The 233,638-nt window shown below is 42.0% G+C and overlaps 2 protein-coding genes and 2 long non-coding RNA genes across 10 annotated transcripts; 3 read left to right on the top strand and 1 right to left on the bottom strand.

The window, feature by feature from the left end:
• The first annotated feature begins 6,095 nt into the window (after positions 1 to 6,095).
• FRMD5 (FERM domain containing 5) lies at positions 6,096 to 204,885 on the top strand. 7 transcript variants are annotated; one of them, XM_072982125.2, is made up of 15 exons: positions 6,096 to 6,386; positions 168,954 to 169,058; positions 169,975 to 170,017; positions 170,664 to 170,742; positions 176,748 to 176,845; positions 177,936 to 178,059; positions 179,406 to 179,493; positions 182,824 to 182,912; positions 192,657 to 192,720; positions 193,446 to 193,537; positions 196,007 to 196,081; positions 197,892 to 197,960; positions 198,186 to 198,292; positions 201,571 to 201,923; positions 202,103 to 204,885. In XM_072982125.2, exons 1-15 carry the CDS (start codon positions 6,285 to 6,287, stop codon positions 202,148 to 202,150), a joined length of 1,536 nt encoding a protein of 511 aa, XP_072838226.1. In that variant the 5' UTR covers positions 6,096 to 6,284; the 3' UTR covers positions 202,151 to 204,885. The 7 variants fall into 7 exon arrangements, with proteins under 7 accessions (XP_072838226.1, XP_072838224.1, XP_078236969.1 ...); XM_072982123.2 differs by having other exon boundaries at positions 201,571 to 204,885; XM_078380843.1 differs by lacking the exons at positions 182,824 to 182,912; positions 192,657 to 192,720.
• Positions 21,949 to 26,203, top strand: LOC144584540 (uncharacterized). Its single transcript, XR_013538851.1, has 2 exons — positions 21,949 to 23,064; positions 26,010 to 26,203. It is a non-coding gene; the product is annotated as an uncharacterized LOC144584540 (long non-coding RNA).
• Positions 163,906 to 165,793, top strand: LOC144584537 (uncharacterized). The gene is made up of 2 exons (XR_013538848.1): positions 163,906 to 164,923; positions 165,291 to 165,793. It is a non-coding gene; the product is annotated as an uncharacterized LOC144584537 (long non-coding RNA).
• A 198-nt stretch (positions 204,886 to 205,083) lies between the features above and the next one.
• Positions 205,084 to 227,533, bottom strand: WDR76 (WD repeat domain 76). Its single transcript, XM_020812192.3, has 13 exons — positions 227,118 to 227,533; positions 225,119 to 225,499; positions 223,432 to 223,527; positions 216,883 to 216,938; positions 214,856 to 214,973; positions 214,379 to 214,480; positions 214,244 to 214,287; positions 214,009 to 214,162; positions 213,085 to 213,240; positions 212,178 to 212,392; positions 206,989 to 207,141; positions 206,383 to 206,436; positions 205,084 to 206,173 (listed from the first exon to the last, which is right to left on the bottom strand). Exons 1-13 carry the CDS (start codon positions 227,190 to 227,192, stop codon positions 205,918 to 205,920), a joined length of 1,860 nt encoding a protein of 619 aa, XP_020667851.3. The 5' UTR covers positions 227,193 to 227,533; the 3' UTR covers positions 205,084 to 205,917.
• Between the last annotated feature and the right edge of the window lie 6,105 nt (positions 227,534 to 233,638).

The following is a 233,638-nucleotide window of genomic DNA, read 5'->3' on the forward strand; positions in this document are numbered from 1 at the left end:
TTTCTTAGCTTGTATTTCTAATAAGATTTTTATATATCCCTTTTTATATAGTTTATCTCCAACTCTCTTATTTCCTCTTCCAAAGTTTTCATATATTTGACCTTTTTTTTTGCTTTTTAAAAAAATTATAGAATTCCTTGATAGTCCTCTTTTAATAGCCTTCATTGTATCCCATACCAAACTCCATATTTCCATCATTTCTTTCTCCATTTTTAACTTTTATATTCTTATACGGAAAAATATTTGTATCTATTTCCCATCTTTTAGTTTTCTATAATCATAACCAACTTAAAAATCCATATTAACCAAAGTGTGATCTTTATTATGCCTATTTCAGAATCAAAAACTCTAGAAAACAAATACATGGATACAAATATACTAGAATGACTGTTAGACACTGAAGAATAAAAAGTAAACCTTTTAAAAATCTCCTTTCAAATCTCTCCAAATAAATGTTACTTATCATTCTGTTCAAGACCATAATATTATACCTTTTACATCTTGGATCATTTGCTATTAAAGATATTTCAGATAAATGCTGGAAATTGTTGGCTCAAAAAGAAAAGGACCACGAGAGCATCCACAGCCATGTAGAATACTCAATGAGCAGTGGAGGTTAACAAAAAAGAAGTTAGCAAACAATTTATAAAGAAGTAACCCAATATATACCTACAAAAAGATATCAGACTTAAAACCACTCATTTGCTACGCACAACTTAATAAAAGAAACTGAGAACTTGTGTGTAAAAAAGAATGTAAACATTTACTAAACATACAAAAAGAAAAGAAATACATACCAAAAAGAGGTTGCTGGTAAAACAGAACAAAATGACTTAGCTTCAGGAGAAAGAACATAAAGCAAGCTGAATCAAAGAACAAGCAGGCATATCAAAGTAAAGACAAGGTAGCAGCAGATACAACACATAGCAACCGCTTCTGCTATCTATTAGCATCTGGTGAAAAGGGAGGTAAGGCTTTCCCTTATACCCAGAGAAGAAAATAAAGAACAGGTTTATCTATTACTGTAACAGCCTGAGACATGGTAGAAAGAAAAAAGAGAGAGAGAGCCAGGCTATTAAAAACGTACATGCATGGCTGCATTGCATTGTAAGGGGAAGAAAAAAACATTACCGTAGTTCTGACACAAACGGAAGCAGATTTAAAAATCAGTTTGTGTCTTCAGTACAAGTTGAATCAGATGCTGCACAAAGTGCTTTACATTTTTTTGGTTTTAAAAAGGAAAATTTAAGAGTTACAGTATCTATACCTCTGTTGAATTGATTTTTAATTGATGCTTTTGAATTGTGGTGCTGGAGGAGACTCTTGAGTGTCCCCTGGACTGCAAAGAGAACAAACCTATCTATTCTAAATGAAATTAACCCTGAGTGCTCACTGGAAGCACAGATCCTGATGCTGAGGCTCCAGTACTTTGGCCATCTCATGAGAAGAGAAGACTCCTTGGAAAAGAACTTGATGTTGGGAAAGTGTGAAGGCAAGAGGAGAAGGGGATGACAGAGGATGAGATGGTTGGACAGTGTCATCGAAGCGACCAACATGAATTTGACCAAACTCCGGGAGGCAGTGGAAGACAGGAGGGCCTGGCGTGCTCTCGTCCATGGGGTCACGAAGAGTCAAACACAATGACTAAACAACAACAAAACCTCTGTAGCCTTAGCTGTCTGAAAATCTGCAAAATTCTCATCTGTAGGGACTATGGTTCCTGCAAGTTTCATGTATGATAAAGGTAAAAGTTGCCCTTGACAGATCCTGAAGCTCTGAAGCTGAGGCTCCAGTCCAGTCGTGTCCGACTCCTGGGGGGTGGTACTCATCCCTATTTCCAAGCCGTAGAGCCAGCATTTGTCTATAGACAATGTCCGTGGTCACATGGTCAGTGCGACTAGACACAGAACACTGTTACCTTCCCACCATGGTGGTACCTACGGTATTTATCTACTCACATTTTTACATGCTTTCGAACTGCTAGATTGGCAGGAACTGGGACTAGTGATGGGAGCTCACTCCGTCATGTAGATTCGATCTTATGACTGCTGGTCTTCTGACCGTGCAGCACAGAGGCTTCTGTAGTTTAACCTGCAGCACCACCACATCCCCTAAGTTTCATGTAGTACATCAGTGCAAAAGCAAAAGCTATTTTGGTTTTTTAATGCAACTCCGTGGGAGGCTTATAAATTGATTTGGATCTGGGATACAGATTGGGATCTAAGTAAAAGGCAGATTCATGAAATCAAGAATGGATCCTGATGATTTTATATGATTTTTTGTGAGATCCTAGCCAAATCACCATCAAATCATAGATCCCATCTATGCCCACTGACTAAAAAACAGAATCATGGGTTCTTCAGTGCATGGTTTTGCAATGGTGTAAAAACACCAGTCCAAGGCGCAGGTCCTCATGGATCCACATGATTTTTAAGTAGGATCATCCTGAAACTACTGTCCAGTCATAGGCTCCATCTGTACCCACACACTACAATGCAGAAATCATGGGTTCTTCAATGCATGGTGTTGCAAAAGTATGGATCCAAGGCACAGATCCTCATGCATTCACATGATTTTTACATCAAATCATCGCAGACTCTATTGGCAGATAAGTGTTCAGTGATTCGGCATGTTTATGGGTGCCCCCTTCAAAGAAATAAAGAGGATCCAAGAAGATTATTGCCATAGATCTAATTTTTCTTCCCGCTCTGGTGTCTGTGGTAAACTATTTGATTATAAAGGTGATCATGAGTGCTGCATAAAAATATGTTGGCCCACAATAATGTTTGCCCAAGACCCATGTTCATGGGCCATGGTACTAGGGTCATCTGTCAATTTGGGATTTTGATAGTTCAGTCTATTGGCAGAGAAGGAATGTATGACTCGATGACAGTTTGGCAACGATCCCAATTTAAACTCGTGGTCCATGACGATCTGTGCCATAGATTATTATTTTTTCATAATGAAGATGCTGTTCATTGAGTGCCTGTGTTTTTAATCCTTCATTCTTTTTAAAAAAATTTTTATTAAAAGAATACAAAATACATCTACTACTACAGAAAAAAAAAACTATAAAATACAAAACAAAACAATACATTTACCCATGTGCACCCATCACCTTCAGGACTAGCATTACACTTCATTCCATCCATTTTCACTCCAAAATTTAATTGTTTCTTCCCTCGGTGTAAACCCCCTCCCTCTCCGAAATACATGTTCTAAAAATACATTCCATATTTTCTTAAAATTGTTATTTTTCATTTGGCCTCTACTTATTTTCATATCATATGTCAGTTTATCATTAATAGCCATGTCCCATAATTCTCTATACCATTCCTCCAGGTTAAATTGATTTTCATTTCTCCAATTCCTTGCCATAATTATCCTTGCTGCCGTAATCATTATTACTATTAAATCCTTATTTTCTTTCGCCAGTTGATCTTTAATCATATTCAATAAAGCTGTTATTGGAGACATTGGAATATTCAATCCAATTATTTCAGATATTTCTTTAAATATTAATTTCCATTCTTTCTTTCTTTTTTCACATAGCCACCACATATGTAAATATGTCCCCTTCTCTTTTTTACAACTCCAACATAATGTTGACACAGTTTAATCCTTCATTCTGTCGAAATACATGGGCCCACAGTTTAGCTGTACTTATATGGAAACACCATACAACAATCACATGAATTAATAAAAACCTGTGCTTTGGATTCATGTAGTCGTCTGGTTCTGTAAGAAATCAGAGCCGGATCCAGGTGTTTGCAGAATGCTGACATCATGCATCGAGAGATCCACAATTTCTGTTTTTTGGGCTGTGGACGTAGATGGGATTCCTCACTATGGTGGTTTATTAAGTATCCTGTATAAGATTCATGTAGATCCTTGATTATCTTCTCTATGTTGTTGTACCATGGCACATTTGTAATTAAGGAGCTTTTTTTAAAAAAAAATCATTGTACATATATGGAAGAGATATGCAAGTTGTGGTGGTTTGGGAAGGATCCCATGTAAACATCATATGGATCTATGCAGATCTATGCCTCTGATACATGTATTTGTGGCAGGACAATGCCATGCAGAGAGCAATTTTTATGGGTTAGTCTAGTGACATGCATGATATGTATGACCTGATGGTGATTAAGGTGGTGATTTAGCATATATGACAATGAAAAAACCAGATGAATCCATGAAGATATGTGCCTAAGCTCCATTTTCTTATCCCATGCTGATATCATGAAGCAAAAGATGAAGAAATATTGTAATTGTGCCTGTTTAAATGAAAGGGTGCTATAATGGGACTGTGGTCTGGGAAACATAAAACGGCAACTATATACTTCCTGACTTACAGTAACTTTCCTGTTATCTTGCCACGAACTTTTGGACTTTTAAGTTCTTCACACTAGTACAAACCTGATGAAGCTGTGAAAGCTCGTGTATTGTATGATTTTTTAGTGGTCTATAAAGTTATCACCTATTTTTCCATTTGAATTTTATTTTGTTTTGACCACATGGCTAACCTTTATTCAATGTTTTACTCTTTTTTCTTTGCAGACACCCTGGGACTATGCAGCTTGCCCAAGGGCACAGAGGTTTGCACCTCCAAAGGACAGTAGAAAGTGGAAATTATTTCTGTGGTGTAGTCTGTGTGTACAGATACAATTTATGACTTGATGCTGGTTTAAAAAGTACGTGGATCTATGAGGAGCATGTTGTCTTGGATGCATGCGATGCACTGAAAGAACCATGATTTTTGTGGTGGAGTCTGTGGGCACAGATGGGACCTACGATTGGACGGAAGTTTGGGAATTATGTGTGTATGTTCTCTGCCGTCAAGTCTGAACCGACTTTCAAGGTAAGTAAAATATATAATAAAGTGGTTTTACCAAGTCTAATCCCCCAGTGAGTTTCCATGGCCAGGTGAGGATTTAAACCGTGTTCTCCAAGGCCCTAGTCCATCACTTTGTCCACTATACCACACTGGGAATCATCGGGATGCTAGTGCATATCACTGGGAATGATCCTAAGTAAAAATAATGTGGATCCATGAGGATCCATGTGTCAGATCCATGTTTTTGCACCACTGCAAAGTCATGCGCCAGAGGATCCATGATTTCTGTGGGATTCTTGCAAAACCGCCACCAGATCATAGATCCCATCTATGCCTGCAGACATAGATGGGATCTATGATTTGGTGGTGGTTTTGCAAGAATCCCACATCAAAACCATATGAAATCATTAGGCTCCCTTCTTAATTTCAGAGATCCACCTTTTGCTTTCTTCCTACAGATTGAATCACACGGGGAAACACACAGCTCCTCATAGAATTCGGCGGTTTGGGCGACATTCCAAAGCCCCAGATTTCCCCTTCTGCGGATTTTTTTGCGAGGTGGTCGGCGCTCATCCATTACCCTGCTAGCAAATGGCTTGCACTGTCGCCCAAGCCCTCCTTTCCTCGTGGGCTGCAAACGAGGGCTGGACTCCAAAGGCAAGGACAGCGATGAGGCGCCGAGGGGCAAGGCGTCCCTCGCGGGCAGCCTCCCTCTAGGGAGCTTTGATGCAAGGTTGAGGAAACCGGCAGACATTGGGCTCTCCTCGACCGGGCGACGCGCGCGCGTGTGTGTGTGTGTGGGTGCCGGAGGGGGGTGGGTGGGCCGGCGGCAGAGTCGCACAAGGCCCCGGCTGCTCCGGCTGGCAGCTTTCTCCGCGCGGGAGACAGGACTCGGGCGCTGGCCGCGGCGGCCCCGGGGATCTTCTCGCCGGGCACTGCAGGAACTGCGGGTATGGCGGCATTGGAGGGGGCCGCCGCCGCACCACCACCACCGCTCGCTGTCACCTGCAGCAGCAGCAGCAGCAGCAGCAGCAGCCGCCGCCTTGCCGGTGGTTGCGAAGGGACCCCTCCTTCCCACCGCGCGGAGGCGGCGCGGCGCATTGGTGTGCGCCCGAGCCCGTCAAAGGCGGCGCCGAGCCCCGATTGGCCTCGGCAGTGACGGCTCAGGCGGCGGCGGCGGGCCTGGCTCGGCTTGGCGCATCCCCTCACCCCGCCCGGACCAGAGGCAGCAGCAGCAGCAGCAGCAGCAGCAGCTCTCAATCGCGCTTTCTTCTTCCTCCTCCTCCTCCTCCTCCTCCTCGCCGGGCTTTGTGTGAACGGAGCGAGGCGGCGGCGGCGGCAGCGGCAGCAGGCGCAACCGCCCACCATGTGAAGAGCCGGGGGAGCTCCGGACCGATCGCCCCCTTCCTTTCCTTCCCCGCCTCTTGCTCCGGCGGCGGCGGCAAAGATGCTGAGCCGGCTGATGAGCGGCAGCAGCAGGAACCTGGACCGCGACTACAGCTGCACCGTCCGCCTCCTGGACGACAGCGAGTACTCTTGCACCATCCAGGTCAGTGCAGGCAGGGCCTCCGAAGCGCCCCGGGGCAGCGGCGGAAATGCCGCCGCGGTAGCCGGCCGGTGCCCCGCGGGGAGGGGAGGCTCCTGCGGAAACTTGCGCGCATCTGCCGCCTCGGAAGGCAGGGCGAGCGGGGCCGGCGCGGGATGAGGCCCGGGCAGGCGCCGCTGCCCTCGAGAGCCCCTTCCGCCGCGGCGGCGGCCGGCGAGAAGGCGCCTCTTCGGACCCGGGGCGCTGCGCCGTTGCGTCGGGATTGGCACCTCGGACGGCCGCGGCGGCGGCGGCGGTAGGCGCGGGGCCGGCTCTCACCGAGGGAGGGAGGGAGGGAAGGAGGGAAGGGGGAACCTCCCGGTCTCTCCCTCCCGTTTTGCCCCAGAACTTCTCCGCGGGCACCGCCAAGTTTGCGGTCGGCGGCGGCGCTGAACAAAAGGGAGGCGTAACCTGTAGCTCTTGCGCAGAGCCGGGAAGAGGCGGTGGCGGCGGGGGGGTGGGGGTGGGGGTCCCGATCCCTCCCTCGGCAGGCAGGGACCTCCGTGCCTCTCCCCCCCCCCCCCGCGCGCGCGCATTAACAGAAGCAGCCGCGAGAGCGGGGTTCGCGCAGAGCGGAGGGGGCCTCCGGCCGGTCCTGCACCTGCGCGCGCGGGGGGGGGAAAGGACGAGCCCTCCTCAGGCGGCCTGCCGCGCACCCTCCCGGCCGTCTGGTCTGAGCCGCGTTCCGCGGCGCCTCGGCCGCCCTCTCCCGGCTGGGCTTCGGCCGCCCGGGTGAGTGGGGGAAGCCGGGCGCCCGTCTTATTCCGGGAGGCCCGGCGGGGGTCTTCTTCTCCAGGTCGGGAACGCGGGTCTGGCTCGGGCCGAGGGCCCCGGGGGGGGGGGGTTGGGCCGGTTCCGCGCGCGCGCTCGGGGGCTGCGATGTCTGGGATGCGCGCACCGGCGGCGCCCCCTTCGCCGGGCACCCAGCCGGGGATGCTCCCTGGCACCGGGTCCCGGAGAGCAGCGAGAACCGTCTGTCTGCGAGTCAGGATCTCCTTTGGGGGGGGGGGAGGAAGGGAAGGCGCCTTTTCTTTCACGCCTCCCGCCACGAAATGCGGGCAAGCGTGGCTTTGCCGGCTGGGTGTCGGTCGGGGCAGGGCCGAGTTCCCCTGGCGCAGGGCGAAACAGCCCGAGGCCGGTGTGTGTGTGTGTGTTTTTGTGTGTGTTTTTGTGTGAGTGTGCGTGAGACCCGTCCTTAGAAGCTTCTTTCCTGGAAGAAGCCTGTGGGCTGTCGCCTTGAGGGCTAGTGGGCTTGGTATTCTGACAAGCTGGAACGAGATGTACGTCGGGTTTTGTCTTGAAGGGGGATAGGGGGGGAAATGTATCGCCTTTTCCAGTTTATGTGCCCTAATCGTTAGGACTGGGAAAAGGACGAGATTAATCCTATTTGGGGTGTGTGTGTGTGATACTTTTGAGAATCCCTGCCATGCCGTGATTTTTGCCGTATGTATGTCCTCTTTGCACTTTCTCAAGCTGTACAAAAAGCTTAATAAAGGTGAGACAGGATTCTTTATTGTGCTTATTAAGCTTAAAGTGTTCAAATCATCTCAACCCTCAGGTTCTTAACCAGCTTCTAGCAGTGAGTGGCCCACTAGAGCCCTCAGCAGAGTAGGAAAACCAGCCAGGGAGCCGAGGAGGCTACGTGTCCTTTTAAGTTTCTGTCTGAAATTGAGGTAGCCAGTTAGAACATTTCCCCCTCAAGCTACTTACTCCTCAAGAGCTCTAAGGACTTAGTAGAGGTTTAACTTAGGGAATGAGGTACATGTGAGAGAGAATTTCTCTCTTTTATCTCATTATGACTTTTTTTTTTGCCTGTGTGGCTTGAAACTGTTAGTAGGTGACCCGTTTATCTGGCATTTTGCACATTAGCTTTTTTTCAAGTGACATCTTTCATTCAATAAATATTCCATCCAAGGTGGCTCTCATTTGTAACAGTGAAAGCAATAAAATATACTGAGTTCAAACAACACTATCCTGTCAAGATACCTAGACCAGATTTTGAACTCCCTGCCCCCAACCCCCATCCTCACCTCCCATTGTGTCTGTGATTTCCTTTTGCTATGGACCGAGGAGATGATTGTCTATCACAAAAACCCTCCACTACCAACATTGCCGTTCTTTCCTTCTTTCCGTTTTTATTAGAGGATTTCTACTTGCAATTTTAAAAATATGACATTTAATTTCGAGAGCGGACAGAGTGGCCTCAGGTCTGTTTCATCTCAGTCTTAAGGAGTCTCTTGCCAGTCGTTGGATAATTGGTGCTATTGCTATTTAAGGGCTTCAGTGAAGTTACATCTGAACTTCACCCATCATCCCAGCTTTTAGGGCTGCGGTCTGTGTATGTTGATTCAGGAGTGAGTTGTAGTGTGTTCAGAGGGGTTTAGTTGTAAATGAGGGTGCATAAAATGTACTGCAGATTAAATCTCCACTGGTTTTATCTGTATGTTTTTGTAATGTCAAAATGGCAGAGCAGGACAGCTGTTTGTGTAGATGTGTATATCTTGATGCTACATGGAGAAATCTGGTATACATCATGCCTTTGGAAAGAACTACAGCAGTAATCTTTTTAAAAAGCACTGTGGCCAACGTATCAGGAAACCCAATATTACAGGGAAAGGTTCTACAGTTATTAGTTTAAGCTGTTTGTTGTAAAAACGTTCTCTGTAATATTTGTCCCACCACCAGCAGTCTCTCTTATAACACTTTTTAAATGAATCCTGCTGCTCCCATTGATTTGGAATGAGCTTAATTTGGGGTAATTTTTTATCATGTGAGCAAAGTGGTCAAAATGATGACAAAGTGTGTTAGCAAAACCAAAAGAAAAATTTAAAAAAAATACAGAAGACCAAAATGTTGTGGCACCTTAAAGATTAACTGTTGTATTTTAATGTGAGCTTTTGTGGACACATCCACTTCTTCAGACATGAGAATGGGACTGCATGGCAAATATGTCTGCATTTATACATGGAACCATTGCCAGAAGAGACTGTACAGTATTTTTAACGAGAGACTGTTTTTTTCTGGGCATAAGTTGTTGATAGTGTCACATTTCATATGGAGCAATGACCTTTAAGGCCTCTGTTGATATTCAGTTCCCCTTCTAGGAAACATAGTTCAGTAAACAATGACAATGATGATAGCTAAATTAATCCCAGGCTATAGAAAACAAGCAGGGACAACATGGTAATGAGTATCTCTGATCAGCTTGTGAATTGGCACTGGTAGATAGTAAGGAAATATAGCTGGGGATTTCATCAGCTACAACACAGTATTTTGCATTGATTACTGTACTCTGTTTGGTTTTCCTTACACTGAAATGTCCTGAACATAGAAATGATTCGCCGATGTTTCTGCATGGCTGTGGTGTGTGTGCTCCTCTTTTGTAAGGCAGGGGACGTTGTCCACAGGACCAGTTCCAAGCTTCTCCCTCACTTGCCCAAAGGGATGGTCGGGGAGATCAGTAAGGAAGATGTTGAAAAACAGTCTGACAGGCATTTTGTACTGCTTGCAACAGAAATGCCCAAAGATCTTGCCTGCTTCTAGGGAAATGTTCCTTTACAAAAGAACAGGTGCATTTCTCTTATTGTCTGGTCTTTACAGCTGTGTTCATGTTCATTAGTGAATCTTATTCAGAGTTACCAGAGCTTCAGGAGAGAACAACATTGTTGGTGTTAAAATTCCTTTATAGAATATTATAATTGCAATATTATTGTACTGAGAGCTAGTGTGGAGTAGTTGACACAATGTTGGACTAGGATTCAGGCGACCTGGCTTCAAATCTCCACTTGGCCATGGAAACTGACTGAGCGAGTGGCGAATCACTCCTTGAACCTCTCACATACCTCGAAAACTGTGTTAGGATCACCATCACTCAGAACAACTGACAATAGATAATATCAGTTATTACATTACAGTTAAAACCTCGTAATGTAATTAGCTAGTTGACTAAATTCACTTAATAATTAAATCTGGTCCCGATTGTTTATTTTCTTCAAAAGAAGTGTGTCAGATAGAGATTGTGGCCTCTCTTGCTTCCACAAAGTCATTTTGCACTCATGAGAAATAGAAAAGCAGAATGTGTTACATTTCAAAACTGAAAGAATGTGTTGCCTGCAGAGCATACAGGCTTGCAAATGGAGTTTTGAAGGTCACCTATTTTCTTCCTTCCTGGCTTTGGGGATTTTGTTTCATTAGTGATTTTTAATGTGCGCACCATGTTACATTTTAAAATATAATCCATAAATACATGTAGTTTTGTAGTACATTTTGTAATATTGTTTTAATTAAACTGGTAATAAAATTATAAATTAAAGAAGATATAATTTTAATGCACCTCATCATTCAGCATCAGATGGTCCCCAAGGAAACATCAGGTGTGTATGTGTGTGTTTATTTGCATGTTTGATTGATGACAAAAGGTTCTTTTTGGATTCACAAACAATGAACACACAAACGAAAGGTACAAAATTTTACTATTTAAAACACAACAGAACAGGGAGCATAAGTAGCAAAAGAGTAAAGAGAACTCTCATGCTTACTGAGAACTCTTAAAGAATGGCAGTGAGTGACCCCTTGAATCAGTACAGTGGGGTCTTGACTTGAGAACTTAATCCATATTGGAAGGCGGTTCTCAAGTCAAAAAGTCTGTAAGTCAAGTCTCCATTGACCTACAGTGCATTGAAAACCGATTAATCCCGTAACAGGCCGTTTTTGTTCCATTTTGGTTTTTTTCTGGTCTGTAAGTCAAATCTCAGTCTGCAAGTCAAACCTAAATTTTGCGGCCAGAGAAGTCTGTAACTCAAAAAGTCTGTAAGTCAAGCCGTCTGTAAGTCAAGGATCCACTGTAGTTACTTAGCACCTCCCAGGTGCTTTAGATCTATCCTGAGGCTCTCCAAACAAAGGGCATCGAGATCTTTTTATACCTTCAAACACCATGAATATGTTCATTAAGCATTGCTATGTCCTGCCTACTTTCTTTATGTTTACATTTCACTAATTGGGAAAATGACAACAGTGCATGTCATCAACTGAGCAAGCTGGTAACCAAATCAGATATCAAAGTATATTAAGTTAATTCGAGAACTGTTGAGCCTGGCATTTATCAATACTGTAGATCACTGGTTCTTAACCTTGGGTTACTCAGGAGTTTTGGACTGCAACTCCCAGAAGCCTTCACCACCAACTGTGCTAGCTGGGGTTTCTGGGAGTTGCAGTTCAAAAACATCCAAGTAACAAAGGTTAAGAACCACTGCTGTAGATGGTTATCTTTGAACTTGTCCTCCCAGCACATCTGCACACCTATAATTGTGATGATAAACACAGCCTTAGGCTAGAAGGTTCTGTCCAGTATATATATATGTGGCTGTGACAAATGACCACTAAAGGAGGTGCAGCAAGTCCCGCCCATACTGTTAAGCCCATTTCCAGTGTCCAAGGTCTGGGCATTCCATGGGACAGCAGCAAATATGAAGCTGTTTTGTTCTCATTGGGGCAAGTTTCTTGTCCTGCAGCATCACTGCTTTTCCTTCAGCAAAACCAATGCTGCTGCAGCAGTTGTTGGGCAAATGAGCACACAAACCACAGTAGTAGCAACAGCAGCCAACAGCCGCATATATTTTAAATTGCTGTTAAACTGTTTTCAAGCCTTCTTTGTGTACTTCCTACAGGCAGCTTCCTGGCTGCTGTAAACAATAGGTTGCCAGTCTCAATGGCTTTTTTGGATGGATTCTGACTGCCATTGATATGATCTAAGTATAACAGCAACACATTCAATTTTCTGTCGTCCTATTTAAGAATTTCCCCTTTTTCTTTTCTTTCTTCTTTTTTCCCTTATAATAGTTGTAGTTGTAGTAGTTGGATATGGCTTTCCAGCCAAAAACAGTTTTCTGTCAAAAGGTTAATTTTCATCCCAGATACTTCAGTATCTCCAACCATTTTAATGAACCCCCTCATTCGTTTTGTCATCTGACTCACCCTTCCAAATATTTCTTTCTTGTTACTCACACCCAAATTAATTCCCCCTCTGCCCCCACTATTACTGCAATCCCAGTTTTTCTCACCTCATTCCTGCCACTTTCTTTTTTTAAATCCAGACCAGTTTAAGTGATGCATCTGTTTCTAAGATGTAATACGCCAGCAGTGCCTGACAACACTCAACATAGGCAACTCTCTGTGGGGAAGAATAAATGGAACACATCTGAAATAAGAAATCACGTGTTTCAAAATATTTTGGCTTCCAGGGACACTTTGGAGCTGACCTTGGCCACTTGTGATTAAAGAACCTTCAGAGGTAGAATCCAAAGAAGAACAGCTGAGTAAGGTTTATTTAAGAGGTTTCGCTGTACCCTTGTACATCCCATGTATTAATTGGTTTGTATCTGTGTCATCACCCAACCTCTGTTTTATGAATGGTTGTTATGGTAATTATTACTGCCTATATTTCCAACACTGACTGGATAGCTCCATAAGTTTGGAATTTGGTTGGGAAACTAGAGGTTGGGAGTTCAATTCCACACTATTCCTCCTGGGAGAAAAACCAGCCTGTGTGGCCTTGGGTAAGATGTATAATCCCAGGGCAACTCCAGAAGAAAGGAAAGGAAAGATACTCCTGAGTATTCTGCTATCTCATAATGCTCTTCTTTCAATATGAGTGGAATGATATGGCTCTGATTGTAAATTTAATTGGCAGACAAGAATCTTTCTATCTCTCTTTTCCTTCCGGTGGTACCTAGAATGTGGCAATCCTGAGCCCAAAGAAATCTGCAAAACAGTTTTCCACAATAACACAGACAGGAGGAGGTTAGGATGTCTAAAGGTCAGGGGAGAACTGTGAAGATCGGTGTTAGAAAAGCTAACCACGCCTCAAATGTTAAAGCTGATCATTAAATGTGGTCTGAAAATTTCCATTTGGACTCAGAAGAAAACCACCCAGCTTTATTTTATATTTATGTAAAATATTTTTATCCCATGTTTTTCCTTGAAAAGGACCCAATGTGGCTTACATAAGCAAAAGACAATATTTAAATCTAAAAATGACGAATATACAAAGGCGGCTAACATCATTGAGAGGGAGTTCCAAAATCTGAGAAGGCGTTCTTGTGTGTCCCCATGAAACTACCTTTTCCTCTTGAACTGCATGGGTCTGAGCAGCACAGTTTTGATTATAAACAGCGTTTTTAAAACAAACAAACAAACAAATAAATAAATAAATAAATAAATAAATAAATAAATAAATAAATAAATAAAATTTATTCAATAAATGTTGTGTCCCTGGGCACCCCAAATCCCATGAGTTCTACACCGAAGGTGTCAAAATGGTCTATTTGTCCCCCCCATACAACATATTTTATCAATTTACTAGATCAGGGGGTCATAAGGACCTCTAAGGCTTATTACACATGGTAGTGTATGGAAAGGATTGTCATCATTATGGAAGAGAATCCTGATAGAATTGTTCTCTCTCTCTCTCTCTCTCTCTGTGTCTCTCTCTCTCTCTCTCTCTTTGTGTATGTGTGTTAACTAGTTGTTTATACTTTGCATTTACGTTTGGGGGGGGCATAAGAGTTGTACATGAATTTGGAACCAGATGGAGGTCTGACGCCCCAAACCCCAGCATGGTTGAAGGGGAAAATGTATCCAAAACAAAACTTTGCCCATCTCTGATTCTTCCTTTGTCTTGTATACTATTGATCACAGTATCCTCCTGACCATCTCTCTGGAATGCAACCTGGGGGCACTGTTTTATGTGTCAGGAAGCTTTGAACGATCAAAAATGCAGCAACCAGATTGCTGACTAGGGCTGGGATCACATAACTCCCTGTTACAGCAGCTCTACTGGGTGCCGATCAGTTACCAAGCACAATTCAAAGTGCTGGTTTTAACCTATAAAGTTCTAAATGGCCTGGGTCCAAGCTACTGTATCTCAAAGACCATGTCTCCCATAATAAACCGGCTCAGGTATTAAGATCATCAGGAAAGACCTTTCTCTTGGTCCAGCCAAGACACAGGTGTGTCTGATGGGGACACAGGGGAGAGCCTTCTCTATCGCTTCTCCCAGTCTTTGGGACTCTCTCCCACTGGCCCCTTCTTTGCTATCCTTCTGCAAGCAGGCAAAGACCTTTCTTTTCAGGCAAGCCTTCCCTCAGTAACCAGCTACCTGTATGTGATTTTTAGATCGATTGCTATGCATTACTGCTTTGATTGGAATGTTACTATTAGTTGTGTTTTCCATTTCTCAGAGTGGCATTTTAAAATGTTTGAATTGTTTTTAACTTTAAATAGTGTATTTTATTGTTGTAAGCCACCTTGGGTGCTTTTCAAGGAGAAAGGCAAGATAAAAATATTTTAAATACTGTACATACATACATACACATTTCTGCATGTATTTGGCAAGACGTATGAGTAACAACATAATGGGTCAATTCACTGACTTGATTGTTACCCGATAGTCTTGCTAATGCTTATTTTTGTATTGGAATACTGTAGCTACATACGGGAACTCACTTTTTAAGGGCTGTTTCCCTCATGTTGCATCAAATGGCTGCTCTGAGTATAGGGTTTGTTATTGACAAGTGTGCTGTTGCAGGGCATTTTGCATTTTGTAATGCCATCTGTTCTTTTTCAATGGATGCCAGAAATCAGAGAATTAGCTTTCTGCTTACATGTGAAGGCATCCAGCCTGATTACAGCATTGCTGGGTAAACTCATGTGGGGTCATTCATACATAGCAAGGAAGATAAGAGCCTGTTGTTATGGATGATGAGGTAGTGACCTATTGTTCAAAGGGTCTCCTCCAAAAGAAAAGCATGTCAGTTTTTATGTGAAACTTGTGCTCATCCTCTTGGCTTTGAAAAGCTATCTCTGCCAAAAGGTGGCAGCATTATTCCAACTCCACTGCATCTGTATATAAGAATGCCTGCCTTGACATCTCTGGGATAAATTTGATAATATGTTTAACCCGTTATCAGAAAAGTTGTTCCTCATGTAGTAAAAGATTTATGTCATTGTGATGTATTCCTCATCTACACATTTTACATTTAGTATACAGTGGTGCCTCCACTTACGACCAAAATCCGTTCCAGAAGATGGACGTAATTTGAAGTGGTCGTAAGTCGAAGCACCATTTCCCATAGGAATGCACTGAAATGCAATTAATCCGTTCCGGCAGAAGAAAAAATCACCCCCCAAAAAAATCACTGCAAGACTCATTGGAAACACGATTAATCCCTTCCGGCCGAAGGGGGGGGGGGGAGAAAAGCAATCAAGCATGCAGGACTCATTGGAAATGCACAGAAAACAAACGGAGCAGATGGGAAATGCACAGAGAATAAGGGGGCAGGTAGGAAATGCAAAGAAAACAAAAGAAAAAGCAAGGGAAGCATGCAGGACCCATCGGAAATGAGGAGGAGCCAAAAAAACAAACAAACCCCCCAAGACCCATCGGAAGGGGGGGGGGGAAGCCAAAAAACAAACCCCTAAGACCCAGCACAGCACAGAAACATAACCCCCAGTTCAAAACCACGCTGCAAAAACACCAGAATAGTTTTTAAAAAGCAGAAAACAGCAACTTACCTTACAAGGCAGCCCGAAGCCTCCGTGCAAACACATACACATGCTCTCAGAAGCAGAAGGAGGCAATCCCAAGCCTATTCAACACACGATCACTAACTGCTGGGGCGAAAGAGCTACAAAGAAGCAGCTTCATCACCACCTACAATTAGAAATTTGAATTTACGGCCTTTTCCCCCTGCCTTTTTCTGTTCATAGGTGGAAGCTCCGGTCGCAAGTAGAAGCAAAATTTTATGGCCAGAGCTGGTCATAACTTGAAATGGTCATAAGTAGGGATCTTTGTAAGTTGAAGCATCACCGTGCTTTGTTTTATAATTGGCCTTTAGAGGGTAAACATGGGCTTAATTTGCAAGTCCAATGGGTAAGGCACTTTTCTTTGAGGAATTCCCATTGTGGGAATTCTCTACCCTGCCAGGTGGAGGTGAGCATTCTTTTGGCGATGGGGAAATCATAAGGAATATATGTTTTCTCTGACACCTAGTTTTAAGCAGCCAGTGTGGTATAGGGTTAGACTTTTGATCTGGATTCAAATCCTCATTCAGCTATTAAGTTGTGTACCTTGTGTGCTTTGTGTACAGTACCTTGGCTCGATCTTTGACACCCTCTCCCTAGGGTGGACAAACACATTGACGAAGCGGCTACCATGTTCTCAAGACTCACAAAGAGAGTAAGGCTTAATAAGAAGCTGACAGCATATACCAAGATCCAGGTCTATAGAGCCTGTGTCCTGAGTACACTCCTTTGTGCATGGCAGGAGAGGAAGCTGAACATGTTCCATATGCGTTGTCTCCGACACATTTTTGGTATCACCTGGCAGGACAACATTCCAAATAGAGTAGTCCTAGATCAAACTGGATTTTTTAGCATGTATACATTACTGAAACAGTGACGTCTACATACGTTGGTTTAGGCATGTCGTGAGAATGGCTGACAGTTAGATTTCCTATATGGAGAATTAGTGCAGGGAAATTGCTCCAGAGGGAGACCACAGCTGCGATACAAGGATATCTGTAAGTGGGACCTGAAGGTCTTAGGAATGGACCTCAACAGATGGGAAACCTTGACCTCCGAACGTTCAGCTTGGAGGCAGGCGGTGCATCACGGCCTCTCCCAATTTGAAGAGACCCTTGTCCAGCAGGCCGAGTGGCAAAGAAGCCATCCCGAAAACAGTAAAATCAGGGAGCTGGACAGGGGAACAGATTGTATTTGTCCTTAGCATGGAAGGGATTGTCACATTCAAATTGGCCTTCTCAGCCACACTAGATGCGGTTCCAAGTCCTTCATACAGAGCACATTACCATAGTCTCTCGAGACTGAAGGATGCCTAATCTAATCTACTGTTTACTGGGTGGCCCTGGGCTCGTTATACTCTCTCTCTCAAACTAAGTATTTTTGTGAGGATAAAGTGGGGAGGAGGACCATGAATATTGTCTTGGGCTCATAGGAAGAAAAGTGGATATAAATATGACAAATAAATGAATAATATGTAAATAGTTTCTCAACCAGCACAGAAAGGAAGCAGTAGAGTTGACATGGCTGAGGTGGCAATTATATACTAATTTCAAAGTAAATTCCATAGCCTGACCTGAGGGAGAGATTCCTTCTGTCTATCTTTGAGATACTTATATCTTGCCTTTCTGTCAGCTTCTAGGAATTTACAATTATAGCTAGAAATGGAGCACCTGTGCTCTCTCCCTTAACTGATGGATATAATGTGCTTCCTTTGGCCTCCATAAACCCAGGGCAACTGCCAGGTGGAGGTGAGCATTCTTTTGGGTGGCGATGGGGAAAGCCAGTTCAATCCCTAAGCTGGTAATTCTCTGGCTGACGCACAGGGCCAGCCTGGTTTCCCCTGGCCTCATGGATGTTCTTTTGGAGAGACAGACAGTACTATTCTGGGCACACTGAGTCACCTTTTATTTTATTTTATTTTATTTTAAAAACTGTGAGAAACGGTCTTGTGCACTCTGGGAGACAGTCTGTGCTGAGAGTGAAGGAATACACATAAGAACAATTTAAGGTACAAAATACCATATCAAATCATGAAAACAAATATTATTTCAGGAAAAAACAACACTCATAGCAACTACAGCATTCAGAATAACAGATTTTAAAACTTCAGGACCCAGACTGCAAGGCCTTTCTCCAGAAGCTGTCCTGGGTGAATCAAGAGGTGAAGTGGCCCTAAAAAGCGTAGTGACATCAGGCAGCTCTCTTTGACAAGACTGCTCTACAACTAGGATGCCGGTGAAAAATGTTGCAAACATGGAATTTTCAGGAAATGTTTCCCAAGAACTCTATAAATCTCAAGAAATGCCTGGGTACTGTAATGGTACTTTCCAAATTTGCTTGTATGGCAACATGCTGGCACAAAATGGCTTTAGTTTTCAGAGCCACGACCTTCTCCCAACTAGAAGAGCGAGTGTGCGTGGGGAATCTTGTGAGGTGGAAGTGTCTTCCTGTGGAACAGTCCTCCCACTGAATCTGACCTCATCCTGGCTTTATCATCTTTTAGGCATTAGATTTGAGATATTTCTAGGCTTTCACTTACCTGCTCAGGTATAAATGGCTGATTTTTAAAATATCTGATGTTATGGAAAATGTTTTATATTATTTTCTCTTACAAATTGTTTGAAACATTTTTGTTTTTAATGTTGCATTTTTTATTTCTAAATAAAACTTCACATTTTTAAAGAGAAAGAAAGGTAAGAAATCTAATAGTAGTAGTAGTATTGATAAAGGTCTTCTCAGCCTTTTGGCTAAGATCAAGTGTGTGTAGTAGTCCTCGTAGTCATGAGGAGAATGGGGGTAAAGTTTGGCCCCCCTTTCCCTTTGTCTCCCTTTGAAGAGCAGGCTTATTAGTTGCAAAACCAAGGAGACAAGTTACTCAGGCTTACTTCAGTCATGGTGCTTGCTCCACCCCCACCTGCACCCCGAAACATGCTTCTTTTATGTGGATGAGAGTATTTTGGAAGCAGACAGTTCGAAAAGACAATTCTCCCAGCCAAAGATTGTGCAAGGGGAGCCATTACATGTGATCTGGTTAGGTCAGGGGTGGGCAATTAATTTCTATAGGGGGGGCACAAGAAAAATCTGAACTGTGTTCGGGGGCCGAACCAACTTTACTTAAAAATAAAATGGAACAGTGATGTTATGGTTGTTTTTATTTTAAACTTGTTAATCTTCACAAATACTAAAGGGTTTTTTTGCGGTATGTTAAAGATAAGCAACTGATCAACTTTAGACAAAAAGCTATAAATGGTTTTGATGTTCAAATTGTTCAGTGAGAGAAATCCAGTCTCTCTCGGGCTTGAACAAGTGCTTGAACACCAGACTGGAGCGATGACCGGCGGGCCGAACAGGAGAGGCTCGCAGGCCGTATGTGGCCCTCGGGCCGCACTTTGCCCAGGTCTGGGTTAAGTGCTGACCGATTGGCCTTTCATGTACTTGAGATGGCAGTACTGAAACCATGATTGTACTGAGAGGGAGGGCCAGCCTTGCGGTTAGCCAGGTTGAAAGGTTCCCTCAGATGGGTAGGTGACATGGGCAGCAAATTCGGCATTCCTTCATCCTCTAGGGCTCTGGAGCGCTGCCGTTGCTCCATAAAACTGCGCAGAGGCTACTTCATTATTTCCTTCCCTGGAGTATCTCTGTGAAAGAAAGATAAGGTTGCCATGGCAACAGTGCCATCCCCTACCTGCCAGAGATGGTGAGCATACCTTTTAGCTTTAGTGACCTCGTGCTGCGTCCCAAAAAGGGTAAGGTCAACGATGACTCATGGCAATAAAGTGTGAGGGCTGCTACAGCTCTCTTTTCTGAGGCCCACTGCCAGCAGTGTCTAACAAAATTGCCTGGGCGACAACATAAGAAGAGCCCCTTATTGCAGCACCCAGGGGCCAGGCTTTAAGGACCCTCAGAGCCAGGTTTTTGAAAGCAGAGGCACCTTTGGCGGCAATGGTCATCACACTCTCTCCCTCCACATAATCTGAGAAGTCATAGTCGTTATTGCAGCCATTGCCAGTCCATGCTCCTCTTTCTGGGGAACAGGATACGGGAGTTGCTGGTGGTATATTGTGTCTTCTCTCCAGTAGGAGGAAGAATAGTCGCTGCCGTGGGAGTGTCCTCATTTTCTTTCTTTTGCAGAGGACGTTTTGGAATTTTGGGGTGGGGGAACACAATGTTTGGGATACAGTGTTTGGGAGGCAGCATCAGAGTGTTGGGGGAGGCACTTTGCCTTCCATTTCAGGCAGCAGGACTGCATGTATCCTGTTGTCCTGCCAAAGATGGATCGCCATTTATCCACCCTTCCTTGCCATGTTACTTCTTCTTCCAGTATCTTCAGCCTGGGGCACCTGAATTTGGAGCATTTTGTTGCCCCTTGCAGCTCCTGCTTGTGCGTCCTTTTTCACTGCAGTGTGGCTGTTTGCACAACTTGGTCTCTTATAGATAGGATTGCTAGGGACTGGGTTGCTTACTGAGGTCTGCTTTTCTAGCCAGTGAAACAAATGTCAGGGCAAGCAGCAGTAGAGAAGGAAATGTTTATGTTTGTTTGTTTGTTTTTGAATCCTGGCACAAACTGATGTCAGGATTCATTGACTCAGCATGAAGATGTTTGCATGTGTGTCATGCTTGCACAGCATTTTTACACTAAACACTCAGGAGCAAGGCAGAGGGAAGGATGAGACAGCCAGGGGGTGCATGCATTTGGGTGCTTTGCACAATTTGGAACAAGGCAAGAAGTGGAGTGTGAGTCTTGTGGCTCATGGGCCTTGGCAACAGCATAAGCCCTGGCAATAGGCTGGAGCCATACCGGGAGTAGTAGAATTGCAGCTGATGGTTTCCTCAGGCCAGAGTGGGTTGCCATTGTACTTGGTTCTACTCAAATTCTGGGGCCATTTGTCTGGATTACCTCCTCCTTGTTCCCAAACCTGCCACCCCCAAAGCAGTCGCAATCCTGCTTTCAACTTCTGCCTGCTTTGTCTCTGTTGACATCTCAAAGGCAATAAGAGCCTCCCGGTGACAACATAAATGTCCTACCCTCTTGTCCAGGTTTCGGCCGTGAAGTTTCAGGACGTTGGATGCTGCTGACCTAGCAATCCTATGAAAGACTTAAGTAGAAGAAAGATGGTTCACTTTCCACATTGTTTACTTTAAAAATGTTGTTTGGATTTCTTTCCTTTTGTTTTTTTTTTGGGGGGGGTGAGAGTATTGCATAAGGATAATGGGACTTGTAGTTACACCAGAGAGGAATGTCATTCCCTTAACTGCACAGTGTGGGAGGTTAGCATAGCTTCAGGTTGGAATTGAATCAGCAAGTGCCAAAAATATATATACTCATCCCACATCATAGGTATACCAGCTTAAAGTAATTACCCTGCTTTAAGGCAAAAATAAAGACATTGTTTTAAGGTAAAAAGAACGAAGATCTTTACTCACAGCAATAACTTGCAAATTGTAAGCTGAAGCTTGATTCAGAAAATTGCAATAGTAAATAAACAATATCAGGCACTTAAGAGGTTAGCAAGAAGGATTAAAAAAGTTAAGATAGTAAAAAATAAAAAAGAGGTTTCTCTCAGACTGCATGGCTTGAGGAAACAAACATGGGGGCCATAAGGAGATGCTCAGTGGAGCGTCATCCTTCTATCTTGTCCCAAAGACTTCTGGAATGTGTGTGCCTGAACAAAGGCAGTAAACAATTTAAATGAAAAAGAAGGGGTTCCCTTTGCCCAACAAACAAAAGGTGGGAAATTTGTTCAATGAGAGGAAGAGGACATCAAACTAACTACCCAATAGGTAATATAAACATTTTCCTTCCTTTCAGGTGATCATGCACTTGGCTTGCATGTTCATTTGCTAAATAAACTCCAACAGAGAGTGTCTTGGGGGATGGTGTGCATTGGGTAGCCCCCTTCTGATTCCAGGTAGATACTCTCTGACTCCTGTTGCTTTCATTCAGTTGGATAGGCTGTGATGAAAATATCATGCTGGAAAATATCATTTTATTCTTGTAGCAGTTAAAAAAGAAATAGCCTGTCTCAGCAAGTTGACAAAAGAAAAGGAAAAAAGAAAGAGAAAAAAGCGTTGGGGGAGGAAACCACAGAATATTGTAGCACTTTAAAGACCAACAATTTTATATCAGGCAAAAACAACATTTTTTTTAATGGAAGACAAAAACATTGTGGCACCTTAAAGACTGGAGGAAGTAGATTTGTCCATGTACTGAAAACTCACATTAAGATATAGCAGTTCGTTTTTAAGATGGCACAATGTTTTTCCTTCCTATTTTAAGTTTTTCTTTTGTTTTTGCCTGGTATGTTAGCACAGACTAACATAGCTACCTCTTCTAAAACTAATTGTATTTTAGCTTTTGTGGATCAAAGTCAACTTTATCAGATAGAAATAATAGATTCAATGGCTAGTTTGTTAACATAAGAAAGGGACTCTCCAGTTGTCAATTAATTAGTTAGGAGGTGTGGGTAGGGCAATAGCTGTAGGCCAGGTAGATCTTGTTGCCACAGGAATACTGAACAGTGTTACTGGAACAGAGCTCAAAGTCTGCCAAGGGAGACAGTTATTTCATGTCCAGAAGATACCATGAAAACTGGGTTATTAATATATGTAGTGTGCATAAACATTATAATATACAGAAGTAAATGCCATATACCAGGAATTTTGACTTCCAAAACATCACTCTGAAAATCGTTAATTTCCTTTTAAAAAATATATCCACTCTCTTCCCTCTTGCGCTTTCCTTTCTCCAGCCTTAGGTGTCAGCTTTCATGTTGGCAACTTAGACTGTATATCAGTTTTCTTTAACAGGTAGATCAGGCTTCACCAATGGGTTGGATGTTTTCGTCCACCTTGGGTATTTTGTTTCTTTTGCAGGGGTAGAGGGAGATGCAGGGATGAAGAAGGCCTTTTAAAATGTTAATAGAAGGAGGAATTCCATCAAATGCATTTCTCTCATTCCCATACTACACAAATCTTTTGTTTTGGCTTGCAGATCTGTAGACAGGAATGGTTTTTGAATCAATCGGTTTTGCACTTACGGCAGTGAAGCCTCCAACTTGGATTGGTACATTGTGTTTATTAATATTCCCACTCAGTTTGTGCAAGAGCTGCTAGCGGCCCTTGCCCTCTGCCCTCCACTGCTTCTTCTGCTCCTGGTCTGCCATCTCTTGCTTCTCCTTCTCCTTCTTATCCCTGTCTACTAGGCGCTCTCTTGCATTTCCCATCATGGCCTTCCCTCTCTGACTCTGGGGAGGCCACATGTTTCCGCCTGGCCTTCACCTCATTGCCCCAGTCTATGGGGGAGCTGCAGGTGGAAGAGTCCTTCCTGGTGGGGGGGGTCTAGCCTGCTGGATTTGGCTGGGACATCCTTCAGAGGGGTTGTTCTGCTCCCACCGTCGGCCACATACGTTTCACAGTTCAACTTGTGTGAGAACTGAAGAGACAATACACCTTGTATAGGACCTCTGGAAGAACAAGCTTTTCAGGGCAAAGAAGGTTAAAAAAAGCTGACCAAGCAACTGCCTGATAGAACACAAGATATCAAGGCAAGTAAGCTGGTGTTCTGCCATAGTTCAAGGCAGGTTCTTCTCTTTATTTTTAAATATACAAATAAGAGGTTATATATTTAGTTGGACTATAGAAGCGTAAACCCCCAACACTTGAGCTGTAGCCAAAATGGGCAAAAAAGTGGTCTCCAAGACTTAAGAAAATCATCCCCATTTTCAAGCCGTAGAGCCAGTGTTTGTCCATAGACAGTTTCCGTGGTCACATGGCCAGTGCAACTAGACATGGAACACCGTGACCTTCCCACCATACTGGTACCTATTTATCTACTCACAGTTTTTACGTGCTTTCGAACTGCTAGGTTGGCAGGAGCTGGGACAAGCAACGAGAGCTCACTCTGTCATGTGAATTCGAAGTGCTGATCTTTTGAGCTTGCGGCTTTCAGTGGTTTAACCTGCAGCGCCACCCCAAAAATGGCTGTTAGGGCAGGGTAGGGGTCAGGGGAAGCACAACTGCACTACATGAACCAAAATGGCCGTTTACATAATGTAGCATTCCAGAAAGGAGAACCAGGAAGAAGTGGACACTGCTGTCATCAACGGCGGAGGTCTAAAAGAGAGGGCTTGCTCTCTTTGCTCTCACAAGAACAATAAGAAGAAAAAACCCAACAAGGAAACACTGTCTGGATGTCAGAGGCCAGGATAGCAGAAGCGCCATATATTGGCTTACAGGCACTCCATGAGACTGCTCAGGCTGAAGGGCCATCTGTTTTATCCCAGGCTAGGATCTAGGATCATTCTAGGAAACTGGAGGCAGAGTGTGTGAGGAAATTGAGTGTGGCTTTAATAAAAATAAACCTAAACTTCTAATTACAGAGCAGATAAAATGATTCTGTGAGGAACCTGCAAAGCAGATTGGCTTCTAATCTCCCTCAGTAGACCACATCTTATTTGTTAGTTTACCTCAATCAGCAATTACTGTCTCAATACATTTACTCATATACTCTGGTAATGAGAAATAATAAAATGTTTCAATTTACTTATGGTTCTTCATAGGAAAAAAAAGCATACAGTATTGTGTAAAAACTTTAACTTCTTACATCACTGAGCTCAACTAGCGTCATTGCTGACTAACTGACTGTAGAGTTGTTCCCTGTTGTATGAAGGCCTCTGCATGGAACCACAGGTGCTGTTTGTTCCCTCCCACCAGCCGGCTGGCCCACAAAGAAACTGTCACCCATCACCGGGGTCTTTCTTCTTGGGCTGCCCTTCCCTGCCTCCTCCAGCAGCTGACCACTCAATGGCTATGCAGAGAGAATCCCCATCTTATCTCCTCGCCTGAGTGGTTGACTGCCAGAGGAGGCGGGGAAGGGCAGCCCGAGCTCCTGCCTGCACTCGCCCACTGCCACAGAATAACTCTGGTGGCGTGCGAGTGGGCCAGCCAGCTGGGGGGAGGGGGGAATGTACAGCAGCTGTGGAAGCCTTTGTATGTAGGGGCATGACTTAAACTACTGGTTTCATAGTTGACAGAACACATAATTCTACCTTCTTTTGACTAACACTGACAGAACAATGACTGGAAAAAAGGCAGGAAAAAGAATCTGAGGTAGAGAGGGAACACATTTAAACTATTTGATTTCTTTTTTCTTTTTTCTTTTCATTTTGAACAATTGATTATTGATGTTGTATATTGATGTTATATTTTAATTGTTTTATTTTTAAGTGTTGTTAGTCGCCCAGAGTGGTCAATTAACGAGATGGGTGGGAAATAAATAAATAAATAAATAAATAAGTAAGTAAGTAAGTAAGTAAGTAAGTAAGTAAGTAAGTAAGTAAGTAAGTAAATAAATAAATAAATAAATAAATAAATAAATAAATAAGTAAATAGTTGGCTGCTGCTGCAATCCCAGTAACCCCACCAGCAACCCCAGTCCAGAAAGGTCCCTCACAGCTAAAAACTCCTTAAAGGCATCATATGTAGGTTGCAATATATCCAACAGTCTGAATATGTTAATCTAATTGGTGGACAGCAGAGAGAGGGAGAAAAGGCAGCTGAGACCCTGCCAGATTAAGAACAGGAGTTAAGAGAATTTCTCAAGGCTTTCAGGCCATAGGGTAGAGCCCAGCCTATGGGGAGTTTGCCATGAGCCACTCAGACAAGGAGGACGAACACTCGCATGACTAGTTCACTTCACCCCTTTAGTTGTCATCTGTTTGAAAGGACTGGTTCTTGCAGATGCTACTTGAGAACCAGTGAGTCTGTATACATTCATATACTCAACTTACCTTCCTGTTGCTGCCTTCAGTGACCAGCTGGCAAAAAGTCCCTTGAGAGATGGGTGGCGTGCCTGGAGATTGACCTCAGCAATGTGATTTAAAGTGGCATTTGTCAAAGCATCTTGGTAATTTGTGTGATAGTTTCACTTGGGACATCAGCTAAACTGTAATAATGTTTTCATGTCATCCCTTAAACCTCATAATTTGACTGACAATCATTATCTCCTAGAGGGAACACAGTCCTGTCTTCCATGCTCAAGGAAAGGACAACCCACCCAACACATGCCAGACAAGGCCTGCACCAATGCCAACCCTGCTTTGAGGCAAAACTGCCCTGATAATTCATTAATTTCTTCCCCAAAGACGATTCCTTCAGAAAAGCCCATGCAAGGAGTAGAGAAAATCACTTTCCCAGAACTCTGCTCATATCCTTCTTTGTGCACAAAAAGTCTAATTCTCCTCTGATCCCCCTATTTTTTGGAGGGGTGGGAATCATAATATTTTTTTGTGTGAGACCTCCCAGTGTAGAGTGGGGTGTACGGATTATTAATAGCAGTACATTGCTGTCACCCAAGAATAAGATGTTGGCAAAATAAAAGAAATGGAGGGAAGGAAATGAAATACTGTAGCACTTTAAAGAATAACAATTCTTTTTCAGTGTGAACTTTTGTGGACTTTTCAGACACAAGGATAAATATGTGACCAGTAAATTTATAAATATTCTCATGAGCAGGTGCGAATATGGGCTTGGTTACATGGCTTTACAGGAGCAAGCTAAATAGGGTTGCCAGAGGATCGAGTATGCCAACTGGTACGATCCTCACATCCAAAATGGCTTTGGCTCTCAATCAACCTTATTTGGTCTGCACTAGCCCACTGTCAATTTGCCAGTATCATGAAGTGGCTCAAAAAGAGAGCCACTTCAGGATATTGGCAAATTGAACTCTTTCTTACTTGGGGGAGGGAGTAAGTTTGTATTAAAAAGTGTATTAAGGTAGCATATATGCATTGCATAACTTAAAGAAAAAGAAAAAGCAGGAGGAAAGAGAAGGGAATTCTTTTTTATTTTAAATGTGATGCAGCACATATACATGGCTCTAATACACTTTAAATAATCACCTCCTTGACCCCTTCACAGAGCTGAGGATGTTTAATTTGTTAATATCCTGAAGTGGCTCTTCACAATACTGACAAATTGGTTCATTTTGGTTCATTTCCAGTGACCACGCACACTGGAAACAAATCCACACCAAAAAGTAGAAGTCTTGACAGGGACTAGAAAGGAGTGAGTAGGACTGCTCTAAGGGTGGCCTGGTTTGCACCAGCAAAGGCATTGTCTGATCATCATCTTTAGGAGTGAACTCCTGCTACATTTACTGAGCAAAATAGTAACTCAGTGGTTTCTTTTGTGATGCTTCATTTCATCTAGGTTGTTGCTAGTTTTTCTAGACTAATGGCCAGAAAATAATTTTTAATCTGAAGCTATTTTTGGTAGAGAGAGCTTCTTGTGTCTTGAAAGTTGTCTAGGAGATTGGCAAAGCAGTGAAGACATGTGGGGTGAGGTCCTGAACAAGGGAATATATGGAAATTATGGTAGACATGAGTTCTTTTACTCAGATGTGGCAGAATGTCCTCCTGTGGCTTTTTTCCCCCTGGGAAACGGCAAGCAGTTTCATTACCACCAAATCTATATAGGACTGCTGAAGGTCAAGCACAAGGAATGATGGACTGTAGCTCCTCCAGCAAATCCTTGTGAGCTACTTGTAAGGCATCATACTGTTGAAGTAGTTGTGTCCTTCTATAGTTACCTAGTTTTTGACACAGCAGGTATCTTGTAGCACGTCTGATCAAAATGCTAATGTAAGACTCTTCTTTAAGAATATTCAAAAATCTTTCCTACAAATAGGTATTTTAGACACATTGGGGTTTTTTGATGCCATTTCCAGAGATATTATATAAGCATTTCATTCTAGTTTGAGCTCTTTGCAAGATTACTTCTGGGCAAGCACTTTCTGAGAACAACTACTGTGCTAGAATAAAAAGGAGGACTTCTGTTAAGATATTAGAATTATCTGCAGAATTATCCTGACAGTCAAATGACTGAACAAGCAAGGCAAGGTTGAAGTTGTCCTTGTTGAAGTTTTGCACCAGCTCCACAATCTTATTTGTTTATTCACCCTCTTTTTCTTGTTCTGGTTTAATATTGTTTTAGATACTCAGCTTCCTGAATTGAGCAAGTTATACATTTAAATCAGTTCAGAAAACTATAATAAAGCAACAGAGGGAAGTGGAATGTGGAACATCTCTTCATTAAAGAAAAGCTCAGTCATGTTTGCTGAGCTTCCAGTCTGACCTTCTGAGAACACAAAATACATTATTAAGTATTATTGCATTAAAAATACCTGTTTCACTTCTGATTATATATCTACTCTGAAAAGAATATCAACTTGTGAACTTCACTGGGGAATTTTAATGTGTCCTTTCCATTTTATTTCGTAGGTCAACATTCTGGTGCAGCTCTCAGGGTCTACAATTGCCATGGGAACAAAATGTGAATGAATGCCACATCTCCTAGGCAATGCCCTCCAGAGTCAAAAACACTGCTCTTTGTTTCAGAAGAGGATGAGCTGGGAATTTATGGTCACTTTCAGCCAGTTACTTTTGGGTGGGTGAGAAGACATGAAACAATAAAGTACCCTCTACGGTTGCTTTCTTCCATTCAGGGCAATTGGTAATCATTTGGGCTCTGGGAGAAATTTTTGTTTTCAAGTCTCTGAAAATACCAAAATAGCCTTCTCTGGTAATTTTCCTGAGTAAAAAAAGCCAATTCTTTGTAAATAAAGCAATGGAAGCAAGAGGTGAATGAGTGAAAAAAAGGAAGGAAGGAAGGGAAAGGAGAAGGTGAAAGAGGACTTCTAGTTAATGACAAGAGGTGAGTCCATGCCTTGCATTCAGAGAAGTGGCTGGCAGCTGACCTGGAAAGAAAAAAGAGTGATGGAGAAGATGGGATAGATGTTGTTGGAAAGGCTTGTGAGAGATGTCAGCTCAAATTAAAATCTCATATCTTTCCTGTGCTCATAAGCACTGTTTGGCTTGCTTGTGTTTTGTGCTTTTTCTCCTTGAATGTAACTGTCTGAGCATACCTACCCATCTCAAAGCTGGTGTTTTACTCCGAGGCAAATAGGATGGTTTGAGGATTGCCCTGTGATGCTATTCTGTTGGGCCTTGCTCCACCCCAGGTGTCCTGTTCATGCCCTGGTGTGAGCTGGGAGCCTTCTTTCTGAACAGGATACTTGGGCAGACCTTGGCCTGGTTCAGCTCCAAAGCCATTTAGTTTAGGCCTTTCTCTCAGATGCATCAATTTCAAGTGTTTATCAAATATCTGCAGGAATGCCCAAAATGGAGAATTATGGTATCTGTGTTCCATAAAAATCTCATCCTTAATGGAGAGCAGATTTGCTGTCTTTCTTCAATAAAACAATTCCCTCTCTCACAGAATTTTTTTTTTTTTGTGAAAACTGCCTTGGCAATCAGACTTGCAAATGAAGTCTGTGCTTATCTCCCAGTAACCAATCATGCAAAGTACATGATGCATAATTGAGGAAAATCTATGCTATGACAGATACGTCATTCACCACTTGAGGGAGCAGCTTTGTGAAACGTATTATCTCAAAGTGCCCGGGAGCTCATGATCAAGAAGCTTGTGTACAGAGATAGTAAATGGGGCATTTTGCATGGAGTTTGGCTGGAGGCTGATTGTTTGGCTGAGCGGTTTGGAGGTTTGCTAGGATGTTTGTGGCCCTTTGTGTGATTACAGCTATGTGCTGTGCTCCAAGCATTTGGTGGTAGGAGAAGGGATTATAGCTGAGAGGAAGTGAATCACTGACTTGGCTATGGAAGGAGGAGGTAGCTGTTGCAAGTTTATAGCTGCATTCAGAGCTGGTGACTAAGTTAGTAAGTAGGGCATTTTGCATGGACATTAAGCAGGGCAGTTTGAGGGGGATTCTAAGGGGAAGGCCAGGAGCAACAGCAGTGATCTGCAACACCTTCCTGCTAGAAGATTTAAGAGGCTACACCTGCTGCAAATAAAAGCTGGAACCTGGCTGGCTCATTAGAGGAAATTAAGCATTTCTGAGTGGAGTTGTAGGAATCCTCCGGAAGGAGCAACAGAGCAGGAATGCCTCTGAAGAGGACGAAGAATGCCAGGTGCAGGAGGCAAGAATATTTAATTTATTTATTTATTTAACTTATATGCCGCCCACACTACCCGAAGGTCTCTGGGCGGCTTACACATTTAAAATACAATAAAAAAGCAAAATAAAAGGGCAAAATAATTAAAATGCAATTAAAATGTATATTCTAAAAATTGCCATCAGACCCATAGCTGATATTATTTCAGTTAAAAGCCTTCTGGAACAGGAAGGTTTTGACCTGGCGCCGAAATGTCATCAGCGTCGGCGCCAGACGAATCTCAGTTGGGAGGGCATTCCATAGTCTGGGGGCAGCTGCCGAAAAGGCCCTTTCTCTACAAGCCCTCCCTCTTACCTCCTTGAGGGATGGCTCTTTCAAAAGGGCCCCCTGGTTAGACCTTAACTGCCAGGTAGGTTCATATGGAAGGAGGCGGTCCTTCAGGTATCCAGGGCCCAAGCCGTTTAGGGCTTTATATGTCAAAACAAGCACTTTGAATTGGGCCCGGGCAGCAACTGGTAGCCAAAGTAACTTAAACAGAATCGGCTTGATATGTTCTCAGTCGCCTGACCGTCTTCAAAGGCAGCCCCACGTAGAGCAGTGCGACCCAGAGAAGTAGGACTATTACCTAATAGTGCATGGAGTGTTTTTGGAGCCACAGAATTGCAGTCAGGCCCTCTCTATGGATTGTCATTCAGAGCCACTGGAGCAAGGACAAGCATCCAAGACCCTCTCCGTGGACAGTGATTCTGAGCTGCTGGAACAACATGGAAATAACTGTGAGGGATACTATAAATGGAAATATGCCAGCTACTTTCCAGAACACGAGGCAATGTGTGCTGATAGGTGACTTTCTACTGAGTAGTATAAAGGTGTCAGTTTGGAGACCTGACAGGATGTCCTGGGAGGTCTGTTGCAAAAATCAAGGACATGACAAAGATCTTGCAAGACTCATCAAGCCTGCTGACTCATTTGGTCTTTAATAGAGTAGACCTAGTCAACAGGTGGAAATAGTGGGAGCTTTGGGTGGAATTTAGCATGCTATTGGAATCTCTTCTGAGAAAAGGGAACAGTGAGAATAATGTAATGAATAGTGGTCGTATAGACCAGATGGGCGGGATATAAATCAAATAAAAAAATAAAGAATACTCTGGACTGTAGGAAAGCTGATTTCAAGAAAAAACTCTGTGGTATCCTTTAGTCCAGGGGTGTCCAACCTTTCACCTTCCCTGGGCCACATTAGAAGAGGAAAATTTGTTTTGGGCCGCACATAAATTTGGTTTGGGTCGCATGGGGGGGCAGCCCTAGCCGTCCTCCGCAGCCCCACTCCAAGCGCGCTTACCGGCAGCTGCGATCCCAGACAGCAGAGGCTGCCAGCTTCGACTCCGGCGGCTTTATGGGGCCGGGAGGGGGTCCACCTATTGACGGGGACGGCGCAATGCAGTCACGCAGCCCCCCTCTCCCCTTCCACTCCTTCCTTCCTTCCCTCTCTCCCCCCCCACCGTTGTGACATGCCCCGGCCGCAAGCACCGGCAGTGTAATTTGAAACTTTGGAATTTCTTTAAAAATAAAAAATTGCACTGGGCCGCATTACGAGCCAACCTGGGCCGCATGCCGCCCAAGGGCCACGGGTTGGACAAGCCTGCTTTAGTTAGAAATACTGGAAGAAGAAGTCCAATGTGGATGGGAGTTTCTTAAGAGTGAAATACTGAAAGCACAATCACAAACCATTCCAGTGAGGAAGAAATGTGGGAGACATGTAAAGAAGTGGATGGCTGCATAAAAGATCTATCAGGCGAGCTACAATTTAGAAGAGACATGTAAAGGAAGTCGAAGGAGGGGCAGTTTACCAAGGAAGAGTACAAAGAGGCAGCCAGTATTTGTAGAGAGAAGGTTAGGAAGGCAAACGCTGAAGATGAACTCAGATTTGCAAGAGAGGAATAAAAATAAGAAAAAGGAATTTGCCTCAGCTATACCTGAGGCAAAAGGAAGAACAAGGAAATGGCAGGTCCATTGCAACGAGGGATGGAGAAGTCATGGTGTGAAAGCAGGGCGGCTGAATACCTACTTTGCATCTGTCTTCTCTGAAAAGGAAAACAGCAGGCAACTCAGGAGGCAACTACATTATTTACCCTGAAATAGGTACCATTTAAAATTGAAAACTGGTGACTATATGTCATAAAGCTCAATGCCGGGAAACCTGTGGTGGAGTTGTCTTCTTTTAGTGGGAAATCATCTCTTTTTGTTCACCTGGCAGGGGTGGTTTAAATATACTCTGATTGTATTGACATTGCTTTTGTTCACTTTCTGTGCAGTGTGATTGTGTGATCTGAAGGCAGAGTGGCACTTGAAGGGATGTCAGTTCTTCTCAACTGAGTGCCTTTTGTCTGTGAACTGTGTTTTTTGTCTTTGTTTTAAAAAGGATGTCAAGGATTCCTGCCTTGAGGAGGGGGCTGGACTCTGTGGCCTTATAGGCCCCTCCCAACTTAGTCATTCTATGATTTCTATGATCTCGAGGCAGCTGGGTCACTTCAAGAAGTACAGTACTGTATAAATTTAACAAAAAAGTGGGAATTGATCAAAGGCACCTTCTGCTGTGCAAATACAGCTCTCTGCTCCTACCCCTGTTGATTATTACTAATTGTTTGATATCTGGATGGCTACAGTGAAACTCATTTTTTAACAATTCAGATTGCAGTGAATCCAAGCTTCTTTGGCCTGCTGTGTAGGGGCCTGCTGCCCAAGCAGTTTATACAAGAACATCTAGCTGCTTTAAATTAATTCAGGAATTCTGGTCCAGATAACCCATATCCCACAGTATTAAATTATTGTGCTGATGTTATCTTGAAACCTCTTTCTCTAGTCTTTGAGAATTCCTGGAGAACAGGTGAGGTCTCTGATGACTGGAGATGAGCAAATGTCATCACCATATTCCAAAAGAGGGAAAATGAAGATCCAGCCAACTATTGAACAGTCAGCTTAACATCATCACCAGGAAAAGTTCTAGAACAGATAATCAAATAGTCTGCCTGAGTACTTAGAATATGTATTTCCAAGAGCCAATATGAATTTCTTAAACACAATTCATGCCATACTAATCTCGTCTCTTTTTCTGAGTTACAAGCTTGGTTAGGTGAGGGTTATGCTGTGAATATAGCATATTTTGACTGCAGCAAAACAAGGTCCCTTATGATACTTTAGCAGCCAAGCTGGTAAACAGTGGGTTAGACAATCTTACTGTTAGGTAAATTTTAATTGGCTGATTGGTCCTGGAGAAAAGGGGCAAATGAGATGCCACACAATTCTGTTCTGGGACAAGTGTTGTTCAGCATCTTTATAAACGACTTAGATGAGGGCATCGATGGGATATTCATTAAATTTGCAGATGACCCCAAACTGTGTGTGTGTGAATCTGTTATGTGCCATCAAGTTGCACCCAACTTACAGCAACCCTAAAATTATTTTTAATTGAGATATTTAAGGAGTGATTTTTCCAATGCCTCTCCCCTGTGAGTTTATATGGCCAAGAGGAGATTCAAACCAGGTCTCCTGAGTCTTAATCGATTATTCTGTCTATTACACCACACTGGGAATGCACTGGGTAACTAATAGTTCAGAAGACAGAATCAGGATTCAATACAACCTAAACAGATTGGAGAACTGAGTTAAAACTAATGACAAAATGAATTACAACAGGGAAAAATACAAAGTTCTGTGTTTAGGCATAAGAAACCAAAGGCAAAAATAGAAGAGAGGTGACAGCTGGCTTGGCAGTAGTATACATGAAAAAAAAAACGTAAAAGTCTTAGGATACCATGGGCTTAACACAAGTCAACAGTGTGACGTGCAGAAAAAGAAGCAACTTCAATTCTTGATTGTATCAACAGAAGTATAATGTTCAGATGAATGTCCAGATAGAGGGGGAAAAATGATCCCTCAGCTATAAATACTCAACTGCCCCCACATACTACACCAGAACACAGACAGTGTTCTAACTCCTGGTGAAACATTAGAAGAAAAACCTTCAGAACATACCCAAACAGCCCGAAAAACCTACAACAACCATCGGAACCCGGCCGTGAAAGCCCTTGAGAATACATTAGAAAGAATGTCTTGACAGTAAGAGCTATTCTACCATGGCATGGACTATCTTGAAGGCTGGTGCACATTCCTTTAATGGAGGTTTTTCAGTAGAAGCTAGGTGGCCACCTGTTGAGGACACTTTATTGTGGAGTTCCTGCTTTGCCAGGTGGTTGGATTCCATGGCCCTTGGGGTCTTTTCCAGTGCTGCATTCCTCTGATTCTAGTTTGCCCTTGAGGTGTTTTGCACATTCCTCGCACATGTGAACCTTGCATGTGGAGGCAGCCTTCAGATTCCTCAGTGCTGCCACCTCCTAGTCAAAGCAGAACAACACTATGTGTTCACAGGAGCTGGCCTTTCTTACTTTAAAAAAAATGGTTTTAGATGTCTTCATCTTTACTTGCTTTCTGCTGAAATGTCTGCCAACAGTTTTGTCCTAAAATAATTATGATGAATTAGTTCCAGGGAAGTTCAAGAAGGAAATCTTTTTTGCAAGAGTTGAAGATTGCGGCAGTGCTTTAACTAATAATGTTCAAATTGTTCACCCAGAGGTATGCATTTGTATAAATTTCCCTCTTTAATTACACTGCAATCTTTCTGTTCTGCTTTGAACTTTCACCCAAAAAAGTAAAAATGTAGGGTTTTTTGGGGGGTCTGTGGCTTCTTTAACAGGTTTCAAAATAGCAGTTACTCATGCCTTTCTCATGTCTTTCTTGAAATTTTTGGAATTATTAAAGATATTAAGGAGCCACTTTTTGTTACTGTGCCAAAGTGTTTTATCTGTTTTATATTGATGCAATACAGGCCTAATGCTTTGCAGTAATTTTTGATATCTATTTCCAATGTTAGGCCTTGGGAATTAAAAGTTCTGTACTCTTGGGTTATGGACATTTGAGACTATCTTTTCACTGCCTTGACAAACTGGTCATAGGCCTCTGGGGCTAGGGAAGCATTTAATATGATTTCCTTTAATGTTGTGCTGAATTTCTGCCACTTTGGTTTTAAAATTTTTTATCTCCTGCAGAATGGTACTGTTCATAGTAAGAACACTGCCATGAGTTGACACATTGTGGATGATATATTTGGAATTGGGGTACAGACTGATTCCATGCACAGTTGGGCTATAAGCACACTAGCAAATATTAAGTCCAGATGACAGCCATATTGCAATCTTCCACTATTTAAAGATGGAGAGGTTGCTTTTGTGCGTAGGGTGAGTTGGGATGTTTCTGCTCATTTTAGTTCAGCTTCATTGTTATCGTCATGAGCATATCCTTTAACACTGCTGTGGCAATTGACGTCTCTGATTATAAAATTTAGGTTTTGCTTATGAAATGAAAAGGTTGCATAGGTGGTTTATAAATGGAGAGTACCGTGCAGTTGCTTAGCTCCACTGTTATTATTAGAGATGGGGTATTTGTATACAAATACGAATACCCCCACACAGTTGAATGTAACGAGGATCCGCCCCCCCGGGGCTGGACCGTCCACTCATGTGTCCGCTGCCGCCGCCGGCTCTGCTCTTCCTTCCAGTCGCTCCAGAGCTTGCGGTCGACTGTCTACTTCTGGCAGAATGGGAGTAGGCGAATCTCCTTGCCAGGTTGATGAGTGAATGAATACCTCCACCTATAGTTATTATTTATGTATCATCCTATTCCATGACCACAATAGATGATACTTGGAGGTCAAGCTTGACTGGTATTGTGTTTCTGTACTGTCTGTGAGGTCTCTCAACTGCAGCTTTGAGGAATACAGGAGGAGCCTCCCCAAAGAATGTGAATGCATTTGAGAATCCATTGGGCAATGACAGCACCTGTCAAGTGATCCTTCCATCCCACAAGCATTGATGTGAGATGTCATGATCGCCATTGGAATAACAACATAATACGAAGTGGCATATTCTCTCAGATATACAGTGGTGCCTCGCTTAACGAGCGCACCGTATAACGATTAAATCGCATAGCGATCGTACAACGTTGTTCCCATAGGGAAAAATTCGCTTTGCGAAGACCGGTAAGTGTTTCGCTTACCGATCTTCGCAAAACGACCCCCGCCGATCAGCTGTTCGGCGGCCAAAATGGCCGCCGGAAGCTGGGAAATGGCCTAAAATGGCCGCCCGCAGCGTTTTCGCGCCCCCGTTAAGCGAGGCGAGGGCGCGAAAATGGCTGCCGGCCATTACGAAGCTTCGTTGAACGGTGAGTATTTGGCCCATTTGGAACGCATTAAACCATGTTTAATGCGTTCTAATGGGCTTTTCTGTACCGTTTAACGATGCTTCAGCATAGCGAAGGTTAATCCGGAATGGATTAACCTCGCTATGCGAGGCACCACTGTAGTCCTAAGCAGGAGCTTTCTGAGCCGAGTCAGGAATAGCTAGAGATGTTTTGTTTGTTTCTACAGCATACAATTAATGCTGACATTTCTTTGGATATGCCATGTGAACTCAAGGGAGATCAGGGGAACTGGTGCCTGGAGCCTCCTGTTCTTTTCCAAGTGTTTCTTGAGAGGATGTGTGCTGGTGAGATGAATAGTTTCCCTCTGCAATTATTGTAGATTTCTAGAGCTTGCTTGGAGATCATGTAGGTCTGCTTGGCTGCCTGATTGTGTTGTCTCCAACATGACTGTATCTAAGTATCCCTCTTTTCTGCATTCTCCCTTTTAATGGGAAGAGAATTATGCACTTGCTCCTTTTGCAGATGCACCAGGCCCTGTTCTGCAGAAAATAGTAGCTTGCTTGCTCATTAACATTGGCTTATTTCTGGCTGGGTGTCCAATAACATGCTTGTCAAACTGGCTGCATACCACTCAAGCATTTTCTTGAGCAACATTTCTTATATCAAATGCCTCCAACAGATGAGGCAGTACATGTGTGGCTCTATTCTGCTAGAAGCCTGCGTGCCTGCTGATAAGCAGTGAGGGAAATTAAGAGCTAGGGCAGCTATAATTGGCAAAATATTAAATGGGTCTGTACCATTATGATCCACGAGAACTATTTTTAGTTCTTTGGGCTGCCTGAAAAAAATACAGCAAGGCCCTGGTCACTTCTTCAATTTTATAAGACACTAGAGAAATAGATTTTCTATTCCTCTTTTTCATAAGCCTATGAACGGTTCTGTATCTCTGTTTCTATGAAGTGATAATGCTGCTGTCTCAAGATATTTGTTTCTGGGTTTTTTTTAAAGCAAGTTTCCAGTTTGGTTGAAAGAAGATGTTTAGGCACCATGTTTACAGTTCAGAAACCAGAATGAAGCTATAAAAGCGTTTCAGTGGCTCAAACCTTAAGTGGTTGATGTGGATCACACATGCTGTGGCTACAGTTTTGTTTGCCACATCAAGACTTGAAGTGAGCTTGTCTTTAGAAGAAGCAAATGCATGCCTATCTTGGACTGCATCTACTGTTGCTTCTATCCTGAAGCAGAAATGGAATTGATGTTTTAGCCTTAAAGGAGACTGCTTATTGCAAGAGGTAGAATTTTAAGCTTCCTTCTTCACAGTGGTGAGGCATGCCCTGATAAGTGGATCATACAGAAAATATAGCAAGGAAGCCAGAGGTCAGTCTATGTTCTTTTATTTATTTATTTTAATAAAATGTACCCTCTACCTTCCCTCTAAGTGTATTATAAAAGGTAAAGGTAAAGGTTCCCCTTGACAATTTTTGTCCAGTTGTGTTCGACTCTAGGGGGTGGTGCTCATCCCCGTTTCCAAGCCATAGAGCCAGCGTTTTGTCCGAAGACAATCTTCCGTGGTCACATGGCCAGTGCGACTTAGACACGGAACACTGTTACCTTCCCACCGAGGTGGTCCCTATTTATCTACTTGCATTTGCATGCTTTCGAACCGCTAGGTTGGTGGGAGCTGGGACAAGTGACGGGCGCTCACTCCGTCGCGTGGATTCGATCTTGCGACTGCTTGGTCTTCTGACCCTGCAGCACAGGCTTCTGCGGTTTAGCCCACAGCGCCACCACGTCTCTTTAAGTGTATTATATGGGTAAATAAATAAATAACAATGTCATTACAGAGAAATTAAAACACAACCAATAAATACACATGAACAAGAAACAAATAAAACCCACTAGGATAATACCTCTTTTTATAGAATGTCAACAGCCAAAAAACCTTTCTAAATGCTGCCAAAAAGACAATAGAGGGAGCCAGGCTACTCTCCTTGAGCATGAAATTCTAAAGCCTGGGAGCAGCCGCTGAGAAGGTCCTCTCCCAAATGTGGTTCTGGTCGTGACAGTGGAGCCAGATATGCAGAGTAAATGCCCTGGGAATTATTGAACAGCAGTGACTATGGGTGTGGCTACACTAGTGGCACGGAATAAGCTAGTGTGGGCCACTTTGGAGTGATCAGGCTTGATTAGAGAGAAATAATCAAAATCCACAGTTCACATGGAAATTGCTTCTATCAACGTCATGAAGTGGCTCAGTAAGCAAGACACTTTGGGATATTGGCAAATTAATCACTTTATCTGCTCCTCATCAGAAGGGATGGGGAAATGAAAAAAAAGTTTTTGACAGCATATGGACTATTGTTGATGTCCTGTCATTTTGAAGAAGAAAAAAATCTCTGCCTTCTCTTACAGGCCAGTCAAGAAACTGCCAGCAGCCAAAGCCCAAGTGGATTAGACTGCAGGTGGATTCTTGACTGGCCCCTTAGGTAAAAGTAAAGATTCCCCTTGACAAATGTCCAGTCGTGTCTGACTCGGGGTGCTCATCCCCATTTCCAAGCTGCAGAGCCAGCGTTTGTCTGTAGACAGTTTCCGTGGTCATGTGGCCAGCGCGACCAGACACGGAATGCCGTGATCTTCCCGCCCACTATTTATCTATTCACATTTGCATGCTTTCAGACTGCTAGATTGGCAGGAACTGGGACAAGCGATGGGAGCTCACTCTGTCGCGTGGATTCAATCTTACGATGGCTGGTCTTCTGACCTTGCAGCACAGAGGCTTCTGCGGTTGAACCCGCAGTGCCACCACGTCCCTCTGGCCCTTTACATTGAGGCAAAGAAAATATTTTTACTTTTATTTTAAAACCTGTGTAGCGTATGAGCAACAGTTCATTATACATTGAAAAAACGTTTTCACTTTCCCTGCTTCTCTACCTTCAGCAGTGCAGGAGGGACAGTATAATAAGACCCCCTGGGCAGAGTGCCTTTACCCATGTGGAATGGAGCAGATAGAAACAATTGAACATGTCCGGTTGTGGTGCACATTTTACAAGGATGTACGTGAAGAACTTGTCTCCCCTCTGATTGGCCGATTTCCCAGTTGTACAGAGCAACAATGTATGCATATGCTGCTGTCTGACTCCAATTCCATTCTTACACATAGGGTTGCCACATTTCTTACTGCTGCAATCGGCATTAGAAAAAGGACCCTAAAAGCGGATGAGACTCTGTAGTTAGAGCATGGTTTGCTAGAAATTCTGGAATTGCTTTAGTGGAGATGTTTTGATGCTGTTGTTGTTCACCTCAGAACCGAATATTTGCATTTGATCCCAATATTTTTGAATACCTCTGTATATTTATATATTTCAGTGTTTTATTTGTGGCTGGTCTTTGACCATAATAAAGTTTTTTCTCTCTATCTACTCTGCTGAGGAGCAGAGGAAGTAATTAATCTGCCAATGTCCTGTTTAGTAAGCTACTTCATGATTGTTGTAGGTTCTTTGGGCTCTTTGACCATGTTCCGAGGGCTTTTCTTCCTAACGTTTCGCCAGTCTCTGTGAAACATTAGGAAGAAAAACATTTGGAACATGGCCAAACAGCCCAAAAACCCTACAACAACCACTGGATCCCAGCCATGAAAGCCTTCGAGAATACACTACATGCTATTGGCAAATTCAAACTGAAAGGCTTGCCTTGGATTGGTTCCACACCAATCCAAACCAGACCGATCCTGCCTTCACTCAAAAAGTAGAAGCTGCTGACAGGGGCTTACAAAGGTATGACTAGGGGGCTTCTGGGAGCAGGCTGGTTTGCTCCAACGAAGACATTGTCTGGTCACCATCTTTAGGAGCAGATGAGCCTGTTTCTGCAGCAGACCATGAAGTGTGTTTTAAAATCCCTGTAGTCAGCCTCTATGACATCATCCACTTCCCCTAACTTCCCTGTTCCTTCTGAACAGTCTTCACAATAGCTGGGAGAGGAATGGTTTTTTTCCAGGAGCAATAGATTGTTGCAAGCTATGCCTGCTGTAATACAAAATAGCTGCAGATGACTTGATTGAGAGCTAGTAGCTTTACAAAAAAACTTTTCCTCGTTTGTTGATATGAACCAATACAACTGCATGAATTTTTGGATTCATTTTATGGGGGATTGGCCAAGGGAATTTTTTTTAATGTTTCTTAAACCATAATGCAGCTATATGCAAGTTTTAAATTGTGCTAATACAAACAATAATAACTATTACAATCAATATTTGTTATTTCTGTCTAGAGCAAATGGGGATAATTGAGCCAATAGAACATTATTAATCCTAGATCTAATACTGAGTATGATATGACTTTTTGTTATATGGACAAAAATGTTCTCCTAGGTGATCCAATGAAGGCAGAGTTATTGTAAATATATCCGAAGAAAATAGACCAAGTTTCTATAAATCTATCTCCTTTTTTGTACAGTACTTTTCATTAGTTTCCTGTTGCATATAACTTTTGGCTGAATGAAATTGACTAGACCTGATCCATCTCGGTATTCATTTACAAACTAGCCACATCCTTTCATATTTTTTTGTAATTTCCACTCAACCTGATTCTAGTTTTGTTTGTTTGTTTATTCATTTGTACATTCATTCATTCAATTTGTATCCCACTCCTACAATTTCATCTTATACACGGAAGTAAGCTGAAGAGAGAACAAAAACAAGTGGAGGGGAAAGCAGGGATCAAAGCAATTCTGCAGCGCTTTTATCCCTTTCTCCCTACACTTGCTAAGCCCCACTTAGATTTCTTAATTTTGGATCAGAAAAGTGGGGGCATCTTATACATGTGGGCGTGTTAGACACGGAAAAATACAGTACATTTTTAAACTGGGTCCCTTCCTTGTATACTCCACATCAAATGGAAGTACTATCATAGAGAATAAGAGGGAAACTTGAAGGCCTCTGTAGACCAGTAGTCGCACCATTGAAAAGGAGCTCTCCAGCAGCTTCTTCTGAAGTTGACCCTCGAGGAAGTACTGGAGTCACTATAAAACGGTGCCTCAAATTCCCATCTAAGCCAGACTGTCTAGGAGAATATCTTAGTTGATATTATGGAAGGCTGCCATAAAGATCCAAAACTATTGATTGATTGATTGATTGATTGATTGATTGATTGATTGATTGATTGATTGATTGATTGATTGATTGATTGATTGATTGATTGATTGATTGATTGATTGATTGATTGATTTTTATACTGCCCATCTGGCTGCCAAGGCCATTTGGGGCAGTTTACAAAATAGGGTAAAACAATAACATAACAACAAGTATAATCAACAACAACCAAAATAACCAACATGATACTACCCTTGTCCAATTTCTGGCATAGATCATCACCTGGAGTGAGATCAATGTATACTTGGCAGTGTCCTCAGAACTTCACAGGAGGCAAGAATTTTCCCCTGTCCCTCCCTCCTAACTGTTCTGGAACTCTTCATCTTGCAGATTGATGGTGGGAAAGTGAATTCTTGGAAGGTCAGCTAGAGGGAAGAAGGTGGAGTGTTTTTCTCCTTCAGAATTCCAAAGGGGATAAGAGAAAGGGATCCTAATGCAGGGCTCAGTCACATTGTCGATTTACATTTATTCCAATCCTGACTTTATTTTTTTTACATTGATGTAAAGTCACATAGTATATAAATCAGTAGACATGTTCACTTTGATGCATTTCTAGTAATTAAAACCGGTTCGAGAAACGACACTGTAACCTCATTTTCCATTCTGTTCAAGGAGTACAGTGCTCTCGGTTAAATTTTCTTCAGTTTTGAGGCATTCTTTGGAATCCCTGCATTTCTCTCTTTAAAAAATGTTTTGTTTTGTTTTAAGTGGCATTTCATAGAATCGTAGAATCATAGAAAAGTGAGGTTGGAAGGGGCCTACAAGGCCATCAAGTCCAACCTCCTGCTCAATGCAGGAATACAATCAAAGCACATCTGCCAGGTGATTATCTAAGTTTTTCTTGAATGCCTCCAGTGTTGGAGCACTCACCAACTCCCAAGGTAACCAGTTCCACTGTCGTACTGCTCTAACAGTAGAAAGTTTTTCCTGATATTAAAACGAAATCTGGCTTCCTTTAACTTGAGCCCATGGTTGCATGTCCTGCACACAGGGATGACCGAGAACAGATCTTGCCCCTCCTCTCTATGGCAGCCTTTCAAACATTTGAAAAGTGTTATCATATCACCCTTCAGTCTTCTTTTCTCAAGGTTAAACATGCCCAATTCTTTCAGCCTTTCCTCGTAAGGCTTGGTTTCCAGCCCATTGATCATCCTTGTCACCCTCCTCTGAACTTGTTCCAGTTTGTTAGCATCCTTCTTGAAGTGTGGTGTCCAGAACTGGAGACAATACTCAAGGTGAGGCCTAACCAGTGCTGAATATAGGGGGACTAGCACCTCATGGGATTTGGAAACTATACAGTGGTGCCTCGCTTAGCGACGTTAATTCGTTCCGCAAAAATCGCTGCAGAACTAAAATGTTGCTATGCGATATTAAAAAGCCCATAGAAAAGCATTGAAACCCCTTCAATGCGTTCCTATGGGCTTAAAACTCACCGTTGAACGAAGATCCTCCATAGCGCCGCCATTTCTGGTGCCTCTAAAATGAAGAATCCGTCCCTAAACACAGGGGGTGGCCATGTTTTTTCCCCGGTGGCCATTTTGAAACCACCAATGAGCTGTGCAAAAATGGGGGTGTTGCGATGATCGCTTCCCTGTGATCATCGCAAAGTGAAATTTCCCCATAGAGAACATCGCAAAGCGATCGCTTTTGCGATCACAAAAACAGCGTCGCTAAGCGATTTCGTCACTAAACGGAGCGATCGCTAAGCGAGGCACCACTGTACTTCTATTAATGCATCCTAAAATAGCATTTGTCTTTTTTGTAGCCACATCACACTGTTGGTTCATATTTACAATACTTGTGATCTACGACAGTTCCAAGATCCTTCTCGTTTGTAGTTTTGCTGAGCCAGGTATCCCCCATCTTGTAACTGTGCAATTGGTTTGTTTTTCTGAGGTGCAGTACTTTGCACTTATCCCTGTTGAATTTCATTCTGTTGTTTTCAGCCCAGTGCTCCATCCTATCAAGGTCATTTTCAATTTTGTTTCTGTCTTCTAAGATATTAGCTATTCCACCCAATTTGGTATCATCTGCAAATTTGACAAGTATTCTCTGCATTCCCTCATCCAAGTCATTAATAAAAATATTGAAGAGCACCAGGGTCAGGACTGAGCCTTGGGGTACCCCACTTGCTATCTCCTCCCAGTTAGAGAAGGACCCATTAATCATCACCCTCTGAGTATGATTCTGTAGCCAATTGTGTATCCTCCTGACACTTGATCTATCCAGCCCACACCTAGTTAACTTGCTTAGTAGAATATCATGGGGCACTTTGTCAAAAGCTTTGCTGAAGTCAAGATAGACTACATCTACAGCGTTCCCTCTGTCTATCAGGGAGGTGACCTGATCAAAAAACAAGATCAAATACATTTGGGAGGATTTGTTCTTGTCCTTCTTCCAGGAAGCTTAACCTGTGGTCCCAAAAACTAAATCCCTCTTATCGATGCCACCTTCATAGCCAGTCATTTACCCAGAGGATCTTTCTTTCTCTTTGGATTCCTCTTCCAAGCACTGGTAGGATGGAAGAAAAAAAACTATCTGGGCCCCAAAGTCCTTGAGTTTCCTTCCCAGAGCTTCAAAGTCAGATGTGATTTCTCATTAGCTCTTCTTGGCTGTGTCATTTGTTCCCATGTGGACAAGAAGAAAGGGATATGTACCTGTAGGTTTTATGAGCGATGGTAATCCTTCCATCACATCCCTTATCTGTCTTCCAGGGAGACAACATATCTGGTGACTCCATGGATCCTCCCAGCGTACTTCAGTTTGCAGCCCCCAGAACGTGGTTTCACATGTACATGGTGTAGTTGGGAATTTATGGATTGATTTGACTATCAACAAAACTGATTCAACTGTGGTCCTTACTGACAGTGTGACTATCCCCTCAGCCAAATCACTTCAACCAAAATGTGTCTCCAAAGCATAAAGCCCAGGAGACATTTGCTCTCTTCCCAGCCTTTTTTTTTTTTGAACCCCAGATTTAAGTCTTGGATTAAAATAGTACTCTTTAGAAATTATCCAAACAACTTTTTCATTCAAGAACAAAAGACACATATGGGTACACACACAGGTGTTTATGTTCTTAGCTCATTATGCGGTAAGGAGGACAAGATTCTGAATTAGGGATGTTTAAACGAAAGGAAAAACATGAAAGAGGCTATAAAAGTTAGATTCATGTTTTACAAGAAAAAGGCACATGAACATTTAATATTTCTTTTTTGTTCTCTCTTTTATGTGATTGGTACTTGTTTGATCTTCTTGGCTTTTAGGAGAGGGTTATGTATGCATGTATGTATGTATGTAGGTAGGGAGGGAGGGAGGGAGGGAGGGAGGGAGGGAGGGAGGGAGGAAACCCAAAAAGCAAAGATGAAAAAAGAAAAATACATAAAAAATTCAAAAGTTGAAAAAAGCACTTGAAATCAAATACAAAAACTTCACTGTGCACATCTCTGGTCTGAATTAGTGCCAAGATGAGCTGTGCATGTGGGGGAAGACAGGAGGCTATTACTTCTCTTCATTTACTCTGGATGCTGTAAAGTTCAAAATTGTAACTGATTCTGAAACAGAGAACACTAAAAATAATGCTGCAGCCCTCTTGGGGCCACTTTTGAAAAGCATAATTTCAACAAATAGGCAGCACTGAAGAAAATAGCTTGAAGCAAGGAGGTATTATAGAATGCCTGACTTATGTCTGCATCTTCCAGGTTTTCTAGGTATAGAATACTCAGAGCAGGTTTATCAGCCCTTCTTCTGAGGCTGCTATGGAACTCTGCATCTTCTGTGAGGTCAAACAGGCTTCTCCTACAAGGAAGGAAAGGTGTATGTTTAAAGCAGATGGATGTTCTTGTATCTGTTCTTTGCATGTTTTCGGCAGGAGCCCTTCTTTCCCCTCTTTACTCTGCCTGCATTAAGATTAGCACTGTTTTCCTTTTGCAAGAAGACAGAGGCAAAATCAACAGTTCTACATTCTTGCCAGTTCTCAATTATTATTTCTCCACTCCTTCCTTGGAGCAGACCAACTGTCTCCTTCCTCTCCTGCTTCAAGCATAACTGAAACTGCACCTCCCCATTTTGACTTCTATTACAGCCATGAGCTCATTTTCTGCTTTTGCCTACTTAACACCTTTCATCTGTCCTCAGAAAGATCAGGACCACTGTTAACGACTGTTCACGACCCATTAAGGACTGCAGAGGTGGGATTTTCACTCACCTCCAGTCCTTTGTCCACCCAATGAGCCTATTCAGACCAGGGGGAAGTAAAACCAACATGGAGGATCTATCAAGGTTCTCCTACCAACTCTCCTCAGGCTGAAGAAGTTACAGTACTTGGAGGAGCAGCGAAACGTTTCAACCTAATAAGAAAGAAGCCCAGTTGCCATGACTCAACTTCCAGATGTATTGCCCCTCTTCTTAGCTTGTGGAGTCGTTTCACAAAGTTCCATCATATTTCTCATACCTTTTACCATCTACAAGAATCTGTTGTGTAGGAGCACCTGGAATGTTGGACTGAAGCATAATCTCTGGGTAGGTGGTTATTTCTCTCATTTCCCTCATCCAGTTCAAAAGAACACAAGCAATTATGGAGGGGAGGGCTGTTACCTATGCAAGATGGCATCAAATAAAAAGCAAGTTGAAATGTAAGCTAGACAAAGAGTAGAAGAATCTGTAAGAGGTAGTGAAAACTGTTCTGGGTGGGGTTGTACTTACTGTACTCCTAAAGGACAGAGTTGACATGGGAGACACCTTGAACCTATAACTCTTCCTGAGTTCTGAGCTCACAGCAGTAGGTAGTACAGGGGTGAGCAATTAATTTCTATAGGAGGGCCACATGAAAAATCTGAACTGCGTTCGTGGGCCGCACCAGCTTTACTTAAAAATACAGTAAAATGAATCAGTGATGTTATGATTGTTTTTATTTTAAACTTGTTAATCTTCACAAATACTAAAGAGGTTTTTGGCGGTATGTTAAAGATAAGCAACTGATCAACTTTAGACAAAAAGCTCTAAATGGTTTTGATTTTCAAAACTGTCCGCGGGCTGGACGGGAGCGGCTCACGGGCCGTATGTAGCCCTTGGGCCGCACTTTGCCCAGGTCTGAGGTAGTAGAATGATTTATCAACTTTCGTTGATATGCCAGCTGGTGCTGTTTTATAAAGACATTTCAGTTATCCATGATTTAGTTACATGTAAACTAGAATATTTCAGTGCTGTCTGCATGGAGCCTAGAAATTGCAGTAGGTCCAAAGCCACCCAACAAGCAGTGTGTGTAACTCTGCTGCTGTATCAACTTAATTGACAGCCTCTTAGTTCTCAGTTCTCAGAATATCAATTTTAAGTGTATGTCTTGGCTTTTAATACTCTCAATGGTTGAGTTCAGGGATGGGACTTGTGGTCCTCCAGATGTTGCTGAGGATCAGCTCTAGCCAGCATAGTCAATGGTGAGTTGGCCTGGGAGTTGCATTTTGAAAACTGGAGGAGTACATAGACTATCTTTGGTCAATGACTTGATTAATTTGTCATCATTTTTTGATGTATCCTCTTGAGTCACTGGACAAGTGAGCTCTGAGACAAGCCTTTCTCAAGGTGGCACTTCGGCATGGGAACTGTTCTCTTTTGACAAACTTTTCATGATTAAAATTAACAAACGCCAATTTGTGTGTTTCAGATGGCTGTCTTTTCATTTCTGTAATGTAATGATTTGTTGCTGTTTCATCAAGTCATGTCCTACTCTTCGTAACCCCATGGACCAAAGCATGCCAGGCCCTCCTGTCTTCCACTGCCTCCCGGAGTTGGATCAAATTCATGTTGGTCGCTTTGGTGACACTGTCCAGCCATCTCGTCCTCTGTCGTCCCCTTCTCCTCTTGCTTTCACACTTTCCTAACATCAGGGGCTTTTCCAGGGAATCTTCTCTTCTCATGAGATGGCCAAAGTATTGGAGCTTCAGCGTCAGGATCTGTCCTTCCAGTGACCACTCAGGGTTGATTTCCTTCAGAATTGATAGGTTTGTTCTCCTTGCAGTCCAGGGGACTCTCCTCCAGCACCACAATTCAAAAGCATCAATTCTTTGACGGTCAGCCTTCTTGATGATCCAGCTCTCACTTCCATACATTGCTACTGGAAAAACCATAGCTTTGACTATGTGGACTTTTGTTGGCAAGGTGATGTCTCTGCTTTTTAAGATGCTGTCCTGGTTTGTCATCGCTTTCCTCCCAAGAAGCAGGCATATTTTAATTTTGTGGCTGCTGTCATCATCTGCAGTGATCATGGAGCCCAAGAAGGTAAAATCTGTCACTGCCTCCATATCTTCCCCTTCTGTTTGCCAGGAGTTGATGGGACCGGTGGCCATGATCTTAGTTTTTTTGATGTTGAGCTTCAGACCATTTTTTGCACTCTCCTCTTTCACCCTCATTACAAGGTTCCTTAATTATGTACAAATGTAATGATACTTGTTTGCATTTTTGCTTGTTGTCTAAATTTCTTCCATGGCAAGGCTGCTCTTTGTACCTTAGTGAGTAACAGGATATAAGTAAGTTGCTAACTTACTTTGCTTTTAAACTCTTTAGCTAATTTTAACAGGTAGCAGATGCATTTATTTTATTTTATTTTCCACCAAGTTATGCCATGAAAGTAAAGCTGCCAATTAATCCCCACACCACTCCGCCATCTCCACTCATTCACAGCAACTGATACGGTACAGTGTTACTCAGATATGTTGTGTTCAGCTTAAGGAATTACTTTTTCTTAAATGTGTCAGAAATATACAGGTGAGGATGACTTCTTTGGTGAAATGAAAGGATCATCCGTCAAACTCTTGGGCAAGGGCCCTCACCCAGAGATTCTCCTTTTCATCTGCCAGTTTTTCTGTTGAGTGATAACACAGGCTGACATCAGGTTTGGCTGAACTTCCAGAGCCTTGAGCTGGTGAACAAAACTATCTAATGTGTGAAGCACAAAAGACCTTATTCACCCGCATGGATCACACAAGTGCTGACGTCAGACTTGCATTCCAGTCTGCTTTCCTAGCAGCTCCACCGGGAAGGGATCTCTCTCAGCCTCCCAAGCGTTGTGTATTTTGGAGTTCCTACAGGTCATTGCCTTGATGGTTTCATGGCATTTAGTTGGGGTGGTACACATTTGAAACAATAAGCTGTTTAATAGCTCCTCTCTTACCCAGTTTCAAACATAGGCCAGCTGGTCGCTTTAACAACTCAGCTGCTTTGTCTTAGGGAGAGTGAAATAACTGACTTAGCTTTGGCAGAAGTCTATCACATTCCCCAGCAATATTGCCAAGTCTGATGTTGTGTTCCTTTGTGGAGTCCATGTGCTTGTTAGTGGGTGTCTCAACAGAACATCTGTAACAAATGTAGGCAATCTCCAGAGGTCCAGGTGCTTTGTCTCCAGAAGGCCAGCCCAATTTTGTTCTTACAAAAAAAGTTATTTTAAACTGAAAAAGCCCCTTAAACCTTCTAGTGATAATTTTTTTAAATGGGGTTTTTGGGGCCCCAGATATGCCATGGGCCCTTCAAAACATAATTACATTTCTTCAAACTTTCTAAAGGGCATGAGGAGAAGTTTTGGGGTCTCAGATTTTTTTTGTTGGGTATTGTTTGTTGGGTACTGGAGATCCTATGTTGTCCCCTCTGACACAATATTCGATTTAATTTTTTCAGAGGTCCAATAAACGTATCACCTGCTTCTACATTTTTATCATTTTATTTCAGGGTCGGCTTTCTTCATAGAACTGCATTTTCATCAGTGAAAGCTCATATTAAAATAAATCTGTTAGTCTTCGGTGTGCACCAATATTTTTCCTTTCTTCCCTTTTCTATTCCCCATTTACTTTTGCCAGAATGCTGAGACAAATTAACACAGCTTCTTCTTCAGAAAAAGTGACTTTTGTGCTGAGAAAAGACCAAAGAATAGTGGGTTGCTATTCCTCATTGAATAACATTCTGTGTGCCCCTTGAAAACAATCTACCTCCATATACGCTAAGTGTATAAATCTTCTCTCCCCCCCCCCCATAGAGATTTTTAAATCAGAATCCAGGAGACAAAATTGCTACCTCCCCACCCCTTTGTTCAGCCAAACTCTTAGAGAACACAGAAATTGTTCTGAGTAGCTTTAAAATCAGCAAATAATTTTTGTAAAACCCTAGAACCAAATGTGGGAATGGTTTTTGGAGTGAGGAAGGTAAAGGCACTTTAGAAGCTTTCTTTCTCCTCACTGGAGTGGAGTTGAGTACTAAATTGAATGCAGCAGAGCACGAAACTGCATGAGAGTAGGCGAGAAATAAATATCTTTGGAGACTGACAGAAAGAGATCACAGAAAGACTTAGTTTGTTCTTAACCTCAGCGTGCAAACCTGAAGCAAGATGGGGACTGTGATGGGAGAATCAAGTATCTTCTCAATTAGGACCTGTTGGCATCTTCATGAGGTAACTTGCAGATGCCAACCCAGTTTCCTGGGTACAGTGGGTTCACTCACATTAAAGATGATGTGGCAGGTCAAGATGGATTCTAAACTGCTTTCCATTGAATACTGTTTGCCATCCTGTTCTCTGTGAGTTCCGGAGCCACATTTTGGACAGTTGAATGGACTGATATACTGTAGATGGCAAACTGACATGTCAAACTTGTGATATTTGTAGTGTGTTTTGTATGCACTGCTCAGGTATGTGTGAAACAATTCATTATACTTCTCTGAAGATATGTGAACAAACACTTACTTATCTAGAGTGATTTCTCTCTATGTTAGGCTAAAATAAGAAACGTTCTAGCACTTGTCTGTGAAGAGAACAACTATGTTTTGCATGTAGTTTTCCTTTGGTCCTTGTGGAGTACTTTGCACCATATGGGCAACATTATCAGTTGCAATACATTTGAAGTGCCTCTCTTACCTTCCTGACCTTTTTTTTTTCAGTTGCAGATTCCATAATTATTTCAAGGATTATCTACCCATTTTAATATACTGTGTATTTAACTGCAAAATGGCAGTTTGCAATGGCTCTTGTGCATACAGAGTGACATGTTTACTATCCTCATAATGGCCTGAGACCTAATGGTTGATCAGGGTTAGTGGAGTATGTCAAGCAAGATATTGTCATTTTTTACATTTAGAATGGAAAGCTGCCCTTTTTGCCACATGGTTTACAACTTGCCACGGCCATTAGGTTAAGATACACCATTACCCCAGCAGAGATCTTGTTACAACAAAAGCATTAAAGAAATGGCACAGAAATAGACCAGAAGTGTGCTATTTGTGAATTCTGTGGTTATCAATAGTTAATCAGGCCGGTGTGTGTCTGCAAGAGTGTGCAGCATGTGAGGGAATGCTGGCAAGCCAAAGCACTTAGTTTCCGAGTTCTGTTCCTTAGTGTTGATTCTCTGTGGAAATGTACTTCAGGGTTTCCTTAGAGAGCTCATTAAAGAGACAATAAAGACTCATAATAAATAGATTTCATCAGCTATTAATATCCAGTCTCCTGAGATTTCAAGAATAAAAATCAGGGCCTAGGTAATATCTATGTCTTTTTATACTGTCTCTGAAGTTGAATTAGCTTGTGTTTCCATGGCTGTGAGGCCTTTCAAGAAACTCAGCTGATGACGGCTTGTAGAGTTGGTCACATGACTAGGGTGGGAATGTGCCCAGGTGGCATCCTGGCATTTCAGACCTGCAGATATGGAAATGCTTTCTCCAGGATGATAGAGGGAAGGGTCTACTAGAGTTTGCTGTTCCTTTGGGTAATGCCTTAAGGCAGTGGTCCCCAATCCTGGGCCCAGATATTTTTGGACTTCAACTCCCAGAAATCCTGGCCAGCAGAGGTTGTGGTAAAGGCTTCTGGGAGTTGTATTCCAAGAACATCTGGAGGCCCAAGATTGGGGACCACTGCCTTAAGGTAAAGTACAACACTGCTACTACTGTACTTGTATTCTTTCCAGACAGTCATCTCTGAAAAGCAAAGAAAGGAATTTTTTTTGTTAATGATGTTTTATAGCACTAACCACAACCCAGTAATGACAGCTTGATGAGGAAATGCAAACTTAATAGACCACCTTGCTTGTTGAGAGGAGGCAGAATATGTTGTTCAGAAGTTACATTGACTTTTTAATGTGCTTGTCGTGGTAAATCCTTCCAGTAATGGCAAATTTGGAAGTGGAGCTACTTATCGTGCCTCAAATCCCACCAGTGAGAGTCTCAAATATCCAGGCAGCCATGGTGATCTTTAGCAACAAATCAGCTCTAGGGGGTTCTCATCTCCATGGAAGGAAGTCTCCTATACAGTGAATGGGATTTAACAGCCTACTGAAGACCAAGACAGTCCTAAACACTTGAAATTACAGTAGAATTGGTTTACAATACAGTATTTCAGTGTTGCTGGGAAATCCTTCTCGCATACAGCTGAGCTAAGGAGAAATGGAAAGCCTGAGCAGTGTTAAAATGATGGTGTCAAAGGGAGTAAAGGTCCCTCCTAATGTTAAGGCTTGCTGGTTTGCCCAAGAGCCCTGGTTCCTCAACAATGCTGGCTTTCCTAATCCCATGCAAAGATGATGCAATTGGAAATAGACTACAGACACTTGATCTTAAGAAGTTTCCAATCTTAGTCATTTTAAGTCCCAAGGCTGGTAATTGTTCAGAACTGAGCAGAAAAGATAGTCACTGCATTTTGTTCTCTATGACTTTACGTAATTTAGATTTCTTCTCCTTTTGTCTTTACTGCTTGGTTAACTAGTTTCTGGTTTTCTTTTGGATCTGTATTCCCCCTGAACTCTAGAAGCACTACGTGTAAAAACGGTTCTCCAAAACAGAGCCATGAATTTCATTCCTTTGCTGCTTCTGCTTCAGACCAAGGCTGCTGTCATCTTTATCAAATGTGACTCAATGTAAACTCAAGCTGCTAAGTGTAGTTCCAGCAGACGGGGATGTTTCCCAGAGGCCATGTTTGATTTCTGCAGATATGTCTTTGTGTGTCTCTGTCTTGCCAAACCAATCACTCATTCTGTAATGGGACAGAGTTGCATCATGGCTCAGCGAATGTGGATGGGGCACAAGTGTGAGAGGGTGTTTCTGTCCTGTGTGCCATTTTAAACCCAGTATGGCTTAAAACGAGAAGCACAGAAGTTGCATGACATGAGGTCAGACATCCCAGCACAGTTGCTGTGGGAGGATATGTGTTAGTCATGGTGGCCTCTGGGTTTGTTTACTCTCTCGGTCTGAAAGAAAAGCACAAACGGTGGCATTTGGTGTGGAGTTCCTGAACCTCTGCTTCCCCTTTTCTCAAAAGCAAGTCTTTACCCCCAGTGGATGGGTGATCCCAGTTAAAGCTCCAGGCTTCCTTGAGCCTGGGAAGGATTTGTTTTAGCAGCAGTAGTGGAGGAGGATGCTTGAGAAACACAAATATTTAATATCAATATGAATATGTGAAACTGTTTCTGTGGCCCTTTGGATCCTGGAGTTAATTTCCAGACTTTTTGGCTACTAGTCACCTTTCAGACCCACTGTTGTGCTCAGCAACAAGCAATATACAGCACAGCACCTTTATTGTGGCTTGAGCTTTTGTAGGTATAAGATTGTCCTTTGTTTGAGGCATCTAATGCTGCTTTGTGGCTTTGTGAGTGTGTGTGTGTGTGTGTGTGTGTGTGTGTGTGTGTGTGTGTGTGTGTGTGTGTGTGTATGTATGTATGTATGTATGTATGTATGTATGTATGTATGTATGTATGTATGTATGTATGTATATTCCACCTTCTCAAAAGGACTGAATAGAGCTTAAAATATTAAAAACAAACTATAAAAACTGGAAGGGGATGAGAAAAAACAACAACCACAAAAAAAAAACAGCAGTCAATTTTTTTAAAAAGCCCTTCAAGAAGAAAAAGCCTGCCTGAAGAGAAAGGTCATTTGTTGTTGTTGTTGTTTAGTCGTTAAGTCATGTCTGACTCTTCGTGACCCCATGGACCAGAGCACGCCAGGCCCTCCTGCCTTCCGCTACCTCCCGGAGTTTGGTCAAATTCATGTTGGTCGCTTCGATGACACTGACATCTCGTCCTCTGTTGTCCCATTCTCCTCTTGCCTTCAAATTTTCCCAACATAAGGGTCTTTTCTAGGGAGTCTTCTCTTCTCATGAGATGGCCAAAGTAATGGAGCCTCAGCTTCAGGATCTGTCCTTCCAGTGAGCACTCAGGGTTGATTTCCTTCAGAACGGATAGGTTTGATCTCCTTGCAGTCCAGGGGACTCTCAAGACTCTCCTCCAGCACCACAATTTAAAAGCATCAGTTCTTCAGCGGTCATCATTCTTGATGGTCCAGCTCACCTCTATGCATCGCTACTGGAAAAACCATAGCTTTGACTCTGTGGACCTTTGCTGGCAAGGTGATGGCTCTGCTTTTTAAGATGTTGTCTAGATTTGTCATCACTTTCCTCACAAGAAGCAGGTGTCTTTTAATTTCGTGGCTGCTATCACCATCTGCAGTGATCATGGAGCCCAAGAAAGTAAAATCTGTCACTGCCTCCATATCTTCCCTTTTTATTTGCCAGGAGATGACCATGATCTTAGTTTTTTTGATGTTGAGTTTCAGACCGTTTTTTGCGCTCTCTTTCACCCTCATTAAGAGGTTCTTTAATTCCTCCCCACTTTCTGCCATCAGAGTGGTATCGCCTGCATATCTGAAGTTATTGATATTTCTTCTGGCAATCTTAATTCCGGTTTGGGATTCCTCCAGTCCAGCCTTTTGCATTACGTATTCTGCATGTAAGTTACATAAGCAGGGGGACAATATACAGCCTTGTCTTACTCCTTTCCCAATTTTGAACCAATCAGTTCTGTTGCTTCCTGTCCCACATATAGATTTCTCAGGAGATAGATAAGTTGATCAGGCACTCCCATTTCTTTAAGAACTTGCCATAGTTTGCTGTGCTCCACACAGTCAAAGGCTTTTGTGTAGTCAGTGAAGCAAAAGTAGATGTTTTTCTGGAACTCTGTGGCTTTCTCCATAATCCAGCACATTTTAGCAATTTGGCCTCTAGTTCCTCTCCCCCTTTGAAATCCAGCTTGTACTTCTGGGAGTTCTCGGTCCACATACTGCTGAAGCCTACCTTGTAGGATTTTGAGCATAACCTTGCTAGCGTGTGAAATGAGTTCAATTGTATGGCAGTTGGAGCATTCTTTGGGATTGGGGTGCATATATACCATGAAGGACAAGGGTTCAACACACATGTAGTAGTTCTTACCTCTCCAAAGTTCCTTTCCACCTCCTCTGGCTGCAAGAAATGAATGTTATCTATTAACACTGTACAAGAGTGCTGCTTCTCTTCCTGTTATCTGTTCTTTGGGTTGAAGTGGAGACCAATACAAGTAACGACTGGACATAATGTTGGCTCAGACAACACTGGGCTGAATTAATTGAGGAGGGCAGGTTTTAAATTGTAAGAAATCTATAATTGTAATACTTCCTAAGACTTTGGTCTCTCTTTAATAATTAGATCTACTGGATGTTACCAATTCCCTTTGTTTCTTGATATGGTGCAGTAAGCAGGAGACTCTGTCATTTAAATGTATGGGGTTGCTTTGGAGGGCAGGTGCTTGCTTGATAAGATGGCCCTTGCATGTAAGCAAGCTGATTCACTGTAGTTGCAAAACTATCCGGATGGCTGAACTCACTGGTTCAGGACATGGTTACTAATTCAACACAAAGGATGTCCACTCTAAGGATGTCAGAATGTTGATGTGCATGCTCTGTTGTTACAGAATTTTTGCATCATACCCAAAGGTTATGTAACCCAAACCCAGGAATGAGAAAGGCTCATCTCTCTCCCAAACCTTAATATTATCCAGCTTCTGTGATGTAGCCTAGGCAGAGAGTGATGAAAAAGGAAATGCAAATTCTGACAAGGATAAACCTTTGCAAAGTTAGAAAAATATTCATGTCCATATTTATATAAATTTAAGTCAACAAAAATGGGTCTTTATAGTCTCCCTACTCTTGGGGTAGGGAGGAGCTGAAATTTGTCAAGTGGCACAAAGTCCTTCACTGTAGCAGGTGATCAACTTTGTAAGTTGATCTTAGATTAATAAGTTAGCAAGGTTAGAGTACTGCATGCAGTTTCTCTCTAAGCTCCCGGCTCCCAGTAAGTTGATGGCGTGCCATTCATGAAACAGTGTATAAATGTGTTTTATTTATTTATTTTTATTGATTGATCGCTTTAAAATATTTTTATCCCACCTTTTTCCTTAAAAAAGACCCAAGGGGGCTTATGTCATTAAAAAGACAATATTTAAACACTTAAACCAGCAAGTATATGAATATTTTAAAAGAATTAAACAAGTATTATGTTTAAAACAGTAAATAAAACTAATACTAATGCATTTAGAACAGTAGAGCACACCAACACATTAAAAAAAAAAAGCCCCTCAGACCACCAGTCATCAAAGAAAAGCCTGTCTGGTCTTTCCCTGCTTGCGGATGGACAACAAAGATGGGGACAGCCTGGCTTCCTGTGGGAGGGAGTTCCAGAATCTGGGAGCAGCCACAGAGAAGGCCCTCTCCCGTGTCCCCACTGAGTGCACCTGTGGGGATGGTGGGACCAAGAGAAAGGTCTTCTCTGATTATCTTAATGCCCAGGCAGTCACATAGATAGGGAGTTCCTTCATGCATTGGTAGAAATCAGCAATTTCTAAATATAGATTTTACTTTAGATTTACTCCCTGATTTCATCATAACAAATTTATGAAATGTTACCCATATTATGAAGCATTGGTTCTTGTTTTTGATGAGTATTGCAAACAATAGACCACGTAGCTGTGCTCTCCAAGGAAAGCTAGTATTCACGATACCAATGGGGAACACTTGAAGAGAAAGGGATGTGCAGCTGACAGCTCTTTTGATCTGGTACTTACCGGGTTTCTGGATTTCTATTTGTATTGCATAACAGAAAGCCTAGCTTTGACTCTCAGCAGGGAATTGGTTGTTTTCGAAGTGCTGCTATCTTTGCTCTATCTTTCTCTAAATGGAGGAATTGATTTAAAGTTTTACTGCATTTCTTTTTACACAGCAGCTTCACTGTAGCTTCAGCTGTGATTAGACAGATAAAATCTTTGCACAGCAAACATACCCTTTTAGAAAGCAAAGCTTTTTCTCATTAATTGGTTTGGCTCATGGTATACATTAAAATGGGGGGGGGGGAGGGGATAAACCACAGTGTGTGAACCATTCAGAGCAAATATATCAACAAAACTGAAACTGTGAGAAAAGAACTGTAAAGCTGGAGACATATGTAGTCCCTGCTGTTGTTTCTTCACCAGAAGGCAGCTGATGCTAGAGTTAATTCAGTTCTTCAAAACACCTCCAGTTTATGAATATGAGATATTGTGCTTCTATAGTCACAATTCAAAAAGCCAGGAAATTGCCCAATATTGTTGCAAAATAGCGTGCCCACGTTGCCAGCAGGAAAAAAAGGATGCCAAGCTTTACATAGCAAAGGCCAGCCTGAACAGTGATAACACCCATGCCAGCAGTCAAGATGGTCTACAGGATACCCTCTTCTGCTCACTATCATTTAAAGGTAAAGGTTCCCCTTGACATTTAGTCAGTCATGTCCAACTCTAGGGGGCGGTGCTCATCCCCGTTTCCAAGCCGTAGAGCCAGCGTTTGTCTGAAGACAGTTTCCGTTGTCACTGGCTTTCCAGACTACAGCTCCCATCATGCTTCACTATTGGCTTTGCTGGCTTCAGCAAATGGAGATTGCAGTTAACACACAGAATGCCACATATTCTTCATTTCTGGTTATAAGTTAAAAAATAAACTCTTCAAAAATGTTTTACCAACGTGTAACATACATGCAAGGGATGTGGTGGCGCTGTGGGTTAAACCGCAGAAGCCTCTGTGCTGCAAGGTCAGAAGACCAGCAGTCATAAGATTGAATCCATGTGCCGGAGTGTGCTTCCATCGCTTGTCTCAGCTCCTGCCAACCTAGTAGTTCGAAAGCATGTAAAAATGTGAGTAAATAGGTACCACCGCGGTGGGAAGGTGACAGTGTTTCATGTCTAGTCGCGCTGGCCACATGACCATGGAAACTGTCTTCAGACAAACACTGGCTCTATGGCTTGGAAACGGGGATGACCACCGCGCCCCAGAGTTGGACACAACTGGACTAAATGTCAAGGGGAACCTTTACCTTTACCTAACATACATGCAATAGAATCATTCATGTCTCTTCATTGTTAGTGCAGTATGTGACATACACACAGAGAGGCCACTGAACCTTACCTGAGTGCTTGAAGTATCCGCAGAGATATTCTTCTCCTCACAGACCCTGAGCAATAAACAAGCTCAGGAGAAGGCGCCATAGGTTTGGCTCAAGGTTGTTTCAAGACAGACAAGACAAAGCAAGGGGCACTCATATACTAAGAGGAGAAAGTAAAAACGTAACAGGGATTATGTAGGTAAGAGACACTTTGGTAGTGGTGACTTACAAAGAGTACGCAATGTTTGTCTTCATGCCTGAGAAGAACACTGTGCACACATGTAAAAAATGCAGACTCTTTACACTGTTGGAATTAAAACTGAGAGAATTGGAGCAGCGAGTGGCTTTGCTTAAGGCTACAAGGCAAGAGGAAGTGTGCCTAGACAAGGGAGGCATTGGATGTGGAAGAACAGTAAGACAAAGAAGAGGAAGAGACGGCTGAGGAGAGAGCAAATACTGTATAGTGGAGGAGGCACCATGGAAAAGCATCAGAGTTAAGAACAAAAGAAGGAGAAGATACAGTTCACCCGTGGAAGTGCGAAACCACTTTCAGACTCTTGAAGAGGAGTTGAGTGGATAGATTGCAGAGGAAGACCTACAGGAGACCCTCCCAGGACAATGTGAGAGAAGCTGAGGCGCAGTCAAGCAGACCGATGGAACCCATGCCCTCCAAAAAGCAGAAGAGAAAAGTAGTTGGAGGAGTAGACTTCCTGCTGGGTGGTACGGAAACCGAAATATGCTGGGAATGTACTTGGATTCACTAGGTATGTTGTTTCCCTGGAGGACAAATCAGGGATATGTGACTGAAGGGCTGCCATTGCTCATAAAATCCACTGATACATATTGCTTTCGTCTCATGTATGCAAGAATAAATGACACAGGCGAGAGGAAGAATGAAGAAATGGCATCAGAGTTTGAAGCACTGGGAAGGAAAGTCAAGGACTTTGGGGCCCAGATAGTCGTATCAGCCATCCTTCCAGCACTTAGAAGAGGAATAGAACATGAAAGGAAAAATACTCTGGGTGAATGGCTGGCTGAAAGAAAAAAACTCCAAAGCATGCTGCTTATATAAAGCTCTCTCGGGGTGTACAATTTAATTACAGTGGTGCCTCGCATTACGACATTGATTTGTTCCAGCGAAACCGCTGTAGAATGAAAATGTAATGCGAAAAGAAAAAACCCATTGAAACGCATTAAAACCCATTTAATGCATTCCAAAGGGCTGTAAACTCACCGTCCAGCGAAGATCCTCCATAGGGCGACCATTTTAGCTGCCTGTGCAGCGAGGAATCCGTGCCAGAAAATGGGGGGGGGGGCATTTTGTTTACCCGGCGGCCATTTTGAAACCACCGATCAGCTGTTGGGAAATCGTCATTTTGCGAAGAATCGGTTCCCGAAGCAGGGAACCGATCATCACAAAGTGAAATTCCCCCATAGGAAACATCGTTTTGCGATCACAAAAGCAATCGCAAAAAGTTCATCGTAATGCGGTTTTGTTGTTAAATGGGACAATCGTAAAGCGAGGCACCACTGTATACAGGCTACGCATTGCCCCCACCGCCCAGCAAGTTGGGTACTCAGTTTACAGACCTCGGAAGAATAAAAGTCTGAGTGAACCTCAAGCTGGCTAACTGGGGTTGAACCTGGGTTGCGAGCAGAGTTTTGGCTGCAGTGCAGCAGGTTAACCACTGTGCCGAGAAGTGCAAAGGTAATGCTGGCATGAGGGATTTGGATTTTGGGACCACCGGTTATGCTGGCAAGTGATGGATCAGTACTGGAAAGAACAGCTGGCTGCAGCATGAGAAAATTTCATCTGGAGAGCTTTAAACTGAATTGAAAAGGAAGCAAGACGTAAAGATAGATAAAGGATTTTGCACAATAAAAATAACAGATTAAGCAGCTCTAATGGGGTCCAACAATAAACTTCATAACAATGTGCAAGGGAAAGCGGGCCACAAATTACACAGTCTCTGCTGTCTATTTATAAAAGCCAAAAGTATGGGAAATAAAAATAAACAAGAAGAACTGGAAATCTTCGTTCAGGAGGTAAATTGATAAGGATAACTGAAACTTGGAATACAGCAATTGAAGGGTAGAAATTGTTCAAAAAGTACAGAAGAATAGAAAGGGAAGTGGAGTCCCAGTATAAAACAAACAAACAAACAAACAAAAACATGTTCCTGCATAGAAATACAGGAGGATGAGCATGGTTGTCTCATTGAGAATATCTGGATTAATATAATTAGGGTGAAAAAGGAAAAGAACATGGTAGTTGGAATCTCTACCTTCCAGTCAAAGAGAGCATGCAGATAAAACCTTTGTAAACCAAATTGCAAGAATTTCAAAGAAACATGATGCGGTAGTGATGGGAGATTTCAATTATCCTGATATCTGCTGGGAGGCAAATTCTGCCAAATGTGTCCCTTCTTGGCTTCTGTCACTAGTAATTTCCTCCTACAAAAAGTGGAGGAAGAACCTAGAGGATTAGCTGTCATTCATCTGATGCTAACCAATAGATATGACTTGGTGGAAGAAATGACAGGAAGGGGGAAATCTGGGAGAAAGTGGTCACGTTCTGCTTGATTTCTTGATTTAAAAGGAAACAAAAGCAAAGTGTAGCCACACATGTACATGGAATTTAGGAAAGCCAATTGCAGTAAACTCAGGACAATGATAAGTAAAGTCCCATGACAATAATTTTAACAGGAAAAGGAGTCCAAGGAGGGTGGGAACTTCTTAAAAAAGTAAATTCTAATGGCACAAATACAAACAATTCTAACAAAAGGAAGGAAGGAAGGAAGGAAGGAAGGAAGGAAGGAAGGAAGGAAGGAAGGAAGGAAGGAAGGAAGGAAGGAAGGAAGGAAGGAAGGAAGGAAGGAAGGAAGGAAGGAAGGAAGGAAGGAAGGAAGGAAGGAAGGAAGGAAGGAAGGAAGGAAGGAAGGAAGGAAGGAAGGAAGGAAGGAAGGAAGGAAGGAAGGAAGGAAGGAAGGAAGGAAGGAAGGAAGGAAGGAAGGAAGGAAGGAAGGAAGGAAGGAAGGAAGGAAGGAAGGAAGGAAGGAAGGAAGGAAGGAAGGAAGGAAGGAAGGAAGGAAGGAAGGAAGGAAGGAAGGAAGGAAGGAAGGAAGGAAGGAAGGAAGGAAGGAAGGAAGGAAGGAAGGAAGGAAGGAAGGAAGGAAGGAAGGAAGGAAGGAAGGAAGGAAGGAAGGAAGGAAGGAAGGAAGGAAGGAAGGAAGGAAGGAAGGAAGGAAGGAAGGAAGGAAGGAAGGAAGGAAGGAAGGAAGGAAGGAAGGAAGGAAGGAAGGAAGGAAGGAAGGAAGGAAGGAAGGAAGGAAGGAAGGAAGGAAGGAAGGAAGGAAGGAAGGAAGGAAGGAAGGAAGGAAGGAAGAAAGAAAGAAAGAAAGAAAGAAAGAAAGAAAGAAAGAAAGAAAGAAAGAAAGAAAGAAAGAAAGAAAGAAAGAAAGACCGATGTGGCTTCACAAAAGGCAGAGATGATAGTGGCTCACCTGTTTATTGGGGATCTAAAAAATGATAACAGATGACAAGAAAAGGTAGAACTGCTCAACTCCTACCTCAGCTGTTTCTCACAAAAGAAAATCTATTGGCAAATGTGAAGAACAAATGGAAGAGATAAAATTGCAGCTTGAGAGTGATAAACAGATATTTTAAAAACTCATTAGTTTGAATAAATTCAGATCCCCAGGGTTTGATGTACTGCATCCAAGGGTATGAAAGGAACTGCCTGAAGAAATCATGGATTCACTGTCTATTATTATTTTTTGAAATCATGGAGGATAGATGAAGTGTTAAGTGATTGGAGGAGAGAAAACATTGTTCCTATCTTCAAAAAGGGCAAAAAGGAGGAATCTTGGAACTACAGACCGGTCAGCCTGACATCAATCTCAGGGAAAATTCTGGAACAGATCATAAAGCGGTCACTCTGTAAGCACCTTGAAAACAAAGGAGTTATAATTAGAGTCCAACAAGGATTTGTAAGAAACAAAACCTTCCTGACTAATCTTATGTCATTTTTTTGATCGGCTAACCTATTTGGTAGATTGGGAATGCTGTTGACTTAGCTTAGCTTTTGACAAAGTGCCCCATGATATTCTGAGTAGCAATTTGGGCTGGATAGAAGAACTATCAGGTAGATTTACAGTTGGTTACAAAATTGTGTTCCTGAAATCCTTATCAATGGCTCCCTCTCAAACTGGAAGGAGGTAACAAGCAGGTACCAAAAGACTTAGTCCTGGGTCTCATGCCTCTCAAAATTTTTATTAATGACGTGGGTCAGGAGGCGCAGGAAAGGCTTATTAAATTTTCTGATGGCACAGAATTGGGTGAATAATTAATAGCTTAGAAGACAGAAACAAAATTTTAAAAAATCTTCATAGGCTTGAGCACCGGGCTGAAAACAATAGAATGAAATTTAGCAGGGAGTTCTACACTTAGGAAAAAGAAACCAAGTGCTCAGTTATAAGCAGAGGGATATGTGACTCAGTGATACTAAATACGAGAAGGATTTTGGAATTGTTATAGATCACAAGCCGAATATGAGCCAACAGTGTGATACATCTGCAAAAAAGGCAAATACTGTTTTAGACTGCATTAGCAGAAGGATAATCTCTAAATCCTGTGGAGTAGTAGATTCCCCTGTTCAGCACTTGTGAGGCTTCATCTTGGGTCCTGTATCCCTTTCTGGATACCATACTTTAAGAAGGATGCAGACAAACGGAAGGTTTGATGGAAGGCAACCAGGATGATCAGGGAAGTGGAAACAATGCCCTGTGAGGAAAGACTGGGGCTTGTTTAGCCTTGAGAAGAGAAGATTAAGGGGACATAGAATAGCATTCTTCAAATACTTGAAAGGTTATTATACAGAATGTGTGGCAGGATTTGTCCTTGATTGTTCCAGAGTGCAGGGCACATAATAATGAGCTGAAATTACAGGAAGCCAGGTCTCAGTTGAATATCAGAAAAAAATTCCTGAAAGTTAGAATAGTGCAACAATGAAGCCAGTTACCTTAGGAGTTGGTGAACTTTCCAACACTGGAAGCATTTGAGAGAAAGTCAGACAGCCACCTGTCAGATGTGCTTCAATTTGGGAAGGACGCTGGACTCTTATAGGTCCCTCCAATTTCATTATTCTATGCTGTTCTAATTCTGTGGCTGCTGGTGTACCAGAGGGATGGGCACAGGCAGAGGATCCATCGTCCTTTCATTGCTTTTCTTGTTGAGCTTCTGTTTTCTACTCATGGCCAAGACTTCCAGGCTCAAGAAGGAGTTGGCCAATTCTCATGCTTGGAGTCCTGGTCTGGATGCCATCTTGGTACCGACTCTTTGCTTGCCATGCTGCAGTCTTAAGAGGAGAGGGAGGAAGCAGCAATTGTGGGAGGATCTCAGCAATCCAGTTGAAGAGAATTTTCACCTTTAAAATCCTTGGACTTTCTGTCTGCTGACAGCAACCTTCCTGTGTTCCCGGCCATCCTCCTCATTGGAGGAGCCGGAGTTCCCTCTTAATAACTTTCTAGGCTCCAGCTCAGCTTCTTGACTCATATCAGTTTTTATTAGTGTTGCATCAGCAGTTCCCTCTCCCCTCACCCCTGTCCCATAGGGTCAAATTAGTCTCTAAACTACTTGTCAGCTTGGGGGCCCAGTTAATTTTCATTAAAACTACCCCAGAGTCCTCTGCACGCTTCATCTCTCCCTGTTCCTCCCTTGCCTCTCCAGAGCTATGTCAGTGGCCGAGTGTATGGCTGGATTCTCCGGTGCTTGGCTCCTGTCACCAGTAAATAAACCTGGCATGAGTAGACCGCATTTGGCATACTCTCACATGCCCTCTTCTTCCCAAATATGTAGGTGGTGACCACTTGCCTTCCTAGTTCTGCTCTTTTATTCCCCTTGATCCTGGCTCCTCCAGTTGTGTCTTGTTGAGATGCTGCTTCTCCTGCAGATGCAGGAACTCTCTCTAGCTGGTCTGACCATGCAGCACCTCGCCCTCCTCGTGTCTGCCTGCTACCTGTGTGCTGGTGCCAGATCCCCTCGCACCTAGCAATATTCCTAGCTGAAACATTACCCTGGCAATATGATGACAAATGGTGAAGGAAACCTTTAACAGAAGAGGGAAATAGAGACAATTATGACTTTTTTTGTTTTATCCTCTTCTGTTTAGATGAATCCTTCATCTTCCAAAGCTCGGCCTTTAGAGGCCAAGGTACTGTGACAGGCCACCCCTTCTACTGCTGCTGTATTGTTCATCTCTTTATTTTACCCCAGTCTAGCCCTGTATTTCTCCATTGTGAGGATCCAAGCATAAGGATGGGTCTAGGAGTGATCAAATTAATGGCTAAAGGGAAATCAATGGTAGAGTAAAGGATGAAGAGAGAAGTGATGGAATGAGAAAATCCACTCTCATAAATTTACTCCTGCCTTGCTGGCCGGGCTAAGGCCATATGTAAGAGCTATGTCTGAAAGTGTCAACTGATGGGGGGTGAAAGTGGGCTCTGATAAGGCAACTGCCCCAGTGCTGACTGTAAAACAGAGTACGTATTTATATGAAGATGGCAGAAAAGAACATTTTGAAACCTTTGAAAGATAAAAAAGAGTCAAGCCATAAGCTAAGTTGATATCAGTACTCCAGAAGGGAAGACTTGGTAGTGTTTAGAGACAAAAAAGATGAAATGGCCAAAACGGTGTTGTCACGCACCCCCAGTGACCCCTGTGCGTTTTGCCTCTCACACAAGTTCACCTTTGGACACGACTTGTTTTTTACCCTTTTATTCGCTGCCACCAGAGGATATTATCCTCACTGTATCAGTTAAGAATCTCACACCCATGCTGCCAAATATAACGAAGTTTATTCATGGAGTATTAAATAAATCACAGAAGGAAAATCATGGATGTTCTATTACCAGTTATTCAATAAACGTGTATTTGATTACTGTACTTGTAAGATTGCTTGTACAGTACAGTGGTGCCTCGCACAGCGAGGTTAATCCGTTCTGTGTGAAAGCATCGTTGAACGGGGCAAGAAAACCAATTGGAACGCATTAAACAGTGTTTAATGCGTTCCAATTGGGCTGAATACTCACCGTTCAACGATGCTTCCAGGCGGCTGGCAGCCATTTTCGCGCCCTCCCCTCGCTGAACAAGGGCGCGAAAATGGCTGCGATCAGCTGTCTGGCGGGTCCAAAATGGCCACTGGAACAGCCGAAATGGTCGGCCGCAGCGTTTTCGCACCCTTGATAAGCGAGGGGAGGGCGCAAAAACGCTGCGCACAGCCATTTCGGCTGTTCTGGCAGCGTTTTCGCGCCCTCCCCTCGCTTACCAAGGGCGCAAAAACGCTGTGCGTGGCCATTTTGGGGTCACGCAGCGGCCATTTTGGACCCGCCGACCAGCTGATCGGCAGGTCGCAAAGCGAAGGTCGGTAAGCGAACCGCTTACCGGCCTTCGCTCTGTGAATTGTGCCCTATCTAGGTGCCGTTTTTCAATCGCTTTTGCGATCGCAAAAATGGCACCGTTGCGCGGATTCGTCGCTCTATGGAGCGACCGTTCTGCGAGGCACCACTGTATTCATTTACTTTAATCACAGTCTCAATATATGCTGCCTGTCTATGTACTTCTAATTCCTTTTACTTCTTTAATGATCTCTAACACACCAACTGTCTAATATCTTCTCTAACCACTTCTCCGTCTTCTCTCTAACTGTCTAAACGCTTCACCATCTTTTCCCTAACTCTCTCTCTCTGTGTCACCCTCCAACTTCCTCTCTGGCACTCCCAGTTCCCTTGACTCCGCCCCTCCTGTCCTGTCATAGGCTCCTGCACGGGAGCTCTAAAATGACTGACAGGAGTGACATGTGGGCTGTCCGCCACAGGTGTTCTCAGGAAAAAGCTAGAAAATGGATGGGAGGGAGCTAGAAAGGGCGCATGGGCAAAGAGGAGTTAAAAGAACTAGAAATTTCCCCTGGTCTCTGCTGAGAATCATTAACTTGATGGTTTTGAACATCTTAGCTTTTCAGAGGGCAGAGAAAGGAAGGCCAGCAGATCCAAAGAAAGGTGCAGAGAGTTTAGTGACAAAAATCAAAGCTTATGCAAAATGGGCAAGAGGTGAGGCAAAGAACCAGAAGGGTATAACTGATGGCAATGGCTGAATAAAAGGAATCTGGAAATAACCTAGAACGACAAAGACTCTTACCAGGTATGAACACCATGCAAGAAGACTGCAGTACTATGATCACAATACAACTTTATTTGTAAATTGAAACGTAAACATTATAGACAAGATAATCATGGATTGTAGTACTAATTTTGCATGAGGATTTTGTGCTTATGAGAGAATGGTGCTAATTGAGAAAAGTAACCTTGTCAGTGTTTCTTTTTCCTTTTCCTTTAAGAATTGTTAACTTTGCTATGTTTTAACTACTCTGTTTGACACATGGATTTGTGGTTTTTAAATGATTTGTAGTATGTATTCTCAAAGGCTTTCACGATTTGTAGTATTTCAGTGATTTGTTTATCAATTTAAAAAATCTCAAAAAAAATCTCCAGGCTCGGGAAAATGTGGTCTATTGTCTTGATCCACCTTTAGTATGGACATGTGCTGCATTTAGCCAGAAAATCGTTGCATGAGGGATATAACAAAGCAGTGCTCCCATCTTATGAGCAAGCCCTGATAAATCTTCAAACAAATGTTTATCAAATGAAAACCAAAGTTACTGACTTCAGAACAGAAAAGTTCAGCAACTCGTAGAGTGTTAAAGATCCTCTAGTGATTGGTAGGTTAAAACCAGCCACCATGTGTTGTGTCTTCCATTTTACCAGTGATGCAGATGATGGCTATTTTTTTCTTACTTTGAAGATTCCTTCTGGGATATGTTCCATTAAATGAGGAAGGGAAATGTCAGCACAGGACTAAATGTAAAATTTGGAAGTATTTGGGATGGAAAATGTCATGCTGTCTACATTTTTGTAATGAAAATACTTAGTTTGCACATCTTGAACTTGGATGTGAAACACACTGCAAAATTTTCAGAATTTTGTAGTATGGTCTAACAACTGAAAACATTAATTAAGTAAAGTGTCGATTAAAAATTGAATATTAAGTGAAATTATTTACAAAAATGCATTAAGATAACCCTCTTAAATAAAATTGGCATAATATAAAAAGTAAATATAGCACACTATAAAGATGATATTTTTTCTGATGACTTTTTGTCAGATGCAGTATACAGACTGAAGAAATCTTAACAGTGAGAAAAAGGAGAAACTGGGTGAAATCGAACTGGAATATTTGCCTCTGCCCAGGGAGTCCTACAGGATTTTCTGATAGCAATACAGAGCCATAGGCCAAACATTCTTGAAGGGAATTAGGATGGCCAAACAGAGGCAAGCAACTTGGTAAACCTTATTCTCTTTCTCTTTTAATACCTTTTATGTGATTAATTAGTTTCAGCATTTGTGCCTATGTTGCACCTCAAGATATAGAGTTGGATCGTCTGTTTGAAGCAAAGAGGTTTGGAAAAGTTTTGCAGTAATTACACATGTAGTAATTCGTAGTGATTGGGCAATTTTTTTAAAAAAAATCATGAAGTAGATACTGGATAATAATAAAATAGCAAGGAACAGAAAGTTTAGGGAGGGGCATCCCCCACAAGCCTTCATGAGCCAGCTGATGTCATGCCTGCTGATAACACTGGGTTCCTGACTGAAATTTTACTACCTGCTGCTTTGGTCAAGAAGCAGGATTTCGTTCCCTACCACTTTCACTAGCATGGAACGGAAGTCTCAAAGCAAAGGTTTTCATCCAGCACTTTCAGGAGATTCTTGAGGTGCCAGCTGGCAGTGTTTTGCTTCATTTGCTTCACCCACATCCTCCTTTGTGTGGGGAAGGGGATGAGGGATCAAAGCACACTCTTGTGGGCTCTGGGATAGGAAATCTGTTTCTCCATCTTTCAGTCCCCTGCTCCTTTTCTATGTTACTATTCACAAGTTTCTCTACTGCTGCCCTGAGCGTGGGAAAGGGAGTCTTCTGTATCACTGATGAATAATTGTAGAATATGTGCACAATGTATATACAGTAGTGGGACCTGCTTTCTCAGTCAGGAGGAAGTACTGTACAGGATGTGGAGCCTTGACAGGCTAGAGAAGGCCCACAACAGGAGGTTTCCACCTCTGTAGTATTGATTACTTTGCGTGGGTTTAGAATGATGAATATTGGTGTATACTTTTCTTCTATCATGTAACTCCAGTGGGTTGCCCATTCAGACACTGGCCAGTCCCATACCTGCTTAGTTTCTACAAAGCAGCTGCAACATCTACCTTTATATCTTTCCCTGAGGTGATAGGACTGTAGGTTTGGTAAGTACAAAAGTTGTAAAATTTTCCCTGCTAATTCAGATATTTAAACCACTGTAGCAGTGCAGGGCTCCTTCTCATTAACTGCATATTAAAAGGTATGTATATACACCGAAGAATTGATGCTTTTGAATTGTGGTGCTGGAGGAGGCTCTTGAGAGTCCCCTGGACTGCAAGGAGAACAAACCTATCAATTCTAAAGGAAATCAACCCTGAGTGCTCACAGATCCTGAAGCTGAGACTCCAATACTTTGGCCATCTCATGAGAAGAGAAGACTCTTTGGAAAAGACCTTGATGTGTGAAGGCAAGAGGAGAAGGGGACAGTGTCTGAATGGGCTACTCCCTGGGTTGGACAGTGTCATCAAAGCCACCAACATGAATTTGACACAACTCCGGGAGGCGGTGGAAGATAGGAGGGCCTGGCGTGCTCTGGTCCATGGGGTCACGAAGAGTCGGACACGACTAAACGACGATATACGAGATGGAAGGCGAGATATATACAAGAGCAGTAGCCTGAACCTGTGAGGAAGGCTAGAACCCATAATGTGTTGAAGCTTGTGAAGAGTCCTAAAACAATATAAATTCCTTTTCTGACTGCTCCAGAAGCAAGGAGAAGAGCAAGGAAAGGGTGCTTATGCTGTGCATGAAAGACAATGAAGTCTGATAGAGAGAAGGCAGAACTATGACTCTTCCCCAACAAAAGGAGTGTTGATCAATCTGGACTTTCTCCTTAAAAGGACCCAAGAGACAAACAAATTGAATCACAAAAGGTAAAAAATATTTTATATAAAATGAATAAATGCCAGAAGGACCTCGATATTTCAACAATTCACCAACTCAATATAAAACAATTGTGTGATGCAAAAGTTAATGCAATCTCTTGGGCTGCATTAATAGATGATTATTAGGCAGATAATAGGAAATAAATGTTCAACTCTGTTCAGTGCTTATCAGACTTTGTCTGGACTATCTACATGCTACATTTTTAAAGGGACATTGAAGCTGTAACACATCCATAGAAGGTTAACCAGGATAGTAAAAAGTATGAAACTTAAGTCCTGTAAGGAACAGTTGAAAGAGCTGAGAATCTTTATTATGGAGAATATTTGTTCATTACATTCATATTCCACTTTTGCTCAGATGAATATCAGGCACTGCATATAGCTCTCCTGCACCCCGGTTTACCCTCACAGCAACCTTTGTGATAAGGCCAAGGTGAGACAGAGTGACTGGCCCAAGATCACCCAGTGTAGATCGGGCTACAACCTGGATCCCTCAGGTCGCAGTTCAGTTTTCAACTGTTCCACCTTGGCTTGGTTACAGAAGATTACGTGGAGATGTAAGCGTAATCTTCCAGTGTTTGAAAGGCTGTCATGTAGAGAATTGAGCAGGCTTGTTCTCTGTTGCTTCAGAGGTTTGGCTTAGAATAAATAGGAAAACAGATTTCTGCTAGACATTAGGAATAACCTCTGAATGGTGTGAGCTTTTGAACGGACAGCAGTAGAACAAACAACAGCCAGCGTTTCTTCCTGCACAGAACAGCACAGTCCAAATAGCGTTTCTCAGAGATACGACGATTGATTCCCACATTGTAGATTCTGGACTGAGGTGGAAGATAATCATCTCCTTTTAACTCTTTTGATCTTGTGATTCTTTAACCATCATATACAGAGTGGGTGACCAGATTATTTACTCTGTTACAGGGTGCCAGGATCCTGTCTCTAACCAGCATTTAAGCATTTTTCTGCAGCATGCAACAGAAGCCTCTTTCTTCCTGGCATGCTGCTGCTTTAAAATGGCACAGCAGGAACTCTGTAGATACTGTCCCTTTTGGTCAGCCATTTCTAGAGGGTCATATTGTGCTGCAGGCGTCGCACAGAGCTTTGAATGCTGTGTGGAAGATTTTTCTGGAGATGTTGGTGGGAGTCCTGTGGGCCTCCTGAAAGTTCTGGATGTAATATAACCTGTTCTCTTGGCTGTCTTGCAACAGGCATTTCTACTGTGTGCTGTTAACACTAATTACACCTGGGGATTATGGGACCAAGCTTTTTGCAGTCTGGGGAAACTCTCCCATTTGGATAAAAGAGCCATAGGAAGGGGCTACTTCACAGCTGAGCCTTTGGCATCTGATCAGAGGAAGCCGTTTGTAAGATAGCATCCAGAGCAAATGTGCTCTGGCAGAAATAAAAGGATAATTTCCAGGCAGTCTTCACCCCAATTCAGCCTGAGCTAACCTGGAATAACCAAACCAAGTGGAGGAGATGGAGATGAATTGGTTGAACAGGTTCTGCAGTGGTTATCCATCAATGCTTCAGACTCAGCAATTTTTTATATCTTGCAAAGGGCAGCATCTGGTTTGAGAGGCTGCTTCACTGAGATGATTTCTGAGCCAATCCTGACAGTTACGAACATCAGAAAGTTAAAAATAGGAAGCCTACATAGACATCTTGTTTTCTCTTCCCAAAGGCAGAAGGGTATCCTTGTATGCTCCCTTCTGCATTGGAACAGCTGCTCCTCTTTAGTCAAATTTATTTATTTTGATTTGTTATGGCTTATTTTTTCACATTTTTAAATCTCATTAGCAAAAATAATTGTGAGATTGCGAATATAAATGTCTCTGTGTACAGTTAAATTTTTTTCTTGCTGTTTGAGAGGAAATACTCGTATACTGTATGAAAAATTAAGATTGTAAATTGGATCATTTAAATCCAATATGAAGTGTAGTAGAATAATATAACACCATCACTGATTTTATTAAACAAATAAATAAGAGATGAGCACAATTTTTTCCAGTGTTAGCTTTCTGGAAAAATCATTTACGAATCCTGTATTAATTTAGATTGCATTAGGAAATGTTTCTATTCTGATGTGCGGTGGAGTCTTTTAGTCAGTTCAGACAGTGACCAGGAACCAGGATGTCTAAAGATCTGGTTTTCTGTAAGCCAGTTATTTCTCTGAGTGTGCAGAACGTGTCAAATGTGGATGGGGGCCAGGATGGTCATTTGCATGATGGGGGGGGGAGGATGTGTCCAAGTCTCTTGTTGCCACAGCATAAAAATGCCATGAGCTGCCTACTGAATTCCTAAAGTGCGAGCAGACAGACAGGAAATGTTCTGGCTTAGCCTTCAACTCTCTGTGTTGTTGACGGTTGTACATTTTCTTCTTGTCATAAATTTTTCATAGTGATATTTGCCTCTTTTCGTTTTCCTTTCTCAAAGGAGATATGAGGCAAGTGAGACAAGTTTAGTGATCATTTAAGACATAGTTCAAGATGGACATTAGGGTTTTAGGAGACAGGTGGACACATCCATCTTGGAAACAAGAGACAGCATTATTAATCCATTCATGAAAAGCATGGAAAATAAAAGGTCAGCAACTGCCATAAATAACTCCATAAAAGATTGTATGCTCATTGGCATCTGGATTAATTAAGAGAGATTCCAGGTTCTGGGTTGTAGCTTTGGGCAATTGCCCTTGCCTTTAACTAATCACCATGGTCAGCTGATCCAAGGCTAGTGAGAGGCATTATTTTTTATTATTATTATTATTATTATTATTATTATTATTATTATTATTATTATTATTATTATTATTATTATTATTATTATTATTATTATTATTATTATTATTATTATTATTATTATTATTATTATTATTATTAACCTGATGTATATACCACCCATCTGGCAGCCAGGGCCACTCTGGGCAGTTTACAACCGATAAACAAACAGAATAATAATAAAATAATACAATATCAATACAATTAGGGCATAAATCAAATATGATAAAGTGACTCCATAAAATTTGGAGACACAGAAAGGCCTACTATGTCATTACCCGTATGTCCAGTTGATCTGGTCTGTTGCCCTTCATTCCACCCGCCATTCTTTCTGTCCTCTATTGTGTCTGTGAGAGTTGTTCATTATTTATTTATTTATTTTGCTAAGCTGTCCTACTAGTAGCTAGGCTACTACTATGGGCGGCTAACAGAAGGACCCATAGTCATAAAGAATAATGACAAAAACAATAAAACAACAGTGAAAAGACAGTTTCCAGACATAGCAACATGAACTACAAAAGAAAAAAAAGGGGGGGGGAATTAATAGCAAACTGGTAGCTGAAGGGATACATAAAATTAGTTGATTAGGGGTGAAACTATTGAAAGGCTTCGGAAAACAACCAGGTCTTCAGTTGTCTCCTAAAGCCCAGGAGGGATGGGACCAATCACACCTCTGGTGGGAGGGAGTTCCAAAGGGAAGGGGCCACCACAGAGAAGCCCTAATTTCAAGTGACCGCTCTCTGGGCCTCCCTTGGGTGGCTACTTGGAGTCTCTCAATATGAGAGGTATGGGTGGGGCAGATAGGTGTTTTCAGGCAGAGGCACTCAGCTAGGTAACAAGGACCGAAAACATTAAGGGCTTTAAATGTTAACATAAGCACCTTGAACTTAGCCGAAAAGCAAACAGCCAGCCAGCTAGTGGAGACGGGACAGGATAGGAGCTATACGGTCATAAAGAGATCTTCCAGAGACCAGCCTGGCAGCAGCATTCAGCACCTGCTGCAGCTTCTGAAACGCCTTCAAGGGCGGCCCCACATAGAGGCCATTGCGATAGTCTGTTTTAGAGATTATAAGCCCATGGACCAGTGGTGGAAGGGGCTTCCTCTTAAGATATGGGCAAAGCTGCTATCCGCCTCAGCTGGTAACAGGAAGACCTGGTCATGGCTGAGATCTGGTTCTCCAGCAAGCTTATGCACCAGACGCTTCTGGACTAAAATTGTTCCATTTGCCCCCCTCCCTTCGTATTAGACCGAGATGTGGCTCTTGAGAGTCCTTCTGAAAGGACCAGCAACACCACAGTGAGTGGCAGTGTGTGGGGTTGTTTACAAGAAGAATGTTCTGCCTATTTGTTTATTCTTGAGAAGTAGCATAGTTATGTTTTGATTCTAGTCTGGCAGATCGAAGGTGGAAAAATTCCAGCTGACCAAAGTACTTTCTCAGCATGTTTCCCAAATATATTGAGCTGAGTACAAGCTTTCGCTGTACACAGGTCACTATCTACTCCTTTCAGATAGTGACCTGTCTACAGCAAATGCCTGGCTACTCTCCCTAGCCAGGTAACTCATTTTTAGCTCTTCCTAGTCATGGTTAGGAGTCAGTGGGCTAACCAATGGGAGAAGGTACTTCAGAAAACGGTAACGAGAACCAATCACTTTGCTGCAGACAGATCTTTCAGTGTTGTTTCCTGAAGAGAGGCTCAAGCCAGCAAATTCTGTTCTAACCTGCTCTGGGTGTGTTGTACAGTGTGTTGTTGTCTGGTTTTATTGATTCCTTTCAAATAAAAAGGGTTCCCTTGAGAGCTTCCAAGTTCTTCTTGGCAAAAATATGGCAAAGGCATCCAACTTGTACAACATATTGACCATGTCTTGCCTGTGCGCTCCTGTTCCAATACCTTTATAAAGTGTTAGGATTATGGGGTTATTTATATTAATTCCTTTGAGTTGCACAGCAGTAAGCACCAAAAAGAACCAGGAGTAAATCAAGGTGAAAAAAACCATTCAGTAAACCATAAATTTGCAAATATACTGTATATGCACACACCCATCTGTATATGCTTGGCTCAGGAATAGCAACTTATAGTCCATTTGTAGGTATAGTGGTGCCTAACAAGACGAATTTAATTTGGTCCGTGGTTAATGTTGTCTTGCAAAAAATTCATCTTGCGAAATGCTGTTTCCCATAGGAATGCATTGAAATCTAATTAATGTGTTCCTATGGGCAAAAAAAGTCAGAACAAAGTCAAATTTGGTTTACAAAGGGTTTATTAAGTGCTCTTTAAAGCCATATATATTGTGCAGATGATTTTTAAAATTTCAATCAAAAAACTAAGTTTTTAAACATCATAGAAAAACATTTAAAAATTAGCAAACATGAGGCAGGGAAAAAACCGGAAAACATTCATCTTGCGAAGCATGGCCATAGGAACATTTGTCTTGCGAGTCATCAACCCATCACCAAAACCATTTGTCTTGCGAGTTTTTTGTCCTGCGAGGCATTTGTCTAGGCACCACTGTAGTAGTAATAATAGCAATCAACTTTACTCACAGTTAAAACAGTAACAGTAATACATACCGATATGAAGAAGTAAACGCTCAAAAAGGAGGGCTTGGTAGAAGATTAAAAAGGTATAAAAGATAAAATATGCTAAACGTTACAAGGACATTCAACAGTAAACACAGTTTAAATAGAAGTGGCTAGGCTAAAAGGGAGAAACAAAATAACAAGAGTAAGAGGCAGGTCTGTGTCAACGTTGACAGGCAGGCATGAATCAAGGCAGGCACATCTATGTGTGTGAGTGAGGAAGGGAGGGCTAACAAGAACGGTTTCCTTTTTATACAGAAAAGTAAAACAAGTGGATGAGCAGGAGAAAGAGGGAGGAGAAATAGCTGTGCTTTCAGCATGTTAGCCACACAGGTGATTCCCTTTCCAAGCAGTCAGACATTCACTTGCACGCTCACATTGCAGAACACAACTCCAACACCCCTTCTCAATGCTGCATGCATGAGATGACTACAAGTCCCATCTTCCCCCATAACTTCAGAAAATGCTCTCTGGGCAATGACTTAGTCAAGATGTCAGCTGTCATCTTGGTGATTGGGCAAATAGGTCATCTGAATCATGCCACTTTGGCTGAGGTCATGCACCAACTGGCTTCTCACACTGATGTGTTTGGTTCACTTTGTGACAATCTAATGCAGCTTTGGTTATCTTCTATTATCTGGAATGGCTGATCTACTTCTACTCCAAAGTCTCTCGGGAGCTTCTCCAACCACAGCAGTTCTCTAGATGTCTCAGATACTGCAAGAAATTCCAACTCTGTAGATGATAAAGATGCAATATTTTGTTTACAACTGGCCCATGAAATAAGACCATCACCATGTAAAAATAAGAAACTGCTAGTAGATTTATGATCTTCATTGTCCACTGCCCAATCCACATCTGTAGATCCTACAAGCCTTGGGGTTTTACTAACTGGCATCTTTAGCTTAAAATCTATAGTTCCTTTTAGATATATGGCTTGGCTGCTGTCCAGTCGTTTAGTGTAGGTGAATTAACCTTTCTACTCAGCATTCCCACAGCTGCAGCTATATCAGGTCTAGTGGTATTTGTCAGATACAAAAGCTTTCCTATCGCTTATGATCCAGAAATCAAAGGCACCAAAATACAGTGGTACCTCGCAAGACGATTACCCCGCAAAATGACGAATCCGCATGACAACGAGGTTTTGCGACCGCCATTGTGCTTCGCAAAACAGTGTTTCCTATGGGGGAATTTCGCTATACAACGTGTCGGTCCGCGCTTCGCAAGACACTTTTTTTGGGGGGGACCGATGCTTCGCAAGATGATGATTCTAACAGCTGATCGGCAGCTCTGCAAAATGGCTTCCCTAGGGTGTCTTTGGGAGCGATGCTTCGGAAGGCAGTGATTTAAAATGGCTTCCCTATGGGTGATCTTCACACAATGACAACTATTTTCCCCATTGGAATGCATTAAACGGGTTTCAGTGCATTCCAATGGGGAAATGCTTTTCGCAAGACGATGATTTCGCTAAACAGCGATTTCAAGGGAATGGATGATCATCGTCTTGCGGGGCACCACTGTAAAGGATGAGAAATACAAATTGCAAGCATTTGCAGATGACTTGGTGTTTATTTTGGAAGATCCGTTGGAAACAACATTGAGAGTACTGGAGAAAATTGATGAATTCGGAGAAGTTGCAAGATTGAAGATACAGTAAATAAAGAAAAAAAGTAAAGTTATAGTGAAAAATTTATTTTATTTTGTAAGCCGCCCCGAGTAGACATGGTCTAGAGGGGCAGGGTAAAAATCAAATAAAAAATAAATTAAAAAAATAAATAAAAAGTTAACAACCAAAAAAAAATCAACTGTCAGAGATGTCAGATCTCGGAATATATCTAACTGCCAAATGCGTAACTATAAAAGAAGATAATTATATAAAACTACTTAACCAAATAAAAATAGACCTTGAAAAATGAAAAAATCTACAACTATCACTATTAGGAATAATTGCAACTATCAAAATGAACATTTTGCCAAAGCTACTCTTTCTGTTTCAAACAGTGCCAGTGAAAATTTATAAGACATACTTTGAAGATCTAAACAAGGCAATATTAAAATTTATTTGGCAAGGGAAGAAAGCCAGAATCAAATTGAAAATCCTCCAAGAATCCAAGGGAAAAGGAAGCTTTGGTTTACCTGACTGGACCTTATATTACCAATCATCTGTCCTAATGTGGCTAAAAGAATGGATTAGTCTGAAAAACAAAACACTTTTGTATTTAGAATGGCATGACCTACAGTTGGGTTGGCATGCCTTTTTATGATATCAGAAAGCTAAAACTCACAGGTATTTCCAAAACAGAATCTCCTTGTATGTAATATGGGAAAAAATAAAAATGAAAATATATACAAAAATACCAGGATGGGTTTCATCTATAGAAGCATTTGTTCATCCCAATCTTCTGAATTTTGAATTTTTTTAAATTATACAGATATCTTAAATATAGATAGGAGATTAAAATCAAAACAAGACCTTATAAACCAGAGATTTGATGCATCGTGGTGGCCCATAATGCAAATACAATCTAGATATAAAAGGGATTTAAAAATGTATGATTTTTATAAAGAACAGACAACGTTTGACCAAATAATGACAAATCAGATGACAAATTAATTAGGAAAAAATATAAATTTCTTTTAAATTGGAAAACGGAGGACGAACTGGTCAAAGAAACGATGGTTCAATGGGCAAAAATTTTTTGGATATAACTTTGACTTTGAAAAATGGCAAAAACTATGGTCTAGAAACTATAAAATGACAATGGAAACATCTTATAAAGAGAATTTATATAAAATGTTTTTTTAAATGGCATTTACCACCCGATAGATTAACTAAAATGTAATCTAATAGGTCAAGTAAATGCTGAAAATGTCATAAAAAAACTGGAACTTATTATCACCTTTGGTGGACCTGTGATAAAGCAAAAGGAAAAAAACCCCAACAAATACATATATGGCTTGTTAAAATAATTAAAAAACATGTAGATTTTAAGCCAGAACTCTTTCTATTAGGTATAATACCAGAAAGTGGTGATGAATGAAATGTATATTTAATACTGCATATTTTAACAGCCACAAGGATTATATTTGCACAATACTGGAAAAATAAAGAAACAGTTAATTTTATTTATTTATTTATTTGATTTTTACCCCACCCCTCTAGACCATGTCTACTCGGGGCGGCTTACAAAATAAAACAGGACAGTATAAAAATATATAAAATCATAAAATTACAATTACATAAACAGATGGTTGTTGTGGGTGCTGTCCTCTGAAGATGCCGGCCACAGAGACTGGCGAAACATCAGGAAGAACAACCTTCAGAACATGGCCAAAGAACCCGAAAAACCCACAACAACCATTAGATCCCGGCCGTGAAAGCCTTCGTGAATATATTACATTAAAAAGATATTGGACTGTGCCGAAATGGATAGACTAACACTGAAAATCAAAGAAAAGGAAGATACAGAATATCAAACATGGAACCTGTTTTATCAAGGGTTAGAAGCACGATGTATAGATTAAGAGCTTAATATGTATTGTAGTTGTATTAGCAAATGATTATAAGATGAACCCAGGTGACACAATGTTAAATAAGCATGGATGGATTTTATAAACCATAATAATTATAATAAAATTGAAAAAAAGGAAGCTTTCCTATCACTGTCCAGTATTCACTATTATTCCGCAGAGGTTCAGTTTCCTTTTTATTTTTCAAGAAATGTGTTTGCATAAGTGTTACTACAGTATGAGCATCCTACAAACCTAACATATGTAAAAGTTCAACAATTTTCTGTTTCTGATTCAGAACGAAAGCCATCTGCTTCTTTCTCAGTCAGGATGCCTAGATACTATGTAGCTCTTCGAACTGCTTTATTTCCACTTTCTGACTAAGAGTGCATACTATTTCTTGATATTCAACCTATGAGTAGCTGTAAATAGATCATGTACATAAGTTGGAACAAAAGCTAAATATCCATCTTTGTTCTTGGTATACAGGCACTGGTCTGCATCACCTTGCTTAAAGCTTTGTTCTAATAACATTTTATTCAGTTTCTCATTCCAAACTTTTGTAGCTTGCTTAAGGCCATAGAACCCTTTCTTTAATTTACACACCAGATTAGGATGCTTCTGATTTACAGCTCCTCTTTGATTTCTCCATGCAAAAATGTAGTCTCAATATCTAGATGTTTAACTTGCATCTGTCTAGAGGCTGCTATACTCAGGAACCTACATATGTACAGTACTGTGTTGGACAACTGGAGTAAAAGGATCATCAAAATCTCCTCCATATTTTTGCAGAAAGCCTTTGGCAACCAATCTTGCCTTATAATGTTCCAGTTTATCATTCACATCCTTTTTCTCTTTAAACACTCATTTATACCCAATTACTTTCTTGCCTGGTGGGAGATTTGTTAATGTCCATGTTCCTTTTTTGTGCAAGGCTTTCAGTTCCCCTCTTGCGGCTTTCCTCCATTAAGTGCCTGCTGCTGCTTTCATCCGTTTGAATAAATTGCAGGTTGCTGGTTCATTTTCTTTCAATGACCTTAAAGATTAAGACCGGCAAAAAGGTGGCACACCCTTTTTTGGACTGGAGTGAGTGTCTGATATCATGTTCTGGAATGTCCATTGGCACATGTGCAGGGGCCTGTTCCAGATCCTCATCTTTGACCACTCTATCTGCATTGTCCACTGCATCCGGCTCCCGTTTAGATACTGTTTTCATCTTGTGTATCATTATCCTGTCCCCTTTCTGATATAGGTTGACATACTGATTTCAGTATGTCTAGGAGAGGAACATTATAATATCCTGGGTTCTTATCCGTATAGTCTCTTTCTTGTCAGCTTTCTTCTCTTTGTTGAAATGAACTACGTACTATCTCATGCTGACGTTTCCTGTTTTAAGTCCGTTACTCTCTGTCCTCTAACATCAAGGGCATACCCAATCAAGTTTGTTTGTTTTGATCTTGAATCCAATTGTTGTCTTCTCTGCTCTGGAATGTGGGCAAATGTCTGACAGCCAAAGACTCTGATGTGTTTCAGATTTGGCTTCCAACCATTCCATTTCTCAAACATTCAGTATGTTTAGTAAGCAGTCTGTTCTGGAGTATAGCTCTCATCACTGCATTTACTGGGTAACCCAGTGTCTGCAAGCAAACACCTTGTCATTTCTAAGAGGGCCTCTGTTTTCTTTCTGCCGCTCCATTTTTCCCAGGAGTATAAGGGACAACCCTATACAGTAATGTATAATTCCATGTCCTTCAAATAATGCTTAAGTATAATGAGAAATGTGCTCACCACTATTGTCTGAAAAATTTGCTGTAGGTTTTCTTTCAGATTTATTGCTCACCATAGCAATATACTTCTTAAGGAATTCATGACTCTGACACTTATCCCTAAGGAGTTAGATGACACATCTTAAAAAGTCATCCACAAGAATTAAAATATATCTGTTGTTTGCTAATGATGGAACATTAATAGGCTCACACAAGTCTGTATGGATTAAGTCCAGCACCTTAATACTTTTTTTTCTCAAGGTCTGAATGAAAAGTAGGTCTAACAGCCTTTTCAGCTATACATTGCACACACCTTGATATGTGCACCTTCCAAAATGTGGTGTTGGACTGCCAAAATACATATTTTTTCCTTGGGCTAAAACTAGAGGACTAGCTGTCCTTGACTTGATTCTAACTAATAGAGACAACTTGGTGGAGGAAGTGACAGTAAGGGGGAACTTTAAGTGAGAGTGACCATGATCTACTAGAATTCTTGATTTCAAAGGAAACTAAAGCAGTCTGCAGCCACACATATACAGTGGTGCCTCGACTTATGAACTTAATTGGTTCAGGAAGATGGGCGTAAGTCGAAATGGGCGTGGGTCGAAGCACCATTTCCCATTGAAATGCAATTAATCTGTTCCAGCTGAAGCAAAAAATCATGGAAAAAAATCACTGCAAGACTCATTGGAAACGTGATTAATCCCTTCTGGCTGAAGGGGGGGAGAAAAGCAATCAAGCGTGCAAGACCCATTGGAAATGCACAGAAAACAAAGGGACCAGGTCCAAAATGGAAAGAGAACAAAGGAAAAAAGCAAGGGAAGCATGTAATATGGGGGGAAAACGCAACAAACAAACAACCCCCCAGACCCATTGGAAATGGGAAAAAACACTCTAAAAAGCAACCAACCCCCACGACCCATCGGAAATGGGGGGGAAACAAAAACAACAACAAATAACCCCCCCCAAGACCCATCACAGCACAGAAACATAACACCCAGCCCAAAACCACGCTGCAAAAACACCCAGAACAGTTTTTAAAAAAACAGAAAACAGCACCTTACCTTACCAGGCAGCCTTCTCCGATCGCACACTCTCTAACTGCTGGAGCAAAAGAGCTACAAAGAAGCAGCTTCGTCACCACCTACAGTTAGAAATTTGAATTTCCCATCTTTTCCCCCCTGCCTTTTTCTGTTCTTAAGTGGAAGCTCCGGTTGCAAGTAGAAGCAAAATTTTGCAGCCAGAGCTGGCCATAACTCGAAATAGTCGTAAGTAGGGACATTCATAAGTCGAGGCACCACTATACAGTGGTGCCTCGCTTAATGAGTGCCTCGCTCAACGATGAATTCGCATAACGATGGCCTTTGCTGGACATTTTGCTGCCTCACCTAATGATGTTTCCTATGGGGGATTTTCGCATAACGATGTTTGGGACCTTGCTTCACTTAACGATGACAGTTTTAGGTCCCCTGTTTCACTTAATGTTTTTTTTTTTGACAGCCTTGTTTTCGCTATTTTAAAAATATTCTAAAATGTTTAAAAATGTTTAAAATGCTTGGAATCGTTAGTGCACCTAATTAAACCTTCGTTAAAGTAATTTGGCTTTGTTCTGAGTCTTTTTGAATTTTTGGTGATTTTTTTACCATTGAAATGTATTGAATAGGCTCCTATTGGAACGGATTAACCAGTTTTCAATGCATTCCTATGGGAAATGGTGTTTCGCTTAACGATGTTTTCACATAATGATGTTTTTAATGGAACCAATTAACATCGTTATGCGAGGCACCACTGTATATGCTGGATTTTTTAAAAGCCATTTTTAATTAAATCAGAACAAGGATAACTAAGGTCCCATGGCAAGAGATCCTAACAAGAAAAGGAGTCCAATAAGGGTTCAGGTTTCTAGTTTCTTTCTTCACTTTTTGTAGGAGAAAATTATCAGCCACAAAAGCCAGGAATTTCTTGGAAGGACCATACTTGGCAGAATTTGACTCCCAACATATATCTGGATAATTGAAATCTCCCATCACTGCTACTGTACATTGTGCCTCTTTGACATCCTTGCAGTTTGTTTTTCAAAGGTTTCATCCGCTTGCTTTCCTTGATTGAGCAGCTAGTAGTAGACTCCAACTCCCATGTTCCTTTTCTTTTTTGCCCCAACTAGTTTGAACCAGATGCTTTCAATGGGTCATCCAATCCACCCAAATGGGCACAGAGATAACTAAGAACTCTAGGTTGCCTGAATCAGATTAAATTATCTGTTGGTGAAGAGGATTAAAATAAAACAGCATTGTATATACCATATTTAATAAGCTAAATATAAAAATAATTGCAACAAAAATAATCATGGTGATCCCCCCGGAAAATACTTTTTGACACATACCCCTAGGCGGCCCTGATCCCGAGGTTGGGAACCTGTGCTTTAGCTATTGTGCACCTTCCAAAATGTTATGTTGCAAATATTTATATGTTTTCTTGGGCTAAAACTGAGGATTACGTCTTCTGAAATTCTCAGAGCCCACTGCTGCAAAGTGAAGTTGCTTGGAAAATCATGTGTACCCAAGAAGCATGCCTTCAGATGACCTGTGGCTGTAACTGAAGTTTGTGTGGTTATTCTTCTGCGTTGTCTGGCTTTCATGATAACCTCATGTTGTAGTTTTCTTTATTTAAGTCCTTACTAAAGATTTTTGGAAACAGTTCCCTAAATAGTATATTTCAAAAGATACTATGTCTCATAATACCAATACATATTTTTGTAAAGACCAGTGACATGACAGTAAGTGGCAGCAATGCAATTATGTGAATTTTCACATAATTAAACCATAATAGTGTAATATCCATTGTAGACTGGATGGTGTGCATGAAAAATGCAGCCAGAGAAGATTTCTTGTAAATATGAGCAGGAGAAATGTGAAGAAAAAAGCAAAATAAGGAATGAGGACCCACCCCAATTTCGCCAAAAGGATTTGTGAAAGCATTTCTGTCCAAGGACAGCACTAGTTTCCGTGAATAATTGTTCTGGAGTACAGTACTGAGAAAGCAGAAAGAAAACCAAGTAGTATCAAAATTATTAGTGTCCTAGGTCTCTGGTCCTTGTGACTTTCTGGGTTGTGTTTCGAGAGTGAGAGATCCCAACATGTTTATACCATGCTTTTGAAATAGGATTGTAACTGTCCTTCCGTCTTCTGTAGGAGCCCTGTGGTGCAGTGATCAAACTGTAGTACTGCAACCAAGACTCTGCTCATGGCCTGAGTTCGATTGTGACTGGCTCAGGTAGCCAGCTCAAGATAGACTCAGCCTTCCATCCTTCCAAGGTCGGTAAATTGATTACCCAGCCTGCATAATCAAATTGTAAACCACTCAGAGGGTGCTTTAAGTGCTATGGGGTGTAGAGATAGGGGCATTTGTATTTGTATATTAATACGAATACCAGCTGTGCATCCAGCTGTGTGGGGTATTTGTATACGAATACCCCTGCCCAGCTCAAGATAATGAGGGGCCGCCCCCCTGGGGCTGGACTGTCCACTCACACGTCTGCTGCTGCTGCTGCCAGCTCCATTCTCCCTTCCATTCACTCCAGAGCTCCCAGTTGGCTATCCACTTCTCAGCCAGGCAGGGAGACTTGTCTTCCCTCTTTCTGCCAGGAGTGGATAGTCGACCACGAGCTCCAGAGCGATTGGAAGAGAGAGCGGAGCCGGAGGCAGAAGCAGATGCGTGAGTGGACAGTCCTCATTACCTCCAGCTGTGCGGGGGTATTTGTATTTGTATATGAATACAGTGGTGCCTCACATAGTGATCGCTCTGTTTAGTGACGAAATTGCTTTGCGACACATTTTTTGCGATCGCAAAAGCGATCGCTTTGCAGTGTTCCCTATGGGGGCATTTCGCTTTGCGATGACCAATCATCGCAAAGCGACCATTTTCGGCCAGCTGATCGGTGGTTTCAAAATGGCTGCTGGGGGAAAAAATGGCCGCCCGCTGTTTTCTGGGATGGATTCCTCACTTAAGAGGCACCAGAAATGGCCGCACTATGGAGGATCTTCACTGAACTGTGAGTTTTAAGCCCATAGGAATGCATTAATCGCGTTTTAATGCGTTTCTGTGGGCTTTTTTATTTTGCATTGTTTTCGTTCTGCAGTGATTTTTGCAGAACGAATTAACGTTGCAATGTGAGGCACCACTGTACCCCCATCTCTAATAAGTAACACACTTTGGTTTGGTTTTTCCTTCTTACTATCTGTTGCCTTGCTTCCAATAATAGGAATGTAACTAAATCCTTGTGTAAAAATGAGACATTGACACTCTTTGAAATATTTGATAAAATGAAGGAGCTTTACGTATTAACAATGAGATGAATTTCATAATAGATTCCCAACTACAATTTGGACATGACTGGACATTGCTACCACAGTTGGAAAAAACATTCTGAAATAAGTTGCAGGTGTTCTTAGATGCATGAGCAGGTATCACCAGTGGAAAAGAAGTTTGTTGCAAAGTAAAAGACTTACTGGACTAGGGCTGTGGGTTGTATTCATCTCAGATCCTTCAAGCTAAATCATGTTCTCATACATTTTTAGTCTTTTAGTGGGTTTGCTTTCAGTCAATGCTGTTTTATATATCAAAGTCAGACTCTTCAAACTGGAGATGCAATCTGTAACCAACTGTTCAAACATAGAAAGCAGTCTAATAGTTCATCATACTGTATTTTCATTAAATGTACAGTTTGATATAGTATATGTAGTCATGAATTTGGTACTTTATTTTTAATTTGATAACCCATCAGAGGTCTACCTCGTGGAGAGAAACCTCTCAAGGAAATGTGACAGGTAGTTATTGTATCTCTCCATCTTCTCAGTTGAGTTTCTTTGTGTGGGTTAGAAAAGAAAGGTGTATTTATTTATTTATTAAATTTGTATCCCACCCATTTAGACAGTGTCTACTCTGGGCGGCTCACAATAGAATTGAATAAAAACAGAAGGAGAAGCCAAAATAATGCTCCTACACTTTGAAAGGATAAATTTTAAAATATTTTTTAAAAAAGTAGTTTGCTGAGGAAAGTCCCCTTGTACCCTAGTTTAGAGGGTGTTATAACCAACATGAATTTGACCCAACTCTGGGAGGCAGTGGAAGACAGGAGGGCCTGGCCTGCTCTGGTCCATGGGGGTCACAAAGAGTCGGACATGACTTAACGACTAAACAACAACAAATAAAAGCAATGTTTTGCCCAGGTAATGGTTGATGTTATTGATTCATGATTGATTACTTTCATGTAGTTTCATGGCTGTTTCATGGAGTATTAACCCATATTGGGTTGTCTTGGGCTGATTTTATCACAAGAACAATTTTGTTTATTTGTATAATAGGTGGGCAAGCACATTTGAGTTTTAACTGCATAGTATTTTTGTTGTGGATACAACACTTTGGTAGTGATTTTGTTGATTTCCATGATGTCCAATTTGAATCTTTTTAAATTACTATTTTGTACATTTTAAGGCTGCCATTTGATCTGTGTTACTGCTCTAATATTTTAGTTTCATTGTATGTTTTCTAAGTGCATTTTTCTTTCAGAATGGCTTCCTTTATACAAACCCATTTCATTATGGCATTCATGGAACCCTGATTCTTAGCTTGGGAGAAATCCACTGTACAGTCAACTTAGACCACTGTTCTAGCTCATCCTTCATTTTATTTGTATGACTTTGGACTATGCAGGAGGTATGAATCTAAGAGATTACTGAATGGTTCAGGTTATTGTTCTCCCAGTGATAACATAAGTGATTAGGGACATGATCAGATAAAAACTGAGTTCCTTTGATAGCCTCTGTTATATTGGATGCAAGAACTGTTGAAATTAGGATGTAGCCAATGCATGAGTGGGCTGATAACCATGTATGATAATCATAAGCACTGCTAGGTGGCAGCAGCAGCCCCCCCGTGTTGTTTTTGTCAATTTATTACTGTCTTCAGCTAGCTAATATTAACATTGAATGAGTTATGATGATGCAAGAGCAATCATTTCAGGTGGTCATGATTATCAGGTGACATAACACCCTTTGCTCACCTTGTCTTCTTATCTTCATTCATTCTTATTTTAAAGATGATTTTTGGCAGTTAATGTGCAAACACAAGTAGGATCTACGTGATAAGCTGTCAGCTCTGGTGCAGCTTTCTTGGGCTCAGACTGGCTCAGTCTTTTGTTTGTAAGGCCACTGCAGCCCCCTCAATCCAAAGTTTCAAAGACCTCCTAATTTCTCTCCTGGGATGGTAGTGCTGAAGTTTGTGAGAAGCTAAGGCAGAGTGCAAAAAAAGGCAAAGAAGATTGGAATTTCTGTTCTGGGGCCGTTGGGACCTGTAAAAAGTGATGTAATATCATAAGCTTAATGGCTCTTGCCATCTGCAAGTAATCTCTGCCTTATGCACAGAAGTGGGATTTGGAATTTTTCCATATTTCCTCTTCCTATGGCTTAGGTTCCTACAGATCCTTCAAGAGAATGACAGGGAGGTAGTGAACAAGATTTGCTTTACGGTGGTGCCCCGCATTATGACGACCCCGCTTGACGACAAAATCGCCTGACTACGACTTTTTTGCAATTGCTATAGCGATCGCAAAACAATGGTTCCAATGGGGCTTTTTCACTGTACGACCACCCACGCCCCCGCTTTAGAGCACTTTGGAGGCTTTTCCTGCACCGTCAGGAAAAGCCTCCGAAGTGCTCTAAAGCGGGGGCGGGTGGTTTCGGGGCACCCCCGCCAGGGCTCTGATGGTGCAGGGGAAGCCATCAGAACCCTGGCGAGGGTGCCCAGAAACCACGTGCCCCGGCTTTGGGGGTCCCCTGGGGCTTACCTTGCACCATGGGACGACTTGCGCAGGTCCCTCTGCGCAGCGATTGGCATTTGCAGAGGTTTGTCTGAAACCATTTGTAAAGTTCCTGCCTCTTCCTCCAGCCTTTGGCAAGCCTCAGAAGGGAACCTCTTCCTTCAGCCTTTGGCAAGCCTTGGAAGGGAACGCCGATCACTGCGCAGAGGGACTTGCGCGAGTCCTCCCATGGTGCTTCCCCAGCTCCCTACTCTACAAGTGCCTTTAAAAAATTTTTCCCACTAGGAACGCATTAATTAATTTTCAGTGCATTCCTATGGGAAATTTGGTTTCATAAGACGATGTTTTCACTAGACATTGATTTCCGCGGAACGGATTAACATCATCTTGCGAGGCACCACTGTATTCTGTTTCTGAATAGTGTTTTATTGTTTCTATTTGATTTGGAAGAGTCTTTATGAGTACATTTAAGAGTCTCCTTCCTATTGGCAAACATCCCTTTTAAGAATTTTGAAGCACCAGGATCATATTTCAGTTTGTTCTCCTGCCTCTTTCTGAGTTGTCCAAAATATAGAACTGACGGGTGCAGAGTATGTTAAAGGCAGATCTGCCAGGTTCCAGTTGCACATAGAGTGGCCACTGCTCCATCACAAAAAAGGAGAGCAGGCATCACCAGGAAGGAGGACATGCAGAGAAGGAAAACCAGAAGGGATGGTGATCTTGACCAAATAAAGAGGACCTTTTTTTGTCTTACCTTTGCCTATGCCAATTTAAATGAATATATGCAAATATCATCACAATTAGACATTATTATAGTCATTTAAATGAAAATGTACTAATGTTCACCGTACTGCAAAAGATTGTAAATAAATAACCACCTTAGAAAACAGCATTGAGATAAAGATATGATATAACTCAAATAAATGAGGCATTGGGTTTAACAGCTCTCTGAAATGCCCAGAGTCTTGTATTTTCTGAAGCTTACTGAAAAGGAATATATGCTGTATATATAAAAAAGAAAATAAACAGAGGTCACTGTAGCTTTGTTGAAACATCTGGCTAGGCAACCATCTGTTATTTCAGAGGAATGGTCTGAACAGGGCTTTGAGAATGGCCACTCCTGGAGCTGATCTCAGACCTGAAGCTCATAGGGAATTGTCATGCCATGCCCCAGCCTCCCTTGTCAGTCATCATAAGCTATATCTGTGTGTGTGGTTTGTCCCTTTTCTTACAAAACTACCCCCCTTCCTAACCATTTTACTTGAAAAGCATAAGAGAGGACTGATAAAGTTACCAATCAAAAACTCTACATCCTCTGCTTGGCCAGGGAAACTTACTGAGGGAAGCAGGAGAGTGGCCACCCTACTTATACAGAAAATGTGGGAACAGTTTTGTCATAAAAGGATGCAGTCTCTCCCCACAAGGGTTTTCCTCACAGCTAACTTAACATGTGGTTAGCAAGGCTAAGAAGAAAGGCATTTTATTTCATTTGGTAATGGATGCAGCAGACTGCAGAGGAAACAAGCTCAAGGCAGGAGAAAGAATCTTCTTCTCTGTTGTTTGCCCCTTTTGCTTTTAAAAGTTGTCTTGTCTCCTCTCTTTCTGCACAACTGATGCAAACCTGGGATTGATCCAAAGCAGGAGCTAGCAGGAGGCAACAGCTTTTGGATAGATCTTTGCTGAGGAAGGGGAGTTTTCGTCAGTCCTTTACTTCTGCTCTAAGGCAAAAACATGCAAGTATTGTTTGCTGTGTAATACAGATGTAAATTTTTGGGAGATGAAATTGCTGTGAGATGATAAATAGTCCCTGTGTAGGAAGTAAGCTTTGCAACCAATTTCCACAGTATTTTGGATTTCAATACAGCTGTTTCTTGCTGTATTATGTCACTGCGACAAAAACTGGTAATACTGTACTTAGGTGTCAGTATGGGATAGAATGCTGAGAAATATCAGGCAATAAGTCCCTCGTCCTGATCGTTTCCTAACTATAGAAGTCTACAAATATGCAGCTGATTCTGAAAACACTGTCTCTAAACCCATTTCTAGTGTAGCAAAGGCATTTAGCCAAGCTGTAAGAGGCATGGTTTGGCAGAATTCTGAGGACTGAAGAGGGTTTCATCAGAAGTTCAAGAGGAGTCTGATACTGTGTGATCAAAGGTTTAGCAGCTATGGCCACATGGAATGATAAAAATACAGAGGGGGGGGGAATTCTGTATACTTTTATATTTTCCCTTTAGATTTGTGAGAGGAGCTGGCCCAGAATCACATGATGTCCCCTCACTAGTCTGTTAATTGGCCAAGACCGGCAGGTACTTAAACGCTGGCTTTCCTTTGCTGAGCATCGTGCAGCGCCAGGTTTGACTGACTGCGTGATTGGGTTCTGCCGTCTTTCTTTGTGCTGCTCACCTTCTTGCAAAGGCAGTGCGTTTCTCTGCATGTGTTTACACTTCTCTCCAAGCATGGCTGTCCTATGAGGAAATAGAAGACATCATGATTAGAGGCCTATAAACCACACTGTCTCTCTTCCTTTCATTCGAGTTGGGGTTGCCCAATTAATTGCATCAGTGATGTCAAGCCAGAGGCGCTTACTAGAACAGATCTTTATTGTTTGTTGGAAAAGGCTCATTAAAAATCCATGAAGGCTGCTTGAGTTTGCTCGTAGAACAGCATGGCAACATGAGGCCTGTAGTGATCCTCCTTTCTTTCATGTGCTCATCATTCTGGCATTGTGGCAGAAGCGTTTGCCTTCCATTTAAAAAAAAATGGGGAAATGAAAGGAAGACATTTGTTCAAAATCTACCTGTGTATTTTTACTTGTTATGGAATTTTAGATCAAGGAAACAGAAATGGGGGGCACAAAGCAGTATTGTGATGTCTGTTAGAGAAGGATAGCTTGGTAAAATTCTAGCTACTGAGATGGTCCAAAGTGTGTATTGCAAAATTAACTGCAGAGTAGCTCAGTGAGTTCTGATGGAAAAGGCTTCAGGAGTTAACCTCAAAGCAAAATCCGGAGCTGGAGTCCCGGAGGCAGTTTGTGTCATTCTGGCAACTCCTGCGACGTCGATGAAACCAGTTGTATTGGCTCTTGCCTTTCCATTGGACTATTTCAGCGACATGGAGGGGGGGATTTGTTGCTTGGGTACCAGTCTATCCTCCATATTATTTTACCCATGCTTCGTGCTCTGGAGAGGACACTCCAGCTTCACATACAGCGTCAAAATAACATGAGAAGTAGCAGTTACCGGTTATAAGTCTTTGCTCAATTGGCATAGAGCATGACGCCAGGGGCTACTTCCGATGGTGAGAGAGGTCATTGCACCTCACTAGGTAGCTACTGCCTGCCTTAAGGTGGGCAGCCCCCAGCCAGTAAGGTGCTGCCTCGCCATGGTCTGTTAACCTCACGGGGCGCATGAGGTTTAGGGTGAAAACCGACAAGCAGATCGATAACCCTGCACCATGCAATAATCATAAGAAAATTTCTGGCCTAAAGTTGGGCACCTGGAATGTTTGGACAATGATCCCTGGCTTTTCTGACGGCCTGCAGTAAATAGACGATGCAAACGATGCAAGACATCAACATGGAACTGAGTAGGCTGCAGATAGACATTGTTGCTGTGCAAGAGATGAGATTGCCAGACTTGCGATCTGTCAAAGAAAAAACAATCTCATTCTTCTGGCAGGGAAAATCATTGAATGAGACCAGGGAATATGGTGTTGGCTTTGTGGTTAGAAATGCTCTCCTGAGACTTCCTCTTCGCCAATGATGCAGCTGTTGTTGCCAGTTCTGCTGAAGACCTCCAACAACTCATGAATCGTTTTAGCAAGGCCTACCAAGACTTTGGATTCACAATCAGCCTGAAGAAAATACGAGTCATGGGCCAGGACTCACCTCCCTCTATTACCATCTCCACATAAGAATTGGAGGTTGTTCATGACTTTGTGTACCTTGGCTCAACGATCTCTGACACCCTCTCTCTAGATGTCAAGCTGGATAAACGCACTGGCAAAGCAGCTGCCATGTTCTCTAGACTCACAAAGACCATGGCTTAATAAGAAGCTGATGGCATATACCAAGATCCAGGTCTATAGATCCTGTTTCCTGAGTACACTCCTTTACTGCAGTTTGTCCTGGACCCTTTGTGCATGGCAGGAGAGGAAGCTGGACACATTCCATATGCATTGTCTCTGATGCATTTTTTGTATCACCTGGCAGGACAAAGTTCCAAATAGAGTAGACCTAGAATGAGCTGGAATTTTTAGCATGTATACATTAGTGAAACAGCAATGTCTACATACGTTGGCTTGGGCATGTCGTGAGAATGGCTGACGGTCAGATTCCAAAAGATCTCCTATATGGAGAATTAGTGCAGGGAAAGCGCCCCAGAGGGAGACCACAGCTGGGATACAAGGATATCTACAAGTGGGATCTGAAGACCTTAGGAATGCATCTGAAAAGATAGGAAACCTCAACATCTGAGCATTCAGCCTGGAGGCAGGCAGTGCATCATGGCTTCTCCCATTTTGAAGAGACACTTGTCCAGTATGCTGAGGCCAAGAGGCAGTCCTGAAACCAGCAAAATCAGGGACCTGGACAGGGGACAGATTGTATTTGTCTTCAGTGTGGAAGGGATTTTCACTCTTGAATTGGCCATCTCACAGTAAGTCAAGGGAGCACAGACAGAGTTCTGACTCCTGTCCTCTGAAGAGGCCGGCCACAGAGACTGGCAAAATGTTAGGAAGAACAACCTTCAGAACACAGCCAAAGAGCCCAAAAAACTCACAACAACCATCAGATCCCGGCCGTGAAAGTCTTCAAGAATACCGTTTTGCATTAGTTTAATACCTGCAAGTAGAAGAATGTTATCAGGCAAAAGAAGAATAAAACAATGATCCCAAAGCCTTCCTTGTCCTACCAGTCTAGTTTCATGGAACAAAAGATGGACCAAAATTTTGTCTCCAGTTTACTCCTCAGTCACTCACTGGTCAAACTGTTGTGCAGTCACAGAACATTCATTCACTAACACTCTTAAGCCTGCCGGGTTAAACTCTAAGCAGCTCACTAGTGCCCTGTGGACTTGGTTGGTTGCACTCACGAAGCCCCTCTGGATTTTGAAGTGCCTTCTCAGCTCAAGCAGATCCTTGTAGAGGTGAGATTTTGAACAAAGCATAGTGTTGGTGATCCCAAAATAAACATTCTTCTTATATGCATCAGACTTAAATACAGCCAGGCCTTCTCCCCAAGCAAACTTATTAGAATATAGGGACATTTCTCTCCCCTTCAGCACTTGCTTTCTCTTCTTTGAGTCCAGCACCGCAGCTGGGAGGTAGCCAAAATAATCCAAGAAAAAGAAATGTCCAAAGGGGAGGAAGGATCACTGAAAAAATTCAGGAAAAAGAATCCCACTCTCCAAAAATCCCAAGGAGGCATGACAGCCATTGGCATAGGTAGGCTACCTGGCAGCAACAGCAGAAGGAATAGTAAAAGAATCTCTCAGACATTTGAGGAAAAAAAGGAAGGATCCAAGATAAAGGTACAGGCAGGCAGCTGGGCAAGCTGGGGGGGGGGGTCGGTCCCAAACTTTTCAGCTCATGGCTCCCTTGACTTACTGGCCACTGGCTATGGCTCCCCAATGATGCTTTGGGGGGGAGTGAGAGGGAAATTGTGTATTAAATTATTTTCAGGGAGAAAATAATTTAATACGGCCAGTGGCCAGCAAGTCAAGGGAGCCACAAGTTGAAAAGTGACCAGTCCTGAAGGTGCCAGCAGGCCTTTTGGGGCAGGGGTGTGTACGTGCCTCTTGGAGGTCTCCCAGTGACCCAATGACCTTGACATACAAAGCCCTGAACAGTTTGGAATCTCAATACCTGACAGAATGCCTCCTCCCAACGAGATCTGCCCATCCCATCTTCCCAAGTAGGGTGGCTGAGATCATTGACCGCAAGAGAGGACTGGAAAGAGGAAACTGGGCCTTCTTGGTGGTAGCCCCCAACCTCTGAAACAACCTCCCACCTGAAATCCGCCTGGCTCCTTCACTGGGAATGTTCAAACAATCCCTCAAGACATGGCTTTACAGAAAGGCTTTTCCAGAGATTATGATAACACAGTGGCAGTCTCAGTGTTTATTCTTGCTCCATCATCTTGCCTGTTAAATTAATGGCGGTTATGTTATGTTGATGTTGCTTTGGTTATTTGTGATTGTATACTATAATTTTGGTTTTGATTTTTGTATAACTATTATGTTTGATATACGTTAGCTTGGCCCTGCTGCCATGCTGTGCCTGAGATGATGTCCCAGTGCCGCTAACTCAGTTTTGGGGTGCATCAAGGCACTGGGGTGCACACTTTAGGAAACACTGTACTAGAGTTTTCCAACAGCTCACACTCCCTCAAGGAATGAGTGGAACAAAGCAAGAACACTCCCACTTGAATTCAACCAATGGCCATTTACAAATTTAAAATTTCTCCTTTCCTTTTCTGCACATTCTAATTGCTGCTGACACCAGCCCTTGCGATGCTATTGGATGAAAAGTTTCCTGGGCAATTTGACAGATCTGGTTGAAAGAAAAATTAAATGAAACAGAGATGCAAAAGAACACAAAACTTCTACATTCCCCCTTTTCAATGATATGAATAATTCCTGCTTTAGAATCTTTCTTGAATCCGCCAAAGAAAACACACACACACTTCTTTCATGTTCTCAGAAGGTGGTGAGCGCTCCAACGCTGGAGGCATTCAAGGGAAAATTGGACACCCCTATGTCAGATCTGCTCTGATTTGGATTCATGCATTGAGGAGAGGGTTGGACTCGATGGCCTTATCGGCCCTTGCCAACTCCATTATTCTGTGATTCTGTTATTCCCTTCTGTTAAAACATGAAAATCCTATCTGTGTGACTAGATGAACCTGTCTCTTCATGGGAGTGCAAGGAGGGTAAAAAAAATTATCCCATAAAGCTGAAAAGCCCAAGTCAAGCGGTAGTCATTGTGGGTTAACATTACCCCCCTGTGTGCTCCTTTGTCCCACCTTGATGCAAGAGTGCCCACAGGAATTTCCTTTGCCGACGGGGGGGGGGGATAGTGGCATAGCAGCCCATCTCTAAAACATAATTTATCCAACTACAGTGGTGCCTCATTTAGCGACATTAATCCATGCAGGAAAAATAATTGCTAAACGATTTAATCGCTAAGCGATTTTTAAAAGCCCATAGGAACACATTAAACGCGTTTAATGTGTTCCTATGGGCTAACAACTTACCTGTAAGTGAAAATCCTCCATAGCAGCGGCCATTTTGGGTGCCTCTAAAGCGAGGCAAAACAGCGGTCGCCATTTAACAACTAATCAGCTGTTAAAAAATGGGCGCTTTGCCATGATTGCGTCCCCACGATCATCGCAAAGCGATTTTTACCCATAGGGGCCATCGCTAAGCGATCGCTCTGGCAATGGCAAAAAGTCCATCGCTAAGCGATTTTGCCATAAAATGGAGCGATCGCTAAGCGAGGCACCACTGTATATACATTAAAATAATCAGTTGAGGAGTCCAAGGAAGGGTAGGTACACACTCCTTGCTCCCTTGCAGCCACCTTCCCTTTGAGGTGCTACTGGTGCAGATCATGTTTCATAAGAAGTCCTGAGAGGCAGGATAGATAGTATGACGGAACAACACCAAGGAGGAAAAAATGGTGAAAAATAGACCTGCATTTTTGCTGCAGCTTGCTTCATGTTCCAGGGCTAGCGCTGTCATGACACTGTGAGTCATACTTGAGTCTTTCTTATGACCTATTTCCATCAGTTCAGTTTACTCTAATTATTTTTATGGAGTTTGTGTGATAATTAGCAGTTAAAATTATCATTTTTCTTACAAACAAAAGGCAATGCCTCAACTTGCTCCATTATTTTGGAATAAGGAGCATGCATTCAGTAGTGTCTCCCTTGCATTCAAATGCTAAGTACTTGCCTAGAGACGCAGAGGCTGAACTTGGCTGAATAAAAAGATTTAAAATGAACAGGGAGAGCAAGAACATGGGAGTTTAGCCTGAAGCATCTGCTGGCATGTTGATATATTGCCATGTCAGATAATGGCCTGTTAATATTTCCAGTTAGTAATCTGTGTGACTTTGCTAGCTGCTTGCATTCATGATGAAAGTATTTGTTTCTTGTTTTCACAGGAAAGGTACAAAGCACAATATTCGTGAGTGATGGAAGCCTAAGGGAAGGTGGTAGCTTAGTTGTGGAGTATACACTTTGCCCACGAAAGCATGAGCATACAAAAGTTCACGCTCTGGTAACCTTCTGACTGGATTATCATAGTGCATTATATGTGGGGCTGCTGCTGAAGGTGAAACGGAAGCTTCAATTGGTGCAGAAATGTAGCAGCCAGAATTGTAATTTGGCAGATAGAGTTAGAGTACATAAGTTCAGAAAAGATTCGGTGGCAACTTATTTGCTTTCTGGACCAATTTGGTATTTTAGTACTAGCTGTTGTTAGGTACTAGCAAGTTGAAACTGAATTACAGTAACCCTAGTAAAGCTCTCAAAGTAAATGAAATATTTAAAGAATGGTTTTATCATTTCTATCCCCCTCTTCAGTGAGTTTCCATGGCTGAGCGGGGATTTAAACCCAAGCCTCCTGAATTCTAGTCCATTACTCTGTCCACCTCACTGGGCTTAGTAGTAGTACTTGCCCTAAAATGGCTTGGGGTGTGAATATCTGCAAGAGTTAGGGTTACTATCTTCCAGGTCTCTAAATCCAGGTTCAGTTCCCTACAGTGCCTTGTAGGAGAAGAGCCAACCGGTGTGGCATTGGGCAACCTACATGATTCCAGAATGCCTCTAAAACAAGAGAATGGTAAACATCTTCTGAGTCCTGTATAGCTTAAATTAGGCATCCTTCAGTCTCGAGAGACTATAGTAACGTTCTCTGAATAGAGGACTTGGAACAGCATCTAGTTTGGCTGAGAAGGCCAATTCAAGAGTGACAATCCCTTCCACACTTAAGACAAATACAATCTGCTAGGAAGGCCTGAAAAGTGTTGCCATAAATTGGGATGGATTTGATGGCATGGAATTATATTATTATTCAATCTCGATGGTATAATTCCATCCAGATTATACCAAACTCATTAAATCAAACTCATTAACTGTTGCACTGTTTACTTAGCGGTAAACTCTATTACTCTGTTTCGGCCTTGATCTAAGAGCACCAGAATGTAATGCAAATGTTACAGCATGGGAATTGGAATAGGAGACTCAATTTCAAATTCTTGTACAGCCATGAAGATTTCTGACTAATCTTGCACCACAGTACCTTTTGCCAAAGCTTTTACTCAGCTACTCCCCCCCCACATATCCCATTACATAATTATTTTGCTTCCCTGCTGTTGCTTATATTGTTGTCGTGAATAGGATTCCTAATAATATAAATACAGTCTTTCCTCATAAGGCTTGGTTTCCAATCCCCTGACAATCCTTGTTGCCCTCCTCTGAACTTGTTCCAGTTTGTCAGCAACCTTTTTGAAATGCCAAATTAGTACCTTGCAGGATTTGGAAAGTATACTTCTGTCAATGCATTCTGAAATAGCATTTGCCTTTTCTGTAGCCGTATCATACTGTTGGCTCACATTCAGCTTATGATCTATGACGATTCCAAGATTCTTCTTCCTTGTAGTATTGCTGAGCCAGCTAATACTCTTTAACTTTGTGTTTCATTTCTTTTTCCTAGGTGCAATACCTTGCACTTATCCTTGTTAAATTCAGTCTTCTGACCAGTGCTCAAGCCTATCTAGATCATTTTGAATTTTTCCCTGTTTTTCAGGGTATTAAGTATTCCACCCAATGTTATGTCATCTGCAAATTTGACCAGCATTCCCTGCTCCCTGTCATTAATAAAAATGTTGACGAGCACAGGGCCCAGGACTGAGCCCTGGGGTACCCCACTTGTTACATCCTCCCAGTTAGAGAAGGACCCATTAATTATCCTCTGAGTACAATTCTGTAGTCAACTATGTATCTACTTGATCGTTTTTACATCCAACCCACAATTAGTTAGCTTGCTGATCAGGATATCATGGGACACTTTATCAAAAGGTTTGCTGAAGTCAAGATAGACTATGTCTACAGCATTTCCTCAGTCTATCAGGGAGGTTACCCGATTGAAAAATGAGACCAGATACGTCTGGCAGGATTTGTTCTTGACACATCCGTGTTCACTTCAAATTATTAGTGCATTGTTTTCTAGGTGCGTGCATAGCGACCATTTTATAATTTGTTCCAGAATTTTTCTTGACTGGCCTGTAGTTCCCAGGTTCCTCTTTTTTGCCCTTTTTGAAGTTAGGGACATTAGCCCTCCTCCAATCACCTGGCATCTCACAATTTCCCATGGTTTCAAGAAAATAATGGTTCTGAGTAGACATGGGGGATGAATAAAAAATGAATTGCAGTATTCGTCAGAAATTGCCGATTCTTTTCATATTTGTTGCTTTGTATTTGACATTTCTGGAGACCCTCATGAAAAAGAAGCAACAAATAGTTGCCCATTTTTATTTGTTGAATTCTTCACCCCCTTTTGGGGCCTCTTGTGCCATCTGCATCCTGCCGCTGCCAATCAGAAGCGCTGGACGACTCTGGGCGGCATCCAGAGGCTCCTGGTTTGGCAGCCTGCCAAACAGAGCTGCTGGAAGGACTGTGGGGTGTACCTTTTTCAGAGGCTTTATCAGCATTTTCCCTGCAGCCATTTTGCACTCCTGCTCCCAGTCTTGGCACGGGCAGTTGCTGCTTCTGTGCTGCCTGCGCTTTAGGCAGCCAGCAATTTTTCACTATGGTAGCAAAGCATTTATTTACATTTATTCCATTATTTGAAATACTGGGAACTTAGGGAGAGCTTACTTTAACTGTGAATATATTTTAGTTCAGTATAGTAGAGAGGCTAGGCAGGGTGGGTGACCTCGGGGGGGGGGGGATTTTGTGTGGGTGGATTTACCCTTTCTGCCCAATTTATTCCATAGTTCCTTATGTATGTGGCTGGCTGGTTGCTTGCTCCCCAAAACTGAAAAAGCACATGCTCAATTAAAAAAAAACTATCATTTTCATTAGTGAGGGCTTTCTTCAGTTAGGTCACATTTTAATTGAGAAATTATTATTTTTTTAGGTGTGCATTTGGGCAGGGTGGGTGATCTCATTGGGGGGGTGGTGGTTGTATTTTATCCTTTGCCCACGTTTATTCCAGAGTGCTTGTATGTGTGTGAGTGGCCGGTTGCTTGCTGTATGCTGAAGCCAGTACTCTTGTGTGCTGAAAAAGCACATATTCAATTTAAAGAACTTTTCTTTACTATTTTCATTAGTGGGACACTAGGGAGGGCTTTCTTTAGTCAGGTCACATTTTAGTTGAGAAACTAGAAATCTGCCTGCTTTAATACCTCTTTCAGGCCTTCTCAGACCAAAACCCTACCTCAGGGCCCAACGCCTGAGCCCAAAAGGTTCGCCGTACTTTCTGCCTGCTTTAATGCCACTTATCAATCTCCAGCTGCTGTCCTGTCCCCTCCACTTGCACTTCACATTCGGCCAGCAGGTCATAGTCTGTCCTTTGGGAAAAGATTGAGCTAAAATAGGAATTGAGCACCTCTGCGTTTTGTTTCTCATCTGATATAATTTTTCCATCTCCTTTTTGTAGCTGAGCCCCTGTTTTGTTACTTTATCTTATGCTACACACATTCCTGAAGAAGGTTTTTTTTGTTACTTTTAGTGCTCTAGCTCACTGGTTCTTAACCTTGGGTTACTCAGGAGTTTTGGACTGCAACTCCCAGAAGCCTTCACCACCAACTGTGCTGGCTGGGGTTTCTGGGAGTTGCAGTTCAAAAACATCCGAGTAACAAAGGTTAAGAACCACTGCTCTAGCTAACCTCAGCTCTTTCTCACCTTTCCCACCATCTAATGCCATCTCTGTAATCGCTTGCTACTTGTCTGTACTCTTCCTTTGTGGCCTGGCCTCCTTTCCACTTCCCAGTGTGTCTTTTTTGTTTTCAGGTCCTCTCTTGGCTATGTGTGAAACCACATTCGTCTTTGTTTGCTGTCTCCCAACTTTTTTCTTGTTGGAATTGTTTGCAGTTGTGCCTTTCAAATTTCCTTTTTAAAGAAACTCCCACCTTTCTTGGACTCCTTTTCTTGTTAGGATCTCCTATTGTGGGACCTTACTTATATTGTTCTGAGTTCATTAAAACTGGCTTTTTAAAAATTCAGCATGAATGTGTGGTTACCTTCTTCTTTAGTTTCCTTTGAAATCAAGAATTCTAGTAGAACATGGTCACTCTTGCCCAGAGTTCCCCTTACTGCCACTTCCTTCTCCAAGTTGTCTCTATCAAATCAAGGATAATTAGTCTTCTAGTTTCTTTCTCCACTTTTTGTAGGAAAGAATTATCAGCCACGCAAGCCAGGAATTTCTTGCAAGGGTCATACTTGGCAGAATTTTCCTCCCAACAGATTTCAGGATAATTGAAATCCCCCATCACTACTACATTGTGTCTCTTTGAAAAACCTGCAGTTTGTTTTTCAAAAGTTTCATCCACATCCTCTCCTTAATTGAGTGGTTGGTAGTAAACTCCAACTACCATGTTCCAAACATTAGAACTGTTGGGGCCATTCCGCTTATTGTGTGTGAGGCTTTATCTTTACCTCTGTGCATCTCCCCCCCCCGCCCCCGTCCAGTTCAGTTTAATGCCCTCCTGATGAAGTTCTTCCTGCTGCGGCCAAACACATTCTTCCTAGTCCTTGTGAGGTGCAAATCATCTTTTGCTAGCAGTCCATCTTCTAGGACAGTGGTCCCCAACCTTTTTGACACCACGGACTGGTTGGGGGGAAGGGGTCCATATGGGGGGCACCCCTTGTACTCGTGTGTGGCATTTGCATGCATGCGCAAAGTGGTGGGAGTGCTTGTGTGTTGTGTGCACACACTCACATGCATGCACAAAGGGGCGGGGCACTCACGTGGCACACACACACTTGCGTGTATGCGTGAAGGGGCTGTTCAGGTGGGCATGCGGGGGGTGAAAGATCTGCCTCTGCGGCCTGGTCTGAACAAGGCCATGGACCGGCACAGGGCCGCGAACCGGGGGTTGGGGACCCCTGTTCTAGAAAGCTTAGCCCATGATCCCCAAAACTAAATCCCTCATGTTGACACTACCTTTGTAGCCAGTTATTCAACCGGAATATTTTCTTTTCCCTTTCTGTTTCTCTTCCGTAAACTGGTAGAATGAATGAGAAAACTATCTAGGTCCTTCCAATCTTTCCTTCCTGTCCTTTCCCCATGAAACTCCTGTTAGCTCTCCCTGGTTGCTTGCTCTGGTTGTGAGCTCTCTGCCTCAGCTTTAATTCAGCTGTGCTCTGTTAGGAGTCAGCAATCAAAATATATTTCTTATGTATGTTTACTGAAATGTAAGACCATTTGAGTTAGGAAAAATATGTGCCCCTTCAAGATAAGTTTCTGTGCTCCTAAGAAGAGAAAACCTGGTGTTATTAATCCTCACCCAAAGAATTGTTATAATTTTTTTCATTATGTAAAATCATTTTTTCCTACTCACAGAGATGAAAATTAAAGTTCTGTCCTCAGAGCACTAGATTTTACAGCCTAGATCTGAGTTCCAGATGCTTACAGCAAAGCACTGATGAGCTAACAGTCTACATCCCCTTTCTTCAGAAAAGGAAGGTGGAAGCAGAGTTGACAAAGGAACATCTGCACTGTGAAGCACCTGAGCACCAGCAATTCTTTTTGGTTTGTTCCCTCACATGGTTTGGGGCATTGTTAATCATAAAATAAGCCTACTGAGAGACAGCTGCAGATGTGAAATTCATGTAGCCCAAAGCTCTAATTGTAACATATCATTACCGAAAGATGTTTCTTAAGATGGAATTGCTTCTACATTATTGTTTGGTTAAGAAATTATCCTTTAAACAATTTTTCATTTCTCCTGTTGAGACAAAAAATCTGATGCGCTTGCTGGAATTGAATTTCTCTGCTGAACAGAAATTCTACCAGGGCTACAAAGGGCATAAGTGCAGTCAGTTCTTGTTAAAGGCGGTTGAAACAGACCACAAGTCTGCCTCGTATGCTAATACACATCTTAGACAGGAACTGGTTGTAAAGCGAATTAAAGCGGGCAATTTAAGCTAAACCATGAACTAAGAAAACGATAAGGCAAACTTAGAGTCAAGGTAATTTTGACAACACTTAAACAGGACTATTCCTTAAATCTACCTCAGGCTGTGACTAGGTTAGGCATCCTTCAGTCTCAAGACACTATGGTATCGTGCTCTGTATGAATGTCCTCTCCAGAGCACGAAGCCTGGGTAAAATAATATGGAGGATAGGCTGTTACCCAAGCAGCAAATTCCCCCTCTCCACGTCACTGAAATAGTCCAATGGAAAGACAACAGCCTATACAGCTGGTTCCAGCGATGTCGCAGGAGTTGCCAGAATGACACGAACTGCCTCCGGGACTCCAGCTCTGGATTTTGCCTCGAAGTTGACTCCTGAAGCCTTTTCCATCAGTGAATATAGCCACAAGGCAGTGGAGGTTTGAAAACAGAGTTTTCCTTCTCCTAGATGGACTGCCTTCCAAGGCTGACAAGTCCCACCTACCCGGCCTGCTCCCTAATTGTGTGGAAGTATGATCTGATCCCTAGAACGTTCCTGCCCCCCAGGTGTATGCAATGCTATTTGGCTATCCTATTTACCAGAATAGAGTCAAAAATAGAGTCAGAAATTTGTGCGCCGTTAGGCGCACACTTCTGCTCACATTCATTTAAAGCTAAACTCCCGCCCCCTCAGACCATGTGGTCAGGGAGAGCAAAGATCAGCCTAGAAAAAAACACCTCCCAAAATAAATAAAATGTGCTCCTAAACAGAGCTTACCTCCTGTCTCACCATCAAATGCTGTGGGATTTGCTGTGGGTGTAAAATGGCTTTTTAAAAAACTGATCACCCAATGCAAAAGCCAGTGTGAATCAGTTTGGGGCTTTTTGCTCCCCATGTGGAGTTCTTTACTTTTCTACTTTCTAGATTTGAAATAACTTTTCCCTGTTTGATCGGTTATTTTTTTCTACAAAATGATGGGGGTCATGATTATCGTGATATACTAAGCTGGGTATGATTCTTGGGCAGTGGGACCACTCACTCCTGCAGTCTTTTTTTGTAGTTACGCTAAAGTTTTTTTATCTTTTTGAAAACAGCCAAGTTTCGCACTGAATCACCTTATTACTATATTGATGTATTAGTTTAGTCCTAGATCACTCCGCATGGACAAAAAAAAAGAGAGATAAAAATCAATATGAAATAGAAACAAGCCCGACAAACTACAACAGATTGCTATGTTTCTGCAGTGTGCTTGTATATAACTGTGAAACAATTGAAACAGCCCGCTGGCTTTACAGTGAACCCTAAAAGGAGAGCCAGGGATCAGCAAAGAGTGGAATCAAAGGAGGGGCGGATTGTGGGCTGTGGCGTGGATCAAACATCAAATAGAAGGGACAGAGTGGGTACAGGCACCCAAACAATCCATGGTCTCTGTTTGATCACTTAACTGGAATAGAAGCATAAAATTGGCTGTGAATCAAGCTGCAGCAAAGCCACATCACTGAGGATATAGAAAAGGCATTTGCACACTAACTCTTTCTTAGATCCTTGCGCACCTTGGCTGCTAAAATCATGCAGTGGTAAAATGGGCAACTCATATCATCAGTTATTCTCTTTAGGAAGGCCATATGCCCTCCTGTATAAAAGAAACTAAAAGGCCCATTCTTATGAAAACTAGTCTGGTGAAAGATCATCTAAACAACTACAGACCCATTGTGAATATTCCATTTTTGGGCCAGTTAATTGAGAGGGTGGTGGCTGATCTGTTGTAGGAATTATGGGGTGTGTGTGGATAGTTCGCATCCATTTACATTGGAATTTAGACTGAAGCATGATACTGAAGCAGTATTGTTCACCCTACAAGACTGTCTCCTAGGATGTCTGTCATCCTGATCTCTCTCTACGGCCTTTGATACTGTTGATCACGGTATCCTTCTGGGAAGGTTATTGAGTTTGGTGACCAGGGACTCCATTCTCTGCTAGTTCCAGTCCTTCCTTGAGGGCTGATCTCAGAGGGGACTGCTTAACGGCAGAATGTGAAAGGAAGAGCCAGGGATTGACAGGAGGACAGCATCAAAGGAAAAGGGGCTGTGCATGTGGATTGAAGTGCATTGGACGGAGAGGCCAGTTTAGACAATATAATCAGAACAACCCTGGGTTTTTGTGAACTCACCTAAACTGAATGCAGTTGCCAAAAGGCTGTGAACCAAGTTGATGCAAAGCTGAATCACTCCAATTCAGCTTGCCCATGTAGCCACACTCTTGGTTAGCTAGACTAGGACTTTTATGATCTTTCCTATCCAAAGTGTATTTCTCTAATAGAAACGAGATTTCTTGTTTTCTTATAAAAGTGTAGATGTGATTCCTTTATAAAGGGGAAAGTGGGCTCATGAAATCATTCTGACTCTCAAAGGGCTGAATCCACAAGTTAACATTGCTTCTGCATTGCTGTTTGAATGTTGAGCCCCATAGTGTTTGCTGCTTGGGCTTACTCCAATGAAAAGTGTAGATACAACTGCAGTCTGATTTTCCAAGGGAGCCCATTTATTGTCCACAGTGGGATAAACACTAAAAGATATTTTGCATTACTTATAAATTACTTTTTGGACTGGGGATAGGTAAAGGTTCCCCTTGACAATTTGTCCAGTCGTGTCCGACTCTAGGGCTCGGTGCTCATCCCCATTTCCAAGCCGTAGAGCCAGTGTTTGTCCGAAGACAATCTTCTGTGCTCATGTGGCCAGCGCGACTAGACACGGAACGCCATTTACCTTCCCACCGAGGTGGTACCTATTTATCTACTTGCATTTGCATGCTTTCAAACTGCTAGTTTGGCAGGAGCTGGGACAAGCGACGGGAGCTCCCTCTATCATATGGATTTGATCTTACGACCTTGCAGCACAGAGGCTTCTGCGGTTTAACCCGCAGCGCCACCACAGATGGTGCTATGTAAAATTGAAATCTTTTCAACAAATAATATCCTGGCTAAATGGGGGAAGGAAAAAACCAAAAACAAAGCATGCTGCTTATATACCACCCCATAGCACTTCAGGCACTCTCTGGACAGTTTACAGGATAATTATGCAGGCTACACATTGCCCTCCCCCCGCCAGCAAGCTGGGTCCTAATTTTACTGACCTCAGAAGGATAGAAGGCTGAGTCAACCTTGAGCCGGCTACCTGGGCTTGAACCCCGGGTCGTGAGCACAATTTTGGCTGCAGTACAGCAGTTTGACCACTGTGCCACGAGGCTGCTTAATGAGAATTAAGTGTTATTTTCCTACAATTACCCTGCAGTAATTCCAGAACTTTTGAGAGCCTGCAAGAGGCACCTCAAGCGGTTTAACACTTTTCCTGCTGGCCAGATGGCAAGCCTTCTTTCTCCCCATGCAATAAAAAAAATGATTTTGCTATATAGGGTACTTTCACGTTAAAGGCTAATTTGTATCCTATCTTCTCTCCCTCTCCTCCATCCTCTTTTTAAACATAGCTGTCGGAGACTCTTTGGTTAGGGTTGCCAGCATCTCATTCCCTGAAATTTCATGGCCCAAATTGCCGATTAGGAAGTGATGTCACAGAGGCAGGACATGCGAGGTTTAGGAAGTGGAGGGGTGTGTGTGTGTGTGTGTTTTTATTGCTCAGCTGCTGCAAAAGCCTGTGGAACGAGTAGGTTCCTGAGCTGAGAAACTCTGCTCTCTTCCTTGCGCCAATTTATTTATTTATTTACATCACCTTTCTCCCTACCTAAGGCGGCTCACAACAATTAAAACTATATAATGATCATCGTTTTAAAAATTACTGTGAAAAACACATTAAAAACAATTAAACATTTGTCAATATTGAAACCAAGATTCAGCTTGTGCTACATCTTGCCTCTAGAGTTACACTTTAGAGCTACACTTCCTTTGCTATTCATTTAATTTCTTAGTGGTCCAATAAAAGTTATCACCCTCTGTTGCATTTTAGAGACCTAGTCCTTGTTTGGTCATCTTGTTTGGACCCAACTCCGGGAGGCGGTGGAAGACAGGAGGGCCTGGCGTGCTCTGGTCTATGGGGTCACAAAGAGTCAGACACAACTAAATGACTAAACAACAACAATTGAAAATGTCCTGTTCCAATCCACTCTAGTTCTCTCACACTAAGTATCATAATGTTTAAATATACCATATCTTGCTTTGTAGTTTCAAATTTACTTTTATTCATACTTCTTTCATTCTATGTTCCAATTATGTGCACAGTCACACAGCACTGGACTTTACTTTTGACTGAGCAAATTGCCAACTAGATGTCTTTTCATCTTTAGTCTAGTTGTTGCATCAGTGATACTGATATTTGTATTTATCCTTTGCTTTTCACCAGTACCTGGTTGAGTGCCTTCTGACCAAGGAATCTTCCAGCAGTATTTTTTGTTTAATTTTTATTTGTTTATTACAGGTTTTTGAAGTATGAAATATTTAGAAGTGGTTTTCCATTGCATTCTTCTGTGCACTACCAACAAGAGTTAGACTAATAATATTAATGATGATTATGATGATGTCTGGGTCACTGATGTTGCAATTTTAGGAGATGCCAGAGTTGAAAACAAAGAATTGGAAAAAACTAACAAAATACAGAGACCTGGCAATTGAAACATCTCACTTGTGGATGAAACATACTTCAGTGGTCCCCATAGTTAGTCATCAGGGCTTCGGGAACAATATCCGGAAATTTCAGACAGTACTATAAGCAGTTACAGATCTCAGAAATAACACCATCAGAGCTACAAAAACACATCAGTATTAGGAACAGTGTACGTATGGCACCGATATTTAACAGATACTTAGGTTTTTGGTTAAAACTTTTATAATACCAGCCAATTTATTTTTATTTATGTATTTATTTATTTGATTTATATCCCGCCCATCTGGTATATTATACCACTCTGGGTGGCTAACAGCAACATGTATACAATTAAAATAATATAAATCCATAAACATCATTACAAACAGAACATTCCAAAAGATAATAGATGATAGATAGACAAGAGAGAGAAAATTAAATTAAATGCTGGCAGGAGGGAAGGCCTGGATGTAAAGTCATGTTTTTAGTTGAGTTTTAAATGTACCCAGCATAGGGGCCGCGCGAATCTCAGGAGGTTGTTCCAAAGGCGAGGAGCCACTGCCGAGAAGGCCCGGTTTCACGTCTTTTCCCTCCGGGCCTCCCTCGGCGTCAGGCTCCTCAGCCTCACCTCCTGGCTCGCGCGGGGGGATCGGGTAGATCTTGGTGGGAGCAGGCGTTCCACCAAGTATCGAAGTCCCAAACTGTTTAGGGCCTTATAAGTGAGCATTAAAACTTTGAAGTCGATGCGGAAACGAACGGGCAGCCAATGCAATCTGGTCAGGGTGGGAGAAATGTGGTGGTATTTTCTCCCTTCAGTAAGGAGTCTGGCCGCTGCATTCTACACCATCTGAAGTTTCCGCATCAACCTCAAAGGCAGCCCCACGTAGAGCACGTTGCAGTGGTCTAATCTTGAGATTATGAGCGCGTGCACTAAGGTAGTGAGCGCCCCCGTGTCGAGGTAGGGCCGCAGCCAGGCAATCCGCCAAAGGTGGAAAAAGGCGGAGCGGACAACCGACGCCACCTGCATTTCCATGGTGAGCGTCGGGTCCAGATGTACGCCCAAGATGCGGACCCTACTCGCCGAAGCCGGGGCCGCCCCCATAAACGAGAGAGAGCCACCCAAGCCGCCAGCCTCGGGGGCCCTCACCCTCAGAACTTCCGTCTTGTCCGGGTTCAGCCTCAGACCATTTTCCTCTATCCATTCCAGTATGGTCCCCAGGCAGCGCTGAAGGGACAGGACAGCATCATCTGCAGTTGGTAAAAAGGAGATGTAGAGCTGGGTGTCATCAGCGTACTGGTGACACGACGCTCCACACCCCCTGATTACCCCAGCTAAAGGCCTCATATCGATGTTAAACAGCATTGGGGAGATGATCGACCCCTGTGGAACCCCACAGTTGGAATTCCACGGGGCCGAGACGCTCTCCCCAAGCTGAACTCTCTGGGGACGATCCTCCAAGAAGGAACGGAGCCAAGCTAACGCCAAGCCACCAATTCCCAGCTCGGAGAGCCTCCCCAGGAGGATACCGTGGTTGACAGTATCAAAGGCCGCTGAGATGTCGAGGAGGACCAACAGAGACGTTTTGCCCCTGTCAGCCTCCCTCAACTAGTCATCATACAGGGCGACCAATGCCGTCTCTGTACCGTGACGCGGCCTGAAGCCCGACTGGAATGGATCCAGGGCATCTGTTTCATCCAGGAGTGCCTGAAGCTGATCTGCCACCACCCTCTCCATCACTTTGCTCATGAAAGAAACATTGGCGACAGGCCTATAATTGCCAATTTTGTCCGCCGCCAAACTAGGTTTCTTTCTTATGGGCCTAATGAGTGTCTCCTTGAGGGCAGGTGGGAACCTGCCCTCAAGGAAAGACCCATTTATTATTGCAGTGGCCCATTCTGTTGTTTTCGGCCTGGCTGCCTTGATTAGCCAGGCCGGGCAAGGGCCAAGGAGGAGGTGGTGGCCCGACAGCGATCAAGCACCCTGGCCATAGAGTCAGGCATTACCGGCTGAAAGGAGTTGAAAATAACCGAGCAACATGGAGCGCTGGACATCTCAGCTCGACTCGCTGCATTCAAAAAGTGAGAGAGCTCCTGGCGGATGGCCTCCACTTTAGATTTTTAAAATGCTGCAAATTGGTTTGGTGAGAGACTAGGGGGAGGCCCATCTCCTGGACCAATTCCGGATAGGTCGCGCACTATACGGAAAAGCTCCGCCTGCTGGTTGGACGCTTCGCTTATCCGGTTAGTGAAGAATGATCTACATGCAGCCTTCACCTTATTCAGGTAAAGGTTAGTTGTGACCTTAACATCTATCCAATTATGATCCGTCGGATTCTTCCTCCATCTACACTCTAGCCTTCTCCTTATTCGCTTCATCGCCCGAAGCTCCTGGTTAAACCAAGGCGCCGGGCGAGTTCTGCGCCAGAGAGGGCATTTGGGCGCGATCGTGTCTATAGCCCTGGTGGCAGCGGTGGATCAGCTGTCAACCAGGACGTCGACAGGAGCGCTAGCCAGGTCAGCCGTAATCCCTCTCATGGCATCCTGGAATCCGACCGGATCCAGTAGTCTTCGAGGGCGGACCATAGAAATAGGCCCCTGCTCCCTGCGGGTGGGGAGGGCCACTGTGAGGTTACATTTTATCAGGTGGTGATCTGACTATGACAAGGGGACTGACACGAGGTCTGTCACTATCAGACCACTCTTGCCCCAGTTGGAAGAAAAAAACAGGTCTAGCATGTGACCACCCACGTGGATGGGGCCGTTGACATGCTGGGACATGTTCAAGGAAGCCATGGTTTCCAGGAACTCAAAAGCTGGCCCAGTAACCTCTGCCTCCACATGCACGTTGAAATCACCCAAGACCAGAAGCCTCGGGGATCCCAACAGTGCCGTGGAGACAAAGTCGGCCAGCTCCGGAAGGGAAGTGGCTGGGTTGCAGGGGGCACAGTAACCCAGCAAAATCCCAATTCCATCCCTGGCCCCAATGTTTTTATAATTTTCATTGACTGTGCCTGGTGTTTAATAATAATAATAATAATAATAATAATAATAATAATAATAATAATAATAATAATAATAATAATAATAATAATAATAATAATAATAATAATAATAATAATAATAATGGCATACTCTTGGATGTACCTAAAGTGAGAAGATTTGAGCGTGTTAGGGAAGTGCAAGGAAATCCATAGAGGTTTACACTGCCAGAATACTGTTGTTTTTGTTTTGTTTTCACTGTTGCTGAAACGCACTAACAGGCTACCTGTCTGAAAATATTACATGGATATTTTGTGATGATCTGTAAGAGAAATAGCCAGCACTGTGCTTTGCCATCTACCAGGCCAGCAGGCACTCTGGGAATTGTATCGGAGGTTCAAGGGTAGGGTATAACATGTTGTCGTCGTCATCCTACTGCTGCAAAGAGGTAGCTTTTTTCTATAGTGGTTCTATCTATAGCTCTGTTCCTTTGGCTCTGAAGTGAAGGAAACTAACCTTCAGAGCTGCCAGACAAGAAAGAGGCATAATCAAAACACGTAGACTGTGCAAATCAGAACTGTGAAACTCAATTTCTCAGCACCGAACTCAACCATCTGAATTGGGCCCTACAGGCGAATGGCTGTTCCAAGAATGAAATCAAAAGAGCCATCAAACCAAGAAAACAACACCAAACTAAAGAGGAAAAAACAGCCACCCACAAATAAAGTATTTCTGCCATACATCAAAGGGGTCACGGACCGCATGGGAAAACTTTTGAGAAAACACAACCTACAAACAGTATTCAGACCCACCACAAAAATACAACAAATGTTACGGTCAGCAAAGGACAAAAGGGACCCCCGCACCACTGCAGGAATATACCGGATACCTTGCAGTTGTGGCCAGGTATATATATTGGAACCAAAAAACGCAGCATTCACACCAGAATCAAAGAACATGAGAGACACTGCAGACTAAAACAACCGGAAAGATCAGCAGTAGCTGAACATGTCCTAAAACAAGCTGGACATGAAATTCTATTTCAAAATACTGAGGTACTGGACAACACCAGCAATCATTATGTTAGACTGCACAGGGAAGCCATTGGAATCCATAAGCATCAGCATAGCTTCAACAAAAAAGAGGAAAGTCTGAAACTGAACAAAGCCTGGCTTCCAACATTGGAAAATACAGCCTGCAGAAGGTCAAGAAACTCTACCCAGCCACAAGAACCAGGGATCATTGCACAAAAGAGACCAGCTAAAGACACCCATCAACCATAGTGACAGATAATCTCTTCTACTTATCACAACAGTACATCCACAACAAAAACACACTGATCACCCTATCTCCTGAATAGGACAAAAGCTGTTCCCACAGCTATAAATACTCAACTATCCAACAAACAGCAACAGAACAGGGACAGAGTTCCTATTCCAATCCTCTGAAGATGCCGGCCACAGAAACTGGTGAAACGTCAGGAAGAACAACCTTCAGAACGTGGTCAAAGAGCTCAAAAGACCCACAACAACCATCAGATCCCGGCCGTGAAAGCCTTCGAGAATACACTGCCAGCAAATGTTTAAACAGACTGAATGGAGACTCCGACTATGAGAGATGAATATCCAAAACAACCAAAAAACAGAGACAGGGTCTAGTTGCGGATGGTCACATATTTGAAAAAAGGAGAAACGGAGCAATTATCGCATGCACGCCTCTGTTCAAACAGGTCTAGACAGCTTTGAAGATTAGCTCAGGGCTCAGAAGAGATTGTCACTTTTATATAATCACTTTCAACCCATAGAAGTATAGCATTATATTACAACTGCAATTTATTGAGTGATGATTATGATTAATATAATCATCATCATCATAGGCTGCCAGATTGATTCAGGTGAGCCTTCGAGGGTGTTCTAGGTCTAACATATGCAGAAATTGTTTACCAGTCTCTGCTTCTGGGATTATACAGCTTGTCTGGGGCTGAACAGGCAGCAGGACATAGGACCCAATCAGCCACATGTGCTCCAGGGGTCTTGGCTGGTCCCTCTCTGCAAGAGGCTCCGAGGGGATGGACACGCCCAGCCCTTGGTTCAGGCACTCTAACCCACAGAGTGATACAGAACACTAAGGCCCTCTATTTGTGGTGTAGCCTTTAAATCGATGGCCTTGTTGCATAGTTCTGTTAGTGCAGTGGGAAGTGGCATCCGTGGCAGTGGCAGGTTGATGCTAATTAAAGAGTTCTTGCTTCATATTTGGGTTGCAAACAGCTATGTTTCATTGTGTATAAGTCACAAGGTAGGCAGGATTATCTGTTTCTAATAATCTGAATGTTATAAACCACCAGCCCACCCCCCGCCAAGACTGGTGGCTTATAGCATTCAGATTATTAGAAACAGATTATTAAACAAACAAACAAATTAACTACAAGTAACTTTTCAAAAAACCACTATTCAAGTAAGCAGCTACTTTGAAAGTTGTAACTGTAAAGCTATCTTTTTTAAAACTATCACTATCATGCTAGTGAACTATGCAAAAGAACAGCTTGAAAGAATAATTATAACTAATTTTAAAAATAAACTTTCCAGTCTCTGGGCTGCTTTACTCTTCTCCTTTTACTAGGCAAGTCAGGCTGTCTTCTCTAGTTTGGGAAATGAAAAGGCTTGAGGAATTCTTGTGGGGACTGGAACGAGGAACAAACCCAGTTGCAAACAACTTGCCTTGTGGAGACGATAAAGCATCTTTGGTGCCAGGGTAGATGAACGGCCAGCCCTTCTGAAATGGCCAGGAGGCTTGAAGGGAATGAACTTCTGATGCCACGAAAGATGGCGGAGCTTGCCGCCCTTCCACTGAGATTGGTGTGACATTTTTCATCCTATTACAGCAAATTATGTCACCTTTTCCCAGGCAAATAAAATTGAGTCAGACACCTAACTTCAGAGCACAGAGCAGAGCAAAATCTTCCTAATGCCTAGATCATAACGAAGGAGATAAAAATAGCTCTCTTTGAGTTGGCCAATCTGGCATCTCTCCGGAAAAGGGAAAAAATTGTTGAGGCAATTCTGGAGCTCGCTGGCGCTGACTTATTGGATGGGACAGTTTCCTTGGGGTCTGAATTCTCCTCTCCTCTCCTCTTCTCATCTCCTTCCTTCCTTCCTTCGACCTCATTTTCAATTTGATGAAGGAATTCAGGTGGATCTAATTTCTGAAAGAGTTATTAAAATATGTTGCTGGTTTCTATAAAATTAATTTGGTTTGTTCTCCTTTATTTTCCCTTATGCCTGGATTTCCCTCCCATTCTGTTGTCCTCCCTTTCCCCTTGTTATTTTCTCCCTCATTGAATCAACACATATATTGAAGGAGACACTTGCCTCTTCCTTTGGAAAGCAGCACGTATACTGATGTCACAAAAATAAATCATTATTGTCACAATGAGGTCTCTGGCTAATATTTAAAAAAAACTGTAAACAATCTATAAACTGCGAATGGCGCCCCACCCTTCACCCAAATTTGATCTTGTACATCACTGCTTTTATTTTTTGCATTATACGGCCAAGTTTTTAAAAGGCATTTCAAACGCAAATGACAGCACAAACTTGAGCTGTGTGAGAACACAAGCATGTGTAACATTTTCCTATTTCAATTCATACATACAGGAACAAATTGATACATAATTATTATTATTTAAATAGAAACATGAAATATCTCTATTTCATATGGAAGACTGGCCTGTCTTGTCTGCTATGTTGATCGGGTATTTCTAATGGGCAATTTGTCCTCTTTTATCCTCCCTGATTTTTATACCAGTCTGAAACTTTCCTCTTTAATGCTCACTTGGCTACCTTAGTGAAAAGTACAGAAGATAAAAGGTCTGAACTCAAGCTGTGTGGTTTATATTGGTGATTAATAGTTCATGGTGTCTTGGGACCTTTAAACTGGAAAGATGGTTCATGAACATAATACATAGTGGCAGCAGGAAGGAAACATGGATGCTATTGGTGGTGCATGTTTTTCATGTCTGTGTTTGGGAGGGGGCATTATCTCATCACCACTGAAATGTTCATACACCTTTGTGGTTCCTAAGAGGCAGTGTGGTGTAGTGGATAGAGTGTCAGCCCAAGCGCTTCTCAAATCCTTGCTAACTATGGAAACTTACAAAGGATAGCAATGATATACCACTTCGTGAATATCTCACATATCTTGAAACCCCTGTTGGGGTCAACGTAAGTCAGATATGACTGACGGCACTTAGCAACAACAGCACTGGTTGGAATATTATTGTTGTTTACAGAAAGTTTGTGTAACCTACCACGGCTAATGGCAGCTAATTGATGACATGACAGGGTATGTCTTGATTATGCAATCAGGCCTGTAACCAAATATGTAACGGACATATATTATAGCACCTCATCATTTAGCTGAAATTACCCATGGCAGATTATGCAATACTTACATGAACACTGACTAGGAGAAAATATTTATTAAATGTAGAAGATTTCACAGGTTCTGATTTCTGAATTACTGATTCTGTAAAAAGCCTGGTTTGGTCAAGATGGTGATTTGTACAGTAGACATTATGCAGGTGAGTTAATTGCATTCAGACAGACTCCATTTGGGGTATAACTTCTAGGATTTGCAGAAACAAGAAGGCTCTCCTCTATGTTCAGACAGATTGCACTTCAGAAATAAAGCCTATGACTGAGGACCAGCTAGAAAATTACATTTAGCGTGTAATTAAAGGTGGAGTTCTGCAGTTAATACCAGGCATGGAATTTCCTTACAAATGTATGCATCAGCAGTCAGGTTTGCAAATTAAGCCTCTGTTTACCTTCCTGTGATGAATCACAGAACAAAGCATGCTGAAATGTTCTCCACTTATATCTAAAAATAAGCCAGCTGTAGACATTCCATTTAGAATCTCAGAGATATATTTTATTTACTAAGCATCTGTGTTCATTTTCTAAACGTAATAGGCTTGACAGATCACTTTGATACTAGAAGCTCTTCTGTCACTTAAAATATGCAAGATTTTGGACTCAAAGCAATAAAGTGCCCCCTCTTCATACTTTTCTTGTTCTTTTGGTTCTTTCTGAGTTGGCTCCACTCTGTCCAAATTCTGATTGAACTAGAAGAATCTCTTACATTCATTCCAGAGTTAGAACATGCACAATTTGTCATAATTGCTTGTCCTACTCCCTTATTTGACTTGCATCCTTGCAGAATACTGTATTACTGTATTAGTGCTTCACATCATACATTGATGGAAACTCTTAGAAAGTGCAGTTGTAAGGTTTATCTTTTTTCCCACATGTGTAAGCCAGTTAGATGTTTTAGAACCAAGGGAGTTCTGCTCTGTCATCAAATGGGCCAACGACTGGAACAGGTCCTGCCAGATAGCATTATTTTCTAGGATAGAGGGAGAAAAAAAGGACCCATCTGGAGTGGTAAACTGATACCACAGGGTGTTCCCCAAAGGAAGTGGCTCATTTAGGACAACCTTTTAGGAAATACTCAGGGCTAGGGTCACAGAAGCCAATTTGCTTGGGAGCTGCCTCTTGCTATGATGTCGCCAAAAGTGCTGGCTGAAAAGGAAGGTATCGGCTCTCTGAAAGCTGCCGCTGAATTGGCTATGATAGCTGGAGAGAAAGATCTTGCAGTGACAATCTGAGATGCGCCCAACCACTTCTGTCTTCCAAGAACTGGGGGGGGGGGGCGCACAAGAGGACCTTTAGTAGCATGAGATCTTGTTGATCAGTATGTGTATGGATTGATAGACAAATGTATTTGCTGCTGCTGTCACACACTCTTCCATGATACATCGCTTGCATTATACTAAGCTTATTTGTTTAGAGGAAAAGGCTGCTTACCTCACTGAAATGCAGAATCCCAGCAGGAGGCCAGACTCCACTATAAGCCAGAGCTCCAAAAAAGGCAGAATGTTCACAGCTGAGAGGCACCAGACTAAGATACATCCACCCTCTTCAAGGGTAACAGCTGCATCAGCAGAACAGAATGGATCGTTCCAGCACTAGCTGAATGTTAAACTGGTGGAGAAAGCAACAGCAGTGATACTCAAGTTAACTTTTGTTAGTACTGTGCAGAAGGTGGCAACAGTACACTACTACTGAACTACTCAGCCATGATGAGACAGTCCAGTGGTGACGGGGTGGCAGCTACTGGGCAGCAGTGGTAGCTGAAAGTGATACTGGCAGACAGCAATGGCAGTGACACTCAAGCTAAATTTTGTTAGTATTTCACAGAAGGTGGAAATGGTTAACCACTACTGAACTTTTTTTTACCAAGGAAATGTTGTGGAAAATTGGTAATTCCCTTTTGGTTGGTTGGTTGGTTTGTTGGTTGGTTATTTAAAATGTATTTAAAATATTTTTACCCCACCTTTCTCCTTGAAAAGGACCCAAGGGCTCTTGAAAGAGTTTAAAGTATAAACAACAACTGCACAGAGTAAGTGTAAGAGAATATCTCATGTGTCAGAGCCATCCCCCCTTAACAGTAACTAGCACTTTAAATGTCAAAAATAATTATAGAATCATTTTAGGTAGAAAAAAATGTATATTTACTTACAGTTGCAATCAGTAGGTAAAGGAAAAGAAGGAAGGTTGCAGTTTCTTCATGTGGGAGAAACTGCCCTCCGTAACCACATGATTGAAAGGGTCAGAAGACAATAAAGACAAACAAAGCAAGTAGAACAAACAGGAAGACAAAGGGTTGAAGTACAGGGTTTGCCTCAAATGTCAGAGTCAGGAAAAAGAACTCTGTTAATTGGTTAGTGGCAAAAAGATTGTGAGGAGTTCCCTCCCACTGCTACCCATTGTTAGTGCATGCAAGATTGTTACTTTCCCAGCAAAAAGAATATAATGAGAAAATCTGAAAGGAAATAAGATAGTGCTGGAAGATAAGACTCCCTGGTCAGATAGCACTCAGTCAAGTATGGGGGAAGAGCAAAGGGCAAGTACAGATAGCACTGTTGCTTATGACACAACTAGATTAAAGCCAAAAGGACATCTAGTGGCTGATGTGCATAGGGCCTTGTAGGCCCCTTCCAACTTCACTTTTCTATGATTCTATGAACTGAAAAGAAATTTCAGTGCTGCACATAAAGAGAAGGTATGTTTATCTGTAAAAGACAATAATGCTGGGAAAAGTTGAAGGCAGCAGGAAAAGAGGATGACCAAATACAAGATGAATTGACTCCCTAAAGGAAAGAAGTCACAACCTTGCTGAGCACAGCTGTTGAGGACAGGACAGTTTGGATATCACTCATTAATAGGGTCATCATAAGTCAGAGGTGATTTGACAGCATATAACAAAAACAGGAGGAGCAGCAATAACAAGGGCCTCCTTGCTGAATACAGGAACCTCTGGAGAGATACAGTAGGATGAAAGCTTAGAATGTGTTTCAGAGAATTAGAGGGAGTTTGAAGCATCAAAAAGATGGTGAGATATTATGGTGCAATAAGAGTAGTGCTAGGAAGAGGGTTTAATAGCATTGAAGAGTGATGGGATAAGTTGAAAAGAGACCTGTTAGATATCCCAAAGTATACTTCTTTGAATCCCTCCATAACCTTAGGGAATTTGAAGTTCTTTCAAGTTTGAAAATGCTGTTAACGAAAGCTAGATTGGCTAAAGAGAATAATGGAATAATGAAAAGTATTTTTGTGGAAGAACATGCCAACTTTGCAAGTTTGGTTGCATGAAATAGAAAGGTGATCTCTGCGTCATTTTGAACAGCATCAAGGTCAGTGAGGAAAAGAGATGTATAAGGATTCCATCATCTTCATCAGGTATGCTGTCTTGACAGGCAGGCAGCCTTAGGAGGCTGATGGATTCTGGCTTTCTGAGCATTTCAGCAAGAAACACAAAACAAAACAAAAGCAAGGTTTCTCTGGAGTTTTCTAGCAGGTTTACACAATGCTGCTGATAAGACCCCACTGGGGATGAGGAGATCATCCAGGTTAATGATACAGTTGCTCCCAACTGTCCTAGTTGCAGAATTATGTTGTTATTCACAGTGTCTAAGGAATTATAGTTCCTTTGAAATTAAGAGGAACTCTAGTTCCATTGTTACACAATGGCAATAAAACAAAGAATCCGAAATTCAGAAGAGAAAATGTGAAAGTTTTGTCATTAATATGACCACAGCACAATACAAATTGATTTTTTGCTATTACACCATGATGAAGAAAAAGCTGCAACCATAGTTGCTGCTTAAGCCTTTTGGGTGATAATGTTATCACAAGATAAGTGTTGGGTAAAGTTTCGAGACTTGGAGATACACTTGCAACAGCCCTGTGTCCTTTTGGTGACACTATGGCTCAGACCTTTTCAAGGTCCATGATAGTATTTGGGTACTTATAGAAATCATAGAATAATTGAATTGCAAGGGGCCTATAAGGCCATTGAGTCCAATCCCCCGCTCAAGGCAGGAATCAAATCAAAGCAGATGTGACAGATGGTTGTCTAATTTTCCCTTGAATGCCTCCAGCTTGTCTCTACTGAGGTAATTGATTCCATTGCCATACTGCTCTAACAATTAAGAAGCTTTTCCTGATATTCAACTGAGATCTGGCTTCCTGTAACTTGAGCCCATTCTTATGTATCCTGCACTCTGGGACAATGAAGAACAGATTCTGCTCTTCTCTTTATGATGATGTTTCAAATATTTGAAAAGTGCTATCATGTCTCCCTTAGTCTTCTTTTCTCTAGGCTAAACATGCCCAATTCTTTCAGCCTTTCCTCGTAAGGCTTGGTTTCCAGCCCCCTGATCATCCTTGTTGCACTCTTCTGAACTTGCTCCAGTTTGTTGCATCCTTCTTAAAGTGTGGTGACCAGAACTGAATACAGCACTCTAGATGAAGACTAACTAGAGCTGAATAGAGTATAATTGCACTCATTTCACATGATAGCAAGGTTATGCTCAAAATCCTACAAGAATTTGTGGACTGAGAACTCCCAGAAGTACAAGCTGGATTTCGAAGGGGCAGAGCAACTAGAGACCAAATTGCTAACATGTGCTGGATTATGGAGAAAGCCATAGAGTTCCAGAAAAACATCTACTCCTGCTTCATTGACTACGCAAAAGCCTTTGACTCTGTGAACCACAGCAAACTATGGCAAGTTCTTAAAGAAATGGGAGTGCTTGACCACCTTATCTGAATCCTGAGAAATCTGTATGTGGGACAGGAAGCAACAGTTAGAACTGGATATGGAACAACTGATTGGTTCAAAATTGGGAAAGGAGTACAACAAGGCTGTATATTGTCTCCCTGCTTATTTAACTTATATGCAGAATACATCATGCGAAAGGCTGGACTGGAGGAATCCCAAGCCGGAATTAAGATTGCTGGAAGAAATATCAACAACCTCAGATATGCAGATGATATCACTCTGATGGCAGAAAGTGAGGAGGAATTAAAGAACCTCTTAATGAGGGTGAAAGAAGAGAGTGCAAAAAATGGTCTGAAGCTTAACATCAAAAAAACTAAGATCATGGCCACTGGTCCCATCACCTCCTGGCAAATAGAAGGGAAAGATATGGAGGCAGTGACAGATTTTACCTTCTTGGGTTCCATGATCACTGCAGATGGTGATAGCAGCCACGAAATTAAAAGACACCTGCTTCTTGGGAGGAAAGCGATGACAAACCTTGGCAGCATCTTAAAAAGCAGAGACATCACCTTGCCAACAAAGGTCTGCATAGTCAAAGCTATGATTTTTCCAGTAGTGATGTATGGAAGTGAGAGCTGGACCATAAAGAAGGCTGACCGCCAAAGAATTGATGCTTTTGAATTGTGGTGCTGGAGGAGACTCTTGAGAGTCCCCTGGACTGCAAGGAGAACAAACCTATCCATTCTGAAGTAAATCAACCCTGAGTGCTCACTGGAAGGACAGATCCTGAAGCTGAGGCTTCAGTACTTTGGCCATCTGATGAGAAGAGAAGACTCCATGGAAAAGCCCCTGATGTTGGGAAAGTGTGAAGGCAGAAGGGGAGAAGGGTTCATCAGAGGACAAGATGGCTGGACAGTGTCATCGAAGCTACCAACATGAGTTTGACCCAACTCCGAGAGGCAGTGGAAGACAGGAGAGCTTGGCATGTTCTGGTCCATGGGGTCATGAAGAGTCAGACACGACCTAACAACTAAACAACAAGTACCTCATGGAATTTGGAGACTGTACTTCTGTTAATGAATCCTAAAGGTGCATTTGCCTTTTTTGCAATGTGAGAAGGAGCCATTGACAAGAACTTTCTATGATTCTGTACCCAATGGCCCCCGCCAGATGTTTTTGGACTACAACTCCCAGAAGCCTTCACCACAACCTCTGCTGGCCAGGATTTCTGGGAGTTGAAGTCCAATAACATCTGGAGGCCCAAGGTTGGGGACCACTGCTAGCCAACTGTATATCCACCTGCCACTTGTTCTATCCAGCCTGCACCAGTTAGCTTGCTAATCAGAATTTCATGGGGCATTTACAGATCTCTATCCATAACCTCATTTCTATGGATGGGGAAGTTTAAACGGGTAGAGGCTACTCCAGAGCCATCACTTTCAGGCACATGGGAGGCATGAGCATTTCTGTTTTGCCCCCAGACACCCTTCTAGGAATTGGACAAAGGCCACGAAGCCATGGGATTTGCATCTCCACGGTGGAGAGGAAAGATGGCATAATGGACTATCTTAGCCCTCACAAGTGGAATGCAGGGACTCCTCCACAGTCACATTTATGCTCAATGCTAGCAATAAGCTGTCCAATAAGCAGCTAAGCTAGATAAAAAAAGAAAGAAAATTATAGAACGTGATTCGCGATGGCTTTCATGGTTGGGATCTAATGGTTGTTGTGGGTTTTTCAGGCTCTTTGGCCGTGTTCTGAAGGTTCTTCCTGACGTTTCACCAGTCTCTGTGGCCGGCATCTTCAAAGGACAGCACTCTGTGTTCTGGTGTAGTTGGGTTGGGAGTGGAGTATTTATGGCTGTGAGATCAGCTTTTGTCCTTTTCAGGAGATGGGTGATTATGGTGATCAGTGTGTCTTTGTTGTGGGTGTATTGTTGTGATAAGGAGGAGAGATTATCTGTCACTGTGATTGATGGGTGTCGTTAGCTGGTCTTTTGTGTTTAGTGATCACCGGTCCTTGTGAAATGGTTATTGGAACAGCTGAAAGAGGATAGATAGTGTGTAATGACTTCAATGTGAGCCCTCCCTATGGCCTCAGTAGTTAGAATATCCAAGATAGATCTTGGGCCTTATTGGGGGGGTCATCCAGACCTTTGGTGCCAACAGCTCAGTCCCTTCTATTTAATGTCTCTGTTCAAATCACTTTCTGCCTTTGGGTAAAAGCTTTTTAATTCAGTGTTTGCCAGATGTATGCCATATACCCAGTGTGGTGTAGTGCAGTGTTTCCCAGCCTTTTCCCAACCGCGGACTGGTTTTGGGGGGGCGTGGCATGCTCTCACGCATGCACATGGCAGCGCTTGCTGGGGGTCTGCTCATGCGCATGTGCACAGCACACTCGTGCACATGTGTGCAGTGGTGCCCATGGGGGGGCACTTGCGGGGGGCAGGAGAATTCTGTCTTGCTGACTGGTGCCAGGTCGCTGACCGGGGGTTGGGGACCCCTGGTGCAATGGATAGAGTGATGGACTAGGACTCTGGCGACCAGGGTTCAATTACCCATTCAGCCATGGAAACTCACTGAGGAAGAAGAACTGGTAAAACCACTCCTTAACTACCTCACTTTCCATGAAAGCCCTGCTAGGGTTTCTATAAATTGGTTCTGACTTGACAACACATAACAGCAATAATGCCAGATGGAACATGAAAGCTGTATGGGGGTACTGCTCTGCCCCATGGGTGACCAGTGGCTCTTCGGTATGCCCTGTAGTCAGCCCCGACTGCTTTTGTACATTTATTCAAAAACAGTGCACATCTCCACCAGACTGCCCAGTCAAAGAGGCTTAAACCTTGTTCAGTTATTATTTAAATCAATAAAATCTGCACACATAGAGGGGAGTGTTGAATTCATCACGTTCTCCATGGGGAAAACAATGCAGCTGCAGTTTCTGCTTGCATATAAGTCAAACAGGCAAGAACTCCTGTTTTCTCCTCTGAGCAAGACCATTCAGTTTTTTTTATGAATAACACCTGGCCAGCACTTAAGACTGCAAGTCTTTAGCAGAACAGAAGAATAGAAAATAAAGTGAATATGCAAAGCTTCAATGAAATATACGTAAATAAACCAATTCAACAAAACCAGTATGCATTCAGAATACTGCCTGCATCTTTAATGAACTCAAATGATTTATGAATCTGTCTACCTAATGCCCACCAAATGTGTGATGTTGTAGAGAATGTGTGTGCCACTTCCTCAGAAGAACTGAAGTCTATTAAAGCAGAAAAATTAAGCCTTCACGAAGGTGTTGGTGAGGTGATACTGTAAGGGCTTCTAATGAGGTTGACTACAGTATAGTGACAGACTAGAGGAGAGAGAGGAGACAGAGTCTGGCTAGTCACCAGAGAGTAGTAAAAAAAAACCAGAAAGTGTGGGATGTGGAAGTGTGGGAAGGGAGAGAAATTATAGAAAAGTGAGACACCTTAATGCTATACAAGAGAGAGTAAGCAGAGAGGGACACTGTCTCATGAAAGGATTTAAGGAGGCAAAGTAGGTCCAGAAAAAGAGAGTGAGAGAGAGAAAGCTTCCAGCGTCACATATGATGCTGTCAACAAAAATAGTTCACAGATATTGTGTCACGGCCTGAAAGGGTTATACTTTTACTTTTTGTATAGTTCAGACAAGGACAATCAAAGTGCTATCTGTAGTGAACCTGGACGCACATAGCAAAATCTGAGAGAAGCGTTTCCCACACCCTAGTTTGGATTAGAATAGATTAGACCTCAAATTAAAACAGATACCTATGATCACAAAATGTGTTGTCTCAGGAACTATGGTGGGTAGGATGCAAGAATTCAGTGCCAAACTACAACCTGAACTATCTTTTTATACTACATTTTCATACTAGGGTTGCTCCATCTTGTAACTGAATATTTAGCTATGTTATTTCTAAAGTCCAGTTGTCCATTATTAACTTTACTAGACATTCTCTCAGTTCTTTCACATAATTTCTGCCAAAGATATTTACCAACAATATTTCTCATGTTTTTTGGCTCATTGGAACTTTCCATTTGCTACATATTGTTATCTTTTCTTTCATAGTCAAGTATGAGGGGATAGTGTAAACTGTATGAGGATACAGTGTAAGCTGGTTTTACCATGTTTCATTCAATACATCACTTTTCGGATTCCCATTTTTATGGGTAATGATATAAGGCCCTCCTGGTGTAGGCTCTGATTTGGAAGAGTTGCTATGTCCAGTTCAATCTTCATTTTCCAACAAAGGGCCAAACTAAATATGTTAGGAAGTGATAAAGCATTATATTTTCAGGGATACATTGCTTCAAACCTGCTGCACAGTCAAGTTGAAAATGAAACTTGCCAAAGATCAAAGACAATGATACATTTCATAGCTTTTTCTATAAAAATGATAATTAAAATGATATTAATGGTGTAATCCTTCCAGGCTTTTGCCATGTTCTCTCTGTCAGAGTTCTCTTTCATAGTGTTGACAATCAAGGGGGGCAGTCTCTGCATTCATGTGTAATGAGCCTTAAAGTTCGTTATGATCCCTTAATCTAGAACCTGAATTAGAGATGTTGGGTTTAGGGTTAAGTCGACCACTTCTATGCCTTCAGTGATGAACTCATGGGCTTCTGGGTGACCTCTACAATATCTATTTATTTATATATATTTATATCTATTTATTTATATACAGTATATGGGGGGAAATCCATGTTCAGCGGTGCCTCGCTTAACGACGATAATCCGTTCCAGGAAAATCGCCGTTAAGTGAAAACATCGTAAAGCGAAAATAAAAACCCCACTGAAACGTATTGAAACCCGTTCAATGCGTTCCAGTGGGGTAAAAACTCACCATCCAGTGAAGATCCTCTATACAGCGGCCATTTTCGCTGCCTGTATAGCGAGGAATCCGTCCCTAAACACAGCGGGGAGCCATTTTAATCACCCGGTGGCCATTTTGAAACCACCAATCAGCTGTTCGAAAAACGTCATTTTGCGAAGAATCGGTTCCCAAAGCAGGGAACCGATCATCACAAAGTGAAATTCCCCCATTCAGACCATTGTTTTGCAGATTTGTTGTAATGCAGGGCAATCGTAAAGCGAGGCACCACTGTATAACCAAAACCGTGCTCCTTGGATCCATGCAATTCAAGGTAGATGTGTAGTCTGATTCAACATCATTTGCATCTACTCTTATATGGATCCACAGTTTTGGTAGAGTAGAATCAAATCGAATATAGTGCCGTCGTTTCAGATACTTTTTGACTTGTGCATCCCAAGTCCGTAGATGGCTCTGAAGGCTTGAGCTGAGATGTCATCAGCATGCAGTAGCCTCTCTGGCTTTTTTTTCTATCTGCACATCCCAGTAAAACTTTGATATTCTTGAACTCGTGCCTGGAGGTGGTTTGGGGATGGATGATGACAGAGAAACCAAAACTTAATCCATTAAAATCAAAATACTCTGGGTAGGGAAGTAGATGACATGGAGGCCTAGACAACCTGTACGGTTCAAGATTTCTTTGTAGGTTTGCAGAGGCATTCATTACTGATGTTTTGTTCAGATTGGTGGTGGAACAGAACAGAGATTAAATAGATGGCTTACCTGGATTCTGCAGTGGGTCTCCTAGTTGGTGGCTGTCCTTGAACATGAGCTACCAGTCGCCTCACTTTCCTCTTGAGGCAGTCCCGGAAGTTCTCAGACATGTGGTCAGAAAAGGTATAGGTTCACAATGCTGAGACTGAAGCTCAAACAGAAAGGATTGCATTGTGTTAGCATAAAAGCAGGATACAGCTGGGAGAAGACAGAAATGGCAGCGGTGGCAGCAGCAGCAGTAGTAGTTTTGAACCTGGAGTTTTGTCTTCCGATATCTGAAAGGCCCTTCATAAAAAGGGGGTAGACGTGGAAGAGGGCTTATTTGGATCGTAACACCCAAAGTGCTGTGCATGCTATTGGGCATGAGCAGAGGTTGTTCTGTTCTGTGATTTGTGTTACATAATGCATTATCGTTTGATGAGGGTGGCAGGACATCTGACAGCATCTTTTTCAACTCATTGGAACACATCCTCAGGCAGCCAGAAATGCTGCAGAAATTCAAGGGGATGACCTTGTCTCACTTATACTAAAGGAATTTGCAAAGCAGCTTGGCTCTCGTGGTGCCAGATGGGGAACAATCACCTATGAAAGCAGTCTTGCTCCTGGTGCAGAACTCTGTCACAGCCTTAAAACTTCTCTTTCTTGTTCCCTGAAATCTTGAATAAGCAAAGGTTACAACTGGTCCTATATTCTGGGCAAGACGATTACAAAATCCCTCAGAGTGCTCGCCCCCTTTTTTCTGCCTAAAATGCTGCAGATAAACTGCATTGGCCCCACTTGCACACCGTTTTAGTTCTTGTGGCGAAGGGCTTTGGTGTTACGGTGCCCTTTGTAGCTGTTTATACAAAATTATGACTGCAGCTGACATATCAGGACTGGGCTTGGTGCAATGAGCACCCGCCACAAAAGCCTTTCTAAAAATGTAGTGGAAGGCTATCATTTTGTTGCTTTTAAAAACAAATATTGCCAGTGTTTCTCAGAGCTTGGACATTAAAATAAAACACTTGGAGGCATTCAAAAGAGAGTTAGACAGAAATCTGTCAGATATACTTTAGCCATAAGAATTGAAATTATCTGCAAGTGGAGCCAATACAAATTATCTGCAGCATTTTAGGTGGAAAGGGAGGGGGCAGTGAGAGATTTTGTACTTCTTGCACTGAGCAGGGCGTTCCAACTCCATTGTTTAGTGGGAATAAAATGTATTGTTTGTTTGTTTGTTTTTATATTTACATACCGCTCTATTAGTGCATAACACTATTCTGGGCAGTTAACACTATACAGTCATGCCCCGCTTGACAATTACCCCGTTTAACGATGAATCCGCTTCACGATGATGTTTTTGCGATCGCAAAAGCAATCGCAAAACGATGTTTGAATGGGGTTTTTTCGCTTAGCGATGATCGGTTCCCTGCTTCGGGAACCGATTTTTCGCTAAACAATGTTATTTCAACAGCTGATTGGCGGTTTTCAAAATGGCCACTGGCTCTCAAAATGCCCCCCCGCTGTTTTTAGGAGGCTTTTTTGCAAGACAGGCACTGGAAAATGGCCGCCCTATAGAGGATCTTCGCTTTACGATGAGGTATTTCGCCCATTAGAACACATTAGCCGGTTTCTAATGCATTCTAATGGGCTTTTTAATTTTGCTTGACAAGGATTTCACTTAACAGCGATTTCAACGGCACGGATTATTTTCGTGAAGCGAGGCACCGCTGTAATAATAAAACATATAGAATGGAATTAACTTTAAACTCAAGTGGAAGAGGTTTGTTCTCTGAATGTGGTCGGGAAGCATGTCAGGCTGGATTACATAGAAAGGCTTCTTTACAGAGAAAGGTCTTCAGAAGCCTTTTGAATGTTAGGTGGAAAGGGCCTCGGTGCAGCTCCACAGGCAACTGGTTCCAAAGTGTAGGTACCACTGCGAAGAGGGCCTGGCCCCTTGTGGCTGACTTCCTGGCCTTCCTTGGAGTGGGCACCAGGAGAATCAAGGGCGGGTAGTTAACCTTGGGGAAAGACCAAGTAATGTGGTCCCAGACTGTGGATGCCTTTGTACGTGAGCATCAAAACCTTGAATCTGATCCGGGAAACAACAGTTAACTAGTGGGAATGAGCTGGCACTGGGGAGGTGGGATCAAATTTGTTCACACCAGCCACCTGTCTGGCCGCTGCATTCTGGACCTGCTGTAAGTGCTGGGTCACCCTCACGGGAAGCCCCACGTAAAGAGCATTAGCATATGCACAACTTCCCCCCCCCCCAGTGTGTGCGTGACTCGGCCTCCCTACCCGTGCGCAGGGTTCCGTTGTGACTAGAACCAAAAGAGTTAAATGTGATCGCTGTGCAGAGGAGGAAGAGAGCTGCACGGAGGGAGGTGGAGTTGTGTACGCCTGTGCGCATGCTCAGCTTAAAGAGGACGTTGGTCAAAGTGGTCCTCCTCCTCCAGGTACGTCTGGAGCTCTCCTTTGCTACCACCCGCTCAATCGCCTTACCCAGCAAGGGTGTACAGTATTGGCAATCAGACGAAAGTTGTTCCAATTGTCCATCTCCAAATGTGGTCATTTGATGATGGATTGGATAATAGTCTCCTTTATACAGGAGGGCAGAAATTCCTCTGTTAGAGAGGAGTTCACAATGTTTGCAACTCAATCGACCATAACTCTGCTGGCAGCTTTTAGAAGTCATGCAGGGCATGGATCAAATAAAAAGGTGATAGGCCTGTAGCTAGCCAGTACTCTGGATGCTTCCTCCACTGTGACACGGTCAAACTGGACCAAAGAAGCAGAGAGCGATGGTACTGCAGTAGTCCCTGCTGGATCAGCCAGACTGTTAACAGAATTAAGGTCAAATTGATCACTGGTGAAATAATCAGGACAAGGCCATGACTGACCAGGATTGGTGAGGTTGCAAACCACCCAGAACAGTTCTGCTTGACAGTTCGTGGCCTCGCCAATGATCCTGATATTAAAGGCCTTTTCTTGCCACTCTTGGGGCATTGATACCTCCTGGTTACATTCTTAACTGCAGCCAATTTAGCTGTAACTGATCCCTCATCTATCTGCTCTCTAGCCATCTCCTAAGCAACTTTGTAGCTCAAAGCTCCTTAGGAAACTAGGGAGAAGGCTGAGCTCTGAAGAAGAGAGGGCATTTGGGAGCGATCATGTCAATTGTCTGGGTCATTTCAACCTACCACCTATTGACTTTGACAGGGTCACCAGCCAGGTTTGCCAGATACCCACCCAAGGTGTCCCAAAACCATTCAGAGTCAAGAAGCCTCCAATGGTAGACCATTTTGACTTGTCCATTCTCCCTGTGGAGGAAGGGCGCAGTTGACAGGCTGGATCTCAGTAGAAAGTGATCTATCCATGCCAGCGGGAGGGATCTCATGTTCCACACCCTCAAATCACTCTCTGTCGGTGCAGTAAAGGACACAAGGTCTAGAGTGTGACCTGCTTTATACATGGGGCTGATTATATGCTGGGATAGATTCATGGAGGTCATAGAATGCATGAACTTCAAGGCTGGACTTGACAGCTCAGATTCAGCATGGATGTTGAAGTCCCCAACTATCAGTTGTCTAGGTCACTGGTTCTTAACCTTGGGTTACTCAGGAGTTTTGGACTGCAACTCCCAGAAGCCTTCACCAGCAACTGTGCTGGCTGGGGTTTCTGGGAGTTGCAGTTCAAAAACATCCGAGTAACAAAGGTTAAGAACCACTGGTCTAGGTGATCTCAGCTTCAGGGAGAGTGCTGGGTTGCAAGGAGAGCAGTACAGTGGTGCCTTGCCGTTAAGCGAAAACATCGTAAAGCAAAATTAAAAACCCCATTGGAACGGATTGAAAACCATTCAATGCATTCCAATGGGCTAAAAACTCACCATCCAGCGAAGATCCTCCATACGGCGGCCATTTTCGGTGCCTGTATAGTGAGGAATCTGTCCCTAAACACAGCGGGGAGCCATTTTAATTACCCGACGGCCATTTTGAAACCACCAATCAGCTGTTAAAAAAACATCATTTTGCGAAGAATTGGTTCCTGAAGCAGGGAACCGATCATCGCAAAGCGAAAAAACCCTATTTAAACCATTGTTTTGCGATTGCAAAAGCGATCACAAAAACCTCATCGTGAAGCGGATTCATCATAATGCGGGGTAATCATAAAGCGGGGCACGACTGTACACCAACACTATCCCGAATCTAGCCCTACCATTAGATGCAGACACTCTAGGCCCAGGCTTGAGTGCAGTCATTCTGCTGGTCTGGATTGAGTCACTGTGGACAATTGTAATCCCCACCCACACCCCACCCCTCCAATCTACTCTGATGCTGAATGGTGGGCAAATAAACAATAACAACCAAAAAGCAAAATAAAATAACAAATAATACATATTAGCATCAAAATAGGTACTTCTTCCATTGAATGGGAATGTAGATAGATAAAGTTGTTAGGTAAAGTTTAAAGCAACAAGATAAAGTTAAAGGCAATGTTGACACATTTTCTATCAATTAAAATGGTTACTTACTTACATTTATGGATCCACACTCCTCCTGAAAAGCAACACACCTGTATGCCATGAGAACTAACTCTACACAAGTGATTCCAGCACTTGGCTCATCAGATGTTTATGGATGATTTCCAGAACCTGTATCCAGTTAAGACTATTTTTCTAATGTGCTGTCAAGTCACATTGGACTTAAGGAAAATCTAATAGGGTTTTCAAGGAATGTGAGATATTTAAGGAGTGCACCCCATTTCTGTGAGTTTCCATGGCTGAGCTGTGAACTGAACCAGAATCTTAGATTCATCACTTTTTCACCATGCTGGCAGCTCCTGTAGTGAATCTGCTATAGTGTTCAGCTAAGGAAGTACAGTGGTGCCTCGCAAGATGATGTTAATTCATTCTGTGAAAATCGTTGTCTCGTGAAAACATCGTCTTGCGAAACGCAGTTCCCCATTGGAATGCATTGAAATCTATTTAATGCATTCAAATGGGGGAAAAAATCGTCATCTTGCGAAAATTGTCCATAGAAAACATTGTCTTGCAAAACGCGGCTCCCCATTGGAATGCATTGAAATCTATTTAATGTGTTCCAATGGGGGAAAAAACGGTCTTGCGAAGCATTGGTCTAAAAAAAAAAAAAAACAGTCTTGTGAAGCATAGACCCCAAACATCATCTTGCGAAAATCATCCATAGGAAAAACCGTCTTGTGAAGCGCAACAGTGATCACAAAAACCCATCATCTTGCAGATTAATCGTCCCGTGAGGCAATCGTCTTGCGAGGCATCACTGTAATTTAAGGTGGCAAAAAAATTGTTGATTTTGTGTAGAGTTCTTCTTGGATAAATATGGCATTTTCTTTTGCTATAAATCATGTAGCTGAGATACTATATTAGGGCACACATCCTTCTTCTTAATTGTTTTCACACTGAAATCAACATCCCTAGTTAACAATTATAGTACAGTGGTGCCTCGCTTAGCAATCGCTCCGTTGAGCGATGAAATCACTTTGCGATGGACTTTTGGCCATTGCTGGAGCGATCGCTTAGCGATGTCCTCTATGGCTAAAATTCGCTTTGCGATGATTGCAAAGCGAACTTTTTTAAACAGCTGATCGGCAGTTCCAAAATGGCCACCACAAAAACAAAATGGCCACCACTGTTTTGCCTCGCTGTAGAGGCACCCAAAATGGCCGCCACTATGGAGGAATTTCGCTTTAAGGTAAGTTTTTAGCCCATAGGAACGTATTAAACACGTTTTAATACGTTCCTATGGGCCTTTTAAAATCGCTTAGAGATTAAATCACTTAGCGATGTTTTTTCCGGAACGGATTAACATCGCTAAGTGAGGCACCACTGTATTTGGTTTGGAATTCATTCAGTAAAAATGCCAGACTGGAGGGGGCAATTTTTAGAACAAGCAGAAGAGGATTTCTGAAGGAGCCCTTTAGCAAATGTATCATAAGGGATCAAAAGGGAAGCAAGACTATAAACACCACATTTTATTTCAAAAATAACTATTTAAGTAACAAGTTAATACTTCTAATTCAATGGCATAAATGTTTCAGGGTTTTCTTAAATATTAGAATTGACAAATTGATTTTCCCATTTATAGTATTTATCCCTAGTGAATTAATTCTGAAACGTATGTCCCTAGTTCTGGTCTGTAGTTCATCTACAGATTCTATTACAATGCATTTGTTAACCAAGCTGAACTTTTTTTGTTGACTTTTCCAATTACTTTAACTGTGTTCTTCTGGATTTATCTTCACTGCTATCTTTTGGAGTGGTATAACTGTGCCAAAGGGCATGGTTATACTGGTCATTTAAATCGGTTTCATCTCCACAGTATTCTAAATTGATTTAAAATCACATGGTTTTTAAATCACTGTGCGTATTCACTTTACTGTTAGATAGTGGATATGAATGTGTGGCCTAAAACACTTTTGAGACACAAGGTAATCACAGAGAAGGCTGCAAGATTTCTGTTGTTTAATGAAAGTATAGGGTTTCATATTTCAAATTTATGAAACAGAAGGAAATGTTAGCTGTGGGTGGGAACTTCGCTGAAGTGATGCAATGCTAAACCTAAAGGAGAAAAAATGGGCTAATGGCAATCCCACAGCCATCCAAAAATGTGCAAAAACTCATAAAGGGGTACTTTACAAAGACACCACTGTTCACATCGGCCAAAGTGATTTCAAATGAATTTAATTAACATGTTAATTTTTAAAAACCCCTGCCAGCTTCCTAAAAAAAACCCCACAACAATCTTGATTTATGGTAAGAAAATATTGGGCTTCACCATGCGTCATGTAGCTGGGATTTTAAAAATAAATTTTAATCACGAGAAACCCAGTTCAACGGTGTTTCTTACTGTCAGTGTGACAGCACCCAAAGATGAGGTTCCTTGCAGTCGTCTTGGGCTTTGCTCTAAAGCTGATTGTATTGCATGAGCAGAGCTCAGCAGAGCTATCGGTAATTCAATTGCTCTGGAGATGGACAGTGATGACTGAGACACACTGGCTGCAATTCTATTAGCATGGATTGGGAACTTTGTTACACACATCTAAAGTACAGAAAGTGCTGATGTGTTTTACCACCAGCAGTTTTATTGACTAGGCCAAATCATTTGTTTTCACCCTTCTAACCCTCTGTATCCATGGGGGAATTCTGCAACGACTTTGTTCTGTATTCTGACTCATATGTCAGAAGAAGTAGACAATGTTCCACAAAAGCTTACATTAAACAGAGCAGATAGTCTTTGAGATACCATAATGTCTTTGGTGGGGGTTTTTTTTGCTTTTGCTTTACTTTGTTTTGTGTTTCTTGTTGACATGCTTTGAAATTGTTTCTCTCTCTCATACTGCCTCCATGCTTCTAAAGGAACGGGGCCTGTGGCAAAGGAGACTGGGTCTGTGCTAGTTACCCAGAGTCGCAGCTCTGCTGGGAAAATGGAAATACCTGAAGCCAGAGCTGCCTGCACTTTAGGCTTGCAATGTGCTCTTTGTTTTAGGTGAGAATCCTGAGATCCTCCAACCAGACCTTGGTGCAAGAGATCACTCTTAGAATTAAAAAGTTCTGAGCCCAGACATCTATTCTGGAGCCCAACAGTGTTCAGAGTTCTTCCATACTGAAATCCAATCACAGGTAGTTATGTCAGACTTTTCTTCATCATTTCAGGCAAGGGGGAGAGTTGTGTCGTCCTCTTGTCCTCCTTACGGGCACCCCCCCAGAGACTAGCCGGCTCATCTGTGAACAAGCTGCCTGAACTACATGAGTACTTAGTCTTATCCAGCCACTGGGCTCTGATGTTGCTGCTGCTGCTGAAAAACTGGGAGTGGGAGATTTTTGCTGATTTACTCTGCATCACCTAGAGATTTCCCAGAGATCTATCTGACCCACCCTCCTGACTTACTGTGGAGAACTGCCTCATTAAAATATTAAGTACTTCCCAACTTCCTTGCTGCCTCATGTTTGTGGGCAGCACATTCCATGGCAATAATAATTTGGAAAGGGGCTAATTATATGTTTAGTTCTGGGAAGAGTTTTGCCTTTTCTAGGCTATGCACAGTAGGCAAGACTTTCTTCTGCTTCATGGGAATAAAATTTCCCCTTTATTGCTTTATTCTTCTTTTCCTCTTTCTGCCTAGTTGTTGTGTTCCCTTTGAAAACAGAATGTCAATTCACATAACCATTCTTAAATCAGATTTTCTGAAGCAAGTTCATTCCACCCTTTCGGCTGTCATGTAAAAGGTCAGGAGTGTGCAGTGTGCATTTGCCTTGGTCTATTGGGTAGAAATTTTTAGGCCAGGCAATACAAAAATAACAGAGAGAAAAACAATCCTGGAATTTTAAATGCTACAACTGGGGATATGATACAAGTACAGTATATTGAACTTTTGGTGCCCAAGTTTCATGTCAATCTCTTAGAATAGACAGGTATTAGGAGGAAAATATGGCAAATTTAACCATCATATAACCTATTCTTGTATAGCATTTCAGACTGCAGTGTGTTAATAATGGAATGGGCCAAATCAACTCTACCAGTACATGTATTTCCATTCAAGTCTGCTCTTTCCATTTGGTTGCTCTTGTTCCTTTAATTGGAGCACACCTTCACCAACAGAGGGTGCCCTACTCCTTGCCAATTAACCTCATTGATATCGACAGAAGATAGAAAGGAACAAGATACTGCCTGAAATATGGCTGAACTTTGAGTGAGAAAGCTGGGTTAGATAAGGATCAGAGATACTGCACAGGCAAAAAGGGGATTTGAGGATAACTGAGCACTTGTTTCCAGTGAGGGGTGGCAAGTCACTGTTGTGCTTAGTTAGGGAAAGGCGCAACTCTATTTACCCCAAATCTGGTGTGTAGCGACCTGCAGAACATGCTCACAGTGGAATCAAAGGCAGCTTTGAGTGTGAGGAGTTTATTTCCCAGCAATGTGGGAAATGATAAACACTAGCTATTCATGGATTCTTTAACCAATGCTACATATTAAAAAATTAGCTTTGGCAATGACAATCATAACTGAATTAACAAGAAGGTGGTCCATTAATACTAGCATCATCGACAGGATCTGTAATGAGAAGATCATCTGGATTGCTTTTAAGGCATGGTCTTTTAAGGCATGGTCTTAAGTACTTTGCTTTCTCACAACTGTGTTCACACCTCTTTAGGCTCCCTCCTCCTGCCCAGTCACCAAATTTTGGTTAAGGCCTGATGGAAAAATGCTGCATGTATTGTCACCTTCCCTTCAGTTGCTTCGTAAAGGCTGCACAAATACCATGAAATAAACTGGCAGTCCAGCTGTCCAGGATGGCTTTGAAAGTCTGCAATGTGAGAAGGACCCACAGCCCAGTATTCAAGAATATTCTGCAGGTAGAGAACCCCAGGTTCATCTGTGGCATCTCTAACAAAAGTCCAATGACAAGGCAGCTTTTTCATCATGAAAAGGCCCTTTTCTCTCTCGGGCACCTGCCAATCCTTGAAGCCACTGCCAGTCAGTCCTGGGCTAAAGGGATGAATACTCTGACCTGGATGGGAAGTAAGAGGGGAAGGAGGTTGCCTGCAGGACAAGAGATGAACTGCCCAATTTTCATTCCTGTCTAGAGGGCACGTTAGCTTTTCTTTTCTTTTTTGGTAGATCAGTAACTTTATTCTGGGGTCTTTAAGGATTTTCAAATGGGTACCAACTGTGCTTGGCTATTTGTTCATGTCTAATTTGTTGCTACAGTCTAGAACTTCATATTGGCACCGTTATGTGCCCCATTTCCTCAGACTCCGTTCCCTTGTACTACTAAATTATTTTACAGGTCAGCAATTTGGTAGAAGAATCAGATCTCCACTTTGCTTGATGTTGTGCCCATTTTGTATACAGACCAAGGTCATGTACTCTGCATTTTCCACTGACCTTCCTATGGAGTCTGTATCCAGGGGAGACTGTATCCCACCAGCTACCTTCGCCCCATTTTGCCCACTGTACATTTTTCTCCCTGAAATCCAAGCATTCCAGCTCTCCCATTTTGACACTAAGGTTTCTTGTATAAACATAGAAACAGCTAGATTTGTGCAGCTCTCCAGAAATATTGGACACACGCATTTTCTGCCACGACAGTCTATTGTATGTTCATGGTCTATTTCTAAGCCATCTCCATCTGGGCAGTCTTGAAACAATTTTGCCTTCACCAGCTAGGAACATCAGCTTTTCTAGTTTGTGCCATACATCAAACATATAGCATTTGTAAGAAAGTTATGTTGGATCTCTTCACTTTCAACCTACTATTTATCAACCCATATTTGCTACTTTTCCCCACATCGCCAGTATTAGTGGGTACCATCACTATGTGGTCAGCAGCCAGCAACTCTTAAGTTAGCAGTGTCTATTCAGTTATCTAGGTACTGTAAAATATCTACAAGCTTCACACCAGGTAGGCAATTCATTGTATGATTTTTATGCCCATCAAAAATTCAACTGTCTGTGGTCTCTTCCAGATGGATCATAAAGCACTGTGTTCTGCCCTCATGTTATCTGTATTTTTCCCACCATCCATTTCATGTTTCCTTTATCTGACTTTGTATACTGCTTTTTCTGTAACCCTACACTCCTTTTCAAATGTTATAAAGTGCTATAATGCTGTAAAAGCAGAGGGCTTTGTTTGTTTTCAGTAACAGTGTGTAGCAGGGCCATGTTTAGCACTTTCTGTTAGCCGTTGAAGTTGAAAAGTGAAAAAATCTGTAAGAAATCATAGAAAAATGAAGTTGATAGAGGCCTAAAAGTCCATCAAGTTTGACTGTATTCCTGCCCAATGCAGGAATACAATCAAAGCATATCTGCCAGGTGATGATCTAAGTTTTTCTTGAAAAAGCTTTCAATGAGCTTCAACAAAGAAGCTGCAGCAGGGAAGTGGATTTCCTAAAGATTTCCCAAATAGATTATCTTAGAACTGCAGAGTTGGAAGGGCCCCTATGGATCATTGAGCCCAGCCACAGTCAAGGAGGCATGGGGGGGGGGGGAGGAAATCAAACACCCAACCTCTGGTTCTGCAGGGAGATACTTAAACCTCAATGAGTTGTGGGTTTCTTAAAGAGAAGTGGCCTTTTAAAGGAAAAGGCTGGGCGCTGATCCTGGTAGATCCCATTGTCCTTTACAGCCAACTGAGAGAAATGGTGGTTGTGGAATTTTTCTCTCTCTTTGGAAGAGTCATATGTCTCTAATAATTGATTTTTTTCCTCATGCAAGCACCCTGCCCAGAAGTATATCCCTGGCAGGAGAGAATATTTCTGTTCCACATTTCCATAAGCTACTTTGCCTACCCATCATTTTGACTTTCCTGCCTTCAGAGAATTGTGAGCAGCCCTGCTTGGCCTCTGTTCCGTTTTCTGTGCCATGCACAATACTTTTGGAAGTGAACCATTTTTATGCTCCATCTATTCGCAGGGATCCAGTGTAACAAAATGTGTGTATGAGGAGGGGATTGATTTAAGCAGTGAAATGAGGCTATCCTATAAGGGCAGGAAGAGGCCTTTATAAATTCAGAAAGTCATGGGAAAGAGATGTCCAGCCCTGGAATTAATGCAAGGAAGTAAACGCTTGCCTGAGCCCCTTGGTCGTCCTCTGCTGGCTGGCTTTAAGGCCTTTGTGCATAGATTTAAATAGACCACACCTGGTTTATTCCTTGTGACAAAGTGGTTTAGGTTTGTGCCTCGGGGATTTTGCAGGTGGGGTTCTGAATAGATGGACTCCATTCCATTCACTGGTGATGGAAAGCAATTCTTATTTTGTTAACTATGTGAAAAGCCGCTTGCAGAACATCCAGTGAGGGCATTTGGTATACAGCCTCCACCTGCTCTGAATGGGTCCCAGTAGACTCTCTGTAATACAGTGAGAATCAATATTGCAGTGCTTGAAATGTAGCCGTAGGCCCAGCCATGTGATTTAGATGGGCATGGGATATTGCTTTGTGAGAGAAATAACTCAAAAAGTTTGCAAGGGAAAAGAACAGGAAAACAAGAGCTGTTTTGATGAGATATAGTTTTCTTTTATTTCATTTATGAAAACATAAGAGCTCTGACCACACTCTGTAACACGTGGAACAATTTTTTTAGGTTGAACTTTACCATTTTTCTTAATATACAAATTAAATTTGCACTATTAATTTACACATTAATTTACACTATTAAATTCTTTTTAAAACATTGACAAGGCAACACTGTTTTGATTTTGTTTATCTGCTACCTCCCACCCGCCACAGTTTTTGGTACAAGCTGTAAAAGTCATTGTTCCATAGAAAACTTATTACTATATTGTAACATGGTAAAAATTGTACTTCTTTGTGGCCTCCACGAAGTCACACATATGGGTTATTCAACATGCAGGAGCGAAGCTTTGGAACATTCTATAGCCTGTAAACATAGATCATTAGATTCCTCTCCCCCCCCAGTGCGCATTTATTGGCGCACACGTTTATTGGTTCCTTTCAGCTGCTGCTGTGGGAGCTAGGAATGTTCACTAGCGCTTGCTGCTTTTTTTGGCTTTTTCTTCACGTTTTTGCTGGCCTCTCTTCAGGACTTTTTCCTTTCTGGCACACGGTGTCTTTTCCCCTAAACATTCGGATCCCAAACTGAAGCAGGATCTTTGGCTCCTTCCTCTGAGTCTCCCTCTCGTCACTACTTCCTGCTTATCTGGGCTGCTTTTCCTCCCAGCTTGGCATCAGATCATGCTTCTCTCCTCCAGAAAGATGCTATTCAACAAAGCACCACACCACCTGATTGGGGAGGGTCACTACTTGCATAACTTTAGGGTCCCGAAGAAGAACGGTGGCCTCAGACCAATCCATGACCTGTGAGGAGTCAACAGATTCATTTCCATCAGGAAATTCTGTGTTGACGGCACTGGGAATTGTCATCCCTCTGCTGTGTTGCAGGGACTCATTGGCACTCATAGACCTCAGGGATGCATATTTCTATATTTCCCTGATCATCACCGTTTTCTCTGCTTTGCCATTGGCCACTCCTATCAGTTCAAAGTACAGTGGTGCCTCGCTTAATGAGCGCCCTGTTTAACGACGAATCCGCATAGCGATGAGGTTTTTGCGATCGCAAAAGCGATCACATTGTGATGTTTTATATGGCAAAACATCACTTTGCGATGATCGGTAAGTGTTTCGCTTACCGATTATCGCATAACGATGTTTTAAAAACAGCTGATCAGCGGTTCCGAAATGGCCGCCGGAAAAAATGGCCACCCACAGTGTTTTCGCGCCCTTTCCTCGCTTACTGGGCAGCAAAAATGGCGGCCAGGTGGAGGATTTCCGCATAGCGGTGAGGTTTTCCCCATAGGAACACATTAAACGTGTTTTAATCCGTTCCTATGGGGTTTTTTCCGCTGCATAGCGACGAATACGGATAGCGACGATTTTTTCGGCACAGATTATCGTTGCTATGTGGGGCACCACTGTAGTTCCCTTTGGACTGTGAATGGCCCCAAAGGTTTTCCCCAAATGTTTGGCTCCTTTGGTGGCCCATTTGCATATTCAGGGCATTATGATCTCCCTGTACATCCACAATTGGTTGGTAGTAGCATCTTCCAAGTTTTTGGCACATTAACATCTCGGGACCGCACTGTCCTTTCTAGAGGACCTTGGCCTGTGCGTCAGTTTTGACAAGTCTATCTTGGAACTGTATCAAGTGGTATCCTACATTGGGGCAATCCTGAACTCTGTCACCGCCAGGGTTTGCCCCTGTCCCCCCAAGTTATGAGCAAGACATTTGCTCCCTGATACCCAACTTCACTCCAGGAGCCCTTGTCTCACCCCACAAGGCTCAGGGACTACTGGGCCTTATGGCCTCTATGACCTTAGTGATCCCATACACATACCGTAGCTCAAGATGTACTCTCTTCTGTTATGGTACCTTTCTCTCTTCGACCCCTTATGGGGCTGCCCTGCTGAACTCCTCCAGATGACCCCAGAGCTCGGGGTGGACCAGTCCAACAGATTTATCTGTGGGGAGGCTCTCTTGTCCTCTCATCCCTAACATCCAAGTGCTCATTGATGTGAATATCCTTGGCTGAAGAACGTACTACCTCTCTCGTCGAACTCATGACACATGGATGCCCAGAAAGTCTCTCTTCCACATAAACAAGTTCTGATGGTGTTCAAGGCCTTCGGAGCCTTCCAACCACTTCTGTTAGGCAGTGTGGTACAAGTAGTCACCAACAATATGACTACAATGTATTATATAAACAAACAAGGAGGGAACCACGCCGTGGGCCTTCTTCTGTCCGTGCACTTCTGGGAATGGTGTCTGGAAGATCGCATTTTTCCTGTTGCCATCCACCTGGCAGGTTGAGACAACGAGATTGCGGATGACCTGAGCAGAAGCGCAAACCAATCACACTAATGGGAGTTGAATGACCATATATTCCAATAACTCTGTGATATGTGGTGGACTTGTTTGCCTCCAGGTGAAACAACAAGTGCAAAACTTTCTGCTCATGCACAGGAAGTGATCTGTGATTCCTAGGTGACATTTTATGTTCCACTGGGGTCATTGCCTTCATTACCTTCCCTGCCCCCCTTTGGATTTGCTTCAGGACCCACTTGTTCATCTTTATTACAGTCCAGGTTATCAGAGCTTTAACCATTACCTGCAATTTTTTTTTTAAAAAAGGAATGGGAAAAAAACTTCCCATAGCAAAAGAACAGGTCTTCTTGCGTTTAGTTTTACATCATGCAGTTGATGGAAAATACTTAAAATCAAACTGTGGTATTAAGTATGGTGTTTTCACAATGTGGTACAGCCCAAAGATAGGTATGTGCTTGTTAGTATTTGGTGTGTTTTGGGCCTGCTTTGACTCTAGCAACACCAGTTCCAGCTCTATAGCATGGGAAGCAGTGGAGAAACTACTGGTATCAGAGTTAAAAGAAAAGTTGAATAAATTCTCTGAGTGAACTCTATGAATCACATAATCAGCAAGGTAAAAGTATTTTTAAAATGGGAAATGAAAGGCTGCAAGGTGCATCAGCTGCTGTGAGATAGGCAGCACAGAAGTGCAGTAAATAAATAGAAAATTAAATAAAATAAATAAAAGATTTGCACATGTGAAGTGCCGTAAACGTAAGGCAAAGGTTCCATATGGTAATGATGTAGAGCTTGCTCCTGTACCTCAGAAGGAAATGTACAATCATCACAAAGTTCTTCATTCTCCTAAATTGCTATCTAAACGATTCAAAGTGCTTCTGTGACATTGGATAAGACGTTTATGGCTTTAGAAAGGGCTATTATCACCTCTTAGGCTACAGGATGATTGGGATATCAAAGCAGGGAAGCTAGGCAAGAAGGATGGAGGAGTCCTATTTAGGAGGATGCAAATGTAACAGCCAGAGTAGATATGTCTGCATCAAGGTCATTTTGCCTGCTTTCTTTCTGCTAAGATCCTTCTGTGGGAATGTTCTTGATTTTGCCATGTGGGATTTGGCAGCAGGGTCTGAAGCCAAACTGGGGTTACACTGCCAATGAAAGGGAGATTGCAAATCATTTCTTTTGCATGTGCAAGCGGGCTGCATTGGGCCTCTTTGGTGGACTGAGAAATAACTCCAAATAGCCCATATACTCTGTGGCTGTTTGTGCCAAAAAACTTCAGGGGGCTGCAACAGAGCATCTGATGGTGGATTTGCTCTGAATATTTCACAAACATGGCATGTATTGCTGAGGAAGAGCAGATCCCATCCCTTTATGCATCTGGCCATTGTTGTCTCTCCAAGAACCAACTACTAAATTGTTAATTGAGGTAGAATGTGTAGAGAAAGGAAGCAAAAGAGCAAAAGCCTCACATAAAAAAGCATGCAGGGATTATACCAGAAAATAGGGCTATGCTAATTGGAATCTATTGTTCTTTCCAATTGGGAGAGTAAGTGAGAAGCCTTGCTCCACTTATTGCCGCAGCAAATCTACTTCATTAGTAAAGTCACTTTATGAGAGAGCACCATGAACAGCAAAGAGAAAAGACCTAGCAGTGAGCTTTTCCACTCAGCTCTTGTGCTAAAAAGTGCCATGATTATGGTCAGGCTACAAACGTTCAGTGCACTTGTGCATTGTGGTGTTCTTTGGGGAAAGTGGTTTGAAAGGGTGAGGGCAAGCAATACCTTAAATGTGTATATTGATTAACTTTTTCACTTGAGCTGCTTGATTTATTATTATTATTTTCTCCTAGACCAAGGATAACTATGTGTCTGTGCAGCTAGCACTCTTTCCTTGGTGAAACAACATTCGCTTGGACTTAAAGTGAATATGCCTTCGCCTATACATGTCTAACTTTTCACGTGTGACCCAGTGGACATTTGTAAGGATTTTAAACTAAAAGCTGCAGCAGGAACTATGGTGCCGAAGGGTGGGTGGGAAATAGACCAACTTGCAGATTTTAGAGTAGTGGGATATGCGATTTATTACAGAAATGGAAAAGAGATATTGGCATCTTTTGCATGGGGCCATCAGATATCTGACTAATTTTGTGGGAAAAGATGTGAACAGAAGGAAAAAAACTTATTGTTCTGGGAAAAGGAGGGAGAAGAGAGAGAGAGAAACATGCCAGAGCTAAATGAGTTGGAGATAATTATCAGAATTTGAATAACTAGACATGTCAGAGCATTTCACATGACGAGGAATGCTGGAAGTCACTGCCCCCCAAAATATTTGGAGAGCACAAGTTCTAGAGGACCTCTGGTATAGGGCAAAAACCTCCCTCTCCTTTGCAAATTTTTCAAAAGCTTGCTGACAATCCAAATATTTTTTTAAAAAATGATTTTGAAGGCTGCTTGCTAGTAAGTTAAAATCAAGGATATTTGTCAGTATAGTAGCTAACTCATTTAACTGGAAAAAAAATAAAACATTATATGCCAGTAAATTGTTGAATTCATAAAAGTAAGGGAAGGTGGGAGTGGATTACTTTGAAATTTCATATGTGTCCTTGAACTATAGATGGCTATTGCTGTATATCATGCTTATACATGGATGTCCCTGCAGGTAAAGGGGGGCACTCCTCACAGGATCATAAATACTTTTATTATTTTATGGTACACAGAAGAGTTAGAGTTGTAGCATTGGAAATAACTCCATTCTGGTCCAACCCCCTTCAAGTGCAGGAAATCCAAAGCTAAAGCATCTCTGATAGGCGGCTATCTTTGCTTTAAAATCTCCAGCAAATGAGTTGTGATGGTGCACGCTATGCTCACAAACGATGTGGAAATATTACCTTACAGCCTTGTCTTTGCTCACCCTGAAATGTTCCTGCAGACACTCTTTATAACGTGTAGGGTTCTTGGTGTGGTGCTGAAATTCCCTGCGGCTGTTTGATGTGATAGTTAATCTGTTTGGAAGACTCCCCTTGTTCTCCTTGTACTCTCCAGAGAGCATCCTTGGCTGCCCACCAGCGCAGACACCTAACTCAGATGCTAGGGACTCAGAGGCTCCTCTCCACGCAGCTGTTTTGGCTCTTCTGTTGTTTTGGTGCCCTACCTGCTGTTGAAGCAGGAAGGCTCACAGCATTTGTTGTTGCTGCCACATGCCAGCAAGCCATCTCTGAATTAGGGCAACCCTTCAAATGAGTAACTCCCCAGGGTGGATAGATTGAAATCATTATTTAAATTTAGTCAGTCAGTTTATTGTTACGGTCCTTAGACCAATCATGGGGGGGGGGGGGAAACGTTGACAAATTGCCAAAGTTCGAGATACTTTGTAAAAACATTTGGCATCAAATTGTTTAAAAATCTGATTTTTTAAATTTAAACCATTATTTCAATGAAATCTATCCTGCTTTTCTCAGCTCTTGTAAACTCTAGCTTGTGGGTTCCTTGATGGAGTCAGTCGGTCTCATAATTGATCTTACTCTTTCCCTGCTGTCCTCAGATTTTCCAGCAAGTCTTGTCCTCTCATTATGTGCCTAAAATAGGGCAGCCTTGGTTTCATCTTTTTTCCACTATAGAGATATTTCAGACTTGTTTGATCTAACTCACTGGTTCATCTTTCTGGAGGTCCAAGGCAAAGCTCTTCTTCAGCACCAGATTTCAAATGTTTTTTTTCTTACCAGCTTTCTTCACTGTCCAGCTTTGACTTCCATAAACAGGAACCAGAAAGAAAGCAGTATGAATGATCTTATCTCCAGTGTCATGTCCTTACACTTAAGGATCTTTTCTAGTTGCTTTGTTGCTGCCCTTCCAGGTCTCAGATCTCTGATTGCTTGGCTACAGTCTCCATTTGGATTGATGATTGAATCAAAATATAAAAATCTTTCTTTCAATTTCTTCACTAACAAAATTTAAGTTATATGTGTTCATGATTTCTTTTATCTTATAATTCAACTGCAGTTCTACTTTGGCACTTCACTTTAATCAGAAATAATTTCAAGTCATTGCTACTTTCTGCCAGTAATATGATGTCATCTGCATATCTTAGATTACTGATGTTTGTTCCACTAATTTTCACTCCTGTTTTATCTGCATCTAATCCAGTTTTTCATATAATGCATTCTGCATATAAATTGAGCAGAGACAGGGTGTGAAATTATACCCTAGTCTGACACCTTTGCCTATGGGAAACCATTTTGTTTTTCCATATTCTATCCTAACAATAGCTTCTTGTCAACAATACGGATAACACAATCAAGTGTTGAAGTATACACATTCCTTTTAGAACAATCCATAGCTTCTAGTGATCTGTACCGTCAAGCTTTGCTGTAGTCCATAACTCATAGACTGATCTCCTTCTGAAATGTTTTTGTGTGTGTCAGTAGCCAATATATAGTGCATCTTCCTTTTCAGAAACCGTTCTGAACATCAGGAATTTCTTGTTCCATATAGAGCAAAAGCCTTTTTTGCAGCACCTTAAGCATCATTTTGCTTGTATGGGAGGTTAATGCAATGGTCTTGTAGTTACTACATTCCTTGGTGTTTCCTTTCTTGGGAAGTGGAATGTGTATGGAATATTCTCTCTCTCTCTTTTTATCCTTATAAAATAGCATGCTCCACTGTTCAGCATCCCTAAACCTAAATTTCCCTTTGATTTCTCAGATCTTCTGGATAAATCTCTTGTTTTTTTCTCTTTTGTTGTTCTTTTCTGTTTCTTTTGCACTGCTAATTGTAATAGTTTTCTATTGTCCCACCAAGCTAGTTGCTGAAAAGTTGCATTCGGTATTCTGACCCTATTTCTGTCATCTGTTACTTTTCCTTCTCACCTGTCCTTAACAATTTCACGTGTTTCTTTTATCTTCCATCTAGGGCTTTCTTTTCTTTTTGCTATAGGAATATTCATTTTGCCTTCTTCCCTAATAACGTTGATATTTCTGGTTTCTTATCACAGTTCTTCTAGTTCACTGCCAGTTGAGTTTAGTTATGAAAATATGTTCTCTATATGGACTTTAAATTCACCAGCAGTGTTATTTAAATCATATTTTGGCATGATGGCTCTTTTAGTATTCTTTTTCACCTTTACTCTGATTTCTCATGTTTGAGTAAATATGGTCATTACCACCGTCAGCTCCTGGTTTTGCTTTGGCAGAGAGAACACAGCTTCTCTATCTCTTGCATCCATTTCTATAGCCTATTTAAAGTCTACATTGGTCATCTGATGACATCCACATGTACAGTTGCCTGTGTGGTTGCCTGAAACATTTATTTTCAACAAACAGATGGTTGGTTTCAAAGAATTCTATAAATCATTCTTCTGCTTCATTTTTGACTCCTAGGCCAAATTCTCCAGCAACATTTGATTCTGCTTCTGTCTCTGCCTTCAGTAATCTGTGATTGTGATTAAATTAATGCTATTACTGTATCATTGCTTTAAAGAGTGATGCCATATAAGTTCACCCATGTAATTGCAGTTTTCACCCCTAGAGGTACAAACATTATTTGCAATCAGCCAGTTCACTGCAAAAATGGATTCCCTCCTACACACATACTGTTATTCTATCCTATAGATACAGTGATGAGAGAAAACTTAATTCTTAATTTTGTACTTCAGACTGAATCCCACCAGGGAGGGAGAATGCTAGTGGTGCACTAAAAATGCGGAGAAGAACAACAGCCCACCCATGGATAGAAAAGACAATAAGGAAGCAATGCAGGGAGTGATAGATAGTTATCAGATGCCACTATGCAAGTGTACAGAGGATGGGAAACAAACAGAATGAGCTTAAGTTCAAAGCAAAGAAAGCAAATATTGTTTAAGAGACATTATCAAAATGTAATTGATATGGTGATTTAAAAGTATAATTTATTCAAAAGGAAAACTGGAAAGTAGCGTTGTATGCAAACAATACAAGAAAGAGCATGAGAAGATGCAGAGCTTTTCTGTATGAAAGACTGAACATTGCCCCTTTGAGGGAGATGCAAGGAAGATTGTCAGGGCAACCTTACTCTGAAAGAGTTTGTCTGTGTGACAGGAATAATCTGGATCCTTCTTCACATGCAGTATTCTATGTTCCTGCCCTTTTTATGCCACTGTGAGAGACCATTCTCTAAAACCTTTATTTCATTTATGGGAAATACCATTTTCTCAAGGTCTTGTCTTCAGAAAAGGGAGGCGTGGGTAGAAAATAAAAGTGATATGGCTTTGGGGATTTGATACAGTCTTCAAGCCAGACAGAACACTTGGATGACACCCTCCAAGGTCAGATTATTAAACATTGCATTATTTACATAATAATAAGAATGGAAGACTTTAATTATATTGATATCTGTTGAAATTAGCGATCAGCACGAACCGCTGCTTTGGTGATTTGGCACAGCTTGTTTCTGGGCCGAACAGCTGATTTGCAGTGCGGCACCCTGCTGTCTCCAGCAGGTAGCCCCTCAGCAGCAACACCTGGAGGAGGCGGGGCAGGGAACTGCTGCCAAGGGGCCGCCTGCTGGAGGGGGCGGGGTGCTGAATCACAGACCAGCTGTTCAGCCAGGAAACGAACCATGCCAAACCAGTGGTTTGCGCCCGTCTCTAATTGAAAGTCCAACTCTGCCAAAGAGTTAAAGTCCAATAAATTATTCGTTTGCTTGCCAATAACTTCATCTTCCAGAAGGTCGACGAAGCACTAAGGGGATGGACAGTCATGGATCCAGAATCAGTAATAGGGAAAAATTGATCAACAACTTGGAAATTGTAGGAGCAACGGGAATTGCTATACAAAGAACAGAGAAAGCTGAAAGTCGACTAATGTGTACCTACCTGGCTTCTAAGGAAGCTGATTTCAATAAGCTTAAGGAAATACTGAGTATGATCTCACGGTGAGAAATCTCAGAGAAGGACATTCACAATCGAAGTGAAATAAGAAAGAACCAATCGCAAATAATTCCTACCCAAAAGAAAAGTGGGGAAAATCTCAACAAACAAAAAGACAAAAGCAGGATAGCTACAGAAATAATCTCACAACCTCAGTCTCTTATTTTTGAGAATTTTTGGTCATTCTCATTTTCAGGAAGGAATAATAAAAAAGAGGGTCCAGGCAGCTACTAATTAATCATCTTGGGGTCAATATCAGGAATGGTTTTAGAACAGATCTGCACTGGGAGCACAACAAAACAGAAACCTGGAGTCCCACCTATTTGCATCCTGTACTTGTTGGTTCAATTTTTCTAATGTTGCTGCCTGAGTTCTACTTAGTGTTTCACATTTACAGACAAATATGGGAGATGTCTTTGTCAGAATAAACCATTTAATATCATTCAGATTTTCATAGTGAACTGAACATAGAGGAGTTCTTCAAGTTGCCTTTTCAAGCAAAAGAAGACTCTTGTCCGGAAACATTGTAAGGAGTTGTGACCTGCTAAATAAATAAGGCTGCTGTGGAAGGGTCCACAAGGCAAAGCTTCTGCTGTGAAGCACACCTTGCAGGAAAATTGGATCTCTCAAACAGGGATTACATACCGTATTTTTTGCTCCATAAGACGCATCTCTCCATAAGATGCACCAAATTTTTAGGAGAAGAAAACAGGAAAATAAAAATCTATTTTCTTCTCCTAAAAATTTGGTGAGCCTTATGGAGAGGTCTGTTTTATGGAACACACCCTAGGACCCTTTGGAGGCTCACCCTGCCCCTCCCGGGGGTCAGAGGGGGCAAAATTGCCACCTTCTGGGACTCTTCTGAAGCTTCTCAAGTCTCAAAAGAGTCCCTGAAGGTGGCGATTTTGCCCCCTCTGGCCCGGCTTGAGGGGGCAGGGTGAGCCTCCAAAGGGTCCTAGGGTCTGTTCCAGGACCCTTGCGAGGCTCCCCCCACCCCCCCACGGGGCCAGCGGGGGGCGGGGCAAATTCGCCAGCTTCTAGGACCTTTTCTGGGGCTTGAAAGGCTCAGAAAAGGTCCTAGAAGGTGGCGATTTCACCCCTGCTGGCCCTGTGAGGGGTGGGGGGGAGCCTCACAAGGGTCCTGGAAGGCTCACTCGGACCTTTGCAAGGCTCCCCCCCACGGGGCTAGTGGGGGCGAAATCGCCAGCTTCTCTCCATAAGGGGGGGGAGTGCATCTTATGGAGCAAAATATACGGTAATTGGTCTCATTTTGGTCTCATTTTTCACAATTTGTGCATAGATTTCCATTTTGGGAACTGATCTTTTGGTTTGCCAGTTACACTGGTGCTTTCTCAACCGCAGTCTAGAGCACCCAGTTAGCAAATGTGAATAAAGTACATTTGTGAAGGGGGATGATTTGATGAAAAGGGTTGCCAATTGAATTTAAAAAATGAAAAACAAAAAACAGGATCATTCCTGCTTACTCTATTGTATTAAAATATTTCTAATCTGTCCTGTATCGGAAAATATCAGGGCTGAGTACAGTCAATCAAATCCCTTTTAAGCAATATAAAACGTGCACCTCTCATTGTATGAACAGGGATTGCTTACTTCTGCCCAGCCATGCAGAAAGTGGTTAGAAGCAAAGAGTGGTCTGCCTCCTTTTGTTCTAAGGAGTTATGCATTGTCAGAGTCTGGCCATCTCATGAGAAGAGAAGACTCCCTGGAAAAGACCCTGATGTTGGCAAAGTGCGAAGGCAAAAGGAGAAGGGGACAACAGAGGATGAGATGGATGGACAGTGTCATTGAAGCTACCAACATGAATTTGACCAGACTCCGGGAGGCAGTAGAAGACAGGAGGGCCTGGCGTGCTCTGGTCCATGGGGTCACGAAGAGTCAGGCATGACTTAACAACTAAACAACAAGGAGAAAACAAAGATTCCTTTTGAGATCTTCAGTTCACCTGCTGAAAACAAATCAAGGTGATCCTATTATACGGTGATTAATACAGATAGACACACCTGTAGTGAAGGGAGTGGAGAACTGGATCATCAGTGCCATCTCTCATCTGGGAGCTAGTACTAGGGTTCTCTTCTTTAAATCAGTATTTAGAAAATGCTGTGTGTCTAAGCATTGATTTAAACAGTGGTGCGGGTCAGCTGACCTCCATGTTCAAAAGTTAAACATCCTGTCCTGTTCCCTGTTTAGAGATTTCATACTAAGGCCCTAGTACTAGCTCCCAGATGAGAGATGGCACTGATGATCCAGTTCTCCTCTCCCTTCACTACAGGTGTGTCTATCTGTATTAATCACCGTATAATAGGATCACCTTGAAAAGGACATTGGGATTGTTTTGGAGCAGTATGTTAGTGCCCTTGCCGGCTCCCACTATCAGCAAATTGTAACTCCATCTGATAAGGAAACACAACCAGTAAATGTGTTTTAATATGAAGCTTAATAAAGGAAAATGCCCCACTTTTGATAATATTATATTTTTTTAGTTATTTTCATGGTTTGGGGGTTTTAGCCACATTAAATAGTGGATGAGGAATATCACCTTTTTTCACACACTGACTTGTGGTGAACCTTCTGCTCTGTTTGGAGGGTTGCAACGGTGACAACGTAGATGGGAGGACTGTGTGTTTCATACCACAATCTAATGTTTTCTAGCACTCAGATTTTAGTGGCTTTTCAAAAACTTAACTTTTTAAGAAAATCTTTGAGATTGGTATATGGGCTAAGAATTCAGAATTATAACTTCAGAATTTCAGAACATAACATCTTGGAATTGTAAAAGATTATCAAGTCCAGACCCCTTTTCCATAAATTTGGTGGGAAATCCACAGCTGAAGTATCTCTGAAAGGTGATCAAGTAATTGTTGTTTAAAAACCTCCGGTGAAAAAAGACTCCATTCCATTAACAGTTCTGACTTTTAGGAAGTTCTTCCTACTGTTTAGTTAAAATTTCATTTCTTGTAATTTGAATTTATCAGTTTGGTTCTTGCCCTGCAAAACAAGTACAAATTTGTTTCAGTCAAAATAAATTTGCTTCCTTCCAGTCTTCTCATCTCCAGGCTAAACATCCACAGCTTCCTCAACCATTCCTCTTCAGGATTACTCCCTTAAGGATCAGCTCCCAGACCTTCTACCATGTTAGTCTCCCTCCTTTGGACAGATTCCAGCTTCTCAATATCTTTATTAAACTATCATGCCTAGTGCCCGGAGTAGTATTCCAGGCATGTGTTGACCAAAGAGAAACCAAGTTCTCACTTCCTTTAACCTGTATTCTATAGTTCTTTTATTTATTTATTTATTTAGTTTTTCATTCATTCATTCATTCATTCATTCATTCATTCATTCATTCATTCATTCATTCATTCATTCATTCATTCACAAGATTTTTTGGCCGTGCCATTACCAGTGGTCTCTGAATAGCTTGATACAGTCTAGTATTGTTTTAGTCTAGTATAGAAACGTCTAGTATAGACTTGATGCTGTCTAGTATTGCTTTAGCTCTTTTTGGCCCTGAATCACACTTTTGAGTTATGTTTAGATTAGGATCTACTAAGACTTCTGGGTCCTTTTAACACCTATAAAAATCAACTCACTTGTCACTCATCCTGTCTTTGTGCATCTAGTTTTTCCTTTCTAATGTCCATATTTATCTCTGTTGAAACTCATTCTGCTAGTTCTGGCCCACTTCTCCAATATGTTAACCTGCTTCTGTCTTCCGACACAGCTACCTCTCCCACTTTGGTGTTACCTGCATAGAGGCGAGCATTCTCTATACAGACTTTAGGACTGCATCTAGCAATCAGTTGTTTGGTAGCAGAAGAGATGGCAAGACCCTTTGGATCTCTTGTGAAATACCTTTATTAGATGAGATGCTTACCTACCCTGCTCTGGTTTCTGCCTTTCCAGGTTTGTTTGTGGCTAAGAAAGAACTGCATTTTACAAGACCTACATGGAAATTAACAATAGGAATATACACTGGTGCCTCACACAACGATGTTAATTGGTTCCAAAAAAATCAACGTTGTGTGAAACATCGTTCTGTGAAACACCATTTCCCATAGGAATGAATTGAAAACTGGTTAATCCGTTCCAATTGGAACAGATTGCCATCGTTCAGTGAAAATCCCCATAGGAAACATCGTTGAGTGAAACAATGTTTCCTATATTGGAATGTATTGAAGCCGACTCAATACATTTCAATGCCTTTGCGAAGTCCTTTTTCGCTCCTGTAAAAGTGTCTTACAATGTTTGGACACTGTTTTAAATGATTGCAATGGTTAGTCCACCTCCTGAAACCTATGCAAACTTAATTTGATGTTGTTCAGAGTCGTCCTTAATTTTTAGTGATTTTTTGAATTTTCTCTCATTGGAATGTATTGAACTTTCCGTCCAATGCATTCCATTGAGAGAAAATTCAAAAAATCACCAAAAATTAAGGACGACTCAGAACAACACCAAATTAAGTTTGCATAGGGTTCAGGAGGTGGGCTAACGATTGCAAGCATTTAAAACCTGTTCCAAACATTGTAAGACCCTTAAAAATGAGCGAAAACGGAAGAGCTTCGAAAGCACTGAAGCCGGCTTCAGTGCTTTTGAAGTCTTTTCCGATGTCCCTTTTCGCTCATTTTTAAGTGTCTTACAATGTTTGGAACAGGTTTTAAATGCTTGCAATTGTTAGCCCACCTCCTGAACCCTATGCAAACTTAATTTGGTGTTGTTCTGAGTCGTCCTTAATTTTTGGTGATTTTTTGTTTTCCCTATTTAAATGAATTGAACTGTCCATTCAATTGATTTAAATGGGGAAAATAAAAAAATCATCAAAAATTAATGAAGACTCAGAACAAAACCAAATTAAGTTTGCACATGTTTCACAAGGTGCACTATGGAATCCAAGCATTTAAAACAGGTTTCAAACATTTTAAGACACTTTTAAATGAGCAAAAAGGGACATCGTTAAGTGAAATTCCCCCATAGAGAACATCGTTAAACGGTGGGGGAAATTCCTCAAAAAAACCCATCGCTGTGTGAATTCATCGTTGTATGAAGCAATCGTTGTGCGAGGCACCACTGTATTTTGGAAAAGAATGGGAGAAAGTAGGAGTCAGCCCTGATTGAATTTCAGGAGTTTGTCCAAAGTGTTTGTTTTTTGGTTGGAGAGAGGGTGAGATGATGCGTGCAAGAACTCCATGAAGATTTTGGAACATGAACACAGTTCCCCAAGTGTGTTGAAGAAAATTTAGGAATGGATATATGTAAAGCTTCCTGAGCTCCCAAAGAGCTGCGACAGCTGGAGGCAGATGAAAGAGACTCTTGGAAACCAGGCCATGAATTAAATTTTAAAGAGATAAAGACTCTAATTCCGGGCTTATGGAACCAAGAGGCACTTGAAACTCATTTTTGCTAAGTAAGGTCCCTTCAGAAGGATTTAAATAAACACATGGGGAAAGGACCTTCACAAAGAGCCTTGAAGGGAGAGATTAAAATGTCAGTTAACAGGCAGGAGGATTACAGAGAAAAAGATATGAGTCCCAAAATGTATATGCCTGAAATATGTCAAGATCAGTCTTAAAGTTGTAGTTAAAATTCAAGAAACTGTGCAACCTTTCTTTATTTCCTTAGTTTTTAACTGGGTTTATTAGCATAATATAAATCTTCTTCTCCTTAATATGGACATCTAGTTGATTTCGGTGTTCATGCTGATTCTTCTTGCTGAGAAACCCTTGTGCGGTCCAGCAGCCAAAATGTGTAGACTGTTTAACCGTGACAAGTGACATATTCCAACATGCCAGTAAAAAGGTTTGGTCTTTGCTTACAAAACGGGGAGACGGCTCCATGAAACCAACCCGAAATGCCAGCAATGTTGGCCCTAATGATGTAGCAATTAGAATCTTACAAGGAAAATGCCAGGATCAAACAGAATCAAAAGGGAGAAAAAAAGCTAGGGCCAACAAACTAATATCTGAAAGTAACATCTCAGATGAATTCTCCACATCAGAAAGCACTGAACACAATAAAATCAGGGAAAGCAGTGGGCTTGGATGAAGTATCTCCTGAAGCAATGTGGACCATACCCTATCCTCTGGCTCTCACAATTTTATAACAACATCCAACAAACTGGGAGACAGGAAACAATTTTTTTAAATAACAAAAATTGTCACCATTTAAAAACTGGTAAAGAGGAGAAAACTGCAAAGGACTTCAGTCCTATAGCGCTTTTAACCATCTTTTGCAAACTGCTGGAGAGACTTATTTTAAACAGAATTAAATCTCTGTTTGAGGAATATATACCAATAGAACAGGCTGGATTTAGATGAAAAAAGAAGCTGCTGTGACCAGGTGCTATCACTAACCTCCCACATAGAGAACAGATTTCATTTGGGGTGGGGTGGGGGAATCTCTCGTTGTGTTTATAGACTTATCATCGGCTTATGACACAGTGTAGAGAGAAGGGATGATCTTAAAATTTCTACATATTGTGTCTTGAAAGAAAACAGCTACTCGGCAACATGCTTTCAAATAGATATACTGAAGTATACCTAGATGATCAAACTAGCTGGACGTACAGGTGAAAGGAGGGCCTACCACCAGGTTCTATGCTGGCCCCACTACAGTACTCTTTAATGCTTATACATCTGACCTACCAAGTACTACTGCTGCAAAAAAGTTGATATATGCTGATGGTATTGTGCTGATCAAGCAATCTGAAGACTTTGATACCTCTGAAAAAGCCTTTGAAAATAATTTAAAGGAAATGGATAGGGATTTTTTAAAAAAATTTTTGGAGGCTAAAACTCAATCTCGTCAAAACCAAAGTTGTTTGCTTTCACTTGAGTAACAGACAAGCCAATTGTACACTGAAAGTGAAATTTAGGAATCAGTTGCTAAAGTCCAGCTGTAACCCAAGGTATTTAGAAGTGATCCTTGACTAGTCCTTAACTTATAGGGGACATTTAAGAACAAATGCAGATAAAATGAAAACCAGGAACAATATCCTAGACAAACTTTCTGGCACTAGTGGGGGGCAAGTGCCAGGATTCTTAGGACATCAGCAATTGCCTTGGTATATTCAGTGGCTGACTATTGCAGCCCTGTATGGCTAAACAGTGTGTATAGAAAAAGGGTGGACACTCAGCTTAACCATACAGTGAGGCTAACATCAGGATGTATTTATGGCTTTGATCTCCCAAGGAAAAACTGGATAGTTGTTTAATCAGATTAGAACTAACCATGGAAGGTGCCGATATTGGAAACATAAATGGGGGCTTACCAATCATCCTAATTGTGACTGCGGGTATGTCAGGCAAACTTGGCATAACACCGCAATGGAATGCCCCCTGGCTCCCTGCAAGAATGACATCTTGCTGCACTGCATCCTTGGGCACTGCTGCTCAAGGGTTAAAGGGTTTAGATATCCTGTCTTAGGCTTAGTCACTCTAGCAAGTCTTTATACATAATTCATTTCATAATTTTTCACTATTTGCACTGTGTGTTTTTAAAATCTTGTAGAATTTATTCTTTTAAGGTATTACATTTTATATATATTTTATATTGTCTTACTTCACAAAGGAAGGTGGCCTGCAGAGGTATCTTAGATAGACAAGCAGTCCCATTTTGAAGGAAGATTCCAGAGGACTAGAAGACTACCTGGATGGATCACGGAAGAAACACTTAAAATAGCAAAAGGAAAACAAGAAGGTGACAGAAGTAGAGTCAGAACTCTGAATGCAGTTTGTTAGCAACTGCTACATAGAGATAAAGAGAACCACTACAACAACCATTGCAAAGAAATAGAGAAAGACAACAGAAGGGGAAAGGCAGGAGATCTCCTCCAGAAAATCCAAGAAACCAAAGGGAAATTAAAGCCTTGATTAGGAATGCTGAATGACCAACATGGAAGCATACTATCTGACCAGGAGAAAGTAAAGAGAAGGTGGAGACAGTATACAAAAATGTATATACAAAACAGACAAAAGGATGGCAGATTCCTTTGAAGTAGAATCCTATGATGAAGAGATTGCAGTTCTAGAAAGTGAAGTGAAACCTGCTCTGAAAGCATTAGGAAGAACTAAATCACCAGGGGTGGATGGAATACAGATTCATAGAATCATATTCATAGAATCATATTCATAGAATCATAATCATAGAATTGTTGTAGGGTTGGAAGGGACCTTGGAGGTCTTCTAGTATCTAGTCCAACCCCCTGCCCAAGGCAGGAAACCTCATATCATCCCAGACCTCATACCATCCCGGACAGATTGACTGTCCAATCTTTTCTTGAAAACCTCCAGTGATGCGGCAACCACTGCTTAATAGTTCTCACCATCAGGAAATTCCTCCTTATTTCCAGGTTGGATCTCCCTCTGACAAGTTTCCACCCATTGCTTCTTGTCCTACACTCAGGCGCAATGGAGAATAAATTGATGCCCTCTTCCCTGTGGCAACCCTTCAGATATTGGAAGACTGCTATCATGGCTCCTCAAAGTCTTCTCTTTGTTAAGATAAACATACCTAGTTCTTTTTGTCATTCTTCATAGAGTTTAGCCTCCAGTCCCCTTATCATCTTTGTTGCTCTTCTCTGCACCCCTTCCAGGGCCTCAGTGTCTTTTTTGTATTGTGGTGACCAGAACTGGACACAGCACTTCAAGTGTGGCCTCACCAGCATGGTATAGAGTGAGACTATCACTTCCCGTGATCTTGATGCAATCCCCCTGTTGATGCAGCCTAAGACTGTGTTGGCCTTCTTGGCAGCTGCAGAACACTGCTGAGTCATCCTCAGGTGGTGGTACACCAGGACACCTAAATCCCTCTCACGGGTAGTACTGTCAGGCCAGGTACCACTTATCCTGTACCTGTGCATCTGGTTTCTCCGGCCTAAGTGCAGGACCTTACTTTTCCTGCCACTGAACTGCATCTTATTGGATAGGGCCCAATGTTCAAGTCTGTCTAGATCCTTCTGAATGTTGAGTCTATCTTCCAAAGTATTAGCAATTCACCCCAGCTTTGTCTCATCAGCAAATTTGAGGCGTGCTCCTTCAATCCCCGCATCCAGGTCATTTATGAAGATAATGAAGAGCATTGGGCCCAAGACAGAACCCTGAGGGACCCCACTGCACACTTCCCTCCACATGGATGTGGTTCCATTGAGGACCACACGTTGAGTGTGGCTGGTCAGCCAGCTGCAAATCCATCTGATAGTTGCACTGTCTATCCCACTTTGTTCTATCTTACACAGAAGTAGGTTGTGGTCTACCTTATCAAATGCCTTACTGGAGTCCAAGTATACTATATCCCTGCACAATACTGTTTTTATTATCAGCTGTTCACTTTGGAAGATTTGCAAACATACCACGCATCAATAGACTCTGTCTCTCTTGCTCATCTGAGCCCGATACTCTAGACCACATATTATTCCGCTGCCCGACTCATCAACATTTAAGAAACAACATCCTTGAACCCCTTCTGTCATCCCTTTTTGTTTCCCTAGCTGACCCCCTCCCCACCCTTTTAAGTGATTACTCGGCGACCATCACTAGCGTGGTAGCGGATTTTCTTTTAGCGGTCTCCAAGTCAAAACCCCTGCCCCATCCTCCCCCCGCATCACCTTCCCAGTTCTTACCTTCACGACCGTCCTTCTTGGTTTGTAACACTATGACATAAATTGTTACTGCTGTTTTATCCCCTTTTAATGCCAATAAAGGTTTTAAGAAAGACAAATACTGTTTTTATTAATGACTTGGATGAGGGAGTACAAGGAATGCTCGTCAAATTTGCTGATGATACCAAATGATAGCTAATACCCTAGAAGACAGAAACAAAATTGAAAATGACCTTGATAGGATGCGGCACTGGGTCAAAAGCAACAGAATGAAATTCAACAGGGATAAGTGCAAAGTCCTGCAACTCCGAAAAAGAAACCAAACACACAGTTACAATATGGGGGATAACTGGCTCAGCAAAACTACGAGTGAGAAGGATCTTGGAATTGTCGTAGGTCACAAGCTAAATATGAGCCGACAGTGTGATGTGGCTACAAAAAAGGCAAATGTTATTTTACGCTGCATTAACAGAAGTATAGTTTCCAAATTGCATGAGGTGATAGTTCCCCTCTATTCAGCTCTGGTTAAGCCTCACCTTTGAGTATTGTGTCCACTTCTGGACACCAGACTTCAAGAAGGATGCCAACAAATTGGAACAAGTTCAGAGGATGTCAACAAGGATGATCAAGGGGCTGGAAACCAAGCCTTATGAGGAAAGGCTGAAAGAATTGGGCATGTTTAGCCTTAGAGAAGAAGACTGAGGGGTGATACAATATAACTTTTCAAATATTTGAAAGGCTGTTATACAGAAAAGGTCCAGGATCTGTTCTCAATCATCCCAGAGTTCAGGACACTCAACCATGGGTTCAAATTAAAGGAAGCCAGGTTTCGATTGAATATCAGGACAAACTTCCTAACTGTTAGAGCAGTACAGCAGTGGACCCAGTGACCTTGGGAGTTGGTGAGTGCTCCAAAACTGGAGGCCTTCAAGAAAAACTTAGATAATCACCTGGCAGATATGCTTTGATTGTATTCCTGCATTGAGCAGGGGGTTCAACCTGATGGCCTTGTAGGCGCCTTCCAACTTCACTTTCCTATGTTCCACATACTATATTCAGCTGCTTCAAGCCAGAGAGAAGGAATCTGTCAAAATCATAACAAGATTAGGCCAACAAATATGGAAAATGAAATTATGGCCCACAGACTGGCAATTTTCAATATCCATTCCAATCACCAATAAAAGGATTTCCAAGGAGTGCAGTAACTATAAGGCCTTTGCTTTAATTTCCCATGCAATCAAAGTGATACTCAGGGTGTTGCAGCAAATACTGTAATTTTACTTAATATAGAGCTAAAATGCCTGGTGTTCAAGCTGGATTCTGAAAAGGAAGAAGCACTCAAGATCACATTACAAATACCTGCTGGCTACTGTAAAGCATCAAAGAATTTTAAAAGGAGACCAGTCTATGCTTTATAGCAGGGGTGTCCAAACTTTTCAGTATGAGGGCCACATCATATATTTTACACATTTTTTTGAGGTTTAGACCCCTTCCAACTTCACTTTTCTATGATTCTATACCATATGGAAAGCTGGACTGGATTCAGATGAAAGAGGAGTGAAAACTGGTGGAAGAATTTGAGCTATGCAGACGTTGCTCTTTAGGATTAACATAGTACAACAGTGCAAAGTAATATTTCAGAGTGCTATGACAAAAGAACTTATCAGCAGGTGGAGGGAGATACTTCTACCGTTGAATGAGAGGGGGCTTTATGTTTGGTGTCCAATCCGACCAAAGTGTTTGCATAAAGCTTAGTTATTGGAGACTTCAACTGCAGGGCTTTCCAAGGAGGGGAGCTTGGGTTGTTATTAATTTGTACAGGGCAAATAAAAAGGTCTCAGCATCCTGTTTGCTTGAGCGGGCAGTGATAACATATACGTCAATTCTACCTGCAAGAAATTCTACAAGCACTCTTTCAAAGGTATTGTAGTGATAGTGTAGTATGAGGGCAAAAAAAAAATGTTTGGATCATGGGATGCATCTGGAATGTTCTTGTCAGTTTCATATTTTTAATTAACTCACATTTGAGTCATCGGTATTTGTGTATGAGCACACACATACAAAGTGAGGCAGCCCCTTAAGACAGCATCAAAAAAAAAAGTGGGACTGCATCACCAAAGGAGCAGATTAAAGAAGACACAGGGTTATGTAAAATGAACATGTACTCATCTGTACAAATGTGGGTGTCAATTTGGGAATCTTTACTATAATTTGAATAGAAACACAGTAGATAGATCTCTCACGATAGTGGGTGAATCAAGGACCAGGTGGCTCATCAAACTGCTCTGCCTTCTGCCTAGATGCTCACATTCATGGCTGCTTTCCAAGGCCTCAGTTCTTCCGTCTTCCATTATTTTTTATTTTCAAAGTGGTATTGGTTGGTTTTATGTCCAGGACTTTATAAAAACTGTACAATAAATAAAACAATATACAGCTCTCTGTTTTACAAGGAGACTTTGTGTTTCTATAAGCAGACGACTAGCATTCCTAGCAGAGATTGGCATATCATCCTATGTTTGGCCAAAAGTGGCTGCTATAATAACAATTATGTGCCGTATGGGAGGTACGAAATCATTAAATGGGTTAACAGTTGGTGAACCACATAGGTTAATATAGGACTATGCAAACCTGTTAAGTATGATAAACTGCTTAAGCTGGAAAAAATGGAGAGATGGAGAAAATGTGACAAATTTGTGGAGCAAAGTGAGTTTCAAGGGATTTCAAATGCATTACTGCATAGAATATGCATAATGACAAGTTTTCTGTTATCATGTAAAAATGGCTGAAAACATCTATGGTGTGCATCATCATTTGTCGGTGAAGACTATGGAAATAGTGGCAATACTGAGATACTTGATTTGGTCAACAGTTACCCTGTCTACAGCCTGGTCATGCAAGTAAGTAAAGCCTCTGGTGGGGCAGTAAGAGGAGGCAAATATCCTTGGCTGTAGTACTCTGGTGGGAGCCTTCTGTTTCTTGCTGCGGGCAGTTCACTGGGAAATATTTTGTCTGAAATTTGGAGAGAAAGGTTGGGGGAACGTAGTGAAAAGCTTGTGGAATTAGAGGATGGTGGTGAAATCAAACTTGATGGGATGTGTTTGTGTTTTTTTTTCTCCCATTGTGGTGGTGCTTTTTGCTTAAAAGGTTTCTGTGCTGAAAATGATTTAAGATGTAAGTTAACAGGAGCGGGGGGGGGACCTATTCATAAAGAGAAATATCACCTTGCTTTATAAGATCAAAAAAAAATTCAGTTTTCTTAATGTGATGGGTTAGAAGGTAGAACTTCTTTTTCAAGTTGTGATTTGTACAGACAGTACAGATATTCCCTGAAGGATTCTTAATGACAAATGTAAAATGTGTTTGATTCAAGTTAGAGGGATCAAAAGGGAAATTATTTTGTGCATAATAGCATTAGCTTTTGTATACTCTACCCACATTTCTCTAGGTTTCATAATACTATTTGACTGCTGTGATATTTCCTCCTTTTAGTGACATTGCAAAGGAGAACATTTTGCAAGCATTCGTGTGTGTTCTAACATCTGCATTCAGCAAATTCCTTTTAAGAAACAGATTGAGACTGGATGGGGAGGATGGGAAATTGGGTGGTGGGACTGTCGGTTTCAAGTTTAAATCCTTGAGCTAAAGCAGCTTGATTAACCGGGGTTTTGGCAACAGGACATTTCCCAAAATGAGCTGTCAAGAAACCCTTCAGCCTCCTAGGGAGGCATCTCTTAGTTGGCCCACCAACCCTGGGAAGGCTCTTTTATTTATTTTATTTATTTATTTGATTTATATCCCGCCCATCTGGTCTGGTCGACCACTCTGGGCGGCTTCCAATAAGGTGTATATGATAAAACATAAGAATTTTACAAACAGTCCATAACACATACAATAATAAAACAAATAATAAATGAAAGAAAAAATAAAGAAAGAATTAAATATTGACAGGAGGGAAGGCCTGAACATACAACCATGTTTTTAGTTGACTCTTAAAAGTGCCCAGCGTAGGGGCCGCACGAATAACTGGAGGAAGGTTATTCCAGAGGCGAGGAGCCACCGCCGAGAAGGCCCGGTCTCGTGTCCTTTCCTTTTGGTCCTCCCTCGGCGTTAGGCTCCTCAGCCTCACCTCCTGGCTCGTGCGGGTGATCCGAGTAGATCTAGTTGGGAGCAGGCGTTCCGCCAAGTATCGGGGTCCTAAACCATTTAGGGCCTTCTATGTAAACATTAACACTTTGAAGTCAATGCGGAAACGGATGGGCAGCCAGTGCAACATGGCCAGAGTAGGAGAGGTACTGTATGTTGATATTTTCTCACTCCAGTAAGGAGTCTGGCCGCCACATTCTGCACCACCTGAAGTTTCCGCATCAGCTTCAAAGGGAGCCCCAGCTTCAAAGCTCTGCCTTGCATTGTTGAAAGGCCATCAGTAACTCTAAACCACATTAAATTCTTGAGTACACAAGACTCCTTTCTGTTAGAATTATTAGACAGTAATAACAAAACTGGTACTTACAGAATGGAGGGTTGACACTTACTGTTTATTACCTAAGGAAGTAGTATTTGTGGAGAAAACAAAAAGATAAATATTCCTAACACTGTTCAGGAAAGCCTGCAAAGTTCCATGACATGCTTGCCAAGTCTGTTGGTGGGCATTATGGAGAGAAGCCGTGGACTGTCTGTTTCCCTCTCTAGCAAGGAGATCAGGAAACAAGAAGTGACTTCAGAAAAGAAGCAAGGACAGAAGGAAGGAGTCGATCAATCTTAAGAGCACCAATGTAGATGCAGTCAAAGGAACATAGCACTCTCTTGGTTAACTGACTCTATTTATCTATTACACATGTATTTCAGCTTAACTACCTGCGTTGGTGCTCATTTTCCAGAACCATCCTCTATCTTGCTTTCTCTTCCCAGACGTTGTGGCCAATTTGGCTTCACTCCTGGGACACAATGACATCTGTCAACTTCAGAACATCCTTTGCCCTACAGTTGCTATTAACTGTACAGAACTATCAGGGTAACATCTGACACAAGCCAATGTTTGCATGCAGGTAAAGATTTTCTTGGCAAAATTGGAAGAGTTCCTGAAGGCACAGCAATCTCTACCTTCAAAAACATATTCCAGTGATTGAAACCAACACCCTTGTGTCGTGGAATGAGCCTGCCATCATGATGCTGTCTCTTTCCCACATATATCTGTTAATCCAACACAAATACAACATCCCAGAGAACAAATATGGCACAATAATGTATGTTGATTGGCAGCTTGTTTCTCATTTAGCTTTATCAGACCAATAGGACTGCTTACTGCAATTAAGCAGCACCTCTAAAAGTGAAAAGTAAGATTAAGCTTCCAATAGGGAAGCCCAAGGTAAGGAGGCAGGAACAATGATTCATTTCCTACCAGAACTGCAGGAATCTTGTATCCTGTCATCGGGTGTCATTATTTAAAGTGGCAGCAGCCAGCCAGTGAGGCATCAGACTTTAATGAGTCTGTCACAGAGATGTGGCTTCCCTCTGTCTATTGGCCGAGAGCCAGAGCAGATTTCAGCAGAACACGTAGCATGTTCTTGAATGATTGCCTACTGCAAAAGCTGCATCTCTTCAGGATCCTTCCAGGAGATGTTTTGGTTTGCAGAGCAAGCTATAGCTATATCAGCTTGTGGATTTAACTGCTGAATATCAGAATGGTTAGCAGAGCATACTTCACCCTTTGAAAGAAATCACATCCATGTACCTTATTCTGCTGTTGTTATGTGCCGTCAAGTACAGTAAGTTGTTTCTGACCTATGCAGACCCTATGAATGAACGATCTCCAAATTGTCCTGTCTCAGCAGCCCTATTCAGTTCTTGTAAACCCAACCCTGTGGCTTCCTTGTGGGTCAATCCATCTCATATTTGGTGTTCCTCTTTTGCTATGGCTTCAACTTTTCCAAATGTTATTGTCTTTTCTATGGAATCTTTCCTTCTCATGCTGTGTCCAAAGTAGGAAAGCCTCAGTTTCATCATTTCTGCCTCCAGAGAAAGTTCAGGTTTGATTTGATCTAGGACTCACTTCTTTGTTTTTCTGTCAGTTCATGGTATCCGCAAAGCTGTCCCCCACCATCATATTTCAAACAAAACAATTGTTTTCCTGCCAGCTTTCTATACTGTCTAGCTTTCACACCTATACATGAATATAGCTGAGCTTGGCTCTGGTCTCCAGTGATACCTCCTTACACTTGGTGATCTTTTAATTCCTTAATTGCTGCCCTTAATTGCTGCCCTGTCTCAGTCGCCCCCTAGTTTCTTGGCTGCGGCCTCCATTTGGATTGATGATTGAACCAATGTTTATTCTTCTGAACCTTTGCATTCTGGGATTTTTTTTCTTTGTTTGTTCTTAGCTTAGTCTCCTAAACTTTAGTGATTACAGTATTAGGATCAACTCTGTATGTGACTGTGAATTTTTACTTCTCAACAGCCTGATATGTTTGCTTGGATAGCACAAAATAATATGCATTATTAACACATAGAGTTCTCATTGATAGCCAGCCAGAAAAATAGAGACAAATACTCTCATGGTCAATTCTGATACTGCATCTTGGAATTATTGTAAAAATACAAAAGGAAAATCGAAGGATATTTCCCTTGTTATTTACAATTGATATCACACACCTTTAAACATTCATATAAAAATTCCTGTAAAAAGTGTAAAAAATGGGCCTGAAGTGTCGTTGGAAAGTAAGTATCTTTTGAAAGTACCAATATGCTATTAGTTATGTCTACTAATTTGGGTCCTAAAAGATAACACTACTAGTTGCATTTCTTGTTACCATACCTGGTTAGAAGTTACTACCTTACCTATAACTAGCTCCTTTAAAGCTGTGGGTGAGGGTGTAATGCATGGCGTTTATCGTTTCAATTAAATCAGCACATTCAGACACATGGGAAGATGTGGGGAAATTCTGCCCTGATGATCTTGTAAGAGGCCTCATGGAAAAGAAGCTCCGCTAAATGCATTATCAGTTTAATTAGTACAATTAATCAGTTCATTAACTGCAGATTTGAAGCGTGATTTTCATCTGCGCTTGGCAAGAGAATGTTTGGTACTTTAACAATTAATGTGACGTTTTGCGAGTATAATATCTGAGGTTGAAGTCTGTGAATTAGACTAAATCAGTGAGTTGAGTTTTTCAAAGACAGTAAAATATGTTGAAATAAATTCTTGTTTGCAAGAATTCGTCCCATGTCTTACAAACCTATCAGGCACAGATTTGTGCTTCCTTTATTACAAGGTCCTTGAATGGGCAAGCAATACATGTCAGCCGGATAATTGTGAAGCCCAGGATTTCAGCACAGACTGCCTTTAAGGCACTGGACTAGGAAGGGTCTGTGTTCATACGGATCCCCCCCCCCTCACCACAATGTGCCACTCCACTTTGTCTTTGTATCACTAAGCGCTGCACATTAGCAGCAATGCCCTTCTGACAGCACTTCCTTTTCCAGCTGATCTTGCTCCTTTTCGTTTTCTTCCCTCTGGCAAACAGTGAATATTTTTAACAGAACTCAAAAAGAAACACACCCTTTTTCTCTAGGCTGCTCCATTTTTTTACCTCCCTTTAAACAAGCGTGGAAAATCCCCTGAACAGGAAGTGCTGCAGAAAGTCAGGTGGGGCAGGAAGGTGGTTCGAGGGCTTCCCCAGGGGGTCCCATGCAAATTAGAAAGGTGTCCCTGGCGTAAATAGAGTGTATGTAACCAGTGCTGGAGAAATTATGCTCCCTCCCAAAAGTTGTATTTTTCATCTAAATAAGTGGCAAAATAATGAAGAGCCAAGCACATATTACAAATAGCCTGTCACTAGAAAATGGAATTCCTCAAGTCCTGATCGTGGTGGTCACAGAAGGGTCTTTCTTCATCACCCATTGACTGCAGATCCATTTACTTTGTTTCATGATTGGTCTTCAGTGTATAAACACAGTCTTCCTTTGTCAGTCTCGTGTCTCTTGCATAAAAGATTCCCTTAATCATGTCTTCAGCTTGAATGGTACCCTGTTTTCCCGAAAATAAGACCTACAGTGGACCCTCGACTTACAGACGGCTCGACTTACAGACTTTTCGAGTTACAGACTTCTCTGGCTGCAAAATTTAGGTTCAACTTGCAGCCGGAGAATCGGCCTACAGACCAGAAAAAACCCAAAATGGAACAAAAACAACAAAAACAGCCGGTTACGGATTAATTGGTTTTCAATGCATTGTAGGTAGGTCAATGGAGCCTCGGCCTACAGACTTTTCGACCTGCAGCCACCGCTCCAATACAGATTAATTCCTTAAGTAGAGGGTCCACTGTAACCTGAAAATAAGCCCTAGTATGATTTTTCAGGATGCTTGCAATATAAGCCCTAGTTAAGTGAAACCCATTGTGCAGCAACCAGAAGATGACATGACTGTAAGATAAAACATCCCCTGAAAATAAACCCTAATGTGTTTTTTTGGAGCAAAAATTAATATAAGACCCTGTCTTATTTTCGGGGAAACACGGTAGGTTATTGTGATAACTGTCACTTTAGCCCTGAGAAGGATGTCAAGAAGATGCACAAGTGTCGTTCAGGGCTGCTGAGATAGGCAAGGATAGGCGGATCCACTTTACCCCTCCCGCTCCCCCAACAACATCGTTTCAGCATGCTGTCATACACACCACCCTTACTTCCAATCAATCTGATTTTTTCAAATGTTAATCCGTGTGATAATTAGCTTTTGAATACATTTTCTTGCATGGTGGACATTTGCAAATGCTTTTTCTCTCAGCGTATCCATTGTTAAACATACAGATCCTAAAATACTTCTATGTATTTCATCGCCACCACTACCACCAGCATCTTCATCTTAGAACTGCTAAATATATACTTACAAAAAGTGTTCATAAACTTCAGCTGCAAGATATCTGAGTAGGATCATTTACAAGGAGCGTGTGGGTCCCATGTCATGACAGCTTCACTGGCTGCCATATTATTTCTGGGCCCAGGTCAAAAAGCCAGTTGTGATCTATACAGCCCTATAAGACTTGGAACTACAATGAAAATCCTTATTCTCTCCTTAGACTCAAGCCTTGACTTCCTTTAGCAAGCATGTCAGATTTTAAAATCTTGTGGGGAGGCCTACTGATTCTTAGAGAAAAAGAAAAATAGGAACATTAAATATTTTTACCCCACCTTTCTCTTTAAAAAGGCCAAAAGGGGGGTTGCATCATTAAAAGACAATATTGAAAACTGAAAACAATGAGTATACAAAGTAGCTTACATCATTAAAAGACAATATTTAAAGCTAAAAACAACTATACAGATACTAAAAAAGATCAAGCAAATACTATTCTGAGCAAAGGTAAACAAAAGCACTGCTAAAAACACATTCAAAACAGTAAAGCATAACAATCCATTTAAAAATCCCACTTAGGCAGCCGGTCACTGAGGGAAAGCTTGCCTGAAGAGAAAGGTCTTTGCTGGCGTAATTGTTATTGTTATGGGCTTTCAAGTCACTTCCAACTGGTGGTGACACTATGGATGAGCAATCCATATCAAATGGGTGAGCCTTTCCTCCGTTGCCCCTCTCAGCAATTGCAAACTCAAGCCTTGACTTCCTTTAGCAAGTCAGTCCACCTCATATTTAGTCTTCTTTTTTCCTGCTGCCTTTGACAGCGTTATTGTCTTTTCCAAAGAATCTTGTCTTCTCATGATGTGTCAAAGTAGGACAGCCTCAGATTCAACAATTTTTTTTTGCCTCCAGAGATAGTTCAGGCTTGATTTGATCTAGGATGCACTTCTTTGTCTTTCGGGCAGTCCAGAATATCCACAAAGCTCTCCTCCAGCACCACATTTCAAACAATAATTTTTCCCCATCAGCTCTCTTAACTATCCAGCTATAACATCCAGGATGTGTCACCGGATGATCTAGGTCTTGATCTCCAGTGACCCAATGGTAGCTTGTTGTCCACAATATATGTTATACATTATTAATAAGAATCAATTACAGTAGGACCCATGTGCCCATCAGGATTTGGTTCCAAGCCCTCCTCCCCTGGATGCGGGAAAGAGTGGATTATAGTGAATACTATTTTAATAGTGAACACTATACTGTACATAGCATGTTGTCTGGCTTCCTCTAGTGGCCAGTTGTGGAACTGACACCATAGAAATACATTTTTCCAGTGAAAAACTATATGTAGCATAGTCTCAAGCTCACTCTAGAACAGGGGTCTCCAAACTTTTGACCATGAGGGCCGCACCGGATATCTTCCGAAAGAACAGGAATGTGCATGGATGTATGCATGCCCACACCACCCTGAATGCCCCCCCACATGCACGCACCCCCCTGCCTGAACAGATCCCCCCCCCCAGTATTGGAGTGCTCACCTCTAGAGAGGGACACTGTGGTGGTCACCCTGCTTTGGCTCATGTAGGAGTTTATTTGCATACACCAATGGGAGCTGTTGGGAGGCAGAGCCAGAGAAACCAGAAGGGAGGGGTGAGTCAGATAAGAGCAGTGAGGAGTTAGAGGAGGATCTTGAGAGAGTCTGATGTGAGAAGTCAGTTAAGAGTCAGATGAGAGTCTGAAGTAGAAGTTTGTGAGAGTGTGGCAGAGTTAAGAGTTAAAGAGTTAAGAGTGAAACAAGTTATTATTAAACTACTGAATACTTTAATTCTTTGAAAAAACCTGTTTATGTGATCTGTAACCAATAAACCTGATTGGTTCAGCATTACTCTCAGCTTGGAAATCAATCTTTATAATTAAAGGTTGTTGACAGAGGTCAACTGGTGGCAGTGTAAAAGAGGGAATGTGTCCTGGGCCTCAGGCTAGTGAAATAACCTGGGGACACGTAGGGGCGCACCACAGGCACAAACCAGCAAAATGAAGGTTTGTCTCCATTCGTAGTTTGTCAAAGTCCGCAAACTATGAGTGCTCCAATACTGGAGGCATTCAAGAAGAACTGAGGTAATCACCTGGCAGATATGGTTTGATGGTATTCCTGCCTTGAGCAGGGAGTTTGACTTGATGGCCTTGTAGGCCCCTTCCCTTTTCTATGAGTTCTATGAATTTCTGGATTTTTACTGAAATCGATTTGTCAGTTCATCAGCTGTATAAAACAGCTGCTGTCTCTCCAAATGTATTTTAAATTTTGAGAGCCTGGGGCTGCCTCTCTCACACACACACAAAAATCCATGATTATTGCAATGAAACAATGGCATATAGAAGAAAAATGCAAGTTATCACAGCAATTTCAATCGCAAAGGGTATCAAGTATATATGAAAATCTATCATAATGAAAAATATGACAGTGTTACTTCGGCAAGATCAGCTTTAGATTTTCTGATGAATGCTGGACTTATTACCAAAGAAGAATGGAGTGCACAAATAACCAAGCTGGATGGCTAGGAGCAGGAGCAGAACAACAGACAGAGGAAGAAGGTAAAGGTAAAGGTAAAGGTTCCCCTTGACAATTTTTGTCCAGTCGTGTCCGACTCTAGGGGGCGGCGCTCATCCCGCTCTTCAAGCCATAGAGCCAGCGTTTTGTCCGAAGACAATCTTTCCGTGGTCACATGGCCAGTGTGATTTAGACATGGAACGCTGTTACCTTCCCACCGAGGTGGTCCCTATTTATCTACTCGCATTTGCATGCTTTCGAACCGCTAGGTTGGCGGGAGCTGGGACAAACGACGGGAGCTCACTCCATCGCGTGGATTCGATCTTACAACTGCTTGGTCTTGTGACCCTGCAGCACAGGCTTCTGCGGTTTAGCCCACAGCGCCACCACGTCCCCCTGTAGAGGAAGAAGAGGAGACTGCAAAAGAGAAGCAGGCAGTCAGAGTGAAAACACAGAGTGGAGGAAAAGCTACACAGAAGGCAAAATAAACAACACAACTAAATGGGGAGGTCTGGGAACGGTTATACCAATGTTTAATAAGGGGAAATCCAGATAAAAGGTGGAGGGGACAAGCAGATGAGAGGGATCCAGAGAGTAAAGGGGAGAACCAGCAAGGAAAATAGAATAAAATTTGCAAAGGGAAATACCGGTAATAGGCGTGATGAAATATAGAAATTCTAGTTATAATGGTAGATAATATTCAGTTAAGGTCTGTTTAATATAATATAGAGGTTTCTGTATGTATGATAATACTTTTATAAGGCTTGATCAATATTAGTTGGAAAAGAGAACTGGGCATAAAAAGTGTGCCATTAATATTAATGACAGAATTGTACAAGTTGTAGAGCAGGTATTGCGGGGGGGAGAAAGATTTGGCTTTTAAACAAGTTAAGACAGGACAAGGCTAGCGGAGGGAACTGAACCAACGGCCACTGCCCCCACCACCAAGGCCAAGAGGCCAGTAGAATTCAATTCGGTAGAAGGGGGGGTTAAAGGCAAATAATTGTAGGTAGGTGGTGGTGAAAGTGAGGGATTTCTCTCTTTCTCTCTTTTAGGTGTAGTAATGTTAGGTTCTTTAATAGGGAGAGTTAGGGTGTGCACAAGAAATTTGGGACTAGGAAGAAGTATAATAAATAATGGTTAAACAGATAAAATTAATTACTTTGAATGTGAAAGGCCTAGGAATGACTGAAAAGAGGGCAAAAATACAAAAATATGCTAAATAAGAGTAACATGGGCATAGTGTTTTTACAAGAAACTCAACCATAAAAAATAGGGTCTGAATGAACTGAAATGTAATTGGTGTGATGTATATGAAAAAATCTTTTGGTCCTTCTAAATCAAGAGGAGTAGGAATTTTAATTTCCAAAAGTTGTGATTTTAAGATAGAAAATGTGGGAAGAGTCACACAAGGAATGTACTTAATAATACTGTACAAGGGATATTAATGGGAGAAGGGTGTGATGACTATATATGCACCTAATGAGAAACAAGAGGAATTTTTTGTAAATATATTAAGTACAGTGGGGTCTTGACTTAAGAACGGCTTGAGTTAAGAACATTTTGACTTAAAAACCCCTCTCATAGGAAAATATTGACTTGACTTACATATTTAGATTTGAGTTAAGAACTGAAAAAACCCACGTGGGAGGCAGGGAAAGTGCAAAATGTGAATTTTCAGTTAACTGTTGGCCAGTGAAAAGGGTGCCTGTCTGCTTCCTCACTCCTCCCAGCGTTCAGAGAGTGGATTGGGAGACAGTCTTCGGACTGCCTGGTACTGTCCTGCCTGGACTGTATTTTCCCTGCCTTCCCTGAACCTTTCTTGACCTAAGAAAAAAAGAAACAAAATATCCCCCTCTAGTGGTCGAAGGCAGAATAGCAGCTTCCCATTAGTTTCTATGGACGGAAAAGAGCAGATACGGATCAAATGGTTCTGAATGCATTCCTATGGGAAATGCAGATTTGACCTGAGAACTTTTTGACTTGAGAACCGCCTTCCAATACGGATTAAGTTCTCAAGTCAAGACCCCACTGTAGATTGGACAAAGTAAGGAAAGGATTTCTTGTGTTAGCAGGATATTTTAATCAAAAGTACAGTCAAAATAGTACAGAAAGTAGATAAATAAAAGTATTATACAATTAAAAACAAATTTTGAGAGGCAGTCTGGGGCTGGCTCTGTGCATGCTCTCTCTAAATTTGAGGGGGAGACCGGCTGATTTCTGCAGGCTGTGTTGCCTCTGCTCATGTGCCTGCCTCTCGGCTGATTATTTATTGATTTTTTTGAGAGTTCCCTCCAGCCTGTGGGAGCTGCCCCAGGCCGCCTTTCAAGGAGGTGGAGGTAGTGGCAGGAGTGGGTGGGGAGCAGTGGAAATCGGGCGGAGCAGGCTGTGAGGGTGGTGGTGGGGGAAGAACCAAGAAGTTCGGAAAAACACTAAAAAGTTCGTAGTTCAGGTTGGTTTCGGTTCTCTAGTTCAGAACCAACCTGAACCAACGAACCAGCAATTTTCCACAAATTTCCTACTTTGTTTTTTGGTTTGTGCCCATCTCTTCTCACCACTGCCTAAGGTAATTGATTCCATTGTTGTACTGCTCTTCCAGATAGGGTGTTTTCCCTGGTATTTGGCTTAAATCTGGCTTCCTGTTGCTTGAGCCCATTCTTATGTGTCCTGAACTCTGGGATGATCAAGAACAGACCCCACACTTCCTCTGTTCCTCCTTTCAAGTATTTGAAAAGTGCTATCCTATCACCCCTGAGTCTTCTTTTCTCCAGGCTAAACATGCCCAATTCTTTCAGTCTTTCCTTATAGGGCTTGGTTTCCAGTCCCCTGATCATCCTTGTTGCCCTTCTCTGAACTTGCTCCAGTTTATTGGCATCCTGCTTGAAGTGTGATGGCCAGAACTGGACACAGTAGTCTAGTGGCCTGTTCTGCTAACTTCATTTTTAGAAATATAGCTAGGGTTTTTCTTTTAATATTTTTAAAATATTTTCAGACCATCGGTAAGTGAATCAGTGGATACTGATCCTGCAGATAATGGGGTCCTACTATACTTCCTACATTCACATTGCTATTTATATTTCACAAGGATATAAACAAGTCACGTCATTGCTAAGTTGACTGGAGACACCAATAACTTGGATGTGTTTTCGAAGCTCACTGGAAGAAGAGAGGCCCTCACTGTTGGTTGTTGTTAATTAAACTTTTCCAGACACCTCTATGGGATTGAGGAGGGCCAGCTTCGGTTTGAAAAGCATTAACATAAGAAAGTTCAGCCATATTTTCACAAGTGCACCTGCTTTTCTCCAGTTCTTTAGTGATGGTTGCTTTCTCAGCCAAGTTAGCCATATCACAATCCCCTTGGTGTTTTTCAGTGGCTGTATTTCATGTCTAGTTACCAGCATTAGAAACACAAATGGGTCCCTAAATAGATGTTTGCTGTTGTTATTGGAGAATATATTCAGCAATGACAACTGTGAGTTTGATATTTTCTACTTTTTGGAACATTTCTTCATAGAGACTTGCTGCATATGAGGATACCCAGCACATATGCAAATATGATCCTAATTCTTGGCATCCTTTCCAACATAGAGGAGACCATGATGGTTGCATATGGGATGGCCTTAAAGAATTTATGAGTCGGTGGTTGATTAGCTTAACAGACCTTACTTTTCTCTAAGTAGATGTAGACCAAAATATTTCTTGCATTCCATATTGCCTTCCAGTGATTTTGTGAGACGTTGATGCTGTTCTCAAACCCTTCGTTGTCTCTTTTAAGAAAGTGTTCAGTACAGGAGAAAACACCTTTAAAGGTATTTAAGTAATTCAGAATAAGGGACTTGAAAGTGATCTTTGGATTTCAGAAAGTAGATTCAAACAAAGGTTTCAGCAGATGTTTGGTGTGTCACTTGGTTACCTTGCTTGGTCATCTGTGCATATGTATGGGCATACTGTATTCCTTTGATTTGAAATAGCCATCTGGACCGGCCTCCAAGGCCTAGCTTCTAGCAGCCCTTTCTGCCAGATCCAGTAGTTTTTGTCTCATGTCTTGATTAATGCTGTCCCTTTGTTTTGCAGAGAGATGCCAAGGGCCAGTATCTCTTTGATCTCCTTTGCCATCACTTAAACCTCCTGGAGAAAGACTACTTTGGAATCCGCTTTGTAGACCCAGATAAGCAGAGGGTGAGTCCCAGGGAAATATTGTTTTCAGAGGGTCCCAATGTGCAAAGCCTAGTAACTTCCATAAGCTAAAGTGGGTGTTAGTATGATTTGTAAGCCAGCCTTTTCTACTGTGGGGGCAGCAAAAGCAGAACGACTGTTTTATGCAAAACAAAACAAAACAGGGCTGTTATGCTAACTTCGGTGGTAGGCTTATTTGTTTGGCAGTGGTGGTGAAGATACTTAGCTTTCCTTCTTATTAGGGGCCCTTCTTTCCCTTTAGTAGGTAATCCTCAGTAGAAAGATGAGAAGGTACCACCACAGTCAGAGAGATTAAGCAGGATGACAGCCCTTTGTGATACAAAATGTCTGGGAGCCTCAAAAACACAGAGATTTCTGCTGTCCCTAATCAGGCAGCAGTTGAGTGACATCATGCTGAAAGCCTCTTTGGTCACATTCCTTTAGAAGGTGGGTTCATCATGTCTGTAGAAGGAAGCAGGTGGTAAAGCGTGTGGGCCTTTGCTTCCCTGAAGAACCATCATACACATCAACACACATCCACAGTAACCAAAGAAGACTGCGCTCTTGTGGCATGGGGCCAGAGCATTAATTAGTCCTATTTTGGTTTTTCTCCAGTCAAATCTGCAATCTCCCATGACTTTGTTTCATTATGAAAAGGAAACTGAGAGATAGTTAAAACATCAGCAGCAGCTTAAAACTGCAAAGCTGAAAGGGACCCTGTGGGATCATCTAGTCCAGCCCCTGTCAAAGAGACACAGTGAGGAATTGAACTCCCAACCTCTGGCTCCACAGCCAGGTGCCTACAACTGTCCCATTTGTTTTGGAGTTAGTTACACTGTCATCCCTTAGGGAACTCTTAATTTTTTTGTGGCTAAACTTTTGCTTTCTTCTTTTAAAAAATGTTTCTTCTTTATTTTAGCACTGGTTGGAATTTACCAAGTCTATTGTGAAGCAACTGCGATGTAAGTAGTATATTACTCAAAGTGTTGTGGCAGGGCTTCATTTGAACTGAACCATGTCCTAGTGTGGTACAACAAACAGGAGGAATGTGACAAGGGTATTCCTGAGTGTATGGATGCTTCCAGGCAAGGCTTGGACTGTGCAATGACCCCATCTCATTCATGGGCTTTTGCAGGAGGGCTGCACGGTATTGTTTTGGTCTGGGAATTTTCTCTCCTAGTTTCAAGAACTTTCAGCTCTGATTTCAGCAAATCAGTTTCTTTCATAGGTAGTGTATTCAGAACCTGGAGTAGCTCAAGATAGTTTTGGGTTTTAAGGATCAAAACATTCAATTCCACCAGAAAGTCTGTTTTTTCAAAGGCAACCTCAGATATAATCCATGGCAAGAGTGAACACAGGGTATAAACAACAGTTGCAAATTCATCCCTGTCCAGGTAGAGCTATAGATGCCTATCAGCCTGTACTGGTGAAAGACAGTCAGAGCCACCAAGCCTACATACCCTCCAGTTGAGTATAATATTAGGGCCATGTTTGGAGACAGAGTTAGATAGAATGAAACAGGGCATTGTTCTGAGGTCTGCCAGCTACTGAAACAGGCTGTTGTTGATTACCCAGTCAACATGACAATGCAGTTGTTCTCTTCTGCAGCACAGCCTCCATTTACCATGTGCTTCCGGGTGAAATTCTACCCAACAGATCCCGCTGCCCTGAAAGAGGAAATCACCAGGTAAGATTGGTTGTCCATGTTCCATCCTTGGGCAGGCCAACCAAAGGAATTTGTTTTGGTTATTAATGACTTGCAACAGTACCCTACTGTCTGAGGGTATAACTACACAGTGATTGTATGAATTCATTCATATTCACTTGCTGTGAAGTTGCATAAGGGAATTCAAGTTTCCCCAGGACTGTTTGTATTAACTGGGCCACTCAGAGAAAAAAGCAGAAAGCCTTCTTTGTAGGTAGTTTGCAGCTCTGTTGTAGCCCTGCATGAGGCATGTTTACAAGGGAACTACATAATAAGCTGTAAAAGAGGGTTTCCTCCTCTCGTTTCCTGGCTTAGCTGCAGCTACCTTAAGAAAAGAAAAAAAAATTAAAAGAAAATTGTTGCTGATAGAGAGAGATTTTGCTTGCTGATCCTGTGAGTGTGTGCTTGTGCAGCAGCTTTTCTCATCACATGATCACACCATATGAATGAATACAAATGGATATGTATATATTTTTAACGCAGGAGTCCCAGGAGTGGAGGCAAAAACTATGGTTTACTCTGGGCTAGTTTGCATTTCCTTTTCCATCACATGGTCAGTGGGGAAAAATGTGAAGCAACTCGTCCCAATTCCAGAATATTTTTTTACCAATGTGGTTGCACCCTGACTTTGTTTTCTGGCACCAATTTTGAAGTTACTTGCTTTGCCTGCCACAAAAGTAATAATTAAACATGGGGATGAATATAAAAAGCAAATCATGATATTGATTAAATATCCCTGATTTGTCAGATATTTGTTGCTTCATATTCTTGGGATCCAGAGACCCCAACGAATATGAAGCAACAAATATGACCCTTTTGTATTCGTCCCTTTGTTCCCTATCTGCTTATGCCCCGACGGGTCAGCTGTTCCTCGAGGCCATTAGCAGAGAGGGGGTTTCCCTTCAGGTGTCTTGCTAAAGCCTGCCCTAAGGGAATCCCACCCCCAGGGCTGAGGGATGGCTTGGTTCCTCTTTCCTCCCTATGCCTGAGCGGCATAGGAAGAGGAGGGAAGGGATCAAAGGGATCCCCCAGCTTCTGCAAGATTACTTTCATCCCTGCTTTCCCCCTTCTTGCTAAGCCCTGCGGGGCTTAACAAGAGGAGGGGGAAAGGGATCAAAGTAATCCTGCAGTCATGGATGCACATTGATCCCTGCTTTCCCCTTCTTGCTAAGCTTAGTAAAAGGAGAGGGAAAGGGATCAAAGTAATCCTGCAGTAGTGGCTGCACAATCGCTTTGATCCCTGCTTTCCCTCCTCTTGCTATGCCCCAGGGTACAGCAAGAGCAGGGAAAGAAAAAAAGACTCGACAAATGATGAACTGATTCGTTGTTCCTCGGGTCACTGGGGGTGCAATTCATGGACCTATGAAGCAAGACAAAGTGCCATTTTGGCACTTTGTCCCCATCTCTAGTAATAATATCTCTGACTCTCCCTTCTTTTCTTTCGGACCTGGCGAGCTGTCCTGTGTTTAGATCTTACAACCATAGATTGGAGCAAATGCTTCTCTAGCTCATGGGATTTAGGTACAGCAGAATTCTTGATGTGTCTTTGCTTGTCCAGTCCCACCAAATTATTCTGAAGCTGAAATTATGTCTCTTGTGTCCCAAAGTGGGTAGATAAGAATCTAAGATTCAATTCTTGAGGGGCAACTCTATGCCTTGCAGGCTTCTGCCGGTAGTTCCTGCCATATGTTCCTTCGTAACATATAAGAGGAGGGTGGTCTTTGTTACATGGTGTGTATCTCACAAAAAAGCAGCTGTCCTCATCATGTGGGACTGATATTTGGTCATTGAAGATTACTGAAGACAGAGAGGAAGTCTTTCCTGAAGCTGTCCTTTTTTTAGAATGAGGATTTGATTGAGACTTATTGTAACTAGGAGGCAGGCAAGGCAAATAGGTTTTACTAAATGCAAAAATGCGAACTCGCTTATTTGCTAGACAAGGTGACATAATTGCCAGACAGGATCTTATTTTTGCTGAGCCTCTTCTGCACTTGCCAGTAAATGAAACATGAGTCCTTTCTTCATATAGTGCAAATCATGTGTGCAAATGACCTAATGATGTTTTGAGCAGGGGAAAAGTACAAACATTCCTGAAGAAAGCAAATTGCTCTTAGATTTTGAGTTTTTATAACTTTTGAATTGTTGTGTGAAATGAAATCCTAACTATATTTCAAATATGATGGGAAGATGAAATTCAGTTACCTTCATAGGTGGTCATGAGAAAAAACAAAGGTGAAGTTTTCTCTCTGTTCAAATTTAGTTGTTTCTGAATGAATTTTGAGATAGAACTATTTAGGATCCTAGCGTTATAGTTTGAGCAATTCCTGCAGGTCAAACTCCTGTCTCGCAGCTGAAATCCAGACTTTTGCATTTTCCAATAAAACATTATCTTTAATCAGTTTTCCTTAGCCTAACCACTGACCTGGAATTTACAAGAAGATCCTGTGTGGTTTGTTTGGTCTCATGTCAAAATATATTTTAAAAAGAATGAGGTTTGTCAAGAAAGTAAACAAGATTGCTCATAAATAAATGATGTCCAGCTGTCATTCCTCTGAACACATCCTCTTCACTGTCTGTCAGCATGTCCCCTGAGAAAATGTATGTCCATTGTTTATTTAGTTTGTCTTCACTCAACCTTCCGTATTCCGTGACTCTTCTTTCAAATGCTGCCTCATTCAGTATTTAAGGTTCCTGAGACATTTGTCCAGAATTGAAATGTGGCTGTTCTTTAAAATTAATACTTTTTTCTTGCAGTGGTGCTGTGCAAAGGGGCTGAAGTAGATTAGTAGGAGAGAAAGCAGATCAGGCAGCAGAATGTTTTTTTTTTTTAAAAAGAGACATTTGGATGCAAATCCCAATCCACTCCATGCTTGTTTGCACCAAATGCAACAACGAGCAGGGAAAAAATGCTCCATGCTGAAGAGCCCTTTGTTGGCCACATGCTAAACATGAGTCAACAGTGTGATACAGCAGCAAAACAAGCTAATGCCATTCCGAGCTGCACCAACAGTAGCGTTAAGATCAAAAGAAGATACTGGATTTAAGAGGGAAAAGAGGAAACTAACATTTGTCTGGAGGAAAATGAACAAGATAATCTGGAACCAAAACCTTATGAGGAACAATTGGGTTATACTTAGGCTGGGAAACAGAAGGTTTGGAGATATGATAACCCTCTTCAAACATCTGAAATGCTGCCACATGGATGTTGTGGCAAGCTTGTTTTGAGCAACTCCCAGTGTTTTCTGTGGATTCCCAAAATAGAACCTAAACCAGGGGATTCAAATTACAAAAGCAGATATTTTGACTAAAAATATTAGAAAGAACTTCCTGAGCTGTTAGAGAGTAAAACAGAGTACCGGGGGGGGGGGGGGATGAACTCTCTTGTCATTGAAGCTGTTCAAGGTTGGATAGCCATCTACCAGCCGTTGACACAGATGGCCTGCAACTGGGCAGTAGGCGTCCTCTGTATCCTTTCCCAGTCCCACTCAGCGATGCCGAGTTGTGAGTTTCCTGCATTGGCTAGATGATCCTTTCTGCACTTCTGTGATTCCACGCTTCTCCTCTCAGCTGTCCCGTAGCACACAGAGGTTTAGGGAAAGTGACACTTACCAAGACAGGCAGTGAACCTGTGGGACAAAATCCTTTTCATAGTTAGCTACAGTTGGGAGGGGGAGATTTCTATCACATCATTTTTGTACCTTCTGCATTTCTTTTTGCCATCCCTCCCCCCTCCCCCTCTGCTCCCTCACCTAACGCCCCATGCATAGGATGGTGAGCTATGGTTTATGAATTTAGATTAATTTCCTGGTGGCAAACAGATATGACAGTGGCAGGCAAATACATGCACCTCGAAAATACTGTGGGAGCGGATTCATTCATCACACTGTCTCAGGATTCCATTTTTGAAATGCAAATACAGCAAACATATCTCTCTCTGTGTAGAATGTGCTCCCCTTATCACTAAGTAGCCAGACTCTGTTTAAGTATGGTTGATTTGGGATGAACTGAGATGTCCCCATCTCACTCTAAAAAGCCAGGAAGCAACTTAATCTACTTCTAAACTAATTTGAATGGGTTGTTTGAGGGACGGTAGCAGGCACGTAGGCAAAGTGAAGGATTCCTTCCCCTACGAGAAGTCTGATCAGTGAGATCAGCCCAGTTGATGAGTTGGTCCAGACAGTCATTAGCAGCTTGATAACCGTGCTGTGCTGCTTTCACACTTCCTCTGTAACCCATTGGCATAGCTGCAAATTGGTTGGTATTGGCAAGGTGCCACATCTTTTTCAGTTTCCCCCAGAACTGGCAGCTGAATAGGGGCATGGATCTCAGGTTGGCATCTCATTCTTATACACATTATTTTTAATTCTTTTTCTATGCTGATTTTATATTTTAACATTTCTTTCAGCCACCTCGGTATTATGCACTCAATAAATCTGAATTTGATTGTGAAATGGTTAATAGCAGCTGTGTCTGGTATTAAGTTTTCGTGAAATATGGTAATCAGGAATAGTCGGAGGTCAGCACCTTGAGAGTTGTCAATGCTTATGAGGGGAACTGAAGTATCATCAAGGGGACATGGCCACTGAAGGCAATCAAAGGAAACCAACACAATCACTAAGCAAGAGAAGGATCAGTTAATGACAATCTTGTGACAGAGAGGCAGTGGATTATTCTTGGATAATATGGGTCCCAATTTATGTAACTGTTTCACTGCCACTTGGGATATTATCCCGCTCATATTGCACATGTGAGGAAGATCTCGATTATCTCTCCATTCCTTACAACCCAGCAATCATTGTTTCTTAAAGAGTCATTTAAAGACCTGGCTCTTCAGGCAAGCCTTCCCTTCAGTCAACACCTGATTTTCTTTTTTCTTCAGCTTTTTTTCCCATCTTGATCTCCTTATTTGCTGATATAATTATGTGATTGATTTACATATAATGGTTGTTGTGGGTTTTTCGGGCTCTTTGACCGTGTTCTGAAGGTTGTTCTTCCTAACGTTTCGCCAGTCTCTGTGGCCAGGCATCTTCAGAGGGCAGCACTCTGTGCTCTTTTGCAGAGAGCTGTCCTCTGAAGATGCCGGCCACAGAGACCCACAACAACCATTAGATCCCGGCTGTGAAAGCCTTCGCGAATATATTGATTTACATATATTTTGATGATTTGTATTTTGATTGTATTTTATAATGTTTTGTTCTTCTTTGTAAGCCGCCCCGAGTAGACTCTGTCTAGAGGAGAGGGGTATAAATTGAATAATTAATAAATAAATAGAAAGTTTGAAATTGGAACGAACCTATTTTAGCTCCTGTAATTTCATTGAGGATACCCACTGAGGTGTAGTGGATAGAGTAACAGACTAGGATTCAGGAGAACAGTCTATCCTCTGTTTTTTGTTGAGGTGTTTGCATTAGATCTGCTCGTTTCTTAGCTTGGGAGCTGTTTTCAGGTTCATTTAACAAAAACTGGTTTTGCCTACTAAGGATTCAGGCAAATCCTTTGGTTTTTTTGGAACCAAATTAAATTCTTCATATGTAATGGAGGTCCCAAAGTGTAGTGATGGAGCACTGTTTTACTAGGGGAAGAGGGGTGGTAAGCGGTGTGTCTTAATTGGTTAAATCCTTTGAAATGCAGCAATTAACTCGGCTAACTTTAACTTCACCTTTAAAAATGCTGGATAGCAAAGAGAACAATTCCACAGGGCTGACTCTGGGGCCTGCGTATTATAAGCCCGGGTAGCAGAGTGACAGTGTGGTTGGCATCCTTGCAGAAAAGCAGAAAGCTAACTCGTATCATATGGTTCAGACCCTTTTAATACTGGCAAGTACTGATCTTTGTTAAAAAGAGGTTGTCCTCTGATTCTGCAAATGGAAGATGTGAGAAAGAAGTCCTCATTACCTGCAGGCTCCTTGTCTGAACTTAGTATGGACATTTATTCTGCCCTGGATGCCATGTGAGGCACTAATTTCCTGCTGTGATTCTTTTGTCAGGTATCTCGTCTTCTTGCAGATCAAAAGAGATCTGTACCATGGCCGCTTGCTCTGCAAGACATCCGATGCTGCTCTGTTAGCTGCCTATATCCTTCAAGGTAATATCTCTTGACAGGATTAATTTGCTTTTCATTATCAATACTGATTACATAAGTTACAACAGGTCATTGAATCTCAAATGGAAATGACACCATACTGGTCACCATCTAAGCCATATGGGCGTATCCCTTCTGTCACTAATTTGCAGTAAGGACCAAATAAATGTTCCTTTAGTTATCAGCATTAACTGCCTGCGGTCCTCCACCTTTCTATAATTTTTATAGTGCATAACAACAACAATGTGCTGTAAAGCCAGTTCGACTCATGGCAACACTTTTCAGGGTTTTTAAGGTAGGGACTACTCATTCCCGTCTTCTGGGAGCAATCCTGGGACTGTGAAGCTTGCCCAAGGTCACCCAGGCTGGCTCTTCTGGGAGGCACAGTGGAGAATGAAACTCCCAACCTCTAGTTCTGCAGCCAGATACAGTACAGTAGTGCCCCGCTTGACGACGATAATCCATTCCGTTAAAATCGCTGTTAAGCGATATTGGCGTCAAGCAAAAGAAAAAACCCATTGAAATGCATTGAAAACCGTTTCAATGCGTTCCAATGGGCGAAATACCTCATCGTCCAGCGAAGATCCTCTATAGGGGAAGTCATTTTCGGTCGCTGTCTTAAAGAAATAGGTCCGGAAAACAGCAGGTGGCCATTTTGAAACCCGACAATCAGCTGTTTTTGATTGTCGTAATGCGAAGAATCGGTTCCTGAATCAGGGAACCGATCGTCGTAAAACGGATTTTCCCCATTCAATCATCATTTTGCGATCGCAATAGCAATCACAAAACCTCATCGTGAAGTGAGTTCGTCGTGGAGCAGGGTAATCGTCAAGCGGGGCACCACTGTACTTAATTCACTGAGCTATCCCGTCAGTATACAATCAGAATGGGGATGTTTTAAGTTGACTGCCGGGCTTGTGTTACATCAGGTCTTTCCTTGCCCTAGCATCCTGGAGAGACTTTGCCGACCACAACCCCTGACGAGACAGAGCAAAGATCAGACTTGCTTAGGCACACAAGCTGCCAGAGAGTGACTGCTGTTTTCTCCCTCCCTCCCTCCCTTCCCCCCACCCCACTTTCTCTCTTCTGTCAGCGGAGATTGGCGACTATGACCCTGGAAAGCATCCTGAGGGGTACAGCTCCAAGTTCCAGTTCTTCCCTAAACATTCAGAAAAACTGGAAAGAAAAATTGCAGAGATCCACAGGATTGAGCTTAGGTAAGATCTGGCTTGGTATCGAGCCTGTACAAGGGCTTCTGTTCTTTGCTGCACAATGAAAATCCATACGTGTGCCCCTTCCCAGCACACCAGGAAATGTCCTCAATCAAAATCTATGGCTAAATGCCTCTTTAGTCAGATTGGGGGCCCAGGGCCTATTGCTGCTGCTACTGCTGGCTGCTTTCTTGCATGAAAAGGAGATGTTTTTGACCTTGGAATTGTTCAGACACAGAGAGGAGAGACTCAGAGAATTTTTATCAATAACAGTGCAATGTCCTTTGGATTAATAAAACCCTCTTCATCCCCTGGGTGAGACAAAAATATATTTACATTTACCAGTGGGACTAAATTCACACAGACTTCTAAATACATTGTGAATATCTTTGTTGCCTGCTACCTATCTGTCTAAAGACACACAGACAAATAATCATCTCAGAGATGATGTTGCAATATTAAACAGGAACTGATGAGGTTGTAAATACTCCTTCCTTCAAAGAGTTATCAAATCTGGTACCCATGATAGCAATAAGGGGCACAGGTGGGCCAAAGGGAATTATGCTTCAGAATCATGGAGATCCCAAAGAATTTCAGACACCCCAACAGCCTGCATTACTAATAGCCAATCCGAGTGGAATGTGATGTGTTTCATTCCCCAGGCTCCCTTCCAATGTACTTTTGTGCACCTGAAAAATGAAAGGATGGGCAGTCCCGGATTCCACAAGGAGGCATAATGGAACGGCAGCAACCCTGTTGAGAAGGCATGCTACAGTCTTCCCTTTTCACCACTATGTTCAATTCCTGAACACAGGTTATAATTTTAACAGCTGTACAACAATCAGGGGGACGTTGTGGCACTGCGGGCTAAACCGCAGAAGCCTATGCTGCAGGATCAGAAGACCAAGCAGTCATAAGATTGAATCCACGCGACAGAGTGAGCGCCTGTTGCATGTCCCAGCTCCCGCCAACCTAGCGGTTCGAAAGCATGCAAATGCGAGTAGATAAATAGGGACCACCTCGGTGGGAAGGTAACAGCGTTCCGTGTCTAAGTCGCACTGGCCATGTGACCACGGAAGATTGTCTTCGGACAAACGCTGGCTCTATGGCTTGGAAACGGGGATGAGCACCGCCCCCTAGAGTCGGACACGACTGGACAAAAATTGTCAAGGGGAACCTTTACCTTTACCTTACAACAAGCAGGAATGTGATAGGCAATGGATCTTTCTTTCGGTTTTGTAATCTCTCAGTCTATATTTTGTGTTCCTATGAATTGGTGCTCTGAACTATTAGTGACCTACTGGGGATGTATTAATTCAAGCCTGTTCCTCTTGTTCTTTTTCCTTCCCCAGTGGCCAGACGCCAGCTACTTCAGAACTAAACTTTTTAAAGAAAGCCCAGACCTTGGAGACGTATGGCGTTGACCCACATCCATGCAAGGTACACAACCATAGCATCATCTTGATGTTGTTTGTTATTTCAGCTCTTCAGGTCTTATGTAGATTTCTTCTAAATTTGTGCTATATCATTGCGTTCAGCCATGATCATTCCATGTGGATTGGGATATTTTATAATTAAATACACAGTGGAGGCTAGTAGCAGAGGATAAGAAAATAACAGAACTGTAGAGAGATGGCAGGAGGTATCTGGTGAGGCACAATGAGTAGAGATGGGATATTCGTACTTGCCTCCCGGGGGAGACGGATATGAATATCTCCAGCACAGATGGCCAGTCCCTTTGGATCCACCCCCAAGAACTAGCCAGTCCACTTACTACTCGTGGCACGGTGTGCACGGACATCAGCATCCCGCCTCCTTGCCAGAATGGTCAACAGTGCAGGGAGGCGGGGAACTGCCGGCTGGGCTCCTTCCACAATCGGTGCAGCACAAATGATGACAGCATTCTGGCGTACAAGTTGCTTTGTTAAGCCATGATTTAAATTGTTGATTTACTTCGGTAGAAGCAATATTGCAATTGTATCCTTTTCAGAATTTTATACGGTAACATTTAATCAAAGTGATCAAAGGAGGATTCTACAGTAAAAAGGCATTTGACTCTTCAGTTCTCTATCTGAAAGAACTGTGTGAGCTCTTTTAGATGATTTGTTTAATGTTTAACCAACATCTAGAGAGGATTTAAATTTATATTAACACAGATTTGTACATAAAATTATTTTTCGTCTCTTGTTTTCAAGTACCTTTGTGTAATCTCACTAAAATCATTGTTGACTGTCAGCAGGTTATTTCTATTTAGTGTTAACAAATTATAGCATGAATCATTAGGGAATATCTACATATTTGTATACACAAGAAACATCTCAGTCACATGGGAATTGTCGATTGTAGGCTGTTTCTTTTTTTAACTCCAATTTTTTCCCTTGGACTAAAGCCACTGAACGACATAGATATAGATCCAGGCAAATAAAAGAAACAAATTGGACCCAGTAAAGTCTAATAACTAGACAATTTGCCTCACATAGAAACAAATTAGGGCCTTTCAGCCCTTTGTCCTTCCTTCCAGCAGGATTTGAAACATCATTATCATCGTGGTGGTTTTGACCATCCCTCTTGAGCTTTGTCTTCAATCCACGGCATTCAAGCTTGCTTGAGCAGATCTCAATGTTTGTGTTTGTGTGTGTTTGTACATGTGCTTGTATTGTATTGTGTGTCTTACTTCATTGGTCTCATTCATTTTCTTATAAGAAAAAGTCAGTTTTGAGCATGCCTTGGCCCTAAGCCATTTAGGGCTTTGTCAGTCAAAACCAGCATTTTGGAACAGAGGTCAGAAGCAAACTGGAAGCAGTGGTCAAGACTGATAATGGTGCCAGCTTGTGACTGGAATTGGGGGCTGCCCCTAAAATGTTGGAATAAGGCATCCCCACCCCATCCACAGGCCATCCCAGAACAACTAAATACCTAATGTATACCAGACAATAATCTGGCCACCACATTTCAAACACTACCTGTAGCTTTTCAAGAGCAGATGCAAGTATAATGCATTACAGTAGTCTAATTAAGACATAGATTGCTGTGGCCAAATTAGCCTTCTCTAAGATAAGTATGTGGTTGGCGTTCCAGCTGAAGCTTGGCAATGGTGCTCCTGATCTACTGCTACCTCTTGCCTTTCTAGGCAAAGTGACCACTGATGGTAGATAAAACAGCAGTAAAACAAAATTTAGTATAATCAGACCATCAACTGGTTTCTCTGTGTCACCATTTCTAATGTCAGATTTGAATGCATTCATTGTGTGCAGGGATAGTCATATTTGCCCTATGTAGAAAACACAGGAGTGCTGCTGGCAGAAGAAGGCATACATCACTTTAGAGGATTAATGTCCTGTGTAAGGCAAACAGGATGATCCTTGCACAGAAAAATGAATGGCTATAAACTTGACACCAGGAATGACAACACAGAGAAACTAGTTTCGAACAGTTCAAATTCCCAGGGCACTCTATAATGGATCTCAAAGTGGATATTGTAGAAAAAAGGAATGACAAAAGGAGACTCAAGAGGAGACCATAGAATTTGGCTACCTAAACAAGTCCCAGCACAGCAATAAGGACCTGAAAAGATATCAAGACTTCCTTGCGCACTGCATATATTAATGACTCATCTTTCTGTAATATCTTATGGATCGAATGTGGTTATCTCCATTGACAGGCTCTGATCTGTGTGTCATTAACAATTCTTAGCATTCCTGTGACAGCCAGGTCTGCCTAATTTATCACCCCAGCTTGGATGTGCTATTAACAGCCTGATGGTCCTCCTCCTATCTTATGAACGACTGCCAATTTGTCTATTATCTGTATCCTCTACTTGGTTGTGAATCTCACCACCATGGAACAAATACAGGGGATATGTATTTGTATTCTTATGTCTGAAGAAGAAGATTTTGATAAGAGGAAACCCTGATTAACCACCAAAAGCTTATAGGAAGCGAAACACATTTGGGTGCAGAGTTAATTGTGTGGACTCTGATGTAAGGTAGCAGGCTTGTAAGAAATTACCGGAAGGGATTGTCCTGTTATTAGCCTCATGGGAGGTATAAATCTATTTAGGGATTCATGCAAACCCAGCTCCCTTCTGTGTCAGGAAAGTATTGGGGCTTAATTTCACAAAAAGAAAGATGCGTTTAGCTGTTCAACTTGCAGTTCCATTCTAGAGGTCTTCTATAGCAGCTTTCTGATGGTTGGTAAGAAATTGAAGGCTAGGAAGGAAAAGGATGGTACCACAAGGTGGGAAAAAGAAACCCTGCTAAAGCTGCCCAGAAAAAATATCACTTTTAGTACCTGTATAAAGTACCCTACCCCAAAAGGTGTATGTAGAAGGTGGGATCAGGCAGCAGATGGCAGCAAAACAACAACAACAACAAAAACCTTCTTCTGCTTGAGGTCCCAGGCAGTGACTGCCAATCAAGAATAGTTACCCATGACCTGGACTAAGGATGCTCTCTTGTGACATATGAACGGACCAGTTCATGGCTCTGAAGTGAAGACTAATATCTGAATAACAGAGGTCTGCAGACATCTTTACATAAAGGTTGTTGGGGAGGAGAGATACCACAGTTTTCCTGGAGTGACGAACACTTCTTTTCCTAGAAGAGTAGAAAAAAATGAATAGATGTTTGTAGGTGTGCATGCATCTGTTACCTCTAATCCAGATGAGTGGTGACAAAGGATGTTTGCACACCTAAGGTGAAATATAGAGAGTTGTTTGGGATTGCATTGTAGACTTTGTCTCATGTAATGAGTACACTTGCTGTGTTTCAGGATGTGTCTGGAAATGCTGCCTTTCTAGCATTCACTCCTTTCGGGTTTGTTGTCCTTCAGGGAAATAAACGAGTTCATTTCATCAAATGGTGAGTTCTATGCTGAAAACCCTGTTTGTACAGTTGCAGTTGTACAGGATTTCCAAAACATGGTTACCGCCATTGTATTGTACCTCAAACAGTATACAGTCACCAACTCAAGCCTGATCTAATTTCCATTACAGTTGCATTTCTGCTTCTTCAGCCCGTTTCTAGTTACAGACTATGGGCTTTCACAGAAAAGTCATGACTTTCAGCCAGTATTTTTGTTCCGTTGCAGTGGAGATTGGGGAGGCTGCAATCCTGCTTCCATTGAAATTCATGTTACTGGAATCTGTAACAAATAATTTGAGAACTATAGTTATATCAGAAAATCTCTTGCTGTTGATCTACCTATAGTTTAAGAATTGTCCAGATATTTCTCCTGAGCGCTGCTCACATGTACCTTGCCCAGTATGAGCAGAACAGCAGTAAGTAGTAAGTGAGTAAAATAAATAGGATGCAAAGTGAAGCAGCAGCAAATGAAAATATCTGGATTAATTTGCAGTTTGTGTGAAAACCTGATGCATTTTTAAAGATGATTGATTTTGTGAAATGCAAAAAGGGGAAACAAAATTGTACACCTGTAAGTGGAAGTGGAAAGGAGGCCAAGCGACAAAGGGAGAATATAAACAAGTAGCAAGGAATTGCAGGGATGGCATTAGGAAAAAAGCTGAGAATGACCTGAGGTTAGCCAGAAACACTAAAAGCAACAAAAAAGCATTCTTCAGGTATTTATAGAGGAAAAGCAAAAGAAAAAGAAATAAGGTCTCAGCTACTCAATGGAGATGGAAAAATGATAACTGAACACAAAGAAAAAGCAGAACTGCTGAATTCATATTTTAGCTCAGTATTTTCCCAAAGGACAGACTATGACACAAATGTGAAGTGGAGGGACAGGACAGCAGCTGGAGATTGATAAACAAAGAGTTGAGGAGTACCTTACTTCCTTGAACGAGTTCAAATCCCCAGGGCAGAAGAACTGCATCCAAGAGTATTGGCTACAGAATCATACTCAGAGGGTGATGATGAATGGCTCATTTTCAAACTGGGTGGAAGTAACAAGTGGGGTACCCCAGGGCCTAGCCCTGGGCCCTGTGCTCTTCAACATTTTCACTAATGACCTGGATGAGGGAGTGCAGGAAATGCTAATCAAATTTGCAGATGACACAAAATTGGGTGACTAATACCCTGGAAGACGGAAACAAAATTCAAAATGATTTAGATAGGCTTGAGCACTAGGCTAAAAACAACAGATTAAAATTTAACAGGGATAAGTGCAAAGTACTGCACCGAGGGAAAAAACCAAACAAACACAAAGTTGCAAGGTGGGAGATACCTGGCTCAGCAGTATCATGAAGGATATTGGAGTCATCATAGATCTCAAGGTAAATATGAGCTAACAGTGTGATGTGACCTTTTAGAAGGCAAATACTATTTTAGAATGCATTAACAGAAGTATAGTCTCCAAATCCCATACGGTACTTGTTCCCCTCTATTTGGCACTGGGTTAGGCCACACCTTGAGTTCTGTGGCCAATTCTGAACAGTGCACTTCAAGAAGGATGCCAACAAATTGGAACAAGATCAGAGGAGGGCAACAAGGATGATCAGGGTGCAGAAAACCAACCCTTATGAGGAAAGACTGAAAGAACTGGGCATGTTTAGCCTTGAGAAAAGAAGACTGAGGGATTATATGATAACACTTTTCAAATACTCAAAAAGCTGTCATACAGAGGAAGGGGAGGAACTATTCTCAATCATTCCAGAGTGCAGGTTACAGGAAGTCAGATTTCAGTTGAATATCAGGAAATACTTCATAACGGCTATATCCATATAGCAAGGGAATCAATTATCTCGAGAGGTGTTGAGTGCTCTAACACTGTTGAGTGCTCTAACATTCAAGAGAAATTTAGACAACCACCTGGCAGATATTCTTTGATTTGTATTCCTGCATTGAGCAGGGGCTAAAGCAGATTAGAATCATATAATTGTCATAGGGTTGGAAGGGACCTTGGAGGTCTTCTAGTCCAACCCCCTGCCCAAGGCAGGAGACCTCCTACCATCCTGGACAGATGGCTGTACAATCTTTTCTTGAAAAACCTCCAGCGATGGGGCACCCACAACACCAGGAGGCAAGCTGTTTTACTGTTCAGTGGTTCTCACCATCAGGAAATTGCTCCTTATTTCCAGGTGGGATCTCCCTCTGACAAGTTTCCACCCATTGGTTCTTGTCCTACCCTCAGGCTCAATGGAGAATAAATTCTGATTAGGAGCAGCAAATAAATGCATGATAACAGCCAGAACTAGTTATTTCCTGGGATGATTCTAAAGGGGACAATGTAGGTATGATAGGGCAGCTGGGGCCACCTGTGCCCTTGAATGGAGGAGAAAATTCATTTTCCCTGAGGAGTAAACGGAGGGGTACATTCACTTGCAGAGCGTAGATAACGTGTGTACAGCTGACTCCAATGAAAAGCGTTTTCAGTTCTTTTATAGATATACAATCTTCATGATAGGTGAGGTACTCACAGACTGATAGATCTGGAGGAGGTTTTAACTTATTTATTCCTTGTTATTGATATGTTTATTTTATTTTATATACCACCTTTGTATAAATATAATCAAGGTAGTATATGATAAACAAAATCATACATAAAAATCTTAAAGTATTCAGATAAATAAATAAATAAATAAATAAATAAATAAATAAATAAATAAATAAATAAATAAATAAATAAATAAATAAATAAATAAATAAATAAATAAATAAATAAATAAATAAATACTTTGAATTGAGCTTGGAAAACAACTGGCAATAGTGCAGGGCATACTCATAAATGTACAGTGGTGCCTCACACAACGAGTGCCTCACACAATGATAAATTCACACAATGATGACTTTTCCTGAAAAATTTGCCGCCTCACACAATGATGTTTCCTATGGGGAATTTTCGCACAACGATGTCCCTTTTCGTTCCTGTAAAAGTGCCTTAAACTGTTTGAAAAGTGTTTTAAATGCTTGCTATTGTTAGCCCACCTCCTGAAACCTATGCAAACTTAATTTGGTGTTGTTCTGAGGCGTCCTTAATTTTTGGTGATTTTTTGTTTTTTCTCTCATTGAAATGCATTGGACGGACAGTTCAATAGAGTTCAATGAGAGAAAAAAAATCACCAAAAATTAAGGACGCCTCAGAACAACACCAAATTAAGTTTGCGTACGTTTCAGGAAGTGGGCTAACGATTGCAAGCATTTAAAACACTTTTCAAACAGTTTAAGGCACTTTTACAGGAGCGAAAAGGGACTTCGCAAACCCATTCAAATGCATTGAGTCGGCTTCAATGCATTTCAGTTGGGGAACCGCGTTTCCCTCAACGATGTTTCCTATGGGGATTTTCGCTTAAGGACGGCAATCCGTTCCAATTGGAACGGATTAACCGGTTTTCAATGCATTCCTATGGGAAATGGTGTTTCACAGAACAGGGTTTTTTTTTGAACCAATTAACATCGTTGTGCGAGGCACCACTGTACCTATTAGTAGCCCAGCTTCTGCATTTTACTAAAGTAAATGGATGAAATCCTCCATATTTAAATGACTCACTTGCCACGTTTGGAAAGCTGGTAATTTGTTAAGGTTTATTTGAGCATAATTTTTTTGAATGACTGTTGATCTGTAGAAGAATACAGAGAAGGCACTTTCAGCAGCAGGAAGAAGACTGAATTGTCTGCAATCCAGGTTGCAGAGACCAAGAGTTAGATTTATTGTGTGATCAGACAGGTTTTAGCTCATTGTTTGGGCTGCTGTGGGGGAATGAGTTGGATCACTCCTTTTGATAGCAGTTACATGATACAATCGCTGGAGTGATCCAAATTGTCCTGAGATCCTTATTTCTCATAACCTTTCTGGTCCCTCTTAGGCACTTCTGGTTTTTTGGTGTAGTTGGGATCATTTTGGTTTGGTCTGTTTTCAGTGCATGTGATTGGTGGAAATGAACCAAAAGTGACCCTTCCCTGTCAATTTGGTAGTACGTATTGTGAAGTGGCTTAAGAAAAAAGCCACTTCAGGATATTGCCAAATTAACCACTTCCTCGGCTGTATGGAGGGGCCAGGGAAATGAAAAGAAATTTCCTCATTTTAAAAAAATGGAAGGCAAATGGGAAGTTTTCTGCTGGAAGCTTTTGTTTGCTTTTCTCTCCAATTCAACTGCGGCTTTCAAACCAGACCTTTAAGAGAAAAGCAAACAAAAGCTTCCAGCTTTCTCTTTCTCTTTTTTTAAATTCTTTTTTTATTTTTATTCTCTTTTTAAATTTTCTTTTCTCTTTTTTAAAGTGTATATGCAGTGTATATTTGCTGTCCAATGCACACTTATTCCCCCCCCCACTTCCTCAGCCCCTCCACTGCGCTGAGGGTGTGTTTAATTTGCCAGTATCTTGAACTGGCTCTCTTCTTAAGCCATTTCATGATATTAGCAAATTGATAGATGCAGACAAGATAGGGTTTCTTGAGGTCCATATGCCATCTGGATATGAGAATCATACTAGATGGCATACCAGACCTCCTAATGACTCTATTTAACTGACTCCAGCCTGCTCCAGTTGCCATGTGTAGACAAGCCCTTAGTCTTTCTAATTATTCCTAATATGATGTCTAAAATCTTGTTATATTTTATATTGTTATTATATATGTTGGAAGCCGCCCAGAGTAGTCAATTGACTAGATTGGTGGGGTAAAATTGCAATCAATCAATCAATCAATCAATCAATCAATCAGTCAGTCAGTCAGTCAGTCAGTCAGTCAATCAATCAATCAATCAATCAATCAATCAATCAATCAATCAATCAATCAATCAATCAATCAAATGCTTGAATTATGGAAAAACAACAACACTTCCAAAGAGGCAGCCATGTTCTCCTGCTTCAGCAACCTGGCAAAATTAAAGGCAAAAAATGGAAAAGGTATGAAATGAAAAAAGGAATAAAATATTGTGGCATCTTAAAGACTAATATTTGTCCCCAAGATGGGCTTTCATGGATTGAAGCCAAACCTACCTGGCAAACCCTGGATAATGCCTGCAATTTTAAGTAATTAATAGCTTTGGCAGTCCAGTTTCTGTGTTACCAATGTGCTGTCAATTTGCCTGTCGTCTTTCTCCTCACTGGTCATGACCCACACCACCACGAGGTATGTATAACTACAGATGGTCTAAATATGAGCACTCCCCATGTCTGAGGAAACAGTTTCATCTATGAAAACTCACACTGAATTTTTTTTATTCTTTAAGGTGCTATAATAGTTCGTCTTTCCTTCCTTTTTTGCCAATGCTTTTGCTGACAATACTTTCTGAATCAAAATAAATAGCTTAGGAGTCTGTTGTGGTATCTGTGGGCCTAGAAACAAGCTCGAAAGGAGGCCCGTCTTCAGCAGGTTAACATTCTCTTCACCCTGTGTATGTAATCAAAAGAGGAGGGGCTCCGATGCAACATCCAAGGATTGTGATCCTCATTTCTAATCTAAATTGATACACCAGTTGTGTAAGTGGACCACAGTGTTCAGAGTGGTAACTAGTTAATTTGGTGCCTGGTGCAAGTGGCACCGTCTTCCACCCTCTCCACCCTGAGGCAAAGGTGCGAGCACCCCATGAAAAAGAAGGGTGAGAATATGTTGTCCTCCCCAAAAGAAAGTATATGCATTCCAGAAAAAGTAAGAGAATAGGCCCAGGAGGTATTTCCCTGTATTTTCCTAAGACTCATCAGTAGAATCACCTCTGGATTTGGGTGCCTGGGGGCCAGTTGCTCCACCCTAGTTACAGCCCTAGAAGTGATGAGGAGGGAGCTGTGACTTCAGACATTATTGCTGGAACATGTTAACAGCAGTTAAAATACAAGGGTGCTGAAGCAGACGTCAAAATACCAGAACTGGTCTAGCCTTGACAGCCTGCATGGTGTAGTATAAATAGCAGTCGAGACCTACATGGGTTCAGCGCTCCATTCTGCCATGGAGGGTGGGAGAAAATGGTAAACCACTTGAATAGCCTACATACTGCAAAAATCCTATTTGTGCCTCAATAAGCTGGAAGCAACTTATTGTTCGTCGCTTTGCAGATACTGAGCAACATATTTAACATAGGCCTAAAGCAAGAAAGTGGAAGTTACTGAAGAAATTAGGGCTGTTGCGACAGCCTCTCATATTATTGGCATTCTTGAATTTTTTCTAACCATGACTGAATGATAGTTGAAAGGTACTCATAATATGAATTTCAAAGAGGTAGCTGGGTTAGCATGTTGACAGAATTAAGAGTGTGGTGAGAGATACCGAAAAAGGAAGAAAATGAGAAAAGCAAAAGACAAAATATTTCAAAAGCTCACATTAACACAAATGTGGTAGGCTTTATGTTGCCACAATATTTTGTTCTGTACCCCCCACCTCCTTTAACTTTGCTAACAAAATATACCATATTTTTCTGTATATAAGACTATACTTTTGTCTAAAATCTTTAGAATAAAAATTGAGGGTCATCTTATACACAGAAGTAAGCTGAGGAAATAAGTGGAGGGGAAAGCAGGGATCAAAGTGATCCTGCAGGGCTTTGATCCCTGCTTTCCCCTCCATTTGCTAAGCCCCATTTATATTTCTTAATTTGGGGTTAGAAAAGTGGGGGGTGTCTTATACATGGGGGTGTCTTATACATGGGAAAAATACGGTAAATAGCTGACAGAATCTTTTGGGATGAAGGTTCCCAGGTGAGATCTGTTCAAATCAGGATCATAATACGTAATCTGGGACCACTGTAAGTATAGCAGGTGAACAATAAAGGAAATCTACTGTATGATCAGAACGCAGAAAAACAGAAAATACTCCTGAATTAGTGGTAGTCCACAAGCTAGAAACAATGAAATGAAATGGAAGCATGGTGACCTAAGAGGGGAGCTATTCCTTTTACAATGGTCAGGAACAGGATTTTCTCCATGTCTACAAAAATACACAAAGTCTTCATTGCTCACTTGGGAGAAGCTGCCACCTACAGTTCTAGAAGGCATCTGGAGGAGAATACTTTGCTTATTTTTTTTTATTTTTAGTAAGTAGTAGGTGTGACAGCCTCCTCACACATCACAAAGGAGGTGTCACGTCACTCTCACACACTCTATTCACGCTGCCACCAACCATTCCCTCAAATGACTCTTCAAACTAATAAATGATTTTGAAAATAAAAACTTGTGTTTATTGGTTACAACAAAAGGAATGGTAAATCACTTTAATAACTCAAATAAAAAGGCAATAACTATAATAAAGTATCACTCACTCACACAGTCTCTCACAGACCCTTACTATATAGCACAGTTCTTCACAATAACAAACCCTAGCACCCTAACCGGTCCCTAACCAGTCCCTATCTAAAACACTCACACCCATTCACTCCCCTTATATACATTGGCTCCACCCCTTATGTCCCACCTTCCGTCACGCTATTGGCAGATGACATGCTGATACAGCAATGACGGACAGGTAGCTTCCCAGCTACAGTAACATTAGGTATAGAAGTGTGTGAGCTATACTGAGAGCCTGGGAGCTAAGCTGGCAGGGGAACTTGAATTCAGAATGCCCACGCACTGCATTCTAATCAAGCTAGCCCCAGTTTTCTCACAAAAAGCAGGGTCAATAGTAAAAGCTTTCTCTCTCATCCCTGTCATCATCTCAGTTCAGATCATCCTACTGTCCCATTTCAGTTCTGGTAGGGAACTGACATATTTGCTAATGAGTTAAATATTTTCAGATCTGCTTAGGTCCCCTAGTCTAATTCGTCTTAACATTTAATTTGGCCCCCTAAAAACTCATATACAGTATTATCAACCTGCTCTGGTAGCCCACTGTGGTTGCAGTGGAGAGAGGTGCTACCAGCCCCAAAGACCAAGATATTAGCTATAGGCTAATAAAGGTGCTTGCTAAGACGTTGTAGCATACAGCATTGAATAGATCCTTATAAAATCCTGTTTATTAATGCCAACAAGGAATTATTGCATTGAGAACTAGCGGGTTCTTTATAGATTAACAATATTACATTTTTTAAAATAATCGTATAAAACAGTAGCCCTGGTACTGTACAACCAAAGTCTGAATTTTTCCCTATTATCACTTCAATAATGTATTCTGCTGTGGCTCAACACTTTGGAAATATGTTTCAGTTGCTGGATGGAACGTGTTTTGCAGGTGATGCAGTGTGGTCTCTGTTTTTTAGAAGCATATCATGATTTCCAAGACAGTTCCTGCCAATTTTGGATTTACTAAGGCCCTTGTCCAAATAATCCCTGCACTTTGCCTATCTTTGTTGCCAGTGGTGGCTTCCAAAATAGAGCTCACTGGCTCATCAGAGACCTTGTAAAGGCCAAAGCAGCCAAACATAATGTATTCCTCCGTCCAAAAGGCAGAGGACGGGGTGGTGTAGTCAACAGAGGGAAGAGTCTTTCTGGGAGATTTGTGATATTTAGCAGAAATGGTGCTAAGGGTCTAGATTTCCTCAAACCTTCCTCTGTAATTTTTTCTGTACACAAAATGTTTAACAGAGCACAGCAGAGTGCTTCATAGTATTCAGCACCCCGTAGAGCGCTTCACGATGTGCAGTCTTCATCCGTGCAACTCGCAAGATGGATTGTTTGCCTCTTAGCTCTAATGTCTTTGTGAATCCATTTCTACTTGGGCCCCCAATCCCAACTGATAGCATCCTAAAACTGTCCCAAGCTGATTCTTGCTTCCATTCTCTTCCTGCGGCATTTAATCTAGTGAAAGAGAAAGTGGAAAGTATGATGGTTAGTGTTTAATGCTAGGAATCCTCCCCGCCACAGCTGACCTGGATTCTCTGTATTATGTCCACTGCCACAAATCCCAATGCAAAAATGATGGCAATTGCCTCTGTTTCCACTATATGACTGAAGGGCTCCATCTTCCCTGCCCTCCTTCCTGTAGGGCATAAGCAGAGCTGTGATATGGTCCATGCAATGTACAGTTAGTGTCACTTCTCTTGCTTTGTATTGTATCCCGTTGTTGATGTACCCCAGTATCCTGTTTGCCTTTTTTACTGCAGCCACACACTGGGCTGATGGCTTCAAGGATTTTTCTACAATAACCCCTAAACCCCTTTCCTGGTCAGTACGCTGCATGACTGTTCCATGTAATCTGTACTCTCAATATTTAGTTTGTTGCCCCCTAATGTATTTCTTTGTACATTTGTCTGCATTGAATTGCATTGTCCATGTTATTGGCACAGTCACCTAAAAGACCCTTCCGGACTCTGCTCCGGACGTGGTCGCATTGTGGCTCATTCTTGGCTGTATCTTAGATTTTGGCCTCATCAGCTAAATGTGGTTCTCTTACATTTGATATTCTCATCCAGATATGCACCTGTGTTATAATATACCAACTTTGCAAGGTGGCTCCTGGACCCCCCTCCCCCCCCACTAAGATGCACTCTCTATGCTGAGATCCCTCTCTCACCTCAGCCACTATCGTTGAGCCAGGAGTCCTCTTCTCTCACCATGTTACACTTTGGATGAACTGCAAATGTTGGACTTGAAACTCCTGCAACTGCTGTCCTTAAAACATTTTGTTAACTTTGCGTTTCATGCAAACAATTTGGTTTAAATTTCTGCATCTTGCTGGAACTTTTTCCACGCTGTGTGTGGGCTCTGCATTCGTAATGCTGTGTGACGGGAGATGCCTTGTGCCCCTGTGCTCACAAAGTATTCTTTTGTGTGTGCTTGTAGGAATGAAGTGACAAAAATGAAATTTGAAGGCAAGACATTCTATTTATATGTAAGTCAGAAAGAGGTGAGTGCCTCCTGCGGAACTGCACAGGTACCGTCCTTGCCTCCGTAGTGTTAGCATTCTGACAAGGGTTCACGTAGCTACCCTAAGCGCCCCTTATTCTGGGACATGTATTAATGGGGTTGATGCATTCACTTGAAATACATAAAGCTTAATAAAGGCATTGTCATGGGATTTTTCACTTGAAACAGTACACCTTATACTATTTTATTTATTCATTCATTCATTCATTCGATTTATATCCTGCCCATCTGGTATATTGTACCACTCTGGGCGGCTATGTTTGATTGTGTGTTCCAGTCCGCAGCTAACTGAGGTGTTCAACCCACACAAGGGTATTGTCAGAAGGGGTAAATCAGAGCTGGGCAGAGGCACTTGGAACGGGAGCGGAGTTGAAATGCTGATGTTGACAGGAGAAAACAGGCAGAGATATCCATGCAAGAAGACTGAAACACAGCATTACACTCCCATCTACTCTTTATATTGCACAGCAAATTACACCAAGATGTCTCTGCCATGTTTAATGGACACCTACCAAGATTAGTTAGCCTGTGGGGCTAATTGTAGAGTCAGTTCATAATCTTGTCAGGGTGGAAGTTGCACTGTTGTCCTTACTTCATTCAAAGAGCACTTGGGGACATTTGCATTTTAAGCTCTTGTGGCAAGCACGGTGCTACGTCAAACTTGTGAATTAACCTTATGGGGTTTTTTTCCTTGGCTTTTGATAGGAAAAGAAAATCGTTCTGACTTATTTTGCTCCAACCCCTGAAGCTTGCAAGCACCTATGGAAATGTGGGATTGAAAACCAAGCCTTTTATAAGTAAGTGTTTTACAAAATCACAATTTATTCCACCATTGATAAGGTATAATTTACAGCAGCCACTGCCAATGTAAGGTATGATTATAAAAAACAGTTGGGAAAAACTCAGATTGTTTGTTTATAACAGTGGTTCCCAACCTTTCTTAAATCATGACCCTCTTTTATAACAGCCAAGTAACCTGCGACCCTCCCAGCCACCTTTGCATAAAAAGGCATTTTTAATGGAGTGGAGTCATCTCTTTCTCAGAAAGTAGGGGCTTCTTTTCTCCCTCAAAGGGCCTGTTTCTCCGAAAAGTCGAGAAAGAAATGATCTAACAAGGGCTACAACTCATATAAAAGGTTCCGTGTGGTGTAGAGGATAGAGTGACGGACTAGGACTCTGGAGAACAGGGTTCAAATCCCCCACTTTGCCATAGAAACTTACTTTGGGAGAAGAACTGGTAAAACTACTCCTTAAATATTTCTAACACTGGAAGTCCTACTATGGTTGCTGTAAACTGGTTTTGACTTGATGCTCAGAACACACATCCCACTCATATCAGGTGACCTGCTAGCCCCCAGAAAACACTTTGCAACCCCCTTGGGGATCCCAACCCTCCCGACTAAGAAACACTGGCTTGGAATCTAGATTATCTCCTTGTTTCTCTTCAAAGCAGAGCAGGGCAACACAGGGATATTGGGAGAGAGGGAGGCCTTATTTCTTGACAGTCTCCTTTGCATTTCAACCCAGATCATCTCCACCCCCCCTTATTTTTACTAACATCTGGATTTACAACAAAGTGGAGGTTATGAGGCTCCCTTAGGACCCATTATTCTCTAGCCAGCCAATGCAGGACTGGTTTCAAGAGCACAGAATAGGAACCCAGCACATCAACTCCCAACTCTGTAAATTAAGCAGCTTGCAAATTGGTTGCCATGAGTATCATTTTACTTCTACCTCCACACCAGCTGGCAACCTCACAAGGGGTTGTAGGACCCCAGCATCTGATCCTTGCACTAAGTGCACATGTCAGAAGCGTGAAAAATGTGAAGTTATATTTCAGTAGAACATATTTTGTTATGAAATGAAAAGCCAGGTTTTTCTAATGAGTTGTCTTTTAATCACTGGGATGCAAAAAATGAAGATGCCTGCATTGCTTTACAAATCTCTTGTTTCTTCTCTGGCTTAATAAAAACAATGCCATGGTATTTTTCACATGAGCATCTTCTTGAACAGATAGTAGGTATTAACAAGATGATTCTATTTTAGTCTTGATCCTGTATAGAAAATAAGTATCTTATCAAAAATGGGTTCTAGAAGGTTCTAGACAGAACCTGAGGTAACATAAGCTAGAAACGGAGTGCCTTCCTTCCTTCCTTGTCAAGCAGCTCAGTCCCCGGTGGGCTCCAACAATTACATTAAAGTGAAGAACCCAGGTGTCCCAGCCTTTGGATATAGCCTGGTGGATTAGGCTACTTTCTTGATGGACATGGAATACTGGGCAAAAAAAAGCATTTTGTAAAAGCTATTCTTCAACTAAACTTTCAAAGACTTTTCAACCCAGAATTTAGTCTTTTTCCTACTCATATCTCCCACACTTGACCCTTATTCTGGGTCTGAAATTAATGCTTAGATAATTGGTTTTCTACTGCTAAGCAGCTACAGCTGGTGCCATGCTAATGATTCAAAGGATCATTTAAATCCTTTGAAGCAGACTGATATGAATTCAAAATTCTGATCTAGTTTTTCTCTGTCCAAAAAACCCTTTTTCTCATGTCAGTCAATGACAAGTTTTTTCATTTGGTTTGACATTCCTGTTCAAGATGTGTCTACCCTATACAGTTTTATGCCACCTTGACTGCCCTCGCTTTACTCTATGGAATCCTGGGATGTGAAGCTGGGCAAGGCATTTAATAACCTCAAATGTGGTTCAGTGGGACTTCCAATATCTTTTTTTAAAAAGAATTTTAAAGATTTCACCAAACTAGAGATCCCAGGGATCTGTTATGATGGAGCCATGGCAGTCGAAGTAACAGTGCTGCAATGAAATAGCATGGATACCCTCTTCAACAGTGGCTTCATCATTAGGTCCATTAAGTTGAAAGGCACTGCAGAGTGGCAGATGGCACACATTCTCCAGCAAATTGCATGCCATACGCTAGCAGGTTGTTTCTCTTGAATTTTGCATTGTTTGGTTTCTTTGCAGACTTAACACAAAGAAAGTAAGTGATGTCGTCAGTCAGTTCTGAGGTGAAACTGTCCTTCTTCATGACTGGCGATACCAAAATCAGTGGTAAATGGAATTTATCACATCCTTAAGTAGGTTGAAAATGAAGGATCCCTCTGCTTATTCACAGCAGCAGCCTTGGCATAATTTTCAATATATTTTCATCACTCAGTACTTACATAACACAAGTGACTGGTGGGGTTATGAGCAAATAAGATTTTTCATTAGAGGCCTTCCGCTTCTTCCTCACTTCTTGTTTTAGATTAGAAAAGTCAAGCCAAGTTCGCACAGTATCCAGCAGCAATTTATTTTTCAAAGGGAGCCGGTTCCGATACAGGTACGTGAACGGCCGTAACTAGCATTTACGGATCTGTTTTTCCACTTGACTTCTGTAATAGCTTGAAAGGACAAAGCTGTATTATGTTTAACTGTGTAAGAGAAGTCTCAATGCTAGGCAATGTATATTATATTATATTATATTATATTATATTATATTATATTATATTATATTATATTATATTATATTATATTATATTATATTAAGAGATGGGGGTATTTATATACGAATACTGGGGCCAGACCATCCACACGTGTCTGCTGTCGCTGCCTGCCCTACTCTTCCTTCCAATTGCTCCGGAGCGCCCGTTTGGCTAGCCACTCCTGGCAGAAGGTGAGAAGACAAGTCTCCCTGCAAGGATGATGAGTGGCTAGCTGACCAGGCGTTCTAGAGCAACTGAAAGGAAGAGCAGGGCTACCAGTGGCGGCAGGCACATGAGTATGCATTCTGGCTCCAGGGACCAGACCCTCTTTAACTCCAGCTGTGCAGAGAGGTATTCATATTTGCATATAAATACCCCCATCTCTTATAGGGACGTGGTGGCGCTGCGGGCTAAACCGCAGAAGCCTTTGTGTGCAGCAGGGTCAGAAGACCAGCAGTCGTAAGATCGAATCCACGCGACGGAGTGAGCTCCCGTCGCTTTGTCCCAGCTCCTCGCCAACTTAGTTCGAAAGCATGTAAATGCGAGCAGATAAATAGGTACCATTTCGGTGGGAAGGTAAACAGCGTCCCGTGTATAGCCGCGCTGGCCACGTGACAACGGAAACTGTCTTTGGACAAATGCTGGCTCTACGGCTTGGAAACGGGGATGAGCACCGCCCCCTAGAGTCGAACATGACTGACTAAATGTCAAGGGGAACCTTTACCTTTACCTTACCCCTATCTCTAAATATGATATAATAATATAATATAGCATAACATTGAGACTTCTCTTCCCCATCTCTTTTATATTATAATGGTTAAACCGCTGTACTGCAGTCAAAACTGTGCTCGCGACCTGGGGTTCAATCCTAGGTAGCCGGCTTAAGGTTGACTCAGCCTTCTATCCTTCCAAGGTGGGTAAAAGGAGGACCCAGCTCGCTTGGGGGGGGCAATGTGTAGCCTGCATAATTAACTTGTAAACCACCCAGAGAGTGCTTCAAGCACTATGGGGCGGTATATAAGCAGCACTTTTGCTTTATTGTATTAATTACAGTATACCATTCAGATTCAAGGGTCTGCCTTCCCCTTTATTTTCTACTGATGTGTTCTGCTGTTTGTCAGGATATATAGGAAATATGAGGAAAGTTCTCCTCCATGCACTCCACTGCACAGTCATGAAGCAAGAGCTTTCCTGCAGAACCTCTGTGTTAGACAGGATTGATGCAGCTAAGCTCATGCGACAATGTACATTCAGGAAGGCAGATTTTGCAGTCACTTTCCTAAAAGACAGGGCATTTGTTGCATTAGAAAGAAACACAGTTGGTTCAAAGTCACTATGAATTCCTGGAAAAAGGGTATTTACTTTACTTTTACTTTACTTTATTTGGACTCATACCCCGCCCCTCTAGACAAAGTTTACTTGGGGCGGCTTACAGAAATAATAAAATATAATAAAATAGAATACAATACAGTAAGATACATAATGATAAAACCTACTAACAGATGCATATATAGATTATCAAGATGAAACAATTGAGAAATAATTGTGCCTGGTGCCTCAGGCATACTTTTTCAAAACAAACAAAAATTAATTGTCGGCTTTAGCTACATGTTGGGAGATAGAAGGCTGTTGTCCATTCTTACCGTTTTTGTTCTTAATCACTTTCAGTGGCCGAGTAGCTAAAGAAGTGATGGAGTCTAGTGCCAAGATCAAGAGGGAACCTCCAGAAATACACAGGTGAGTGTGCAGCTTTAGAGACAAAGCATAAGCTCACCTGTGAAAAAAGGAAGCTTTGATATGGGGCTTTCGGGCTTGGATGGAGCCCACCACCTGCAAACTCCATCAGGAGACTATGTGTTGAGCACACTCCTGGGCCGCCCTTTGGGCTTTGCAAATCCAAAGGCAGTCCTTGCTTTTGCCCGTTTCATGCCTGCTGTTACTGTATGTGCTTTCTTTCTGTAGGGCTGGCCTGGTACCTAGCCGTAGCTGCCCTTCCATCACTCATGGGCCACGGCTAAGCAGCGTTCCCAGAACTCGAAGGAGAGCAGTGCACATCTCTATTATGGAAGGTGAGATTTGAGCACTACAGCAGCGTCTTGTTCCTTACTTCCTCACACTGCTCTTTTCATATTCACACTCTTAGCTGCAAATATTTTACAGCCCCTCCGAAAGAGGAAAGGTGATTTTTGGCTAGAGGCTCCTTAGCATTCATTAATTTTCTTTCATAGATTGGAATTTAATATTTAATTGAAGTTGGTTCTTTAAAAAAATGTTTTAAGTTGTGTTTTTAATTTAGGAGTGGGAAAGTATATATTTAGGAGTGTCAGAATGTCATTTCAATGACAGCATCTTACTCCTTTATATACATCAGTGTCACACCACCCTCCTGTGGCTGAATAATTCCAAGTGATTTACAGAAAGTAGTGAGAAAAGGCTACTTCATTTAATTCTTTAGTCACTCTAAAATGAAATGTGAAAGGCTAGCAATACCGTGGAAAATCAGTTTGCAAAAATTATACATTACGTGTTCTGCCTTAATTGCCAAAACAGTTCAGCAATAAAATGCTAACCTGTGGCGTTTTAGACCCCAATCTGTTATGCTTACTTATCATTCTTTACTCTATATACCTATACTTCCCCCTAGTCTTTCAAATTCAGCCTTCTTTTTCTCCACTGAAGCTATAGCCAATTAAACCAAACCATCACAGAACATGCAGGGATGGTGTACAAAAAGATTTTGTGCACCATGTGCTCCAATGCCATGCTGGATGCCGCAAATCAAAACTGATGCATCCTTGAGATTTGTTCGCTTGGTCTCTGTTGGATGGCCCCCAACTGGTGGGAGATGTTTCTTTAAATGGTCAACCAAAATCTAACTTATTATTACGTAAGACTATCAGTTTTTCTCCTGCCCTAATAGGCAGCAAAGAATGAGCCCTCTTTTATTTGTTATAGACAGCAAATAAAATATTTTATTTGTTCGCTGTAACTGTCTTCAGTCAGTTCAGGATTTTCAATGACCTGACATTTCCAGAGGTAACTAAGGTCACTAAAGCCAAACCGGACATCTTGGAGAACAGGTAAAGCTCCTTTCCAAAGGAGCTGGCTCAGTTCTCCCTCTGTGGTTGCAGGACTGAGCCCTGCTGCTCCTGGCTGCCTCACACATACCCCCAACATCAGCCACCTGGCCCGGAGGAAAGAGGGCTTTTAAGCCGGGAATGCCCTCCCGACTGAGATTCGTCTGGCGCCGACACTGATGACGTTTCGGCGCCAGGTCAAAACCTTCCTGTTCCAGAAGGCTTTTAATTGAAATAATATTAGCTGTGGGTCCGATGGCAATTTTTATATATATTTTAATTGTATTTTAATTGTTTTGAATTTTTATTGTATTTTTAATTTTGTAAGCCGACCAGAGACCTTTGGGTAGTACGGGCGGCATATTAAATAAATAAATAAATAAATAAATAAATAAATAAATAAATAAATAAATAAATAAATAAAATAAAATAAAATAAAATAAAATAAAATAAAATAAAATAAAATAAATAAATAACTGTGCAAACATATTCCTGGACACTGCTGAAACCTGCGCATCCAGGCTCAGGGCTGAAGCCAGGAGCATGCCCAAGTTGCAAACTTGACCTTTCAGGAAGAATGTAAAGCTACCCAGCACAGGATAAATCCCTATTCCTTGGTCTGTTCTTTTGACTGAACAGGAGGACCTGTGACTTCTCTTGAAATTATTCACCTTCATCCAATCCAGGACTGAATCACACCATTCTAGGACCAAAACAGCCTCTTTGGTGTTGCATGCAAAGGAGAGAGTCAGATTTCATCAGCATACCAAGGGCACTGAACCTCAAAACGCCAGACAGGAGATTTCATGAATATTTTGAATTATATATATGAGGGGGAAGAACTCAAGCCTGAGGGACACCACAGACCAACAGCCATGGTGTCAAACAAGACTGTCTCAGCACCACTTTCCTACCACGCTCCTCCAGGAAGGATGAGAATCACATGAAACAATCCCTCCAAGATCCCAGAAGAATGTAGTGATCAATGGCATTGAGAGCTGCTGAAATGTCCAATAGAATCAACACTCCCTATTCCAGTTCCTTGTGTTGTCTTCCCACAATGTGAAGGTGACCAAAGGTGCCTCTGTCCCGTACTCATAAGCCAGGAAGGGCAAGAGAGCCAGGATCCTCCCCAAGGATCTTGTTCACACCTTCAGGCCACATTAATTGAAACATTTCCATTACAGTGGAACCTCTACTTAAGAACTTAATCCGTTTTGGAATGGTGTTCTTAAGTTGAAACGTTCTTAAGTTGAAGCAAAATTTCCCATAGGAATGGACTGAAAACCAATTAATCCGTTCTGGCTGTTTTTTTGTTATGTAGAGGTGCGTTCGTACATTGAAGCATTAGTTCCCATAGGAACTAATGCAAAGCTGGTTAATACGTACTCTACCACTAGGGGGAGAATTTTTTTTTAAGATGACCTAAGGTTAAAAAAAGAGCAGGAAAGGTTTTTTTTCCTGTTCTTATCTTGGATTTCTGTTCTCAAGTAGAAGCAAAATTTAGCAAATGGAGCTGTTCTTAAGTTGGATTGTTCTTAAGTAGGGACATTCTTAAGTAGAGACCCCACTGTATCAGGGGACAAGAAGGGGTTAGTTACACCATCCAGTACAAATGCAGGAGTAGTTGATATAGTTTTCTTCCTTCTTATGCAACATCCCAGCAGCACCTTCTCCACTCTGCCAAGTGTGCACAAGCTGTACCGTCCCTCCATATTCACACAGTACCTCTGTCTTTCAAGATGTTGTCCCTTTTTCTTCGTGTCTCTTTGTTATTTGCTTCTGTAACTCAACAATCCATCAAAATCAGCAAGAACTCCACGATCAGACATGTTCTCATAATGGCTCTTCATTTGCTTCCCATTTAAAATGTGAATTGGAAAACTTCTAACTTCAGGGACACATCACATATTTTCAGCAACCCAGTAAAATGGAAAAGCTCTGCCATATACTTTTTTTTTTTTTTGGTAAAGAATCCTCCAGAGAATTTATGTCATGGCTTAGAAAAGACTGAATGTTGTTTGGTGTTGGTTCCCAAAATACAGTTTTAATTCTTCCATCCCAGTCTTTTCATGCCCAGATGGTGTTAAATTTGGCTGACACCCCTTCACTAAGCATGCTCCATGCTCAATTTATATTGAGATAATGAACTGTCTTGCTTTTGTGACAAACGTAACTTTCAAACATTGAAAAACTGTCTTGCATGGTACTGCAAGCAAAACAGCTAGCCTATGCAATTACTTCTAGTGTGTTTCTTTATGTTTCTGCAGGCCTTGAATCTCTGCGCGACAGTGCCCACTCTACCCCAGTGCGGTCCTCCTCCCACGGCGATGCCTTCATGCCACATTCGCGGGCCAGCAGAGCCGAGAGCAGTGAGCGTGTGGCCATCATTTCAGACGAGATCTACAGTCCTTCAGACAGTGTGCTTCCGACACCTGTAGCGGAACACAGCCTCGAGCTGATGCTGCTCTCCAGGCAGGTCAACGGAGCCCCTTGCAGTATAGAGGAAGAAAAGGAGTCTGAAGCCAACACACCTACGCTGGCCGAGGCCGAGGAACTGGGAGGGGAGCTCCGAGCCTTGTGTCAGGGTTTGGGCAGCACTGGTGGAGCACAAGCAGAACAGGTGAATAAGTTTGTTTTAAGTGTCCTCCGTTTGCTCCTTGTGACCGTTGGGCTCCTCTTTGTTTTGCTTCTTCTCCTGATCATCCTTACTGAGTCTGACCTTGACATTGCCTTTTTCCGTGATATTCGCCAAACCCCTGAGTTTGAACAATTCCATTATCAATACTTTTGTCCCCTCAGGCGATGGTTTGCCTGCAAAATCCGCTCCGTGCTGAGCCTGCTCATTGACACCTGAAGGCAGGACTTCTCCTAGTAACTAGCCAGGTGGATTGCAGAAGATCCCTGCTACCCCTTCCCAGAAAACGGGACACATCGTGGCACCATCGGCATATAAAATAAACCCTCCTTTCATGAATCCAAGTACACTGCAGCCTAGGAGAGTTGTTTCCAAGCAGAAGAAAGAGATAGACTCATGCTAGATTCAATATACAGTATATATATACATATATATATGCGTTTCTTTACAGGTCCTCCTCCTGGACGTTTCCTCAACAGGTCTGATTTCCAACTTTTAAATTGTTCTGCACTCTTCAAATTTCATTTTAGCTTTCGTAAGAGGTGTTCACGTCAAAAACGTCAAGGAAGTTTATTTTATGACTACAATGATTGCATTAAATGCCAGTCTCCAGCTGGGACACTAGTTAAGATAGCTAATTACTTTATGCTGGAGCTTTTGTAATGGTGCTAATGAGTTGTCATTTTAATATTCTATATTATTATTTTATGAAAACTGCCACTGTGCACAGCACTACCACCTTAAAAACGGTCATTTGAAAATATGGTAAGTTTCTGTCTTACGGATTGAATTCTTGGCTTAACACAGAGCCCTAGAGTAATGAGAGTGTGATAGGGATTAAGATTTTGACACCCTCACCCCCCCGCATTTTCAGTGCTTCTCAAGCAACAGGTAGGCACGAGGGAGGGAGGTGGTGTCAAGGTCTATTTTCTCCTTCACATGGAAAGTCGCCGTAGTGCAAGACCTTCCTTTTCGGGTTTTTGTTTTGTTGACAGACCCTTTCAAATCCCAGAGAAGAGAACTTTTCATAGAACAGCCAAGTCCCCATATAAAACAAGGGTTAGCAAACAGGGGGGAAAAACATACATTCGATCAAATCTGGCCCACTCTTGCTCTTGTACTGGTGATCCTATCTGGATTTGCTCTGGAAAGCTGTACTTGTTTTTGTACTATGAAATAACTTGTTTCAAGCTATATTTTAAGGGGGAAATTATATTTTATTAATGAGGAAATAAAAGTCTTTTTCACTTTATGAATTGGGTACATGTAGTCGCAAACAAAAGACAGTGAATATGGTTTTTTTAGTGGTATTTGGGCATCATCTTAACTCATTCATAATTTCTGGAGGAAAAATTTGTGCTATTTTAAAAAATAAAGAGAAATAACATTACAGCAGTGGAGGAAACACAGAAATAAAAAACAAGTAGAATAACCCAACCAATGCTATCTCCAAACTGAAGGGAAGTGGGGGGGGAGCCCCATTTTGTCTTGTGTTGTGGGTAATGGTCATGTGACGTTAAGAGTCTGCACAACAGTCACCTATATTTATTTGTACAGAGAGCAATAAAAAGCGTGAGTTCAGTTCCAGGTGAGCAGGACACGAGAATGCGGTCAGACTGGCAAGTGTTTTATTTCATCTCAGGGAGAGATTTCAAGTCATCTGGGAATCTGATCAGAAATATTTCAAGAGGCTGGTTTCATTATCATGTCTCCAACCATGCCACTGCAATCTTAAGCATGCACACATACCCTTCAAGTTCACGCAGAAATAAAGCACTGCCAGAACTTGTGTGAAGGAGGGTGTGTGGGTGTGTGATCTCAAGCACTGATTCAGTTACATTCTGCTCACAGCTGATCACTCATCATTTGGGAAAAGAGCACAATTATCAATACTAGCAATACAGTTACGTATTGGCAAACGGCTACTAGACTCGGACTGGTGTGTGCCTCGTTCGTTAGGAAAGATTCTGTGATATTTGAACCCATCATGGAAGTGTTACAGGCATATCACCTGAATTGCATTGACTGCAACTGCCAGGACAGTAAACCATCAGAGCCAAAAGAGATTTTGGCTTTAATTTATAAGTACATTTAAGCTTCTGAATGCCTGCCAGAAGATTAAGGGATAGATTTTATAAGGACATACACTGTTTTATGCAACATAGCAACAAAGTTAACTTCTAGTGTAGTGTTCCTACCTCAGTCTGTAGTAAACGATGCTTCTATGCAGTGAGTGAAAAGTCTTACTTTAATATTTTCCATCCCAGATAAGGATGCAGTATTCCTTGTTTTAAGTGTTGGTGTTGTTCATTGTGCCTCAAATCTGTCCAAGTATATTTGTAACCATTTTGTATGATGAACATCTCATTTTTAAAATGAGCAACACAAGCATATGGACAGTGGCAAATCGGTTTTAGAGAGCTGTTTACTTTGCAAAAGTTTGGGTACCATCTAGATTGGGTATAATTGAGAAGGAAGTTCTCCTGCGTAGTCATTTTCATAGGACTTACAGAGAAGAACATTCTAGTGAACCGTGCCCTATTTTTGCCAAATATTTTACCCTCAGAACTGTCCAGCCAGCAACTAAAAAGTACGTTTTCCTGTTTTGCCCTACATTATATTTCATATATCATTTCTAAGTTGTTCCAGGTCTTATCTGTATAAACTGTGGTGATTTCCATAGGTTGCTTTATCAGAGGAAACAAACTCTTAACAAGGATTAGTGTACTGCATCGTTAAGCAGTAGAAGGTAAATTACCTACAAATGTGAATTTTAGTTTTCATAATATAGGTGTTAACATTTCATGTGCCAAATGCTGTACTTTAACTTTTTCCCTTCAGAATAATGTACCTTTTTCTACATATCCAACCTGTAGTTAGTGTAAAATCATTGGTGCCATAATAAAGTATTTTTAAATTTAAATAAATATTTAATTATGATGAAAAATATTCTTTGTTGAGTAAGTTAATGGGGGGAGGGTTTCATGATGTAAAATGACAACTTTGTTTTTAAATTCCTAAAAGCAGGCTTTTACAGTGCAAATTTCATTTCAGAAACCGAAGCATAGCTGATTAAAAACTTATTTCATCACCAAGTCATCAGAGTCCTGCCTGATATTTTGTTACACCATTACACAAGGCTGCATAACTGTAAACCATTTATTGTGTGCATTTTAAAGGTTCATACAGACCACGGTGTGCACACCAAACACTAATTTGCAATCGCCAATTTCACAATCTAAGATATTATTTGGGGTTCCAACAGACATCACTGCATTTGAATTTTTATATTTTTTATTAAGAAATTGTTTGTTAGAAAGAAGCCATTTACTCTTGAAATACTAAAACTATCATTTCAAAATACTATTTATAATTAACATCTGCATTAAACATTACTTGGTGATCCTTGTATGAAAGACTGAAACCATTTGACAATGCCTGTTGCTCATAACTATGCAGAAATTTCCGGGGCACATCCTGCTATTATATGAAGCCAGCAAATCTTAAAATTCTGGCTTACTTTGGGCGAGGAAGTGCTCCAGCACAAAGGTCTGATCTCTTGCAAAGCTCCATCAATAGTTTGAAGCTGGAAATCTTGTTTCTTTTGTTCCTGGAAAGCCAGTTGTTGTTTAGAAACCACTCAGAATTCCAAGGTCAAAGGAGGTATGTGGGTTGCTCAGCTGCTTCTCTTTGCAATAGCACAGATCAGACACGATGTAGTAGCATGACAGTTATAAATGATAAGCCAGGGTTCCACTAGCATACTGGCTTATCCTTATGAGCAAACAAGGTTTCTGCAATTGCAACACTAAGCCTTAATTATTCCTCTTACTGGAAACCTACAACACTTCAAGGTATGTAATCAAATATATTAATTCTGAACTGTCCTAAGATATAAACTTAAATTTCTAAGATAGACAAAATGTCTTCTTAAACCAGTAAAAACCAATAGGGTTTTTTTTCTTTTTTTCTTTTTTTTTTACTCTCTGAAAACATGGAGGCGCCCACTGGAATTACCACCCACAACAATGTACCTGGTGGGGTGCCAGGCATTGATAGAACAAACAGAGCCAAGATGATCTTCACTCAAGAAGGAATGCACCAATTCTCCATTGGCATGAAAGGCGTTGATCTGTCTTGGTCGCAACATACTCCCCACCACAAAGCAGTCGTCCCTTTTGGGGTCCCATACAGCTCTGAACCTTGTTAGCCACCGTCCTGTATTGTTGTTATGCCTATTCAGCAAAGGAAAGCAGAAGTGGGATTTCTGTACAGAACAAGAGGATCTTAACTTCTACTCATACACAGACTCTAAACGAACATGATTCAGCCTCAATCAATATTGTGTTCTGTTCACTGCAGATTGATTTCTTCATCTGGGAGTCTCTCCTATCACATATAAACCTTAGCAACACATTGTTAAGCTTTCTTATTTTTTACTCACTTGATAGTTGTGAGAAGAGGGGCTAAAGATGTTAAACATTTCGTTCCAAAGATCCTGTAAGAGAAATACAATGATTAAAGAACAAAGAATCATCCAAGCTACAATGGTAGCCTACTCTTATTCAATTCAAATCCAGGTGGTTATGAAAATGCAATCAAGATTTCATGTTGTAAGACATTAATTACTGCTTATGATGCAATATAGACTCATGTCCTGATTACTGCTAAGATGTATGGTTTTTAAAAAGGACTAAATGAGAAACAGGCGTGCTGCCAGCTACATCAACGAACAGGAAAGATGCAACTCGCGTGTCATTATGTGCTGCAACGTTGCTTCTGACATACAGCAAGCCTATGAATTTGGTCACTGGGGATGTGCCATTCTTCTTTTTCTTTTTGGATTTTCATTCCCAGAATTCCCCAGGCAGAATTCTGGGAGTTCCAGTCCACTGACCCAGACCTGCAAACACCGAACATTGATCCTTCTACTTGGAATACACCTCTAAAGACATTCCGGCTCAAGGCCAATTTATTGTCCTATGGCAGCAAATTATGCAGGTTAATAATACGTTGTGACAAAGGTGGAAAACGATACACTCTCACATACCTCAGTTGATCATCAGCACAAGTTGTCACCACCCTGTTTCCAGTAACAGGAGAGAAATAAGCTGAAGCCACACTCTTTGTGTGTCCCGCAAGAGAAACGACGGGCTTGTTTCCACTCTCCTTCAGGCGCCGAACATCATAAATATTAACATTCCTGAAATGTAGATTGGTGCGCAGGGCTTAATATAAGGATTCCTTTTTTTCAGTAAGAACAGAGATATTCTAGAGTCTTTCATCAAAATCTAAAAGACTTTCTGTCTCCTCTATGGGAGTCAAGGGACAAGGGAATCAGAAGGGGCCTATAAGGCCATCGAGTCAAACTCCATCTCAATGCAGGAACCCAAATTAAATTATATACGATAGATTATTGTCTACTGGAATACATCAAGGACACCAATGAAGGACGGATTTTTGGGGAAAAAATCCTGGAAATTGCAGAGATGGACACTTTAACAGACACACTAAAAGCTAGGATATATGACACAGATAAGAAGAAATGGGAGCCATCTACATCTGGATTGAACAATTAGATAAAGCAAATATTGTAGAGCGAGAAATATTAACGATGTACAGATACGAAATTCCTAACACACCCTGCAATTTTCAACTTTCCTCAAAAAATCCTTCCCTTTCCCTAACCCTGTACCAGTATTTTTATTTTAAATAATAATAATAATAATAATAATAATAATAATAATAATAATAATAATAATAATAATAATAATAATAATAATAATAATTATAATTATAATTATTATAATAATAATAATAATAATAATAATAATAATAATAATAATAATAATAATAATAATAATAATAATAATAATAATAATAATAATAATAATAATAATAATAATAAATATCTCTAAAGTATCTATGGTAGATTATTGTCTAACTTTCTCTTGAATGCCTCCAACACTGGAGTATTTGCCACCTCTCAAGTTAACTGGTTCTATAGTCATTCTGCTCTTAATAGTCAGGAAATTTTTCATGACATTCAACCAAAATCTGGCTTCCTCTACCTCAGACACATTATTACACTCTGGGGTGACTGAGAACAGATCCTGTCCTTTTTCTGCATGATATTCTTTCAAGCATTTGGCAACTGTTATCATATCTCCCCTCGGTTTTCTATTCTCAAGGCTAAAAACATGCCCAAATCTTTCCATACAGGGCTTGGTTTCCAACTGCCCTGCTCTGAATTTGCTCCAGTTTGTTGACATCCTTCCTAAAGTGCAACGTCCGGAACCAAATATAGTAATCAAAATGAGACCAAATAGAAACAGTGCCAAATAGAGGGGAACTTGTACTTCACGAAATTTGGGGACTTTACTCCTGTTAATGCATTCTAAAATCGCAGTTACCTTTTTTTTTCCAGCCACATCACATTGCTGGCTCATATTTAGCTTGTGATCTACAATTTCAAGATCTCTCTCCCTCATAGTATTACTGTTCCACATATTCTTTATATTGCATATATGTCTGTCCCACCCCCACCCCGGTATAGAACTCTGCACTTATTCCTGTTAAATTTCATTCTCTTCCTTTCAGCCCCCAGTGCCCGAGCTGCTCAATACATTTTTATTTATTTATTGGATTTCTATCCCACCCACCTAGACCAAAGGTCTACTCTGGGCAGTTTACAAATTCAAAATTTTTGAATGTTGCTTCTGTCTTCCAGGGTATGAGCTATTCCACCCAATTTTATGTTATCCACATTTTTGAGAAGCATCCCCTGCACCTCCTCATAAAAGTCATTAATACAAATATTGAGAAGCACCAGGCCCAGGCTGAGCCTTGTGGTACCCCTCCTTTTATCTCCTCCCAGTTTGAGAACGAGCCATTGACAAGAACTCTCCGAGTATGATCCTGTAACCGACTGTGTATCCACCTGGCAGTTCTTCTGTGAAGTCCACAACTACTTAGCTTGCTAATGAGACTATCAGAGGACTTTTTGTTAAAGACTTTGCTGGAGTTAAGATATATTTCATCCACAGCATTCCTGTCATCTATCAGAAAGGTTACCCTGGTAGAATTAGATGAGATTATTCTGGCAGGATTTGTTCTGACAAATCAGTATTATAACTTCAAGACAACAGACAGTGGTTATGAGCGTTCTTCAGCTAGTTCCTTTAATACTCTTGGATGCAATTCATCTGGCCCTGGAGATTTTAACTTTATCAAAGTAAGAAGGCGTTCCTTGACTATTTGTTTATCAATCCCAAACTGCAATCCTGCCTCCTCCACTTGTTCTTCACAACTGCCTGGAAGGCACAGATTTTCTTTTGTGAAAAAGAAAAAGCTAAAGTAGGAATTCAGCATTTCTGCTTTTTCATTGTCATCACTACAAAAGGCATCACTGGTGAAGTGATAACAGGTGATACAGTGGTGCCTCGCTTAACAATTACCTCGTTAAACGATGAATCCGCTTTACGATAAGTTTTTGCGATCACTATTGCGATCGCAAAACAATGTTCCTATGGGGAAAATTCGCTTCACGACGATCGGTTCCCTGCTTTGGGAACCGATTCTTCACATTACAATGATTTCCAAACAGCTGATTGGCGGGTCACAAAATGGCCACCCGCCGTGCAAAATGGCTCCCCGCTGTTTTTAGGACGGATTCCTCGCTTATCAGGTACCAGAAAATGGCCGCACCATGGAGGATCTTCGCTGCACGATGAGGTATTTCGCCCATTGGAAAGCATTGAACGATTTTCAATGTGTTTCAATGGGTTTTTTAATTTCGCTTGATGACGATTTCGCTTAAAAGCGATTTGAACTGAACAGATTATCGTTGTCAAGCGAGGCACCACTGTACCTATTTTCCTCTGGGTTCCTCCCAGAGACAGGTACGAATTTATTGCACTGAAATATGCTACAGATTAAGCTATAACATTTGCTTCAGCAAGCTGCAATGTCTTTTAAAAATGCAAGTATTTGACTTGTTTTGCATTTCTGAATGAACTTTTTTTTTTCAGTGATAAATTACCATGTTAGCCAGGAGAGGAAGGCTGGCACAAAAGACAGCCTGTTGTCAAGACAACAAGAGTGGCTACTATTGAATTGAGCAATGAACAAAAAAAAAAAACAACAGCGAGGGAAGTGAACAAAGAAGCAACCCCTTGTAGTTTTGAGCAGGTCCTGTGTGAAAACAGGAAGTAGTGGAAAGTTGCCAAGATAACATGCACAGTTTTTGGAAGAACATGAGAAAGATCTAATTATTGTCTTGATATGCATGAAGATTATCATTGATTCTACTGGAGATGCTGTACATAGTGTGTATGCGTGTGTGAGAGAAACAGACTTCAGGAGAGGATAGTGTAAGAAAGTTAAAAGGAAAACAAGAAAATATTTAACCTCCTCTCATTAGAGAATTCCTTAGTTTTGCATTTTTTAGCAAGTGGGAAAAATCAGTAAATTAGAACATTGGGAGCATAATGAAGATGCATGGAATTCTTGAGAAAAAGGAAGGCACAGTAAAATAACTAAATGAAAAATAATGGTGAGTACAGTAACAAAGAAGAAACAGAATGATTAGAACGAAAAAAAAGTGGACAAGAATCTGAAAGGATTTGAACATGGTTGTGTTTTGGGATGTGTCCTCTTTTTTGGGATGCAGCCCAGCTGGTCACCCAACACAGTTCTGGCCCTGAAAACATTGTGCACCTGTGAACTTCGGAAAACCACAGTGAAATGCTTTCAGAGTTAGGCATTACAATGTCAGCAGTATGCAGATGATTCTGCTTCTTCTTCTCTTTTCCATCTACAGTCAACCCTCAATTTACAAACTTAATCTGTTCCAGAAGGAAGTTTGTAAGTCGAAAAGTTCGTAAGTCGAATCAGCATTTCCCACAGGAATGCACTGAAAACCAATTAATCCATTCCGGCTGTTTTTGGTTCTTAGGTCGAGGGGCGGTTTGTAAGTCGAAGCGTTAGTTCCCATAGGAACTAATGCAAAGCCGGTTAATCCGTTCCTACCACTAGGGGCAGATTTTTTTTCTTTTTTTCCTTTTAACCTAAGATGACTTAGGTTTTAAAAAAAGGAAAGAAAAGAGGGAGGGAAGGAGGGAACAGACACCTTTTCAACAGAACACCTTGAAAAGCACCTTTACAGCCAAGACAAGCACCTTCTGGGAAAAACCAAGCACCTTTCAGACAACAGATCACCTTGAAAAGCACATTTTCAATCAAAACAAATCAATACAAGCACCTTTTGGGGAGAAAGGGGGCAGCAAAGGAGGGAGGAAACACTTTTTAAAAATTGAAAAATCAAATTTTTTTAAAAAGCCAAAAAATGTAAATACAGTCCATACAGCACTGTACCAGGCAATACCAGGCAGTCTGAAGACTGTCTCCAAATCCACTCTCAAAACACTGGGAAGAGCGAGGAAGCAGACAGGCACCCTCTTCACTGGCCAACGCTTAACTGAAAGTTCAAATTTCACACTTTCCTCACCTCCCGCATGGTTTTTTCAGTTCGTAACTCGAATCTAAGTTTGCAAGTTGAGCCAATATTTTTCTATCAGAGCGGTTTGCAAGTCAAAATGTTTGCAACTAGGGCCATTTTTAAGTCAAGGGTTGACCATACATGTCCTAGTGAGGCTGCAGAACTCTTTAACAGAGGTCTTGAAGTGGCTACAGATGAGAGCCAACCATTTAACTTCAGCATGACTAAATTGAATGCTGTGGGCGGGTTAAGTCATTTGATCTGGAGGGTGGGGCACTTCTAGTATTGACAGGATTGTACTCCCTTAAATAATCAAGTTCAGGGTTTCCTCCCCTAAATAAACAGACAAATGTCTTATTAGATAAATGCCTTATCTAACTTTGCAGTCAAATTACCAGAAATCATCAACACAAGAAGTTCATGCTATTTTTAAGAAAGCATTTGCAAAGTAAAAACCTAGAAACGTACTCAATATTTTTGGATTGCTGTAATTATGTGGTAGAATTTTTTTAAAAAGACATAAGAAATTTGAATTGAGATTTGAGTCAATGGGTAGGAGCATTAGCTTGCATTGAACACCACCAGATTTTCAGAGTCCTTTGTTCCTAAAGTTTAGAGAATGTCTTGCCATGTTGGACTCCGACCGCTCTTAACAGGAAGCCTTTGTTCACACTGTTACTGCTGCACCTCCCGTTCATTATGCACAGCTCGAATCACTTTTGTCACAAAAATGCACCTACCTTGCCCCAGCAGTAATGAAATAATATCTGCTGACTGGATGAACATGGACAGTCCTCGTCACAGAATTAAGATCTGCAAAAATCTCAGCTGAATTTTCAGGTGTTCTTTTGTCCACGATGGCTATCCTTCCATCCCACATTCCCACTACCAAAGTGGAGGCATCAACTGCCAGGAAATCAAACGAGGAAAGACTGTAATCCTCATTTCTGTACACCTGAAAATGAGACAGAGCTGCAGTTTAGCTAACTACACAATATACAGTATACTATATATATATATATATAGCTTACTACATGCTATGTCAAAATTCATTTGAAAGTAATGCCAATATGGTGATATGCTTTGTCCACTTCGGTATGTATAACATACAAGGATTCAAAGGCATCCTTTTTCTGGCTGAGAAGCTTAAACTGAAGTGTGGGTCAAGATGCAGCCTTCTACTAGGTCAGATTGTTTGTCCCCCTGGCTCAGTCCTGTGCACTCTGGCCGACTATTACTGTCTCTGAGGTCTCAGGAAGGAATCTTTCTATCAACAGCAGCCTGATTATTATTTATCTTCAGCTGGCGATGGGGCTATAGCATTATGTTATGATCCCTGCCAAGAGAGATGGGGACATTGAATGAAGAGTGGAAAGAAGAGTTTCTTGTTTTCCATCTCTCTGCCATCTAGAACAGTAACTTAAATAAGACAGAAGGATGACAGATGAATCCACACCAAATTCTACTTTGCATGACAGGTCCACGCCATTCTCCATACTCTAACAAATGGAATTCTGAACGCTAGAATTTGTAAAGTTTTTGTAAACAGTTATGTTGCATCTAAATAGACTCTTACCTAAAAAACCACATAAGGTTTCCCATTTATCAGCGCCTGCAAATCTCTACAATGTATGTATCAATATTCACCTCATCAAAGACAGCTCTGGTTACATCTCCACATCGAAGTGTGCCGTCATGGCTCAGGGACAAAAGATGAGCAGGATTAAATGGAGAAAAATACATACAGCTAACAGGTTGACAGTGGATCACAAAGGAATGAACAGGCTCTTCCAGTCTGCTGTCCTAAAAAGTAAAACATAACACCATCAATACTCCTTCTCTTTTAAAAGTCGGGAGTAAAACTATACCATTGTTGCCATAAACCTCAAAGAGCAAAATTTACAGTGAAGTTCAGCTGGTAAAAAAGAAGGAAATGAAGAGATAAAGTACAGTGGTGCCTTGCTTGACGAGGATAATCTGTTCCAGCAAAATTGCTGTTAAGCGATATCCTCGTCAAGCGAAATAAAAAATCCCATTGTAATGCATTGAAAACCCATTCAATGTGTTCCAATGGGCTGAATAACGGCGGCCATTTTCTGCTCCCTATCTTACCAAAAAGCCTTCCTAAACGCAGCGGGGAGCCATTTTGTATACCCGGCGGCCATTTTGAAACCCGATGATCAGCTGTTTTTGATCGTCGTAATGCGAAGAATCGGTTCCTGAAGCAGGGAACTGATCATCGCAAAGCGAAAAAAACCCATTCAAACATTGTTTTGTGATCGCAAAAACTTCATCATTAAGCGGATTCATCATCAAGCGGGGTAAGCATTTAGCGGGGCACCACTGTAAGTCAAAGGTAGGAACAGAACATTTTATGTCTATTTACAGAGGAGACCGAACCCAGTTTCAAAATACTGCAACTTCCCCATGTGGGTCAACAAGAATGGATGGTAGTGGAGAAAAATCAGTCACATCAATGGCCTCTATGATCAGATTGCCTAAAAGATCTGCCATTTACAGATCTTATCTAAAAAACATTACTATAAAAGCCACAGAACAGGAACTGCTTACCAAATTCCAGAGACCGATTTGCCCCCATTTGTCTCCTGCTGCTACCAGGGTTCTGCTTTCAGATGGATGGACAGCCACAGAATAAATTCGAGTTTTGACTACTTTTGCTACACAATCTTCTCTGAGGACCATTCCACGCAGTCTAGCCTTGTAACTAGGCCAAAACAGTTCTCACATTAGTGTCAAAAATTGAAGCCAATTTAAAGATGCCAAGAAAAAAATAGTTTCTAATTACCTTTCTAAATTACATATAGTTTTCTCAGTCTTCTGGGGTTCTACCTGTATCATAGGTTAGAACACAAAAATGCATTACTGTGCAGGCAGTGAATTAAATCAACTTGCTCAAGATCAAAACAACTCTTTTTAATACCTTACTGATTTTCACCCACATATCCAAGAATCCTTCAATGTCCTCAGTTCTTTCTTCTTGATCTGTAGGTATCATCTGAAGAGGTCCAGGTGGCAAATGGGGCTTTCATGAGAAAGAACAGCAAAATTAGTGGGTTTGATTTGCATCTTGACGATCACTATATTCTGCAGAATAGTAGCAAACAGAACTATTTAATTTATTTTTGCTCCCCCATCCTTTCACTTTGTGCAGCCAAATGTCTTATTCAAGACCAGGTTCTTAGGACTCTCTTGGACTATCCAAATTATCAGTCAGGAGCGCACGGAAGCCTAAGGATGTTCAGAGAGAATGCAGAAGAGAGGAGAAAACCTATTTACCCAAATACTTAAGAATTTACCTGAATATCTAAGAACACTTAAGCTTGAGAATTTCAAAATGAAGAATACAGACAAGAGGGCCTTAAGCTGCAGTTCTCCCCTTTTATGCTTGTTATCTTACATGTTCTTCAACGGAAAGTTCTGTATGTCCTGGTGTTTCTGGCAAGGGAGCACCTGTGGGATCTATTCTTTGCAAACGCAAGGACCTTCGACAAGCTTCTTTCTTTGAAGGCTTAACTCTGGCGGAAAAAACACACCATATTTTTAATTCTCTAAAACCCTACAAAGTTTTAGTTTTCCTCACAGACAGATTCACAGAATAATAGAGTTGGAAGGGGCCATTGAGTCCAACCACCTGCTCATCTACTCAAATGGAGTGTCGGGAGAGTGACAACACACAAAGGAAAATATTTCTTTACCCAGCATATGGTTAGTCTGTGGTGCCAGGATGTAGTGATGCCATTTCACCTAGATGCCTTTAAAAGGGGATTGGACAGATTCCTGGAGGAAAAGTCCATCACAGGTTACAAGCCATGATGGGGATGTATAACCTCCAGGCTTAAAAGGAAGGTGCCTCAAAATGCCAGATGCAGGGGAGCGGTATCAAGAGACAGTTATATCTCATTGTCTCGTGGGCTCCCAGAGGCCTCTGGTGAGGCCAGTGCAGGGAATGCTGATCGAATTTGCAGATATCACAAAGTTGGGTGGAATTGCTAATGCCTTGGAAGACAGAAATAAAATTCAAAATGATTTAGATAGACTTGAGTATTGGGATGAAAACAATATAATGGAATTCAGCAGGGAGAAGTAAGTACCTTGGAAAAAGAAACCAAACACACAGTTGCAAGATGGTGAATGCCTGGCTCAGCAATAGGACGAGCGAGAAAGGTCTTAGAATTGTCGTAGATCACAAGCTAAATATGAGCCAACAGTGTGATGTGGCAACAAAAAGAAGGCAAATACTATTTTGGGCTGCCTTAACAAATATATAGCCTCCAAATCCCATAAGGTCCTTGTTTCCCTCTATTCAGCACTGCTTAAGCCTCATCTAGAGCAGTGGTTCTTAACCTTTGTTACTCGGATGCTTTTGAACTGCAACTCCCAGAAACCTCAGTCAGGACAGCTGGTGGTGAAGGCTTCTGGGAGTTGCAGTCCAAAACTCCTGAGTAACCCAAGGTTAAGAACCAGTGATCTAGAGTACTGTGTCTAGTTCTGGACACCAAGCTTTAAGAGGGATGCCAACAAACTTGAGTAAGTTCAGAGGATGGCAACAAGGATGATCAGGGGACTGAAGGCCAAGCCCTGTGAGGAAAGACTGAAAAAATGGGCATGTTTAGTCTTACGAAAAGTCTGAGGGGAGGTATAATAGCAGTCTTCAAATATTTGAAAGATTGGTGTATAGAAAAGTGGCTGGATCTGTTCTCAATCATCCCAAAGTGCAGGATATGTAATGGGCTCAGTCACGGGAAGCCAGATTTTGGCTGAATGTCAGAAAAAACTCTTAACTGTTAGAGCAGTGCGGCAATGGAACCAATTACTTCAAGAGGTGGTGAGTATTCCAACTCTGGAGACATTCAACAGAAAATTAGCCAGCCAACTGTCAGATCTGCTTTGATTTGGAATCATGAATTGAGCAGGGGGTTGGACATGATAGCCTTATACTGTAGATGTTTCAACTCAGATGTTATTCTATGAACTATCCAACCAGCCAATAATTAATTAAGCAGATTCAAACACATCCCAATGACTGCTAAAGCATCAGTGTTAAAATTATGACTAGGTTGAATATCTCTAGAATTTCTTCCTCTACCTGTAGCATACACATTTGATTGCAGGCCCAAAAGATTAAAAAAATAAACCCTTTTGGTCTTCAGAAAGACTCTGATCTGAATCCTGCTGGTTATAAGCAGAGCATAATGCTCTACTGACACAGTAACACAGAATTTCTGCTTGTGTGCACAGTGCCCGTAAGACAGGATCCTCCATTAGGAAAATCTAGCTCACGCTTGTGCAAAAGGATTTTGGGTATCTCCTTGTGCAATGGCTTTAAAAGTCAAGATATTTGTTCTACATCTGCTACATAAATACAGCACCTGAACCAGGTCTCAGATCTTGTTGTTCACACTTGAAATATATGTGTAATTTTACCTTTTTATTCCATGTGACTTTCTTTTGACTGTCATTTCACGAAGTCTTGCAGCTGACTTGAAAGAGAGAGAGAGACAGAGAGAGGGTATGTGAGAGAAATCACATGTAACATATATATAACATATCCACTTCAAACAATTTCTACATTACAGTGGTGCCTCGCTTAACGATGTTAATTGGTTCCCAAAAAAACATCGCTATGGGAAAACATCGTTAAGCGAAACACCATTTCCCATAGGAATGCATTGAAAACCGGTTAATCCGTTCCAATGGGAATGGATTGCCATCCTTAAGCGAAAATCCCCATAGGAAACATCGCTAAGTGAAACAATGTTTCCCCCAAGGGAAAGCCATTCAAAAGCACTGAAGCCAGCTTCAGTGCTTTTGAATGGCTTTCCGATGTCTGTTTTCGCTCATTTTTAAGTGTCTTAAAATGTTTGAAACCTGTTTTAAATGCCTGGATTCGGTAGTGCACCTTGTGAAACATGTGCAAACTTAATTTGGTCCATTCAATGGATTTAAATGGGGAAAACAAAAAATCACCAAAAATTAACGAAGACTCAGAACAAAAACAAATTAAGTTTGCACATGTTTCAGAAGGTGCACTACCGAATCCAAGCATTTAAAACAGGTTTCAAACATTTTAAGACACTTTTAAATGAGCAAAAACGGACATCGTTAAGTGAAATTCCCCCATAAAGAACATCGTTAAACGATGGGGAAATTTCCTTGAAGAAACCCATCGCAAAGCGAATACATCGTTAAACGAAACAATCGCTAAGCGAGGCACCACTGTATTTGCTTGATTCAGATTTTCCAAACTCAAGTCAGGACCTAAAACTCAAAATTGACAATAACTTCCTACCAGTAATTAAGCTTTAAGAGGCCTTCAACATTTTAGAATGGGAGGGGGGGAACACACACACACACACACACACACACACACACACACACACACACACACATGAAAACAAAGAAACTAACAAATAATGAAATCACAAGGAAGGGACCGTGGCCCTCTGGTGTTCCTGGAAGGCTAACGGGTTTCCAAAAAGGGCCAAATTTGACCCCAGAACTTGAGTTTCCCAACTCAACTCACAATATTACAGGGATTGGAACATAGCTGGCTGGGCCTCCAAATTGAATGACTGAAAAGGTCATTAACAGACTATCTAAAATCTGGGAAGGCACTGGGTCTGGATTTAATTCCAGCAGAGTCCTAGAAGTCTAATGCAGACTGGTGGGCCCCCCTTTTACCTCAGTTATTTACATTCATTAACAACACTGGGCAAATCCCACATTCGTGGTCAGAAGCAATAGTGGTACCAATCTATAAGAAGGGGAACAAGAACGAACTCTCAAATTATAGACCAATTAGCCTTCTCTCTATAATGAGTAAGCTTTATGCCAGATACCTAAATAAAAGACTAAGCGCATGGATTGAGTTGGAAAACATTTTAGGGCACGAACAGGCTGGCTTCCGAAAGAACCACTCCACTTTTGACCACGGTATAGTTTTAAACCATCTTGCAGCCTGTTTGCAGCTTTTATAGACTTAAAGTCTGCCTTTGATTCAATTCCAAGAGGAAATTTATGGAAAAAGCTTTATTTTTCCTCAATTGACAAAAGGCTTTTATATCCTATCAGGAGTCTCTATGAGCAGTCCACAATTAGGGTAAGATGTGGAATGGATGGAAATCTGTCAAACCCCATTCGGGTGAAGAGGGGGGGTTCACCAGGGCTGCATATTGGCGCCCACACTATTCAACTTGTATCTTAACGACCTCCAAAAGTTGTTTAGCTCCTGAATATCACTCCCCGAAATTGGCTGAAATCAATGTACCCCTGCTACTATATGCAGATGATGCGGTTCTCATGTCACTCTCGGAAATTGGCCTTAAAACGAATCATATGTGCATTTTTGAGCTATTGCAGGAAAAATGTACTAACAATCAATTTTGACAAAACCAAAATAAGGGTCTTCTACATAGTAGAAGTAGGTCATGGTGGCGCTGAGGGCTAAACTGCAGAATACTGTGTTGCAGGGTCAGAAGACCAGCAGTCGTAAGATCGAATCCACGCAACGGAGTGAGCGCCCGTTGCTTGTCCCAGCTCCTTGCCAACCTAGCAGTTCGAAAGCATGTAAACGCGAGTAGATAAATAGGTACCATCTTGGTGGGAAGGTAAAACGACATTCCCTAGTCACACTGGCCCTGTGACAACGGAAACTGTCTTCGGACAAGCGCTGGCTCTACGGCTTGAAAAACGGGATGAGCACTGCCCCCTAGAGTCGGACACGACTGGACTAAAAAATGTCAAGGGAAACCTTTATCTTTACATAGTACAGTGGTGCCCCGCTTGACAATTACCTTGTTATATGACAAAATCGCTTCAAGACAATGTTTTTGCGATTGCTATTGTGATTGCAAAACAATGTTTCAAAGGGCTTTTTTTGCTTGACGATTATCGGTTCCCTGCTTTGGGAACCAAAACGACGATCAGAAAACAGCTGATCATCAGGTTTCAAAATGGCCGCCCGCTGTGTAAAATGGCTCCCCGCTGTGTTTAGGAGGGCTTTTTCGCTTTACAGGCACCGGAAAATGGCCGCCCTATGGAGGATCTTCGCTGGACGATGAGGTACTGTATTTCACCCATTAGAACGCATTAACTGGTTTTTAATGCATTCTAATGGGTTTTTTACTTTTGCTTGATGATGATTTTGTTGTACAGCGATTTTGCTGGAACGGATTATTGTCGTCAAGCGAGGCACCACTGTAAAACCAAAGATTGGGTTATCAAGGACCAACTGCTGGAACAGGTAAAAAAAATTCAATCTGGGAATTATGTTTTCCCACTCCCTCTCCTGGTCGTGCCACAAACAGCAGTACAGGTGGCCAATAACACAAGTAAACTACTTAGACGATTTCATTATTGGGTGGGGAGTTGATACCTGCGGCCCTAGAGATAGTCAGGCATAAAATCCTTGCGCAGTTGTTGTATGGCATCTGTTTGGATTAAGGGTTTCAACCCCTCCATTGAAAGCGTTTTATCAAATACATTGTGATCCTTATTCGCCATGCCAAGATGCGCCTCTTCAGCCGGTCTGTGGCTCGAAGCTGGTATGCCCTCAGTAGAATGTCAAGCGTGACTACATGCTATTGGCTAAAGGTGGTCCATGCCCCAATAACCTGTGGCTACCTATATTATTTGCTGAAATATGTCTTTGCCAGCTCATGGCATAAGGGATTTACAGAAAAACTACATCTTAGGCTTCTCTATGGATTTCCTATTGAGACAGCCTCAAGGTAACATTAAACCAATACTTATACAACATATCAAAATATAGAGCTTCAATACTCTCCAGCTTGTGCAGATAGGACTTGCTCACCCCTGTGTTTTGGCCTAAATTTTAACTTCCCCAAGCCAGCTAACTACTTATACCAAATTACAACAATGAGATATTGCTTTGCCTTTTCAAGGGCTAGGTTTAATTGCTTTCCCTCAGCCCTTTTTAAGAGGGTGTTTTAATAACACCCCATAGGGCGAAAGGATTTGTCCCTGTGGGAAAGAAATTACTGAGACCTTGGTGTGCGTCATTTTAGAATGTAGCCTATCTAAGATTGAACGCATTCGATATCTTGGCTCGCTTATGACTAAATGTACTTGGTCTACCTCCCACAAGCTATTTGACATTCCTGTTGTCTGGAGAGAATCAAATACTGTAATTACACAGTTAGTGGCTAAGTTTTTATTTTCAGCTATAAGAATGCGCAAAATGCTATAGCAAGATTCTATATTATATTATGTATTTATTTTATCTATTTTACCTTTGTATGAACGGGTCTATAACTGCACAATAAAACTTACTTACTATTACAGGGATGAAAATATTCTCCCTCCGTCAGCAAAATGGAACAGCCTCTCTTATTTACTTATACTAGAACATAATGAAGAAAATTCACTGGACACAAAGAGTACTTAATTAAATAGTAGCTTGACCAGTGCACCATATCCATGATTACTTCATTTAGCAGGCCATTTTTATTTACTTCCATTTTGGTTTATTTGGTAACTGTTTTAATGTACTTTATTATAACTAAAGTGATGATCTCTTGGCTTTAATCCTCTTCCTTAGTGTAGTAAGTTGCAACTAGAATATGCGTATTTGAATCAATGGGACTTAGTGGGGAACAGTTTCTACTTACTATGATAAGCAACAGGATTCCAGCTACTGCGCATCTTTCTGTGGAAGACTGCAGTATGTATTTAAATAAAATGCCCGAATTAATATTGTTATAGAATTATTCCTTGAGTGAGGTACCCGATTACCTACATGGTTTTCTTAAGTGCTCAACAAATATCTTTCAATTCTAGGTAAAGGTTCCCCTTGACAATTTTTGTCCAGTCGTGTTCGACTCTAGGGGGCAGTGCTCATCCCCGTTTCCAAGCCGTAGAGCCAGTGTTTTGTCCGAAGACAATCTTCCGTGGTCACGTGGCCAGTGCGACTTAGACACGGAACGCTGTTACCTTCCCACCGAGGTGGTCCCTATTGATCTATTTGCATTTGCATGCTTTCGAACCGCTAGGTTGGCGGGAGCTGGGACAAGCGACGGGAGCTTTCAATTCTATTATCTTTCAATTCTACTAGACTTTTAACTGCCAAAACAATATTGTTGTTGTTGTTATATTGCACTTATTTCCCAGCACTACTGGAGCAGAGGTGAATCAAAAGGTCAGGCCTAAAAATTAAGAGTCAAGCCCTACGAATTTTCGAGTGAAACTGACATGTTTGCAAATGCACTGATTTTTAATTTTAAGAATTAAACTAGCAGCCATTAGAATCTGTTTTAAATTGGTAAACAAATAGTTTAGACTAGAGATGTACGTATTCGCATTTGTCTACAAATATCTCCCCACAGATGCAGATAACAAGGGCCCAGCCCCCTGGGGGCCAGACTGACCCCTCACAATTCGGCCGCTGTCATGAGCTCCGCGGAGCCTTCCTCTCTCTCCGTAGCTCACGATGGATTAGCCATTCTGCAACCTGGCAGGGAGGCTTATCATCCTGCCTTCTGCCAGGGATTAAGGGTTTCAACCCCTCCATTGAAAGCGTTTTATCAAATACATTGTGATCCTTACTCGCCATGCCAAGATGCGCCTCTTCAGCCGGTCTGTGGCTCGAAGCTGGTATGCCCTCAGTAGAATGTCAAGCGTGACTACATGCTATTGGCTAAAGGTGGTCCATGCCCCAATAACCTGTGGCTACCTATATTATTTGCTGAAATATGTCTTTGCCAGCTCATGGCATAAGGGATTTACAGAAAAACTACATCTTAGGCTTCTCTATGGATTTCCTATTGAGACAGCCTCAAGGTAACATTAAACCAATACTTATACAACATATCAAAATATAGAGCTTCAATACTCTCCAGCTTGTGCAGATAGGACTTGCTCACCCCTGTGTTTTGGCCTAAATTTTAACTTCCCCAAGCCAGCTAACTACTTATACCAAATTACAACAATGAGATATTGCTTTGCCTTTTCAAGGGCTAGGTTTAATTGCTTTCCCTCAGCCCTTTTTAAGAGGGTGTTTTAATAACACCCCATAGGGCGAAAGGATTTGTCCCTGTGGGAAAGAAATTACTGAGACCTTGGTGTGCGTCATTTTAGAATGTAGCCTATCTAAGATTTATATTGAGATTTTCATGAATGCCAGTTATTTATAAATTTTCTACTCCTCTAAGCATTGCATAAACTGTTCATTAGCAAGTTCATAGTTACTGCCCTCTGAGAATTTGCCTCTTTTCATGTGGAAAATAGCACATTTATCAGCATCAAAGTTCACTTTGATATTTGTACTGCAAGACTCAAGGAGGTTTAACCAAAATTCATTTTCTCAGAAGAGCTTGCAAACAACTTAATATCGTTCATATACGTGAAGCGTGAAACATCAAGGCCCTTTTTTGTGGTAATTAAGTTTGTAGCCTGCAGTGCTGTCACTGAGTTGTCTAGTTAGGGGATTTAAAGCCAAGGCAGGATGACAACAAACTTAATACACAACATGAAAAATATATCTTCTAATAAGAATATTATTGGAGAGGAGGTCTCTGCACCTTAATTTTGTCCTTTACCTTATTATGAGTTTCTATTATCAATTTTGTAGATCCTCAACATTTCAAGAAGCCATGAATGGGACATAGAATTCGATCAAATTGAATCTACTATTTCTATTTCTCCTGCAATTGTTTTTCAAACTGCTTTTATAGTTAACTGCAGTTCTAGTGTTTCACTCTGATTTATACCCTGCTCTAAAACACCCACCCTAGAAATGTTTAATTAAAAGTTGTTATTAAAATGTTTTAAATAAAATACCCCTTGGCATTACAAGAGATATTATGAATGCTGTGATATACACCAGTTGTAGAAATATTGTTGCAAATGGATTTCCTAATTAATACAGACTTCTTGGAAACAGGTAATGAGGAAAACTGGAGGAACATTAAGTGTCAGCAACTGTTATTCTAATCCTGAAAATAAATGGCAACAAACCTCAAACAGCTTCAAAGAAGCAAAAAATTTAGCATTCTCTGTAATATTCTTTAGTCTCTTCCTCTCATAAGCTGATAACTCCTTGGATTCTTCCTCCTTCAACAAAGAAAACAAATTATTAAGTAAAGTACTCACAAGAATAAAGTCTCAATATCTGAAGCAATGCTTTAAGCATGCTATTTTAAAATATAATTCTTTCAGTAAGTAACACACTTTCACCACTTGCTTTAATAGATACCTTCCAGTCAACATGGAAAAGGCAGCGGTCTGAGAAATTCCTGTCTCTGGGGGACTCTTCCACTTTAGTAGCTCTTGACTACTTTAAAGCCAAACCAGTTGTGAAGCAAAGAATGTGGGACATGGAATTACAAGACCACTTAAAACTTGTTTACTAAAATATTGTGTTCTTGGTGAAAAGACATTTATGCCTTCTACAGTGGTGCCCCGCTAGACGATGACCTCAGATAATGACGAAGCCCCATGACGATGACTTTTTGCAATTACTATAGCGCGTCGCAAAACAGTCTTTCCTATGGGTGATTTTCGCTGGATGATGTTTCGGTCTGTGCTTCGCAATACAGGTATTTTTTCCGGGACCGATGCTTCACAAGACAACAATTTTCACAGATAGGTCCGCAACTCACAAAACGGGTGTTTTCGGGACCGATGCTTCGCAAGACAGCGATTCTAACAGCTGATCGGCGCTTCGCAAAATGGCCTCTCTATGGCAGATTTTCGCAAAATAACAACTATTTTCCCCATTGGAACGCATTAAAAGCATTTCAATGCATTCCAATGGGGAAACGCTTTTCACAAGATGATGTTTTCACAAGACAGCTATTTCAATTGAACGGATTAACATCGTCTTGCGGGGCACCACTGTACTTTCCTGGTTAATTTATCATTTCCCAAGTTTAGAAAAGACTTAACTTCAGCTCACTTTAATGCTTTACATTCTGTGGTCCCAGAGGAGAGAAATGGATTACCCCATGCAGGAATTTTAAGTATCTCTGGAACCATGAAGACATAGAAACTGCTGGATATGTCCTATAATACCGCTCCTTCTACCGTCGTCAAGAGTTCCTTTTATCCATTCATCTAAAATTCCCAGAAGAATTTTATTTCATTTCTCCATTTGGATCAGGGCCAACAGTTAAGATCACCAATGAAGTGACCAGATTTTGTGCAGCTGTCACAAATTGCTAACACCGTGATTTTAAACATTTACGAGATACCTGCCATGCAAGCCTCTGTACAATGGGCGAAGCCTTGCTTATGCAGCTCCACATGTGAAAAGCTAAAGAAACTAAACTTTTAAATGAAGTTTCCGATTCCACTTCTTCCCTCCTCAGGTTTTGAGGATCCCGAACCATCCCGGTAGCAGAACCAGCGGTGGGGATTCAGAGGTATTAAAGGCTCTCTTTCCCATTCTCTACGCTGAAAAGGATCCCTAGGGATCCTTGAAATCTGAGAGGGAGAGAATAGGGAACTTTTCATTCAAGATTAGAGTCCATGGCTGACAACATCAGCAGGCTTACATGCGAATCAGGCTACTATAGTATGTGCTGCTTTGAACACTATATACACTATATACTGAATATTTCTGTGCCGTTCCGTATTGCACTATCTACTACTGTATTGGCTTTTGACTATAAGGCATGCATGTGTGTACGTATGCAACACTTACATCATTTGTATCACTCTCCAGATCCTCGTCGCTCTCCAAATCACCACTGCTGGCTGCTACAACTGAAGCAGGTACATGAGATTCCTTGTCAGCTGCTACTACCACACCTGGGCTAGGAGAAACCTCCGACACAACCGCACTGATCTGGGGGCTTGAAGGGTGGTTACAGGCTTTCTTGACTTTGCGATCGGCAGCTGGGGACTCTTCAGAGCTAGAAAATTGTTCTAGCAGACGTTTTTGAGGCAACACACGCCTTGTGCGTTCACTCTTTTTGGAAGGCAGACGCTTGAGAAGAACTCTTGCTTGTTTTATCGAAGTCTTGCTTTTCACAGGGCCTTCTGGAAGACATGCCTTCGGTTTTTCTTTTGGTGTTTTTTCTTCCTTAAATGTAAGAAAAATACAGTAACATAGCATTATGCACTGTTTTTCTACAGGAAACATTGTTTTGCTCTAGCGATTGCAAAAAGATGTTTCTTATGGGAGACTTTGGTTTGAAGTTGATTAGGTCCTTGCTTCGCGAACTGTTTGTTCGCAAAACGACGATTTTTCTGGATCTGCAAAATTGCTTCCCTTAGCAAAATGGATGGCTTCCCTTCACAAAATGGGTGTTTTCCGGACAGAAGCTTCACAAGACAGCGATTTAAAACAGCTGATTGGTGGTTCTGTATGGGAGATCTTCACTGGACAATGAGGTATTTCCCCATTGGAATGCATTAAACGGTTTTCAATGCATTCCAATGGGGATTTTTTCACATGATGACGATTTCACTGTACAGCGATTTTCCTGGAACGGATTATCGTCGTCATGCGGGGCACTACTGTATTTTATCTGGTCATTCCAGCCATGCCTGGAGGAATCAAGACTGCAGTCCTAACTCCTTCACAAGGGTGATCGTCTCACTGAACACATTAGGACTTGCTTCCTAAGACATCTTATTCAACAACATGTCAAATTAATACTGTCATTAATGCAAGTAGGTTTAGTTGCATTAATGGCCTTGTATTTTCCTCCTCCCTGAAGTTAGTTTTCTGAAAAATTTCTATAAAACTTCTGGTCCCTCAAACCTAACATAACCTGGTTTAGTCCTGACAGCCTGTAAGCATTTGAACTGAAATATACAATAGGACAATTAGGCTACTAGACTGAGACTTTGGGAAATTTGGACTCTCTGTCTTAGCCTCAGTTCCCCCACCGGGATCTTGTCTGCATTCCAGATTTTAAACAGATCAGTGAATCACATATAATGCAAAATGGAAGCATTAGTATTATCCAGTGGTCCGAGATCCAAGGGTTGTGGGGAAAATGCACAGTGGCCAAAACCAGAAATGAGACACTGCTATTGGAAGTGGAAAAAGATTAATCAGTTTTGTTTTTTTAACTGGAACTGCACAGCCCAAAGTTTGTAATGTGGTACAAGTTTGGGTTATTATGTGTGGCTTATTTTGCACACATTTACAAATCAATAAAACACATGTGTACTGTCCTCTCACACAATCTCATAACTTTAGTTCTGCTTTAATAATATAACGCCTTTCCTGGCTTGCAGTCTGTATCCAGTCTGTGTTACCAAAGTCCGATGCCCGGCATCCCCGCAAACCAGCCCGGGACACCTTTTCGGATTTGTGCGGGATGTCCCCATTCCCCTCTCCTTAAGACAACCTCGACCCGGGGGGGGGTTGGTCCTCCCAGGCCAACATCCCCAGGAAAACCTGCGCCTCGACGCGAATGCATCAACGGTGCCTTTGTGCGCATGCAGAGTGCATTTCCGCTTGGTTGCAGCAGGTCTGCCCACGCGGGGCGCCAGAAACCCCGACGTGGGCGCACCGCCGCTCTCTGCTCGTCCCTCGCGTGAACTCGCAGGCGCAAAGCACCGCGCGGGGGAACCCCAGCCAGGCGGGTCGCCGAGCGAGGGGGCGCAGCCAGAAACCCCAACCTGGAGCCAACACTGTGCGCGTCGCGGTGCGTCGGAAAGGGGACGAGCGCGGCAGCCTCTCTCACCTCCTGCCCCGGGTGGCTCCGCGCCGCTTCTTCGGCCTTCCGCGGCTTCCCGCCCGGCGCCTGCTCCGCTTCCATGCCGGTCCTCCTTGCGCCCCCCCCCGACGCTCCCCGCCCAGCCCAGCCGCCTTTCCCGCGCGCGGCAGCAGCGCCAAAAAGTCCCGCCCAGTCGCGGGGGGGGGGCGGCGGCCACAGGACTCCCCCCAACGGCGGCGACGGGCTGGCGAAAAGCGGTTTCGCCCCCTTTTTTCCTTTGCGCGTGGCTAGGAAATAAAACCGCGGGCGAGAAACGCCTTCCTCCAAAGCGCCGGAGAAGCGGCGGGGGGGGGGGGGGGCTCCAAGTCCAGCCCCGGCCCCTCTCCCAACACACGCAAAACAGTCACCACGCGGTGCGTCGTCAGAATGCACCTCCCTCACGGGCAAAAGGCGCACTTCCGATTAACCCTTCCGGGCAAAATAAGACTCCACTTGCGTAACAGCAGGGCGAGGCAGGGCGAATTGTGCCTCGCCCCCATGATCGGCAGCTCCAATGATTAAGGATGATGGTATTTGAGGTCGAGCGAGAGGGGGCGGAGGACAGAAAGCGCGGCTCAGCAGTCTTTGCTCTTTTGGGTGCCTCACGTGCACTCCGCCTTTCAAGTGGGCGCGTGTTTTAGCTCGACACGTGGAAGAGAAGGAGGGTCTCCGTTCGCTCTCAGACGGAAGAGCGGCCGCATTTCAGAGACCAGGGAGGTGTTGCAGGAACGAAGCTGTGCGGATTCCTGGGGGGGGGGAGCAAACATACAAAACCCCCAGCTTTCGCCAGGGCTGTGGGGCCAAGGGCACGGATTCCTTGCCAGGGAAATGCACTCCGAGACGGCTTCTCTGCTGCCTGTCCTGGCGAGATTTGGAACTGCATTAAGGACCACAAGGGCTGTGATTCCAAGGCACTGCATCCATCCAAGAGTATTAAAGGAACTTGCGGGAGTGATTTCAAAGACTCCATCACCTTTGAGAATTTCCCAGAGACGACTTAAAACAGACTGGAGAGTTGGACCAAAACAAATAAAAAATGAGTTTCAACTTTTAAAATTTAATATTCTATATTTGGCAGGAAAAACCATATGCACTGATACAAGGGTGGCAGCTAGCTTGGCAGTAAGCAGATGTGAAAAGGACACAGAGGGGTCTTTAATAGATCACAGGCATAACATGATTCGGCAGTGTGGTCAGATGGCCAAAAATGTAAATACAGTTCTAGGCTGCATAAGCAGAAATACCATGTCCTAATCAAAGGAAACAATAGCACTGTATCTAGCACAGTTTTAGCATTCTGGAACATGTTCAAAGGAGGATGATAAGGGTGGTAAAAGATCCGGAGACAAAGCTGTATGAGGAACCGCTGAGGAAGCTGGATATGTTTAGTCTGGACAAGAGAAAGCTAGTGGCACCAGGATAGCAATCTTCAAGTATTTGATGGGCTACCACATAGAAGGAGCAAGCTTGCTTTCTGTTGGTCAAGAGGGAAGGATCCAAAATAATGGATTCAAATTATGAGAGAGGAGATTTCACCTAGGAAGGGGAACATTAGGAAGAATGTTTCAACAGTAAAACCTGTTCAGCACTAGATAGCTATGGAGGACGGTGGACTCCATTTGAGGAGAAATGGGCATCTGTTAGGGATGCTTTAGTTGCAGATTTCCTGCCTGTCAGGGAGTTGGACTTCATGACCCAGGCAATCCCAGCTTTATGGCTCTGTGATTCTTTCACTTCTACATCTAACTGTTACTGTGAACTAAAAATATACCAGTCTTGGTGAGAGTTAAAATTGGGAGCTTGCTGCTGCTTAAAATTCTGGCTTGAACTCTCACTAACTGTAAGTGTAACAGTCTTCAGAATAAATCTTCCAGACTGTCACCAGCAGGCTTTGATACTTCTACCGATTAATGCTTAAATTAAATCTGTTTATCTGGCATTTCGGTTAACATGTGTATCTTAATGCACTGAGACAGGACTCATGTTCTCATTATTTCTACAAAGAGAGCGGTAGTATTTGCATTTATTCATGATGGCTTTGTGAGGCTGACAGAACACAGGGTGGGAACCTATGACAGTGTACACAACATCAGGCGTCCTCAACAGAAGCAGAAGTGTAGCTTCATTTTGAACTCATTTGGCCAGCCGTAACTGCTTTAGTCCCAACAGGTGAGCAACTGAGTGTTCAGTCCCACTCCCAGCCGTGTTCTTAGAGGAACTGATCTCATGGGAGATCAAATTCACTCGTGTGCCTCTTCTGGCTGGGTGAAACTCCAAGCATATTGCAAACCTATAGGAGACACTGGTTAAAATGAATTTCGTCATCCTTACTATTTTAACAAATAAAGAGGAAGTTACGACTACAACCCTTTAGAATAATTATAGAAAAACCCTTCCCTGTGTCAGTGCCCTACATCCCACCCTGTATACTGGACTAAATTCCCATCACAGCAGCCACTGCTTACGGATGACATCAGGTTTGGGAAGTTTTGTTTAGAAAAGCCAAGGGACACGATCTGTTTTTGTGGAGTGTTTTTGTTAAGGAGAAAGGCAGGGTTAAAAATCTTTGAAAATAAATAAATAAATAAATTATGTTCTACTGTCACTGGAAGGACAGATCCTGAAGCTGAGGCTCCAATACTTTGGCCATCTCATAAGAAGAGAAGACTCCTTGGAAAAGACCCTGATGTTGGGAAAGTGTGAGGGCAAGAGGAGAAGGGGACGACAGAGGACGAGATGGCTGGACAGGGTCATTGAAGCTACCAACATGAATTTGACCCAACTCAGGGAGGCAGCGGAAGACAGGAGGGCCTGGCGTGCTCTGGTCCATGGGGTCACAAAGAGTCGGACACGACTAAACGACTAAACAGAACAAAAATGTTCTGGTTGGCAAAGTTGTAATAATTAATCCTAGCTGGTGGGACAAAAAGGCCTCTGAAATAGAAACCACCTGGGTGAGAAGGGAGGCCTTGCCTTCAACCTCCGAAGTCTCTGAGGCAGACCGTTCCTCTCAGGCAGGGGCAGGGAATGCTGGCATCGCCAATTTGGCTGGGCTACAGCAGGGGCAGACCACTTCCAGAGGCCACATTTCTCTGTTCCTTAACCCACAATGTCCGTTTTAAATTTATTTCTGTTTGACAAAGACTCCTTTTCCCTTTCGGTGAAGTGTAGGAAGCAATTTTGCCATGACTAAAGACAGACTGCTGTTCCTCTGCTAGTCAAACATGTCAATCACTTTAGCGATCGCAAAACGATGGTTCCAATGGGGCTTTTTCACTCTACAACCAACCGCGCCCACTTTACAGCACTTCGGAGGCTTTTCCTGCACCATCAGAGGGCTGGCGGGGGACCTCCAAAGCCGGCGATTGCGGCGAGGGGACCCCCTGCCAGTCCTCCCATGGTGCTTCCCCAGCTCCCTACCCCTTAAGTTCCTTAAAAAAAATTCCCCTAGGAATGCATTAATTAATTTTCAATGCATTCCTATGGGAAATTTGGTTTCACAAGACGATATTTTCGCAAGACAGCAATTTCTGCAGAATGGATTAACATTGTCTTGCGAGGCATCACTGTATGTCTCTTCACATATAGAAGCCACTGATGGCAGGGACAGTCTTACCAGAATAAATCTGTGGCTATGAACCCTGGGAAAGAGATGCAAAATCCAAAGCCAGCTGGGCAAGCTTATTCTTTTTGTGCACACCACAACTCACACTGTACCATTGCTTGCTTTCTACAAAATGTGTTTAATGTGATTGGCCATGCCTTCCCATGGCAATCATTTTGTGAGGGCAGCCAAATCTCAAAATTCCAAATGTGCTTAGGGAAAACTAGGGAAAACAGGATTTCCTGACAAAGGCTTCCTTATGTTGTAATAGAAAAGCACTGCTGCAGAAGCTGGGAAATGAAGATTTCCAGTTATAGCCTAAGACTGGAAGAGGAGCCAGACGTTCAGTCTCTAAAAGAGAGGTTCTGTGACACATGGCACATGCCTGACACGGTGGTAATACATTTAGGGATAACTCCTTTCCTGCAGACTGAGAAACAGTCCTTACTGACTGAGAAGTTAATCACAACCTTAGGTAAAGGTTCCCCTTGACAATTTGTCCATTTGTGTCTGACTCTAGGAGGGTGGTGCTCATCTGTTTCCAATCCATAGAGCTAGCGTTTGTCTGAAGACAATCTTCGGTGGCCACGTGGCCAGCGCGACTAGACATGGAACACTGTTACCTTCCCACCGTGGTGGTACCTATTTATCTACTCACATTTTGCATGCTTTTGGACTGCTAGATTGGCGAGAGCTGGGACAAGTGATGGGGGCTCACTCTGTCGCGTGGATTTGATCTTACAACTGCAGGTCTTCTAAACTTGCAGCACAGAGGCTTCTGTGGTTTAACCCGCAGCGCCACCACATCCCTAATCACAGCCTTAGTGGTAAATTATTTGAGGAGTAAATCATATTAACATGCTACTTCAGTAACCTTTGGGTGACAAGGAAGACTATTGCAGTCGTAGTAGTGTCTTCAGTTGCCTTTTGGGAAAGAGGAAGGTACTCTCCCGATTTTGACTGTACACTTCTGCCACACATATTGCATCCTCTAGAGATTTCGCCGTACAAGTTCTCTAGAAGGTACTTTCTTTGTAATGGCAGCTAGCTTGAGAGCTTGTTGGCTCACCCAGAAATGTACTGCTTTGGAAGATGCTCAGCCTAAACAGCATCCTTTGCCTGGGTAGAGAAATTAACAGAAATCACATGTTAATTCACATGTTAATTTTTCTTCTACTTCAGTGAAGATGACCAGCTTGGTCCACATTTTAAAGTAACTTGGTGGTGCTGGTAGATCAGTATCCTCTTTTTAATTTTTGAGAAACCCTTATACCATCACCATTTGTCTTTTTATTGTCCAATGTACCTCTAATAAAATTTAAAATTTGCAATTTAAGAATACAGAAACCTAATAAATTCTAGGATTACAGTGGTGCCTCGCTTAACGATGATAATCCGTTCCAGGAAAATCGCCATTAAGTGAAAACATCGTAAAACGAAATTAAAAACCCCGTTGAAAACCGTTCAGTGTGTTCCAATGGGGTAAAAACTCACCGTCCAGCGAAGATCCTCCATACAGCAGTCATTTTTGCTACCTGTATAGTGAGAAATCCGTTCCTAAACACAGCAGGGAGCCATTTTAAGCAACCGGCGGCCATTTTGAAAACCCAACGATCAGCTGTTTTTGATCGTCGTAAAGCAAAAATCGGTTCCCGAAGCAGGGAACCGATCATCACTGAGCGAAATACCGCCATTTAGACCATTGTTTTGCGATCGTAATGTGGGGCATTCATTAAGCAAAACACCACTGTACTAGGATCCCCAATTCCAGAAATTAGTTGAAGCTGATTTTATTCCCCTCTCAAAATTTCTTTATACTTCTCCCAGGTGGGATATGCCCTAGACTTGGGAGCAGATTATTTACCGTCTTCCCTACTTGGCTGTTGTTTTTTTAAGGTTTTCCATTCATCTCAAACAAAGCATACAGTGGTGCCTCGCTTAACGATGTTAATTGGTTAAAAAAAACATCGCTATGGGAAAACATCGTTAAGCGAAACACCATTTCCCATAGGAATGCATTGAAAACCGGTTAATCCATTCCAATGGGAACGGATTGCCGTCCTTAAGCGAAAATCCCCATAGGAAACATCGCTAAGTGAAACAATGTTTCCCCCAAGGGAAAGCCATTCAAAAGCCCTGAAGCCGGCTTCAGTGCTTTTGAATGGCTTTCCGATGTCTGTTTTCTCTCATTTTTAAGTGTCTTAAAATGTTTGAAACCTGTTTTAAATGCTTGGATTCGGTAGTGCACCTTGTGAAACATGTGCAAACTTAATTTGGTTTTGTTCTGAGTCTTCGTTAATTTTTGGTGATTTTTTTGTTTTCCCCATTTAAATCCATTGAACTGTCTGTCCAATGGATTTAAATGGGGAAAACAAAAAATCACGAAAAAATTAACGAAGACTCAGAACAAAACCGAACTAAGTGTGCATAGGTTTCAGAAGGTGCACTACCGAATCCAAGCATTTAAAACAGGTTTCAAACATTTTAAGACACTTTTAAATGAGCAAAAACAGACATCATTAAGTGAAATTCCCCCATAGAGAACATCGTTAAATGATGGGGAAATTTCCTCAAAGAAACCCATCGCAAAGCGAATACATCGTTAAACGAAGCAATCGCTAAGCGAGGCACCACTGTACTTCAGTAAAGCAGAACTGGCAAAGAGGAAAGAAGAAATGGCAACTACAGGCAACCTAAGGTGAGTTTTGAGCCATTTACCTCTGGCTAGATGTGCCAGGGGAATAGAGGGGATGGTCCCACTGCTCTAGAAGAGAGGACACTACTTTCCTGCCCTTAATAACAAGGAACCTTCTTCCGCCTACCAGCTTTTCGTTCAGAATAGAAATTATACTTGTAGACATTATCTCTGCAGGAACTTGGTACAGTGGTGCCTCGCATTACGATG

The sequence above is a fragment of the Pogona vitticeps genome, chromosome 12 (genome assembly GCF_051106095.1).
Source record: "Pogona vitticeps strain Pit_001003342236 chromosome 12, PviZW2.1, whole genome shotgun sequence".
Lineage (NCBI taxonomy): Eukaryota > Metazoa > Chordata > Lepidosauria > Squamata > Agamidae > Pogona > Pogona vitticeps.

Excerpts from the sequence above, each read along its gene's own strand:
- FRMD5 (XM_072982123.2), top strand. The coding sequence starts at position 6,285 with ATGCTGAGCCGGCTGATGAGCGGCAGCAGCAGGAACCTGGACCGCGAC. Across the intron at positions 176,846-177,935 it reads AGCTGCCTATATCCTTCAAG|CGGAGATTGGCGACTATGAC; the intron begins GTAATATCTCTT and ends CTCTTCTGTCAG. Across the intron at positions 182,913-192,656 it reads CGAGTTCATTTCATCAAATG|GAATGAAGTGACAAAAATGA; the intron begins GTGAGTTCTATG and ends GTGTGCTTGTAG.
- WDR76 (XM_020812192.3), bottom strand. The coding sequence starts at position 227,192 with ATGGAAGCGGAGCAGGCGCCGGGCGGGAAGCCGCGGAAGGCCGAAGAA. Across the intron at positions 225,500-227,117 it reads GGAGCCACCCGGGGCAGGAG|GAAGAAAAAACACCAAAAGA; the intron begins GTGAGAGAGGCT and ends CTTACATTTAAG. Across the intron at positions 213,241-214,008 it reads AAATCGGTCTCTGGAATTTG|GACAGCAGACTGGAAGAGCC; the intron begins GTAAGCAGTTCC and ends TTTACTTTTTAG.